Here is a 275,366-nt window from a genome sequence, read left to right as displayed (position 1 = left end):
TAATTATTTCTTAGCAACATACTTTAATATGTTAAAACAAGAAAACTCTAATTGTATACACATTTTTTAACATAATATTTAGTTTTGACAAAAAATTACATGTTTAACATTGTTAAAAGCATATTTGTTGTGGAGACAATTACATAAATAATCAAAAATATATATTTGCTGGCTTTTGGTCTAAATTAATTGACTATAACTATTCAACCTAATGTGTTTCTGTAATAACTCCTTAAGTTTCATGCCCATTTATGAATATTGTGTCTACTCCCCCTTACTTCTGTAAAGAGTTTTTGTATGAATGGAAGATAACGTAAAGGGATATATTGCTCTGTAAATATCATGTGGAACTGTGTAATTGTTTTTTGTTTTTTCTTCCCTGGAAATTAGGGAATTAATTTGGAGGAATTGCTGTAAAATATTACTAACAGCTACTGTAAATTGTATCTCTTTGCAATGAAAAAAACTTACAAAAAGTAAATATTTTTTAAAAAGGTTTTATTAAGACGGATTGTTCGTGATTGTATGGATGTCGGTCTGATTGTGTAGCTTTATTTGGGCAGAGGAAAATTAGGACCTGTTTAAAAATTATTTAAGACACATAACAATATTTCAGTGAATTTAAGACTCTTTAAGGCCTAAAATTTTGTTTTTAAAATTTAAGACATTTTAAGACCTTTTAGGACCTCGAGCATACCCTGTTAAAGTGTGTTGAATCTGTTTTGTTATAATTTGGTCTCATTTATAGGAGCCTCAAGAACTGTGAAAACATAATTTCACATTTTTCAGAAAATTGGAACATAATTAGAGTCTGAAGGTGATAAATAATTTCAATTAGGTATTTTTTTAATATGTTTTTTTAATTAAATGATTTACTTAAATGTTAGTACATAGTAGTTAACAACACTTAGTTTACCATATAACCCTAAAGACACGAACACACATTCTACCAAACACAATTTTCGCTGTCAGCAAGGACTCAGGGGAAACTAAGTGATTAAATCTCAAAGATGATCACGTCCTCATTCCAATTAACTGTCAGCATTTCCTGGGAGAGTGAGCAGAACCTGCCCCAGATCTACAGTCTACCCCCACACTGCAGTTCAAGCAGAGCTGGTCCAAAGTGCAGCCTTCTAGACGGATAACCATGACTATCTGTGCTTTACTCCATCCCCTTGACCTTTCTGAGTTTAAATAGGCAATTGCTTTTGATAAGCATAGGTTGGTTTTTCATTATATACATAAAAAAGGGTCTGAAACAGGAAAATAGACAAAAACTGCACCGCTCAAATCGGTTCATCTGTGAATACATTTTAGGCAGCGATTTTTGGTGAACAAGTCAGTTCCATTGACTGCCTCAGTGAACAAGATATATCCGTTTATGTCACCCAACATTTTAGCCCATTGTTTTGAAACTTTAAAATTCGTTCTGAAGAAGTCAATACACTCAGTACAGGTTGCACTCATAAAGTACTTTTTATTAGAATATATCATAGTAAGACATATGCATTCTGCAAAATTAAAACTAAAATATTCAATGCTTCTAACATTTGAATAAGATCTGATCTGTCAGAAAGACGGTTATTTCTGTTTGTGATTTCATATTAGTTAGAGAGAAAGTGAACAAAAAGTTCATGAGTGAAATGAAACACAAATTAAACTATTACATTACTTTTACAGTATGACTGTACACTGTAAAACCCAAGAAGTTAAGGTAACTCAAACCACTTAAGAAAACCAATTGCAACAAACCATTTAAGTTCAAAAACTAATCCTAATAAGTACTGTGAACGTAATCCATTTGAGTAAATGAAGCAATTTGAGACCAGTAAAACCCAATAAATGAAGAGAACTCAAAGCAACTGAGTACTGTAAAACACAAAAAGTTAAGGCAACTCAAACCGTTTAAGGAAACCGACTGCTACAAACCATTTGAGTTAAAAATTTATCTATAAGAGTACTGTGAACTTACTCTATTTAAGTTGACATAATGAGGTATTTAATTAACTTATTACCTTCAACACTGAGTTCAAAACTCTTTGAGTAGAATTAACTTTCAGTATATTTTGAGTTAACTACACTCATTTCATTTGATAATGTTGACTGTTGGGTTTTACAGTGTACATTTAAATCGGCCTGTGAGTCAGAAAAGAAAATTAGAATAGATTTTATTAGAATAGAATTTTAAACTACAACAATGTTGAAACATATTAAGCTCTCATAACAAATTTTGTCTGTTTTGCTTCAAAAGAAATACCCTGAAAAAAACTATACATCCCAATAACAGATCAGGGGCACAGTTACGTGTCAAAAGAAGACTACTTGGAAAATTATAACTTTTATCAATTTTATCACTGTACTAGACATGGGATACTAACTGTTTTCAAGGTATACCGTGGTTTGGAAAATTCAAGGTTTTAAAACCACCAAAATGTTTTGTAATACCGTTCCTAAGGTATGTGTAAGATTTTTTTTATTATTGTTTTTTTTTTTAGCACAACAGTATCTCCAGCTAAAAAGATATCTAAAGATGCCATTTTAAATAGTAAAAAATCTGTTTTGAAACAAATGAAGACAGCAGAAATCAATGATTCATTTGAATTATTTAGCCTGACATGTTTACTGCTCAAAAACATTTGAAATGTTTCTCAAAATAAAATATATTGTACTCAAAGTGGGAAAAGTTGTAGTTTTTTTACCCAGACATTTAAAAAAAACATATTTTAGAGCAGTAATCATAATAGCATGATACCGTGATATTTTTATCCAAGGTTATCATACCGTCAAAATTTTTTATCGACCCATGTCTACACTGTGATTTTAATTGTAATTTGTCAATTTTTGAATTTATTAGAGACTGTAAAGCAGCAATAGCATATCGTTTTAAACCTTGGGTTTTTCACATCTCAGTTGATGATCAAATACAACATTATACTTTTTGCAATAGAACAATCCCAGCATTATGAATGTGACTTTTTTTTACAGTAATTAATTCACAGTAACATAAATTCACAAGCAATGTAGGCATGGGCTGATATAAGATTCTGACGGTATGATAAACTTGGATAAAAATATCACGGTTTCACAGTATTGTGATTACTGTTTTAAAATATATTCTTTTTAAATGTCTGGGTAAAAAAAAATTAAATCTAACTTTTTTCCCCCGTTTGAACACAATATATCTTATTTTGAGAAACATTTTTAATATTTTAGAGCAGTAAACATGTCAACACAGATTTCTTTACAATTTAAAACGGCATACTTGGAGATCTTTCTGCTGGAGATAGTGTTGTCCTAAAAAAAATAATAATAACAAATAAATAAATAAATAAATAAACTTACACGTACCTTAGGAATAGTATAGCAGAAAAACTTTGGCGGTTTTAAAGCCTTGACTTTTCCAAACGGTATACTTTGAAAACAGTTATCATCCCATGCCTAAGGTAAAGTATATGTTAACATTATATTGAGGAAAAATATCAACCTGTAAACATTATTTTTACGTTTTAAATAAGGAAACTGTACACATGTTATGGATGTTACCAAAAAACTATGCGAGTTTAGTACACAATTTTCACAGTGTAGAAATTCTGTGAATTAAACTGCACAACCCAAAAGAAATAATGCTAATCAAAAGGATAAGAGGTAACTTTCTATTGAACAAAAATTATTGATTTTATGTTTTGCATTTTTGAGGAAAATGCTTCGTTGTGGATGTGACAGACTTGAAATTGCAAGATAGATAGATAGATAGATAGATAGATAGATAGATAGATAGATAGATAGATAGATAGATAGATAGATAGATAGATAGATAGATAGATAGATAGATAGATAGATAGATAGATAGATAGATAGATAGATAGATAGATAGATAGATAGATAGATAGATAATATAATATACAACAACTACCCTTCAAGTTCAAACAGACCCAGAATGTGACCACAGCACCCAGATATTGAATGCATTACGAAGGTCTAACGCGCTTCCTTCTATCTTGGATCCTATTGCACTTGTACCATTTTAGAATAATGCAAAGGATAGCAAGTCTTGTCCAAGTAATTTGTCTAAAAAAAATCAAATGGCTTGCTCATAACACACACTCATATTTGTCGCCACCCACTGACGGAGAGGAGCACCAAACAAATCAAAGCACAAACAGATTCCTATCACTTAATGCTCAAATTCCCAAGCAGAACACAACAACAAACGCAAACAGGACTGACAACAGCATAAGAGCGATTGCACGAGTTTGCGTGACAGCTTCCTGTGGCCTTGACTGGGGAAGCATCCACGCCTTGTATATCGCGACGCACGAAACACCGCCCGCCTCTCGCTGGCACCCCCAAACGCAGGCGGTGATTGGGCAGTGCAAATGTCTCAACTCCCCTCGTCCACCGAGCACCGGTTGAGCACATTCTGTCACTTGCGCTAGCGTTAAATGGAGGAACGTCCCTGCGAAGGGGCAATCGGAGTATTTATCAGCCATGGAGCAGAGAACAGCCCTGATCGATCGAACATATCGGTAAACAATGATCAGAACCACAGTCAGCTCCAGAACGAGAAAACGCAGACGAAGAAAACAGGTTGGTAACTAAACCAGCACCGCTCGTTGTGTTTTTCTTTGACAAGCTTCAAATATACGCTTGTTGACCTCATCGCAGTTTAAGTTGAGTGTGATGCGTTGTATTTTATGCTGACCGCACTGTTTGGAATAGTTACAAGCAACGTTAGCCGCAAAGCTAGCTAGCGCGAAGGGACATTGACCTTGTGCACCGGTCTCTCGGCACGCATTACACATTTCTCATACACAGAATTAATTCCCCAAACATACCTCTCCGTTTGGGCCGTTTTAAAGAGCAAAGCGTCCGTCAGAGATCAGAATAGCCAGTTAGATCTGCCCCGTCGCTGCCACAGCAACATGAACCGGCTCCTGTGGAATGTTCCTGCTCGTAGCTTAAGCTTGTTCTGTTATTTCCTGTCCGCCATGATGGACGGCCAAATCTCAGAAACTTCACCGCTACCCGTTTATCTAGCAAAACCGAATGCCTTTGCCTAACTGTTTGGAGAGCGTCGTTCGCCCTGTTCGCTTTTGACGCTCAGGTCATTATTTGTGTTGTCTGAGGGGTGTTTGTTTCTGCAGTTTAGCTGGAAACGAGGCCTATTGCTCGTTGACAGTCATGTGAGTGGGCCTGGCAGAGACTGTGCTCGCGCTTACCGCTGATTCCAACTCGGCACCAAGTGGCCTGAATAGAACGCGACGGAAAATCCTATACCCGTTCAAACACAAACGGTCCAGAACCGTAAATAGAAGCAGTCGGAAAATCCTGTACATAAACGGCCAACGTGCGCGAGTCAGCGTGTAGACCCACAGAATCAATTTCAAACCATTACACTTGCCTTCACCTACTATAAAGTGTATTTTCTTGAATGTTTATCATTGATCCTTGTATGAACCATCACAAGCAAGCGCCTCGTGACAAATGCTGCAACTTGTGTTAAATGTTTGATATTAAACAAAAAGTAACATGGTTTACTTGGCGTATTTTTACTCATAGCTTAGTCTGTATGTTGAAATGCACAACCAGACTTTGTGTTGGACCGTGGCAACGTTTGACATGGAGCCAGTTGGTCCGGCTCTGTTAGCTATTGTGACATGGAAAATGTAGCACACCGCTTCATGTCTCATAAATCAATCATAATTGATGGATAAAACGTTTTGTTTTATCCTATTTAAATGTGTGTATGTAGTTGTCACGTTAAAACTCGATATAACATGTATACAGTCAGAGCTACATGCGGCTAATCTATCGGGCTGCACACTTAGCATGCTAAGCTAGCTGATGACTTGGCCGGTTTGTTGATCGAATACGCACAGGTTGTCAAGAGTTAAATATTGTTGAAGTAAACGTGGTTTAAATAAACCGTTAAAATTGCTAAAGTTATATCATGTAACTTGGCATAAACGCTGCTCGCTGTCATGCTGCGATTTAACTAGGCTAGCCTAATGTTACTTTAACAATAGTGTAACTTTACTACACAAACGAGCGCTCACGCCTGGAATAAAACGGGTTAAAGTGCTTTGATCTCTGTGTTTTTCATTGATTTCGGCGTTTTAAGACGTGTCCACCAATACTGGGGAACTACCCAAATATGACTGAGTACTCCATTTTGACACGTCATACCTCCGGTTAAAAATAGGGCGATGTCAGACTTTAGCCGGCCGATGAAAGCACGCTTACAAGGGTTACTCTGTGCACCCCCCATATTTTCAAGCTTAAAGGACATAGGTCGTGAACATCCGTTAAGAACACAATTTTTTTTACCGCATTTATGTAATTCGCTGTTGATTTGGGGTGTTGCATTGTCCTGTTGTCTCCGATTGTTTACATATACTGTGCAAAGATAGATTATGTCCGGTGTGTATTCATTTAAATCTGTGCACCATGTTTCCAAAATTGTATTATTGCTCATGCCAGCTCTGTGAGGACATTCCTTGGGCTGCCATAAATAGTTTCCATAGAAATCAAGAAGGCAAGCAGACCATCTTATGATAATTGTCTGGAAAAATCAACAACCTTTTTTTAATCCAAAGACTTCAAAATATGATGATTATGTTGTGAACGACTACATTGTACACATACTAATTAATCTGTGGTATAACATTATGCAAATGAAGTTGATAACATATTATTTATTGTACATTTCACAGAAATGAGGGGGTGGGGGCATTCGTTTCCTGAATTACAAAATACAACATATTACACTTTTCAATAAAATAAGCAGCTCATCACTTTTCAACATTGCTTCTTGAGCACCATATCAGCACATTGGACTGATGTCTGAGATATCATGTGACACTTATTACTAGAGGAATAGCTGCTGAAAGAAAATTTTTCCATTGCAATAATGACAGGAAGGACCTTTCCCCCTTTCTTTCTGTCTCAGAATATTTTGATAAATGTTTATTATTAATAATTTATTTAAAACTGACAAATTTTCTGTTGACTTATTTTGAAAACCCCAGATTTTCACTTTATTTCATGAACTAACTGTTTGAATGTGGGATAGTAATAACTATCAGATTTTTCAAGAGTCGAGTCATTCTAATCTGTAGTTGTTCAGTGTGAGTTCCAGAAGGGAGCTTGTCATCAGCCTGACCCTGGCTTGGTTCCACTGAACATACCTAGTCTAAATATTTCTTGATCTTTTGCAAACATTGACTAGACTTGACCCGTTCTCTTACTGGAGCTTGAGATCTGATCTGTACATTGGCCATTAATTGTTTGTTTAGTGGATCAATTGGTACAGATTTGCATTTTGTGTATTTATGCTTTTGCTTCTTCTCTATGCAGAAAATGGCAAAGTAAATGGAACTTTGAAGGAGGGAGAGGTGACTCCCACTTCCTTTAACCCAGACAGCTCCCTGCACCCTGCAAACAGCAATGGCGAAAGACACCTGCTAGACATCAACTTGAAACAGAAGCCCACTCGACGGGCTTTCACTGCTGACTCCACAGGGGACAGAAAAGGTAGAAACACTAGCAGAAACAGCATGGACTTCAAAAATGACAAGTCCTCAGACTTGAACACACTTGAGGGCAAAAAAGAGGTTTTGGCTTCTCTGAATGGTGTGATTTCGATCAACTCTGTACCACTTACCAATGGTTACCCTAGCAAACCTGGAGCTGACAATGATGGCAGTGGCTCTGAGAGTGGATACACTACACCCAAGAAGCGTCGGGCCCAGAGGAATGGCAAAGCTGGAGACAATGTGACTGCGTCTGCCCAGGGAAAAGCCATGCAGCAGGGCGGCAAACAAGAGCATGGGCATTTGGCACTGGAGTCAACCTCTGGTCCTCAAGTGGAGAGTGGCAGAGGCGGTTCAAAAGCTGAGCCCTACCTAAAAGCCAAGGAACCACCTGCCTGTGCCACCCCACCTCCTCTGCCAGTGACTGAACTTCAACGCAAAAACTCAGACAGCAAGGCAGCTGGCAAACGATTCGAGGATCGCTCAAGCAAGGTTAAGGTGGCTAGCTCCACCAAAGAGGACTCATGGACCTTGTTCAAGCCTCCACCTGTCTTTCCTGTGGACAATAGTAGCGCTAAGATTGTGCCTAAGATCAGTTATGCAAGCAAAGTAAAGGAGAACCTCAATAAGACTGCCCAAGCTGGCGGGGAGGCTCTCACTCCTGCTCCCCAGGTGCCTGGGAGACCATCACAGGTCCCCATGTCAGCGGTGAAAACCATCACCTCGGCTAGCTTTACCAACGGTCCCCTGCCGGGGGAAGGGAATGGCTGTCCCCTGCCCGGCCCCCATTTCAGCTCTGGTCCTCTACTGGCGACCCCAACCGTTGCCACTGAGAATGTAGCATCTCCCCCTGGTAGCGGCACTATGGCCATTGGAAGTTCTACCACCTCTTTGGCTGAGCCCAGGAAGCCCAGCTTATTTGTTTACCCCATCACCCCCTCCAATATGCAACTCTCTCTCCCTAGCGGCCGCCAAGCCGATCCCCCTGCTGCTCCGACAAATCAGAAGTCTCTGGGGGATATTTTTCAGAATCAATGGGGCTTGTCCTTTATCAATGAACCTAGTGCCGGACCAGAAGGTGTGGCATGTCGCTCAAACGGGAAGGACGTGCTGACGGAGGTGAGCTTTCAGGGAGGCTCTCCTGTGGCCACTCAGACCTCCAGTACCTCTCAGAGACCGGATCAACCACCCTTCACCAAGGCTCATGAGCCAGACAAACGGACTAATGCTCAGAGTCGAAGTGTGTGTGGAGGTGCCACGGCGGCAAGTGGGGCCGTACCCGAGACCTTTGTCCTCAGCCTGGATACCCAGAGGGATGAGACGGGGGTTCATGGTGCAATAGTGTTTTGTTCTTCCTCTAAGGACATTTGTGCCGAGCTGCCTCCCTCCTCTCCAGCTGCACCTAAGGTGGCTTTGGCCAAGGACCAGGGCCATGCTAAGGGCTTTGACAGGAGGTCTAGTTGGGGGTCGTTTGATCTAAAAGCTGCTGTAATTTATCACACTAAAGGTAATTACTGTTTTATCATCTTGCCAAGTACAGTCACTTCATGTATTACAATTTTAGCATTTGTTAAAATGTACACCATAAACAGACTGATATAATATGTGTTTTATTAAATATATGAGTACAAGGGGATTGATAGAATTTTTGTTAGCTGCTTCACAATACTTAAGAAGAAGGCACTTTAGAGAACCACCAATTAGTGCCATTATGGTCAGCCCAACTTAAAAAACCTTCAACCCTCAAGTGTCAAAGTTTTATATTTGCAGAAATATCATTCAATCCAATATTATTTGTTGTTAGTACGGCCAGACAGAATCTGTGGACATTTTTTGCTATTTCTGCTCAGAATTTAGTAAAAAATCTGTAGATTTTAACTTTAATTTAATGTTTACAATGCAAATCAAATTAGATCCAGTTAATTGGTAAACAAAGCAAGTATCTTATATATTTACTAAAAGACAGAAAATATTGCTTTACAAACTGTATTGTAAATGAGTCATAAAAAGATTTTTATTAGTCAATAATATTACTAAAATTAATTAAAAAACGAAATGAATGTAAATTTACACACATTTACACAAGTAAATAAATAGACTCAATGCTAAAAATCTGTAGATTTCTGTGTGCGCAGATTTCGTGTGGGCCTAGTTATTAGGCTTCATCTAATGTATAAAAAGTATGCTTTGTAACAATTTTTTGCTGTTCTCCAACCACAGTTCGGCACATGCTTACCCTGCCATTAATATAACAAAATGTAAAACAAAGATTGGCTAATGAATGTATCTGCACCATGTAAAGTACATAACTCTATACAGCACATTGTTACATTCATGTTTAAACTGAACTCATTTAAGTTTTGTAATTTAAACATTGAAGCTCAAGATCCAAAGAGAACTCGTGTTTGAGTTTTGAGAAGGACACTCGTCTCAATTTTTCAATGGAGAGCTGGGCTACATAAGTTGAGTCGTGCTTTTGAAAGGACAAATTCAAACAAAATGTATCTCATAAAGCATATTCCTGGTGTCTGTGTTTTTAATGTTAATCAAGCAACAAAGAAATCACTAGATGTTCTTCAGTAAATAGCTATTGTAACTTCAATAATGTTTCTATTGAAACTATTGCACTTATTATGAAGTGTATGTGCAATGTTATATTTTACTATATTATTCCATTTCTGTACCTGTAGAATGCAACTAGGCTTGGGCTGGTATAAGATTCTGACGGTATAATAACCTTTGATAAAAATATCACGGTATTGTGATTACTACTCCAAATTAAGTTATTTTTAAATGTCTGGGTAAAAAACAACCCCCCCCCCCCCCCAATTGAATACAATATTTTTTTTAAAGAAACATTTAAAATATTTTGGACCAGTAGCTTTTGATGTAGAGGTTCATTTTTTCTGGAGATACTGTTGTCCTAAAAAACTAAATAAAATAGTTGTGAAAAACGTGTAAAAAAAGAACTTGCATATACTTTAGGAGCGATATAATAGAATACTTTGGCAGTTTTAAAACTTTGACTTTTCCAAACCGCGGTAAACCTTGAAACCAGTTATTGTCCCATGCCTAAACGCAACTATCATTTCAGTCAGCTGTCATCTGTTTAGTGTGTTCATGCGCCACTTTTTGGTCCGCAAGGCGATGCAACTATACAGTTGGGTTTGTTTAGTGCTAGTTATTTGGCACCGGCTTGGTGTGTCCCGGCCTTTAGAAGCATGTCACTGCTTTCTCAAATTAGAATGTTAAAGGGACAGATTACCCAAAAATGTAAATTGCCTTATTTACATAGTAGTTTCTTTCTTCTGTTGATCACAAAAGAAGACATTTTAATATATGTATATGCTTACAATTACTATGCAAGTCAACAGATCCCAGCAACCAGCATTTTAATATATTTTCTTTGGTGTACGACAGAAGAAGGAAACTTAAATAGGTTTTGAACAAGCGAAAGCTGAATAAATGATGTCAGAATTTACCATTTTTGGTGATCTATCCCTTTAAGGATTATCTTATGGAGGCAAAGCTTGATTGTCATAAAAATACATGTTTTATATCATTATTAATGTCTCCCATGTGAACTATCCCAATTGCATGCAACACAAGATAGACAAGTGTTTTTTCAGTGTGTCTATATAAAGCAACAAAACACCAGTATTTTGAAGCTTTCTGTTAGTTTGATTTGAAACACCTCACTCCTCAGTTCTTTTGAAGTGAAAATAGAAATGACAGATCTTGATTGAATTGTAGCTGCGCTTGAATATTTTTACACTGAACTTTGATCTTGCTCTTCTTTGCAGAAATGGAATATATTTTGAATTTGCAAAAACAAGGTAAGCCTCCATTTATTTTTATACAACCTGCCACAGCATGTGATTAAACCCTTAAATGATTCAGCATTTAGATATTGCCCCATCTGCTCACATCCTTCAACCCTCCCCATGTTGTTTTCTAACTCTCACCTACGTTCTTCTACAATCTAACTTTCCCCAGATCCAAATCGAGTAGTCCTCTTCAGTGAGTCATGGGATGGACCTGCTCAATGAGGCTGTGTCTGGACACTATATCTCAGATGAACTCTGCTGCAAAACGATGCGCTTGAGGAACATGGCTGCTGCCTCTGAACATCCCGAATCAGAACTAATCCAATCTTAAGATGGTTTAGTAAGGACCTTGTTACCCGTCAGCAGTCAAGGATGTGCGCAGAGGAACAGAGTGCGCTTGAGAAAAACGGGTTAGCTGATTTTAGAATATTAGAACGAGAGCAGTGGAACTCAACTCAACGCATTCTAGTGGATATGTTGCTGAAGACAATTGAAATGGCTTTTGGGGGGCATACAACTCACGGCAAACACTCATGAAAACCCTGTCATGACATTGGATTGGGGCGTAAGCTTCTCCTTTAAGTACTCACGGACCTAAAGAGAGCGTCCTGGAGGAAGACATGTCACCACGTGTCCCCTTTTGAATTCAAATAATCATGTAGACTCAAAGTGGTCACAATGAATTCATTTGGGCACAGAACCGAAGAGTGTCACTCAACGGTGAATTAACATACTGTGGCTAGAGGAACTACGTGGCTTTTTCTTTTTCAGGGGAATCGAGCTCCATATATGTGTGTGGGGGCAGTTAGTTCAAGCCTTTGGGATTAAATAATTGTCTTAATTTAATTTCTGGACAAGATTGGGTCAGTCCTGTTAGAAACACATCTCCATTTGTTTGTCTTTTTTTTTTTTCTTTCTTTCGTTTTTATCGAAATACTTAACTCCCAGGGCAGGTTATGAGGTACACTTGGATTGGGAAAGCGTACACCCTATAGTGTGCATGTGCAGTATGCTGCTCTGTGCATCCTCTTATGGAAGAGTTCAAAGTGCTATCGTTCTATAGTCTTACTGTCGTCTCTTCACGCTTCTGTCACATGACAGCCGTCTCTTGCTCATTGTGTGAGAGTGTGCAAACAGAGGGCAGAGATCATGCTATACTATATCTTGAGTGTTTTATGTTTTAAATTTTTTTTTTAAGTAGCGACTAGAACCCAGAACTAATCGATAAGACGTGCCACACCACACTTTAGCGCTAATAGGTTCATTATGGCTATATTATTTCATTTTTGTACAGCTGCTCTTTAAAATAGGGGTTTGGTTTTTTTTTTTGCCTAGAAAAGGTTTAATTTGGGACGTCGACACAATTTAGAGGGAACCTAGAGAGCAATCGCTGACAAACGATCCATTTTATTTTTAATTTATTTCACTTCAGAGACTAGAAGGCCCTAGCTTTTCTTTTTATTCAAGCGCCACGGTCATATTTTTATGCTTTTATCTCTTGTATGTTGTAATTTGTACCTGGTTTTCATGCTTCTTGGTTAAGCACACACACACAAGCCTCATCAGTAGAACCGCCGTTGACAGGAATTCTGCCGTTGTGTAAATGTTTCTCTTTCTAATGTCAGAAAAAAAAGCATTTTAAACGTAAAGTCTATGCTCTGTTTTTATCATTTCACAGATTAATTGATTTATACATAAGAATCAGTAGCACTTTATGTATTATGTTCTTGAATTGTATTTCCTTAAACATTGACATATCAGTACATATTTGAAATTCTAGTAATTAATCATAGGCTACTAACTTTAACCTCTACCTAAGGACTGTCGGTCCACAATCTCAAAAGAAAATGAATAAATACAAAACTATAAAATAAAAAAAAAAGGAAAAAGGAAATAGAATAAAAAAAAGACACTCAGGTAGAATTAGGGCAGTGTTCTTCTATCTAACGAAACAAACAAAAAAAATGCACCAACAGTGTTATTGCCAAAAATGAAAAGAACATCCTATGTTTGTACCAGCCGTTTTTTAAATTGTAACCTTTTAAGGGATTTAGTTTTTGACTGAAAGCCAACGCTTGCATCTTTACAGGTATCATTTGGCATCTATGTTTTCTGTACATGACCATGAAACACTGCCAGGTGAAAGATTTAAGTACACGTGGAGGAAGAAGTTAACCACACTACGTATCTATATGTCTTTCCTTTGCGAGTTTTTTTTTTTTTAGTTTAAGGTTTTAAATTCAGCATGTAATGGTTTCCAATGTGGTCAGTCTTCACGAAACGTGGGATGTTTCGCGATATTCATTAATCCGTTTATGTTCTCTTAGGTATTCAAAGTCTGTCCGGTGTCTTGGTTTAAAAGATACTGCAAAAACTCTGTTGATGAAAAGGTTGTTAAATTCTGCTTCATCTTCTCTAATTCCGTTGGATTCCACTTAAAAGCTTTGTGCAATGTAGAGAAATCCTGCGATTTGATAATTAGCTTGTTTCTTGGCTTTTTAGCTGTTCAGTTTTATTGTAGTTATCTAAATTGTCTTTAAACTGCTCACATAGAGCATTATTCTTTATTTTGATATCCAAGGGATTTGCTTAAGGAGTTACTGAAGTAGCTGTAATTTAAAACCATCTGTTATTACGTTTTAAATGAATTATGAAATACCTCTTTGAACACGCATTGTCCTGGTATCCCTATTTCCACTTAAAGGGATCATTTGCTTCGAAATTAGGATTCTGTCATTACTTAATGTAACTTCATGTCGTTCCAAACTTGATTGCGTCTACCACTTGGAATAAAACTTAATGGCATCCAGTGCTGCTTTGGTGCTCATCGGCTTTTACTGTATAGATTAAGAAAAAAACAGCTTTGGAACAACTTGAGGATGATTAAATCAATGCAGATTTCTCATTTTTGAGCGAACCCTGCCCTCAACTCAGTTACATCTTTGTAAATGAACTGATCCTGGCCATTGTTTTGAAAAACTCAACTCCAGGGGTCAAATGCACATGTAGAGGTTCTATGCACAGAATGCAAAACAGAACAGATTTATATTCTGGGGGGTTGCACATTAGCTTAATTTCCTCGATTTAAATAAGCACTTACTACCCCACAAATAATATAATTGCAATATAAATTATTTACACAAATCTTAAATAGCTCCCTTTAGTGTTTAAAGAATTGGGAGTATGTGCGGATGGGAGAGAGGTACAGAGATACATAAAAGGTGTATGTCATTGTGAATTCTGTACCATGATAATGCATCTTTGTTGGCATATTCAAATTACATGTGGTTTCTTGATGTATGAATGATTCTTGTCTTGTCCTGACAACTCAATTTTTTTTTTCTTCGCGTGTGGATGCATATGTGTGTTGGTGTGCAAGCATGAGTATTTGTCTTCATCCATATGCTCAATGATATGCAAAGTTAATATTGCGAACTTTTCAAGTTCAGGGTGCCTGTGTTAAGCGATATATTAAACGGAATCACATCAGAACATGGAAAAAAATCTTGCTTTTCCTTTTCCCCTGAACCCACACCTCCTATTACTCCCCAACAATCTTCAGTTGTGCCATGTTTTGACTGTTAAAAGTTTGAATTAATATTTCATTTTTATGTTGCTCTCTCTGAGTTTCCTACAGTGGACATAAAGAGAGGGTTACATTGTCTCGAATCTTTGTCACTGCTAATAAACTTGTTGAAAAGATCCTCTTGTCTTGTTTTGAATTTAAGTCTGCCTTTTAATTCGATGTCTACATGTATATATGTATTTTTTTTAAAGACATTAAAATAATGGTCTATGTTAATGCATTTACTAACATGAAAAAACAATGAACAATACATTACAGGATATATAAATCTTTTTTTTATATAACACTTAACAATTTTTGTAAATTACACAGTATTCAACTGTAATATGAACTGTATTTTACTGTAGGACAGTTTGTAAATACAGTATTTACTGTATATACAACATGTCACTGCATTTTAAAGTTATATTGTCAAAATAACAGTATGTTTTACAGTGAAGATATACAATACTGCAAATACATATACAGCAAAATAAATGGTGTTGTAAATGAAAAATTGTTAACAGTATAGTAAATGAAAGTAAAGTTGATTGTTAGTGGTTAACTTGCAGTACATTAATAAGCACCACTTTCATGTTTAATGAATTAGTAAGTCATAAACTATGATTAACAAATTCTGTAGAAGATTGTTAGGGGTTGTTATTACACAGCATTGACTAAACCAGCAATGTTTTAAATTGTTACTTTTTCTTTATCATATTAAAGACATTTTCTGGGTTCAATTTGGTATTGAGACCTTAATGTTGGTTAAAGGGACAGTTCACCCAGAACTGAAAATTTACTTACCCTCAAGTGGTTCCAAACCTTTATGAGTTTCCTATTCTGTTGAACAAAATAAAAAAAGATAATTAAAAAAAAAACTGAAATCCTGTAACCATTTACTGCCATTGTAGAGCAAACAGAAGTGGATTATTACACGTTTTCTGTATTAATATATATATATAACACCAGAGAGGTAAACAGTAAATTATTTCAGTATCGCCCTATCAAAATAATTACACACTTCAAATAATGTTCAACATAACAGGTTATAATGTAAATTGCTTTTTTTTAATTTACATTTGCTTTAAATCATCTAAAACTTTATTATAAATGCCTAAAAGTTTAGTCAGACTAACGTTAGTTTTGTAGGGCGACTTAATCTCAGAAATTTCCTTTAATATTTACACCTCACCTTCTCGGATTTACAGCAACACACACCACTTTCTATTTTCGCATTCACCTTTATAACTCTGACTTACTGTTATTATAGCATTATAAACAGGACATACGGAAGCTGTGTTTTCCCCCGCGGAAATTCCCGCCGGAACCCCTTTGGAGTCTCTGAACTGCCACTGCTGTTAAAAAAGGTGAGTCAAAAGATGAGCATGTTTGAGACTGAACTGTTCAGAAAGACATAGACGAGAACTAATTAAACATCGGTTGTAATTTGACAGTTGGCTATTCCTTATTTTATACTAGACACAATTGTACGCTATTGTTTGCTTCAAAATGAAATGTAGAAATCTATTTTAACAACTCCCCCTTAAGTTTTATTAGGATATATTTTTATGAGGGGGGAGACGCCACGTGCACCACTAGATGTAGCTGTTGTCCATCATAAAGTGCGAGACAAGCACATAAGCTAACGTTTATTTATTTATTTTTATTTATTTATTTTTATTGTAGAATACAGGAACATGCATAACAGTACATAAAACATAAAATACAATATTAGTCAATAAGTAAATTAAAAAAAGGAGAGAAATGAGAGAAAAAAGAAAAGCATTAAACATTTTTTTTGCATTTACAATTACAAGGGTTAATTTAAAATGACTTTATAAGAAGATTTTAAGAGCAGAACAGATTTTACAGTTTTAAAAGCTTTTTTATTTTTCAATCCTAAAACCAACTTTATTAATAATTCTCTATATATTTTAGAATAGCACATAATACAACATCAAGAGTAAAAAAAAGGCCAGAAGATTACTCCGGTTTCTCCCACAAGTCCAAAGACATGTGGTAAAGGTGAACTGGGTAAGCTAAATTGGCCGTAGTGTATGTTTGTGAATGAGTGTGTTTCCCAGTGATGGGTTGCAGCTGGAACGGCATCCACTGCCGTTCCAGCTGCAAGTCCCTTTACTAATCTGGGGTCGCCACAGCAGAATGAACCTCCAACTTATCCAGCATATGTTTTACGCAGCGGATGCGGTTCCAGCTGCAAGATTCAGCCAACAAAAAATGCATTATCAACTTAGAAAATACAAAAATATATAAATACATAAACTAAAATAAATGACGTCGAATGAGGGCATGAATTTCTGTGTGGAGTTTGCATGTTCTCCCCGGTTTCCTCCACAGTCCAAAGACATGCGCTATAGGTGAATTGAATAAGCTACATTGGCCATAGTGTATGAGTGTGAATGCAAGAGTGTTTTGGTGTTTCTTAGTGTTGGGTTGTTGGCTGTAAGGGCATCCACTGCATAAAACATAAGCTGGATAAGTTGGCAGTTCATTCCGCTGTGGCGACCCCAGATTAATAAAGGGACTGAGCCGAAAAAAAAAGAATTATTTAATAATATATAAATGAATTAAAACTAATAATAACACTGTAGAAAGCATTACGGAATACAATATATACACATACATGCACGTTTGTTTATTTATTTATTTATTTTTCTATTCAATCTACAAAAATGTATCATTAACTTAGAAAATATGAAAACATATAAATACACAAACCAACATATAAATGAATTCAAACTAATAATAACACCATAGAAGGGTTGTGCGGAGGCGCAGTGAGTAGCGCTGTCACCTCAGAGCAAGAAGGTCACTGGTTCGAGCCTCAGCTGGGTTACTTGGCATTTCTGTGTGGACTTTGCATGTTCTCCCCATGTTCGCATGGATTTCCTCCGGGACATGCGCTATAGGTCAATAGGGTTGGCTAAATTGTCCATAGTGTATGTGTGTGGGAATGAATGTGTATGGGTGTTTCCCAGTGATGGGTGCGGCTGGAAGGGCATCTGCTGCGTAAAACATATGCTGGATAAGTTGCCAGTTAATTCCGCTGTGGTGACCCCTGATTAAAAAGGGACAAAGCCGAAAAAAAATTAATAAATGAATGAATAACACCATAGATAATATTAAGTAATACAGCATATGCACAATTTAATACATTATTTTGTTGATTTATTTTTAAATCTACATAAAATTTAGCTAAGAAACTGTACATCACATTTAACCTGGACTGTATTTGCATCTGCATCACATACTGTATGCAGAACAAAGCTTTGCATGTAGTAGGAAAAGGCCAGAATCTTGATTCATGCGCCTATAGAGAAAAAAACCCCACTATGAAATACATCAATGATGAATGTATAAATCCCCCAGGGGTCCTGACGTGTCCCAGCATCTCCTGCGATAATCTGCGGCTGATAAAAGAGGAACATAACACTCCGTTCTTTCTTCGGTTCTAATAATACCATTCAGCATCACACAAACCCACTTGCATTTAAAAAAACAGCACTCCATATTTGGCCCATGATTGACACTTCTAATAAAAGCTAAGCATTACTTCCACCAAAGTGATAGAACTGTCGCAAACGCCAGTGATTTCAGTCAACTCCCTCCTCCCCCCGTCAGAAATATGCCCAAGACGGGATGGTAAAAATAGACAGTCGAAAGATTCCTTGTGCTTTAAATAGAGCTGACTCTCTAAGTATGAGGTCAGTGTCACTGAATGTCTTTGTAGGCTCTATTCTGTGCTTCTGTGACTAAAGCCAAGCAGAAACAGCTCTCTTTCTCTCTGCCACAAGCGAATCAACAATGCTTCAGTGTAACACTCACAGTCTATGTACACACATAGGCCCGCAGATGTGTGACGATCTCCCAGTCTGAACGAAGGCCTGAAGGCTTCTGTGACTGTAGCTGCGTGAACACAGACATTTTTTTTCCATTACACATCCTGATTTTGCAATTAAAACTTGTACCTAGAGTATTGGATTCATTAAATCCAACCATGAATAATTTACATGCACATAATTTGGAAAAAAAATCAATTACATACTTCCGTGACATTCCTCGTGTGGTCTTTGTTTCTTGAAGCCGTGTACGGATTATGTTCTTTTGTTCCGCTCTGTAATCTTTACTACATGTTATGTTCGAATGGCTTGCACGAACAATAGGTGGTCGAAAGAAAATGTACATGCAATAAAATGGGAGTCAGGGTCCCTGCCGTCGGTGCCTGACCTCAGTGGGATTGAATTGACATTTGACCAACATCGTGTCCACGTTTGATTATGTTGTGTAGCTCAGAGCAGATTAATGAAGTAGTTGTAATTTATTAACAATATATTTGCAGTTTCTTAATAGCTGATTAATAAATTAATTTTTATTGAAACTTAAAGCTAAAATAAATGTAAATAAAAACAACAAATTACTAAAAATATATAGAAATACATAAACTAATAAATTAATAATAATAACACTGTAGGGATCATTAAGGAATACAATATATACACATTTCTAGACATTATTTTAGTTCATTTATTAATTTTTTAAATCTACAGAAATGTCTTAACAATTTATTAACAATATCTTTGCAATTTCTTAACTGAGGTAATTAACTGACCAATGATGGTAATTGTGCGAATTCTACACAATACTGTTCTAAAGCCTTGTCGTCTATCCAAGCTTTAAGAACAACAAAAAATAAGTTGACTTCTAGTTGATCATTTGGTGTCAGAAGTGGCTTATTTGAAAGGAAAATGCCTCTAAATTATGCTTCTATTACCTAAATAAAATATGATCATGCCTTTGGACACAAGGTCTGACTTTGCTCAGACAAAAGTCTTGTCACTTAATAGAAATAATGTAGCGTATCAAATATAAAGTCATGGTGCAGTGGAAAAATAATTAATATTGTGTATGACTCCCATACAGACTCCCATCTCTGTAATGACTCAAATAACTTATTAATAAAGTCATCTGGAATCGCAAAGAAAGCGTTCTTGCAGGACTCCCAGAGTTCATCAAGAGTCTTTGGATTCATTTTCAATGCCTTCTCCATCTTACCCTAGACATGCTCAATAATGTTCATGTCTGGTGACTGGGCTGGCCAATCCTGAAGCACCTTGACCTCCTTTGCTTTCAGGAGCTTTGGTGTGGAGGCTGAAGAATGCTGCTGAAGAATTTGCCCTCTCCTGTGGTTTTTAATGTAATGGCAGCATAAATGTCTCGATACCTCAGGCTGCTGATGTTGCCATCCCCTCTGCAGATCTCTCGCACGCCCCCATACTGAATGTAACCCGAAACCATGATTTTTACTTCACCAAACTTGACTGATTTCTGTGAGAATCTTGGGTCCATGCGGGTTCCAATAGATCTTCTGCAGTATTTGTGATGATTAGGATGCAGTTCAACAGATGATTCATCTGAAAAATCTACCTTGTTGCACACAAAAGAAGATATTTTGAAGAAAGCTAAAAAAAACATTGACTTTTATAGAAGGAAAAGCAATATGGATTTCAATGGTTACAGATTTGCAGCTTTCATCGATACATTTTCTTTTGTGTTTAACAGACTAAAGAAACTCCTAAAAGTCTTAAACAAATAAACGGTGAATATATGATGACAGAGTGTTAATCTTTGGATAAACTGTCCCTTTCAACATCGCCATAATGTCCTACTCTTGAATGATTGTGATTTTTTTTAGTAAATCCAAAATGCACCACAACCAGTGTAGTTTGACTAATCAGATTATTTTTAATGAGTCAGTATCATACAGTTTTATTAGTGTAGTCCAACTCCAGAATGAATGACGCTATATAAGCCGATTGTTTTTAGTGAATAAAACACAGAGTACAGCACAACAAGTGAAGTTTGATTAAAGACAAAGTAAACTGAATATTTTAAGGAGTCAGAAACCTACAGCACAATCAGTGTAGTTTGATTAAGGAAAAATTAAAAATCAATTTTTAAAGAGTCATAAACATTGTGAATAAATTAATGAGCACATTTAGCTTTCTAAATGGGTACATTTACATACATAATGTATTACTTTTAATGCCCAACATGTCATTTTTGGGATGTTTTGCTACATTAAGCTCACTTCTTTGTACTAATTTGTCCCCACAATATGGTTATGATACACACTCTCAAACAGATAATTAGATTACTAAAAAATAAACTAACAATAAGTGACTGTTTGTTTTGACAGTGAAGTTAAGGATGCACATATATGAGATAAATTGGAAATGTGGATTACTGTGTTTTATTATTATTATTATTATTATTATTATTATTATTATTATTATTATTATTTTAGTTCAGTTTTGTATTAGTGTAATAGTGGCAGTAATGGAATGGCATTTATGACAGAATGTGCTTCCAGCACTGTGTTTACATGATTTAAGGTTACAACCTGCGGCTTAGTAAACACTTACACCGTATGAACATTTTGCTTGTAGCACATTTTGGCTATTTCTCTGACAAGATTTGTTGCTTTCATTTTTAAGACACCCAGAATTTAAAACACTCAGAATTCATTTTAAGACACTTAAACAACCTCAGAATTGCCTTTAAATTATGGAAAAATCATCTCAATTATGCAAAATTAAGTCACACCTCAGAGAAAAGGTGACCACTGTGAGATGTCAACTTGGAATTTGAACAATAAATCTGAACTCAGTGACAGATTTCTTGACATTCTGACTAGCAAGAATAACTCATCACTATTTATATTACAATTCTGCTTTTCTAATTGTTTTCCCTTTTTAAAAAGTCACAAATATTTATTTATTTATTTTGGGGTTTTTTATCCTGTGGTACAACTGGGCTTTTATATTTAACTTCACTTCCTTAACAGGTGGCAGATTTAAAAAAAAAAACACTTCAATAGAGGTTTGTTACTGAGATGAGGTAACTGAGGTAACTTTCTTTCCAAATAGTTATTCCATACAACAAACACAAAAAATTATTAATGGAACCAGAATTTTTAAGAGGAAACAATATTCTCTGAGGCTTTATCACTAGAGCTGGCGCTCCACCACTTTGGACAATTATACGCAATGGACCGCTCTGTGTTTTGATGTGTTTTCTTTTTTTTTTGCATGCTCAGGACCATCTGTTTTCTGCTCCACTTAGATACTATGGTCTGCCTGGAGTTATTCAGCACTACATTCCTGCAGCTTCCCCACCACAGTGCCCCAAGCAGTACTCACTGTCAATGCCAGGCCTTAATTAGGCCACCAATTCTCTGTGCAGATCCCCACGCCTGGGTTATCCTCAACCATTCACTAAATCATAGCAAAAGGGATAATGGTATATCACTGTCCACCATTAGACTTACAGTATATGGGTATGAGCTTTAATATTGGTCAAGAGTGCAGTGGCGGTTTTCTTTTGTGTCCTTCATTCTGTCATCAGAATCATGATTTGTAAAGAATTTTTTGTGTGTCTAAGAAGCTGGTCAAACTGAAAATGAATGAACTATAAAAAATGTATGTTATTCAATTATTGATCATGCATGGTGTAGCAGATTATAATTCCATATTGATGACATCGACATCTACTGTTTAATACTCTTATCTTGCTCGTCTTAGTCAATGTCAAACATTGCACAGCTTCAAGTGGAATTCAAACAGGTATCTCCATAATGGGACACGGACATTAACAAGGACATTCAAGAATGACCCTCAGTCCTTAGTGTGCCTCTTGGGCCAGAGGAGGCCAGAGGCTTGCAGCTCTTACTAGCTGGCACATGTTACTACCCCGCTCAACTCAATATCATGTCCATTATAGTAGTACCATTTAATCATGCAATAAAGACATTGAAGATAAGCATTCTGCAGTAAGGACAGCTGTTTGCATTGTAAATGCTGCTACATCTTGAAAATGCCACATTTTTACTCCTTCACTTCATAAATTCAGTGGAGAGTTTGAATTAAATGAGAGTGAGATGATTCCTGGGTTGGGAGGCACGGTGGCTCAATGGTCAGCACTGTCACCTCACAGCAAGAAGGTTTTTGGTTTCAGCAATTCCTGTGTTGAGTTTGCGTGCTCTCTCTGTGTTCACGTGGATTTCCTCCAAAAACATGTGGTATAGGTAAATTGGATAATCAGAATTGGCCATAGTGTGTGCGACAGCACTGTTGCCTTACAGCAAGAAGGTTTCTAGTTCCAGACATTCCTGTGTGGAGTTTGTATGTTCTCTCTGTGTTCACATGGATTTTCCAAGATGTCCTCGCTGCAGTTTGTAATCACTATGATGTACAGGACCAATACATATTGGACATTGTACCGCCCACTAAGGTAACGGCCATAATACTGTGAGGGTTGGGTTTAGGGTAGAGGAAGGTGTAGGCGATCATCCATTACGTAGTAGGTCTGGTCCAGTATACCATCAAGCTGCAGGCTGCAGCGAGGACTGGTTCGGATTTCCCCCAAAAACATGTGGTACAGGTAACTTGGGTAATCAAAATTGTCCATAGTGTGTGTGTGTGTGTGTGTGTATGAATGAGAGTGTATGGGTGTTTCTGAGTTCCAGGTTGCGGCTGGAAGGGCATCCACCGCATAAAACATATGCCAGAGTAGCTGATGATTCATCCAGCTGTGGCAACCCCTGATAAATCAGGGACTAAGCCGAAGGATAGTGAGTGGGAGTTATTTCCTGGGTTTCTTCTTTGGGTATTTAGAGTTTCCGTGAGGGTGCGCTCTGGCCTTCAGAGGAGATTTACTACTGCACACTTCTTACTATCTATCTTACCCTGTCCCCCAATCCTGGTACTTATTCTGGTCAAAAACAGTGTAACCCCTTTGGTTTTACTCGAACCTGTCCAAGTGCAATTTGAACCAGCATCTCTGTAAAGAGAGATTAACTCATTCCGCTCAGGGTCACGGCACCAATGTAACTCCTATGGCTCTACTTGAGCTGGTGCCTTTGGCTTGGCATGCAGACACATTACAAAAATGCAAGATGTCAGTCCCTTTTGTCAGTGCATTTTGTGACACCAAGGGGATGAGATCTGCCTACACAGCTCTTACTAGTACACATCAACTACACAGTCAGTAACAAAAGAAAATGTAAAAAAAAAAAAAGTAAAATAGTTTCCAAAGTGGGTGACACGGTGGCTCAGTGGTTAGCACTGTCGCCTCACAACAAGAAGGTCGCTGGTTCAAGTCCCGTCTGGATCAGTTGGCATTTCTGTGTGGAGTTTGCATGTTCTCCCCGTGTTGGCTTCTATAATGCATTATGAAGCATTATCCTTATAGGTGATTCTGTTTGTGACATTGTACTTGCAAACACACTCAAGTGTACTTAAGGAAGGCAATTTCTTGACATGTGCAAACATCAAACACACATCGTACGCATACAAAATATCCAAAATGGGTTTTGTAGCTCGAGAACCTCTCATCAAAACCCCTGGACACAAAAGCTTGCATTTTGCATACCACTTCAGGGCAGTTTAATACATTTAAACATGGCGTACGGATAATGAGGTTTATTTAAACCACAAATTAGGAGCAATAAACCAGCACACATACAAAACAGCTAAGAAAAGCTAAAAAACGAATTCACACACATCACAAATGTATGCTGAAAATCTGACTTGATACATTTTGCAGACATATTAACAATAATAAGAGATATCCATCTGCATATTTATTTTATCAGGAAATAAAAGCTGTGTTAATTTGGTTTGAATACATTTTGTATTTCATTACAACAAAAATGAATATACCATTTTAAAAAATCACTCCCTAAATAATCAGACATATTGCAGTGACTCAGATTACCTATTTTAGTAGGCACCCCAACAACGAGAATCAAATTTATGCTACTTTTGAATTTTACAGCAATCTATATGGACACTGTGTAATATCACTCCTGCTGCTGACAAAACGCTTCTTATCTCTCTCCTTCATTGCTTCATTAATAACCTGCCAGCCTAAAAGTTATTTCTGGCTGATATGAATTCACTTAGGAACATCCATGCGTTAATCTTGCTCTCCAAGTTTATAGTCCTGAAGTTTATTGCTTTTGAAATTACATAAAAGAAACCTAGCAGGATTTTTTTTATGTGAAAGCATAACAAAAGGAAGCCGAACACCTCTCATTCATCGGTGTACCCCATAACTGATTTGACTTGGTGTTAGTAGCAGCGTGCAGCCTACAAAATTGCTGTATCTTCAACTACACAATAATAATCAGGGTTTCTGTATATTTGCTTTATTCTAGTTGATAGTGCTCAGATGCTCCACTTTTGACCATAATGTATTCACCAGTGCAGTGGGTTATGGAAACTGCCTTTAGTTTAGTTTCTGGCAGCTGTGTCTTTTGTTCGCAGGGTATAATTGCTGCTTGTTTTTCAAAAAAGTCCTTGATTTTTAGTGCGTTCTGGTTATTCTGTTCTTTGTGTATGCATTGACGAAAAAAATGTCATTTTGAAGAGATAAAAGGGTATATTTAAAATAGCAATAGCTGAAATTGTTGCACAGGAATTATCTAACACAAGTATATCTCACTGTGAAGTATTCAGGGTCATAGATAGATTGTTGAACAGACTGAGATTCAGTAAATTCAGGCACATTGTAGTCAACAAAGAACTAAAGAGCAATGTGATCAGCAATGAACTAAATCTTTAGATTTCTGTCAGATGATAGACCTGATGAAAAACGCTAAGAAAGATGACTAGACAAAATATGGGTATCAGACTATCATTTAATCCCCATAATGCAAAATCTGTAAAAGTGAGGCATTCCGACTTCATTTGGAATGAATTAATCACTTTTTAATAAAAAAAGTAGTCATATATTGTTTGAGCATCGATATCACAATGAGTGTATTCACAATAGTGACATCGCAAAATTAGATTGTCATGGTCACCAGAGATCTAAGCTTTGCAAAACACCTTGATAACATGCATTATCACCCGGACTACAATTCTGCCACTCTATCAATCTATCAATTCTACCACTCTATAAAATCCCAGAAGTCATTGCTTCAATCACTCCTGCCAAAGCTGACAGTCATCCGGATCCTGACACACTCATCATGGACGGATTATCTTGACTATAGATAAGCATGGGACGATAACCATTTTCAAGCTATACCGTGGTTTGGAAAAGTCAAAGTTTTAAAACCGCCAAAATGTTCTGTAATACCGTTCTTAATGTATGTGTACGATTTTTTATTTCCTTTTTTTGTTTGTTTTTTAGGACAGCAATATCTCCAGCAGAAAAGATATCCAAAGAAGCCGTTTTAAATTGTAAAGAAATCTGTTTTTTTGAAACAAATGAAAAGAGCAGAAGTCAATGATTCATTTGAATTATTTAGCCTGACATGTTTACTGTTCCAAAATATTTAAATCAAAATCAATCGATAAAATTGGTTGGGCTTAGGGAGGGGGGAGGTTGGGTCATCCGATCGTTCGCTCAGTCAATCAGAAAGTCTGTCCAAAAGTGAGTCGACAGCGGCCTTTGGTGGGTTTACGCGAGAACAGCAGGCGCGAATGGCACTCGCAAGGGAAATTTGAGATCTCGAAAAGCGTACACGGCGACCTCTGGCAGATTCGCGAAAACAAAAACTGCAGAAAAACGTGGCGCCGGGACGTATTTCGCGGTCTCCGGAAACATCCGTGCAGGTACATTTTCAGAATGAGCCTGGGTTGTTTTGTTTTCTACCCAGACATTTATAAATAAGATATTTTAGAGCAGTAATCGCAATACCGCGAGACCGTGAAACTGTGATATTTTTATCCAAGGTTATCATACCGTCAGAATTTCCTGCTTGTTATCAAACTATTCTATAACTGTAACAAGAGGCAATTCAATCATACCTTAATGTTAAAACAGCTATTATAACATTATTTATCAATATGTGGCTCTTTTTGGATTCTCAGAAGCTATAGAAATTAAAAATGTAAAACAGGAAATATGTTAGGACCATTGTTTTTGTTTACATCCCTCAAAATTGTCTATATATTCACCTCTCAAACACACACATGGCTGAGTCTTGTTTCCTGTAAGCATTTCAAAGTGCTATTTCTTGTCTAGCCTTCTTGTTTTTTTGACCTGTGTTTTGTTTATTGTTTATCCTGTTTGTCACTTGCACCGATCTCCAGCCTGCTTCTGACCACACTCTTTGGATTGTCTATTTACCTGTTGACAGTTGCCTGCCTAACCATTCTCTGTTAAGTAAAGCTGCACATGGATCCTCAACTCGTTTCCAGGCTTGTTTCATTTAGATTGTTTATTAAAGATTAAAAGTTGAATTTTTATTAATATTATATATTTTTTTCATTATTACAATGATGACCATGTTATTTTCTTTCATTTCACTTTTTTTTTGATCTGTTATATTTATATATGCTTGTAATTTATTATATTTTATGCCAATGCACTGCATAGAAAAAGATTAAATTATCCCAGTTGATCTCAATGAAAGAAATCTTTCAAAATAGAGCTGTTAAAATCATCTGGTGATATTATATTCATATCGCAATATATAACGCAGCAAAACAAAATATAGCAATGTCAGATTTTTCCTTAAAATTAAAATAAACATGTAACCTAATATTTTTATTTCAAATAAAACCATATCTGATTGGTAATTTCTTATTTGTGTTATTACTGCCTTTAACATTTTTTCACTTAAATGCAAAAAAATAAAAAAAACATTCAAATTTTAAAGGACACATGAACCACATCAAAAGACAGCATGAAGGAAAACGTGATGTTTTCAGGATTACAACAAGTTCAGTAGCAACTGGTGATTCATATATTTGAAATGCAAATAAATTAATGGAAATGCAAATTCAGAATGCTTATTTTAAATTCAACCCAGGCTCATTCTGAAAACATACCTCTATATACATTTCTGGAGAGCGCCAAATACGTCTCAGGAGGTACGTTTTTTGCAGTTTTTGTTTTCGCAAATCCACAAGAAGCCGATGTGTACGCTTTCTCTCGCAAGTGCCATTCATGCCTGCTGTTCTCTCATAAATCCACCAGAGACCGCTATCGACTGACTGCATGACTGACTGACCAATTGACTGACTGACTGATCGACTAACCCACTCTCCCCCTTCCCTAAACCCAACCAATCGTATTGTAAAAAGCACAGATTGACCCGCCCACCGGCCTCTCTGCATCTCAAGTCCACCGATGTACATGGTGAGCTAACTGGACAAACTGGTAACAGCTGGAAAGCTATCCACACGGAGGTAAGCGTGAAAAGGAACGGCTTCACACCGTCCCATAGCGTTCATTTAAAAAATGAAATGCAGCCATACGTACTTCTGGCTACAATATTCACGATCTCCAGAAATGTATATAGGGCTACGTTTTCAGAATGTTATGTTGATTATGTTGATTAATTTTATTTTTATTTTTTTGGGGAAGTTCGCATCCTCCCTTTGGTAATACATACAGGCTGACTCAATGTAGAACACGTCCCACTCATCCATAAGAACTAGGCCTGCACTTAAAGGAGGCCACAAGTTTATTTTGGAGCCGAGCAGGAGATTAATTATTCTGTTTAAAATATTTCCAGTAGTTAATGAGACACGTACAGCAGTCCTGCTTTCTGGAAAGGTTCTGCAGATGCTTGCTTATGCTTCCTTTCAGACTTTTAATGCCCTTGGTGGTTAAATTCCTGGAAAATATAACAATTACATATGGCAGAGTGATATTACAAGAACACCTTTGGCCAAAAATATAAAAGCAGATTATACCAGGTCAATAATCTCATTCCACCAACTATATTATCAAATAAATCAAATAATGAATCAGAGATTGTGTGTATTAGTAGACTTACGCCTGAGTTAATGCTTAAACAGAGCTTTGAGTTATATCACAAATAAACACATCACCTGCATGCTTCAGTACACCGGCGGCGCTGTGAGAGTCTGCTGAGATGAAGCATTTATCCTTAAGCAAACACATAAGAGTCGAGGTCAAAGGTGTGGAATGTACAGCTGTAGACTCTAAACTGCTCAAGTCAACTTGATTAAGTTTTCCAGTCTCGTAAACAAGTCCATTCTGAAAACAGAAGGAACAAATGCATGTGTAGTGTAAGCTATATGTGGATTTTTCTGTGTATATGACTTTATGTTACCTAATGTTTTAATTGCAGAAGGGGCTGGGAATAATATTTTTAACAATTAACAAATCAAAATCTTTTTGTCAAAGATGAAAGAAGGGTTCTAAGCATCACAAATACAAGTATAATACAACTATTGTAACAGTGTAATAGAGTTAATAGAATTACACTACTAATTACTAATTCTAATTTTATATTATCCTATGTGCAAGTACATTTTTATTGATAATTACAAAGTAGTAAGTGAATTACACAATTACACATGTATTTACTGTATTGATAATGTAGGGGACCACATTTCTAAGTACAAAGTAACTTGGGATAAAAGATAACACAAAGTATATATATATATATATATATATATATATATATATATATATATATATAGAGTATAATAAATATAATCTGCCGACATGGTGAAAACTTCTGAACCATGCCATGGTTAACCCCCAGTAAATACTTTAAAACTTTGTGTTATCTTTTATCCCACATTACTTTGTTACCTGTGCTCCTCTACATTTCTAAACTTTAATATTATTAGTTACATATTTTCACAGAAAAATAAATAAATAAAAATAAATATATATATATATATATATATATATATATATATATATATATATATATATATATATATATATATATATATATATTTTTTTTTTTTTTTTATCTGTGAAAATGTGTAAGTAAAATCTTATATTGTTGTGATTGCCGTCTTTTACGCTAAAAATTTTACCATTTTGAAAGATGTAAAAAACACACAGTGACTGCTAGCCAGTTTTGTGGAAAACACGACACAGTGGGGTTGGTTAGGGTGTTACAAATTAGCCACACACTGTTGGACACTAATTACATTAATAAAATAATTATGAATTTTAGGTGTAATGTTGAGAACTTTTTAAATAAAAATGTTTTTAATAGATAGCTGCACGGTGGCGCAGTGGGTATAACGTTTGCCTCACAGCAAGAAGGTTGCTTGTTCGAGCATCTGCTTGGCCAGTTGCGTTTCTGTGTGGAGTTTGCATGTTCTCCCCGTGTTGGCGTGGGTTTCCTCCAGGTGCTTCGGTTTCCCCCACAAGTCCACAGACATGTGATAGGTGAATTGGTTAGGCTAAATTGTCCGCAGTGTATGTGTGTGAATGAGTGTGTATGGATGTTTCACAGTCATGGGTTGCAGCTGTAAGGGCATCCGCTGCATAAAACATATGCTGGATAAGTTGGCGGTTCATTCCGCTGTGACCACCCCAGATTAATAAAGGGACTAAGCCAAAAAGAAAATGAATGAATGACTCAAATAAAGCTATATTAATATCATACCTGCAAGTAAATTTCAATAATATTTACAACTGCAAGTAATTAAGTAACATAAGTAATTACAAGTAACACAATGAATTACAGGCCTGTAGGCAGCGAAAAGGGTTGAATATCTGCAATAAGGTCCACTTTTTGAGAAAAAATTGCACCTTATTGCAGATATTGGACTCATTTTCTATTAAATTATGAGGTTTAATCACTGCATTTTAGTGACATTTAAAACACTATTTTCGGCTGGATTAGCTGGCCAGGTGTTCATAACACTTTTTGATATACCAAAAATATTTCCTAAACATTTAAAATAAATAAATATGAACAAACACTTATTTTTAAAACACTTATTTTTTAACAATTTATTTTAAAATATATTTATCACATCATATATTATTAGAAAAAAAATAAAAAAAGAATCTGTGTTTTAAATTAAAACTGTAGCCTATTGTCATTTATTTGGCAGATAACAAACTGGTCAGCACATTCAACTTTCCTCGCTCAGAATTTGGCTATTTGAATTATAAAAAAAGCATAATAATAATAAAAATAATAGGTGGTTCGTTCCACTGTGGTAACCCCTGATTAATAAAGGGACTAAGCTAAAAAGAAAATGAATGAATGAATGAATGAATGAATGAATGAATGATAATGTAGAGAATTAAAAATTTCGAGGATAAAAACAAGAGCCAAATTACTTTTTAAATTAATCTTAATGTGGGCCGCTTGTGGTGCTTTTATCGGTCTTTTTTGTTTCAAGAATAAGGTTCAAGATTTAGAATAACAGCTAGTTGTGTTTTCCCTATTTAACAACAATAGTTCAGTAGTGAACGATGACCACTTACGTCAGATCGTAGGCTATGTTTTCTTGCACAGCTGGATGGTGGACTACAAAACAATTGTTTGCATTAAATAGCTGAAGTCACGCCGAAGGGACAATCAACACAGTATTCTGCCTGGTCTTAAAACCTTTTCCGATTAATTATTATCATCACAATTATGGTGGCATAGCAGTTACAATAAGACAAATGAGCTTATATATGGGACAAATTCTGGACTTTTGTCAGTGAGGGGTGAGTCTTTCAAACCACCCGAACCCCCCTGGCTTCGGGCCTGAATTACACATATAATTATTAAGACTTGAATCAAACAGAAACTGAAAGTAATAAATGATCTGTATTTTTATTTATTTATAAATCTGGACATCATATAAATAAACAAAAACAACACACAGAACATATACCTATAAGTGATAGATGATAAGTGTCAAGTGGTGAGTGTTTCTGTAATATTTATACTAATAATTAAGTTTAGAAATGTATTCTAACTAAACACACTGACAGATTATTTATTATGAATATTATACATCACTCAAATAAAGCGTATGTTAATGTAGAGGGAAAACAGCTATCAACTTTGCAAACTGTAATCTATAACAAATATTGTATAATGTTTGACCGTCCTTGTTACTCTGCATTTTGCCTTCGATTTGAAAAACCATTAGACAGCGAATCATGTCTCTCCTTTCAGACGAGAGACTCACTTCAATGGCAGGTGCTAATTGGATGGCATGTCTCGCGTAATAGCTCTGGGTAAGTGGGCCCCCTCGCTCTCCATTTCGGCTCAACGGCTCCATAGACTCGCACTGTCTTTTAGAGTATGCTGTAGCCGTAATGGCGCTTGCTTCCACATGCAACAAGGGCCTGTTTATTATGACTGGACCTGCGTCTCTTCCTTTTGTCCGCTGATTGGCTGTGCTGCTTCAGAGCCGCGAGGTGATTGGGCTAGAGAGCTGTCATCGGACGAGGAATAGACGGGTACCCAAGACGGCAGGGTTGCGCGTGTGCCTTCCCAGGTCCTGGCAGCACCATCCGGCGAGGGGGTGAGGACGCTGGCCGCCTGTTTTCTGGCTGCAAGGAACAGTGGATGTTTTTCTTTTGATTTCTTCTTCACTGGATGTATACATGCCCACGATTTCGAGAGCACGACCGCGGCACGCCGGTGAACGAGCGCATCGCTATCGATGGGGAAAATAAGTTGAAGGGCTTCGGAAGAATGTTTTCCTTGTTCCAGGAAAACGGATTGCTCTGTTGATCAGCGTGATGGGTGTTTCGATGGGATTTTGACATTTGGAGAGGATCTGGAGCAGCTATCCATCTACAGCAGGAGGGCTCGAGCGCAACAGAAAGCGGCAATAGAGCGCCATACTGCAAAACAAGCTTCCCGGATCGATACAGTGTAGCAGTCTTTTCGTGCGGGAGAATTGCGCGTTTTAATGTACATGTAAACAAGTAAGCTGGCGAGCAAGTACCAAGTCAGCAGCAGCGGTGGCCTGATTGAGATCCGCGTAACTTCTGCAAACTGCATGCAGCCCTGGCGGTGGAAACAGGGCTGGAAGAGCCCAAAATGGCAAATATGAAGAAATCCAAAAGATGAATGTTGCATTTCCCCCGTAACTTGTACTGTTCGCCTAATTTCCCTTCTTTCCGCGTAAGTCCGAGTTTCGAGCCGAAGCAAGGTGCTCCTCATGCCTCCAACATGAGGGAGATTTAAGGCCGTGCGGAATTGATTTATTATGGGGGCAGCGCATTCTTTTGATTTAATCCCTCTCTCCTTTTTTACTTTTCTTTTGTTTACCCTCCGCGAGAGGATTCTTGGATGTCCGCGCTTCTCATTTTGCTAGTCTGAAACATACAACGCGTAAAGATTCTCCGAAGTAGGTCAGATCAAAGCTGAAGAGTTGTTAGTATGACACCTTTTCACTCTCGTCTTGATGTATGCCGGACATTTATGCTCTGATTTTACCCGTCGTTTGGCTCTATGACGGCCAAATGAGAGTTTGACATCTTGGCAGCCTCCCACTCCATCTCGTTCGCCTCTTTGTTTTGTTTTTCCACCTCTCATTTCGGGCTGTTGAGTGAGTGAATGGCTCTGTGCGGAACCACGGCTTCCAATGCCGCGAAAATGATGGCTGCGTATAACGGCGGCACCGCGGCAGTGGCCGCGCATCACCCGCACCATCACCACCAGCTGCCCCATCTCCCGCCACCCGCCCACCTCCACCACCATCACCACGCTGGCCAGCATCACCTCCAGCACCCCGGCTCGGCCGCCGCCGTGCACCCCGTACAGCAGCACGCTTCCACGGCCGCGGCCGCTGCTGCTGCTGCGGCGGCGGCGGTGATGCTGAACCCGAGCCAGCAGCAGCCGTACTTCCCCTCGCCCGCTCCTGGACAAGCTCCGGGGCCGGCGGCCGCTGCAGCCCCAGCACAGGTGCAAGCCGCCGCTGCGGCCGCTGTGAAGGTGCACCATCACCACCACCAACACTCGCATCACTTACAACAACAGCTGGATATAGAGCCGGATAGACCGATCGGATACGGAGCTTTCGGCGTGGTTTGGTGAGTGGAACAACTTCTGTTTTAACAGAGAATGCTCTAAATAATGCTTCTTCTGACGACTTCAAAAGTGCTCTTCAACAGTAACCTAATGTTTATGTAAATCTAAACAAAAACTTTTTATAATCTATAAATACCCATGTGCATTTTGGAAGTTTATTATAATGTTGTGCTAGATATGAAGATTTAAAATACATACACAGGACGCTGAATATAAAAAAGTTTTGTTATTATGTCACACAGAGCTGGTCCACCACTCATAGGTGCCGCCATGTTTGTCACATGACTAGCTGTGGCATAAGTTCACACCTTACTGTTATTTTGAGATGACAACACCAGCTGTTCATGTCGGCTGACTTACAATTAGTCATTTGTATGGACTTATTGTTAACGTCTTCACTTAGAATCTTAATGAATATGTGACAGTCAGGTGATTTAGTGGTCACATGGTACAAGCAATAGCTCAGAAAACGCTTGTATTTTGAGTTGTACTAGAATATGAACAGTTTCTATAAGTTGTAATCTATAAAATAGGGTAATTATGGCACCCATACCACTACTAATTGTTGCAACAGCTTTCAGTGGAAAGTAGTTGAAGTCTGCATGATAAATGGCAGATGATGTCATATCGATAAGTCCTGTTCAAGAAGTCGCTAGATTCATTGATTTCTTTAATTGCTAAAAGCCTTAAAATGTTGCTACAGAATTGAATGAGCAAAGTGCATTTATTAGAGCTGTGGCGATACATCTGTTAAGTGAAAATGATTCTGAGATTTTTGTCATGCTTTGGGATTCTCTATTAAATTGATTCAGAACTTCGGCATTAACATCAGGTGCTCTAGGCCAGGGGGGTCCAAACTCAGTCCTGGAGGGCCGGTCTCCTGCATATTTTAGTTCCAACCCCAACTGAACACACCTGAACCAGCTAATCAAGCTCTTTAGGTATACTAGAAACTTCAGGGAGGAGTGTTGAAGGAAGTTGGAGCTAAACTATGCAGAACACCGACCCTCCAAGACTCTGTTTGGACACCCTTGCTAGGCTAGTTTTTAAGCATATGTTCAAATGCTCAGAAGGAATAGCACTTGTTTGTTTGGCTGAGTCATATAAGTGGTCAATCATCTCATTGATTCGTTTTATCACCACAGCTCTAGCATTTTAGCACCGTTTCCAGACGATGGCTGTGACTACTCCGGAGTCCAACAATAGTGTACAATAAGAAAAAAATGAACATAAAGCTTCGTTCCAAATCCACCCATAAAGATCATAGGAAAATGTTAGAATGATATCATATCAGTTTACCAAAATTGATAAATAATTATGAATGTTCACTGTAAAAAATGGCCATGATTTCAATGGTAAAAAACTGTAAAAATGCCACAGTAAAAATGCGTAACCTGGTTAACAGTATGTTTCCTTAATATATACGACAAATAACTGTAAATTGACTTTCCCAGAATTTTTCTTTTTGTTGACATTATTATGGGTCTTTTTAGTTGTTTCCCCATCAGTTATGTACATTAGAGATTTATGTTACATCTAATGTTGATAAACAATGTTTATTTCATGACTTTAATTTTATGCGTGTTACCATACTGGTGTTTAGTAGCTGTGTGAATGACATTGAGCACCTTCTATACACTGATACACTTTTCTGCTTGTGGGAAAAGTTGTTTGTATGAGGATTGGTTCATTTTGTAACTTTCTCATCACCACCTGCATATGGTTGTGTTAACGTGTCTAACTGTGTAACAAAAGATGTGCAGATGTTGGTAATTCAAAATACAGACATGTTACATCTATAAATTAATGAAATGTGGTAGTTTACTGTAAAAATTAGGAATTACTTATACGGGTTGTACCGTGATTTTAACAGTGTAATACTGGAAACCACAGCTGCCGTTTTTTTTACTCTAAATTTTACAGATTTATTTTTTACAGTGTGTGTTGGTTTACTCTATGACGTGCTTTACAAAAACAGCCATAAAAGTTAATGTCACGACAAAAGATTGATGGCATGAATCAGCATATTTCCAATCTGTTAAACAGTCATAGTCAGCCATTGCGACATGTTAGAACTAACTAAACCAGAACTTACAGAAAACACCTTTAAAGTAGTTTACCTGTCAGGGTTGTTATGAGGGAGAGGAACCGTATTTTTAGATTTCCATGTGACAGTTCAAGGAGCAGCTTTTGGCAAAGAATTTAAGATGTACACTAAGGGAACATGGCTCTGCTTAAGGGATAAGCTGACTTAAATGCTCAAGGTTTAATTCATGTCAGTTTGAGTGCCTTGAGAATAGTTCCTAACTCTGGTGTTTACTTCGCTCTATGTTTAAATCTAGGCACTGAAGCCCTGAGCATTTGAACATTTGGTTGAATCTTATAAGCTGTACTGAATAACTGTAATAAAGCAGATCAGTCACTTGCTAAAAAGTTTTTTCCAGCCATAACAAAACCAGTTCATATGGCTGCACTCCAGTGGTACTGTACAGACCAAAGATGAAAAGTTGAGTAATATGTGTAATGCTTAAAGGAAGGAGAGTGCCGGTTCTCACAATGACTTTGTAACTCAGAGGAAATGCAATATCCTTTTAAGCACACACCCTCTTGTCTTGTAGAAGACTCAGCCAGGGCTTCTGTTCAGAGGTTAAGCTGAGAGTTTATTCTTGGGACAAACGATATATTAAAGGGTTAGTTCACCCAAAAATGAAAATTAGCCCTTGATTTACTGACCCTCTGAGCATCCTAGTTGTATTTGCTTTCTTATTTCAGTCGAATCCAATTGGGAGTTATTTTAAAAATCACGCTTTAAGTCCCATTTATACATAATAAAAAGTGCCTGACACTTTTGAATCATGGAGCACACGTGTGCCATTGAGCACTGAACTGTGTTTCTGTTTAATGCATGGATGACAGACAGTTAGCAGAAGTTACACAAAACTGTTTATATGGTTTTAAACATAAATATTATGCATCCACTTGATGCAAGAGACCTTTATTCACCCTTCGGAGCCATGTGATGCACTTTTATTATGGATGGATGCGCTTTACTGGACTTGTTTTGGACTGTTGAAGATATACACCAGCCAGTTGCCATTGTAGACCTTGAAAGAGCAAGAGCATATTTTTTAAATATCGCAAATACCCCTAGGATGTCTTGAGGGTGAGTAAATCATAGACTAATTTTCATTTTTTGGTGATCAAACCCTTTAAGTGCTCTGGAATTTTGAATAAATTATCAAGAGTTAAGTTAATGAAATGTTAATTCCCTGACCAGTTAATGTGTATTCTAGCATAGGGTCCTGTTTGTTTATCCACAAAAGAGTCACCTGCTGAAGGGCCACTAAACTAGAGGAGCTCTCACCAACAGTCACCATGCTACCCTCCACCCATGTAATCTTAGCCTGACCTTTCCTCAAAATCGCTTCCTGTTGCTCATTGTCTGCTTTTAATCGGCACTGTTGCATGCTGGTATATTTATAGCTGTCCTCCAGAGGCATGTCCATAGAGGAATAATCATTCAGTGTTTGCACCCTCTAAAAGGTAGCTGGGCAGAATAACTTAATTAAAAGAACAGTTCACCCAAAAGTGACAATTCTGTCATTTACAGACACTCATGTCCAAACCTGTCATAGCTTTTATTCTTTAGAATACAAAGCAAGATATTTTGAAGCAATATGCTGGCTGCTCTTTTATTTACAATTATATTTACAATTATGTACACTGAATGGGTTCTGAAGCTATCATTCTTTAAAAATGAGGCAGAATCATGAATTTAAGTGCATAATAACCTAAATTCACTTGTCTGTCAGGCAAAGATAGTTTGGTTTCAGAAGAGTATATATAACAGTCATATTTTTTGGTACCATTTTTGATACTTCCTTTGTGAAATGGCAAATTATACACTCTTTAAAATATCAGTTTGTTAAGTTTCAGGTTCAAATGACTCATTAAAGCTAAGCTTTTAAAAGCTCAATGTGTACACCACACTTTAAAAATGCTGGGTTTCACACAACTCCTTCATGCTGTCTCAACACAAATTGATTAAGTTAACTTAATCGTTTCACAAATTGAAGTGGATTGAACATAAAACAATTAAGTTGTCCCAAAAAACCTTAAGAATTGTGTTATTTCAAATCATTTTACATAAGTATGTTGAACAAGCAGCAAAAGTAACTTTTTGAGTGTACAATCTCCATGTTCACAGTAGCTATGTTTCCATTCACCTATTTTTATGCGCATTTTGGATATGCACATAAAAAACAGTTGATGGAAACTCCAAGATGCGCATAGATTTTTAAAATGCACATTAAAACGTATTCGTATAACTGAGTAGGATAAACTTTTTATTCGATAAGAAAAGATGAGCGTAAAAATGAAAACACTTTTACTGATCAAATTCCAGTATGTGCATTAAAAAAGTCATGTGATTTTGTTATAGGAGATCATGTGACAATAAAAATGTCTGTGAATGTATAAACCAGTTGGCTGACCTCAAAGGCAACCCTAATTATTACACACCTCCATGCATTTCTGCTATAAAAACACACACACATATATATATATATATATATATATATATATATATATATATATATATATATATATATATATATATATATATATATATATATATATATATATATATATACATACATACACCATCCAAATATGTGAATTAGATTTATGCACAGTCTAGAATACCGCATAAAACATGTAGCCGTTTTCGGATGCAGCCCTGCACGGATGTTTCTAGAAAGCCCAGTAAGAGCTTGATTAGCTAGTGCTGGTGTGTCTGATTGGGGCAGCATAGACTATCATATATTTTACAATGTGATTGGCCCACTGGTTTGTCTGTTAATGCTGTATTATTCCATCATAGTTTATGTGTTTTTTTCCTTTACTTTTCTTACTCAGTTGTGTGCAAGTTTTTTATTCACATTTTCAAAATGTATGGCCACCTTGACATTTCTGTTATGTATTTTATATGCCAGGATGTCCACAGGGTCTTAAAAAGTATTAAAAGTTGATAAATAAATTATGAGAACATTAACGCCGTTAAAAGGTATTAAAAAGTCTTTATCGCGTTTTTATGTGGTCTTAAATTTAGTTTAAGCGTTGTACAGTGTTTGACTCCAAAAAAAGCATAAATATATTTATTTTCCTCCTAATATTAACAACGGCGTGCTCGATCTACACGATTGGTTCGCGCCGGGGCGCGTCGGCCAAGCTACTCCGTCCAGGTGATGTCACGTAATTTGCGACAAACGCGGGAAGGTTAGGTAGGGTAGGTCTCCACATGTGGCGAAACCATAGAGTGAAAGTTTGCGAACTCCTGGTTGGAGAAAGACGAGTTTAAACAGTGGCTGAAGCCTGTTGATGAAAACAACCACGTCATTTATTCTTTCAAGCTTTGTTTCTTTCAAGCTTATCTGAGTTCTGTTGCATGGTTGTGCTCCATTGATTTATTTAACTACAACTGTTTATTAAGTTAAATGTTTGATACTGATTAGAACTTGAAGTTGCGATGAGATCTTAAAATATTTTGAGAAAGTCTTTAAAAACTCTTAAAAAGGTATTGAAATTATCTTTAAGATTCCTGCATATACCCAGATATGCACATATCCATGTGTATAAAAATAGGTAGATGGAAATAAGTGTGTAGTTACAATACAACAACTGTGATTAAATAACATACAACCCAATAAACACATCTGAAGTTCAACAAGGAGCTGAGAGTCAGTGGTCATATACATAAAGAAAAGTACCGGTTCTAATGTTATCAATTGACGCCTGCTATTTGGTGCTTTACATTCTAGTAGGCGTCCTTTCATTTATGCAGCTGCTAAAGTTTAGATAAATTGTTTTGGCGCTATTTCAAGTGTGTCTGTCACGTACTTGGGTCTGATGCAGATGGAGTCGGATTAAATTCTCTTTAATTCTACACATACATAATGTACATGATCAGTTTGCATCTGCTTAATTATACAGCAAATAATTCTTAATCAAAGTAAGCATATTGTGAAGTGAATTTGCATCCTGCCTTTAGAGCGAAAATGAAAACAAAATGGAATGGCGTGTAATTGATGGTTTATGCTAAAGAGATGCTGTGCTAAGCTTTATTCGATCATATTTTAGTCTGCAGAAAATGAAGTGCAAACTGCTGGGTCTGATGCTTTCTGGGAAAACAGATCTGTCATTCAAACTAGCCTCAAAATTGTCACTCTATGGAGTACTTATGTGAAGGACATAATGGCATAACCGTCTTTGTCTTGGGGCTCAGCCAAACAGTTTATTTTGAAACCTATTGGCCTGCATTTACTGTTTGCGCTTGTAGTTTGAGATTGACTCATAGTGTCTGCGAACAAAGTTACGGGAAACAGGAGTGCTAAATGCTAAACCGCTGTAATTTTAGAAGGCTTCAGTTGACGGTGATGCCTCATTTGTGGCTTCAGGAAATTCCATGTGTGTCCTGTATTATGTTTGGCGTGCCTTATTAATGCGACATGTTGTAAGGGTAGTTTTAGGTTGCAGCAGTGATCACTTTTACCTTACATACATTTTACGTTTGCAGATGTTTTTTTTTAACTGAAGTGACTTACATTACGTTTAAGGGGAACATTTTATGGCTTCTCCAAGAATCATACTCATGACCTTGACATTTTGAAGCTGTGCTCAACTATTTGAGCTACACTTAGACTCTTATTTTTTATTTTATAGTTTTAAAGGACACATACATTTTGTTCATATTATGATTTATGTGCTATTCTGAACCTGTGCACTACAAAGTCAGACCAAAGACTATAAACAAGACATGTCAGTCGTATAGTTTTGAATGGGGAAAAGTGTAACGGTCAAAATGGCGAATGAAGCCCCGCCTCCTAGTACAGGAGACAATTATTGTTTGCTATAAACTGACGTTTCTCCAGGGAAAAGCTTGGAAGATGTATGTTTTAATGACAGTTTGGTAGTCATCAAATGCACTGCAATCTCAGTAAAAACGTGCTTCACAGACATAATAAATATATACACATAAAGCTTGAAATCTGTGGATTTAAATAAACCAAGTGCACTGGAAAACAAAAGTTTTTTGGTTTTGTAATCTGTATGAAACGAACGCGAGGTATAGTCCGTCCTGTCAAACCTCAAAGGCCCACAAACTTGTAAACAAAGAGTCGCTGTCATTTCTGGAGGAGATTCGCCATCAAGACCAAGTTGTGGATTACTTCAGTAGATCAGCGTTATCAGATAGTCATTATTCAGAGGATGATGATTTGTAGAATGACCATAAATAAGGTTGGTGTCGTGATCTCATTTTTTCAGAATGTGCATGGATATTAGCTCGGTCTACCTGGAAAATTTTGTTTGATTCGGACATTTTGAAGCGAAACTTATGAAACAGTTGTTTAAGTTTGGTTATTCCAAATATGTAATGTGACCATAAGCTTGGCAAACAGTTTTGGAGAATTTGATGTTTCCCTATTCAGACAGAATGCCCGAGCATACTGCCTGAGAGGCATTTCAAATATGGCTGCCACGTGAAACGACTTGCCCTAAAAGGATTTTGGTCAGAAATAGAGTTATTTTAGTGTAATTGATTATCTTATTTTGGAATAACTTGATTATTTTTATTTGGTTTAAATACTCGTTTCAGTTTAGAGGTTGTTTTTATTTGTTTTTGAATTATTTAGGTATATTTTAGATATTTTAGCACTTCAGGTTGACAAAAAAATGTTGCATTGGCAACTATAGGGGAAAACCACACTTACTCACTGTCAGGCTTTTTTTCTCCAGTAAACAGAAGCTTTTGAATCCTAGAAATTCCAAGAATGCACTGTAAATCATGAGCTCGATTTACCTACGGAAAAGCCTTTTTTTCTCTGTTTTTCATGCATTCTTTTTTGGGTAATTGCACAATAATTCAAATAAATAATTCCATCACAATCAATCAAAAGAACCATTTAATTGATTATATATAGGTCATGGAAGGGACGGACGCTGGACAACAGAGTTGGGGATCCAGATGCAGTTTATTACAGAGAAGTCATGCAGGCAATGGTCAGAAACAGGAGCATAAAGGTAATCTAAAAGATGTAGTTAAAATACAGGCTAAAGGCTGATTTATACCTTCTGCAGCCTTCGCGCAGCCCTCACCAAGGCTGATGCAGACACGGATGCACACCTCTCAAAAAATGTAACACATTGCAACAACGCGTATCGCAAGCTCTGTGATTTTTCAGCTTGGTAGCTATGACCAGTGTGGGTGGGACCGAAAGCCGCGCGAACCAGTTGGACCGAGTGTTTACAAGTGTCGACTGTCGAGTCTCGTGAAGTAGCTCTAGATGGAAACTGTTGTTTTTTGTTTACCTTATGATTAAACCTGCTGCACATCCGCCGGTTCCCACCTCTGAATGAGTGTGTTTTAGCTACTTGTTCATTAAGGTAGCATTCAGAAAAAACAAAACACTCGTGATTAACCACGACACAGAGGAACATAAAAACCTACTGCCAGCTAGCGTTTCGGAAGTGTTATTGCAGAGCAAACAGCACGCAAAAGTATAAATACACAACTACGCACAAGGAATGTGCTGTGGTTCACGGCAATTGCTCGACGCAGAAGTATAAACTAAATTTAAGGGTCAGGCTTGATGGCAGTGAATCAAAACACTGGAAGACAAACAAGGAAAAATGCTTATAAATGCTACACAATGTAAACAAGACTCAGCAATGTGTGTGAAAATGAGACGTGTCTTTATAGGTAATAATTTAGTGATAAGCTTCAGCTGTGTGTCTGTGTGTATGTCATCAGGGGTAGGTGCATGACTGTAGTTGTAGTTCAGTTCAGTGGCCAAATTGTAGTTCTCCAACGATCTGCAACTGCTCGAATGCTGGTGATCATAACAATATATTACAACAATAGATTTGAGAATCCCACCTTTATTATATATATATTATATATGTTAGATATTAATAATTGTTATTAATAATCGCTATTATATAAGTCATTGTCTTTAAATGTTTTATTTAATTTCTTATTATATTGTGCTAAGTTAAACTAAAAGACAGGAGCATTTTCTGTTACACCATTGAACTTGTGAACAACTACTGTGAATATTATTGCTGTATTGTACAGCAGAGTTGTTGAAACACCAGCTATATTTAATACAGGACCTCGCACTTATGCTGCAGGTAATTGTGTCATCAGTGTCTTTAATGTTTTGCGAATCAAGGTGCCCGAAGATGTACTGATGGAAAACCAGAGAGCAGGGTAACACAGACAGCTAGTCTACTGCCAACAGTTTGCTCATATTTATATTAACAATACAAATCACAAAAACAGATTTGGCCTGTTCAACCTGCATCCCACAGGCCTCCTGCTGCTCAAAAACAGATCCAAAAACAGAGACCTGCTAGATAACAATATCTCTGTCTCCATCTTAATCACAGCCCTCATGACTTACTTGTATTTACACGTGCAGCCTCAATCCATGAGCTGTTAGAGCCAGTGCTGATAAAGATGAAATGCCAGACAGATGCATTCTCGTGTCATGTGTCCTCTGTAGAAGTCCATTGTTTATTTGCAGCTTGATTTTCAAAGTGCAAACATTTCTTTAGCATTCCGAGCTGTAGCTAAAGATGTGGTTCTCAGCTATGCCCTCGTTGACTCCTGTTTCTCAGGGAAGAAGCATAGCTTTGTACAGGAATGTATCCAAGGCCCATTAAAACGTCAGGCAGTCTCTGTTTCACTGTGTATTTGTCTGGTGACACTAGTTTGGTTTACCCTGTATGTGTTATTTTGACTCTCAAAATGCGTGAGTTGTTGACTTGCAGTTTGTGAATCAACCAAGACAATGGCAAAAAAAGGTTTTTTTAACGTTGAAGTAAAAAGTCACTCACATCCCATAAGACCTGAGGGTGAGTAATGTGGGGGGCGTAGTAGCTGAATTTAGTGGTTTAATCCAAGTCTTCTAAAGAGACTCAATTGCTGTATTGGAGAGATATTTTTTTTTTTTATTGATTAATAAACAGTGAACAGCATCAGCGAACATAAACAAAAACTCAACATACCTGTTTGTTACACAAAAACAAACCCTAGTGGTTTTTACCACTAGTGTTTCTGAACAGCTCTTCGTCCACGCTACACTACTGAAAACACAATCATGGAACCACACACACACTTGGGCATGTGCTGCAGCGTATGCGGTGCACTTAATGTTGAGAAAAAAACCCAATCAGATCAGCCACGCCACCGTTTTCAGATGTCTCAGATTTCCTCCATCCACACTAACACAGAGCATCAGTGGTTTCAAACGAAAATGGGCTCAAAAACCCAGAAAGTGTGGACAGAAGGTGTAACCGTAGCAAATTGTATGCGTTTTAAAACTAAAAAGTATTTGTGTTTAAACGGCATTAGATTCATGTGGATTTCTTTTTTGGATTAATAAAGTAGGGTTGTCAAAAGAATTGTGTTTGGTACCAAATTTTAAAAACATCAATTTCAATTTCATTTAAAAACATTTGAGTGCTGTTGAACATTCTAAAACACTGCAGACTGGTCATTATGGTCACGTGCTTAACAGATATGATTGTGATCGGTTGATGTTCACCAAGCACAAACACAGATACATGGACACTGGAACATTTGAAATCTGTCAGCAGATTTCTCATATATCTGCTTATAGGCCATTTCATGAGTTCACACTTAGCTGATAATCAATAAAGCGTATTTGGCATGCTGTCCCGGAAGAGAGCCCTGAGCTCGTAATATCCTCGAGCCCGGGGCTTCCTCCCGTTAGAAGGGCGAGAGAGGAGTTCGAGCTCAGGTAGGTCTCGAGAACTCCCCTGCTTGTCGCCGCGTGAGAAGTGTAAACTAGGGTTGTTTTCGGTGATAATTTGGTTTAATCTATTGCTATGGTATATGTTTTTGGACGGTGGGAGGAAACCGGGGGACCCAGAGGAAACCCACGCAAACACGGGCAGAACATGTAAACTCCGCACAGAAACACCAACCAGCCTAATAGGAGGTTGGACCAGTGGTGTTCTTGCTGTGAGGCAACAGTGCTAGCCACTGGGCCACCGTGTCTCCCTAAAAAAGAGGGAGGAAGTAGGGGTGGAAGGAGGGGGAAAGCTTCAAGACGAAGATAACTGGAGTGAAAAACTCTGGTTATTTATAATGCTTCCGTAATCATCTAATGGGTCACATTACGGAGCTAATGAGAAGCCAGCCGTGTTGATCATAAGCACGTGATCCTCTCGAAATTAGTTTATAAATAAGCCACACTTCAATGTAGTTCTGTCATTGGCCCATGAACATTTCCCGCTTGTTATCAAACTATTTCATAACTGTAACAAGAGGCAATTAATAACTTAATGTTAAAACAGCCATCATAACATTATTTATCAATATGTGTTTCTTTTTGGATTCTTGGGAGGTATAGAAATTAAACATGTAAAATAAGAAATACGTTGGGACCATTGTTTTTGTTTACATCCCTCAAAATGGTCTATAGATGGATCAGCTGATAGACGCAGCTCATAAATGCTTTAGCGGATGTCTATCTTAGTTTGCGTTTGGTAAACAGTGGTGAAGCAATGACCATCGGAGCCAATCACAGTCATATCTGTAGAGTACATGAACAAACTGGCCAATCTGCGGCGTTCAAAAACGTGCCCTACAGTGCTCATAAGTAAGTGGGAAATGGTGGAAAATTAGTACCAAAATTGATTATTTTGACAACCCTGAAATAGAACAAAATACAAGCAATCAGATTGTATTTAATTACTTGTTAAGTTTTAAAAACCAACATTATTCTTACACACTCCACATCGCTATTTGATTTGGTGTGCAGCAATATTTTTTATTTATTTCTCCAATATGTGCTACATTTTAGTAACATTATACAGCTAATTCAATATTACTGAAGTCCTTGATTCCTATTATTTTCAGTATCATTACTTCTGTCCATTTCTTATTTCTCAATGAACATTTTCTATATTCAGAGTCAAATTATTTCAATTTTTGATGTATCAAAAATATAAAAATGCATTTATTTAAAAGTAAACATGTAAACAAATGTCTTTAATATCAATTGAAGCCTCCTTCCTGAATAAAATAATTTCCTTTCTTCTTAATGAAGGATGGTGTACGTAGATAGTGTGTTTGTATATAAGTAACATTATGACTCAAGCTTAAAGTTTAACAGTATTAAGTCTGCAAAATCTCTGAAGATCACTGAGTTTTCTTTAGAAACGCATATGAAATTGAGTTTTGGGAAAGCTACAGGAAAAAAACGAGCACTAGTCTTAATGTAATGACTAATTTATGCCCGTCTCCATTGTAAATGTACAATTCAAATGAAATATAAAGGATTAAAGTTTGATGTGTTTTCTTTATTTTTGGTAGGGGAGAGGAATCTCATATTGTCCTCAGCCTGATATGAACCAAGTCGTTTAACTCCTGATCAAACATGTTTAAACAATGGTACAATATTAAATCCGATTCGTCACGCAGACTGATGTTCTTCCCAGTGTTTTGAACAGCAGGACTGAATCCAAAACTCTTTGATTTTTCCTCGCGTCATCTATTATAGACAATCTAATAACGTCTTAATTAGTCAGATGCAATCTTTTATCAATATCACTCTCATAATTAGAAGAGTCATTACATGTTGAGTAGACTTTAACTCTCTATTTTTCGTGCTGTGGTTTTGCTGCAGCTTGTTTGTGTGTGTGTGTGTGTGCGTGCGTGCGTGCGTGCGTGCGTGCGTGCGTGTGTGTGTGTGTGTGTGTGTGTGTGTGTGTGTGTGTTTATGCATATTATAATGGCAGACGGCCTGGTGCTTTTATACCCTGAACTTGAAAGGCTCACAGACGGGACAATTTTTTTTGTGCATTTTTTTATTTTTTACAACCACAACAGTCAGAAGCAGCTCTTAAGAGGCTCTGGGTTTGGCAGATGCACAGAGCGAGCAGAGAAACGGCTTTCCTTTGAAGTGTTGGGGGTGAAAGCGTACAGGAGTGTGTCTGTTAACCCTTCACTCACCTGCCTCTGTCAGTCTATTCTGGGCTGCACTGGTATTGTGATGGTGACAATGAGTCAACAGCTCTGTTTGCTTTTCTTTGTTATTTGGATGAATGTCACAGAGAAGTGTCTGGGTCACTTTCGCCCAGGAATGAGGAGAATGAAATAAGAAAGTAAGCAAATAAGAAAAATAAGCAAGTCTGCTATTTATTTTTGCCTTCATTCATTCAAATCCAATATTATAAGTACGATCGTGTGTTAATCTGCAGTTGTAGTTTTAAGTGCACTTTTTTTGCATATTTCTATGCTGGATCTGTTCAGCAAGATTTTATTTAGTTTAATTGTGTTATTGCATATGCATATATAAATATAATTATAAACATATTTATAAATACATCTATATAATTATATTTATAAATATAGTTAGTTTTAACAATTCTTTTATGCTTTTGTCATATTTTTGTTGTTTTTGAAACACATCAATTTTATCTTTTTTTAATTTTAATTGTCGTTATTTTAGTAAGTCCTCTGGAACTAAATTAAAATAAGAAATATTTCTTTCTAGTTCCCTGGCAAGTAACTTAAAAATAATATTTTAAAATTAATTATTATTATTATTATTATTATTATTATTGTTATTATTATTATTATTATTATTATTGTTATTATTATTATTATTATTATTATTATTATTATTGTTGTTGTAACGTTATTTAGTTAGTTAGGGCTGGGCGATATTGCAAAAAAAAATATCACAATATCATGATTCATATCATTCGATATTGATAATTATTGAATATTTTTAACAATACATTTAGGAATATTAGGATTTGTTTTATTTAACCACTTTTAACCATTTTAATTTACCAACATTTCTAAGGCAAATAGTTTTAATATTTAAACAAAATATCTTATTATAATAAAATAAACATAAGTGTTAAAGAGACTCTTAAACTTGATAAAATGTTACAAAGTGTGTGCAATGGTACAGCGTAAATACTGAACAATCAAAGCAAACTTTAAGGTAGATCAATAATGATACAGTTAACCTCAAACTCTGTCAACAACACAAATTATGATAATCAAATCTGAGCTTTTAAGTAAATTAACCAACCATCATTATTCAAATACATACTGCAACATTATAGATTGTGAAGTTCAATGACTATATTATGCCCTATACTAAAAAATCTTTCAGATGGGGAGCTAGTGGCTGGGATGCACAAGAAAAGAAACCAAAAAGCCACTCTGGTGACATTCTTACTTCCTTATTTATTTATTTACAATCTCCTTACTGCTGCTATACGGCACTCATTTTTGCATGTGTTGTTATTCTGACCTAAAGTGACAAGCACGTGCCCATGGATTCCTTATTCCTGTGGCTGGAAAATGCGAGAGGTTCACATGCGTACCGCTTGCACAACATGTGCACGTCACTCTCAAATGTGCATCGTGCCAGTCGCACGCCTCCATTGGAAATGGAGACTGACGTGTAAGCTTATTGGCACTGCTTCCAAGGCGCGCGCTCAACAGCCACATTTCAAGGAAACTATAGCGAAACTGCATACCGAATCTTTTTTTATAGCTATTGACAATGGTGTTCAGTCAATAATAATTGATACTGATTTTATCGCCCAGCCCTATAGTTAAGTAGTTAGTTGAATGCTTGTTATTGTGGATGTCAACTGATCAACTATTTTTAAGATTAGAATTTCTAAGAATTAATTATTTTCCAAAATAATTAGATAAAGATTCAAGAGTGAAAATTTGCTCCTATCTCAGTGTGATTGGCAGAAAATTATCAAAAGTAAGGTTTTTTAAAAAAATTTTAAGGTCTGTTGTAAACATATGCTTCATTTTTATTGTAAAATTACTGTTATATATATATAGTTCATATTCAGTGCAAAACAGGCTCAATATAGGCTTCTGTAGTTTTTCTTCATGCATACTGAATACATAATTGCCTTTAATCTTGCATGACTCATGAGATTCAGCAGTTTCCGGTTTGTCCTCAATTTGTCCTCTTTGGCTCATTTTTGCACCCACCTCTGTTTCTCTAAGCTTATTAGAGTGCGAGTGTTTGTTGTGATATTTTAGTATTTCACCAGGGTCCCTCAATCAAAACAGGGGACACGTGTGTGACTTTGAGGAGTGATGTAGCTGTAAATTATACTGTGGTCACAATGCTGGAATTTCTAACTTCGATGAAATATTAATACTTGATAAAATGGGGAAATATTGCCACACAGCATTAATTAAAATGACAATATTTATGCATTCTTCATTTCAAGAGTTCACACTTAGCTGATGATTGATTATAAATCTTGTTTGGCATGATGTCCCGGAGAGAGCCCTAAGCTCATAAGATCCTTGAGCCCGGGGCTCTCTGCCGTTTGCAAGGCGAGAGGGGAGTTTGAGCTCAGGTAGATCTGGAGAACTCCCCTGCTGTAGTAACTAATGAACAAATAGTGATTGCTCTTTAGAGATAACTACTTACTAGGAGCATATCTATGGTGCTGATTTGGATTAATCAATTATCTTAAGTTGCATGTTTTTGGATGGTGGGAGGAAACTGGGGAACCCGGGGGAAACCCACGTGAGCACGGGGAGAATGTGTAAACTCCGCACAGAAACGTCGGCTGGCTTGGTAAGGACTAGAACCAGTGGCGTTCTTGCTGTGAGGCAACAGTGCTAACCATTGGGCCACCGTGCCACCCATCTAGAAAAGGAGGAGGAGTAGGGGTGGAAGGGGGAATCTTCAAAACGAAGATGGCTGTTATATGGAAATTAGGGTATTTATAGTGGCTTAGGAATCGTCTGATTGGTGATTCATAATTGAATATTGCTGGGCTGGCTGCAAGCAATCATAAGCATGTGATCCTCTCGAAATTAGTTTATAAATAAACTTCACTTCTTCATGTTAAAACCTCAAATATGGTTCAATGATACAGATTTTTGCTATTGGTCCAGTCAAAATTTCCACTGGCTCAGCTGAAAAAAAAATGTTGTTACAATGTTGTGAGCCATGTAACATTTTAACAATAAAATTAGACTTGGGCAGTAATACAGTAATATGGTATACCGCGGGATCTAAAAATAGCAACGGTATCAGTTTCAAACTGCTATACCATCATAAAAAACAATGCACTTTAATAAAAGTATTAAATATTAAATATTATTTATTTAATGCCTAAAAATGTGTATGCGTGATTGTCATCACGGGACAGTGTGGAGGAGAGAGAGAGAGAGAGGTGAGGTAAGATGGGATGGTGAGTCGTGCACCAAGTGACCTGGTCTCAAAAAGAACACAACCTCTGCAGTTTGGCAGTATTTCAGGTTTCGACCAAACGAGAAGGGGGACATGGTAAATACGAACTAGAGGACTGCATTCCTGCTGCTGTACCGCCGACCAGATTTCTTGCAGTGCTGAAATAAATTTCCAAATAAAGCGCGGGAGCGGTCGGTATCTCTGGTGTAATTTGAACGGAAGCGGGCGGTCTAACAATATTGTTCCCAAGTGAGCGAGCGTGGATGCTGTTTATGTGTTTATGTGTGTGTGTGTGAATGAGAGATAGAGAGCATGATGCTGTGCATCGCTGGCTTGGTGCTGTCTATGTGTGTGTGTGTGTGTGTGTGTGTGTGTGTGTGTGTGTGTGTGTGTGTGTGTGTGTTTATACAGACTGCTTGTTATAGGTTACAGCTTGTCATGAACACATCCTCCTCCCCAAAAAACTGCAGTCCCGCGCAGGTCTCTAATACTAACAAGACAATTTGCAAATAGTGCAACAAACAGGTGACCGCGAACCTAAGGTCGCATTTACGGTATTCAGTTTCTGAATGGTTTAGGCAACAGTTTAGTGACGCTGTCTGAGCCTTACATCATAATATTTTTTATTATGCACGGTAAAACCATATACCGAGGTAAAATAGGGAAGAGGTTTGACGGTATCAAAATTTGGATACCACCCAAGCCTAAATCAAATAAATTTCACAGATCTCAATTCTAATTTCAGTATTAGAGATGAAAGTACCACTTACATAATGTTAAAACTGTTGAAGACCGTTATAAACAAAAACAAACAATTAGAACCAATCCTAACACAAATCAATACAATAGATCAAGTATACAGATTTAAAAAACAGTGTTTCAAGACAGCACAGAAAAATAAAATAATCTTTGTTTAGCAGTGATTTTGTCATTGACACAGTTTTGTTTTTCCCCACTATGGATGTCAACGGCATTCATCGAAACATTCATTAAAATATCTTCTTTTGTGTTCAACAGAGAAAAAGAAACTCAACGATTTTGAGCCACTTGAGGCTGAGTAAATGCTGAGTAAATTTTCATTTTTGGGTGAACTACCCCTTTAATAATAATGACTGCTAATGAACTAATGACTAATGCTAATGACTAATGAATCACTTTAAGAAGATGCATATTTTGACGTTATATGTTTTAGCCTGTACACTACCTGAGGTCATCGATCTCAGTTGTAAGAGCAACAAATAATAACTGATGCAGAAAATCTATTAGAACCCGCATGGACCCAAGATTCTCATAGAAATCAGTCAAGTTTGGTGAAGGAAAAATCATAGTTTGGGGTTACATTCAGTATGGGGCGTGCAAGAGAGATTTGCAGAGTGGATGGCAACATCAACAGCCTGAGATATCAAGACGTTTGTGCTTCCTGTTACATTACTAACCACAGGAGAGGGAATTTCCAAATTCCTGAAAGCAAAGAAGGTCAAGGTGCTCCAGGATTGGCCAGCCCAGCCACCAGTCATGAACATTATTGAGCATGTCTGGGGTAAGATGAAGGAAGAGTCATTAAAGATGAATCCAAAGAGTCTTGATGAACTCTAGGAGTCCTGCAACAACGCTTTCCTTGCCATTCCAGATGACTTTGAGTGTTATATATTATATTCCATAATAACTTTGAAGTTATTTGAGTCATTGCAGAGATGTATGGATGCAGTCCTCCAAGCTCATGGGAGTCATACACAATATTAATTCTTCCACTGCACCATGACTTTATATTCTATACTGCACATTATTTCTGTTAAGTGACAAGACTTTTATCTAAGCAAAGTCAGAGCTTACTGACCTAATTAAATAATTAAAAATCAAGGCATGATCATATTTTATTTTGGTAAAGTAAGCGTAAAATGGAAGACCCTGCGTTCCATATAAGTCACTTCTGATGCCAAATGAAAGTTAATATTTGTTGTTCCTAAAATGTGGATAGGCGACAAGACTTTTGTCAGGTAGTGTACATTGAAGCTTAGCAGAGAAGTGAAATTCAGTTGTTTCAAATCATTTCAGCATTGAAATATTGATACTTTTAACAACACCAGTGTATTGCATGTAGTGTGGAGCAGAGGTCCATCCGCTTTAGCTTTAATACAGTGACGACCACCTCTTCCTCTGAGGGCAGAACTGTTAATTAAAAAGGCCTCTGCTCAGACTGAACCATTCCATTTAGAGCCCTGACACCCTTGACACCCCTTGTGCTTATTTATAGCTGTCCTATTAGCTGCCCGCTCTCAATTCTTCCTAAAAGCTACCTGGATTTCTCTGAAGCAGAGCAGAGACGAGTGATGTAGATGCGGTTTGGATCTCCCTGTGCCCGATTTGAATATAGAAACAATATCCACCGACAGGATGTCTTTAAAACTGACATTTGAATATATCTCTGGCCATCTGTCTGGTTTGTTTGCCGTCCATTCAAAACAAGACTTGTGAAACACACCCAGAGCAAAACCAGCCCTGTTTTTGTACCCTGCAAAATTCAGATGACTGCCTTGAATGTGCTCTTTTTGGTTTGAAAGGAATGTAAAGGAAAAGAAAGAAAGGCTGCATTATACAGAAAGAAAACAAACAATTTCTTGTTTTCTGCAATGCATATTGCGATATGAAAATGTGCAGAATTTTTTTTCAAAATCAGTAATCTTTCTCAATTTTTATAAGTTGTTATATGAATTTAAATGTTAAATTTAATGTTTCATAATTTCAGTTTATTGGATGGGGGTTTGATTACTACATTCATTTAGTCTTTCATCATTTTTTTTCGGCTTAATCCCTTATTTATCTGGGTCGCCACAGTAAAATGCATGGGCCGGTATAACACTCTGACGGTATGATAACCTTGGATAAAAATATCACGTTTTCATGGTATTGTGATCACTGCTCTAAAATATATTCTTTTTAAATGTCTGGGGAAAAAGCAACAACTTTTTTCCCTTTTGAAAACTTCAAAATCTTATTTTGAGAAACGTTTATAATATTTTGGAACAGTAATCATGTCTGGCTAAATAATTTAAATCAATCTTTGACTCTTGTTGTCTTCATTTGTTTTAAAAACACTTAAAAACACAGATTTCTTTACAATTTACAAATTTTCAATTTACAATTTACACATTTTCTGCTGGAGATACTGTTGTTCTAAAAAAGAAAACAAAAAAAGGTAAATAAAAAATCGTACACATTCCTTAGGAGCAGTATAGCAAGGTTTTAAAACCTTGACTTTTCCAAACCGCAGTATATCTTGAAAACGGTTATTAATAGTTCCGATGCCTAGAACTATTAGAACTACTAATTATTCTGGCATACGGCCCTTCCGGTCACAACCCATTACTGGGAAACACCTATACACTCTTGCATTCACACACACATACACTTTAGTGTGTGTGTGTAGCCAATTTAGTTTGTCCAGTTCCCTTATACCGCATGTCTTTGGATTGTGAGAGAAATCGGAGCAGCTGGAGGAAACCCACGCAAACATGGGGAGAAGATGCAAACTCCACACAGATATGCCAACTGACCCACCCGGGACTCAAACCAGCGGTCTACTAGCAATGAGGCGACAGTGCTAACCACTCAGCCACCGTGCCACCTACTAGTATTCATGTAAAACATTAAATGGATTGCAGATTAGGGCAGAATGTAGAATGACAAAAAAAGAAGAACAAACTCAATTAAAGGGGAAATCAGATTAGAATAACACAATAATATTTACATCCTAATTGAATCATATTACTATGCTTATCAAATACCTAATATACACATATAAATACATACTGTTTTGGCCTCTCAGTCAAAACTTAAAAAGTTGATGAGAAAATAAATAAATAAATTAAAAAAATAAATAAATAAAAATAAAATATAAGATTCGTTTTGGTTCACACACTCTGCTTTGGAACTGACCATATGACAAATGAGTGCTACTGTGAATTCACACAGCATCTAACCACACAGTGCCACAAAAGATGTGAGTGTATAATGGTCACACACGTTCGTCAAACCATGTAAAAATACTTCTTCGGTGCCCCGTGATGCAGATGCAGACAATGCGACATCCGTTCAGTAATAGATTCTTACCGGTTTATAAGTACTGACGTCATTTAATTCACATGCGCTGTATTGCGGTAGCTTACTATGGCGAGGGAGGCGAGCGCGAGTGATTAAAACACTCCATCTACTTAAAAACACAGAATCTCTGCACAATTCACTGTGTGTGTTTGCTGGACAGTCTTTCACTGACACTGAAGTTAGAGCAGAAGCCCCTATTTCACTGCTATAGAGAAAATAAAAGAAAACACCATTTTTGTCTTTCTAACTGTGGAATGCTTGACCTGCTGGCGTGAGGTAACGTTTTCTCTCCTCTCGGCTGTTACAGCAATACTTCTGGATACAGACATGAGCGCATGTCTGCAGAGTGAGTTTTTTCCACCGCGTCTATCATGGATCAGCTGTGATCACTGCTGCCATTTATCAGTGTCACTTATCAGTTAACAGCACCAAAGCGTTAGAGCCAATCACAGCCCTTTCTGTTGAGCGCGTGACCAATCATAGGGGTGTAAGAACTTGTTTGACAATGCTCAGAAAGCGGAATATTTACATTTGTTTATTTGCTATAAATGCTCATGTTGTTCTGTGCATGTACTTGAGTTTTTAAAAGTACAGTTCATATATCTGACTGCTTGTATTAAAGGACAAAATTGTATTACAAATAATATATAAATATAAGTTTTAATTTAATTTGTTATTTTAATACAAGAATTGTGCTGTGAAGTAGAATTAAAAATTTTGTATGGAAAGCAAGTGTATCGTCAATGTACTGTGATGCACCAAGAAATCGAATTGAACCGAATCGATAACAAGATAATCTTAACCAAACTGAACCTTGAGACCAGAGTAGGTTCACACCTCTAATATGCTGTATATAATAGTAAAAATTAAACAAATAAAAACACCAAATTACTCAAAAATACACTATTGACAGTAAAATAAAAATGAAAAATATACAATATACGGTTATACTAAAATAACAATGCTGCATGCATTCCAATAAATAGCTCAATGCTTAGCGTCAAAACTGGCAATCCATGTGTCTTAGTTTACTTAAATCCAGCCCAGGCTCATCCTGAAAACGTAGTCCCGTAAACGTTTCCGGAGAGCGTAAAATATGTCCCACGAGGTACGTATTTTTGCAGTTTTTGTTTTTGCGACTCCATGAAAGGCCGCTGTATGTGCTTTTTTGTATCTCAAATTCCTCTCGCGAGTGCCTGCTGTTCTTGCGTAAACCCACCAGAGGGCGCTGTCGACGGAGCATCTTTCTGACTGGCTGAATGACTGGATGACTGACTGGCCGGCTGACAAATTGCCAGACACACCCTCCTCCTTCCCTAAACCCAATCAACGATTTACAAAAAGCCGTCCAGAAAAAGAAAAGCCCTCATCTGTTTTTTACCACATTTTTGAATTTTACCACATTCTCACCCTGTTATTCACTCATTCATTTTATTTTTTGGATTCTGTTTTTTTTTAACCTGATTTCTGGAACCGCTCTTCCCCGGACTCGACCCCCGACGTCGTCGTTGTGGTCATCTCCTCACTGCACCTCAAGTCCGCCGAAGTACACGACGAGTTAACTGGACAAACTGGTTGCAGCGTGAAAGCCCTCGGGGTAAGCTGTCAGCCGGTAAGCGTGAAAAGGAACTGCGTCACACCGCCTCGTAGCATTCGTTTAAAAAAATATTAAATGCAGCCATACATACCCCCAGCTACATAATTCGCGGTCTCCAGAAACATCCGCGGGACTTCATTTTCAGAATGAGCCTGTGTTGCTTAAATCACACATTTCACCATGAGATTGTCGAATTAAACCATATTTTTGAATTAAACTATCAATTTTTGTGAGTTGTTGTACTGATGTGGCCTCACATCACGGAGAGCAGGCAATGGTTGCTTGACTCAGGCTTGAGTCAGTGAGTGTTTGCCTTAACACTCTTCTAGTGTGGTGGCGAGAGGCCAGGAATACAGTGGGCTGCTCGAGCATGACTGTCTTCTGGGCATCACCAACGTTTATTCCCTGACCCTCAGAGTTGATTTTGGAGTCCTCCAAGCAGAGATGCTCCAGGGGGAAGAGAGAGCGAATATCCGGAAGTGTGAGTGCTGATTGGGAGTGATGAGGGGCTGGAGGAAGTCGGGAATGGATGGGTGGAAGGGACTCGTTTGGCGTAATTATCTCTTCATCCATTTCCTCAGTGCAACTAACACCACCCTGTTTCTGGCCCCTGTCAGGATGCAGTTTGATTAGGAGCTCCAGTTTTTCTCAGGCTGGATTGAGTGTGATTGGCTCTTGGCGAAAGCGGCAGGAAGTGGCCGCGGCATCTGCCATTACTGGAACCGTCCTCAATAGGAGAGCTCCCTGGATAATAGCATCCATTTGTCTAAAGCATGTTTGGGCCTTTCTAAGTGGATGATGGAGAGAGTATTGTTGTTATCCAGAATCATTTTCTTTTGTCTTCATCTCCTAAAATTGAATGAGCCTGGTTGCATGCACACCAGTACGCTGATGAAAAATCTGTCTACTGAAATGATCTGTATTCTTGGTTTACATGCAAATAACACATTAATAAATCCTTTTATTTCCATGTAGTGATGTCAACATGTAGTAATCGATAAGAATATTTAATTTGTGAAGGGGGTCATAACTTAAAACTGAAGAAAAGTCTTGCAATGTTTGTCTGTTGGACTTCCACGTCTGCTGCACAATAAGAGAATACTATTTTATCATTAAAATACTTATGATATTGCAGTATATTTCTTCCTTGCTGCAGATTTTTGCTCTCTCTGGATGCGCTTAAATCCATAGCAAGGACGTGTTTCTGTCACATATCACACACACATTTGATATTGCACAGACAGGAAGCAGATTAGGTGAAATTGGCATAAAGGGCAAAAATCTAACTGTGACAACTGCTGCCATTTATGACTTTACTCTGATAACGTCAAGTTATCAAGTTTACGTGACCATGTGCATTGTCGGCTTTTTAAGCATAATCAAGTTTAACTTGCATGTAAATGCATTCAGTTAACCAAAACCAAATCCTCCACCATTAGACCACATGTAGAATGGGGTATATGCATATAGACTTTTAATTTCAGTCAGAAAGCCCCAGCGCTTCCAGTAAATTGTCATCAAAATGACAATCAAAATTGTTGTATTTAAGATCTGATTTCTTAAAAAAAAACAGCGATCTTCACTCCCTGGCTATGATACGATATAAAATGAGTATCAGATTAAACAAGAAGCACTGCATTGAATTAAATTTGTCTTTAAAATATGGAAATTTATTTTCCATAAAAACTAAATTTTAGGCCTTAAAAAGTCTTCACTGAAATATTGTGTTGTAGGTCTTAAATCACTTTAAACAGGTCTTAATTTTGCTTTGTCCATGTAAATCTACCTAATCAGGCCAACACCCATCCAATCACCAATCCATTTCAATAAAACTTTTAAAGCAACCAATATGGTTTAATTATATTAATAAAAAAACTTTGTTGAAAAAATGCATTTATATTAACACTTTATTTTAAATATATGGATAAGAATTTTTAAAAATATTTTGCATTGGCCCAACCAGACCATTAGAAAAAATTTCCTACCGTTAAGTCCAATATAAGTCTGTAATTTCATTCATACTGGTCCTAAAAAGGTTCTTAAAAAGTCTTAAATTTGAAACCCGCAGAAGCCCTGGGGGTATGCATTTTAGGCAAAAATTATATTTTTCAATAACAATAGTTTTAATAGTAATTTGCTAAGTATATTGAAGTACTTTTTTCAGTAGTATCTGTCATGTATAAAACAATATGACACCAAAGCCACCAATATGTTGTCCCTTTTTTTAAATAAGCGATTTGCAAAATCATTCATTCAAATGATTTGTTAAAAAAGGCTGATTCATTCAGAAACGAAGCAAGTAAAGTAAAGTATAGTAATGTGCCCATCAAAGACATCTCTTGAAGTAGCAGATCATTCAGATTTTTATGCATACTGAAAATTCATACACTTCTTTTGTCCTATACTGTAGTTTTTTCATCCCTGTACTGCCATTTTAAATGAAGCCATTCTCAACAGCACAGTCTTGCATTCATTTCTTTAGAAATCGTACTGACCTCCAAGTTTTAAATATCAGCTGTAATTATGGTCTATGTGATGCATTATTTTGACCACATTGATACGTTTGAGTTTTGTGTAACCTGTCTACAACACTAAACATTTATTCAGAGTTCAGTTTTCTGTGTAGGAAGAATTCATAGTTCCTTTGGGCCACATTTCCAACAGTCAGCCTTCAAAGCTAAAAGTTGGGATTTATGAACAGAAGTACGCTCATGTTTTAGTCAGATCTAACTGTAAACTCTCATTTTAGTTTGCTTACAATGTTGGCATCTGATCTAACCCAGTCAAATACAGTACTGTTTTATTAGTTTATGGCTGTCCTTGTACTATGTCCTGTTAGCAAAGACTCCTGTAAGGTTTCTCTGCATCTGACCCTGAATTCATGCGAGGTAAAAGGTCACCTGAAGGGCCTTAAAATGTGCTGCATTGTTTGATGGGCCCCGTAAGATGGTTGGGGAAGGGGGGATACAAAAAATTTGGGTTATTTATTTTGGTAATTTTCTAGAATGACAAATAATGCTTGTTAACCGATCATTAATCAAATAGTTTGTTCACTTTGATTTATTGACTAATATAAATACTAAATTTAATTCCATACACTAAATATGTTTCACCTATATATTTAATAGTACATTAACAAAACCAAATGTAAAATAAAACAGCAGACTGCACCTCATAGCGCATCTTATTTGCTCTATCTTGCGTAATAAAGGCACACTTGTAAGCAGTTTTGAAATGTTTGTACTTGTGTCTGTAGTTTAAATCCGGGTAAACTTGGTCCTGGAGGGCCAGTGTTCTCCAGAGTTTAGCTTCAACCTTCCTTAACACACCTGCCAGGAAGTTTCTAGTATACTTAGTAAGTGCATGGTTAGCTGATTCAGTTGTGTCTAGTTTGGGTTGGAGCTAAACTCTGAAGGACACCAGTCCTCTAAATTTAGGCATCCGAGGTTTAAATGTTATTTGTTTGTGCTTTGTTTTGTTTGGTTTGTTAATTGTAGACGTGATAAGGGCATGATCAATTGGACAGCAGTATGTCAGAAGAAAAGGAGTCAGATTTTGGACCACTTCATATATTTTTGTTTCGTTGAGTATAATTTTTATCTTATTTTGAATTATTATTATTTTTTGCTGGTAATGGTCAGTTATCTACAAAATAAACAAGAAGACCAAATAACATTTGAGGTGAAACGAAGTGCATTAAAGTGAAATATTCACAGTTTTGAAAAATGACTTATTTTTATCTGTATCTATAACCAGAAATAAAAAGTAGCCTATTTTAAACTGCTTTAACTGTTAATGAGAAAATCATTCATTGTACCCATGCGGTAGGCTTCACTTTCACTTTGATTCATTTAATCAAGTCATTTGACCTCAATGAGGACAAGCTTTGCAAATGATTGTCAGCACTGAAAGTCAGTGTGTGCGTTAGATGAGCATTTGTGCAGAATAAGGCCTAATAAATATACTTCATGGACATTTTGAAATTTGAAATTATTATTCCTTTTACAAGCTTTTTAAGGGTTGTTTAAATGTAACAATAAATACATGATTTCATTGTATTATTATTTGTAATTTAAAATAATATTTTTATAGCAGTCTATACACTAAAAATTATATGACAAAAAGTCATGAAAGAAAATGTTTTGATGTTAATTTAACATATTTTATTAAGTTAGTCAGGTTTCAACAAATGTTTTTTAAGTTATACAATGTTTAACTTAATATTTTTAGTCTGTTTTATTGATAAGTTGAGATCAATTGATTAAACAAATGAAATTTAAGCTAAAATTCTTTTAAAAGTGTATGCTATATTGCATGGCACTCACAGGGAGCCCTATACAGTTTGCACTGCGCCACTGTCGGCAGGTCTTGTGGCCAGGATACTTATCACAGCTCATTTTGATTGGTCAGAAGATCTGATGAGAAACTGACGTGTGCCATGATGATAAAAATAAATATACATATGGTAACAAGTGACAAACTAAATGTGAATTTTTGTGGATTTTTGTCACTGTGTTGGAGAACTTCTTTATAGATAGTATCAAAATATTAGTCTTGAGGTTAACACCCAAAATAGCTGCATTTGGATTTCAGGGGGACTATTAAGCATCTCTCCTCCTCAGGGTGTGACCCCGTGTGAGCCCAGCCTCTGTTATCTGTGTTGAACACACTCTTCTTCATCGTCATTCACAGTTGCTGCGTGCGCAAACACTCACCCACAGCAGCGTGTGGACTGCTCTAGCAGCAGTGAGTGTGTTCTGGCACTGGCTCTAACGAGCGCTCAGGGGCCTCCGTCAGGAAATTAACCATGCAGTTTCACAGCCAAACATGCCACAATCAGCCTCCGATGAAAACTCATCTTTAGTCCCTTTGTTTGTGCTCTCACTTCTTTTTTCATGATGCACCAAAATGTTCCAGCAGTGACACAGTGACTGGACCAGTACACTTTCACCATTTTCTCATAACTCTGTTGGCAGTTTGGTACAGCATGGTGTTTGTTTCTGCTCGGTTGGAGGCTAGACTCACAATTATATATTATAACTGACTACTACTAATAATAATAATAGATATTATTTACAAATATTATAAAAATATATTTTTAATTATATATATATATATAATTAAAAATATATTTTTATATACAGTTGAAGTCAGAATTATTAGCCCCCCTTTGATTTTTTTTATAATACATTTTTTATATTTCCCAAATGATGTTTAACAGAGCAAGGAGATTTTCACAGTATGTCTGATAATGTTTTTTCGTTTATAGAAAAACTATTTTATTTCATTTCGGCTAGAATAAAAGCAGTTTTTAATTTTTTAATTAGGGGAAAAAATAAACAGGGGGGCTAATAATTCTTCAACTGTATATATATATATGTATATATATATATATATATATATATATATATATATATATATATATATATATATATATATATATATATATATATATATATATATAATATTGTTAGTATTATTTTGTTTAATAATCAAAATATTACTATAATAATATTTTTTCATTTCATTTGAAAAAAACATCAACCATAATAAAGTATTAATAACATGTATGTTATTAAAACATTAATAACTATGTTTTTTTTTCATATGTTCTTTAATATTAACTGTTTTATTATTTATTAAAGAATAAAAAAACAGTATTAATATTATTAGAAACAGTAAAAGTATTTGTTTCTGATATAATAATAATAATAATAATAATAATTATTATTATTATTGTATGTTTGATTAAATAATAAACACTAATTAAAGTTCATTCATTCATTTTCTTTTCAGCTTAGTCCCCTATTAGTCCAGCCACAACAGAATCAACTGCCAACTTAGCCAGCATATGCTCTTCCAGCTGTAACCCATCACTGGGACACATCCATACACTCTCATTCACACACATACACTGCTGGCAATTTAGCTTAACCAATTCACCAATACCACATGTCTTTGGACTTGTGGGGGAAACCCACGCAAACACGGGGCGACCTTCTTGCTGTGAGGCGATTGTGCTACCCACTTCGCCACCGTGCTGTCCCTACCAGGTCATATTTAGCATAAATTTAATTTTTCTTTAAACTGACATGAGTAAAAGTTAACATTTTACCCACATGACATTCACAAAGAAAAGTGTATATTTGAATGTTTTAACACCCTGGAATAATAATAATAGTAATATAAAATGTCAACAAAGTCTGTTGCCTTACTAAAATGAGCGTTTAATTTAAACCACATCAGCGTTAAAAATAGTATATGTACACTTGGATTTTGACACTATAACACTACAGGGGCTTAAACCAGAAATTCAACCACTTACAATTTGCTGTGTAGTATTATTGTTATTCTAAATAGTAGTAGCAAAAGACCAGCGTACAAAAATACACAATTTTATTTATAAATATGTAGTTATTCTTTATTTTCAAATTATGAAATAAACATTCATTTAATTAATTAATTATTTAATTATTTCATTCATTCATTTTGCAAAAGTAACACATTTATACATAGCTTTCACTCAAAGAGCAGTGTAGGTGAACTAAACAAAGACCTGTATGGTCACACACACTCACACACACCACCTCCTCTCAACCTGAAAATCCTCCTCTCCAAATTACGCCTGTTGTTGTTGTTAGCCTGCCATATGTTCGTCTCTCTGATCCTATTTGAAGGGGTTTACCTGAGGGCTGGAGCAGTGTTTGGGGGCAGGGTGATGTGTGGAGGGGCACATGTAGGACTCAGGACTCTAAAACACAGCAGAGCTGCTGGTTCATGCAGCTTCACCTCACCATCGTCTATACACACACACACACACACACACACACACACACACACACACACACACACATAGAGTCAATGTATATGTAGTTTAGCCAGAGGGGCTGTAATTCAGACTCTGTCTAGTTCCACTAATGGGCTCGTGGAGGTTTCAGGCTTCCGGCTGACTGGAGGAGATGTCTAGATTGCTGGAGAACTGTTCTCTTGATAAAAATAGCATAATAAGTCCATTATGATGACAAACCGTTTATGAGTCAGCTGAAGTGATAATTCAACGCAAAAATGAAAAAAATTGGCACTGTATAGACATGTGCACTCTTATCTGTTCAACTTTCTTCTGAAGGACACTAAAGGAGATATTAAGATTAAGAGATATTAATGTGGTTTTATTTTTTGATAGATAGATGGATAGACAGACAGACAGACTGGTTGGTTGATAGAAAGATGGATGGATGGACAGACAAACGGACAGACGGACAGACAGACTGGTTGATAGATAGATAGATAGATAGATAGATAGATAGATAGATAGATAGATAGATAGATAGATAGATAGATAGACAGATAGATAGATAGATAGATAGATAGATAGATAGATAGATAGATAGATAGATAGATAGATAGATAGATAGATAGATAGATAGATAGATAGATAGATGGATGGATGGATGGATGGATGGATGGATGGATGGATGGATGGATGGATGGATGGATGGATGGATGGACGGACGGACAGACTGGTTGATGGATAGATAGATAGATAGATAGATAGATAGATAGATAGATAGATAGATAGATAGATAGATAGATAGATAGATAGATAGACAGACAGACAGACAGACAGACAGACAGACAGACTGGTTGATAGAAGGATGGATGGATGGATGGATGCATGGATGGACGGACAGATAGACAGACTGATAGATAGATAGATAGATAGATAGATAGATAGATAGATAGATAGATAGATAGATAGATAGATAGATAGATAGATAGATAGATAGATAGATAGATAGATAGATAGATAGATAGATAGATAGATAGATAAACAGTGCTTTACAGTTTTTCTCAGTGGCTTTGGTGCATTTCTCACAACAATATTTACATTTGCACAACAGTTAATGCATTTCTCAAAACAATTAGTCATTTGTGCACATCAAAGTAGCAGTTTCTCATTCCTTCCAACAAATTGCAAATGCTTTTGGACATGCTTCAACTCTCTGCTGTTTTATAACATTATCATTTGCTTATGTCATGTCAGTCAAAATGAACTAAAATTGTGAATGCTGAATAGTCATTGCATATAAAACTAATAGTCGTCATTTCATTACTTGAGTCATTACATACAAAAATCTTGAACTAGTTATGAAAATCTGTCAAGCAAATTTTATAAAGTTTATCTTTTTTTTTTTCCTGAAAATGTCTTCTAAATTGAACAATTTGATGAATGATTTACAGACCTGTGTATGTTGTAGGTTCAGTTCCAATATGTACTGCAATATTGTTTACAGTCGTGCACAGCTCTACCCAAAGGAAGTTTATGTTTGTTGTAAATAAGGATATATTTATTCTTCTGCACAATGCTGTGAATAAATTAGAATTGCTAAATACATATGCAGTAAAAAAGTGAACATACATATTCAGTGTCTTGTACTCAGATACCTCACTAAATGCAGTGATGTCTAACTTTACTGTAGTTTTCAAATGGCTGTACAAATAGTATATACTGTAGTGCTGTCTTGAGCATTTTCAGGAAGTGTCACCAAAATCTGACTTTTTTGCATTGGAAAACATGGACAGAGTAAACTGTCATAATGAAAACATGCCAAAGTCATTTGACTATCTTGTTCATAAACAATGATGTCAGGACTTTTTATCTTGATGACACTGACACTTTCATTGACATCAATACTTGCTTTTGAGCAATGAGCTTTCCATTTTGAGCAAGTTACACACTTTTGCAGGTTATCAACTAGGTTTTGCAGTTGGTACTAATTGTTTTGAGAAATGCATTAACTTGTGCAAATGTAAATAGTGTTGTGAGAAATGCACCAAAGCAACTGAGAAAAACTAATAGTTCAGTAAATGTATTCTTCATTATATTTACAAAACCGTTGTATGCTTTTAACTCATTTGAAAAGCCTTTATAACACATGCAAATGATAAAGTCTCACCCTGTTATTTTTTATTCTTTGCAATGACTTCACAAATCTCATGTATTTTCAGTTGTTTATCAACTATAAACCGAACTTAACATTGCATATCCTGCGATGTGACTATTGCAGACACACACACATTGCGAGATGCTAAAACGATATATTGGGCAGCCCAATATATTGTATAAGACTTTTTCTTTTAGATTAACTAGAATCAGAGTTTTGAATTGTATCCTGGCTTTTTCCCAGTATTGTGTTGATAAATTGTGATGTGAATACAATTCAATTTCATCAGATGACTTGAGTATTTTTATTGAAAAGAATTGAGAATTTTAGATTGATTGGGAGAATACTGTAAGGAACTGAATCATGCATAAAATATAATAAACATTATATACAATATACAAGCATAAATAAATGCAATAGAGAAAAACATACTGTGCACATTGCAATATTGATGCTGAAACAATATATTGTGCATCCCTAATATCCATCGAGGGTGAGTAAATTATGGGGAAATTTAGATTTTTGGGTGAACTATTTCTTTTAGTTTATGAGCCAACTAAGATAGCAAGGCTTTCGTTTTCCCTTTTGCATGTTTGCTGTAGCCTGCAGCTCCTTCACATGCTACTTTATAAGCTGAGCCGGTGCGCATTAAGAGCTTTGCGAGATGAAGGAGCGCTGTTTAAGTCATTGCATGTAAAACGGCACCAGTCACTCTGCAGGGAGCAACGAGAGAGCTTCGCATGTTCGACTTTGTGTTTGTCGTCCTCAGAGAGACACTGTGCATATGCTCGCTCTCTCCCAGCTTTGTTTTTTTCATTTCTCTGGGGTGCTTTGAACCGAGATGAAATAAAATATTTGATTCTGCTCGGAAGGAACAAAACAAATAACAGCGAGTATGGATTAACCAAGCACTTTCATGTCTCCTTTACTGTTAATGCCCCCCCCTTCTTTAAATTAATACTTCCCCTAAATTTTTTGAACGCCATCACGGCCTCCCATTGTCTTGCTGTATTTTTTTTAGCTGCCGAGCCGGAGGAAACACAAAAGAGTTGCACTATAATCCATTATCTGCCATCTTCCCCTTAGGCCTCCACCGTCTCCCTCTGATCGATTCTGACAGTCCTGTGTGTGCGTGTGTGTGTGTGTTTTTTTCTCTGTACTTTAGTTTAGCATTCATTCAAGCAGTTTGAAGTTTAAAATTGATGTTTTTTAGAGCCTTTGGATACTGTAATATCTTGTAATATCTTGCTTTTATGCTTTTTATATGAAATATTTCTACTTTTGTGATACACCAAGTAGTTAGTTTGCTGGCAGCTAGCTCTCTGCTACTCTCACATGGTAACCCACGGAAGCTAAGCAGAGATGGTCAGTACCTGGATGGGAGACCACAAGGGAAAGCTAGGTTGCTGCCGGAAGTGGTGATAGTGAGACCAGCAGGGGGTGCTCAAACTGCAGTTTGTGTGGGTCCTAATGCCCCAGTATATTGATAGGGACTTTATACTCCTCAGTGAGCGCTGTCTTTTGGATGACATGTTACACTGAGGTCCTGAAAGATCATTAAAAATCCCAAATTTGCCTGCTGGCCTCTGGCCGTCATGGCCTCCTAACCATGCCCTATCATAGTTGGCTTCTCTCTACCAATCAGCTGGTGTGTGGTCTGGCGCAATATGGCTGCCGTCGCGTCATCCAGGTGGATGCTGCACACTGGTGGTGGATGAGGAGATCCCCCCCAATGTTTAAAGCACTTTGAGTGTCTAGAAAGGCGCTATATAAATGTAAGGAATTATAATTATTAATTATTATATTATTATTAGAGATTTATTATTTAAAACTAAATGTTTTATTCATCCAATAATGTTTAAATAATAATTTATGTGAATTTTTTATGGGTAATGTAAGTAATTAAGCATGTCCGATTAATTAAAAATCATAATCATAATCAGAAATAATAGTAATTATTGTTATTTTTTATTATATATAATTATATATAGATATAATTATTACTTTGAGAAGCACATTCTAGCATGCACAATACATAATAATGGCTCTATTTTAATCTCACAGTTGTTCTGTCATTTAACATATTCTTATTTACAAGAGACTTGCTTGCAAAAAGTGTCTTTAGTGTTTCAGCATTCCTTTAGGACGGCTGATTGTTTTTAAAAGACAAATTAGCAGGGTTATACTTTACTGTGCCAGTGTTTCAAATGACACTGTTAGCTAAGGGGCACTTTCACATTCCTTACACTTACGTCTTACTACTGTCTCAGATGCGTGTATGTTTATAGCAATGAAAGATATAAACCTGAAACAGCATATGTTTATACTCATTCAGCAGGTGGTAACACAGTTGACGCCTTATAGAATTTCAAGACCTTTTTCTTTCAATTCCCGCTTTATTTATAACACATTATGGAAGGATCTTTTTTGTGTATTTCAGCTATTTTTCTCTGATAAGAGAGTATTATTCTCAATAGTATCTCAGTAATTTGTGAACATTAATGGCTCTGGACAAAATTATGTAGTGTCATTTAATGTATTTAGTACATTTTGTACATTTTTGCTCAGTGTTTTCCTCACTTTTCTGCATCTCTTTCATGATTTCTTTGGTGTTTTGTCAAGACAACACAGTCAATGGTACCATTAAGCTGATTGCAGATTACAAACCATTTATCTTTGTTCCTCATCCTTTCATCTTCTTTTGCTCTGTCTCTCTCCCTCTTTTATCTAATTGTTCTCCTTTATCTTTTGAGTGACAAAGGAAAGAAGAGTATTATGAAAGAAGAGTATATATATATATATATATATATATATATATATATATATATATATATATATATATATATAAATAAACATTTATTCTTAGTCCCTTTATTAATCTGGGGTCGCCACAGCGGAATGAACCGCCAACCCATCCAGCATGTTTTACGCAGCGGATGCCCTTCCAGCAGCAACCCATCACTGGGAAACCCATACACACTCATTCACACACATACATACACTATAGACTATTTCGCCTACCCAGTTCACCTTTACTGCATGTCTTTGGACTGTGGGGGAAACCGGAGCACCCGGAGTAAACCCACGCGAGCGCAGGGAGAACATGCAAACTCCACACAGAAACGCCAACTGACCCAGCGACCTTCTTGTTGTGAGGCGTCAGCATTGCCTACTGCGACACTGCGTTGCTCCATATATATATATATATATATATATATATATATATATATATATATATATATATATATATATATATATATATATATATATATATATATATATATATATATAAGAAGACGGCTGTGAAAATACATAAATTACATAATTGCATACACTGCAAAAAATGTAATGACAAGAAGTCAAGTATAACTAACTTTTTCAACATAACTAATATTTTATGTTGCTTGAACTTATTTTAATAACTAAATCAGATTTCAATACATTATTTAAGTTATACGAAATTAAACTTGATATGTTTAGTCAGTTTGTTAGATGTAAGTTGAGATGAACCGCCTACTATTCTAGCATATGCTTTACGCAGCAGAAACCCTTCCAGCCACAACCGAGTACTGGGAAACACTCATACGCTCTCACATTCACCCACACTCATACACTACAGCCAATTTAGTTTTATTCAATTCACCTATACCGCTTGTCTTTGGACTCTGGGGGAAACTGGAACACCCGGAGGAAACCCACGCCAACACGGGGAGAACATGCAAACTCCACACAGAAATAAATGCCAACTGGCCCAGCTGGGACTTGAACCAGCGACATTCTTTGTGTGAGGTGACAGTGCTAAACACTAATTATATATATATATATATATATATATATATATATATATATATATATATATATATATATATATATATATATATATATATATATATAATACCACTTACTCACATACATATTTCTCAGTGTATACATAAACTAAAACTCATACATAAAATATACATGCCATATACATAAAAAGACTCTAATATACATACCACTACACCCACATATTACATAACTTTTATTCTTTTGACCTGCAGTGCAAAAAAAAAGAAGAAGCAGAAAACAGGACAAAGTGAGCATTTGACCTCCATAGGTCAGTCTTGAGAAAATGGTACCAAAATAGTGAAATAAAAGTCTTGCTAAAAGCTAGCCAAGAAAGCTTAATGTTTTTTAAAGTTTTATTCATTCATTCATTTTCTTTCGGCTTAGTCTCTGATTTATCAGGGGTCACCACAGCAGAATGAACCACCTTTTTCAGTTTTAATTGGTTTCAAATTATACATTGTTGTCCTAAAGATCCTAAATGTAACTGTTGGTGCCTAGTGTGTAATAGATTTATGAATGTAACTGAGGCTGTATGGTATTTGCATTACACTGCTATTTATATTCAATAATATTTTTGTATAGTATTTTCTACACTGTAAAACCCAACCGTCAACTTTATCAAATAAAATAAGTGTAGTTAACTCTACTGATTTGAAAAGAGTTTTGAACTCAGTGTTGAAGGTAATGAGTTAAAATTAAATACTTCATTACTTCAACTCAAATGGAGTAAGTTCACAGTACTCATATTAGTACATATTAGATTAGTTTTCTAACTCAAATGGTTTGGAGCAATCAGCTTCCTTAAATGGTTTGAGTTGCCTTAACTTACTGGGTTTTACAGTACTCAGTTGGTTTGAGTTCTCTTTATTTATTGGGTTTTACTGTGCTCAAGTGGCTTTGTTTACTTAAATGGATTAAGTTCACAGTACTCAATAGGATTAGGTTTTGAATTTAAATGGTTTGTTGCAATCGGTTTCCTCAAATGGTTTACGTTACCTTAACTTTTTGGGTTTTACAGTGTATATAAAAAAATTAAATATTCGCTTGTATATTTAAAGGTATTCACAGAGGAACAAAAAAATATCAGAACAAAAATGCAAATCTGTTCAAAAATCTGTGCTTGAATTTTTTTCATGTCTGAGAGCAGCATCATATAAACATTGATAAATAAAAAACTGAACAAGAGTAATCAAATGTACAATAAAACTGCCTAAATAAGTGCTAAATAGTCTCCATTGCATGATTATTGCATATAATACATTCTGATTTGATGCTCAGTTTAGTCTATAATTAAAATTAGCTGTACAGTTTCTTTTGTTTAGTTTCTTTTTTTTTGTTACTTGAGCCCTGACCTTGTTCATGTTCAGTCTGCTTTATATCACTTCAACATTTATACAGCCAAAAGCAGTTTTCTGGTTGCTGGTCTTGTCAGTATTGTTTAATATAATATACTGTAATAAAAGGAATAGTGGCAAGTCTGTTTAGAATTACATAAAGGGATAGCTCACCCCAAAATGTAAAGTGGGTCATTATTTACTCAGTGTTCATATGTGCCATTTGCTTCATATGTTGAAAGAAGATACAGTATCCTAAAAAATATTGGAAACCATTAACCATAGAATTTGTCCTAGTATGCATAGCACAGGGTATCCGCGGGGTCTTAAAAAGTCTTAAAATCACTGAAATTTTGTCTTGTAGGACTTAAATCAATTTAAATGGGTCTTAATTTTCCCTTGTTTATGTGAAGCTACCTAACTGATCCAACACACATCCAATCACCAACAGTACATATCAAAACTGTTCAGAACTAATATTATAACAGTCTGTTGTGCATATATTATAGCTTTTAAAGAGTTTTTTAGTTATGTTGAAAAAAATGTATGTATACAACTAAGGTCTGCTTGTTTTGACAGATTATTTCAGACATGTGGCTGAGAAATAACTAATTCGATTTTTTTTTCTGCTGGGCCATTAAAAAATCCTTAGCTTTTAACCCTTTATTTCTTTATGGTCATAAAGGTCTTAAAATGTCTTAAATTTGACAGAAACCGTAATGGCAATGGCTGCCTGTTTGTTTAACATAAAGATTTGACTACTGTTAAATAAAGAGTTTGTGTGCACTCAAGTAAAATGGCAACTACAAGTAAAGCTAAAGTGCTTAAAATAGCTCGGTGTGACACTGTACTTTAAATTACTTCTATTTTAAATGTAAACATGTCTTTCTAAAGCCAAACCAGCTCAAACCAGAAGTTCCTCACAAGACAGACAGCAATAATCACAATACAACCTTCCGTCAGACCACTTGACATTTTGTCAGTCTGTGGTAAAATTGAGGCTGAGATGTGTAAATGTGCAGAGAATGAGTTTGGTCAACCTTTTTGAATCCAGCCTGCTTCAGTTGTATTTCCTTTTCCTCTTCTGCAAAGTAGCGCGAGTTAGGAAGTGATGTTAGAAAGCATTTTTCTAGCATTAGTCCTGATGATAACTACTACTAATAATACATTTTGCAGATTTTACATTGCAGTTTGTTTGCATGATGCCACTGTAGAAGACAAAAACAATGATTTATTTATTTATTTATTTATTCATTTTTGCTTTAACGATTTAAAATATTAAATAAATTATAATATTGATGGAATAAATACTGCACTTCTTATGGATTTCAATGGAAACTTCATTAATTAGAATAGAAGCCTTACTCCAGACCACTTGACATTTTCTCGCTCTGTGCAGAAATTGAGGCTAAAATGTGTAAATGTACAGAGAATTGAGAATGAGTTCAGTCAGCCTTTTGTTTCCATTCGTTCATTCATTCGTTCACTTGGTCATTTATTCATTCATTCATTTTGAAAAACTGCATCCAGCTTGCAACAGTCCTGTTTCCAATTTCTTTTTCATAAAATATCCTGAATTGGGAAGTAATACTAGAAAGCGGTTACCTGCAGATTAATGCACGGTTATTTCCAGAGGATTTGATTTGAGTTTGTCTCAGAAGCCTGTGAGAGAGAATAAATGACTCTTCAATAATCACGTCTTGCTTTGATGTCACTCGCTTCTTTTTAATATTCTGTGTCTGTCACCAAAATTGCCTCTTTAATCTGATTTATGGTCAGATTAGATTTGAGAACGTGAGTCTGTGAGCTCGACGGAATGCATTTTCTCCTCATTCCCTGTTCAGATCGTTACGTCTCTCCAACACTTTTAATTTCCCAAATAACTGGGTCATTGACCTAAATCTTCTGCCAGCCAGCAAACGATTTGTCAAAGCCACTCGCTGCTTTCTCAAACCCTTATTTCAGGAGCGGAGGATTGTGGGACAGATGAAGCGATGTGTGTGTGATCTGGTCTTCGGCTCATTCAGATCCTCAGAGATTCTCTTTCTGTGTTTGGTTGAGTCAAGACTGACATCTGAAAGGCTGGCGTTATATAAAGATTGTGAGATGTTCAGATTGTGTGTAATTGGGCAGCAAGTGAGAGTGTAACACGCTGTACTTCCTCTTAAATTATTTTAAGCTGTTTTCAGGTCCTTGTGGAATGATTGGACATGCAGTTACTGGTGAATAATTACAAGGTTACAAGACATTCTGTGTTCCAGTGACTCTCTACCTTCATAACATTTTTGGTATTTTAGTATGTGTTGAGGTTTGATTATAGATACAATGTTATCATTTATTTTTTAAATGTATAAACGGTGCATATGTAATGGTTATATATGGTGATTGTGTACTCGCTGTGCTAACTCAACAACAATATTATTGTCAACAGATGACCAAATACTGTGGTTTTCTACTATTATATTACAATTATTCACAGTTTGCTGTTAAAACTAAAAAAACTACAGTATTTATTACAGTTTATCAGTTCACTTTAGTTAATACAGTATTCTGTAGCATTCATTAACAAAAGGTTGTAAATAGTATAAGATATACAAAATGAAACACATGGTTCAAAAACACTGTAGTATATTTACTATTAATTACTATGGTATTTTTATGTGGGTATATTGGGAAAAAAAATGTTTAACAGAGCAAGGAAATTTTCACAGTATGTCTGATAATATTTTTTTCTTCTGGAGAAAGTCTTATTTATTTTATTTTGGCTAGAATAAAAGCAGTTTAATTTTTTTTAAAAACCATTTAAGGTCAAAATTATTAGCCCCTTTAAGCTATATCTTTTTTTGATAGTCTACAGAACAAACCATCGTTATACAATAACTTGCCTAACTACCCTAACCTGCCTTGTGAACCTAATAAACCTAGTTAAGCCTTTAAATGTCACTTTAAGCTGTATAGAAGTGTCTAGAAAATTATCTAGTCAAATATTATTTACTGTGATCATGGCAAAGATAAAATAAATCAGGTATTAGAAATGAGTTATTAAAACTATTATATTTAGAAATGGTGATGCAGTGGCACAATAGGTAGTGCTGTCGCCTCACAGCAAAAAGGTCGCTGGTTCGCTCCTCGGCTCAGTTGGCGTTTCTGTGTGGAGTTTGTATGTTCTCCCTGTGTTCGCGTGGGTTTCCTCCAGGTGCTCCGGTTTCGCCCACAGTCCAAAGACATGCGGTACAGGTAAATTGGGTAGGCCAAATTGTCCGTAGTGTGTATGAGTGTATGTGTGAATGAGTGTGTGTGGATGTTTCCCAGAGATGGGTTGTGGCTGGAAGAGCATCCGCTGCGTAAAAATGTGCTGGATAAGTTGGCGGTTCATTCCGCTGTGGCGACCCCATATTAATAAAGGGACTAAGCCGAAAAGAAAATGAATGAATGAATGAATGAATGAATGAATGTTTAGAAATGTGTTGAGAACATATTCTCTCCGTTAAACTCCATTAAAATATTTATATATGCATACATTAGTATATTTATTTACTGTAGTTTTTTGTACATTCACTTAGTTAAAATAGTACATCAAGTTAAATCGTAAAAACGTTTCTTTATAAATATGTTTACTAATTTCCTATAATATTTATTTACATTAGTCAGAATCTAGTTTTAAATGCAGTCAAATTTGTCTAAACAATTGCAAAGGATTAAAATTATTTAAAATTAAGCCATGTTATTTGCCAAAGGCCCATGCCATGTTCTATATTTGTTAAAAATTGAAATATATGAATTTGACCTCTATAACATATAAAGTCTGATCTGACTACAATGTTTCACAATAGGAGTTTGACAGTACTTATTTTCTCAGATCTGGACCTAAAAGGATGTATTATTGAGTTGTTCAGAAAGCCGTTGTTGAGTTGTGTTGTGTGAAAGGTGAAGTCTGTCACTGGCGCGTTGTTCAGAGCGCTGCTGAAGTTTGTCACACGAGTCATGCGGAGACTTCAGATCCACTGACACCACGTGCTGCCGTTTCGATTCATTATGCAGGCATATGCTAATCCATGCTAGGCTAATTCAAACACAACCCTTCACCTCCAGGGGCCGGACGTGTTAAGCAGTCAATGTGCATAGTGACTCTGACGCAAACCCCTCCGACAGGAAGAGCACATCCGCGGATCACACGCCGTTCAGGGGGAAAAAATCTGCGCAGAGGCCTGGAAAAGAGGCCGGGCTCTGTAGATTAATTAGGAAAATCAAAGTGGCTGGGGAGCGACAGAGAGCTGTGTGGCTCTGCCAAAAAAATCCCTCCAATTGCTCCATCCTCCCGGGGCTCGCAATGAAAAAAGCCAGAATCTCTTAGCGCTTTTCCTTGGCGGCTGCAGAAAAAAGGCAGTGTCATAAATCAACAATGGCTCGCTGCTCGTCAGATTGTGGCCCATGAAGTATTCAGTCTGTGCACTTGAAACAACGTCTGTCATCTTTCCACATGCAAGAAGCCATGACGGAGTCATGTGCTTAAGCAGGCAGCTAATTGTCAAGTGTCTCTGCTTGAGTTTTGACTGCTTTTAGACCTCAGTGGTCAATGGAACGAAAAGCACGGGACAGGTGTCTTTTATTTCATTGAAGATGTTTTGCATTTGTCATATACTATGCCCTCTACAGTTATTAGCAGTCTTGGCAAACAAGCGCAAAGAAAGCTGTGAAAAATGTGTTTATTCTATAACCTTTTGATATTTTGCTGAAAATATGAATAAAAACAGCAACAACTGTGCTCTTACAGCAGACAACATTTGCAAATACATCAGGTTTATTTATGTGTGTTGGCACCCATAAGGAAACACACACGATTTACTCAGTAAAGCTGCCGCCACACTGGACTTTGCTTCCCATAGACTTCCATTCATACACACGCGTATGCATCAGACTGGAAACGCAAGGTCGTGCATCAAGTTTCGCAGGTTTCTGGGGTGCAAAATTCAAGCTTGGTGAATTCTGACCTGCGAAATCGTATTACTTGACTGCGTGAGACCAATCGATGATCAAAACAGGACCTCTCTGGACAGAAATTTAAAACATGGAGCAATCGCTTGCTTTTTTAATGTCTAATTATCTTGTTTAATCCAGTCCCTTTTCACCGCATGACAGAATTTCACATTATCAAACTCTAGTGTGACCGCAGCTTTATAAATCACATCAGCGTAAAAACAAAGAACATAGATTTATTTAGCATATTTTGTAAAACTATTGTGTCTTTATTGGCATTTACTGGCATTATTTTCTGATATATACTCATATACAATATACAAGTTTGTATATTAACTTCCCTAATTTCAAAATAACAATCAATGATATCAAAGCAAACCCAAATGTTTGGTATCAGCATTAATTTAGTTCCAGGGCTGCACAATATATTGTTTCAGCATCGATTTTACAGGATTGGGATTGTCGAGTTGGGATTATAATTAACTAGAATGCAGAACACATGCAATGTTTAATCTTAATAGAGTGAACGTTTTTTTTAGGCTTGCACTCTTAGAAATAATGGTACGAGATCTCTCACCGAAATAAGATAGAAATAAGTGGATCAAAGTAATAGGTGTTGTTCAATAGTTTTACGGCAATTTTGATGTTGAAGTTTTAAAAATCCAAAATCAAAACAAAAAGTGTTGGTACACTCCAGGGGGTTAATGTGTCTGTGCTCTTTAGGTAAGGATACAGATAAACAGCAAAATTATAAGTCCAAGGCACTCGAAAAAAGTGAAAAAATTATTTTAAAAGCCTTTATAGACATGTTATTTTGATGTAAAGTTTTGATCCACGTTTGTACTTCAATACTGTTAGACTCTCCAGAAAACCAGAAAGCACTGTCTGTTTCTTTTGTATCTTTGTTCTATTGTTTTAATTTAAGCTTGTAATTTATTACATTTGATGCATATTGTTGTGATCACCAGCACTGTGTTATGTACTGGAGATTACTTCCTGTAGTTTGTTGTAATCAAAATCCCTCTCTACTGAACTACATATCCCTGAAGTCTTTGCACCAATCACTCCTGCCACAGCTGACAGTCATGGACACACACACAGCTGATACTTATGATCATTGATTATTTGGACTATTTAAACCTCTTAGTTTCACACAGATGTTGCTGAGTGTTGTTTAGCTGTTGCTGTCTTTACAGATGCGGTTTCCCTTAGTACTTGTTTACCGTGTTTTTGACTTTGAGCTGTTTATCGTGTTTTGATTATTTGCTGCCTGCCCTAAACCTTTCGTTTGTTTAGATTGTCGTCTACACTGTTTGTGCTGGTTTTCGACCCCTGCCTGCCTGACCATTTTAAATAAAGCTGCATTTGGAACTATCCCTGTCTGCATATCATCCAATTGCAACATATATACACTCCCAATTAATGTAAAATTCAGATTTTTTTTCTCAAAGTTATTTATATCATCCGGTGAAGTATCGCAGAAGTACCAAATATCGCATTGTCAGTTTAACTACACAAAAAAAACCCATAAATTAGCAGTTTTGCCTATTTTGTGATTCGTATTTTTATTTTATGTTTATTTATGCTTTTGAATTGCATTATGGGATCTTGATCTTTCCTTCAACAACTTTTAACCTTGAAAAGCTAAAAAAATGACTTTTATTAACATTTTTAATAGTTTAAAATGACATAATGTCTGAGTTGGTATTGTATAATACGGTACAAAAACCGGGTAATAAACCAACACAGGCCCATTGTGAAAATGTACTCCCATAAACATTTCTGGAGAGCACGAATTATGTAGCCAGAGCTACATATGGCTGCATTTCATCTTTAAAACAACCGCTATGGGATTGTATGACCACGTCGACGGCTTCTGTTTTTTTTTTTTTTTTGCGCTACCAGCTGACTGCTTACCTCTGTGTGGACGGCTTTTCTGATGTTACCAGTTTGTCCAGTAGCTCGCCATGTACATCGGCGGACTTGAGACGCAGAGATGAGTTGACTGTGATGACGGGATTGGAGTCTGGTGAACAATGGTTCCAGAAAGCAGTTGGTTGATCAGTCAGTCAGTCAGTCGACAGCGTGAGCGTCACTCGTGAGAGAAATTTGAGATCTGAAAAAGGATACACAGCGGCCTCTGGTGGATTCGCGAAAACAAAAACTGCAAAAAAACGATTCTCCTGGAATAAATTTTGCACTCTCCAGAAATGTATACAGGGGTACCTATCAATAAGGAGCTTGAGTAGTAAAAATCTGCTATTACATTTCCTGCTATTTTACAGACTAATTCTCTATATAGTATTCCGTATACATTATTCAAACTACTAAACTTTCAATAAAAATCAGTGGAGTTGAATTTCCAACATCAAAAGTCAACAGAGCAGAGATCAAGGTCCCATAATGCAATTAATAACCGTAAATAAATGGAAAACACAAAATACGGAAACTGTTAATCAACAGATATTTTTTTGCAGAATACATTGTTAATCTCTCTATAATTATTCCTCCTTCATTCCAAGGGATGGTTCATATTTCTATCATGAACCGAACCACAGCCTCAGTTCTGCACTAGGACCTGAACTGCATTTGAAATCACTTCTATCCAGTAGATGACTGTAAAATTTGCAATTAGGAAGTCGGAAGTGGTGTCTTCTTGAACGCACAGAATACACAGAATAATTTTTCTAAAGAGTTGTTTTGTGACTCATTTCAGACTCGGAGTGTACAGCCTGAGCTTTTACACTTACAAAGTGGCATGCAATTTACCAAACACTTAGAGGACAGTTTGTCCAGCAACAGCGTAAACACAAGTTTTTCCCCTCTCGACGACAGGTCTATATTTGCTGTCTGTAACTGTTAAATAAGCATCTTGGAAAAAAAATACATGCTCTCGCCAGCGCCCTGAAATCTTGTTTGGTTTCTAAAAATACGTTTTATTTTCTTTCATCAAACATGCCATTGTCCCTCGGTACCAGTGTGAATATGGTCGATGTTGAATTATTAACGACTGAGTTAAAATGGCTGGCCTCAGATTACAGGCTGATCTCTATAGGTTTGCCCCTTTCAAAATGCCCAGCTCGAAGAAAAACCCTTCACCAGAGAGGCTTTTAATCACGAGATACAATTCGGCAGGGTTTGCCCACTTATTACGTGGCTCCCGTTTGCCTGATTTGGGCCAGATTTTCATCAGCACATTGTTTCGTCCGCTAACTCGTATTATATTGATACAAAACACGGCAATCTGCCTGTGATACGGATCTGCGTGTTTTGGCCAAGTAAAATCAATAGCCTTTGAGACTCGAACAAACCTTCAAGGAGTGAGACTATGCAGAGTGGATTCTGCTCTTGTAGTATTCATGAGATGATGTGCTTTTTTTCTGTCGTATGGATTTTTTTCGCTGGCTTTAGGGAAATACAGATTCACCTTGAGCTTGGCTTTGCACCCAGGATGTTCTTCTGGATTTCCTAGACCGGCTTTGCGAGTTCTTATCTCCTAAACAGCATAAATGTGTAATTACACAGTACAATGAGACGGTATGCTATTGTGTTTGTCAATGAATGTGTTGAAGGAGAACTTTTACCTGTATTCTGGGCTGTAGACAAGTCTGCATTCATTCAGGTTTGTGAAAATGTGCGTTGTACAGCCAGAGAGAGTTTTGACAAGGTCGAAACCTTGAGTTGATATAAACTGTTGCTGTTTTTTGATGGTAAAGTCAATGACAGAGCGAGGGAGGTTGACTAGAAGAAGAGTGCAGGGAGATCACAAAATCTAAATTCTTTTTTTATTCATATTAAAACTTTTAAGTAAAACCTTATTTTACAAGTCTTCTGGAGTTAACCGGTTGACTTGAACCATTTTTGAATCCATTTAGCCTATTTCTTGTTCTGGCAGGGTCACTTTTTAGCTTAGTTTAGCATAATTAATTCAATCGGATTAGCATTATGTTCAAAAAAATTCTCAAATAGAGTTGTGGTAATCTTTTTCATTTAAAGCTAAAGTGTTCTGTAGTTATATTGTGTAAAACCAATAGAAATTGTTTATTATCCCAGTAGTCTAATAAAATACTCAAGATATTAAAGCATATTTAGTGTTTCTCTGTTTTAAATAAATCAAAACTCAATGTTGATCCTTTGCATGTCGACACAATGACAAGATCCATGTCAAAATGTGAACAATTCATACCATACTGGCTTATTGCCTGCATTAATATATTAACTGTTTATTATGATTTGTAAAGTATGATCTTATTTTACATACCTAATCCTAGCCAATACCTAAACCCAACTACTACTTTACTATTAAGAAGCAGCTAATTAGAAGTTTATTGGGCTAAAAGTCTAAAAGTTCATGGTTTGTTGAAAGCATGGATTGTCCATTAAAATAAATTGTGACCATTAAAACAGCTTATTTCACTGGATTTGAACATTTTTCAAAACATTTGGGCTAACATAAGTAGATAAGTCAGCAAAATATATTACTCTTCTAGTGGTTTTTGGACATGAGATGATTATATATGTTTCATTAGGAGATCTTTACCTCACGTTTGTATTTTAGATTTCCTTATGCCACAAAATGCCACAGGCTTTACTGATTAAAATAATTACATTAGGTTCATACACAGGCTTAGCTTTCAGTGTAAAAAACATGTTCTGTGAACACTAATTGCATGTCTTCCTAATTAGGACAGATCTATTCAGAGAAAACAAGGCTTGCAAAATTTTAACATTCTTGGTAGCTTTTCAGGCAAGCATTTTTAAGTTTTTGGTAGCCCGAAATAAATTCAAGTGGCCCACATAGAAAAGACATTATTTACTATATAAAAATAAATACATACATTTACTAAATGAAAAAAAATGAAATGAGATGGCATTCATTATAGCCTACATGTATAGTTTTAAAAATAACCACATTTTATTAATTGTTTTCATTTATTTATTTGTTTAACTATTTCTTTTTTTGTTGTCCATGAAAAAACATGTGAAAACCTGGTAGGCCTTCCTTTATTGATTTATTTATAATTTATATATATAAATTTTTTAATCAACTTGGTACCTAGTACCCAATATAGGCTCATTCTGAAAACGAAGCCCTATATACGTACATTTCTGGATATCGCAAATTATGTATGGCTGCATTTCGTCTTTAAAACGAACGATACAGGGCGGTATGATGAATTGACTGTGATGACAGGGTTCAAGTCCGGTGAAGAACGGTCCCAGAAAGCAGGTAAGACAAAAATAGTCTGAGCCAAAAATTTAAATAAACAAGTAAATAACAGGGTGAGAATGTGTTAAAATCTCAAAACGTGGTCAAAATCAGACGGGGGCTTTTTTTTCTGTATTGCTTTATAAAACTGTTGGTTGGGTTTAGGGACATGGGTGGGCAGGTCAATTTGTGCTTTTAAAAACACTATTAGTTAGGTTTAGGGAAGGAGGAGGGTGGACCAGTCAATCAGTCGATCGGTCAGTCAGTCATTCAGTCAGTCGATAGCGGCCTCTGGTGGATCTACTGGAGAACAGCAGGTGCGAATGGCACTCGCGAGAGAAATTCGCGAAATCAAAAACTGCAACAAAAAAACCTTACCTCCCAGGACATATTTGACACTTACCAGAAATGTATATAGTAGTACATTTTGAGAATGAGCCTTGGTTAAAAGTACCAGTTTTTTGACAACGAGCTGTAAGCGCAAACGCAAATTCAAATACATATTGATAGTGGTTTCTAGATGCATGAAAATTACATACAATATAGTTACCCAATTTGTGAGAGAATGCAAACGTACTGAAATAGGCTATATTTTTTTCCTTCCATTAAGATATTCCAACAGGCAGGATGGTTTCATTTTTGGTATTTCAACAGGAAAATATAATAGCAGTTTTTTTGAGCCCTGGAATAACAACATTATTCAGAACACAATAAAAAAGATTGAAATATATGTTGTGAACAGAAAAAAGAGAGAAACCATTTTGTAGTTAAAGATTAATTAAACTGCTCTTTAGTCCCAAAGGTTTTCCCACTTGTAGTCAGATCTAAACCTCAAATCAACCTCTAACTTGCTTTCTGCAATGTCAAAAAAGATGGTTAATAGAGCCGTTTTTGGTTTGTGAGGACATGTTCATGTGCACTTGGAGAGAGAAAAGCCATGTCTGAAGTACTCGGCTAATCTTTTTTCCCTTTCAGAAAGGCTTTTCATCTCTGAATAGCCAATGATTAAAAGTGGAGGGGGGAAAGAGAGTGAGAAAGAGATGCAGCGATAGACGTGAGGCATATCTTTCTATTTTGGACATTTCTCTCCTCTGTCTCCAGGAAGTAGGTCCTGAAGAGCTGGAGTCCAGGCGTCAGTCGGGTTCACGTGGCCTCGTGTTGTGGTTTTCTTTGGCACCTGGAGACGGTGGAGGCAGGGATTTCGCTGCATGGCTGCTGACAAGGCTTTAATGACTTAAATTAGATGACTCCCCCTCACGAACGTCTGTGAAAACTAAGCTTAGAAAGAAACAACAGGACTAATTATGTTTTTTTAAGTCTAGTCAGGCCTGTAATTTCTATCAGGCATTTGATTCATGTTTATTTTTGGCAGCGTTTACTTTATTAATGTGGAATCTGAAGGAGGCTCACCCAGCTGATTGCAAAACAGGTTTTAAACTGTACTCTGATCATAGCAAGTTCCGCCCCTAAATCTTTGCTATTAGTCTTATTCTTTAATGTGTTGAAGAATAAGTGTGCCCGATTCTGAAGTGTGCCCGTTTTTGCGATTGTTTTAAAACTTCAGATTCAGTCGCCTATGGGAAAAATACAAGTATTAATAAACATCAGAAATCGGTCAAACCTCTTGCTCTACAAACAAGTGTGTTTATACCTATACGTAAAAAGTAGAGTAATATAATAAGAAAATATCAGTTTGCAACATGTAGCAGAACAAGCTGTTTTTAATGTCTAAAAATCAACGGAAGTGTATGAGACCGGAAATCTCGAGCCTAAAAGATTCCGATGGCTTTGCCTGCTCATACATGAAGAAAAAGGTCAATAGGGTCCAACAGTTGTGTTCTACAAGTCCTATTATGTTGGAATATTGATATTTTAAAGGTCCCGTGAAGTGCTTTGAAATGTGCATTTTTTATTCCATGTTTGACGTAATCTCAATTGAAATATAAAGAGAGGGTGGGACATTGGGTAGCTCCTCCTCTTTTAAAAAACAGCCAATAGTGTGATGTTTTATCACAGCTCTGCCAGTGAGAGTGGTTGAGCTCAAGTGCATCAAATAAAAAGCAAATGAGAAGCCTCTTGAAGGGGGCGGGGCATGTCAGATATTAGAAAGCATTTGATTGGTCAAGATTTTATAAGAAACTGAAATATGAGGTGACGTGAAAAAAACGTTGGTCCATTTAGGCGGAAATGACAAACTCCAAGGTTTGGTTGGATGTTTATATCAGTTTTAGATTTTCTAAACGTGAATTAAGTTGCTGTTTTGGAGCACACTAGCTTATAGATATACTTATACTAACAGACTGAAAGTAGCATGTAAAATATATATATTTTAATTTCACGACACCTTTAAGTTTAGAGGTTGTTAAACAACAATGTGTGATTTTGTTTATGCCCTTATTTTTAAATTGTGTTTAACATTGGAATTAATTACAAATAATGCTTACACAAAACAATCCTCGAATGCAAGTCTAGAGGTCTTTCCACACTGAAGTCTGAAATGTTCATATGCGTTTTTTTCGTATCCATATGCAAAAAAATTTGTCACTTACACAAACCATGACCGATGCATATTAAATAATCCATTCTGAAGAAAACTCAAAACATTCAGCAGTGACACTTTGTTCTCCTCTCTCTTCTCCAAAATAGAAAAAGAAAGTAAAGATCAAATATCAGCGCTATGATTATCCCAAAATGCAAAGTTTATTTCATGAAATAAGTGGAATTTTGATACAATGCTTGTGATACTTTACACATTTACGTACATTAACAAATCCTGAATAGAGACTGGTAGTATAGATGGTGGCCGTGTGGACGTATCGGAGCAATGGACAGAAAGCAGACCATGCTTTCTATTATATACATTATACATTACATTAAACATTATTATATACACCCCAAACAGCTGCAGGAGAGAGTTGCGCCAATCACTGAATCCAGCATAGGGGTTCTCAACTCCACCACATTCTATCTTTATGATAAACACAGTGCATAAAATAAAAGTATCTGTGCCTCAAATGACGACATTCTGTATTTAGCGTTTTGCTTGTACGGTGGTTCTAAACTGTCACAACACCTCTCAAAATGCTTTTTTGGATGTGAAAAGCGGAAAACAATCAAACCTGATTGTAATTTTTTTATGACGGACGAAAGTTATGGAGGCAGTGTGACAATACAATGAACACAACGTGGGGTCAAATTTATTTTTTAAGGTTGAAGACGAACAGGAAGAGGACGAAGATTTCGGATTCAGTGTGCAATAACTTTTACAGTTAGCAAAATGCAGCCAAATTTTTTTAACTCTGCCCACTCCCATGAAGCACTGCAAATGAGCCAGTCTTGATTTTGTGGCTGCATTGTTAAAATCATCTGTAAATTAGCAGTTTTCCAAATTTTGTGATTTTGTTTTTCCATTTATTTATGCTTTAAAATTACATTATGGGACCTTTATCTTTCCTCCAAAGAACTTTTGATTTCGAAAAAGTGACTTTTATTGACACTTTTGATAGTTTGAAGTGATCTATTGTCTGGAATGTTGTTGTAAATTACCAATAATTAACCTGTAATAAACATGTCATAAATTTCCAGTACTTTTTCTGTTATGTTACGGGTATATTTCCCTATATATAATTTCTTACACAGTATATTATTTCAAACTACTAAAATATCAATAAAATTTACATGCAGAGTTGAGGCAATTTGTTCATCCAATTAGTCTGACGAAGACATCAAAAATAAATTTAGTTCAGTTGAAAAACGGCCGCTATAGCTCTGAAGTGACGTGCATATGATCAATACAGCAGCTGCAGTTGAAGGCTGCGCAGAGCGTGAGTCACGTGACATTAAGCGAGTGGTGCGAACAGCCGAAAACATTTGGATATGTTTGTAGAAAAGACCTTTTGTACAATGCACTGATATTGTTATTAGGGATGCAATGATTTATCAATTTCACTATTAACTGCACTTTAATTCGTCATGGTTAATTAATCTTAAAGGATCCTTTAGGCTGCATTTCTGTTGCATGAAACGAAACTACTGCAACTAAACAAAGTTATGCCAATGGTGTGCTAGTTTAAAGTCCCGAGGCTAATACGCGCCCACACTGGATTAAAAATAGCAGCGGGCCGTTCACAGATCATGTTTTTTCCGCACGCAATTTCGTTATGTCAAATGTAAGAATATATGCCAATATGAGCGCACAAGCGGAGCCACTCGCTCGCGGCTTTTCAGGCGCACTCAGTGGAAAACATCTCACGCCGTAGCATTGAGAGTTGTAGAATTGAGAGTTCAGTTCATGTAAACAAAAGATATGTTAGACAAATTATTATTAAAATGATTATGTATGTATACATATGAACGTAGATGATAGCAACAGTAATTTAAATTCTTAGCTAATATAAAGCTTAAATTTACATTAGACGTGATTACCGTGAAACCATGATGATTCTTCAGACTATATAATCGTACAACCAAAATCTATAATTGTTGCATCCCTGTTACGCAGTTTAAAACATAACATATGAATGTGTTTCAATGTAGAAGAAGCCTACTTAAGCAAATACAACATCTGAATATGTTTGTAAAAAAGGCCTATTATACTAATATTATTTAGCTTTAAAATACAATATATTAACATTTTAATGTAGAAAAAGCCAACGTGGGTGTCGTAAGGAGCAAAAATACAACATATGGGCTCTTATATGCTGTTGTGTCATCACTCATTTGGCAAGTCATATCTCTCCGGCCTCTCATTTGGGATGCTTTTCATGAACTGGCCCCCATGACAAACTAATTGAATAGCCCTGACATACAATAAACAGAAAACACCCGTAAATCACAAAATCCAGTTCATTGATGAAAATTTTACAATGTGGTTAGTTTGGTTCATAGCTTATAACACTTAAAACAGATATTTCAAAAATCCAAATGGGAAAAATGAATGTAGAAAATACTGACTCAGTGTTGCATGACGGCCTAGTTGAGATGTGCAAACAAACTGCATCATTGTTAGCTCTGAAATTCTTCCTGTAGAAATCTACAGCGTTGTCTGTCACATTTTCATTCAGCGTGTATATCTCTACGAGTCTGTCTGTCTTTATTGCTCTATTTTCCAAGAAAACTTGTCTTCATTTCCTGCTGTAGCGTTTGTTTTGATACTGAGGAGAGATGGCAGTGCTGTAGCGATGGCCTTTTATCAAAGAAACATCTCTCTCTCTTTCTCTCTCTCCTTTCCTTCTCCCTCGTGCTGTTGTCTAATCCAGCTTGTGAATCACATGCCATGAGCAGGCGAGTGTGTGTGTGTGTGTGTGTGGTGCCGACCCAAGAGACCTTTTTCTCTGTTAATCATTCATCTTGGCGATCAATGTTTTCTCATGGCCTGATAAACACCTCATTTGTTTTTAATCCCCATTATATGTTTGTCACCACTGTGTTGCACTTTGTCTTTGTTTTCCCCCACATACATTGCTGCAATAAACATGTCACACATTGTGTGCTATAGATATGCTGTATAGTGTGATATAACAAGACACTTACCAAGAGCCAAACACAAGTAAATTTCGGGATTGGCATGTGTATAAAACAGTGCTACTCGCCAATAATTTTATGTTTATTATCATTAGGCCTGTCACAATAATCAATATATCGACTTATTGTTCAATACTTGGAGATGACCTCAATAATTTGTGCCTTTGCAATATATATTTATACAAGTATTTTAAAGTGTTTATGGCTATTTGCATTACTATGCTGTTATATAATCATTATATAATCAGTATATATCAATTATATAATTGCACAACTAAAATTTCTTTTTGACAGGCCTGATAATAATAATAATAATAATAATAATGATAATAATAATAATAATAATAATAATAATAATAATAATAACAATAACAATAATAATAATAATAATAGGGCTGCACGGTGGCGCGGTGGGTAGCATGTTCGCCTCACAGCAAGAAGGTTGCTGGTTTGAGCTTCGGCTGGGTCAGTTGGCGTTCCTGTGTAGAGTTTGCATGTTCTCCCTGTGTTGGCGTGGGTTTCCGCCGGGTGCTCCGGTTTACCCCACAAGTCCAAAGACATGCAGGTGAATTGGGTAGGCTAAATTGTCCGTAGTTTATGAGTGTGAATGAGTGTGTATGGATGTTTCCCAGTGATGGGTTGCAGCTGGAAGGGCATCCGCTGCATAAAACACATGCTAGATAAGTTGGCGGTTAGTTTTGCTGTGGCGACCCCAGATTAATAAAGGGACTAAGCCGAAAACATAATGAATGAATAACTTGATATATGGAATACACAATGTTTTAAATTGCAAATGAAAAAAAATACCCATACAGTTTCATGGCCAGTAAAAAGCGTGTTGAAATAATGTTTGCTTATGCTATATTTTTAATTAATCAAAAGTGTTATTATCATTATTATTAATAATAATTATAATAATTATTAATAATAATAATAATTTTCGTGTGGAGTTTGCATGTTCTCCCTGTGTACACAAGGGTTTCCTCCAGGCGCTCCGGTTTCCCCTCAAAGTCCAAAAACGTGTATACGTGAATTGAAAAAACTATATTGGCCATAGTGTATGTGTGTGAATGAGTGTGTATGGATGTTTCCCAGTACTGGTTTGCAGCTGGAAGGGCTGTGTAAAACATATGCTGAATAAGTTGGCGGTTCATTCCGCTGTGGCAACCCCTGTTGAAAACTAAGCCGAAAAGAAAATGAATGAATGAATAATAATAATAATAACAATTATAACAAAATAGTATTATTGTTGTTATATGCATTAATATTATGAAATTCATTACAGTTCAGTAGTATTTTAAGCATATTGTTCTAATAATTTTTTAAATATTTATTTAGCTTTATTTGATATTTGAATACACACTGTTTTAAAATGCTACTAGATGTTTGTTTTTTTTTGCCATTTTTAAATTCAAATAAACCCATACATTTTCATGGCTATTAAAAAACATGGGAAATAATATGTTTGCTTATGCTACATTTTTAGTTCATCCAAATGTTTTTATTAAAAATTTAAGTCTCAGAGAACAAATACATACAAAAATGTTATAATATTTTAGAATTACACTCAAATACTACTAATCCTGTTATAATGCTATATTAATCGTATACTACTTTAATCACTAGTGTGTCAATTGGCTTGTTTTATTGCTCTAGAATTATGTTATGCATAACACAGCTGTTAAAATGTTGAAAAGAACTCTCATCTCTCATTTTCCCCTTAATAAAACAAAAATCCGCAGCTTTTGCTTTCCTCGTATGACAATAAAAACTCTTTTGTGCTCTTTAAAATAAACAATAGTTTTGTTATTTTTGGCGTTCAGAACTGTCCTGTGTATTGTTGCGTGAGCATGAATTGTTTTTCAGTCTGAATGTTCCATTCTGTTTCAGTCTCCGTGTTCAGGGACGTGCAGTGATCGCACCTCTGAGGTTTACCAGCTACATTTGAGACGACCATTATAACACCAAAACAGTCAAAGCAATTTACACACTTACAGTACATACACTTGATGACACATCTGTGTATTGATTTAAGACTTATTGTGCACTTTGCAGTTTGCATAAACATACACAAGCTCCGTTTTGTAATCACGAATGCTATCAATTCAAGAGAGAATGTCTTTCACATATAGTCAATGCATTAAAATGAACAACGAAAGCGGTGAATGGAAATGACTCTGCATGCTGGAGAAATGATAGCTGCTGCATTTGTGTAACGTGTTTAACATTGCTCTGGGAAATGTGTTAGTGTTCAGGAAGAAGGAGAGGCTCTTATACCAATTGGCGTCTCTCGGTAAGGTCACATCAAGCTGTTCGTAGCACAGTGACGGTAAAAGATGTGCACAAACCGGCAATATTCAAGGCCATTACTGAGAGCCCTTCAGTGCTCGCCTTTATCAACAAATCATCTCGTGCTTGCTCTTCTCAGACAAACTCTTTGATTATATTACAGATTTATTCAGGGAGATGAATTAGCTAAGATATTCATGATTAATTTACTAAGACATAAATAAAGAGATGGTAAAAGATCAAATCACATCACAATACGAGAATCTTAGTAATATGAAAGCACTTTTTATTTATCATTACAGGTTTCAGTATGAGGGAAGTTTTATAGTCTTGCAAAATGTTAGAAGTGATCAATTCTATTATTTTTTATTATTCAAACTGTTTTATTCACTGAATTTATTCAAAGCAACTATTCAGTGATTCATTTGTGTTCCTAAAAGTGTATAGATGAATTACTTTTAGTTTTATTGATGTGACAATCAATTATTTATGCTATATATTAGGGCCGCACGATATTAGAAAAAACGGACATTGTGATATTTTATTCTTCTACATAGGCTTGTGCCGGTATTCGGTAATGCGATAAATCACGGTAATGAATATGCACGATATTGTTATCGCGGGCACTTCAAAATACCGTGAAAAATAATAGATCCGAATTTATATTCTTAGAACGCGCCTTAGCTCATTTTCCATCAACCGCTTGAAGAAACACTGCGTATATGCTGCGCAGAACTGATGCGCACTCTGATGTAAACAATCCCCACATGTAGAAGCCCTGTGTGCGCGCCGCCGCTGCCACCGCACTATAATCCTCACACGCAGGGGCGAACTTGCCATCTGGCAGACCGGGCACTTTCCCGGTGGGCCGACGTACTTTTTGGGCCGGGCTGATCATCGTCTTATGATTTGATCGGCCCATAAAAGGCTTAGCAGCCTATCGTTTTTTTCTGCCTTATTGATTGACGCTGCTGTGATCTGTGACTCTCTGAAAGTAGAAGCTTTTTTTCCCGGACAGACAGACCGGGCCGGTCCATGTGACACTCTGCAGCCCATTGGCTCTTTTCGGTATTGACATTGGGCTGGCCCAATCACAAACTCCTATTTTGGACTCCGTGTGAGCGTGCGTCGTCTGTGTGTATTTGTCAAAATAGTCGAGAGTCAGAGAGAAGAAACGCAAGGGAGGCGCAGAGAAATCGCGGGAAATACACCGGCGTTTCATTTAGCGATTCTGAAAAGTTCTCTGTTCATTCTAGTACACGGCTAAAAACGCAAATCACGTGACCACACACTCTCTGCCCAGAGCTGCAGCCACTAGTTCAGCGGGTGAGCATAAACCCCAGGTGAGAGTATAGTGCATGTCAGACAGTTCATCTGCTGGATGATCTCATCTCACTATAGTTGTTAAACGTGATATTGAATTCATCTTGTTGTCTCTATCTAACAATTCTTATGTCTTTTGAATCACTTGTTCTCAGTTAACTGTTTTGGCTGAGTGCAAAGATAAGCTAATATATTAATTTATGTAACCACATACACTGATTCTGCACATTGACTGATTGCTTACCTTTATCGTTTAAATTTAATGTACGTTATTCTGTTATAATGGCCATTATTGGTTATTAAAAGGGGCCCCATTTATTCACATGACTAAAGCGATTTAAAGCATCTGCCATTTCAAAAGCATTTCGGGAACTGGGGAAACAGCGTTTGACTGATGGAAAAAATCATAATCTTAAATTGTGACTTAATGTATTTTAATAATGTTACTTTTTTGACCAAAGCGAGACATATTTATTCACAAAGTGTTCATTCGGATGTCAGATCAATGTTCAAACAAAAAACGTTACAAGAACAGAGCATTTCAATCCTAACATCTACAGCTGCACCAGCCTGGATTCGAACCTATTTATTTCTATATGCTAGTTAGGAACTCTCACCACTTCACTAAATCATTTGCAACCCCAATTCTATTCTTAAAATTGGGGTTTAATACCTCAATTTGCTTAACTGTTTCTTTGCCAAAGCTGTTCTAGAGCAATAAAAATGACCAATAGGTGTCAATGTAGAGACAGGTTTCGAAACGTTTCGAAGCTTTGACACATTTGCTTCGACTGTATCAGTGTTTTATGAAGCCTCGCTTTGCCCACCATTATTAAAACCACGGTCAGGCAAAACAAGAATAACGCTTCATAGTGCTCACAGGATACAAGAATCAGCAAAATGTTTGTTTGAGTAAGGCGTATTTATAGTCCAGGTTATCAGTCTTCATAAACTTCAGCTTTGTGTTTGCAATCATGGGGATTAGGGCCAGGTGTGTGAGTGAAGTGCATGATGGGATCTGTAGTGCAGTTGAATGTGAATATTCTCCAGCAGCCTGCAAGAGCAACACTGCTGGTGATCATAACAGAAGGAATTAAGTTAATGTATTTAATTAGTTAATTACACATATAAGTGGATTGAACATAAAACAATCGAGTTGTCTTCCCACAAATCCAAGAATTGTGTGGTTTCAGCTCATTTTAGATAAGTATTTTTTCAGTGTATGTATGTACTGTATGTATATATGTATTTGCATTTAAATACATTAAACAGGAAACATACATACTAATGTAATTGTATTCATAACATAAGATAGTATTTATGCCATGAAAACCTCTTTTCCACACAGAATATTTAGCTTTGCCCACCTAATCACTCATTTTCCTCTCATTCCTCTTCTTCTCAGGTCGGTGACAGACCCCAGAGACGGCAAACGCGTGGCCCTCAAAAAGATGCCCAATGTCTTCCAAAACCTGGTCTCCTGCAAGAGGGTTTTCCGTGAGCTGAAGATGCTTTGTTTCTTCAAGCACGACAACGTGAGCTTCCTCTTTTGTGTTAATCAGTCAGCGTTCGCTTACTCTCTGTCCCCATGGTGCCATTAGCTCTGGCTGTCCCTTTGCTGCTGGTGCCTGGAAACCAGTGTGATGTGAATGTTGGTGTCAGTGCCCACGTTTACTGGCGTCAAAGCTGACCTCTGGCACTCTGTCTTTGTTTCTCCACAGGTGCTGTCAGCTCTGGATATTCTGCAGCCTCCACACATCGACTACTTTGAGGAAATGTATCCTAAACAGAAAAAAATGCTACTCTACCAGCTGCTGTCAAGTGAAGGGATTTTGACGCACGAAAAAGTTAGGAGTTGATCAGAGAGTTTTTTGCTTGTGCTGGAATTATTGCTGGCTTATATACATTATGATTATCGGTTATTTAAATGTGATGATTATGTGAAAATGAACCAGGCAGCATCACAATTTGCTTATTTGATTAAGACCTAGAAAAAGTGCATTAATTGTGATGAATATTCATTATTTTTTTTGATGGGGGGAAAATCTAATCACATTTTCATACAGTATAGATACATAAAAGTAATAAAATATAATACTTATAAGATTTGTAATTCAAATAATATAATATTGTTACATTTCAAGATTTTGATCATAATTAGTAAATGTAATAATCAATAAAATAGTAACAACAATTATATATATATATATATATATATATATATATATATATATATATATATATATATATATATATATATATATATATATATATATATATATATAATTATATATAAAATAAATATCTAATATTTATTTAAGAATGTCTGTAATAATTAATTATTAAATTAAATAATATAATAAAGACATCATTTATTATTGTCTTTGATGTTATTATTATTTATATTAATATTAATATAATTATTTTATTATTTGTAAAAGTTTAGTTTAGTTTAGTTAAGTTTAGTGACTGTTATATATATATATATATATATATATATATATATATATATATATATATATATATATATATATATATATATATATAAGTTTAGTTTACCTGTATAAATATAATAATGGAAATAACTATATAATATTTATGGCTTTTAGAATGTCTGTATTAAGTATTATAAATAATATAAGTAATATAATAAAGACATAATATAAAGACATATTTAATAATGTCTTCATATTATTATTGTTATTATTATTCTTATTATTTTATTATTATTTGTATTGGTTTATTTTATAATTTAGTTTAACAAACAATATGAACAATTTTATTTATAATATTAATAATAATATAAAGACATTATTTATTTATTTATTTATATTATTATTATTATGATTAATGTTATTAAAAATAATAATACATTTTGTATTATTTGTATTAGTTTATTTTATTATATTGTTTAATAAATAATATAATAATATATAAAGACATTATATATTTATTTTTATTATTATTAATAATATTATTATTTTATTATTTGTATTAATTAATTTTATTATATACATTATTTATAGATTTTTTTATTTTTGTTATTATTAATATTATTATTATTTTGTTATTTGTATTAGTTTATTTTATTATATACATTATTTATAAAAAAATTATTAATAATATTACTATTTTATTATTTGTATCAGTTTATTTTATTATACAATTTAGTAAATAATAATAATAATAATATGATTATTATTATTATTATTATTATTATTAATAATAATAATAATAATAATAATATAAAGACATTATTATAAATATTATTTTATTAGTTGTATTAGTTTATTTTATTATATAATTTAGTAAATATGTGTATAAATCATACACATAAATATTAATATTTCTTTCATTATACTGGCTGTCATAATATTATGGCATGCATAGATGAGTAAAATGTATTTGTTTTATTTTGTTTGGAATCCTCAAGTTTAGTATATAATCAGAGGTTTAAACCACATTTTAAATCCCTGGTTTTCTTTGTAATTTTCAGACCTTAAAAGCTTCAAGCTTGAACACAATTTAAAAATCAAAAGGAGCCGAATGAAACAATAGACGTTAGATTACAGTGCTTGAGAACAGAGAGCGAGGGCATCTGATGTCTTGTTTTAAGGTCTTAAATTGCAGCACATATACTTTTTTGTGCCTATTGTGGTTGCTAAAGTGGGATCAAGCTGAACATAATGTTTGGAGAGTGGTGATGGCTCGCTTCATGCTGTGCTTGAGTGTTTTTTATACGTCATCTGTTTTAAAACTGGTCTGGCCTGTTCTCTGATTATCACACATTAGGCCTCTTTTTTTCTCCTTTCTCGTTTTTCTTTGCATCCCTTAATGGTTTTGTTTTAGCATAAGGCACTTCATATGGATTTCAGAAAAAAAAAAAAAGCTGACACTGCCTTTTCTTTATGAAACCACGCTTTGATATTTCCTAGATGTGGTCTGCCCAATGCTAAATGCATCCCCGGCTTCTTAATTCGCTTTATAATTGAATCAGAGGAATTACATGCTTTCCCTGTTTGCCACTCTTGCCTGGTCACCCGATATGCAGACTCTCTATAAGCCTTTCTTTCCAATACCAAGAGGCTTTCTGTGATTGGAGCTGGACTGTCTTCCTCTTAAATTAACTGGAAATTTAGCTCTTCAAAATCAGGAACAAAACGGGCTCTTGTGTTAATTAGCCGGGAGATTTATCCTGCGCTTTTGTATTTTTAGACGTTCCTCATGTAGCGTGACCGCTGGCTGGGGTTTGGATTGGGCTTCGGTTTGCAGTGTTTGGAATCGCCTGAAAGATGTATAACATTAGCAAACTAGATATTAAAGTTTGAGGACAAACTTTATGGTGGCTTGAAAAGCCGAGTCTAAAAGTTTGAAGTCGTTTTAAAGTGTAAACTAGCATGATTCTAGCATGGATTAGCATGATTCTAGAATGAATTAGCATGTAACTAGCATGATTCTAGGATGAATTAGCATGATCCTAGCATGAATTTGCATGTAACTAGCATGATTATAGCATGGATTAGCATGTATTAGCATGTTGTTAGCATGATTCTAGCATGAATTAGCATGATTCTAGCATGAATTAGCATGTAACTAGCATGATTCTAGGATGAATTAGCATGATCCTAGCATGAATTTGCATGTAACTAGCATGATTATAGCATGGATTAGCATGTATTAGCATGTTGTTAGCATGATTCTAGCATGAATTAGCATGTTTCTAGCATAGTTCTAGCATGAATTAGCATGTTATTAGCATGATTCTAGCATGAATTAACATGTTACTGGCATGATTATAACATGAATTAGCATGTTACTAGCATGATTCTAGCATGAATTAGCATGTTATTAGCATGATTCTAGCAGGAATTAGCATGTAACTAGCATGATTCTAGCATGAATTAGCATGTTACTAGCATGTTTCTAGCATGAATTAGCATGTTGTTAGCATGAATTAGCATGTTTCTAGCATGATTCTAGCATGTTACTAGCATGTTACTAGCATGTTTCTAACATGAATTAGCATGTTACTAGCATGATTCTAGCATGAATTAGCATGTAACTAGCATGATTCTAGCATGAATTAGCATGTTACTAGCATGTTTCTAGCATGAATTAGCATGATTCTAGCATGAATTAGCATGTTACTAGCGTGTTTCTAGCATGAATTAGCATGTTTCTAGCATGAATTAGCATGTTATTAGCATGAATTAGCATGTTATTAGCATGATTCTAGCATGAATTAGCATGTTACTAGCATGAATTAGCATGTTATTAGCATGATTCTAGCATGAATTAGCATGTTACTAGCATGATTCTAGCATGAATTAGCATGATTCTAGCATGAATTAGCATGTTACTAGCAAGATTCTAGCATTAATTAGCATGTTACTAGCATGTTTCTAGCATGAATTAGCATGTTACTAGCATGATTCTAGCATGGATTAGCATGTTACTAGCATGATTCTAGCATGATTCTAGCATAAATTAGCATGTTATTAGCATGATTCTAGCATGAATTAGCATGTTACTAGCATGATTCTAGCATGAATTAGCATGTTACTAGCATGTTTCTAGCATGAATTAGCATGTTACTAGCATGATTCTAGCATGAATTAGCATGTTACTAGCATGTCTCTAGCATGAATTAGCATGTTACTAGCATGTCTCTAGCATGAATTAGCATGTTTTTAGCATGAATTAGCATGTTTCTAGCATGAATTAGCATGTTATTAGCATGATTCTAGCATGAATTAGCATGTTACTAGCATGTTTCTAGCATGAATTAGCATGTTACTAGCATGTTTCTAGCATGAATTAGCATGTTACTAGCATGATTCTAGCATGAATTAGCATGTTACTAGCATGATTCTAGCATGAATTAGCATGTTACTAGCATGATTCTAGCATGAATTAGCATGTTACTAGCATGAGTCTAGCATGAATTAGCATGTTACTAGCATAATTCTAGCTTGGATTAGCATGTTACTAGCATGATTCTAACATGAATTAGCATGTTACTAGCATGTTTCTAGCATGAATTAGCATGTTACTAGCATGATTCTAGCATGTTACTAGCATGTTTCTAGCATGAATTAGCATGTTACTAGCATGTTACTAGCATGATTCTAGCATGAATCAGCTTTTTTCTAGCATGAATTAGCATGTTGTTAGCATGATTCTAGCATGAACTAGCATGTTACTAGCATGACTAGCATGTCACTATCGTGTTGCTAGCACCTTTCTAGCAAGATTAGCATGTCAGTAGGATGTTAAAACTGTTAGCGTGTGTTAGAATAGCTAGTCACAGTCTCTGGGACAGTTGCTAGGGTGCTGAAATTGGTTGCTAGGGAGTGGCTAGTAAGTTTAAAGGTAATCAGTGATTGGCTGCTGGCTAGACTGAGTTGAATGAGGCCAGACTCTAGTCTGTAGGACAGTCTGATGCAGAGTTATGAGCTCACAAAGGTTGATCCAATGTTAAGTCAATGGGAGTCTTTTACAATGGAAGTCTATGGGACAGTTGTTAGGGTGCTGTAAGTGGTTGCTAGGGAGTGGCTAGTAAGTTAAAAAGTCATCAGTTATTGGCTGCTGGCTAGACTGAGTTAAATGAGTCCAGTTAGAAGTCTGTAGGACAGTCTGATGCAGAGTTATGAGCTCACAAAGTTTGACCCAATGTTAAGTCAATGGGACTTTTGGGATTTTTCTGGGTCGTTTTTCGGAAAACCCAAGGTCGGATCAGTTAGAAAAGATATAGCAACCCGAGTCAGACCAGTTTGAAGGTTTGACGAAAGTTTGAAGTATGTAGCTTGAAAGGCCTAGGAGGAGATACACTTAGAAATTAGTCTCAGAAGAAGAAGAAGAAGAAGAAGAATAATAATAATAAGTTTAAGATAGATAACAATATGCTGGCTTTTCAAGCCACCATAATAATGCCGTGTGCGAGTAAATCCACTGAAGAATGGGTGAACATGCCAAACAACATGCACTTTACATTTTAAGCTCTCTGCAATGATTGATTGTTATGGCTTGAGAGTGCTTAGAGATGTATTGCACATTCAGGTCTTCTGTATGCTTGCATTTATGCTTTTTTGGCAGCAGGACTCAAAGAGACATATTGTGGGAAATATGGGGAAAATGTCAACCCAAGCTCATTCTGAAAACGTACTGCTATATACATTTCGAGAACACCAAATACGTTCCAGGAGGTACTTTTTTTTACCAGAGGCCGCTGTGTAGTCTTTTTGAGATCACAAATTTATCTCGCGAGTGTCATTTACGTCTGCTGTTCTTACTTAAATTCACTAGAGGCCGCTGTCGACTGACTGAATGACTGACCGATCGACTGACACACCCTCATCCTTCCCTAAACCCAACCAATAGTGTTTTAAAAAGCACTGATTGACCTGTCCACCCACTTCCCTAAATCCAACTGACATTTTTTAAAGGCAATCCAGAAAATGAAAACCCTCGTCTGATTTTTACAACGTTATCAGATTTACCACATTCTCACCCTGTTATTTACTTGTTTATTTTAAATTTTTTTGGCTTCTGTTTTTGTCTTACCTGCTTTCTGGAACCGTTCTTCACTGAACTCGAACTCTGTCATCGTGGTCAACTCCTCTCTGCACCTCAAGTCCACTGTACATGGCGAGCTAACTGGACAAACTGCTAATGGCGGGAAAGCCATCTACAAAAATGAATTATATAATTTATATATATATATATATATATATATATATATATATATATATATATATATATATATATATATATATATATATATATATATATACATACAGTATAAATATTGCCATCAGTTGCAGAAGGCACCCACCAAAATGTCAATTAGTGTAAATATAGTTTATAGTAAAATAGTAAAAAAAGAAAGAAAAGAAAAATCATTTCAGGCTTATACTGTAACAATTATATTGACATATTAAAAACTTATAATTTTTTAAAAATATTGATGACATATTGAAAACTACAAAAGCATCACAAAACTTATTTATTGTCATTTTAAATCATTTGAATTTGAAGTTTTTACCTATTTGTTGTCAATAAGTTTATAATAATTAAAAATATGAAAACTAAAATATCAACTAATTTAAAGGTCAAAATTATTAGCCCTCCTGTGAAATTCTCCTGTAATTCTTTTTACAGGCTAATATTTCCCAAGTGCTGTTAAATGGAGAAGATTTTTTTAAACACATTTTTTCCACATTGTTTTAATAACTTATTTCTAATAACTAATTGGTTTTGCCATTATGACAGTACATAATATTTTAGTAGTTATTTTGCAAGATACTAGTATTCAGCTTAAAGTGCAATTTAAAATCTAAGATAGGTTAATTAGGCAAGTCATTGGGCAAAAGTGATTTTTATTAATGTCCCAAAGAAATTAAAACTAACCATATGATTTTGTTAGCTCACATTGCTAGATTTGTGGTGCACAATTCATCTGTGCATGTCAGTAATAAAAAAAAGTTTGCCCTTGTAATCTTTAATTGAAATCTGAAAATGCACTTTGTTTTCAGTTAAATTCTCAGATTACGTGATTTTGAGGTAATCGGCGTGGCTAACATACTTAACCACGCTTGTTTAACTGTCAGTTTTGACAACAAACAGAAATGAATTGGGTGGGCTGTCTATAGTGTATGAGTGTGAATGAGTGTGTATGGATGTTTCCCAGAGGTGGGTTGCAGCGGGAAGGGCATCCGCTGCATAAAACATGTGCTGGATAAGTTGGCGGTTCATTCCGCCATGGCGACACTGGATTAATAAAGGGACTAAGCTAAAAAGAAAATGAAGGAATGAATGAATAAAAATTAACTAAAGCGAAGCAATCAAACAAACAACCCCATGGCATTTATATGAAGTTGATATTGTGATGCTGGTCTTTCAATTACTTTTTGTGTAAAATTTATTATTAGTTTTTAATGAATGTTTATTGAATAGTTTAACAGAATTGTTTCTTTTAAACAAATTATCTGCATTGGTCTAGCCCTCTAAAACCGGTCCCGAATCTAATGTGGCCCCTCTGAAAAATTAATTGCCCACCCCTGGTGAAGACTGTAGCGCTCATGTTTGCCATTGTTCTCCAAGAGTCAGACTTGTACAGAAGCAGCATAATACAAAAACTGTAAACACTTATAAACACACACGCACACACATAGGTGCAGAGGAACATTCATATTCTGTGTGATAATATTCCCCCTCAGTGTCACTATCTTTGTTCCGCTTAAAGTATTTATTTGCTCAACGGATTAAACAAAGACTCATATCCTTTTGCTTTCGCACAGCACACTGGAACCTTTGTGCTATCATTTGAATGGATTAAGAAACAAAAACATTAATGCATGCTTTGCTGTAGGATTCTTGCAATCTCCAGCCATATATTCTGAAGTAGCCTGATTAGATATGCTAAAATGTTCCCTGATTTGGACATTTACTGTTCTCACATAGAGTTAAAGTGGACATATCACTCAAATCTGATCTTTTTTAATGTTTAAGTGTTGTAATTGGGTCTCTTGTGCATCTACCAACACTGAAAACGTCAAGGGTAACCCAGTATTATTTCTTTTTCCTTTCTTTGAATGTTCTGTCTATAATAAAACAAGACAACTGACATATTACAAGTAATGCTGTTGGATTCTAAAATAATTCTGGTTCTAAGTTTTGGAATCTATGGACTTAATTCCAAAATTTGTATTCGAATAATTTCAATCTGGACATGCTCCTCACCTCAAATAATGTGTTCAAATGCAATATAGTAGGGAAGTACATGCTATTTCGCATGCACTGTATGCCACTACAATTTACAGTAACTTCAAATTTGTGGACTATTTTTAATTTTCCCTTCTGTATCTTCTAGTTACAGTAACATGCTGTATATATAATGTGGTTAAAGTTGCCATTGTCTCTGACTGTATTTACAGAGACATTATTTTATCCTGAAATGCTCATTGCCGGTGTGGTTCATAAACTCAATCAAGAACTTGATCTTTTGATGTCAGCTCTTCCTATCATTGTGAATCAGAATTAACAAAGAGAGTTAAGAGCAACTCATGATCGAAACCCACTGTTGCCCATAAACATGCACTCCATCAAGGGAGGCAGGGGTGGCCCCCCTTTTTGACCATCTTTCCAAGATGCACCACATGTTTGTGGGGAACCCGGTGCTTAAATGACTTGTAGACAACCTTATTTATGCTCTTTATAGTCAGGTGAAAGAGTCAGATGTTTTACATTTTCCATGCAAGTAATTTTGCTAATACTGCACGCTACTCCAAAAGAACTACATGAATGGATCCACTAACCATTCAGAATCATTCTAGTTCATTCTAGAAGTTCCTCTAACCTCTTCCTCTCAGGGTTCGTACTAGTGCTCAGCCTGCTCTCACTAGGAAACGTAACTATTTTACGTTTTGTTAGTTTAGTGGCTAATTTGTATGCATTCATATGAGTTCAGTCGTACGAAAATATACAATTTTAAAAAGGAGGCATGTTACCAAACCCCACCTCTAATCCCAACCCTCATTAAGGGAAGAGAAAATCCTACAAAATTGTACAAATGAGATTGTACAAATTCATACAAATCAGCAAGTAAATCAAAAAGTTATGAACTGCCGCAAGATAGCGCTGAGGTGCTAGAAATTGAAAAAGCTTGAATTATAATCCAGTGCTTTCAAAGTTTGAAAAAAGCTTAGGCTTTAGATAAAGTGCTTGAAACTGCTTGAAAATGCAATTGTTTTGCTTGCATAATTATTCATTACTAAATAGGTAATAATTGAGAGAAATTACAGTAATTTAATGCTGAGCTTGGGGCAAAAATCACACCATTAACATTTTTCCTTAGGTAACTAGCTGGCAGCTAGCTCTCTGCAACTCTCACATGGTTGCCCAATGAAGCTAAGCAGGGCTGCGCCTGGTCAGTACCTGAATGGAAGAACACATGAGAAAGCTAGGTTGCTGCTGAAGTGGTGTTAGTGAGGGTGGGTCCTAACTCTCCAGTATATTGATGGGGACTCTATACTGCACAGTGAGCACCGTCTTTCAGATGAGATGTTGAGTCCATCATGACCTCCTAACTATCCCCATATCATAATTGGCTTCATCACTCTATCTCCTTTATGGCTGCCATCATGTCATCTAGGTGAAGGCTTTGAATGTCCAGAAAAGTGCTATATTAATGTATAGGATTATTATTATTAACTATATTATACTATACTACAGAATACTCTCACAAATAGCATCTGATGTATGTAAATATGTAATATGCCACAATTGTAAAGTGCTGGAAATTACATGTGGAAAGTGCTTGAAAATTACTTCAAGTTGATATAACACTTTAATCCACAACTGGTCATTTCTAATGTTTTGGCTGCAGTAGATTTGCTTGTTTTGTTGTTTCTTACAGCATGTAAAGGCTCCGCCCTCTTCTGGAAAGTAAATACTCATTTGCATTTAAAGGGACATATCTGAATAGTGGCAAATTTGACTAGCTGTAATAAATGATCTGTGAGGTATTTTAAGCTGAAGCTTCACAGACACACCGGAGATTAGTTTCAAATCTTATGAAAAGGGGCGTAATATGTCCCCTTTAATAAAAGCCAGTGTTCCGGAGGTTGGGGATCTCGCTGGTCCTCAGCAGACCTGTTTGGAAAGGTTATTTCATACAATTCTGCCGCTGTGTATTTCAGGCTAATTATATCTTTGCTGAATGGCGTCTTTCTGAGTGACTGATGTGTGAATTGTGCTCAATGCTTTTCTCCTCATAATGGCTGTTATTTCTTCATCTGACTGCTCGACTGCCGGTTCATATACGCTGCATTTTAGCAGACGCCTACGGTGAAAATGCTTCGGTTAATCAGTCACGGTTTGTGTTATAAACACATTGCCTTCCGTTGCTGGAATGCACTTTTTGTCTCTGCTTTGTTTTAAATATAGTGTGTTTTCTGTATAGAGAGCTGGAGGTTTGAGATGTTGATATGAAATTATATTGCAGTATTTTTCATTCTAATGATTTGTTCAGTAGGGAGGGTTCCTTTGGATAATTAGTGACTATTATTATGAATTAAATGAATCATACAAAAATACATTTATTTAGGACAGATACACCACAAACGTTCTTATCTAAAAGTATTATTATTATTTTAAAATATTAGGTTAAAAATGTATTTTATTGTTATTTTAAATAAATCTAATAATAAAATGATTCAATTAAATAATTTTTTTGTTATAATTGAACATTTGTAATTGAAAATATAATTAAATATATATTGTAAATATTATAAAATACAACAAAATGTTGTTTATTATTATAACATAAAATAAAACTATTCGATTGAAATGTACCTTTATTATTATATGAAATAATAATACTATAAATTTAGTTTAATACTCAAAATTTTTATTTCTCTCTATAAGAGCAGACTTCTCATCTGACTGTATATATGCAGTGTGGTGTGCGTGTATGTGGGCGCTGTGCGTTTGTGGGAACGAACACGTGTTCTCCTGGTCTTGTGTCATAAGTGAATCCTCCAGGACGAGACGGAATGGACGTTCTGTCTCTTCTTCTTTTTTCTGGAGCCGTTAAACACTCACTAATGCAATAGGGGATCCAGAGCTGAATGGAGAAATTAGCAGAGACCCGCAGTGGGACAGACAGACTTTCATCTGCACTTGTTGTAATTGGATGTTGTGCATTAGATAAATGTCTTTTGCTGAAGTGTTGTGATTTTTTAGGGGGTATCTCCGATGATCCGTGAGATTGAGGCTATTATTATGTTTAAATTATCTGAGCAGTTGAGTACTGGCACCTATAAAAATCAGGGTTTGAATGTTTTTTTTTTTGTTTTGTTTATTTTATTTTGTAAAAGCATTTTAAACATCAATTCTATTCAATTCACCTTTATTTGTAAAGCGCTTTTACAATGTAGATTGTCAAAGCAGCTTCACATAGAAGATTATAGTAAATTGAAGCAGTGTCAGTTCAGTTTTCAGTGTTTAAGTTCAGTTCAGTTTAGCTCAGTTCAGTTTGGTTTAATAATCACTACTGAGAGTCCAAACACTGAAGAGCAAATCCATCGATGCGCAGCTCTACAGATCCCGAACCATGCAAGCCAGTGGCGACAGCGGCGAGGAAAAAACTTCACCAGTTGGTGAAAGTGAAGAATTAAACCTCGAGAGAAACCAGGCTCAGTTGGGCACAACCATTTCTCCTATAGCCAAACGTCTTGTGCAGAGCTGCAGTCTAGGTGCTGGAGAAGCTGGACGTCAGTGAGACTCGTCTATCCCCGGAGCGTCACAGGAATCAGTCTCATGCTCTCCACTCCTCCATAGAGGATGCTGGGCAGTCAGTGAACAGTGCATTACAGTAATCCAGCCTAGAAGTCATAAAAGCATGAACTAACTTTTCTGCATCTGAGATGGATAGCATACTTCGTAACTTAGCAATATTTCTTTGATGAAAGAAGGCAGTTTTTGTGACATGGGATATATGATTTTCAAAATTTAAATTGCTGTTTAATATGACATTCAGATCTTTTATAGTAGCGCTAATGCTAACTTTGTATCCCTCTAATTGCAGGTTGAGTTGCGAGATCTGCTGTGTACAGGATTTAGGCCCAATAAGTAATAATTCTGTTTTGTCTGAGTTTAAGAGAAGAAAATTGTTGGTCATCCAGTCTTTAACATCTTTAATCTTTTTGGTAAAAATCTGCGGATTTCTGCGGAATTTTTTTGGGAGTATCGTAACTAAAAACCTTAATATGTGAAATAAAAAATAATATCTTTTAAACTTTTATTTAATGTTTAAAATGCAAATCCAATTAGATGCACTTTATTTGGTAAACAAAGCAAGTCTCTCATAATATATCTACTAAAACACAAAAAATATTACTGTACAAACTGCATTGTACATAAATCAGATGAACATTTTCATATTAGTCAATAATATTACTGTAATTAATTTTAAAACTGAGTAAATATAGATTTACACACATTTACACAAGTTAATAAACAAAATTGATGATGGGCTAAACAGTCTGCGTAAATCTGCAGAAAATCTGCGGAATTCTGCGCTCACAGATTCTGTGTGGGCCTAGACATGGCCTAAAGATAAAGAAGAGTTGATAACATTAAGAAGAGGTTCTCCTATAACAGGTAGCATTTCTTTCAGTAATTTTGTTGGAATTGGGTCCAACATACATGTAGCTGGTTTAGAACTATTTATGATTTTATCTAGCTCTTCCTATTCTATGATTTTGATGCACTGTAGGTTATTTTGATTCAGAGGAATGTTTACTGGATCTGAAGTATAAGACGGTGCAGAAAGTTTAATATCTCCTATTTTCTGTCTGAAGCCTTCTATTTTATCACTGAAAAAATTCATAAAGTCATCACTACAAATTTGCGGTGGGACATTTGTTCCAAAGATGACTGATTATTTGTTAATTTAGCAATGGTGCTAAATAAAAATCTAGGATTGTTATGATTATTTTCTGTCAGTTTGTGGAGGTACTCATTTTTAAAAGTTAAATGTAACTTTAAAATAAATATGTAAATATATAATGATATATAAATATATAATGATTAAAAATGAAAATGAAAATATATCAATGATAAAAGAATTAGTAAAATAAAAAAGAAACAAACTAAAAATAACAAAGAAATGAAAAAAATAAAAATAAGATAATTTACTGTAAAATAAATTAAGTACACTTAAAACTAAGGAAATAAATTATACTTCTAAAATAAAGTCAAATGAATGTCAAATAAAATGAAGCAATAATTAATAATAACTAAATATAATGAAGCTATTTAATATAATCAGTAAGTGTGTGTGTGGGGGAACGAACATGTGTTCGGCTGGTCTTGTGTCATAAGTGAATCCCCTGGGGACGAGACAGGATGGACGTTCTGTCTCTTTTCCACTTTTCTGCAGCCCAGTTAAACACTCACTAATGCATTGGGGATGCTGATCCAGAGGTGAATGGAGAAATAAGCAGAGACCCGCAGTGGGACAGACAGACTTCCATCTGCACTTGTTGTAATTGGATGTTGTGCATTAGATAAATGTCTTTTGCGGAAGTGTTGTAAATTTTTTTAGGATCTTTTTTGGGGGGTATCTCCGATGATCCATGAGATGAGGCTATTATTATGTTTTAATTATCTGAGCAGTTGGTGCTGATCAGGGTTTGAATGTTTTGTTTTGTTTTTCCTTTTTTGTTTTGTTTTTCCTTTTTTGTTTAGTTTTTTTTTTTTTTCATTTTTGTCAAGTTTTTTGTTTTGTTCTGTTTTTTATTTTGTTTTTTTGTTTTGTTTTGTTCAATTTCGTTTCCTTTTTTGTTTAGTTTTTTATTTTGTGTTTTGTTTTGTTTTGTAAATTTTTTTGTTTAGTTTTTTATTTTGTGTTTTGTTTTGTTTTGTAAATTTTTTTGTTTAGTTTTTTGTTTTTTTGTTTAGTTTTTTTTGTTTGTTTGTTGTTTGTTTTGTTTCATGTCGATTCCTTTTTTTCTTTTTTGTTTTGATTTGTTTGTTTCACTTCGTTTTGTTTTATTTTATTTTATTTTGTAAAAGCATTTTAAAACGTAACTTAAAAATACATATGTGAAGCACAAAATGAAAATATAGCAATGATTTTAAATTAGTAAAATAAAAAATGAAACAAAATAAAAATAACAAAGAAATGAAAAATAAAATAAGATAATTTACTGTAAACTAAATTAATTAAACTTAAAACTAATACAGAAATAAATTATACATCTAAAATAAAGTCAAATGAATTAAACAAATTAATAAAGTAAATAATGAATAAATATAATGAAGCTAATTTATATAATCAGTGAAAAAATTAAATAAAAAATAAATAAATGTAATAATATAAATAAATAACATAAATATAATAAATATAATGTAAAATATATATATATAATTAAAAATAGTAACAATAAAAATATTATAAAATGAAATATAATAATAACACACTAAATATAATTTAATTAATTAATTAAGTAAATAAGTAAAGCAATTTTTTTTCTTAACTTAAAAGATTTGTATTAAATTACATCATTAATACAATGATTATTATTATACCTAACATTTAAATGATTTTTTTTTCTTAGATATGTTGCTAAACATACTGTGTCTATTTAGGCGGTGGTCAAGTGTCTTTAAAAATGATCAATTTGAAGCTCAGATCAGTGAAATATCCAGATTTGAAGCAGATGTTCATCCTCATGATGAAGGCTCTTTCTGTATATATAACCTGCTGTCTATTTATAGTGTGAGCAGAGTAACGCTGGGCTGCTCTATCATGCATCTATTATTGAATAAAGTCAGAATGTCAAGAGAAGCTGAACAGCAGTCAGGCTTGTTTTAAAGCATCTTTTCTTCAGTGTTCACGAGGCTGAGGATGTACATTAGTCTGTGAATGTTTGCTGTTTAACCAGTCTGTCAATCACACCACTTTCTGATCATTTGTCATCATGTTGTCTTCATGTTATTTAGTAAGTCTGGTTGTTTGAGTTTAGTTGTTCCGGTACAAGTAAAACTGGTTGGTCGTTAATGAAGTAGTTCTCACAAAATAAGCTATTTTATTTGATTTGATCTTATTCTTCATAATTGCACCTTGTTGATTAATTATACATTTATTTTATTTTATTAATGGTCTTTGTTTTGCAGCTTGTTGATTTATTATTTGTAGTTTGTCATTTTTTCTTGTTTTGCATGTGATATGATTATTTAATTCTAAGAAAGGATGTTAGTTTTAAATTTAGAATACATTCATATATATTTCGCCCTTATTTTAATTGAATATATTAATGCATTATTTATTAATATTATTTTAATGCTAGATCTAGATTTTGTTTCACTTAGGTTGGTAGTTTATTTGATCTGCCCTTATTTATCTTTAATATGTTTGTTTAATTCTTTGTAATTCTTAATTATTATTTTATTTTTTTATTAGTTTTATTTTATTGTATTTTGTTTTATTATTTTAATCTTTTTTGTTATTTTATCTTATTTTTCATAATCGCACCTTGTTGATTTATTATATGCAGTTTATCTTGTTTTCTTGTTTGCATTTGATTTAACTTTATCAAATATTTTCATAAGTATGCTAGTTTTTTACTGTTTACTTTTAAATACATTCATATTTAATTTTTCTCTATTTTAATTTACTGTCTTACCACATTAATGTTGCTTATGCTTTTTATGTTCTATATTTTATTTCAGTTTAATGTGCAATTTATTTAGTCATATATTATTTTTAATTTCTTTTAATTTCTTGTAATTTTTATTTTATTTTATTTTATTTTATTTTATTTTATTTTATTTTATTTTATTTTATTTTATTTTATTTTATTTTATTTTATTTTATTTTATTTTATTTTATTTTATTTTATTTTATTTTATTGAGCATTATCTGAAGCACATTAGGTTGAGAATTAGTGTGGTATGATGTGAAAGTGTGTGTGGCTGCGGGTGTTTTCTATCTGTACGTGCTGAAGGTGTGAGAAGAGTCCCTTGTCAAACACAGATTGTCTTCATGATCACAGACTGACTCGTGTGCTTTAGGAACACACTCATGATGAACTGGCATGGCAGCTTTTAAATTCATTTTTCCTGCTTTGTCTAAAAGTCTTTATATTCTTTGTTTAGTGTTCTCTAATGACTCTCTAATGACTGAAAATGTGACTTCACCTGCAGAACCAGAACTCGTTTTGTTATATTTTTGTTTTCTTATGTTATTTTTCATGCTTTATTATTTTGTTTATTATATCTATTGTATCATTTTACTTATTTTTAATTTGATTAATGTGTATTTTATGTTTATTTATTGTTTTCATTATAGTTTTTAGCTTTTACATTTCAATAATTTTTAATTTGTATTAAATCTATTATTGCTTTTTTTATCATTTGAAGATTATATGTTGCCTATGTTTTATCTTATGATGTGCATCATTTGTATTTGAATTAATTAGATTAATTTTAAGTTAATATTTTTATTTTATCTATTTATTATGTGTTGCCTTTAATTAAATTAAAAATTTTCTTCAGAAATCAGAATCAGAAAGAGCTTTATTGCCATGTATGTTCACACATTCGAGGAATTTGTTTTCTCGACAGAAGCTTCTACAGTGCAACAGAATGACAGAGACAGGACAAAAAGCAGATTATAAATAAATTTTTGAAAATAGAAGTAGAAGTAAGTCCTTATATTTCTCACACCCCTTACAGATCTTTTTTTTAAATTAATACTCCCACGGTTCGGTGCACCCTGTGGTCCGCGGTTCAGAATATGCATTATTAATATTTGTTTGTTAATAAAAACAACTGCAACAAAGCACTTCTGCCTTTGTATGCCTCAGATTACCTTTCCCATCCATTGCACATGCCTGTCCAATCACCTCTTAGTATGTAAATCTATTGTTGACATCACGTTTCCTCATGTGTCAGTGTGTGCGTGCGGAGTTTCTTTGAGTTTCAGCATAGCAAGTGAAGGAGAGAAAGTGCAAATGCGCAAGTGAGGCCAAATCACAGCGCATTGCCAATATAAGCGCAATACTCAATATAAATTCAGACAGACATAAAAACATAATGAATGCCGTTTATTGTTGTTGTTGCAAAGATAGTTTAGATCAGTGGTCACTAACAGGCGGATCAAGGTCTGTCCAGACCCAGAAGCATCCCATACGGTAACGGACGCAGTCATACAACAGGTCTGTTACATCAGTCCAGATCCTTCTGTGTGTTCTTACACACTTGATCACTCTTGCTATTCACTCGGGCCGTTTCTCAATATGTGTTCTTCAGCGTTCTTGCATCCTCGTGTTCTCATGTAACGTCATCATCAGCTGCCTGTAAGAACGATGCGTGAAAGTTCCCACATGTGTTCTTGATATCGAGGACGCATCGATGCAGACTTGAGCACCGAACTCGCTCTAGAAGTCACAGAAGTCATTGCAGCTGAATAAAGGAGGTTGTAATCACAGCGTTTTATATAGATCTATTATTAAAGTTCAGAGATATAACTTATTTGTCTCAGGAGTTTCCCGAAATGAGACAGTGGATGTAAACATTACCATGAAAATATTTATAAAGGCATAAACTCATTAAGGGTGTTTATTTGCTGAAGTTTATTTGTAATGTGCAACGTAAATTCGTAAAGCTTTCATGCATAGTATATATTGTGAAAAGGGGAAAAGCTATAAATCGTTGTATGAATGCTGTAACATCTAAATAATTTTTCATTAAATGCGTGACGGTCATGTGACCATTAGGGAAGAACGCAGCATCTTATTTCTCAGAGGACGCGTTCTGTGTTCTCACGGTCTCCTGAGTTCGTTCTTCCTAGGTGACCTGGCAAGACAGGTCTTCACTAGAACGCAAGTCCATTCTCTGCGTTTCTGGAATTGAGAAAGAGCCTCTGTTTACCCGCTGTCTGCTAAGAACAGTTTTCTTCTCGACTGACTGTTCTGTTCCTGCTGAATTAAGAGAGAAGAGCCAAACGCTCTCTTGCTTAAGTTTCATTCACTATAATGGTGCTAAGTGAAACAGAGCTCTCTGGAATCCTAATAAAATCATATAGAAATCATAAATAAAAATGCGTTGTTGCCTTGGTAATGCAAGCATAATGCAAACAGAAGTAATCAATACTTTAAAAATGCTCAATTATTAAGATGTGTTGACATAGTTATTATCTGCATAATTGGTTGAGACTGTTGAGTCGAGATGTAGAATAGAAAAAGGGGAAATTGAAGCTTATTTACTTAGATAATTTATTTGAACATACAATTTTCAAAATGCTCTACTTTTATTTAATGCCAGAACATTCAAATCTACAGTATACATATACATACATACATATACATATATTCAATTCAATTCAATTCACCTTTATTTGTATAGCGCTTATACAATGTAGATTGTGTCAAAGCAGCTTCACATAAAAGGTCACAGTAAATAGGAACAGTGTAGTTAAGTTTGTAGTGTTTAAGTTCAGTTCAGTTTAGCTCAGTTCAGTGTGGTTTAATAATCACTATTGAGAGTCCAAACACTGAAGAGCAAATCCAACGATGCGCGGCTCTACAGATCCTGAACCATGCAAGCCAGTGGCGACAGCGGAGAGGGAAAAAAAACTTCACTAAAGGCGGAAGTGAAGAAAAAAAACCTTGAGAGAAACCAGGCTCAGTTGGGCACGACCATTTTAATTTCTCCGCTGGCCAAACGTCTTGTGCAGAGCTGCAGTCTCAGTGGCGGAGGCTGGAAGCTGGCCTCAGCGAAGACTCGTCTGTCTCTGGAGCGTCATAGGAAACAGTCTCATGTTCTCCACTCTTCCATGACCATCGCAGTAGTTGTATATACATACATATGTGAAGCTGTTGCATTGTCAGGTGTTTGTTACCCAATAAATAAGTTTGTTCTTTGAATTGTTCTGTAGGCATTTTTAAGCACAGCACAAATCGCACCATACCGAAACCGTGACCCTAAAACCATGAGTACCATGAACCATGAGTAGATTGAACCGTTGCACCCCTTATATATATATATATATATATATATATATATATATATATATATATATATATATATATATATATATATATATATATATATATATATATATATATATATATATATACAGTATATAAACAAAAACAATGGTCCCAACATATTTCCTATTTTACATTTTTAATTTCTATAGCTTCCGAGAATTCAAAAAGAGCCACATATTGATAAATAATGTTATGATATCTGTTTTAACATTAAGTTATGATTGAAGTGCCTCTTCTTACAGTTATGAAATAGTTTCATAACAAGCAGGAAAAGTTCACGGGCCATTGAAATGGTATATATTACTTTCTTATTTTATTTTATTTTATTTTATTTTATTTTATTTTATTTTATTTTATTTTATTTTATTTTATTTTATTTTATTTTAAAACATCTTTGTCCTGTTTGCTCTCTCTTTCCTCTGATCAGCTGAACTCTTTCTTCTTCTCGTCTGCTTTTCTGTAATGGCTCTTTAAATGTGATTTGACCTGCAGAAGCAGTGCTGTTGCTGAGGCAGGAAGATAAAAGGCTACAGTGGCCAATAGGCTGACAGAAGCAAAGGTGCTCTGGGTTTAATTACCGAAAACACTGGATGAGCAGAATTAGCCGTTTTCTCCCCTCCCCTCCGGGTCTCCAAGCAGGTCAATTAACACCCGGCAAAAGCTGTGAAATACTGTACGCCTCCCTCCATCTGCATCTGCTGCAGCCATTACACCTTGCTATTATGTGAAAGCCGTGTTCAGTCTCACACATTGCGCTGTGTGTGTGTGTTTGTAGAAGTGTGTAGGCTAAGTGTGAGCTGTGTTTGTTCATACCTTGTATACCTTACATTGTGGGAACAAAACGTCCCCACAAGTATAGCAATACCAGTAAATTTTGATCTTGTGGGGTGATCTGAGTTAGGAAAAATCTCATAAATCACACAGAATCAATTATTTAAAATTTCACGCGTGCGTGCGTGCGTGCGTGCGTGCGTGCGTGCGTGCGTGCGTGCGTGCGTGCGTGCGTGCGTGTGTGTGTGTGTGTGTGTTTCTAGTAATATAGCATGTCCTAAAGCAGTAACAATGAGAGGTTTGTTGTTTTTTTGGCAATGTTTACACTTGGTGTTCACACAAAAATAAAAATTCTCTTGTCATTTGCTCAACCTGAACCTTTGAGTTAGTTTTTTTCTGTTGAGCATGAAAGAAGATATTTTTTAGAATGTTGGAAATAAGGAGCTATTGATATACATTGTATGGACAAAATATCATTTAAGTCATTGGTGAACGCAAAAGAAGATATTTTGAAGTATGTTAGAAATAATTTGCTAGTGTCATTCATTTTAGGAAAAGCAATACTATAGAAATTATTGTCGAACACCAAAGAAGATATTTTGAAGAATGTTAGAAACCACTTGCGAACGACTTTCAGTGTAGGAAAAACTATACTATATAAATCAATGTTAAACACCAAAGATATTTTGAAAAAAGTTAGAAACCATTTTAGAAAGGTCATTAAATGTAGGAAAAACAATAGAGATCAACACTGAGCACAAAAAGAAGATATTTTGAAGAATGTTGGAAACCATTTGCAAATGAAATCCAATGCATATATGGAAAAATAATACTATGGAGTTAATCGCGAACACCAAAGAAGATATTTTGAAGAATGTTGAAAACCATTTGGAAAGGTCATTAAATGTAGGAAAAACAATACTATAAATCAATGTTAAACAAAAAAGAAGATATTTTGAAGAATGCTAAAAAACATTTTCAAATGTCATTCATTGTTGGAAAAACAATAATATAGAAATTAATGGCGAGCACCGAAGATGTTTTGAAGAATGTTGGAATTATTTGCAAATGACTTTTACTGTAGGAAAAAACAATGCAATTGAAATCAATATTGAACACCAAAGAAGATATTTTGAAGTATACTGGAAACCATTTGCAAATGGCGTTCACTATTGGAAAACAATACAATAGAAATCAATGTTGAACACCAAAGAAGATATTTTGAAGAATGTTGGAAACCTTTTGCAAATGACATTCATTGTAGGAAAAACAATACTATAAAAAAAAATGTTGAACACCAAAGAAGATATTTTGAAGAACGTTGGAAACATTTTGCAAATGATATTCAGTGTAGGAAAAACAATACTATTAAAAAAATGTTAAACACCAAAGATTTTTTGAAGAATGTTGGACACCTTTTGCAAATGACATTCATTGTAGGAAAAACAATACTATAAAAAAAAAATGTGAACACCAAAGAAGATAATTTGAAGTATGTTGGAAATCATTTGCAAATGATACTCAGTGTAAGAAAAACAATACTTAAGACATTAATGGCGAACACCAAAAAAGATAATTTGAAGTATGTTGGAAACCTTTTGTAAATGACATTGATAGTTCAGCAGTATTACTGTGAATTTCTTTAATGTGTTTAAGTATGTTATTTGATTAAAGACTAATAACCAAATATGATACATATAAGTATGCGATACATATAATTATACAAATAAATACAGTAAATAACAATCAATTCAGAAAAAGCAAGCGGCAAAATATAAACGTCTTTTCTCTGAAAACCTGTAGAATAGTGGATGTATTTGTGCGTTCACTCTTCATGATGTCAGGGAAGATGTTTGCTCTTCTCCACACTTGCAGGTGTGTTCTTGTCTTTTCTGCTGCTCGTCACAATAGAAAGCTTTTAGAGGAATCACTGCGTTTCCCTCAGCTGTCAGTCAGTCATTCAGTAGGGGAGTCTCTCCTCATCTACCCACAGTCAAGCTGTGTTTTCTGGCACAGCGATCCGCCAGTGCTGGTTCAACACTCATTTACTGGCGGAAAGAAAAAAGAGAAAGTCACAGGGGAGAGAAAGTAAGTCACGGGCCACCAAGAACCAGCAGAAAGCCACAGATTTATCTCCCTGTAGTCTCCATTCAGCTCTTTAGTGTGTGTGTGTGTGTGCAGAGTCAGGATGTGTGATTTGCATTTCAGTGAAGCAATCGAGCATAGCCACCGTTTGCATGAGGCTAATTAGGCACGTGACAAAAGCCTCTGTTGGAAGATTGCGCAGGTTTGCTTTTCAGGTTAAAAGGGTGCTTTATTAAGCTGTCATTCACCCAGATGCCAACATTTGAGTATTTATTCACTCGAAATAGTGTTCAGGGCTTGAGATTAACACTCGGCAAGCACCAATTGTAAGGAAAAATCACTGCAAGTGTATGAAATGTAACTTGTTTTTTATTTATTTAACAAAAAATACTGATTCATGGCTGGTAAATAGATATTGAAGCAACCCAGGCACATTCTGAAAATGTACCACCGAATACATTCCTAAGGAACGCCAAATTTGTCCCAGGAGCTACGTTATTGAAAGGGGTCTGGATGCAGACCTGGTGCAGTGCAATCTGAGCTGCATCCAATGCATTTTAATGCGCTCACCTAACCCCACCCCTAACCCTACAGTGATGTCACTGAGTGATGCAATCTCAGCTTGCATCATAAAGACTGGAACCAAAACAGTTGACCCCCCCTGATTGTCAATTTACAATTCACACACTGGTCTCAAGTCTGCCGAAGTACATGGCTAGCTACAGGACAAACTGGTAACAGCAGGAAAGCTGTCCATATGGAGATAAGCGGTCAACTGGTAAGCGCGAAAAGGAACAGCGTCATGCCGCCCCATAGATTTGTTTTAAAGACGAAATGCAGCCATACGTACTTCTGGCTGCATAATTCGCGATCTTCAGAAATGTATTTAGGGGTACGTTTTCAGAATGAGCCTGTGTTGTATTTAAGGTCATTTTAATTTTATCAAAAAGTCACCTGCCATTGGAAAACATCACTTGCCACCAGTACTTAATTTGTAAATTGCGATGTCCTGGAACAAATCGGGGTAACGAATCCGGCATGTTAACAGCAGAGCGAGTGGTGTCGCAGATGGGGGTTAGGAGGTATCGCAGAAGTGAAGAGCAGGGCGGGGTGGCAGTGCATATGAGGAGGGGGATCGGTAAAATGAGGTTCCAGATCAGATTTCAGAGGTGTCTGGATTCGGCTTGTTTTCGGCTTGTTCCGGCACAAATTTCATTCGACTTGTTTCGGCACAAAAAAAACTTAAAAACACAGTTCCTGCCACTGAACTTAAGTAGTTTAAATTTGCTAGAACTACACCAGCATTCTACACTGCTCTCTCTCCTATCTGCCTCAATTGCTGGAATGTTCCACAGTTTGAAATATTATGGCTTTTACTGTTTTACCTACTGTGTTTTATTTAAATGTAACGACTGTGTTTTATTTTTATTTATCAATTTAATTTAATTTAATTTGTGGCAAACTATTAGCTTTAGTACCTTCTTATGCTATTTTAATCCTGTATATCTTAGAGTGCATATTGTGAAACTCATGGAAGACTATTAGGCTTAATGTGAGAAACTTTAAAGATACTTTTGTGTTGCTTTTTTGTCTTCTTTTTTGCCACCCTAACTGATACTGATAGAGACCTAAAAAAATCACCTTTTGGGGGAAATTTTCGGTGGCCAAAAAATTGGTAGATCTCTAATATTACACTTTTAGATTCCCATTGTTGCACATTTCTGCTGTGTGATTGACTCTTAGATCAATATAGAGTAAAAAAGTCCAGAGCTTATCATTGTTATTGACATAAATTGTATCGCAATTCGATATAATATCATTTATCGACCCAGCCCTAGCTTGAGTTTTGATTTTGACTGTTCAACCTTGGATATTATTTGACCTTTCATGCTGCTGTAAAAAGTTAACACATTGCCAGCATGGCATTACTGACTTGTTAACTTGCAGTAAATGTTGTGGTTGTTGATAAGTCACAGGTTCGTGTTCATAAGTTACTAAATAAATGACCAGATACTTCGAAAAATTGGTTTGTGTGACAAATGAACAGCAAAGCCCTGTTGCCCTGTGAAACCTTTGAAGGCCTGTGAAACAAATATTGCTTACTTTTCATAGTAAATGCGAACATTTCTGAGGTAAAGTGGGGCGAGAATATGCTCTTTATAGTCCATAAGCTGTTGAATTGTAAGGACATAGAAGAAAATCCCCAGTGCATGAGTGTTGTTGTCCTGCTATAGTTGCTAATGCATTTTGCATTTTCTTCATGTGTGTAAAGTGTGTGTATTGCAAGGTTGCTACTTTTTTCTTGCTTGTTTTGGATGAACATCCCAGTTAGTCAGACAGCAAAAAATAAATTGATACTAAATACAGCTTTTTGTCTCTATGCAAAAGCATAACAATTATATTTGTTTTTAGATAAAATGTTCTTCAATTAATTTATTTTCTTTTATTTTTTGTATGTGGACATCTGACATCTGAAAGTAGTAAACAGGTTTTGGATGCAGAAGCAGTGTTGCCAAATCCCTTCAGTGAAAAGTAGCTAGAGCCTTCCTGAAAAGCTGCTAAATGTTGTTGGATAATGTCACACATATTTATACATATTTATAACTTGTAACATCATCACTCTGTATCACTGCTTTACATTGTTTTTTTTTTCATATATTCCATATATCATTTGAGTACAAACAAATTCTCAAAATAATACAATGGCTGTGGTGTGTTTACAGATGTAATGCTGAGAGAATGAAAGAAAATGTTTCAATTTAAAGAATGTCTGCCGTATGTTTTTATTTTGTCTATTGGCAAAAATAATTGCTAAATAAATTTTTGAATATCGCCAAAATTGCCACTTCTCACGAAAAATATTGCAATACCTGTAAAAAATAGCAACTAATTTTGATCACAGAATCCACAAAATGACAAAACTGACCGGAAAAGATTTCTGTCATGAAAAGGTGGACGATCATCCACATGTATAACGTAATCCACACATGTAAAACGCAGGGGTTTTCAACCTTTTAGGACACACGCCAACAACCCAACCCCCCTCCCCCACCCCCCGCCAGGAAAAACTACAATCCATGTGCAAGCATCATTCACATATTACTTGCTGCGTTTAAAGTGCATTGAATTAATAAATTACATTGAAGCATAAATATATAGCTTAACTGGTTCAGTGTGATGGTTGAGCCTGTTTCTGTGAGGACATGCGAATTCGTGGTTGTATTCCTGACCCTAAATCATCTTCCACTGTTAATACAGTAAGTGTGAGCCATAGCCTACTAGCTTTTGATGTACGTACAAACAGAAAATGCTGCTTCATAAAGCCAAGTTCACAGAGCCCTGACAGTGTGGTTGAGTCGAACAATGAGTACGGTAGGAACCAATATTTTAATGCAATTTTAATTTTAAGGGTCTACCATGTAAACAGCGATTTTTTTTTTTTTTTTTGATTAGCTTAATCTGACTAAAGTCATACAGTAATTGAACTAAACAGAAATGTAATTAGGACACGTGGAGTATGAATATATTAGTTATATTTATATTATATATTGTAAATTATATATATACTTTCGACGCATTTTGCGACAAGATCCACACACGCGACTGTCAGTAAAAGACAGCAGACACACACATCACGAAATACTGACGTTTTTTTCTTTTCACTCGCTGTGCGGTATTAAATTCCTTTAAAACAACACTCTTCCACCAGTCCTTACTCCATTACTCGCATCCAATAACCCAGTTTGTCATGGGGCATGAATGAAATGTTCATGAGTGACAGAGAAACTGCCGAACTGCAGTTAAAGTCCAAAAATTAAAGATGAAACACCCAAAATTACATGAAACTCTGCAGGAAACGTGAATAGCCTGGTGACAGAACATTCAAAAAGCACTTCACGTAACACTTTAATTATATTATTCTCTTATTAAGGCAAATAACTAGATTACTGATGTCCATATAAACGTAATCAGTAGTGTCTTCAATTTAAGTGAAAGATCCAGAAGGGCGTCTTGCTGATTTGATTCAGAAGGGCACTTTTTTGTCAGATGGCTCACCGGTTTTACTTTCATTCAACATCATTCATTTTAAAAAGCAGCTGGTCCATTTTATTTGTATATGTTTTACTCTAACGCATTAACTCTACACCTGCCTGAAAGTTAGCTGTGAAGCTAAGAAAGGACATCAAACCACTTCATCCTACAACGTCCCTTCAAGTAAATCAGGGCCTTTAGAGATACAAGTTTAAAAAAAAATAACAGCAGCTCTCTCTAAAAAAAAAACCTGCGTAAGAGACACTAAAAGAGGAAGAGAGACGAGGGAGAGAGGCTGCGAAGAGAAGCCGTGTCAATTTGCAGTGACACTGTGAAAGATGGCATGAAAATACTTGTGACACTCTTGTAGCTGAGAAACTTGAGGGAAAACCGAAGGCTGGAAGGAAGATGAGCTTGTCCCAGCAGACAGTCAATCAAGCAGGCCTGCATGCTCAGCTCTAGTTATCACACACACACACACACCCACACCTCTGCTGACTCGGCCGCAGTGTAGATGACTGGATGGGCTTTTTTTTAACTGCAGATCTGCATTTGTCAAGCCTTTTGCATGTGTACAGTATGAAAGTAGAGCCTCCAAACCACCACTACTCTCAAAGATGATGAAATTCAACACATGCTCATTGGGAAAATGTAGCCTGGTGTACATTTTGAGAATCGATAAACACGTCTTACGAGTATGTATTGCAGCATTTTGCTTGTAAAACCCAATTATACTGGGCAGCACCACTATGTATACGTATAGCGAGATGGAGCAGTGGAGCAGATCGGGGTTCAAGTCTAACGAATAAGGGTTCCACAAACCCGGTAAAACATAAAACCAAAAAAAAGCACATGAGGTTGTGGTAGAAGCATGCAACCAATATAGCTTTTCTCTTCTAGAAGGGGGTGACCAGTTTCTCTCATGGACGCACACAATTAAAAATACTCTAATTTTCGCAGTACGGTCCACAGCGACCAGGTGGACATATACGAGAAATGACACGTATGAGAAAACGTGCACCCAGTAATGTATTTGAGATTGTCAAAAATGCACACAGCGCTCTCTAGTGGATTCAAGAAACAAAAACTGCAAGACAATGTAGTCCAGGGTCATACCTGTCAACCCTCCCGTTTTTCCCGGGATTCTCCTGTATTTTACAGTTCTATCCTGCTATCATTCCGTAAAGGTATTTTCCTGTATTTTTCCCGTATTTTCAGTCTTTTTCTGAAGGATGGCAATAAACATTAAAGAGCCGATCCTCTTTATATGCAACCCATACCGCTGGACCACAAAGGAACACTCCTTGCTCTAAAATGTGAGTCTGTTCTGTGCTTTCGTTTTATTTAGGCATGAAAACACTTTGAAATAAATATAAAAACAGAGGGATTGTCGTTCCTTTTCATTACAGGTGCCATCACCCCTCCTATGCAATCCTCAAAACATTCATATAGTGGTGCGTGACTGTCAGATGCGCTCCGTAGTGATAAATAGACACCGTTTCCCAAACGGTTTTGGGTGCGTGTTTGAACAGACAGACATATATACATAATTAATAATAATAACATCTAAAGATGTGGATCTTGGTGGGTTTTAAAACACAACTAATTTTGTCCTAAATCATCATAAAAAGTTAGGAAAACAACCGAATGCTTTCATTATAACGTTAGATGGGTGCATTCTTAAAGTGACACCTGTTATTTAATGTAATTAAACAAAAAATCTAAATAAGATTTATTCGTTGCCCTTTAATCAAAATGTATAAGTTATACAGTGAAGAAAAAATGTATGAGATTTGATAACTTGATTCTATTTCTTTATAATAGCTATTCATTTTAATAAGCTGAACTGTTTGCTAATTTATTTGCTGCTAATATATACTATTTATTTAAACATATTACTGACAGTTTAACTAAGTATTTACAATGAAACAGCATATGGAGAACATATTTAGTAATTTGGGCATTTTATTAGGGTGGGTGGGGAGCTGGGGGAGGGGGTATCCCATCCCATCCCATCCCTTATTATGGTGGGCATATCCCTTATTTTCACATCCCAATGTTGACAGGTATGTTCAGGGTACATACAGTATTTGTCGGTTCTCAAAAATGTAGTCATGGGCACGTATTTCCAGTGATCATGGGATGTAAACACATTAGGGTTCTGCATGGGATTTTTGTTTCGTTTTTATTATTTGGGCTTAAAAAGGTTGAGAAAATTATATATTCTGTTGCTATATGCTGTCGCTTCTTCTATGCAACTTTCAAACCATTCAACTTTTGTAATAATACGTGACTGTCGGATGCACTCCGTAATGATAAATGTTCCCGAAATGCCTTCACGCAATCTGAACTAAACACAGACAGCTTCAAGTATGTGCTTAAATAGACAAATACACACACACACAAATATGTCAAAATGTCTGCTTCAGGATCTTTAAACCTAAACACAATTAATTAATTATACACTGTAAAACCCAACAGTCAACTTTCTCAAATGAAATGAGCCACATTAACTCAACACAATCACTTAAAGTAATTTCTACTCATTTGAAAAGAGTTTTTAACTCAATGTTGAAGGTAATGAGTAAATTAAAATCACTTCAACTTAAATGGAGTAAGTTCACAGTACTCATATAGATTCATGTTATAACTCAAATGGTTTGGAGCAATCAGTTTCCTTAAACAGTTTGAGTTGCCTTAACTTATTGGGTTTTACAGTACTCAGTTGGTTTGAGTTCTCTTCATTTATTGGGTTTTACTGTGCTCAAATTGCTTCATTTACTCAAATGGATTAAGTTCACAGTACTCATTATTAGGATTAGTTTTTGAACTTAAATGGTTTGTTGCAATCGGTTTCCTCAAATGGTTTGAGTTACCTCAACTTTTTGGGTTTTACAGTGTAGCTAAAATGAATGGAAACATTTAAGAAAGTGATCAAATGTTTTCCTGTGTAAATCTGTGTATTCAGTTGTAAAAATGACTGTATTATTTTATTTTACATTTACATTTAGTCATTTAGCAGATGCTTTTGTCCAAAGCAGTCCTTACAACTGAAACAAATTAGAGAATCATAAGGAAAAGAGGGAATCATGCAGTGAGTAACTATAGTAATTTTAATAATATTAATAATAAATGTATAGTTAATTTATTTTATTATGTTTTTTAGGGGCTTTTCGTCTTTATTTGGATAGGATAGTGGAGATTACAGACAGGAAAGAATTGGGAGCAGAAAGAGGTGGAAGGATCAGCAAAGAACCTCGAGCTGGGAATCAAACTCGGGTTGCCATGAGCACCTCTGTTCTATGTGTCAGCTCACTTAATCACTAGGCTATCATCAGCACCGACTATGTGTAGTTGATTTATACAGTTAAAAAAGTATAATGAGATTTGATCACCGGATTAAATTTCTGTATGTTAAGTGATTATTTTTACTGGGCTGAAATTGTTTATTTGGTTTATTTCTGGCGTATTTATCCTATCCTTTGTAATTTTCTTTTGTAATGTATTGCTGAGTGTTTTGGCTCACTGACAGTAAAGCTGCATTGAAAGAACACATTTTTATTAACTGACAGACAAGGGCTCTTCTCATAAAGTTTTTGCGAGTCTAGGACTGGTTCTCTGTCATTGAGTGCAAATTCTTGACTGGACCGGATGACAGAGCAGCTCATCTTTGTGTGTTTATAATAGGAAGATCACAGGCAGGTTGTCTCTGCCAGGAAGTCCTCCTCCGCTTTCTCCGTCGCTCGTATTTACTGACAGGCGACGTGTTGCATCTGCGCTCATATGTGTTGATTGCTGAAGTTGCTGTTTGTTTTGAGAGACTCGTAGCTCTGAAGCAGATAATTGCCTCTTGTACATTCTTTAGCACGTGTAATAATGTGTCTCCTAATGTGTCTCCAGGTGAAGATTTTTTTTGTAATGTTCTTCTAGACAAGAAGTTCAGACATATATACAGTTGAAGTCAGAATTATTAGCTCCCCTGTTTATTTTTTCCCCTATTTCTGTTTAACGGAGAGATTTTTTGCAACACATTTCTAAACATAATAGTTTTGATAACTCATTTCTAATCACTGATTTAGTTTATCTTTGCCATAATGACAGTGATTAATATTTGACTTGATATTTTTGAGGTTTACTGGAACTATTTACATATACAGAAAGACATTCAAATAAATGAAAAATCAAGCAAACAGTAAATATATACATTTATATGGTTTATGTGCAATATTATGTGCGTCATTGACTGTTTTAACTGTACAAATAATACACTTATATATTTATATAAAAGTATTTAGAAATAAGTGGCTTTATTGGTTACAGAAATCATAAACAGTAAGGATCCTGAATTGTTTATGATCATAAGAAAACAGGTAGCAACAGATGTGTAAACTGTTTAAGTTGGATGTGGTCCTATCTTTTACAGTCTATGATGTGGCCTGAGGAAAAAAAACAACCACAAAAAAATGGTTTTATGCCTTAAGGTTATAGATTTTAGAGGGGAGAAGTGTAAACAGTGGCCTGGCTGAGCGGTCTCTTGAATTACCGGCCTGTTTCCTCATTCTGGAGATGTACAAGTACTTTTTGTCCTGATTTTATTTTAAATGACATCGTACCACTTCATCCGTTGGTTCTGTTTTTTTTTAGCTTGACCGCATGGCAGTAGCAGATCATATTTGTGTGTTTTATATTCTGCAAATTGTAATAATGGCCAAATGTGTGCTTCTGTATTGGTTCAGACGTGTAATCGGTGTGATGAAAGAATAATAGTAATAGTAGCTGGTGATTGGATTTTGTTCGCTCTTGGATTGTGCTCAGCCTGTGACTGGTGTAACACATTTTCTGTGTGTGATCAACGTCTTCGTTCATGGCTGTGTAAAGCCCATATCATCATCACACGTTGATGTTTCTGTCAAACCTGCTCAGTCGTGTTGAACAGGTTAACTGAATGTGATGCTGCTTTCTTTACTTAGCAATGAATGACACTTGTGTTTATACTGCCATTGTTTGTTGTGTGCTAGAAACTATAGCACTGTTGGGAATGTGTTTTCTGTTTAAGTAGATTTTTATTTACCTTTCATCTTCTTTGCTTGGTTTATTATGATGAAATTATAAAATTATACTATAACAAGCAATAAATATAATAATAATCAATAGTTCAGTATATAGGATACATACAGTTGAAACCCCCCTGAATGAAGAGCCCCCCTGTTTATTTTTTCCCCAATTTCTGTTTAACGGAGAGAAGATTTTTTCAACACATTTATAAACATAATAGTTTTAATAACTCATTTCTAATAACTGATTTATTTTATCTTTGTCATGATGACAGTAAAGAATATTTGACTAGATATTTTTCAAGACACTTCTATACAGCTTAAAGTGACACTTAAAGGCTTAACTAGGTTAATTAGGTTAACTAGGGAGGTTAGGTAATTAGGCAAGTTATTGAATAATGATGGTTTGTTCTGTAGACTATCAAAAGCGTGGGAACCCTGATGGTAAAACAGGTAGAGTATATACTTACATAAAATTGTAATGAATTTTGCTTGTCATTCCCTCATAACAAACTAACCATAAAAGTGGCATGGTTAAGAATATTGTGGCCAAAGCTGTCAAACTGACTTCAACAGAGAACAACTGCCAGTTTTGATTGAAGATTACCTAAACAAACATTTTTTCAGTGGATTAACTTGCATAGATTAATTGTTCACGTGAAGAATTACAATGTGCGCTAGCTAAATACACATTGTTGATTGTGATTTCGCACTGACTTTAAAAGGTTTACTTAGTATTTTATGTTGATTTTTTTTTTTTAAATCCTCATTTATATTCAAACATGTATCAATTTACCAAAATATTTATATTATAAAACAAACAAGTACTGGAAATAAAACAAAAGTTAATCAACCATCCCTTTTGGACAGAAAATGTTATTGAAATCAAAAATGTTGACCTGTGACAGAGAAAACTGCAGAAAAAGCAGCTGTTTGTTCACTGCTAGTTGCTCCAAAAACCTACAACTAAAATCTTTGCACTCTATCATCATAGATACATCTGTTAAATCTGTAAATAATAGCAGTAAAACATGCGATACTCTTGACATTATACTGTAGTTCAGGAGAGGCGCTTTAGACAAACACTGGTGCTCTTCACATTCACCCTCTCCACAGTGTGACCTGCTTCTCCACTGGCTCTGTTTTTAGATGATTGTTAATACTGGCTCTCATTCACAGTGCTGCAGTACTATTCAACTTCCTCTGGTGTTTTTGCCAGTGTTTTTCCCTTAACTCGACTCTACTGCAGTTATGTGGTGACAGAGCTGATGCAGAGCGACCTCCATAAGATCATCGTATCTCCACAACCTCTGAGCTCGGACCACGTCAAAGTCTTTCTCTACCAGATCCTCCGTGGTGAGACACACACACATACATACACACAGACTTGTTCCTATATTCATTGTGGACATAGAAGTTTTGATGTTTCTACTATATAAACCATATATTCTATCCCCATACCCCATACCTCACCTTCACTGGAAGCAATCTGCATTTTTACACACTTCATACATACAAAACATACATTTTTACATACAAAATACTTCATCCTGTATAGGATTTATGAGCATGTGTACCCATGGGGACCTCGATTTTGGTCCACACAGTCACACAAAGTTCCCATGAGTCTGTATGCATTCAGTTTTATGTAACCACCAGGATATATAAACAAGTAAGGCAAGGTAAGTTTAATTATATAGCACATTTCATACACAGTGGCAATTCAAAGTGCTTTACATAAACAGAAATAAAAGAGACAAGTATAAGAAAATAAAAACAAGCAATAAAAATGATTAAAAAACAGATAAAAATTAGTTTAAACAGTTTATAAAAGAATGAAAAAAAAGAGAAAAACATAATAGTGCGATCTGTATATATAATTTAAGGGGACTTTCCAAAGGTGTAATTTCTTTTATACTGTATTAACTGCTTTGTTATAGAGCTCTACCCTAACCCTAACCCTACCCTTAAACCCACATCACAGGAAGCCTGTGAATGACAAAAGACTGTGCTAAATATCATTTTTAAGGGTTTTGAATTACAAGGACGCAAGACATTCCATAGGTTTCCATTGTTTTTATAAGACACAAACTGGATTTTCTATTTCCCAACCCTAACCCTCACTCAAAAAATATTTTTGCTACTTATTTAAAATATTATTTATTTATGAGCTGAATCAACACAATTGTTGAGTTTTTTTGGGGTGAACTTTATTATTTATGTTTAATCTGTTTAAATTTAATCTGCTTAAATTTGTAAAAGTAGTTAAGTTAACTTAATCGATTTGTGTTGACAACATGAAGAAATTATGTGAAACCCAGCAGTTTTTTAACATTGCTAAACATTACGTATGAGTTATAAACTTAAAAATGGCACCTTCTTCTTGTAATACCCAAGTCATACCCATATCGTCAACAAATTTGTGTCCTGATACAGTATGTCACAAAAATAGGTACTCACTCATTTAAACCAAGGTCTTTATTTCACAATATGTATACTTCACTAATATCTCCTCAGTAGAAACACAAAGACAATCCCACTTTCTATACTTCATGATTTTTTAACACAGTGTTGTTCACTAATATTGGCATCCATGGTAAATATAAGCAAAGAATGCTGCTCAAAAATTCAAGAACCTGAAATATTTCATGGCATACTTCAAAAAATAAAGAAGATTTAATATTCAAAAATGTTTTATTTTGATCATGTTTTTAAATAAACTGGTCCTACACTTCATATTTTCAGAGTTTTCATAGTATATGTATAAATTCTGGTACTTTTATCATAAACCGACATATGAACCATTTGGTAGAGATTGATATATTAGAAATTATGAGATGTGTTGAAAAAAATGCATTGAGTGTGTTAAGTAGTGACATTGGGAGTTAAGAAATGCAATCCAAATTTTTTTCTTGGTGGTGTAGTTAAAGGGTTAATGGATAGGTCAGTAGAGAGTAATGACAGGAAAGCAGGTGAGTAGACCTTGAGGCACGAATCAAACTTGGGTCACTATGAGCACCGGAGTGCAAGCTTTTGATCTCTTTTAATCGTTTGCTCAAAATATTAATAAACAAATCTGCACTCATTGGGAACAAATCATTTCAACTATCAACGAAAAATAATAGTTAAATATGTTTGCCACAACTATTGACACGACTGTTTTGTAACGTATTTATATTTTGCTCAAAATATTAATAAAAAAAAAAACTACTTGCATAGAGAAAACTGTTTTATCCCCCAAAAACGTCTTTGTTAAATATGTGTGCCACAATTATTGGCACCTCTGAATTCAAATGATCTAAAAAAAATGTTTTTTCCATTGATGTTTGATTTTTTTTTAATACACCTAGGTGACTAGAAACAGGAAGTTATTCAACTATTACTTCCTGTTTCTCAGGGCTATAAATATGAGGAAAAATAAATGTCAAACTCACTTTGTCATACTTCATAATGGGTCAGACCAAAGAACAGCTGTTATTTGCAGCAAAATGTTGCTGAGCTTCACAAAATGGGAAGTACTGTTGCTTTTAGAAAACAAGCAAAATCACTGAAAATGCCCTTTTCACCCATAGTGGCAATCATTCAGAAAATCCAGTCAACTGAAAGTGTTATGAATCTGCCTGGAAGGACATGTGTGTCTGTCTTTATCGCTGTGAAGAGGAGAATTCGAGTGGCCAGAAAATCGTCAAGAATCACAGCTGGAGAATTGCTGTAGTTTAGTTTTGGGGTCAGAAAGTGTCCAAAACTAGAATCCAACATCGCCTTGATTACCACAAATAGTTTGAAAGGGTTTCAAGAAAAAGGCCAAAGGATTTTTTTTCACAGTCTTCTTAGCATTGTAATATTCTCACCAGAGACAAAGAGGAGAGATGAATGTAGTCTAGACACATATGCTGACATTTAATAATACAATACAGTATTTGGAACTGCTCTTCAGTTCATCGGCCTTCAACAGTCAGTGCGATAACATGGACACCAATACTCTGATTTTAATACTATTAAGACAATACTTTGATTAAGAGTCTACCATGTTAACAGAGATTTTTTATGACCTTAATCGATCTAAAGTCACAATCGTAGTAAACACAAAGCGAATTAAGACATGTGGAGTATTCCTATTAGATGTATAAAAAAATTGTAAACACCTTAATCAAACCATTACCGTCGTAATTTTCGCCGCACTTTGCGACAGGATAGTCTGTACACACACGGCTATTTGACACTACTCTCTCCACCTACCGAGTCAGTGAAGGACCACAAACACCTGCATCTTGAAATGCAGAGGGGTTTTTTTTATACGCCGTGCAGTATCAAATTCCATTAAAACCACACTCTTCCAACAGTTCCTCGCATCCAATATCTCGTTTGTCACGGGGCCATGCATGAAATGTTCCTAAATGAAAGTGAAAGTGCCAAACTGCAGTTAAAGTCAACAAATCAAAAATGAAACACCCGATATTACATCCAAACTCCGGAGAAAATGTGGATAGCGCCGTGACGCAATGACGTTAATTGTACTATGTGCTATAACATGTAAAACGGAATCATGAAAGGAACATTCAAAAAGCAACTCATGTAAACACCTTAATCATATTATTGTCTTATTCAGATTAAGGCAAATAATTGGATTACTGATGTCCATGTAAACAAAGTAAGTGATCTGAATCAGTTTAATTTAACTAGAACTACACCAGCATTCTACTGCTACTCTCCTGCCCTCCTGAAATGCCTCCTGAAATTCCACGATCTGAAATATTGTTGGGTTTTTTTCTTTGTTAAGCTTGCTCGACACAATCTGTAATGTAAAAGCGTTATAGATGGCTTGATTTGACATATATATTGTGATAATGAACATACAATACTGTTGTTATTGTGGGCACTTCAGAATAATACAGTAAATTTATTAAACTTATTTTTTATTTAAACAAATATTCCGATTTTTATTGGTAGTGGTCTTCATCACAGCACAGAATGCTTAAAGACTTCATAGGCTATTTATCTTTTTCTCATGCTAATCCAGGTTATGACATCAAATAAATTGATTGAGAATATTCAGAATCTTTATAGGATTCAGAATCTTTAGAATTAACATAAGTTCATTAAATTTAAGTCACAGTAAAAGAAAAGGCTTGTAAACTATGTTAATCTTGAAAGTGAAAATTAAAATAAATATTTTTTGATGTTTCAGTAAGTTAGTTTTAAGGATATCTATAAGCTAGTGTGCTCCAAAACAGTGAAACACAAATTTGCGTTTAGAAGATATAAAACAAATATAAACATTCAAAGCTTGCAGTCTGTCACTTCCGCCTAAATCGATCAATGATTTTTTTTCACATAACCTCATGCTACATTTTCTCATCAAATCTTTTCTCATCATTTTCTCATCAAATACTCTCTTGCATCTGACATGTCCCGCCCCCTTTAAGATGCTTTTCATTTGATGCACTTGAGCTTAACCACTAAAAATAAACCAAAATGCTACTGGCTGTTTTTTTAAACGGGGAGGAGCTACTCTGTGTCCCACCTTCTCTATATTTTTCAGTTGAGATTAGGTCAATCAATCAATCAAACTTTGATTATATAGCCCCTTATTACAACCAGGAGGCTGCCCAAAGTGCTTTACAGTCTTAAAAACAAAAATGTAAACATTAAAACATAAAATGATAAGAACAAAAGTGTCAATAAAACAATAAAACAACATTTTGTACTAACAAATATCGAAAGCAAGTCTAAATAAACAGGTTTTGAGTTTAGCTTTAAATAGTGCCACATCTGTAATGATGCGAAGTTCTAAAGGCAGGGTGTTCCATAGTTTTAGACCTGCCACTGCAAATGAACGATCACCCGATTGTTTGTACCTGGATCTGGGGACCTCCAGCAACAACTGACCTGCTGATCATAGGGCCCTGTTCTGTTTATGAACCTTTACAATCTCACGTAAATATGAAGGTGCAAGACCATTAACTGCATTAAAAACAAACAAAAGTAGTTTAAAATCAATTCTGAACCTAACAGGGAGCCAGTGAAGAGAGTAAAGAACAGGTGTAATGTGCTCACGTTTGCGACTATTCGTCAGCATGCAAGCAGCAGCATTTTGCACTAGTTGTAACCGACGGAGTAGGGTTTAGTTAATTCCAACATAAAGTGCATTGAAATAGTCCAGACGAGAACTGGTAAAGGCATGAATGGCTTTTTCTAGGTCACGCTGGCTCAGAAATGGCTTGACTTTGGCCAGAAGGCGAAGCTGAAAAAAGCTAGCCTTAATCACTGAATTCACCTGTTTGTCAAATTTTAAACTACTGTCCAAGTTTACTCACAAACTTTTAACTACAAAGGTCAAACATCGAATAAAAAAATGCATATTTCAAAGCACTTCACAGGACCTTAAATATCAGTAGTGATGTTTTATAATGAAGTAAACAACTGCTTATGTTCACTTGTATTTTTTTAAACAACATTATTAACATTTCTTTAAAATATGTAGCTATTGTTTTTGTTGCTCTTAATTGATCCATTAACTAATGTCTACTAAAGCCTTATTATTTAGTGTTACTTTATAATCCTTCAACAATTTAATTTGAAACATTTGTTTAAAATTTACATCCAAAAAAAGCAATGCGCACAAATTAAGACTTCCTTTTGTTATTATTCCTGTTTTTGTTTTTTTTGCAGCTTATGTCAGTAATGCTTCAGCAATTATTCCAAGAAAATTTGTGTCTAATGTAGTGTGAAAACCAGTAACTTTTTTGTTTACTAGTAGGACACCTGACACCTTTTGAACTGAACATTTAAAGCCATTGATACAACTTGAGTGTTTTGAAGCGACACAAAGCTCTATTGCATCTTAGAGTGAAATGGCAGCACAGTTCAAAAGTCTGTTTATGTGTCAACTGGATTAGACTTCAGAGCAAACCAGAAATCTGCAGCGCATGACAGATCTGTTGGTTTCATGTCAATAGAGATTGTGTCTGCTAAATGAATGATGAATGTGTTTCGTCCACAGGATTGAAGTATCTACACTCAGCCGGCATTTTGCACAGGGACATTAAACCTGGGAACCTGCTGGTCAACAGCAATTGTGTGCTAAAGGTTAGTGATATGCTGTTTTGAAATAATTCTTTAAAAATGAAATTTACATAATTTTTTAATTAAAAGTATATAAATTCATACTAGTCTAACTTTATTTATTTTATTTTAATTTTATTAATTTTATTTTTTCTGTTTAGAGTTTTGGTTTGATGACTTCGTTAGATGGTTTCAGACTTTTTCGTTTACTAAATACATTTTATTTCAATTGAAATCAAGTTCTGAATAGAAAAACATGAAATAAAAATTTTAATTTCTTTTAAAATATAGATATTTTAAATAAAATCATGTTAGAAATTAAATATTATATAAATATATATTTTAGAGATACGAACCTACACTGTTTGGTTCAGCTCTGATTATCAGCGGTTCAATTCGATATCTCGGTGCATCAGGGTGCATTGACAATGCTTTCCATACAGAATTTTATATTTTACTTCACAACACAACAATTGTATTAAAAAGTATAAATATATTTACATTAATATATTATTTGTGATACAATTTTTGTACTTTAAGACAAGCAGTCAGTTATATGAATTATACTTTTAAAAACTCAAGTACAGGCACAGAACAACTTGAGCATTTATAGCAAATGAACAAATGTAAATATCCTGCTCGCTTTTTGAGCTAGTTCCTATGATTGGTCACGCGCTCAACAGAAAGGCCTGTGATCGGCTCTGGTGCTGTTCACCGATAATAAATGCTGATAAACGGCAGCGGTGATCACAGCTGATCCATAATAGACGTGGTGAAGAAAACTCGCTCTGCAGTGGCACTCGTGGCTGGATCAACAAGTATCGCTGTAACAGCCGAGAGGAGAGGAAGAGTTACCTCATGCCAGCAGGTCAAAGGTCGATAGAGAGACCTTTGCCATTTCTTCATGGCAATGAAATAGGGGCTTCTGCTCTAACTTTAGTGATAGTGAAAGACAAACTCACACGCAGTGAATTAGTTGGAGCGTTTTAATTAATTGCAATTGCCTCCCTAACCATAGTAAGCTACCGCTAAATAACGCATACGAGATAAATGATGTCAGTACGTAATAACCGGAAATGATCTATTAGTCAACCAATACCGAATTGTCAGCGTCTGCATCGTGGTGTTAAATTTGACACCTCTAATATATATCTGTATATATCTATATACGTGTATCTGTGTGTGTGTGTGTGTGTGTGTGTGTGTGTGTGTGTGTGTGTGTGTGTGCGTGTGCGTGTGCGTGTGCGTGTGCATGTGCGTGTGTCTGTGTGTATGAGTGTGTGTGTATGTGTATGTGTATGTGTGAGTGTATGTATGTATATATATATATATATATATATATATATATATATATATATATATATATATATATATATATATATATATATATATACATATATATATATATATATATATATATATATATATATACATATATATATATATATATATATATATATATATATATATATATATATATATATATATATATATATATATATACATATATACATATATACATTGTGGAATCCTGATTGAAATTTGATCATAATAGGACGGAAATCTTTATCACCAATATAGAAATATTAGAATAATTCAGGATCATGTGACATTGAAGCCTGCAGAAATTATGCTCAAAATTCAGTTTTAAAAACCAGAATAACTTACATTTTAAAATACATAACAATAAAAAACAGCAATTTCAAAACATGTTAAAAATTGTATTTTAAAAACAATTCAATTAATATATACAATATTTATTATTATTATTATTAGTAGTAGTAGTAGTATTTGTATTAGTGTAGTGGTAGTGGTAGGAGTAATAGTAGTGCTACTAAATACATTCTTTCTTGTGTGAGACACACAGGAGTCTATATTATCCTGTCTTCTTTTGTCTCTGTGCTCTTCTGTTTTTCATCATTATATTCTCCACCCTACGGCCCTTTATTGTGTCTTTCTAAAAGCCAGGACTCTTCATAAGTGTGTGTCCAGTCCTGATCTCCACACACACACATGATCTGTGGCCCCAGGGGGCTCAGGGGCCCTCTGGGATTGATTCATCTGGCCAGTTCCACACATAAATCTTCATTTTGGATCCCATAGAGAAAAGCTCAGCTATGAGGGAGAGACGCGGGGCCGATATGGGAGATCTAGAGAGGTGTACAGTATGTGCTTGAGGGGAACGTGTGAATACATTTTGCTGTTGGACCACAAAGAGGGAATCATTTAGCTTGTGCTGCTTCATTTAGTCCTTAATCCCTGTTTCCCAAAAGATAGAGCATTTGTTCTCATTCAGCTTGGATGTGCCAGACTTTATCTTTGACTCAGATGCTGGAGTCTGCTTTGATGAGTTCATCAGATTTGTTTCATTTTATGTACATAACATGTTTTTATCTTAGCATGTGTTGTGTGAGTCTTTTAAATATGTAGGTAATTCAACACAAAATTAATTGAACACAAAATATCAGTTTTTTGAATCTGATGGGAATTTAAAAAACTGTCTTATTCAAATTATGAACACAAGTTTCATTTTTGTTGGTGGTAATTGAAGATAAAATATTAAAAAGTAACTCAAATGAATAAAAAGCTTTTTTATATATATTTTATAGTCTTGTAAATGTATTGTATTTAAGAAGAAGTTTTTGAAATACTATTTTTTTAAATGTATCAACTTATTTATTTATTATTTATTTTGTATATACACTCACCGGTCACTTTATTAGGTACATAATAAATGCCTTATTACGCCTTAATAGGACCCACTTTTGCCTTCAGAACTGACTCTTTCCTTTGTGAGATAGATTCAACAAGCTACTGGAAATATTCCTCAGAGATTTTGGTTTATATTGACATGATAGCAACACGCAGTTGCTGCAGGTTTGTCGGCTGTACATCCATGATGCGAATCTCTCATTCCACCACATCCCAAAGGTGCTTAATTGGATTGAGATCTGGTGACTGTGGAGGCAATTTGAGTACAGTGAACTCATTGTCATGTTGTGCTTTATGCCATGACACGTTATCCTGCTGGAAGTAGCCATCAGAAGAAGGGTACACTGTGGTCATAAAGGGATGGACATGGTCAGCAACACTCAGGTAGGCTGTGGTGTTGACACATTGCTCAATTAGCACTAATGGGCCTAAAGTGTGCCAAGAAAATATCCCCCACACCAATACACCACCATCACCAGCCTGAACTGTTGATACAAGGCAGGATGGATCCATGCTTTCATGGTGTTGATGCCAAATTCTGACCCTACCATCCGAATGTTACAGCAGAAATCAAGACTCATCAGACCAGGCAACATTTTTCCAATCTTCTATTGGTGAGCCTTTTAGAATTGTAGCCTCAGTTTCCTATTCTTAGCTGTCAGGAGTGGCACCCGGTGTGGTCTTCTGCTGCTGTAGCCCATCCGCTTCAAGGTTCGAAATGCATTCAGAGATGCTCTTCTGCATACCTCGGTTGTAACGAATGGATGTTTATTTGAGTTAGTGTTGCCTTTCTATTAGCTCAAACCAGTCTGGCCATTCTCCTTTGACCTCCTATTCTCTGCAAACCCTATAGATGGTTGTGCATGATAATCTTAGTAGATCAACAGTTTCTGAAAACTCAGATTAGCCCGTCTGGCACCAACAATCATGCCACGTTCAAAGTCACTTAAATCACCTTTCTTCCTCATTCTGATGCTCAGTTTGAACTGCAGCAGATCGTCTTGACCATGTCTACATGCCTAAATTCATTGAGTTGTTGCCATGCGATTGGCTGATTAGAAACTTCAGTTAACGTGCAGTTGGACAGGTGTACCTTATAAAGTGGCCGGTGAGTGTGTATACATACATTTTAATAAATAACGTGCAGTTTAATAAGTATAATTTAGTAATATAAAAATATTATACTGTATTAATTATTCATCCATTATATATATAAAATATAAAGTGTTTATTATTATTAAAATATTAATTCATATTTTTTATATTTAACCTTATAATAGATTATATAATTTGTAGTGAAATTAATTATTGTAATAATGCTAGTGTAAAATATAAATTTTTAAATAGTTGTTTATTCATAGTTAATAATTAATCAAGAATTTATTGTATATAAGTAATACTCCGATAATTACATACATATTACATAATTGATACAGCAAATGTGTTTCCATCATAATTTCATTTCATAGATTATGAAGGATATTTTGATATTTCCAATTAGCATTCTTTATTTGATTTTATTATTAAAATATGCACGGAGACTTGGCTTTATAAACATAAACCTAGGCTTTAACTTGTTAGTAACCCCCAAGCAAGACCCTAGCAAGCAAACACATAGCAACACCTTACCAGACTATCATGTTTTCCATAAATGGTGTTGTTTCTGTTTGCTTGGAAGAAATGGACACCGGAAATCAGTCCAATAAAGTGCATGTTTAAGCCTTATTGCAGGATGTGAATTTGTCTTGTGAGAGCTCCTGAAATCAGGCCACTGGGATGAACAGGGTGGAGCTCTTGAGTAAATTGTTAGTAATTCATACTAAGCCCTTCTTTCCTTCGAGAGGGTGGAGAAAGCAGGCACAGATATTTTTCTCATTTATTTATTTCCCAGGAGCGCTCAAGCAGCTCAAGATGATTGGAAATTGGGTTTTGTTTTTATAGCGCTTTTATTGTTTATCTCTGTGGTTAAAATGTGAATGAGCCTCTCCAGCTAATTTCGGTCTCATTGTGTGATTTATTAAAAAAAAGGGATCTTCTCATTTCTCTCAATATATTTACAGCCAATGTAATTGCACTGGATTTCTGAAAGCACATCTTTATAAATAGATAGTTAAATGACAGAAAAACAGATAAATGTGTCTCCATCATAATTAATGTGGATGCTTAGTGACTAACTGAATTAATATTTAAATGTTTATTTTTATACATACATTATAATAAAACAGTATTTATTTTTTGTATTTATTTATTAATAATATAGAAAATTGAAGTCAGAATTATTAGCCCCCCTGAATTATTAGCCCCCCTGTTTATTTTTCCCCCAATATCTGTTTAACAGAGAGAACATAATAGTTTTAATAACTCATTTCTAATAACTGATTTATTTTATCTTTGCCATGATGACAGTAAATAATATTTGACTAGATATTTTTCAAGACACATCTATACAGCTTAAAGTGACATTTAAAGGCCTAACTAGGTTAATTAGATTAACTAGGCAGGTTAGGGTAATTAGGCAAGTTGTTGTATAACGATGGTTTGTTCTGTAGACTATGAAATGAAATTCTTAAAGAGGCTAATAAATTTGACCTTAAAATGGATTTTAAAAAATTAAAAGCTGCTTTTATTCTAGCCAAAATAAAACAATTAAGACTTTCTCCAGAAGAATAAAATATTATCAGAAATCCTTAATTTCCTGAATTTCCTTAATTAATAACTATAGGCTAATAATTCTGACTTCAACTGTGTATGTTCCGTATATATATATATAATATATATATATAAATAGGAGGAAAAGTTACACAGAACTTTTGAGAGCAAATGTAGAAATGAATGTAATTTTAAAGGATATTTTGTTATTACCATTTAGAAAGAAAATAATATATATAAATATATATTTTGTTATATATTAGAATATTTTAAACTTTCAATTTAATAGATGGTTATTATTATTATTATTCATATTGAACCCTGATGAATAAAGGGACTAAGCTGAAGGAAAATAAAGGAATGAATGAATGTTGAATGAATGAGTACAAATTAACTGAAAGAATTTATAATTAAATTTCTAATTAAAAGTAGATTTTTGTAAATAATTAATTAATATTGACATTAAAAATAAAATGTATATTGTATTTTATATTATTATGTTTTAATTTATTAGATATTGTAATATTTTATGGAGTTTGCATGTTCTCCCCGTGTTCGCGTGGGTTTCCTCCGCGTGCTCCGGTCACCCCCCCAAATTTTGTAGCATTGGCTCTACAATTCCAATAGAAATAACCCTAAACAATAAATAGTATAATATAACAATAAATAAATAAATAAATAATGTTGTAAGTGTTTAATAATGTTGTAAACTTGTTTTTCAGATCTGTGACTTTGGCCTGGCGAGGGTGGAGGAGCTGGACGAGTCGCGTCACATGACCCAGGAGGTGGTGACGCAGTACTACAGAGCGCCGGAGATCCTCATGGGGAGCAGACATTACTCCAACGCCATCGACATCTGGTCTGTGGGCTGCATCTTCGCTGAGCTGCTCGGCCGACGCATTCTTTTCCAGGCCCAGAGTCCCATCCAACAGGTATTCACCTACGCTCATCTTCTGCTCCATCTGGATCTCATTAATACAGAATGTAGTCCAGTATTGACATTTTTTATTGTCTTTGAATCGATATGATTGATCTAGGAAAATGTCTCGCTCACAATGAGTAGATTTGCTTATACAATCTTACACAATAAACCCACAATGCACATGGTCATGTAAAAATGTTTGCCTGTTTTCTTTTATTAGATTAACAACATAAACTGCTTTGAGTGAGCGTGAACTGGAAGTTGCTGGAGATTTTATATCAGTATGAGTATGCATTTGTTACTGAAATGGATTACTGAGTAGTGAGCTGGGTTTTATTTTTGAACACCTTATGTTTACATTTAGTCAGTTAGCAGATGACTTTGTCCAAAGTGACTTACAACTGAGGAGGCATTCAGCAATTCAACAAGAAGAGACAATATACACAGCAAGTGCTAATTATACAAAGTAACTGTGCTCAGAGAATTGAGCACTAGAGTAAGAAGGGGGGAGTTTTTTATAGAGAGAAGAGTGCTTTTACAGGTGGTTTGTCAACCCCACTCACTTGTTTTTAAAGAGATATGAAGTGATTGTAATAAAGTGTTTGGTGCAAGTGGGCAAAGAATAGTGTCAGTTAAAGTGTCAGGGAGATGAAAGACTGTGTTTTCTACAGGTGGTTTGTCAAGCCCACTCACCTATTTGAGGCACACTCAGAATTGCATAATGTTTTGAGGTTATGGTGTGGTGTGGTTGAGTGGAGAGAAGACAGGGTCCTGGTTTTGTTTACAGCGGTTCAGGTTATCGCGGAAGAGGTTTTTAGTTTTCATTTCTGTTTTGTTTTCGTTTTTCGTTTTAGTCACTTTCACTCGCAACAAAGTAATACCGCGATCGCATTTAAAGTTTGAACATAGGGCTGGGTGACAGCTCTATGCAGCTAGCACTCTGCAGCTCTCACATGGTTGCCTACTAAAGCTAAGCAGTGCTGTGCCTGGTGAGTACCTGGATGGGAGACCACATGGAAAAGCTAGGTTGTTGCTGGAAGTGGTCTTAGTGAGGCCAGCAGGGGCCACTCAACCTGCGGTCTGTGTGGGTCCTAATGCCCTAGTATATCGATGGGGACTCTATACTGATCAGTGAGCACTATCTTTCGGATGAGATGTTAAACCAAGGTCCCAACTCTCTGTGGTCGTTAAAAATCCCAGGATGTCTTTCGAAAAGAGTAGGGGTCTTAAAAAGTATTAAAAGTTGCTAAATCAATTATGAGAAAATTAAAGCCCTTAAAAGGTATTGAAAGGTCTTTATCGCATTTTTATGAGGTCTTAAATTTTGTTCAAGCGTTGTTCAAAGTGTTTGACTTAAAAAAATCATAAATATATTTATTTTTCTCCTAATATCAACAACGACGTGCTCAATCTACGCGATTGGTTGGGGCCGGGGCGCCTCTGGCCAAGCTCCTCCATCCAAGTAATTTGCTACAAACACAGGAAGGTGATGTGACGCTCTCCACATGTAGCGAAACCATAGAGCGGAACAGACAGCAAAATGGGAAAATGTAAGTTCGCGTACTCCTGGTTGGAGAAAGACGAGTTTAAACAGTGGCTGAAGCCTGTCGCTGAAAGAACTGTGTAATTTATTCTTTCAAGCTTTGTTTCTTCCGAGCCTATCTGAGTTCTGTTGCATGGTTGTGCTCCATTGATTTATTTAACTACAACTGTTTATTAAGTTAAATGTTTGATACTGATTAGAACTTGAAGTGGTGAAGGGGTCTTAAAACATTCTGAGAAGGTCTTTAAAAAGTCTTAAAAAGGTATTGAAATTACCTTTAGGATTCCTGCATATACCCTGTATATGGCAAAAATGCAATCTCAATAATTATTTTCCATACTGAACAATAACGATATATATTTCAATTTGAATTGGTAATGCTTCCAGATTTAAAAGAGTACCCCAACAATGACTGAAGCCACAAAAATTAGAGGGTCCATTAAATAGCATAACATATTTTCGGCTGACAAATGTTTGGTGGCTGAAAGTTCGGTACATATCTAATTTCAACACACTTTTAGATTCCCATTGTTGCACATTTGTGCTGTGTGATTGGCTCTGGCTCAATATAGAGAAAAAAAAGTCCAGAGCTTATCATTGTTATCGACATAAATTTGATCACAATTTGACATAATATAGTTTATTGGTATATTCTGTCAATTAGTGCTGCAAAGAAGGGTGGAATAAAACTGAAGCCACAAAAATTAGAGGGTCCATTAAATAGCATAACATATTTTCGGCTGACAAATTTTTGGTGGCTGATAGTTCGGCACATATCTATTATCAACACACTTTTAGATTCCCATTGTTGCACATTTGTGCTGTGTGATTGGCTCTGGCTCAATATAGAGTAAAAAAGTCCAGAGCTTATCATTGTTATCGACATAAATTTGATCACAATTTAATATAATATAGTTTATTGGTATATTCTGTCAATTAGTGCTGCAAAAAAGGGCGGAATAAAACAAGATGAAATGGCACGGACAAAACAAGTGATTTATTAGATATTACATACATACATACTGTAAATGTCAGTACAGAGCGGTCTCTTGATCTTCTATTGGCCAATTCGGCCATAATCATAATATGCAAATTTGTAGGTCAGAGTTCGCCAAGCTTGAACTTTGGAATGTAAAACTTGTCGCATAAGCTTGTGTTTTCAGACTGGTGTATTTGCATGCATATGAATATTCTATAAAGTCTATGGGGAAGATGGAGGGGAGTGGCTAAGCATATTTCACCCAGGCCCGTTAAACTGACATCATCACAGTAGAACTGTCATTCCAGAGTGGAAACAAATAGTCAGTTTTTGATTAAAGATAACCTGCACTTATTAATTGTTCACCTTAAAATTCATTCATTCGTTTATTTTATTTTCGGCTTAGTCCCTTTATTAATCTGGGGCCGCCACAGCGGAATGAACCACCAACTTATCCAGCATATGTTTTACGCAGCAGGTGCCCTTCCAGCTGCAACCCATCACTGGAAAACATCCACACACTCGTTCACACACATACACTACGAACAATTTAGCCTACCCAATTCACCTATACCACATGTCTTTGGACAATGGGGGAAACCGGAACACACGCCCTCACCTTATAATAAACATTGTAAATTTTGATTTTATGCAGACCTTAAGCGTAAACAGATCTAATCAGTCGTAAGATTCACACCAACATGTTGCAATAGTCTTCTTCTGTTTTTAGTGATTTAATATGACAACAGACATTACAAATGAAATAATTATGATGTTATTATGGAAAGACTTGATTTATTAATAAAGCTGTTTACTGGCTTTGTGAGGTTGTTGGTTTAAATGTAAACTGGGATAATGGGTTATTTCAGTATGCTGATTTTGTGAGTTATCAGTATATTGGCGCGTATATTGATGATCTCCCTAAACTCTCAGTCTGCAGTGCTACATGTTGTAAGGGAATCTTCAAACTGCTCTCACAGCAGTGTGATTGTGAGTCATTAGGCCTGTCGGATGTGTTAAGCTAAGGGTGGAGTCAGCTGCTTTAGAAGGGGCTAAATTAACACTCGACAAGTGGCACATGCGAGTCAGAATTATCTTTGGTGAGCAAACAAAATAGTTACTAACCATTTGGCTGGTAACTTCTTTAAGAACAGCAACATTGATTAAATAATCTATCAATTTTATTTATAAAATTGGGTCCGACTTTATATTAAGTGACCTTAACTACTATGTACTTGCATACGAAAATAAACACAATGTATTTAATGTGTTCACAATTCATTTCAGAACACTTGTGCTGCTCTTGGGGTGGGAGAGTGGTAGGGTTAGTGACAAGTTTGGTGGTATGGGTAAGTTTAGGGATGGGATAAGGTGAAAGAGATAGGTCAACAGTGTAATTATAAATATAATTACAGAAATTAATTACAGTTGTAATTACATGCAGGTATTTAATCAATCAAAAATTACATTGTAAAAACACAATAAGTACATTGTATCAAATAACTAATTTCTCTTTAAGAACATATTAGTTAAGGCCACTTAATATAAAGTGCGACCTAAAATTTTTAAATTATAATTTATTAGTTATAATTTATTAATTGAATTATTATATTATAAATTATATTGTTAATCATATTATAATGTTAATCATATTTTAATATAAATAATAGTTTATTTTTTAATATAATAAATTTATAAATAAACGGATTATTTTTATGATAGTTAAAGTGTATTATTATACTTTTTATATTAGTATCAGGACTATAAAAACATCAGATTGTTTATTAATAACAATTATTTATTTTTAAATACATTTTAATATTAATTAATTATATTCATCTATAAATAAATATTTAAATAATAGTTAACATATACCAGACCTTTGATAGCACACATAGAATTTATTTTAAACATCAAATGCAGTTTAATTGACATGTTTTAAAACATTTGCTTGTAGCTCATTTAGTTTAATTTTTAATCACATTTTTATTACAAATATAATTTTTTTTATCATAAGAAATTAATCAGATTGATTAATTTTAAGCAACTTAAGAAATGTTAGTAGTGTTCCTACACTCTCAGAAATAAAGGTACGCGAGCTGTCACTGGGGTGGTTCCTGTTCAACAGGTACACATTTGTACTTAAAAGGTCATTATTAATACCTCAAAGGTACATATTAGAACCTAAAAAGTACAAAAAAGTACAAAAGTACCTATTAGTACCTAAAAAGTACAAAAGTGTTCATCTTAAAGTTTTTAGGTACTAATATATACTTTTGAGGTACCAATATAATATTATTATATGGACCTTTTAAGTACAAATGTGTACCTTTTGAAAAGGTACCACCCCAGTGACAGCTCACGTACCTTTACTTCTGAGAGGGTCCAGATATCCATCTTTCCGCCATTACTCATAAAAACAGACGACCATGAACACTAATGTGACTGTAAGGTATTTTTGGCAGTAAATGTGGTACTGGCCTGTTAATGAGAGCGAGGCCAGCTCAAGGCTGCAGTGTGGCCGTGACCCAGAAGCCCTCTGTCCTCCACTACTGAGTGTATAAAGGGAGCAGAAACAGCACTATCACCACTTGTTATTCCATTTAAAAACAAGACCACATGATGGAACAGAAAATCATTACATCTAAATGGGAAGTCATCATAAAACATGAAAACCCAAAGTGTCTTTGCATGAGTGTGTGCTTATGTGTGTGTGTGTGTGTGTGTGTGTGCGTGCGTGCGTGCGCGTGCGCGTGCGTGCGTGTGTGTGTGCATGCGTGTGTGCGTGCATGCGTGCGTGCGTGCGTGTGTGTATGTCTATGTGTCCTGAATATGCACCCACAGCACATCGACATTCCCTTTAAGGCTCATTAAATTCTCTTCAGTAAAGAATTGGATTTACTTGAGATCGGTTCTGCTCTAGTTTATGTACAGACTGAAATAGTCTGTACAGTATAGTACTGTATAGTTTTCTTATTGTCCTCCTTCTTCTTGACTAAGCATACATCATTGTGTCAATTCGTGTATTTTAAATAAGGTCTTTCTATTCTTTAGTTGCATATACAGTTGAAGTCAGAATTATTAGCCCTCCTGAATTATTAGCCCCATGTATGTTTTTCCCAAATTTCTGTCTAACAGAAAGATTTTTTAGCACATTTCTAAACATAATAGTTTAAATAACTAATTTCTATTATCTGATTTCTTTTATCTTTGCTATGATGACAGAACATCATATTTTATTAGATATTTTTCAAGATACTAGTATTCAGCTTAAAGTGACATTTAAAGGCTTAACTGGGTTAATTAGGCAAGTCATTGTATAACGATGGTTTGTTAGGTAGACAATCGAAAAAAAATATTGCTTAAGCAGGCTAATAATATTGACCTCAAAATGTTTTTCAAAAATTAAAAGCTGCATTTATTTTAGCTGAAACAAAACAATTAAGACTTTTTCCAGAAGAAAAGATATTATCGGAAATACTGTGTAAAATTCCTTGCTCTGTTAAACATCATTTGCTAAATATTTGAAAAAAAATAAAGAAATCACAGGAAGTCTAATAATTTTGACTTCAACTATATATGTATGCACTGTACACGTGGTACAGTATACAGGAAAAGCCTAATGATTTTTTTAGACCAGAGATAATAAGAAATATATGTATTAAAAATAAGTAAATTAATTTGATAGTGTCTAATAATGATTTTCTTGTGTACGAGCTTGTTTTATATTATTAGTACTGAATATTGATTTAGTATTCATGACTCATTTGCTGTCCTCTTCTTGCTCTGTTCTAGCTGGACCTGATCACAGATCTGCTGGGGACGCCGTCTCTGGAGGCCATGAGGACGGCCTGTGAGGGGGCCAGAGCTCACATTCTCAGAGGACCACACAAACAGGTCAGTCCCCCATCCAACAATCTCCCAAAAACAGACACACAGTGTTCAAAACCCAGCCGAGCAGCATCCTGAAACTCAATAACTCATTAGTGCATCATATGCTTAAAGAAGAAATACCAGGGATAAATGATAGATCAGTTCCATGTTAGTTATCAGATGACATTAGGTATTAAAAATGTATTTGTATTTTTTTCTTTTTTTAAATAATATATAAAAAGTCATGTAATGTCTAAAGCATGTAAACGTAACATTTTTACATTTGAACTTTTTAATCTTTTAATAATTTTTATTTTTATTAATTTATCTTTCATTTTAGTTTCATTACTTTCTGTTTATTTTTATTATTTGAATGTCTTTCTTAAACTCTCAAATGTTCTGTCAGTAACTCAGATATTAATGTTATGGTATTAACATAAATATGTTTACATATAGCCTATAAAACAATTGATCTTAGTGTTTTTAATTATTTAAAAATATAATAAATTGTAAAATTACCCCTATCACACGGTGATACTGGTAAACATCCAGAAAGTTTCCAGAATGACTTTACTAGTATATTCATAAAAAGGTGTTTACACAGTCACGGACGTTCAGTAATTTTTCCAGAAAATTCTGACATCATTAACCAGAAATGACCTCTAAACAGCAGCTCTTGTATTTCTAAATATTGAAGGGGTCGGCCTTTTCTTGATGGTTTCACTTTTATTTAAAGCTTTAGCATTCATGTAGCTGCTTTGTGAGCTAAATGACTACAAATTATGTGGATGGATAAGCATTGTGTACAACTTATATGAAAACTTATGGAGGAGCACTTTCAGATGTCGAGATGTTCATAATATGTGTGTGGGATGGTGCTCACCGGCTCCTTTACGTGTCAAGCAACTGAAGCAGAGCTTGGAGGTAAACAAACAGCAGTTTATCATATGCATTTTATCAATAATTTTTTCCACAATTGGCATTAAGAAGGAACATAGAAATGTTATCTGACTAACATCAAGCAGCTAAATGTGTCTTAAAATATCTAAAGGCTTTTATTTTTATAAACAGCATGGATGTGAACGCGTCTGAGTGTTCTGACTGGCTAAAGTAGACGTCTCACATCAGCGTGTTCTAGACATGAACGCGCTCTTTCCAGCAATTTTCCTTCTGCGTTTACACAGAGCAGCATTCCGGCAAATTACTGGTAATGTTACAACTTCTCTTTCCAAAACTTGCTGGAACGAATTTACCGGTATTTTCTAAAAGGGCCTGTTCACACATACAGACCTTTCTGGAAAATGACCGTGTGTGAAAGGGGCTATAGTTATATAACAGGTTTTTGATTTATTTTATATTTTTTTAATAAATTGTCATTTATTTTTATTATTCTTTTTTAGACTCAAATGTTCTGTCAGTAATTCAGATATTAATGTTTTGTTATTAACATAAATATGTTTACAAATAACCTTTAAAACAATTGATTGTAGTGTTTTAATGGTTATTTTTTAATAATAGTCAATGTTATGAAACAGATTTTTTTTAATTATTATATTTTTTCATTATTTTAAATTTATTTTTATTATTTGAATTTCTTTCTTAGACTCTCAAATCTTCTGTTAGTAACTCAGATATTAGCGTTTAGTCATTAACATAAATATGTTTACATATAGCCTATAAAAAAATATATAAATATATATTTAATAAATATATATATATTTATTATTATTATTATTATCATTACTATTATTATCATTATTATTATTTTAAAAATAGTCTACACTTTTAATATAAGCCGTTTATCAGTTACTGGCAAAAACATAATTAAATTGCTATTTATAATATATAAGTAGCTTTTTCTATGTAACATGTTTTGATTGCAATCCGTTTGTTTTTTGCTTTTTATCCTAATATCAACCATTTTTTGGTTATTGACCTTAACTAAATTCTGAAAATATTTATCTGCTCCTCTGTGGTGTGTTAAAGTGTTAAAATACTTTCTCTTCCTCCAATTCATAGTGTAGAAAGACTGTGGTGTAACTGTCTGTAACTGTCCAACCCGCGATGGACAGAAAGTGTGTTCAGAAAAGTCGTTCATGGACTTCTATTGTTTTTAGACTGATCAAACAATATTTTCCATGCACAAACCAACCCAAACTGTACCCCGTGTCTGCATTCAGTATCATTTAGTATTTTTCCATTTGTTTAGTTTTTTCCCTTGTACAGAACAATCTCAGTTCTCAGTTTTTGCTATCATTGTGGGGACATGTGTTTCCCACAATGTAGCATAAACAAATACACAAACACGCATTTACAGACGTGCACCTGCTAGAGCAGAGAAAGTCTTTAGCATTGAGGCGTATATGTGAAGAGCACTTGTTTCTCTGTTCAGCATTCAGCAGCTCCACACACGCACACACACTCATGCTGACATTTGGCTGACCTTGTCACTGGACGCCTCCTCCTGTGTGCTCGACAGGCCCTCGAGCGGGACATTTTCATCATGTTGATCTGCTGAGCTTCTCTTACATCCAACAGACATTGGACACGGGGGTCTCGGGTGGTTCTGGGGATATTTTGATGACACCATGCATGTGTCTTAATGAGTTGCTTTCTTCTTTACTCACCACTTGAGGGTGCGTAATTGGTGGAATTATGTAAACTATTCCTTTAACTTACAAAAGGAACAAATGCTGTTTGTTAAAAAGCCAACACTATTGTAAGAAACAGTATATTTTACAATATGCTTGAATTATAGCAGGTATACTTAAAATGATAATATGTGCAATGACAGTTTTAGCAACTGATAAGTTAGACTGACTGAAAGTGAAAACATCTATGTTTTTTGCAACTCAGGCTCATTGAAATCTGCCTACAGTTTTTGCTAAATGTAAAATACATTGCTCTGGGTGCATTTTGTTAAACGTTTTGGACAACAAATCCACTAGAGGGCGTTGTCTACATTTTTTCAAATGTGAAATATGTTACTTAAAGAGCTCCTATTATGGGTTGTTTAAAATGACCTTTCATGCAGTGTGTAACACAACTCTAAGTGAAGTGAAATATCCAGCTAAGGCTTAAATCTGAAAGTGCGCCATGTATAAAACTATTGATTCCTCTATAAAAGAGTCAACTCATAGTGGTTCGAATGAATCGCAGCTGTAACGACTCTTTAGTCGCGTCGGCGTGACATCGATATGAAAATCAAGCCCTGCCCAATTGTTGCACGCGCAGACCCGGGAAAATTAAACACCCCACCCCCTGGCTCTGCCCACAAACACTGTAGAAAGAAAAAGAGGAAGACGAACATTGTAGCAGATCCTGGTCGAATTAAGTCACGTAGATGATGTGTTCTGAAGTGTGATGGGAAAGTTAGTGTTATTTTCTCTACCCAAAGATGAGGCTGTGAAGAGTCAGTGATTGAAGTTTATTTTTACAAAAATACCTCAGCATTATAGCCCCAGCCTTGTGCTGTGTTACCGTCATTTTTCTGACGAGTGCTTCAGCAATTTACAAGCTTACAATGGGAGATTCGTCAGTCATTTGTGAAAGGAAGGATCAGAAAAGACTATTGATGTATGGGACTTTGTCAGAGCTTGAAAGGAGCTTTATCAGTACACAGTTCATGGATCAGTTTCTTCCTCCATTCCAGAAGTGTAAGTAAGTGCGATTAAAATGGTCGCCTCCTTGTTTTCTCTAGCTTGCAAATTATGTATTTAATTGTGTTTTGTTACTTGTAACCGTGGAAAAGTTGTCCATATGGAGGCAAATATACTCGATTACAAATTATGGACATCGTTAAGATTCTTTGTGATATTTATTTGGTGTCAATAAATAATCATCATTTATTAATAATAATATGTCCCTGCAGTGGTTAGCACTGTCGCATCACAGCAAGAAAGCCAGCTTGGGTTTCATCCAGGTGCTCTGGTTTCCTCCACAGTCCAAAGACATGCGCTATAGGTAAATTGAACTAAATTGGCCGTAGTGTGTGAATGTGAGAGCGTATGACTGTTTCCCAGTGCTGGATTGCAGCTGGAAGGGCATCCACTGTATAAAACATATGCTGGAATTGTTGGCGGTTTATTCCACTGTGGTGACCCGTGATAAATAAGGGACTAAGCCGTAGGAAAATGAATAAATGAATGAATGACTATGTCCCTGCGAATATCATTAGTGTGAAAAGGAACAAAAGTTGTCATATTGGCCCATAGCATTTCATTTTTAATTAGAAGCTGCAGTTTAACATATGTTTAAGTACATATTTGCAGTTTCACAAAAGCGTAGGCCATCGCGTACTTTGCGAACTGCTCATAAGAGTCATGTGTCTGAATCAGACTGTAGTCATACTGTATATTTATGAATAGAAATGCATGTTTGTTCAGACTCTAAATACAGTATGACTGCTTTTCCAAACTCTCTCTCTCTCTCTAAATGAAGGTTTGAGTCCTGAAATCATGTTTTTAGTGGTTGAACACAACCTGGGGACCCAGTTTTGTTTTCTTCATCGATAACTGTGCTTTTAGCCAGCACTCGATGGAGTAAGATTGAAGAAGCCTAAACACTGAAGAGCATTTATCCGTCAGTTTTAGTTTTTTTTAATGTTCAGAGTCTTAATAACTGGTGAATGTGGCGCACCAGACCTGCACCTCCACTTTTATGAAGGTGAAGTGCTGATCGAGAAGGCTTTTGAGTGAAAAAAAGACAGCAGCGAGAGGAATGGGTCTCCAGAGAGTCTGCCAGAGGAACTTCAAGAGGCATTTCAGGCTAGTTCTCAACAGCAGTGTTTGGAGATGTGGTTTGCTTTAATGGCCCAGGATTTGGCTGAGTGGAAGAAAGAGACGAGGGCTAAAAAGAGGTCTGACTCTTAAGACCAGCTCCACGCTTCCACAGGGGACCTCATTACTTCTATTAATTTTGCAAGGCTCTTACCGTTTCTAGAAGGAGAGGAAGCTTTTAGCCTCGGTTGGAGTTGGAGGATGTAAAGAGACTTTACCTTGGATGTTGTTTATAGAGGGAGAGGATTGAAAGCAAGTGGTTGGGATGTAAAAGCATCACATGTGCTTTGTTTTGGATGCTGGTGTGTGTGTGTGTTTGTGGATTCTTAACTGGTTTATTTAGCTAGAGCTCTTCAGGCAACCAACTTTAACAGGCCAGATTGGTTGATCTAAGAAATAATGAAAGGGAGGTGTTTTTGTAATGCATAAATATGATAAACAAGATTTCTTTAATGTGTAATTATGTGATATGTAGGCCTACATGGAATCTGAACTCTTTTTACAATTTTGTAGCTCTTCACTGAGTCTTTAATTTGCTTATGTAAACGTATGTTATATATAGTATATTCTGCTCCTATATACAGTATATTAATTTATTCATTCATTCATTTTCCTTCGGCTTAGTTCCGTATTCATCAGGGGTCACCACAGCGGATAAACCATAAGATATATATATATATATATATATATATATATATATATATATATATATATATATATATATATATATATATATATATATATATATATATATATATTAGGGGTGTCAAAATACATTTTTTCTTCTGTGCACCGCGATGCAGACGCAGACAATTCGGTATCGGTTCAGTAATAATCATAACCGGTTATTATGTACTGATGTCATTTATCTCATATGCGTTATAGCTGACTATGCCGAGGGAGGCGAGCGGCTGAGCGCGAGTATTTACAAAACTCAAACTACTTAAAAACACAGAAACTGTGCACAATTTCACTGCATGTGTGTTTGCTGGATCAGTCTTTCACTGACACTTACAGCAGAAGACTCTATATCACTGCGATTGTGAGAATGAAAGTAAACTTAATTTCTCTTTCTCTCTTTCTCACTCGACCCATTTGACCTGCTGGCGTGACTTTTCCTCTCCTTTTGGCTGTTTTACAGCGATACTTCTGGATACAGACACGAGCGCGTGCCTGCAGAGTTTTCTCCACCGTGTCGATCATTAATCAGCTGTGATCTAGCGAGGGGTCGTTCTTGAACGATTTGTTCATTTTGAACGAATCTTTTGTATGACTTGAGAGCGACGAGTCATTTCGGAGTGATTCGTTCATTTGCGTACGCACACAATTGTGCAGGGGGAGCAGAAGATTAGTTCCTTTTCGAGTCTTCTATCGGGTTTAATTTGTTCGTTCATCACGTGAAATACTTCATGTCTTTATGAATATGAATAAATAAGGCAAGGCAAGGTTTATTTATATAGCACATTTCATACACAGTGGCAATTCAAAGTGCTTTACATAAACAGGAATAAAAGAAACAAGTATATAAGATATAGTATATATAAGATTTGCATTGTAAACATTAAATAACAATTAAAAAGTGATTTCGTTTTTAGTTAGTATATACTCTCATAATCAATCATAATCATAATTTAAGTTTTTAATGCTCTCATAATCATTCTGCCTAAATCAGCAGATGTTTTTTACAATATTCTTCACAGAAAAAGCAGAAAATATGCACAGATTTGTTCTTATATGTAACTTATATGTAACCAGCTTTGGTTATATGTAATTAATTGTTATTGTAAACTGTAATTAGTTTCTTAAATTAAATTAGTTAATTGATTTATATTATAATTGTAGATTTTTGCCTAAAAGCAACAGGTATTTACAATATTATCAAATCATATATAAATAAAAAAATGTATCGAATCATTTAAAATAATAGCAACAAGAATACTAATATTACTACAACTACTACTACTACTACTACTACTACTACTACTACTGCTACTAATAATAATAATTTTGTTATTATATTAACGATAAAAACTATTAATTAACAAATTCATTCATATGTTTTCTTTTTAGCTTAGTCCCTTTATTAATCTGGGGTTGCCACAGCGGAATGAACCGCCAACTTATCCAGCTTATGTTTTATGCAGCGGATGTCTTTCCAGCCGCAACCCACCTCTTGGAAACACCCATACACTCTTGCATTCACACACATACACTACGGCCAATTTAGCTAATTTAATTCACCTATCCCGCATGTCTTTGGACTGTGGGGAAAACTGGAGCATCCGGAGGAAACACATGGGGAGAACATGCAAACTCCACTCAAAAATGCCAACTGACCCTGCCGGGGCTTGAACCAGCGACCTTCTTGATGTGAGGTGATCGTGCTACCCACTGCGCCACCGTGACGCGCGCCCCTAAATATTTTCCATATAGTTTTTATATCAAAGTATTATGCAACAGTTTAATAAATACAGACATACAGTTTGTAAAGAAATTTTTTTTGTATTTTAGTTTATATATTATAAGAGAAACTCACCAAACAAATGGTTCTAAATAGATTTGCATTGTCTACAAAATAATTGTAGATTTTTGCCTTAAACCAACAGGTATTTACAATATTATCAAATCATATATAAATTTTAAAAAATGTATTGAATCATCTAAAATAATAATAATAATTATTATTATAACTATTATTATTATTATTATTATTATTATTATTATTATTATTATTATTATTATTATTATTATTATTAATAATAATAATAATGATACAATATTTATTAACATTAACCAATTCAAATAATTAAAACTTGGAATTGTAATTAATAAATTCACTGCAGATATTAGTTTCTAAAGTTTATAATAATAATAATATTTTTCTGAATATTAATATTAATATTATTCTTATTGTAATAATAAAAATTAAATAAGTATATTTTAGAATTGTACTGTATAAAATGAATATCTATGTTAATATTTATGATAATAAAATAATAATAATAATATTTTTGTTTTATAATCATTCAAATTAACATAGCTGTATTTTTTACACTACAATTCTAAAATATATTTATTTAATTTTAAAACAATATATATATATATATATATATATATATATATATATATATATTATAATTCATAATAATAATAATAGACAGACAGACTAGACAGACAAATTATGTCGGTGAACGGTCCAGCTTTGTGCTGTATGTTTGTTTTGTGTGCCACACAATAGAAATGCATGTTATCAGTTCAGACTGCAAAAGCCTAGCTAGAACAAACATCTAGGCCAAAAAAAATGTCAATTAAAGCTGTACTCTGGTCAGTTGGGTCCCCTGAAAGAGCTGCTGTGTGTAAAAAGGCAGCAGGAGCTCTTGGAAACAGATGTATGCTCAAATCCATGCTGATTTTTCCACCATGGCAGAGAGGCAACATGATCAGATCAGATTTCTCACCCAGCAACACACACACATACTGTACACACACACACACACACACACACACACACACACACACACACACACACACACACACACACACACATACACTCAGGTCAGAAAGTGATGATCCCATTGCTTACAGTGAAGAAGTGTGTGTGTGTTTTCCACTGGCTTCAGGGGGTCTTTCATGCTGACTGTGAGCAGATGTGGTTCCTCTCACGTCACCAGGGGCCCCAGAGCCTGACACCGGGCCCCGGACTTAACTCCATGCCACCTGCGAACAGATGGCGCACGTTTTATTTTCCCCTCGTCAACGCCACGTAATAACTGGTGTGGGGTTATTGAGGCGGGCACAAGGGTTTTAGCAAATTCATGCTATTCAGCTGATGAATCATTGATATTTCCAGGGCAATAAATAAACACAGCAGGACATCAGACGGAAAAAGTACACTGGACAAAAAAACATTTATTTATGTCTCAGGTCTTATTTAACCATTCAAAAGTGAGAAAAAAAGTAGCGTCACAAGACAAAACACTTAGTTAAAAGACTGTGTACGATGTTGTATAAACGATTGCTCATTAAGAGCTTAAGAAGCTTAAGAAATATGAAGGCAAGATGAGATGTTTGTTTGTTTGTATGCACAGTATAATACGATTATTAATAATACTCTCATTCATATCAAAACATAAAAGCTAGTGCTTAATTTGAGCCAGATCTTGCCGGATCCTGTTTCAGAAAATGTTCCATATTCATGTTTTGCATTCCGGTATTTATTTTAATGGATCCGACATTAACTTGCGTGTGGCGAATACCTATGTGTGTGTGTGTGTGAGAGAGAGAGAGAGAATGTGAATGTGTGGATTGTGTATGCGCAGTAGTCACCATGCGTAAATTAAAGCAAAACTATTGGCCCTCAACAATATTTTCAGCCAATCATCTTTCTTATGTTTACAGTTACTCTCATTAGTTGGTGATTGTTGTTTTGCGTGCAGTGAGCAGCGAAAATAAATATTGGCATAGTGGCCTACCTAAATAATATTTGTATTTTCAAAATGGCAAAGATACAGTCATGCGTATTTCCATTTTTTTAAAACCACGAGTAAATCTGATAATGAGCCTGATCAAAAGAGATCTTGAGAAGATAAAACTGTGCCCCTGGATCAGGATGGCGGGAGACAGAAGCAAAGCAATCTCAAAAATTACCGCTTTTATTATTAGAAAAGATATTATGAATTCTTTTATTACTACTATTAAAATTATTAATATTAAAATGTATTTTAACCCTTTAACTGCCCCAGCAAGAACAAAAATGTTTGGATTGCATTTCTTAACTCATAATGTCGCTAGTTAACACACACACAATGCATTTTTTTTCAACACATCCCATAATTTCTAAAATATCAACCTCTACCAAGTTGATATGTCTGTTTATAGTAAAGTTACCAGAATTAATACATATACTTTGAAAATCAGAAACATATGAGGTGTCAGACCAATTTACTTTTTTAAATAATCTAAATAAAACATTTATCTTATATAATTCATTATTATTCATCCTTATTTTTTGAAGTATCCCATAAAATATTTCAGGTTCTCATTTAATTAACCATTTTATTTATAAATAAAATCAAAATTAAGTGTAGTAGTGCAACAGGATTATGTTTGTTTGATTTTTTTGTAAACCAACCATGCTGTGTGTGTAAACCATTATTTAAAACAGTCAAAATATGGTCACCATTTGGTAGAGCAGGCAGTTAAAGGGTTAAAACCGAAAGAAACCAATTTTATTTGTATGTTCTATATGTTTAAAATATTTAAGTTATTAAACATATACTGTACATACATAAATATGTCAATAAAATTATGCATAATACAGCATAGGATGGCGCTTTACGTTTTTTTTTTCTTCAAATATTAAACTCACTAAATATTATTGAGGATATTAATATATTATATTAAAAATGTTACTTTAATATTGCACTCACTCACAATGAAAGGGAATATTTAAATGTTGTAGTCCTCATTAGACAGTCTGCAGTTTTCTTCTTTCCTGTTGAATAATCTGAAGCTCAACTTGCTTAACAGACACATTGTTTTGACAACATGCTGACACTTTTACAGCTCCCTATTTAGATTTTAAAAGACCAGTTATTAATGTGTTCAACTTGATGTTGGCATTAACATGTGAGGCCTCAGACACTTTTCTACGCCTTGTCCTGCTCCTGCTCCATAAATAGAGCAGATCTGATTTGGGCTGTTTTGAAAGGAGATCCTTCAGGGGCTTTAGGGATCTTCATCCTCACCGTATCAGCCTGAACACTTAGCCAGATTAGTTTGGGTTCTGAGAGCATCCGAGAGATACAGTGTTTAGCCACGTCTCTATTCCCGCTCGCAAACTGGCGCTAAGTGCTACTATTTCTACTAAAACCGGAAACAACTGTGCTTTTACACAGGAAGACTGTGTTTAAAGAGGTGCACGAGTTTCACCCCTACCCTGCATCAGTGTTACTCAATCTCAGATCAACAAATCCTAACAGTCTTGTAAAAAGGGTTCATTGACTTTGAAATTTAAGGGGAAAAAATCTCATTTGAATCTCTGCTGTGATTAAAATACATAGCAAAACATGATAATAATGATCAAATACAGCTATGAGATTCCAGTGGAAAGCCTCAGTCTTGTGGTGATTGAGAGAAAATCACTAGTACAGAAGGTCGTCTGTTAGCTTCTCTCTGGAATCACTGTTGTCTCAGTCAGCGTTCACTCGGTTAATGGCCTTCTCCTATATCAGCTCTCCCTCCCCCTCTCGTGCCTGTAGGAAACGTGCCCTGCTTTTTCTCTCTCTTTTTTTTAGCGTGTTAACTGCAAAAATAAACAAACAGACAAGTCCTATCCACCTGTCTGTCCTCGCTTGGCCCTGTCCCAGGTGTGGGTCTGCTCTCCTGAAGGCCTTTGTGTTGTTGTGCTGCCAGGATGATCAATGGCTTGTTTGTGGTGGTGTGGAGAGATGAGATGTGGCCTGGACCACACAGCCGCAGAAAGAGAGAGAGAGAGAGAGAGAGAGAGGGAGAGAGAGAGAGAGCGAGAGAGAGAGGGAGAGAGCTGAAGCCTGCACCTGTTGATGGGGCTGCTGTGGTTTCTGCTGGGCCAGAGGGGCGGACGGGTGTCACGTGGACTTCGCTTCACAGGAAGCTGGAGCTCGTTTCTCAGGCTTCTCATGACATGCACCTCCTCCTTCTTCTTGTTCTTCCAGTCAGCTTGTGTCACTGATAAAGAACAGGAAGAGGAAAGACAGAGCTTTTGTGTGGTTTTTTTCTTGAAGTGAAACTCTGATGATTTTGCTATGGGAGAATACGGAGAGAGTAATTGTAATGTCAGTAAAGATGCTTGTTTGACGATTTGTTACTCTTTCAAAAAACGGATAGTTAAGAATTTAAAAATAAGTTAAGAATAAAAAGTTAAGAACAAAATAAATATGATTTCAGAGCTACAGTAGTAGTGATGGAGACTTGAATGCAGTTTTGCAGAGAGAGAGAGAGGGCCCTATCATACACCGGCGTAAAAAGGCACAACACATGTTTTGCACGATTTGTTGCTATTTTCAGACCAGCGCAACCCTAATTTTCAGGTTTTGTTAAATTTCCACGTTGTTTAAATAGCATAACCATTTGTGCCACTTTGTGGACTCATGGGTGTTCCGGTCTATAAAAGAGGTGTGTTAAGGTGCACTGTTGGCGCATTGCTATTTTCTAGAGTGCGTTAGTTATGCGTCTATGTTGGTCCAAATGCTTAATACACACAGGATGTACAGCAATACACAAATATATTTACATATAAAAAATAAATAAAGGATTAAAATGTTACAAATATTATTATTTACTACATAGATATATAAACCACTACCTCCATGCTTTCTTCATCTCGGGGGCATTTTTCAGTTTATTCATGACAATTTGTTCTTTTTTATTATGATGTTATTATTATTATTATAAGTACTATTTATTATATGCAACTTTATATTTGTTTTAATAAAAACAAGTTTAGATTTGTCCACCTGTCTGGTTTTTGAGACATATGCATCGCCATATGGGGCATAAGAATAGGACGTGTGTTTTGACATAACTCATTTTTTGACCACACTTCATTATTATTGTTCATTTATTCGTTTTCTAGAAATTAGTGTTGAATTTAGAAATAGTTTTGAAACAAACCCTTGATAATCTTTAAAAACAAACAAAATTAAATATGCTGGTTAATGGGTGTCTTCAGAAGTGTGCGTACAGCACCATTTCTTTATCCACGAAAATAAAGGAGTAGAGTAAAGAGTAAAAATAAAGTAAAGGGCCAAATGGAGGAGGCTCATTCTTTATCTTTGCGCAGACAGTCTGTTTAACTGTTTTCTCGCTAGTGAAGTGTTTTTCCTTTCAGTTTTTCCACTTTCAAAGTCATTCTTTCATTCATTCATTTTCTTTTTGGCTTAGTCCCTTTATTAATCTGGGGTCGCCACAGCGGAATGAATCACCAACTTATCCAGTATATGTTTTACGCAGCGGATGCCCTTCCACCTGCAACTTATCACTGGGAAACATCCATACACTCTCATTCACACACATACACTACAGACAATTTAGCCTACCCAATTCACCTATACAGCATGTCTTTGGACTGTGGGAAAAACCGGAGCACCCGGAAGAAAGACACGCGAATACAGGGAGAACATGCCACTTACAAAGTCTGTCATGTAAATAGCAAATGCACCATAGCGCGATACAACTGACTCTGAAAGGGAATGGGAGATGATACTCTGATTAATTTAATGCAAGTTATGCTCAAAACACACCCATAACTCATTAAGAGAAAAAGCTCAACCCTGTTAGACCATGCACTGCGGTGCAGAGCACATTTTTCCATCCTTAAAATAGCAAAAGTGGATTCGGACACGACCTTAATTTTTGTGCGATACGCTTTAGACTTTGCATCTAGATTGTTAAAATAGAGCCTAGAGAGAGATTATTGAAAGAGTACAAAAAAATCAAACTCAAGTAAAATTACCATTACTTGTCAAAAAATGTAGTGCAAGTCAAGTAAAAGTATCTGTTCTAAATACAACTCAAAGTATGAGTTAAATGTATCCCTTGTAAGAGTATTCAAGAGTAGTGAGTATTACTCCTTGTTCTAACAACAAACGACACAACAAGATTCCGGCGACAAGCAGTTTGTCTGTCTGCACCAAACCTGATGCAACATACCAGAATCATTTAAATACCAGCCACTCCACTCCCAACAAAATGGCTTTTAATCTAATTAATACATATTAAACCACTTTAACATTTTTAATAGGCTACTGAGTGACTGATGTTGTTTACACTGAGTCACAGTTCAGACTTTCATATTTAATCCATCTAATTTTAATTTCAAGATCTAAGGTGAACAATCTGCTGCCGCTTTCAGTAGTATAGCAAAAAATGTCACGTAAAATGGTGTTTAAACTTAGATTGGAAGCATTTAAGACTGAATAAAGCACATAATCAGTACCTGAGGTGACTGGGCTGTCTGTCTGATTTTTTAAGCACAATTTTATTGGATGGTATACAACGGACATAAAAGAATAAGCATATCAACTGGCTCCAGATGTCACATCAGGCAATGTTTTCTTTCACAGGGTGTCTGTGGGGTCTTAAAATGTCTTAAATTTCGAAAACAAAATTTTAGGCCCTAAAAAGTCTTTATTTCACTGAAATTGTGTTGTAGGGCTTAAATCATTTTAAAGAGGTCTTAATTTTCCTGTGTCCAAGTAAAGCTACCCAATCGGGCTGACACCCAATCACCAATAGTCTATATCTAAACTTTTTTATATATATATTTAAGTTTTTTATTGCAAAGAGATACAATTTACAACAGCTGTTAGACATTTTACAGCAAATTCTACATATTTAATTCCCTAATCATGGAAAGAAAACTAAAGCAACACATCCCTTTACATGATCTTCCATTAATACAAAAACTATTTACAGAAGTAACCGGGCCATTCAAAAAAATCCTTAGTGTTTAGCCCATACTTGCCAACACTCCCTATTTCCCCGGGAGTCTCCTGTATTTCAGACCCGTCTCCCGCCACCCTCCCATTTTGTTATTTTCTCCCACCCCACCCCCCCAGATCCAGGTCCACAGATTTTTGGTACAGTCTGAAACAACTCCCCAACTTTGGTATAGTATCTGATCGCAGCGGCTGCTACTAACACCACAGTACAGTTACTAGTTCTCAACAGTGTTATTCAGACACCTCACCCACGAACCCCACCACCACCACCACCACCCCTGGTCTCTCAAGTTTTTCAGAGAGACATGTTGGCAGGTATAGTTTAGCCCTGCATAAGTCTAAAATTTCATTTATAATGGTATTAAAAGGGTCTGTAACAGTCTTAAATTTGACTTGAGCAAACCTGCAGAAACACTGCTTTCAGTTTGTACATTTCTGTACATTTCTGGTCACCGTAAATTTTAACTTATAAGTATACGGTTTTAAAAACGGTTCAAAAAGGCTCAAATTGCTGCTCAAAAAGTGTGTGCAGTCTGATTCACGTTACTGAATTTGCTTGGTCCGCTTCTCCCACTGTCAGAAATGTGCGGGCGGATCATGAGCTCCTGCATGCCAGAGATGACTGAAAGCCTGGCTTGATGATGTCATGTGTCAAGCTCCTGACTCATCATTTGTCTAATTGAGCTTTGAATCATGGGACAGGGAGAGGCCCAGTCCGAAGCCACATTCCCCCATAATCCTCAGCTAATACTGCCTAATACTGCAGCACACGATCACACCACCACACAGAGGCCTCCATCATACACACTCACCATCAGATACTGCCAACTACTCACCCAAAACTTGCCTACTGTGGGTCCTTAATCACATACGCTCACGCAACCTTGCAGCTTTGGTACATCGCTGCACCCTGTGTGTTTTCTTGAGTCATAACACACAGGCATAGTTTCGGTTGGGCCCACACAGATTGTGACCTGCTGAATTCAGACGCCCAGCATTTGATCATGTTTCAGTTCTGTCAGAGGAGGCTGGCGTTTGGCACATGTGCGTAGACACAAATATAGAGCAGGTTCTTTAGTGTGTCAGAAACAAATAACACAGTTGATGTAATCCAATTCTAGAATGAATGTTTTTTATAAGATGTTTCTTTTTTAGTGAATCAACTAATGTGTACTGATTAACAAAATTACATGCCTGCTTTAGGATTTGAAAGAAATAAAGCAATGCTTTTTAATCCAGTTAATACTGTTTAACATCAAGTGTGAATTCATTGAAAGTTGTGGTAAAGATTTATATTTAAAGGACACCTATGATGAAACCTAACCCTAACCCTAATCATCTTTTGTAAGCTGTTTGGACAGAGTAAAGGTGATATAAAGACAATAAGTCACTTTCTTTTAATTTCCTGACATTAAAACAGGATCCAAATCCCTCCCATTTTGAGGCCGACCCCAACGTGATGGAGTGCGGTTTCCCCGCCCACCGAATTTATTGACAGCTGCGTATTAACATGTCTTCGTAGTAACGTGTATAATCAAATCAACAAGAGAGTATGTGCGCATTGCAACGGGGATTAAAAGATCTGTTCAGCTCTCTGTGATCATCAATCATCATCACATGTGATCAAGAATGAGTTTCACAAGTTTAAAATGTTTTTAAATCAGTGCATGTTTGTGATGAATTACAGCCCTTTACTTCAGCTTTACATATCTCCACAGCCGCGTGTCAGTACAATTATAAAAGAAGACGCTTCAATCCCAGTTTGTGGATGTTAAATCAGGTTTATTTTGTACATTAAAATAAAGGATATCCATACAGCAGTGAATATTAATGTGTATCCTGTCATATATTTGTTGTGCAAAAACAGTGCAAAGTTAAACGCGCTCGCTCTGTGTGTGTGTGTGTAGGTGAATTTACTTGGGAAAAAATGTAAGTCCTGGAAAAGTATTACAATTTTTGTATGAAAAATATGTATGAAACCTGATCAATACATTGTGATCTGCCAGCAAAAGTGATTTGCAGACATATTTAACTAAGCTTTTCACAAACCAATGAGAATAGGCAACTCTCACAAGGAGTTATACCTTGCCCGAATGTCTTTATAACTGGCACAGACATGCAAGAATTACCCTCGTTTGACAAATAAATGATTCAAGTACTTATTTCCAACATTTTTTATATGCTACACCTGAAATGACACATTACTTTCAGGATATTTATCATATCTCCAATCTCGATCTCTCCAATATCATGGGTTTGCAGAGCATTTACGAACCACACACCCCTGCTGAGATGTTTCCCACTTTCAAATCCGTATGATATTCTGGTCCCTACTGTAGATATGACTCAGAAGCTTCCTTCAATGAACGTCTGATTGCTTCAAGATAATCGCACACCTCGCTTCCGCTAGGCTTCGAAAGCATTCATTCCTCCCTTCCCATCCTCTTCCTCCATCTCTCACCTTCACCTCCATCAACTGTACAGTCAGAACCCACAACACGTCATCCCGTTTTACAGGGTGAATCACCAGCCATAGTTCACATCTGCTCTCAGCTCAAAGAACCTAACCAGGGAAAACAAGCAATTACCGGTGGGCTTTTTCAATCAACTCTTTGGCGAGCCGGCCGGGGGCCTGGGATGGGGGAAGGTGGGCGGAAGAGATAATTAGACACGGTTAAAAATATCCCGGCTCATTGTCTCCGCTGTCCCACATCCTCAGATAATGTGCAGCTATTGGCGCAAAGATCATGTGCTCCTGGGAGGAATGTTTTGCATGTTTTTAGCGGCTGAACGGCCATAGAGGATCACATGACAGCTCGATGTGCTCTTGTGTTGGCTGCTTTTTACACCAGGATAAAATGATAAGGGTTGTCCATCATTCGGATTTGTGTTCATTCTATGCACTGCGTTTCTGAGTGTGAATGTACAGTGGAAGTCAAAATTATTCGCCCTCCTGTGAATTTGTTTTTCAAATATTTCCCAAATGATGTTTAACAGAGCAAGGAATTTTTCATAGTATTTCCTATAATATTTATATAAAGTCTTATAATATTTATTATAAAGTCTTATTTGTATTATTTTATGAAGGAAAAAGTCTATAACGGGGCAAATAATTCATGAGGGCTAATAATTTAGACTTCAACTGCATGTTATTGGTAAAAAGGAGAAGATACTCTGAGACTGACTTGTCTTGCTGTTTCCTGTTTCTGCAGCCCTCACTTCCTGTCCTATATACCCTGTCCAGTCAAGCAACCCATGAGGCCGTTCACCTCCTCTGCAGGATGTTGGTCTTTGACCCAGTAAGTATTCTTGATACTCTGTTATTATATTTTCTTTTGGATTAAAGCGTGTTATTTTTTTAATATATACATTTTGTTAAAAAATTTATGACTCTGGTCTTATGTTGCATGGATTTATATTTTTGGCAGTAGAAAAAAATATATGGTTACACTTTATTTTGATGGTCCGTTTGTTGAATTTAAGTTGCATTGCATCTACATGCCAATTAATTCTCCTTAGATTATAAGTAGACTGTTAGGGTTGGGGTTAGGGTTAGTGTAAGTTGACATATACTTGCAAAGTTTCTTATAGTCAGTTAAATGTCTGTTGAAAGAACAGTATCAGCAGATATTAAGCTGACAGTCTACTAATACTCAACTGGACTTTCAAAATAAAGTGTTACCTGATATATATTATGGGTCAAAATTATTGATTTTTTTTTAATCATTTGAATATTAAGAAAAGTGTTGCGTGAAGACATTTGACAAATTTCCCATTGCAAATACATCAAAACTTAATTTTGTATTAGTAATATGCATGGCTAAGAGCTTAACTTGAACAAGTTTAAAGGTGATTTTCTCAATGTTTCCATTTTTTGAATCCTTGCATTTCAGATATTAAAATAGTTATAGCTCGACCAAATATTGTCCTATTCTAATAAAGTATATGGGAAATTCTAGCAGAAATGTACATTATTTGTCCCTAAAATAAAAGCATAAATACAGTTAATAAAAAGTATTTCATCCCAAAAAATTCTAAAATGGACTGATGGTTGACTTCTGTGAGTTATTCTATATGGAATATGTCATTCATTTACAAATTTTACACTTCACAAATTTACAAACCCTGTCATTGTCATTGTCATGAGCTCAGCTAAACCTACAGCTTTAATAGTTTTGTTATGCTTTAAAAACTGTTTAGGAAAAAAATACTTCAGAAATAGCAAGTTTAAAGGAGAAATGAAGCACTCAGTCAAGTTAACATTATTTTGTACACTGGATTCCATTTTAATGAAAATGTATTAAACAAACTCGATTAATGTAAGCATTTAGCAGAAAACGGCGTGTTTTACTATAGATTTTAGAACTAGTCCGCAGCTATCTTGGAATGTCGCTGTGTCTGATGTCACAGGGTTGGTTGAGTTTCTCCCGTTGAACAGAAACAATGGAAGTAAAGGAGACTGTAAATGTGTGTGTCACAGATGTGCGTCTAATATGAAAGGATAGATATTTATTCTGTTTTTCTTTTTTCCCTTTTAATTACCAATCATTTGATGTGCTTTGATTCACTCTCTGTATTACGCTACATGACAGCCTGTCTGGGTTTCCACCATGATTGTAACGGACTAAACACAGAGACTGGACAGCCTAATTTAACCCAATGCATGAAGTTGTGGACGAGCACCACAGAGCTGCTGTAAATACAACAAATACAGGCATTTAAGTGTCTTAAGTTGTGTCTTTTTCTTTTGTTAATACTGTTCGTTTGATGCGCTGTGATCCTCTCGCGCTGCTCCAGTGCTGCCTGACGAGGGGATTTACATTCAGACTAATGCAACGATTAAAGTCATACATGACTTCACACTTTACTAAGTCGCATCTGCATGGGTTATGTCAAGACATATTTCCTTATCAAGTCGATCATCTCAATCTCTCAACATGTATGAAGTATAAAATCCCACCATAAGAAACACCGCGCCGATCTCAGTTTGGTTTGGTGTTTCTTATGGCGGGTTTTTATCCTTCATACATGTTGAGAGATCGACTTGATCGACTTGATAAGGGAATATGTCTTGACATATGTCTATAAAGGAATATATCATTCATTTACAAATTTTGCACTTCACAAATTTATAAACCCTGTCATTGTCATCAGCTCAACTGAACCTACAGCTTTAATAGTTTTGCTATGCTTTAAAAACTATTGTTTAGGACACAAATACTTCAGAAATAGCAAGTTTAAGTTGTTATCATTCACATCAATTGATTAAAAACATGAAATTATAAATACATTGTACAAATAAACTCTACAAATATCTAATACAAATAAATGTACAATTGTCCCCATGTTTCTGTCACATTTGCATTAAATTTAACATAACATGCGTGCAATACACCTTTAAGGCTATGACTCAAAGGAAGTGACGTCATTTGATAGAAGAGCTGACGGTGTTCTATCATTGAATTGTATGATTTTTTTGAGGAAGACAAGCTTAAAGGTCAGGCCCTGTCACATTTTTAAGTGAAAATCTACATTTCTGGTAGAATGTCCCATACATGAATGGAAAGCTTATTTGTCTGCTATTATATTTGTTATTTGTCAACATTTGTTATTATCAGCTTTCAGTTAATGTAGTATCAATCACTTGTGGCTGGGTGTTTGGTCCTGTTTCGCATAGTTGATTATTATTTAAATGCACCACAGACATAATGTAATATTTCTGTAATTTATATTAATTTAAATGATATTCATATAAATTACATAAATGTTACATTATGTACTTTATAATAATTTAATTTAAAAACATTATTTTATAAATTGCATTTTTTGATTTATAATACATGTGAACATAACAAGTCCACTGGATTATTTAATTAATATTTAATTAATAATCTGACCACAGATTATTTCTGATATAACTAAATAATACAATATTGTAATATTTTTATCATATATTTAATTCAATTCACTATATTATATTATATTATATTATATTATATTATATTATATTATATTATATTATATTATATTATATTATATTATATTATATTATATTATATTTTATTATATTATGTTATATTTTATCATGTTATATTATATTATATTATTTTAAATTATATTATATTATATTATATCGTGTTATATTATATTATACCATATTATATTATGGTATGTTATATTATATTATATTATATTATATTATATTATATTATATTATATTATATTATATTATATTATATTATATTATGTTATGTTATGTTATGTTATATTATATTATGTTATATTATATTATGTTATGTTATGTTATATTATATTATGTTATATTATATTATATTATGTTATGTTATGTTATGTTATGTTATGTTATGTTATATTATATTATATTATATTATATTATGTTATGTTATGTTATGTTATGTTATATTATATTATATTATATTATATTATATTATGTTATGTTATGTTATATTATATTATGTTATATTATATTATATTATGTTATATTATATTATGTTATATTATATTATATTATGTTATGTTATGTTATGTTATGTTATATTATATTATATTATATTATATTATATTATGTTATGTTATGTTATGTTATATTATATTATATTATATTATATTATGTTATATTATATTATATTATGTTATATTATATTATATTATGTTATGTTATATTATGTTATGTTATGTTATGTTATATTATATTATGTTATGTTATGTTATGTTATATTATATTATATTATATTATATCATATTATATTATATTATGTTTTATTGTAAAATTTAAAGAACAATTTAAACTGAACAAATGTGTTCCTCAAAACAGTCGAAGCGGATCTCTGCTAAGGATGCCCTGGCGCACCCATATCTGGATGAGGGGCGTCTGCGATACCACACCTGCATGTGCAAATGCTGCTACACCACGTCCTCTGGCCGCGTTTACACCAGTGACTTCGAACCCGTCACGAACCCCAAGTTTGACGACGGATTTGAGAAGAACCTGACATCAGTTCGGCAGGTCAAAGGTGAGCGACAATTCATTCACTTCTACTCATTTATGATGATTACAGTACACCAATTGCACCAATTGACCGGCCAGAAATCAGCAATGTTTTTTTTTTTTTTTGTTCCAAACTAAAAATATTACATTCAATAACTAACTAAAACTATTTTAGTAAACATAAACTATTCGTTCACTATAAATCATTCATTTCTATTTCTTTATCGATTATTTGATGTTCTCAACAATAAATTGATGGTATGGATAAGATGGATTAAACCTCTCTGTTACAGTCTTTTGGTTTTATGTAGTACAATTTCACAGTTAAAGTCAAATCATTATGTTCTAACTGAAGTTAAATTATACAATAATTTAATTATAATTATACAATATCTATATATTTACAGTTGAAGTCAAAGTTATTCACCCTCATGTGCAATGTTTATTCTTTTTTTTTTTTTAACCATTTTAAGGTCGATATTTTTAGCCTGCTTAAGTTATGTGTTTTTTTTCAATTGTCTACAGAACAAACCATCATTATACAATGACTTGCCTAATTACCCTAACTTGGGGTGCGTTTCACAAACAACGACGTAACTCGTGCCTGAACTATCATAGTACAATGCATCGTTTGGGAAAAGAATGATGTAGTGACGAGTGTTTCCCAAAACCTGTAGTTTCTCTGTCGCAGATCCACCGCTTGAACCACGTTAGTTATAACGTCAAACGCTCATAATGATCCTCTAAATGGAGTGGAGTAACTACCTCTTTAGAGAAGAACCCCAAAATTTCTTTGTGTAAATTATATTGTTTTACACGCGCACACATTTTATAAAAAATCCAATATTAGATTTGGTAAAAACATGCACTCGCTTTCCATATTAGTTGAAATATATGTAAACAGCACGTATAGGGCCAATGTTTCCTTTACAAATATTACTGAGAACATATTCTATTCTAAAAATTAAAATCACTTACAAAAGCTACCACGTATTCTAACCTCATATATAAATCATATAAATAAATAATAAGGCTATTTATTAGGAAATGAAATGTAATATTTATCATTTATTAGGAAATAAAAAAATTATTAACTACTTGTTTAATGATGAATATTATAATTATTATTAAGTAGGATATTATTTATTTATTTTTTTTAAAAGTCTACTTTTACAATTTGACATGCAAACACTGCAGAAATGTTCTAACCAACAGGCCCATGTCGTATACAGTACAGATACTTAATAAATAACCTGCTATAAATGTAAAAGCATTAACGTATGCTATGTTTTTTGTTCTCTCAAGCTTTGGAGACATCAATGCTTTCAAAGTGCACTGCGAAGGGAGCACAGTTGTAAACATGAAGATCGCAAAACTGACCTGTTACAAAACTTTGAAAGCAAATTACGACTAATAATAATGACTTTAATGCTTTTTTTATGATTCCAAGTTTGAATGTTAGAATGTTCTAAATAAATAGAGCATGGGGGATAACTGGGAATAGAACACAGCCGGGAACTATATTTCTAACTACAGCTCCAGAGGTGTAGTTGCAAGCATACAAGTTTGCGATGCAGTTTGCGAATGTCTGTTGGAACGATGGTTTTGGGAAACACCAAATCAACCAACTATGTTTATAAGGACGGAACTTGCGACCTTAGTTGGCTTACGATGGTTTTCGGAAACGCACCCCTGCCTAGTAAACCTAATTAACCTAGTTAAGCCTATAAATCGCACTTTAACACTGAATACACTGAATACTAGTATCTTGAAAAATAACTAGTAAAATAGGATGTACTGTCATGGCAAAGATAAAAGAAATCAGCTATTAGTTAGTAGTTATTAAAAGTATTATGTTTAGAAATATGTTGGAAAAATATAAAATAATTACAATTTAACTGGAGAGATAATAATTCTGACTTTAAATATTTTATTTGTATATATTTTATTTTATTTTATTTTGTTTTATAATTTTGAAGCAAATCAGAACTGGCCAATGCATCACTAGTCCATAATATACAACACGTGAGCCAAACAAAGTCAGTCTATTACTTTAACCTTTTGTCCTGATTCACCCTCTCTTTGAAGACAACGTGTTCAAGAGCTAAAGGTCTTAATTGAATTGGAGCTATTTGAGAGCATGTGCCCGTCATGCCGTTGCGTGTTAATCAGGAGCCTCCTGCTGCTCCTGGTGTTTTTTGTGCCTTGTTTTCACCCTTCACTTGGGGCCCCTGGATCTGCGCTTGCCTTCCACTGTCAGCGGGTATTAGCGAGAGTCTGTCGCTAAAAGCAGGCTTACTGTGTTGTCGGCTCAAAATAACTGTGCCCTTCACCCTCCCTCCTCTTCCTCCGTCCTGTGTGTTTCCACTGGAGGATTAGTCAGTGCGGATGGAGCCCAGCGCCTGGAGACTTTAAGCGCTTTAGGGAAGGCAGGCGTGTTTGGACGGCGAGGGGAAGCCCTCTTGGATACCCACATGAGGAGTTTCCACGTTGCCCAAGCTAGTTTTAAGCTTTAGAAGATCTTACAGATATCACAATGCTGTAGAATCAACTCTTTGACCTGCTTCACTGCTAAAATAGAATTGTCTTCTTTTATGATTTAGGATTTGCTCTGAAAAATGCAATTATTGGAGTTATAGATGAAAATCTGGAAGCAGTATGTCTTATAGTGCCTACCACACATTTTTTGTTACAAGGAAGGATGACTAGTTGTTGGTTTTTGTGTGAATTCAGCATTTAACAGGTTGTTTACCTGTTATTTTTTTGGCCTCATGTTATTCTAGGGCTGGGCGATATTGCAAAAAAAAATTATCATGATATCATGTTTCATATCATTCGATATCGATAATTATTAAATATTTTTTAACAATACATTAAGGAATGTATTATTTAACCACTTAATATTTAACCACATTTTCATTTTCCAACGTTACTAAGGCAAATTGGTTTAATAGTCAAAAACAAAAAATATTTAAACAAAATATCTCATCTCTTCATAATAAAATAAACATAAGTGTTAAAGAGACTCAAATCTGAGCTTTCAAGTAAAGGAACCAACCATCATTATTCAAATACATACTGCAACATTACAGATTGTGAAGTTCAATGACCATGGCCCAATCCCAATTCTACCCCTTAGCCCTTCCCCTTACCCCTACCCATCGTTTTGCTCGCTCCCGCCAAGGGGTAGGGATGTCCCAATTCTCTTTAGCTTGAAGGCGTAGGGCTAAGGGCAAAGGGTAAATAGCCCTTCGAACCAAGATTTTTCAGGACCACACTCGAAACCAAGGGGTAAGAAAATTTCCCAGAATACACCAGCCACAGCTGCACCCGGAAGTAAGGAGATTCACAAATTAGTATTTTTGTCATTATTACGAATTTTTACAACAAACAAGCATATGTTTTAATATATTCAGAACCGCGTATGTGTTTCACCGTCATGTTTTTAAAAAAACGCTCAAATAAAAACAGCAACATTTCTATAATTTCTATCTATAATCCCTAATAATAACTCCTGTATAGCAAACTTACACCCCAAGCTAATTGGCACTGCTATTTTAACGATATTGACAATGCTGTTCGGTCAATAAATATCGATACCGATTTTAATCACCCAGCCCTATGTTATTCTATACAAATTTTTGTCTTAGTGTTTCCCAATACTGGGTTGTGGCTGGAAGGGTATCCGCTGCGTAAAACATATGCTGGAATAGTTGGCTGTAGGGCTGCACAATATTGGAAAAAACTGACATGATGATATTTTATTTTTGTGTGATACATGTTGCAATATGGTATATAATTTAACCAGATGAAATTAATAGCTATATTTGGAAAGAATTTGCATAATTTTACATTGATTAGGATGATTTTGTAGAGTGCATCTGCATTAAATATAATAAACCAGTCAAAACTTAGAATTGTTATAAAGATATAAACGAATAAGTAATAATTATAATGAATGAACCTTTTTTGTTCATTCATTATTAGGGTTATTTGATTACATTATTTGATTACTCAAATTGTGTACTTGAATACTGCTAGACCCCCCCGGTCTAGCAGTATTCAAGTACACAATTTGAGTAATCAAATGTAAAATAACAGTGTAGTTTTCATTGTGACCAGCAAACAATTTTGTGTTTAATAGATGTCTAATAGACATCTTAATATAGACAGCATGGCTAAAACAAGGCTTAACTTGGGTTGTCAATGAAATCCTAATAAACATCTGAGAATAGCCCAAAACCAGACTAGTCGTCAAATAGACACATTAGACAGACTTTATATGTGTAGTCATTCATTTCTGTTTATTTGATGACTAGTCTAGTTTTGGCCTATTCTTAGACGCTATTAAATAAAATTTTACTGACAGCCCAAATTTAGCCTTGTTTTAGCCAAGACGACTATGAACAAAAAATGCTTGCTGGGTATATACTTTTACATACAATCAATCTTTCTTACAGTTAAACACATGATTTATCATGCATGAATGCTTTACCTGCTTAACCAATCACAGGCCTTAAAAACACAAACACTATTAACTGTGGTTCCTGGTCAACTATAATCCTATAACCTATAACATTTAAGATCAATTCAATTCACCTTTATTTGTATAGCGCTTATACAATGTAGATTGTGTCAAAGCAGCTTCACATAAAGGATCATAGTAAATAGGAACAGTGTAGTTCAGTTTGTAGTGTTTAAGTTCAGTTCAGTTGAGCTCAGTTCAGTGTGGTTTAATAATCACTACTGAGAGTCCAAATATTGAAGAGCAAATCCAACGATGCGCAGCTCTACAGATCCCGAACCATGCAAGCCAGTGGCGACAGCGGAGTGTCTGCAATGTGACTGCAATGTGACTATTGCAGATGTGCACATTGCGATATTGATGTTAAAATGATATATTGTGCAGCCCTAGTTGGCGGTTCATTCCACTGTGGCGACCTCTGAATTAGAGACTGAGGTGAAGAAAGATGAATGAATGAATGAATCTTTTTCTTTTTAAAATTTTTTTCTAAAATATGAGCACTTTCTGCATAAATCAGTGTTATTTTGATATCATGAAGATAGTTTTGTCATTTTTTATTGATAGTTGTTTTTGTTTTTTGTTTTTTTGTTGTTGTTTTTGTCATTTGTATTTATAATTGATAATTTGTTTTAGGTATTTAGCTACCTTTTTTAGGCATGGCAAAATCAAAACATTTTCCAGAAATGGGCATTTGCTGTGTAAAACGTGCTGGATAAGTTGGTGGTTCATTCCGCTGTGGCGACCCCGGATTAATAAAGGGACTAAGCCGAAAAGTGAATGAATGAATGAATGAAAATCAAAACATAATTTTTTTTTTCCAAATTGGAAACAAACTGTTATTGTAAAGTGATACCAATAATAACAGTATGTTTCCAATTTGGAATTTTTTGTAATGTTTTTAAAAAATTTGTTATTAGTTTATTGTTAATAAAAATAAACAATAACCCTATAATATATGCTACTGTTACTGTATATGGTAGTGTACTGTGTGTAACATAAATACATTGGTATACAGGACACATAGTAAATGTATTTACTAACATGAACAGACAATGAACAATACATTTATTACAGTTTGGTCCATCTTTGTTAACCTTAACTAATCGTAACCACAGTGTTAATATTTTAATAATACATTAATAAATGTTGAACTATGATTAATAGATGCTGTACAGTCATTATTCATTGTTTGTTCATATTAGTAAATACATTTAGTATGTGTCATATATTATAAAGTGTGACCAGTGTATTTATATTAGTGTGTACACACAGTACACTACCATATACGGTAACAGTATATATTATAGGGTCATTGTTTATTTCATTCTTTCCTTCATTTTCCTTCGGCTTAGTCTCTATTTCAGAAATCGCCACAGTGGAATGAACCGCCAACTATTCCAGCATATGTTTTATTCAGTGGACGCTCTTCCAGCCGCAACTTAGTACTGGGAAACACCCATTCACACACATATACTATACACTATGACAAATTTAGTTTATTCTATTCGCTTATACTGGATGTCTTTGGACTGTGGGGGAAACCGGAGCACCCGGAGGAAACCCACATGAACACGGGGAGAACATGCAAGCTCTACACAGAAATGCCAACTGGCCCAGCCAGGACTCGAACCAGCGACCTTCTTACTGTGAGGAGACAGTGCTAACTACTGAGCCACCATGCCACCTTCATTGTTTATTTGAAGTCACAAAAAAAGAGTTTTGTTTTTGTGAAACTAAAATGACCCAAGCCATGATTACCCATGATTGAATGTAACTTCTGCTGTTATTATTGTTTATTTCTCATCATCCCTCTGCTTTTTCTCCATCACACAGAGATCATTCATCAGTTCATCCTGGAGCAGCAGAAGGGGAATCGGGTACCGCTCTGTATCAACCCCCAATCCGCTGCCTTCAAAAGCTTTATCAGGTGAGGCTGCCCTCCTCTGAACTTCTCTTCTGCTTTAATGGTTAAAGCTCTTGTCTTCAGGTCGGGTTTCATCCTGGAACAAATATGAGCATAATGAAAGTTAGGTCGATATGTAAGTTCATAGCCATTATTTTCATCACAAAAATTATTTTCAAGACCAAAAAAAATGTCATTTAACAAAAATAAGTACAACAATTACAAATAATAAAGGTTTTCAAAACTGAGTGTTTTATACAGGTGTACTTAATAATAAAATAATATATAATTTTTATTTAAATGCAATATCATTATTATTAAAATGTTCTATTTGTTGAAATAATTACTAAATATATAAATTACTATATAAAATGCAAAGATAATAATGTCCATAAAATAAGCAAAAAGCTTACATTTTTTGTTTATGCAAAATGTGTTTTTTGTTAGAATAAACATATATACTTTTTAACTTGAAACTAAATAATACCCAGGAAATTCTTTACAGATTTTGTGATATTCACTCTCATGCCATACCATTTCCATTTACAAACATGCTAAATCAAAGCCAGTGAGTTAAAGAATCATGTTTGGACATACTTTAGGTTAAAAGAAACATGCCATTGTTCAAAATTAAACCAACATTTTTTATATATATATATATAAAAGATCAGGGCTTGACATTAACATCGGCCAAAAGCTTTTAGATTTCAGCTGTGGTGGGTTAGTTAGACAGTCACTCCCACTAGCTAGTTGAGCTGGTTGACAATAAAAATAGTTTTTAAATTGTAGTTAAAAAAAACAAAAGCAAAGTTTAACAATAAGGATTGTTCAATGAGGGGCCAGGGTGAGAGATGACAATAATAATTGTGTTCGTGTGAGCAAAAGAAAGCAGGTGAATACTGAGTGAGGTGATCCTGGTGCACTGATGAGGGCTTCACTGTCAAGGCTGATTTCAGGTGATGTGATACGCGCGAGTGTTTAAAAGTTCCAAAAAGAAAGGGTTCCTTGCACAAAGCAATCGTGCCTGTAAACATAACTGGTGCAATCGATTGTGTTTTAAATAGACTGGACAAAAAGTGATGCTCGTGCACCCAGTCCTGCTGCTTTCAAGAGCTCCAGATTTTTTTAAAGGTCTTTTTGTAAGCAGCAGGTTGCTTTCGCTTTAACCTTTCACGTGATCATCCTTTCATTATCGCACATGGTTTTTCATCTGCTTTTTCACCCGCTTTTTTTCCGCTTACAGTTATTTTAGGCTAAGAATTATTTTTATTTTTATTTATTTTTTTTTTTTTGGTGTAGCTGGAAAATGGAAATTCCTAAGTGTTAAGTCCTGTAAAATTGTGTAAAATAAAAACTAATTGCAATGTGCAATATGAAACCACAATCCATTTGCTTATGATCATTGAGCAAGGTCATACAAAACACACACAAAAAAGTGAAATCAATGAGGAGGCATGTGGAAAAACACAACATCTAAATCAAGTCATTTTAGCATGCCAAAGTCAATGTTATGCATATAAAATATACTTTTTCCAACAACAAAATTGTGGCTAGTGAAAATGGCAAGTGGCTAGTAATGTTGGTAAAATATTAGCCACCGTGGCTGGTGATCAAAGTTAATGTGAAGCCCTGTAAAAGAAATTGTCTTTAAAAGGAGCAATTATTGCAAATGTTTGTGTCAAATCTAAACATTTTGATCTCATCTTCCAGTTTCCAGTCTCTCAACACTAGATGGAGACATCTCCTTATCCTTTACGCAGGGCCTAACAATCTCCTCTTTCTTTTATTCATTGTGTTCACAGCTCAACAGTAGCTCAGCCCTCTGAGATGCCTCCATCTCCTTTAGTTTGGGAGTAGCTGAGGACAACAGAGAAGATGGCGTTGATCACAGTGGCAGAGGACGTCCCTCCGGCGGCCCGGCCCGTCCCGCGCCCACCCTCGCCCCTCCGGACTACTGACCCCCAGGCATCCCCAAACCTGCGTAGCATTTCACTGGAGTCTAGGACTAGCCAATGTCGCTGATATGTGTGTGTGTGTGTGTGTGTACTGTAATACTTACTAAATGGAGTTTTATAGAAGCAACCACTGCTGATGAGTTCAAGCGGGACAAGGGAAGGGTGGGCGTGGTCCTGGGGGGTCCGTTCGTTCATACCCACTGCTCTGTAGTAGTAAACTGAAGGTTCAGAAAGCTCTTGAACCTGTACTTTCGGCAGATAAAGTCGATCCCTGTGGACTTGAATGTATTGAAGAGCAGGGCGGCAGAATCTGTGCAGTATCCCTGAAGGAAAACTCATCACGACTATGTGTGCGAGTAATCATGCTTTATTTATTCACGGAAACAAGAAGTCCAGTGTGTCATGTAGTATCCAAAAGAAGGCAAGTTTCTCTTGAGTCTGAAGTTTTTTCGCTTGCGATAGCACCTTAGAAAGAAACAGGGCCATGGTATAGGGTGGGACGGGAAATATCCCTGACACACCAAGCCAAATGTTGGGTTCTGGACAACGTCTGGCTGTCCATTTGGTCAGTTATGTTTTTCTAGAGTGGAGTTAGTCTGATCCATTTGGGGACTTTCTGGCCAATTGAGAATGCTGAAGCGCAATCTGTGCCATCAGTGAGAGAGAAGACTCTGATTGGCTGTTCAGTTTGGCAGAAGAGTTAGTGCATTAATAAAAGCCAAAGTGATGAAACTGAAAAAAGAATTCCAAAAGGCACAGAGAGAAGGCTCTTACAAGGTCTTTAGGTCATCTTACCTAATCGCAGATGTATTAGTAATGACAAGAGTCTGGAATGAGCAAAGTGATCATTACATTGTGTATATTCCAAATATGGCACACTTTATGTGCACTTTTAGACTTCTAATGGCACTTTATAATGCAGACTATTGTCAGTAAAAAAAAAGTCCACAGGACCACAGCGTGACCCAATCTGTGCCATTGCTAGGAGGGGACTCTGGGACCCCTCGCTAAGGATTTCAGTCATGGGACTTTACTCTTGTGGGCCTCTAGACCCTATGCACTCTGTCCTCCATTTCCTCCTACACACAGTACAGTACTCTGCTCTTGGCATCTAGCATATTTTTAGCTTTCAAAAAGCGTCAACTGTGGATCGCAAGAGTTTAGGATGCCAACTGGGATTGAGCCATAGACTATTGAATCCTGCTGATGTATAGACAGTTATTTCCTCTCACTCAGGCACAGATCAAACCTGCTATTTGGCCACTGGCTGCAGTCTTTGTAGTGTATTCACACACACTGACTCAAGGTGATGCTATTGCTGGCTTTAGCCTTAGTTTTCTGGTGTCACTTGGTGTGTCAGGTCTGTATCAAGTTCTACCGGCCTTGTGAATTTTAGCAGTGGCCCTTACAAGAAGTGTAACCACTCATTTGGCTAGTTCGAGCTACTCATTGTGTTTATTTGCTTTAATTTATATGTAATGGAAGAGATTCCTCCATTTTTCTCTTTTGTCTTTAGCCTTTTGTTAGAAATCTTTGTTGATTTTGTTTTCATCTCATGTTTAGTTTTTGCGAGTAAAAGAAAAATCAGTATTCCATAGCGCAGCACTTGGCAGAGGAACTGATTCAAAGGCTTCTTTTAGTACTCCTTAATGTGAATGATGTGTTGTGTCAATATTTAGTGCTGCAGATGGGTGACTGTATGGCACAGTGTCTCTAAACATTGGCCCAATCCCAAACGGCACACTTCATGTGACCTTGTGGGCTTGCAGACATTTAGTGACTGCCATGTGCACTTGTCTCTGAAGTCCACAAGGCCGTAGGGTGTCCTAACCATCATTTTAGCTTTCAGAAGGGGACTCTGAGCACTTGCCTTTCTGTCACACTTGCACTGAGGTGAGCTTCAAGCAGACCTGTATGGTCTACCACAAGAGTTTAGAGTGCCATTTGGGATACTATTGATGCCTGCTGATATAGACATGTATTTCCTCTCACACTGACTGGCCATTGGCTGTAGTCTTTTGCAATGTGTCAAAATTAATCCCAAACTTGAGGGACGCCACAGTCAGCTTTCACCACCGCTAGTTCTCTGGCCACAGCTTGGTATGTTAGGACCCTTAGGTCCACCCTTATATAAATTTGTCCTGGGCCTTGTGAATTTTAACTATATAAGGACTGTGACTACTCGTTCAGCCAAAGTAAATTCTCATTGTGTTTATTCGCTTTGATTTTGAATGACTTTCTTCCATTTTTTCATCTGCTCTCTTCCTTTCTCTATCAATATATATTTGTTCATATCTCTCTTTCTGTCCCATATTCAACTTTTGTCAGTGAAAAAAGATCAGTATTCCTTAGTGCAGCATTTGGCAGAGATACTGATTGGTAGGCGTGTCTTAGTACTCCTGAATGTGGTTGTGTTGTGTCAGTATTTAAGTAGTACTTCGGATGAGTAACTGAACAGCACAGCAACTCAAAAGCAATGGCCCTATCCCAAATGGCACACTGCATGTCCACTTGTGGTATTGAAAATTGTCTGGTAAGCCCACAAGATGGTGTCCAGGTCATAATTTTAGCTTTCAGAAGGGTGCTTATAAGCTGCTATGCACCTTTTGTGAACTTCTGATTACTACCGAGCTTCTACCCAACAGTCAAAGCAGCATTACGTCAATAAAATGTGGTTGAAGGAACGCTGTGTGCTAACAACACGTGACATGACAAAATTAAAGCGGCAAGCAATTTGTCTGTCCTCATAGGACACAACATTTAAATACCAGAGCAATTTAGAAACATATAATAGTGCACTGCACTCCCAATTATGCAAATGTTAAGGTTTATAATCTAAATATCCTAGACATAGCTTAACATTAATAAAAGTACATGCGGGGTGACTGATGTTTGTTGGTTTGCACTGAGTCACAGTTCTAACGTTATTAGTAATCTTATTTTCAAAATTTGAGGTAAACTATCTGCTTTTGCTTTCAGTATGGCTATATATGGGATGTAAAATGGGATTCAAATTCACATTGGTTGCATTTAACACTGAATAAAGCACCTGAGGTGTTCAACACCAGTAGTTTATGTTGTTGTTCAGCAACAACATCACTAAAATAAAAACCGTTTCTATAATAGAAATTTTGCAGGTCGCTGTCGCAGATGGTTAGCACAAAAAAGATAGCTTTTATTGTGTGTCACAGTGTCGCATTGCATGTAGTTAGGATACAGATGAAGACCTGAAGGGTTTAGGGTGTCATTTGGGAATGGCCCGTTGAGGATCCAAAGCATGCAAGGAGAAATGGTTGTATCTAAATGGCAAAGGGCGAAGGATACTTTGTGTCCAGAAATCTTGCAGGTGCTTGTCAACAACCGAGACTGAAAACACCCAACTAGCATGTAGCGACATTAGAAGGGAAGGTTTCTCAAATGAGCCCTGCTTTCCCTAATGAATTATATAGAATAGCATGCAAACCAAATGACAACAAAGCCTAAAAACCTTGCAATTTGATGAAAAATAGGTTGAACTGTAGGTCAGCCAAAGCATTCCATAATTGCATTGGTATATTACCAAAGCTTGTCCACGAAGACAAGTGGTGAACGCCATTGTGAATGCATGTATGGACCCCGTGCATGTTTCTGACTGTGGCATCACACTAGTAGTGTGTCTTTTTAAACTCCCCTTAAAAGTCTTGAAGGACAGGTGGTGATGATTTGAAAAGAGTGTATGTCTGGGAATGGCAAATGTGAGTCTGGAAAGCAACCGGGAGTAGTTTTCGCTCACTGTATCATGCTTCAATTTCCCATAATGCTTTCCGCACTCTCTCAGACTAAAAGAAGACAAATATTTAATATATTTTTAGATAATTATTTTTATTTCATCCTCAATGTGCTATGGCATGCTTTCCCATGATCCACTGAGTATGGTATGTAAATAAGTGAGTAGCAGGTAGATTTCAATAGAAACGAAAAATCTACAAAAAAAAAAATGACGTATAAAACTCGCCAAACAAAAAAAAAAACGTAATACTGCTGTATAGAAGTTGAATTAGCCTGCACATTTTTTAGGGCTGTGAAATTTGATTTTATTTTTGAGACTTGCATATAAATGTACATATATTTTTGTTTCCTCTTTTCTTCTTTTTATTTTCCCCTGCACAAGAGAGTGTAGACAAAGGAATAATCCAAAACAGTATAAGTACAAAAACCAACAAAAACACATAACCAATTATGTTAATTGTGTCTTGTGTGCTGCAGAGCTGTGGATATGAGTATTGAAGTAGAGCCCTTTTTTTAATTATTATTATGATTAATATTATGATTAATTTCCTTTAAAGAAACACTGAACTGTTTGTGTATATGTATATAATGGATTCACATTGTTGGTCTCTACCTCTTGAGCTCAATGACTTGGTTGTTTACCTCCACGCTTTTATTTTTATGTGGAGATTTAAAAACTTGAATGTCCCTTCCGACTTTTATATTCCTCTCAAACCCTGTATAAAGAAATCAAAGTCATTCGATTGCGATTGGTTGGAGGTGGTTCCCATCATCATATCCTTGTACAAAGTACCATGTTTTCACCCCAGTGTTCTCTGACTGTTAGATCCCATACAGAAAACCCACGATGATTAACATGGTATCCTTCACCAAGAGACGTCAGATGAGATAAACGTATAAAATAAGTGGCAAAGGAGGTAAAAAGCAGTCGTATCTAAGATAATTCAAACTGATTGGAGCCTGTGAAACGAGATAAACAATTGGGCCAAATGGAGAAGGTACTGCACTTGCTCTTGAGTTTTTATAAGGAAGTTTATACTCAGAGTTAATGGTATTTCAATACATTTTATGACATATATGGCTATAATATAATTCGAATTCGATGCCCTGAAAGCCGAGGAGGTGATTGTTAGGGACCGGAAGGACTCTGTGGATTTGTTCTGTGTTTTGAAAAAAATCACCGGTCTCTTTTCAGAGTGTAGATTTGAAGTACAGTGGTGAAGCTCATTAAATGTTGACATTTAAAAACTGTGTGTTGTTTCCGTCCCTTTTTTACTTACAGATATCGGGATTTATAAGCACTATATTTAAAAATGTTTTCCAGAGCATTTTTTAATGGAGGAAACCAGGATGACAACCGAGTGCCAGTTCATATGCCAGTGTTTGGTTTTTAGTTGATAAATGTGTCCTGGTATTTCCTTTTTACATAATGTAAGTCTGAAGTGTCTCCAGAATGTGTTTGTGAAGCTTAGGCTCAAAATACGGATCATTTATTATGTTGCAAAAGCCTTTTATTTGATGGAAGCAAAAACACATGCTGCATCCCAATTCGCAATTTACTATCGGTCCTAAATAGTATTTAAAAATAGAATTAGCATGTCCCAAATCGTACTATGTTGAAAAGAGTGTGCCAAAGGTTCCCGTATGGTTTCCTATTTCCGGTAAACATTTTGTGTAAAACCGTCCACACTCTAACCGCTGATATTGCCCACACATTGCGTGTTGGACATGAATTCGATTAGAACTACAAACGTGGGTGTAAATGTAAAAGTGTAAATAAACTACAAACATGGCGGACAAGCGAGGCTAACCGTCAAGTAGAGATGCTTCGGTAAAGATGTTTGTTTGACTGTTAATTAATATCTAGCCAACTGGAAAATATTTAAAGTGTTTTCTGTGTTATATTTCATCTGCAGCAACAATACTGAACTTATATAAAGACGTGTTTGGACATTAATTTCTGAATGCATAATTATCCAAACACCTGAGGAGATTTCTCTGCATGAAAGACTTGTGAATGGGAGATTAACCTGCTGCTGCTTCTCCAATACGGTAAGAAATTAAATATGACAGAAATGTGGATGATGTGTGGATGACTAATGTCGAGTTCAGATTGCTTGATTTTCAAAGTAATCGTGTCACAGATGTTTTACACTGCATGACTATCTGTTTTGTCGCTGCTTTGTTTACACTGCAAGATGGATCTGTGACAGGGGGTTTCACACTGCATGACTTTACAATAGGAAGAATCGTCGACAACTTTGTCCAAACTATGTCTTACAACCAAAAACACATCGTATATATTTTGCTTTTAACTACATAATGAGAAAGAAGCCTTTTAATGGGGTAGAAAATGTACATATTTGCTCACCTGTGTTTGAAGGGCATTAGCAATTTCTCCTCAACTTTTTTCTTTTTCGACCCGGTTGTGATATTGCTCAGATGACACATCAAACAGACACGGGTGCTCCTGCCAAATTTACACTAGTTTTTCATCCATTTCTTGGGTCCAAATAACTGAAAATGAGTGCTTTTAAGTTCTCCCCTAACCTCCCGGTGGCCTGCAGGTACTCACACTAGTGAATGCTGCTCTCTCGTTGGCTGTAGGTGATCGCTGATGTTATTTTCAGTAAAACTTATTTCACATGGCATGATTTAGCATGCCAAATATCTCACGGGCATCGGCGAATCATCAGCGATTCTCTCAGATTGCGTCTTTGATAGTTCACATTGTGTGATTTGTGAATGAGCACCGATTTGCCTGTGATTTCAGGCATTAGTCAGTGATTTCTCAAAATCTGTTGGCGAGTCAAAATCTGAGCTAAAATCATGCAGTCTGAACAGGCAAATCGGTGGAAGTTAACAAGGAAGTAGTAGGTCCCAACACTGTTTTTTTGTGTTACTTTAAATGCAAATGAGCTGCCCCATTTTCAAAAGAGGGCAGAGCCTTAAAGGGGACATATTACGCCATTATCCTGCTCCATTTTGCCTCAACATACCTGCAAGGGTGTTTCTAGAAAGCCTTATAAGAGCTTGATTAGCTAGTCCAGATGTGCCTGATTGCGGTTGAAACTAACCGTTGCAGGACAACGGCCCTCCAAAACCGAGTTTGAACACCCCTGCCCTAGAGTGTGTAGGTGAAGTTCATCTCAAAATACCTCACAAATTAATTTAATATCTCTTTTAAACTGCCTCTTTTTGGCTTTATTAATCCAAATGGTGACATTTCGGTGGCTGTTGCTTTAAATTCCAATGAGATTGCTGTTTACATAAGGGGGAGGTGGCTACAATCACATTCAAAATAGAACTAACTGAACATTTCAAAAGAAGTGAATCAGAAGAAGGCTCTTTATGGAGACTACAGTGTATACTGAAACATCCTAAAACTTATTTATAATGCCTCCAAGTCACTGACGTTATTTTTAGCCGGTACAGTGAAAACTGTAAAATGCAGATGGCTGCTTCTCACTCAGGGCTGTTTATGCTAATGAGGGAGAGATCCTCACTAATGGGCTGGGCTTTCCCCCTCTGCAGACATGTACAAAGGGTGAATTATACATAAATAATTCTAAAAACAGAATTAATTTTGACTATTAGAAGCTGGTTATATTCGTACACTGTTGCCACATAACAGTGTTTAAATCTCTCAGAAAAGTGATTTTTGCATAATGGGTACCCTTTAACTCCTTGGCTTCATTTAATTTGGCAATAACAAATACATTCATTTGAAAGCCTAGTGGATTTACACTCCTGAAATATATTTTTTTTATTAATATTAGTAATAATTATAAATACCAATTAAAACAGTGTATGAACATATAAAAATCAATATATCTCTCATTTTTATTAAATCCCTAAACAACTCAGGGCTTTCACACTTTAGAAAAGCCTGAATATAAAAGATTAAAGATAATTATTTAAAAATATATTATTGCTAATTTATAAACGGTTTAAACCATAATTAATCTAAATATAAAGCTAATATGATTTTTGTCAAATAAATAAAAGAGACAGACATAAAAAAATATACAGTAGCAACAGCTTTTTCATAGCAAACACAAACAAAACTAAATATTTCTGAGGTGTTAATGGGGAAAAAGCGTGTTTTTCTATATTTGAATGCCAAGATCTAAGACGTATAAATATAACCATGTTAGAGCACAAACAGATTTAGAAAGCTGGCAAATCCTGCCAGCAGGGGGAAACTTCCAGAAAGCTCATCTCATTAAAGACAAGCTCACCTCTCTAACTTTAGGTATATTCAATGATTTTAAATTTAAAACTATGAATTACATATTCTTCTTTTAATCTATTTATTCTTCTTTTTAATCAGTATTTAACCACGCAATATGTGTCAGAGAAATCATAAAATGTGTGTTTTTTCAGACACAATAATATCAGATTAATAAGACAAGGAATTTGTAATAAAAGTTGGTTTGCACCTAAAATAGTACTTATGAAATGATAAAGTTACACAATGTGTGGGATTCTTAACAACGACAATTAATCATTTGTTGTTTATTGCATTTTTGGAAAGTTTTCTGGTATTTGCATTTTCAAAATAACATTTCACCTATCAGCCCACACAGCATGACAAAAGCCGTCTAACAGAACTGTCTTTTGTTATAAGGTCAGACGAATAGACTATTATGTGTCCTATTAAGAGATGTGTCTGGGGTTGACTTTTTGGTTTAATATCTTGAAAGCTCAACAAAATGTTATCACTGAAGCATGGGGAACTCTCCATGTGTTCACAAACATACACGCACACCCCATAAGAATGACTTTGATGCTGCTGGGGCTTTTCCTTCCTAAACAAAGAGTGCTTTCACTGGCGTCTCCAGGTGAAATGAGTGGATTGTGGGCTGCCATCTGGACACTGTAGTGACTCAACGTGCAGACAACAGGACAACTGCTTCTCAGCACCTTTCATTTGATTCAAAGTTCAAATATAAGGGACAAACATGAGATAACTATAACAGAAAGTCATTTTCGGTGGTGAATAATACTTGGTGTTGGCAGGTCATGAGTTGCAGTAAGACTGAAAGCAAGAGCAAGTAGCATTACGAGTGTGATTGCTGACAGTAAATTTCCCAGATGACTTATTTTTTTATGTAATGTTGTAAGTTCTGTCATGTGTTTTAATTAATTATGTAAGATGTTTTTTCTATTACTTGTGGAAATATATCATCATGACACAGGCCCGTAGCCAGCCTAGTGAAAAGCGTGCTTCTGTTTTTCTCAAAAAGTGGACCTTTGCGGTTATAGGCCTCATTTAGGCTACTATTTAATTATGAGTTTAAAAGCAGCATTTTCATGACATTTTAAGCACTATTTTAGCTGAAATAGATTGTTGGATGGTCATCAAATATCAAGTACATTTGAACATTTATGGTTACATTATGGTTAACAACAATAGCCAAACTAGTTTTCAAATTAATTTTAATACCAGTCGCTTTTGGTGCTTCACACCTCTTTCATTGGTCAATTTGTTGTTCCAAGATTTAAGAAGAATAAAAGTAAAATTAGAAGACGATATAAAAGTAGAATAAAGTTGCTTGTAAAATATTTTCTCTATTTAAAAACAATACAGTAGCGAAAAATTATTTTGTGGTCCTTTTCCTGGAGGACCACCAGCACTGCATGTTTTGGATGCAGTGCTTCCAGCCTTCTAGCCTTCCATTTCCAGCCTGGTCTTAGCTTGTCGGGCTGGAAAATGACCAGCTAAATCCAGCTAAAACCAGCTTGACCAGCCTGGTTTAAGGCATATAAACATATAGCATATGTTATATAATAAACATATGGACATAGCTGGTTTTGGCTAGGCTCCCAGCCTGGCTAAGCTGGTCAAGCTGGTTTTAGCTTGTCATTTTTCAGCCTGATCAGCTAAGACCAGGCAGGAAATGGCTGGAAACCGGCCTGGAAATTGCCAAAACCCCTCTAAAACCAGGCTGGTCAACCAGCTAAAACCAGCCTAGGCTGGTTTAAGCTGTTTTTTTCAGTAGGGTGTATACATTGTGCATGTTTTTGTTTTGTTGAAGGCCTGTTTGTAGGTTAGAATTGCAAATATACTTTTTAGTTTTGTACATTTAAGCTTTTTTAATACTTTCCGGGGTTTTATGTCCATAAGAGCGATGTCTTTTATTATGAAGCAACGACTTTCAATGAGACAGGAAGTAATTCCTCTGTTATCCTTCACCTTTACGTCTCAAATATGTGCATGCGACAGAGTGTAACACTATGAATTTGCGACCCGAATTATGCTTTTTAGTTTAGTGTTTAGACACTTAGCGTTTTTAAACTTTAGTAACTCTGAGTGAAAGTGTCCACAGACCGTCATGTCTCCTGTAGCAGGCGCTGAGATGATCCGCACGCCACTTCGGCTCTATCGGTACCTGCTGCGCTGCTGCAAACTCCTGCCTTCAGAAGCCATGCAGAAACACTACCAACACGCCATCAGACAGGTGCCTTTATACAAGAGAAAATAATTTTCAAATTAAATCAGACTTTTGTCAGGTGTAAACGTGTTTTCTTCCAGAGCTATAATAGTCATGTGGATGAGGATGATCCAGAAAGGATTCAGATGATCATTCAGAGAGCTATATCTGATGCAGACTGGATATTAAATAAAGTAAGCTCATTTTGTTCGATGAAAAAAAAAATACTAATATATACTCTTTTGATTACTTTTTAATCTTTGAATTCCTTTGGAGTTACTTTTTAAAAATACTTTAATAGAAATGTAACTTTTTTGCTTTACTTTTTTTTTGGTTGTTTTTAATCATTCTTATTCTTTGTTGCTTTTATTATTTGTACTTGTGTATATATAACTATATACTTATGTTTCTATTATTTTTATGTACACTTTGAATTACCATTGTTTACCCTTGCTTACTATTTTTTAAAAATCTTTCTAGTACACAAAAAAGAAGTGACCACCTTGGTGAAGTGTTCATCATGAAGCAAACTGAGGACTTGCACACAAGTTTGCTGCTAAACATCGTAAAGAGAAAGTGAAATCATAAACACAGGTTAAACAGTACATCACCAAATATCCAAATCAACTTTTACAAGTGTAACAATGCCCTGAGGTTTACTTGATACACAAAGAATTAACAAAGCCTTTTATTCACTTTATCTGGTATATTAGCCATTCAATTATTGATGCACCTATTTAATCATATACTTGTTGCCTTTATTCAAGATTGTGTATTTTCATTGAATTCAACTTAATAGTGTTTTGTGTAATAAATGTTTTGATATTACATTTGTGTTTCCTAATTTTGATTCTCCCACTTACACATTTTGATAAAAGCACATTAATGTACACTTACCGGCCACTTTATTAGGTACACCTTACTAGTACTGGGTTGGACCCCCCCTTTGCCTTTAGAACTGCCTTAATCCTTCGTGGAATAGATTTAACAAGGTACTGGAAATATTCCTCAGAGATTTTGGTCCATAATGACATGATAGCATCACGCAGTTGCTGTCATTACTCGTTCAACCACATCCCATAGGTGCTCAATTGGATTGATTTCTGGTGACTGTGGAGGCCAGTTTAGTACAGTGAACCCATTGTCATGTTCAAGAAACCAGTCTGAGATGATTCGCGCTTTATGGCATGGCACAATGTCCTGCTGGAAGTTGCCATCAGAAGATGGGTACACTGTGGTCATGAAGGGATGGACATGGTCAGTAACATAACTCAGGTAGGCTGTGGCGTTGACATGATGCTCAATTTTTACTAATGAGCCCAAAGTGTGCCAAGAAAATATCCCTCACACCAATACACCACCATCACCAGCCTTAACCATTGATACAAGGCAGCATGGATCCATGCTTTCATGTTGTTGATGCCAAATTCTGACACTACTATCTGAATGTTGCAGCAGAAATCGAGACTCATCAGACCAGGCAACGTTTTTCCAATCTTCTATTGTCCAATTTTGGTGAGCCTGTGTGAATTGTAGCCTCAATTTCCTCTTCTTAGCTGTCAGGAGTGGCAGTCTGGCCATTCACCTCTGCTATTAACAAGGCATTTGTGCCCACAGAAATGCCGCTCACTGGAAATTTTATCTTTTTTAGACCATTCTCTAGAGATGGTTGTGCGTGAACATCCCAGTAGATCAGCAGTTTCTGAAATACTCTGTTTGAACTGCAACAGATCTTCTTGACCATGTCTACATGCCTAAGTGCATTGAGTTGCTGCCATGCGATTGGGTGATTAGAAATGTAATGAGCAGCTGTACCAAATAAAGTGGCCGGTAAGTGTTTGTGCTACTGGTATATATAAAGCAATTGTCCAGGGCTACATTTAATCTATTTAAAACCCAGCAAATAATCACTGCAGTAAATCTCAGAAATCCTCAACACTTAACAAGTAACGTTTGTTGTTTGTTCAAACTACTTATTTAAAATAAGCTGAATCAACACAACTCTTGTGTTTTCTAGGTGGACAGCTTAACTGTTTTATGTTCAATGTACTTATATTTATAAAAAACTACTAAGTTAACTTAATTCCTTCATGTTGTCCCAACACAAATCAATTGTGTGAAACTCAATATTTTTTTACAGTGAACTTTACTGATTTCAACTGGAGGCTCGCCTGAAAAAAATGAACATTGTAATTTTTAAGAAATATTGTTTTCAGCTTATAAAAATCATTTACTTGATATAAAACTGATGTAAAAAGACCGTAAACACTTACAGAACATGCAACAGCATGTATCTTAATTTCCATTTTCAAACATGTTGAGATTTATTCATAAAAAAACTTTTCCAGTAAAAGCTACTGTGAAATCCTGTAAACTAGTTGCTAAGTGTGACTTTCATAGTTGCTAAAAAACAAACAGATGGAAATGTCATTGCATAATGCCAAATCGAAAGTAGTTCTATCGGTTGCTCTATTAATAGCAGTGACGTTCATTTATGTGAAATGAATCATGCACATGTGTTTGGCAATAATCATAATCGTTCCTTTCAGCAGAACTTTGTGTAATGAAAGTGATTATACAATGAAGACGGATCATGGGAATCCGCTGATTGCTTTTCGATTAAAGTGTTTTTGCAGTTAACCTGCAAACTGGCAGCTTCATGTAATTTTCTCATTATATTCTCATCAGGTCTAAATCAACTATTAATTTTTATTGTTTTGTTTTGTATATCAGATAAAGATTTCCATCAGTCTTCATCACACTCAAAACAAGGCCGACTTTATTACACTCTGACGTGCTTATGATTTCTGTAAGCGAGCTTGATGATTTCAAAGTCATCAGAGACTTTTTTAAAATGAAAGAAGAAGAGTGATTTTGTATACAATACCTCACGAGGATTTAGGAAATCTCTGGAAATCTTCCGGGCAGTGAAGTAATACAAGAGTTTGCTGTTTTGCCCAATTGCTAAGACACATTTCCTGGATACAATAACACAATTCTGCAGAACTAAACACTACAGCACATTCACAGAGCTCACACTTATTAAAACATCTTAAATATGATTTAAACTGACATTATAACATACACAAAAGCTTCATAATCAACTTGAACACAACATACTGAGAATTATTGAATGCAGTATGAACATAACCTTTTCCTGTAACCCTATTAATATACTCCTGTTTTTCAGAACAACCTTTAAGCATGGTGAGTTTGAATTGTAATATAAAGTATAGTATACACCCTTAAAGGGATAGTTCATTAAAAAATGAATAATTACGCATTATTTTCACACTCTTGAATATTTCTGCATTTCTTAATTCTCCTAACACAAAAAAACAAAGCTGATCAAAAATTATTCCAAGATTCATTTTCCAAGATTTAATGTTCTTGCAGGAAGTGAACAATACGGAAGAATGGCCGCAGAGAGGCCATAAGTTCCCTTTCCCACTTGGACTGTCGACTTATTGGAATCTTTTAAACGACAACTAAAAACCCATCTCTTCCGACAGCACCTTAACCCTGGTGAATAAAACCAAGACCACCTGTTGAAGCACTAGCTCTCTCCTTTCTCTAAAAATACACTCTTACTCTAGGACTAAATTCTCTAAGTACAAACAAGTTACTTTGTGTAACTAGCACTTGTTGTGTGTATTGCCCATTCTTGTTGAATCGCTGAATGTCTCCTTATTTGTAAGTTGCTTTGGACAAAAGCGTCCGCTAAATGACTAAATGCAAATGTAAAGAAACACAGGAGGTTTTATTCTGGTTGCTCAAGGGCAGTCCTTCAAGGCCAGTTTTTATACAGGCATACAAACAGATGTTGAAGAATTGTCTTTTATAAGTTGTCTAAACTGTTTGTTTGGTAGAATCCTATTGATCATAACTAGGGCCACACGGAATTAGTACGTGCAGAAATCCGCAGATTTTTAGGCAATCATGCAGTCTATTTCTTTACTTGTTTAAATGTGTGTAAATTAATATTTATTCCATTTAAAATTAACTTCCATAATATTATTGGCTAATATAAAACTGTTCATTTGTTTTATTTACAATAGAGTTTGTAGTGTAATATTTTCTGTCTTTTAGTACATATGTTATATGGGAGACTTGATGTGCTTACCAATTTGCATTGTAAACGTTAAATAAACATTCTTTCATATATTGAGTTAAATCCGCAGATTTTTTTCAAAAATTCTGCACAGAAATAGCAAAAAATGTCTGCAGATTCTGTCTGGCCCTGATCATAACTGATCTTATACTCAGCCCTGTGTCAGCACAATATTCCTGCAACTTGTACATTCCAACCATTCAGCTGATTAAAAACTATAGTTGAGTATGTCACATACTCGCATACATTCATAACATCAACTCTGGGTTCCTTTAAAAAAGTATACATATATAAATAGATTATATGAAATTGAATAAAATTATTTTATCTAACAGCTGAAAACCTGTAATTCCTTTACAGGTTGACCTGTAACTCAATGGATACCAATTTATACTTTTCCTAAGCGTGAGTCTAAATGTTTTAAGGACACACCAATCATTTTGCTACCATTTCTGCATGCACATGTTGATACTAAATTTGCAGTTTAATTTTGCAGTGTTTACAGTATTAAAATAGTATGTAATTTCCATTTTAAAACTGTGGTTGCACAGTTATTTCATTTTTAATTGTCTTCTAACTTTCCTCATATATGGAAAATGCTCATTTAAATACAGAAATGCATTGCTATTTTACATATTGCATTTCCGATTTGGATATAAGATTTCAAAATGAAGTTTGCTACTCCATACAACACACTCACATAATTATAATTAAAATATATTAATTAATTGGATTTGCAGTGTCCAAAAGCAGGAAACAGGAAAAATATATATTATTTGCTCCTGTTGTGAATTGAAGAAGAGACCAGGAGAATTTTTGGGCTTCAAAGCAGAAACCTTTAATGAGAACTTGGCTTTGCTGTGTCGTTCATCCGAAAAATATGAACGAGTGCAGCCTGGCAGTCAGTTAATTACACAAGTTAGGGGGCAGTGCTAAATAGTAGAAACAAAAAACTGCCATGACAAGTTTAGTTAAAGAGTCTTGTCAATCTTGTTTCCAGGTCTTGCCTGAAAATATTTCCCGGCCATTTGTTAGACAAAAGACGCAGTCGTGCCTTGAAGTTACAATTTGGAGACATGATACTGTAGGCTGTCAAACTTGATCCCTCAGAATGCATTTTACGATGTAACAACATAATTTATATATTTTTAAAAACACTTCACAGTCCAAACGTGAAACAAAATGGGCCAAAATGTAACAAATTTGACATTTTAATTCTTCACTAAAACTTAAGGTAATTAAGGGCATATAAAAAAATTGCTTTTATTTTTATTGCTTTTAATGGTGTAAATATGAATTTCCCCAAAATACAATCAAATTCTTCTTGTTTTGTTAATTGATCCACCCATTCATTGTCAGTTGTCTTAGCCCTATGTCCTGGTAACCTGTGTAATTAGTTTCGCTTTCAATTAATCACACTGTCAGTGTTTGAAGACTGAAGATTGTGGGTGTGGGATCATGTTCCTGTGGTCAGACAGTAATTGGGCTGCTGTCCCACCCTCCTTGAGGCAAAATTCCACCACCAGCACAACTGTTGACCTGCCCTCACCAACAGCCTCTCCAGGTCCACTATATAAGCTTCATCAAGTGGGAAAGTCTCTGTTGCAGACTGAAAAAGAACCTGGCACCAAGGTAAGAAACTCATTCAATTCACAATGCATGTCATATAACAAAACATGTAAAAACAAGCTAATGTTAAACTGATTCATTTTTTTGTTAGTCTTTTTTATTCTCATGTATTTTTGGAGGGGAAAGTAATACATTACAGTCGAAAGTCACTTAAAAGTAGCAATGTTTTACTTTTAAGGAAAGTAATGCCGAAGTATGTGTTATGTTATTTTTTAGTTTTTCTTTTATTTAACAGTAACTTTTTTTAAATATACACTCAAGATTGACATTACTGTTCAAACTATTTATTTAAAATGAGCTAAAACAACACAATTCTTGAGTTTTTATGGGACAACTTAATTGTTTTATTTTAAATCCAATTACATTTGTAAAAACTAAGTTAACTTAATTCAATTGAATTGAATTGAATTGAATTGAACTTAATTTAATTATGTTGTCCCAACTCAAATTGATTTTTTACAGTGGACAATAAGAATGGCATTGATAGAAAAGTTTTATTCATTTTCATATTTGCTTTTTATATTCCATTAATTACAGTTAAAACAACGTTCAAATTTAAATTGTATGTCTCTGCACATAAGCACACTCTTGACTGCAGTCCTAATCAGTTAAATGGTTGGAATAGTCAAGAATATCGTGCTGACAAAAAATTTAATACATAATATTCAATACCTGTGTAAAAAATGGCCTCAAAGGACTGCCCTTTAAGCAACCAGCTTGAATTCTTTTGCATTTATTTTGTATTGTACGGTGGCCGAGAGAGCTTAACGTGCTGCAATTTAAGAAAACATATGCAATTACAAAAGACGCCAGCAAATTAAGAAAAGATCTTCATCCATTTCACAGCACGTGAGCTGCAAATCCTCACAACGCAAACACATTTTTAAAAAAGCGCGCTGCATTTTCCCATGATGCAAACAAATTAATAAAACATTTGCATTTTCTCACAACACAACCAATTTCTGAAAACGCACTGCATTTTCTCACAACACAACCAATTTATGAAACGCACTGCATTTTCTCACAACACTTTCAAATAGCATGGAACACAGCAGAAATGTTTCAAGAGGACACTAAAATGTGACAGACCATTTAGGTTATGGTTATTTAGGCTAATATAATACAAAAAACAAGGGAATCCGCATGTTAAAATAAACAAATAAAAAACTCATCTTTCAAAGATCACCTCAGCGGTGTTCGTCACGTTTTTGGGTCCACTTGAAACATTTTCGTTGTGTTCTGATGTTTTTGCAGTTGTTGTGAGAAAATGCAGTGTGTTTTACTAATTTGTTTGTGTCGTGTGAAAATGCAGAACATTTTTTCATGTGTACATGTTGTGAGGATTTCATCAAATGGATGAAGATCTTTATTAATTTGCAGGTGTTTTTTGTAACTGCATGTGTTTTCTTAAATTGCAGCGTGTTAAGCTCTCTTGGCCAGCGTAGTATTGCTCCTTTGCTAAAATTTTGAAAATGAAACCTTCTGGGCTATATTTTATTCGACAGACATCAATAACTCATGATTGCAATTTTTTATGAAACTAATCTGCAGTATTTCAGAAAAATATGGGCAACCAGGTCACTCAGAACAGCGTACTACAGCAGCAGATGAAACTGGATATGGTGAGCCAAACTTTAACTAACATGAAATTAAATGTGATTAAGTAAATAGTAACGTTATGTTGGTTTTCTAGCAATGGGATAATAAAGTGAAGCAGTGTCCATTTTCCAAGCAAGTGAAGAACTATAAGGATGATTCGTGCCATCAAGATGTGTTACATCACAGAGCGGTTAAGGCGAGTTATTATTGCATTAAACACTCTCTAGGAATATGTTTCTCTATATGGGTCAAAGACCAAAAGGGTTTTTTCAAGCATCAAACAATAAAAGTGGACTACAGCTATTATACACCCTGAATACACCTTTCTCTAGTCACAGCTTCTATGTCTGTATTTCTGAGAGCGTAAGAAAAGTTGAACCTTTTTCTTGTTTTTATTCAAGAGCCATATTTGTTCGTCTAAGATTTGTGAAGGCTCAATCATGACTCCAAAATCTCTGACACGCTGTCCCATGACCGCTTTGCACAGCTCTGATGACATCCTTGTGCAAGCTGTTGACTTCATCAATCAATACTACAAGTCAGTTAAAAAGTAGGTTTAACCTTTCTATTTTGATCATTTTTTGCTGACGTCCTGGATGAACCAGTTCAAATCCTAATAGACTCAATGAAAAACAAAAAAGAATTTAGATTATAACAATAATATATTTTTATATAGAAACACTTTATTAAACATTACAAAAAAAAACATTTCTGAACACATGAATTACATAATAAAATAAAAGATTTTGTTCACAAATTTTAGAGGAAAAACAGTATTTGGACACTTTTTGCACATTTGTTTTAACTTGTTGCTTTTTTATTAAATTTCATCATTAAACTATTTAACTTATATATTTTGCAAAAATATCTCATCCTTTGTTCATAAATTACAAATTCCTCAATGCACGATGAGAAAACTGTTAATGTGTTTTCCACATGTCACACACATGGTGCTAGTGTTTTGGTCTTGTCTGGATGGGCACACATCATTTCAGACATAACAGATATAAAAATCAGACATAACAAAAACTTGCATCAAATTTTTTTTTTTCTTTATTATTATTATTATTATTATTATTATTATTATTATTATTATTATTATTATTTTGGGTCAGTGAATTTGCCTTTGAAACCTACATGAAAGGGTAAATAAAACTTATTTATAGACTGCAGATCTGTGTCTGGCAATTTAGTGTCCAGCTGGAAAGATTTCCTTTTTGAATAGCACCCTATGCAGGTCAAATTGAATAATGAATAGAACACACTTATACAATAATTCTGTATGTACATTTCACAACATCAGTATGTTAATCTTTGCATGCATGCTTATTACCCTAAATGAGAAAACGTTACAACATGTCAAGAAAAAAAATGAATTTATTAGTATTTCAGATAGACTGTACAAACTAACAAGAGCCAATTTTAGCCATCTGAGAATGAGAAAATACATTTCTGTATTGAAATAAAGGAGGAAAAGCTACTTTTTTAGTTTCATGGGCTAGTGAAAAACTAAAACAACAAAATATCACCAAGATATGTTTCTATTTAGGGTCTGTAGAGTTGATGTAGAGCAGGGGTACCCTATTGTCTTCCTGGCAATCTTCCTCCCTGCAGTTCAGCTGCAACCTTGATCAAACACACTTGTCTGTAATTACCAAGTTCTGAGCCAACTTAGTTGGTTTAATTGTGTTTTATCGGGGGTTGGAGATGAATTCTGCAGAAAGGTTGATCTCCAGGAATAGGATTGGGCTTTTTTATGTGCTTACAAAACATAATTCTCTATTGAATTAAGTGGGGGAAATCTCCTTTTAGACTTCATAGGCTAGTGGAAAACTAGAATAACAAAATGTAACCAAGATATGGCACTATATAGGGTCTGTAAAGTTGCTGTAAAGCATAATGTGATGCGGGTCAAATTGACAATTTATTTTTGGACATTTCGAAACACACCAGCAAGTTGAAATTTTGCATGTATGTTCATGGCCCTAAATGAGGAAAAAGTCAAGAAAAAATATAGGTTAACTGGCATTTTTAACAACTCCAAAAAATTATCATCAGGTGAATCTGACCCTAGCAAAATATGAAAATTAATCAACATAGATACTAAACAGAACAAAATATTCAGATTTTTTGTTGATCAGCATTCTTTTGTTTTGCTCTCCTGTCATAACAAAGCTTTCACTTACGTATTTAATTCTGAGTTTTATGACTGAATTATGTGTCTTTATTATGTATTCAGCTCAAAAATTGAAGAGCACTTGTCTCGTGTGGAGGAAATTGCAATGGAAATAGATGCTACTGGATCATATCAACTCACCACAAAAGAGCTGGAATTTGGGGCTAAACAAGCATGGAGGAATGCACCAAGATGCATTGGCAGAATTCAGTGGACTAATTTGCAGGTACTTTCACTTAAATGGATAGATAGTTCACCCAAAACATTATATTTACTCACCCTCTACTTCTTTTTATCCTGCTTGAGTTTCTTTCATTTGTTACCAGTTGCCAATAGCCATTGACTTCCATACAATTATTATTATTGTTGTTTTTGTCTACTATGGATGTCAATGGCTACCGGTTTCCAACATTCTTCAAAATATCTACTTTTGTGTTCAACAAAAGTAGATATTGAGAGTAAATAGGATTTCATTTTTATTTTGGGGGTGAACTATCTCTTTAAGTATATATTAAGCATGTATTTGCATAATTGATTTACATCGTATGATATCTTTCTGTGTAGTTGTTTGATGCGCGTGAATGCCGAACTGCTGAGGAGATGTTTCAGAAGTTGTGCGATCATATTCAGTTTGCTACCAATGGAGGCAACCTGAGGTAAACTGAGGCTGTTATTCCACGTTTTCATGAAATCTTGATTGCCTTTGCAAAATTGATGAGATGTTGATGCAATAAAGATCTTTATTTTGACAGGTCTGCCATCACAGTGTTTCCTCAAAGAGCTGATGGCCAGCATGATTTCCGTGTGTGGAATAGTCAGCTCATACGATACGCTGGCTATAAGATGACAGACGGCACAATAATAGGAGATCCTGCCAGTGTTGACTTCACTGAGGTACATTTTGTATTTCTTGATACTATTTAGTTTGTTTAGATATTTTGGTAACACTTTACAATGGTTCCATTGGTTAAAGAGATAGTTCACCCAAAACTGAAAAATCTATGATGATTTCCTTATCCTTCACTGTACGCTTCACACTAAATAAAATATTTAGGAAAATGTTGGAAACTGGGAACCATTGACTTCTGTAGCATTTGTTTTTCCTACTATGGAAGTTAATGTTTACTGGTTTCTAACATCTTTCAAAATATCTTCTTTTGTGTTCAACAGAAGATAGAAACTCATAAAGGTTTGGAACCACTTGAAGCTTGATAGTGAATATATTCACATTTTTGGAAGAACTGTCCCTGTAATGTTAGAAAATGCATTGTATGATATTAACAAACAATAAGCAATTTGTTTGTTACAATCAATGTTAATATAAATAATTAAAAATAAAACTGTTAATGCCATGCAAGATACATTAATATTAACAGATACTGTTTTAGATTTTAACATTGTTTAAGTAAATGTTGAAATTAGCATAAACTATGATACATTTAAAGTATTTTTCATTGTATTTTTCATTGTTGTGTAAAAAATGGTTAACTGTCATTAATATATATTTTTTAATTATGGTAGGTATATGGTAATACTTTACAATAAGGTCTCATTAATTAATGTTTTAACTAACATTGAGCATTACAATATTTTATAATCTGTGTTAATTATAGTTAATAAATATGCTGTTGTTCAGTCTTTGGTTGTGTTAATTTATATTACATACATGACAGGTTTTTGTTTAAAATGTATACGCATACAAATTAAACATTTTGGTGGCTAAATCAAATTAAATTCAAAAGGCACATTAAATTAAAGTAATTGATGTTTAAAGTACCTATTGTAACACAATTGACCTGTGCTTATTAAAGTATATAAAAAAATAAGTGATATTTTACTACAGTGGATCCGGAAAGTATTCATAACGCTTCACTTGTTCCACATTTTTTATATTACAGCCTTATTCCAAACTGGATACATTTTTTTTTAAGTTCTACACACAATACCCCATAATGACAATGTGAAAAAAAAATTTAGCAACAATTTGTGTTAAAGCACAAACCAAGCATGAAGACAAAGGAATTGTCTGTAGACCTCCGAGACAGGATTGAAAGTTCAAATGAGCACAGTGTCATCCATAAGTGGAAGATGTTTGGAACCACCAGGACTCTTCCTAGAGCTGTCTAAGCTGAGTGATCGGGGGAGAAGGGCCTTAGTCAGGGAGATGATCAATAATGGTCACTCTGTCTGAGCTCCAGCGTTCTTCTGTGGAGAGAGGAGAACCTTACAGAAGGACAACCAGCTGTGCAGCGATCCATCAATCAGCCACTTCCCACCTGGAATTTTCCAAAAGGCATCTGAAGAACTCTTAAGACCATAAGAAACAAAATTCTCTGGTCTGATGAGACTATAATTAAACTCTTTGGAGGGAATGCCAGGCGTTGCGTTTTGAGAAAACCAGGCACGCTAATAACCAGGCTAATACCATCCCTATGGTCCCCCATCATCCCTATGGTCCCCCATAATGCTGTGGGGATGTTTTTCAACAACAGGAACTAGAAGACTAGTCAGAATAGAGGGGAAAATGAATGCAGCAATGTACATAGACATCCTGAATGAAAACCTGCTTCAGAGTGCTCTTGACCTGACTGTGGCGACGGTTCATCTTCCAGCGGGACAATGATCCAAAGCACACCGCCAAAATATCAATGAAGTGACTTCACAACAACTCTGTGAATGTCCTTGAGGGGCCCAGCCAGAGCCCAGATCTAAATCCTATTAAATATTTCTATAGAGATCTGAAAATGGCTGTCCACCGTTGCTTCCCATCCAACTGATAGAGCTTGAGAGGTACTGCAAAGAGGAATGGGCAAAAATTCCCAAAGACAGGTTGTTTCAAAAAAATATTTTTTTACATTGTCATTATGGGGTATTGTGTGTAGAATTTTGAGGAAATCAATGAATTTAATACATTTTGGAATAAGGCTGTAACATAAAAAAATGTGGAAAAAGTGAAGCGCTATGAATACTTTCCGGATGCACTGTAAATCTGAATATATTTAAATGATTAAAAACCTCTCGCTAGCAAATGTGTAAACACCTAGTTGTTGGCAAAGTGTTATCATTGAAAATGGCAATCAATTAATATTAAATAGGGCTGCACTTCAATCCTTTAAATATTCATCAAATGATTATTGTTGTAAATGTTTCATTCATCTTTTACTAAATTAATGTTTCACATAACATTTATTTGTCTTTCAAAAAATCATGAAAAAACTGTCTGACTAAATTAAAGTCTAAATGAAATGTGAACTATGCACAGACTTGTATCCAGCTCGGATGGACTCCAAAATATGGTCTATTTGACGTGCTTCCACTGGTGTTACAAGCTAATGGAGAGGACCCCCAACTTTTTGAAATTCCCAAACATTTGATTTTGGAAGTTCCCATGGAGCACCCACAGTAAGTGACTCCCGCTAGCTGAAAAACATGCTTATAATAGATGAAAATCAGCAATTGATTGACAGCAATCTAAACTGTTCTGTTACATCTCAATGCATCAATGGTTCTAGCTCACAACACAAGCTCAAGAACAATGTTGTTCACCCACAGCTCTTGACTGAGGTGCTCAGATTTTTGAGATGACTTGCATTCCACTTGATTCTGCAGCAAAACTATTTGCTTAAAAATCAGGTTAGATTGCCAAAGCCATTCAGACTTGAAGGACCTGTCTCAATGTCACATTCTTTTATCCATACCTGACAAATGAGTTTAACAAGTGAGGCCAAAAATCAAACCTGTCTCAGTCTCACACTTCACTTTAGAATACTACTTAATTAGTACAGTGAAGTGCTTTGTGAAGTGCTTGTTAATGGAGCCATAACAGTTTCAATAATGCAGACAGAAAAATGTTGTAGATTTGTATCCATTTTTGAAAACTGAAATGCTGCATTTAGTTTCATGATCAAGGATCTGTTGAAAATGGTAGTGAAATACACTAACCGGCCACTTTATTACGTAAACATTGGTAGTATTGGGTTAGACCAACTTTTGAACTGCTTTAAATGGTTAATTCACCTAAAACTTCTCAATTCAATTTAATTTATATTTATTTACAGTTTATAAAGCTTTTACAATGTAGATTGTGTCAGAGCAGCTTAACATGGAAGTTGTAAATTGAAACTGTGTCAGTCCAGTTTTCAGAGTTGAAATTCAGTTTAGTTTGTTTCAGTGTGGTTTAATTTTCACTGCTAAAAGTCCAAACACTGAAGTGCAAATCCATCGATGCGCAGCTCCACAAGTCCCAAACTAAGCAAGCTAGTGGCGACAGTGGTGAGGAATAAACTTCACCAATTGACGAAAGTGAAGGAAAAAACCCAGAGACAAACCATGTTCTTCTATTATTCTATTCTATTACTTTTATTATTAATTATTTATCTCCTGGGACCTTCGTTCATCTTCAGAACACAAATAAAGATATTTCAATGAAATCTGAGAACTCTCTAAACCTCCATAGACAGCAAGGGTCCTGAGACATTTCAAGTCCAGAAAAGGAAACAAAAACATTGTCAAAACGCTCCACTTCACACTGACATCAGTGGTTCAACTGGGAACATACAAATCATTTGTGTGACAATAAACAGTAAAAACAATGTGTTTTCTTTTTCTTGTCAGGTCATCAGGATGTTCATTTATTATGGGCAATATGTTGTACTGCTATTACAATCAACAATGCAACATACAAGTGTTGTATTGCCTGTAGTAAACTACCGGGACCTGACGCATCTGAAAAAATACATACTTTAGAACAATATCATTTTTACAGTTTGTTTTGGCACACAAAGGTGTGCATGGAGCTTCATATGATTACAGCTGAACCACAGAAGTCACAAGGAATGTTTTGACAATGTTTTTGGTTACTTTTCTGGACTTTGAACATCTCGGAACCTTTGCAGTATGGAGGGTCAGAGAGCTCCAGGATTTCATCTAAAATATCTAAATTTGTGTTTCGAAGATGAACGAATGTCTCAAGGGATTGGAGAGTTTTTGAGTGAACTAATTCTTTATTTCTTCGTGGCATAGACTAAGCTAGGTGCTGAAAACTTTCCTCAAAGATTGATAAGCATCACACAGTTACTGTGGATTTGTTAAACATGACGTGTCACCCATTCTCATACTCAGTTTTCATTTTAGCAGATCATTTTTACCACCTCTACATACCTACAGTAAATGCACTGACTTGCTGCTATGTGATTGGATATTTACATTAGTGAGCAGTTAAACAGGTGGTGCTAATTAAGTGGCTAGTGAGTACACTGTAAAAGTGCACTGTAAATTAACATTTACAATTGTGCTCTGAAACTACAGCACAGTTGTAATTGTTCATTTAGAGTGTGCTTGTACATTTCCAGTATAGCTGTAAAAATTGCCAGTAAAAATTGCCAGTAATACTAATAAAAAATGTTTTAATAAAATTTAAAGTGCGCTTGTAAATTTTACAGTATTACTGGAAATTTTCACAGTATTGCTGACAAAACTTACAAGCGCACTGTAAATTAACAAGCACAACCAGAATTGCCAGTAATACTGTACATTGTACCATAATGTTTACAGTGCAAATTTGCTCGTCACACAGTTTTAACACTCTTTTTCAGGTATGAGTGGTTTAAGGATTTAAACCTGCGTTGGTATGCATTGCCTGCGGTGTCCAACATGTTGCTGGAGATTGGTGGTCTTGAATTCCCAGCATGTCCTTTTAACGGTTGGTACATGGGCACTGAGATTGGAGTGAGGAACTTCTGTGATACCCAGCGCTACAATGTTCTTGAGGTGCTTCTTATTGCTTGTTTTTTTACAATAGTGTTGATAAGTTCTTTAGTAGTCTTGTTTTCTGCTGCCTTATATCCTACAGCGGGTTGGCCGTCAGATGGGATTGGAGACTCAAAATCTGTCTTCACTGTGGAAGGACCAGGCTCTGGTGGCCATTAATGTAGCAGTCATGCATAGTTTTCAGGTAAGGTGGATCTAAATAGCAAACTTTGGTTTGGGACAGGAGGATTCCTGATCTCATAAGTAAATGTATAGTTTTGGGGGCGTAAGCAGTATTTACAAAAATATGAAATGAGAAAGCATGAATTTTATTTGTTTATTGAATTTAATTTTATTTGTGTCATTTATTTTTATTTTATTTTATTAAGCATGATGGTCTACACTTAAAACCTAATAATCAATGGGAAGTATAATTCAAAAAAACATATGAATATGTGTTGATTTTTATTTTATTTATTAGATTTATTGACTGTTAGATGCAGAATTTGTTATGTTAAACTCATTATTAACTAAAAACTGCATAATTCCAAGACATATATCAAGACATCTATCAAGAAAGCTAAATATTAAACAACATCACAAGTTTCACAGTCCAATTTTATTCATAGATTTATATGTAACAATCATAGCTGTATATCATTATGAAAGGTCAAAGCTAAAGGGAAGTATTTAAAAAAAAATCCCTATGAGTTAGTCTTTACTGAAAAATCAGTATATGGTTCAAGATTAAATTTGACCCCATACCGTTTTTAATATTGTTTTGTCTTACTGACATGCAGAAAAATAAAGTGACCATTACGGACCACCATTCTGCATCAGAGTCCTTCATGCAGCACATGGAGATGGAGGTGCGTCTGCGTGGAGGATGTCCAGCTGACTGGGTTTGGCTGGTGCCACCAATGTCTGGATCTCTGACTCCAGTCTTTCACCAGGAAATGCTGAACTACATCCTATCACCTTTTTTCTACTATCAGGTACAGAATCATTCTAAAGCAGATGCACCCTTAACAATAAAGGTCATTTATTGGCATTTATGTTTCCATGAAGAATCTTTAAAGATATAGTTCGCCCAAAAATGAGAATCCAATCATCATTTACTCGTGCTTCATTTGCTCCAATCCAGTTTGAATGTATTTCTTCTGTTTAACAAGAAGTAAGATATAATGAAGAATGTTGGGGAAAACAGCTATTGACTTCCATAGTATTTTTTGTTCCTACTATAGATGTCAAAGGCTGCATTTTTTCCAACATTCTTCAGAATACCTTGTTTCGTGTTCAATAGAAGAAAGAAATTCCCAAATATTTAGACCACTTGAGTGGGAGTACAAGGTTAGGTATGTTTTTTAGAAAAATTTTGTCCCTGTCCCTTTATTATCAATGGAACTTATTAATTACACCAATTATTCTTTACAGTTTAATGTTCAATAATGTTCTTTACAGCATAGAAAGTGGTTCTTAGAAGACCCTTTCTCTAATAAGACATTAATATGAAAAGAAAACCCTCTTTTGGTTTTTTCTAAAACCTTTATTTTGAAGAGTCCAACTGTTGACCATTAATCAGAAATTGCTGGAATATTCTCAAGTCTGATGGTACTGTATGATGCTATTTTATGTGTTGTGTGATCATGTCTAAACAAATGTTTTAAGATGCTCTTACATGACCATGTGTTGTCTGTTGCTGTTTCAAGCCTGAAGCCTGGTTGACGCATAAGTGGAGGGACAAGAAGAGAAAAGCGAGGCGCTGTACAGTCAGCTTTAAAGGACTGATTAGGTACCGCAATATCATGCTCGCACCAGAACAACACAGTGCTGTTCTGTCAGAAGAGATCTGTCTGCAACAATCTAATGAATATTTGAAAGGTTAGCTGTGAATATTTGGTGAGCAGCCAGTGTACAGTAGCTAAATTTCTTGTTTTCTTTTTTCTTTTCTAGAGTAGTGCTCTTCTCACAAGCACTTATTAAGTTGGCTATGGCCAAGAGAGTGCGTTGTACTGTTCTCTATGCCACAGAAACTGGAAAATCACAGACTTTCGCTAAGAAACTAAACGGCATCATGAACTGTTGCTTCAGCTCCAGGGTAAGAAGACCCATCACCATTGATACAAATGGAATGTTTCATGGCACCAAGTGGTGGTATCTCTATTAAACTCTATTAAATGTGTAACATGAGCAATTGCTACTTTGATCTGAATCTGCCTGTTCTGGGCCTTAAAGAGATAGTTCACCAACAAATGAGAATTTACAGTTCATTTACTCACCCTCGGGCCATTGAAGACATAGTTGATCATTTGTTTCTTGAGTAGAAGTTTAAAAAATGTTTTTAAATATCCGCAGTCATTTGTATAATGCAAGTCAATGATCCCCCGTTTTTGAGATTAAAAATAAACACAAACAAAAAAGGTCTAAATCATTCTCTGTGGCTCCTGGTGATACACTGAGGAATTTTGGAGCAAAATGATTTGTCTTTGCAGCAAAACTGAAGATAATTTTCAATAGAATTAGCTTTTATTTACTGAGTAAATATTGAATAAATAGTTCTCGGCACGTGCTCAAGTGTACTCGAGTGTAGTGAGCACAAGCTTTGGGTTAATTTACATTTTTGGGTGAACATCGCACATCCAGTTGTCTTCTGGTGCAATTTTAGAATATTTATCTTTAATTACACTAAAAGACTGTATATGACTGTTTTCAGTGTTGTTGCTACTTGTATGTTTTTGTTGTGGGTTTTTTTTTACAATGTATGTTTGTTAAGAAACTGATATGATTATATATTGTAAATTTTGTATGTTTTTGCCATGAATATAGCCAATGCTGCTGATATGGCATTAAGACCTAAATAAATAAATAAATCACACATGCAGTCTAGTCTGCTTGAAGAGATTTATTTACATGTTAATCAGTATTTTACAAATAAGGGACTAGTGGCATTAAATTAAAGTAATGGATGCACATCCAAGGTGGTAATGCTTTTGAAAAAAGCATTTTGTACAAATATTTTGTACTATATTGTGATTTATTTTTCACATGTTTATATTTATTTTTTAACTTTTTTTAACCACTTCAGAAGAGATATTTAGTCACAACAAATAAAATTATTTTTTATTCTGACCAATTGTCATTTTAAGGATAAAAAGGCTCTAAATAGAAAAGTTTGTACGTCTTTTTAAATATATATTCTCATTATTTAAACAGGTTGTTTGCATGGAGGACTACAGCATAAGTGAACTTGAGAAGGAAAGCCTCCTAATTGTTGTTACTAGCACCTTTGGCAATGGCGACTGTCCAGGAAACGGAGAGGTGTGGGCTTAATTTTGCATAGGTGCCTTACAGCATAACTGTAGTTTGCAGAATTTATAGTATGTCAAAATGATAAGATGTTTAGATGAAATAATTTGCTTTTGCAATAATTATTTGTAGAATGTGCTTCTCATCTATGATCATGTACATTTATTTATTTATTTATTTATTTATTTATTTATTTATTTATTATATAATTCAGAGTTTCAAGAAGCAGCTACTCGGTCTAAAAACCCTCAGAAACAAAGTCAGGTCAGTGTTTAAAATTATTTATTTCTCTCCATCCCTGTATACACTGACTCCCAAAATAATTTAATTCCCTCAAACAGGTACTGTGTGTTTGGTCTTGGCTCTCGAATGTATCCACACTTCTGTGCGTTCGCCCATGCTCTGGATGCTACTTTTGCGTCACTGGGAGCCGTCCGTGTGTCCAGTACAGGAGAGGGAGATGAGCTGAACGGACAGGAGGAATCATTCTCAGCCTGGGCTTGCACTGCATTTAAGGTAATAAGTTAAAATAAATCCAGGAGTTTATTTTCACAGAATAAAGACAGACAGGCTTATTATATCAGACTTTATATGCAAAAACAATTGTTCTGGATGTATTTTATTTTGCGTATTACATGGCTTCTTGCCACAAAACATAAAAATTAGACACAAAGCATTTGTCTGAGACATAATGATTTATTAATTATTTAATTAAAAGTTGACAAAACAAAAACAGCTGATGGAGCATACACTAACCTATGCATTATTCAGTCAAAAGATGGCGCCAAACAGCCAAAAACACAAAGAAGACTGGTTGAATGAAGCATAGACAAACATACGTATTAGTCAGTCAAAAACAGCGGCTTGACAAACAAGCAGATACATATGAATCTGGATGTAAGTATATGAATTTTAATTTATTCCTTGATGGTCAAGTTGATTTGAAGTTCCCGGATGAGCCTGTTGTTATTCAGTTGTTGTTATTTTGGAATAACATATCTTGGATGGTTATGACTGACCAATCAGAATCAAGTATTTCTACACATCCGTGTAATAAACAATGAGCAACAATTGTTTTCAGCACTTTAAATGGGTGAATTTTAAAAGTAATTGTAGGATGTTTGTTTTCTGTATGTGTAGGATGCATGCAAGGAGTTTAATGTTCAAGGGCAGCTTCCAGGAACTGATGGTCTGGTGGATTCCTGGGATCCACAGAGGCACCGAGTTCAAAATGACAGCTGTACACTTGACCGAATCACTGGTACATTTAGACCTGCACCCTTGTCAAAACCAAATATTATAGGATAATTCTAATAAGAACTTGATGACATTTTCAGAATTGATTATGCTAAACAGCTAGGAATTTTTTTTTTTGTAGGTATAGATATATACAGTATACAGTACGCATGTGTGTATAAATACAGCAGGGACAATAAGTATTGAACACGTCACCATTTTTCTCAGAAAACATATTTCTAAAGGTGCCGTTGACTTAAAAATTTTCCCCGGATGTTAGTAACAACCCAAGAAATCCATACTGTATATACAAATAAAACAAATCTATTTAATTTACAAATTAAGTTACGTGTCATAAAAGAAAACGATGCAGGGAAAAAGTATTGAACACATGAAGAAAGGGAGGTGTAGAAATGCAGTGAAAGTATAGACAGGAGCTGAAATATCTCAGTAGTTCTTCAGCAACCCTCTGCCCTTCATCACTGTAAATGAATATCAGCTGCTTCAGTCCAACATCTACAGCACATTACCAGGATGATGCAGATAAAACAAGAGTTTTCAATTCAATTCACCTTTATTTGTATAGCGCTTATACAATGTAGATTGTGTCAAAGCAGCTTCACATAAAAGGTCATAGTAAATAGGAACAGTGTAGTTCAGTTTGTAGTGTTCAAGTTCAGTTCAGTTTAGCTCAGTTCAGTGTGGTTTAATAATCACTACTGAGAGTCCAAACACTGAAGAGCAAATCCATCGATGCGCAGCTCTACAGATCCTGAACCATGCAAGCCAGTGGCGACAGCGGAGAGGGAAAAAAAACTTCACTAAAGGCGGAAGTGAAGAAAAAAAACCTTGAGAGAAACCAGACTCAGTTGGGCACGACCATTTTAATTTCTCCGCTGGCCAAACGTCTTGTGCAGAGCTGCAGTCTCAGTGGCGGAGGCTGGAAGCTGGCCTCAGCGAAGACTCGTCTGTCTCTGGAGCGTCATAGGAAACAGTCTCATGTTCTCCACTCCTCCATGACCATCGCAGTAGTTGTTCAGGATTCGGCCAGGTCCAGGATATGGAAACCTTGGGATCATCTCGTCGTTGGTCTTGGATCGAATCAGTGACTCTGCATAGTCTGGGGGCCTCGGGAAGAGTATCCCCAGGTGGAAATGGAGAATAAAGAAAATAATTAGCGTAGCTGATGTTCACAGTGTATATCAGCAAGATGCATAACCTGTGTGGAAGCCCCCTAAGTGGTGCACTAAGTGTATGCTTTACTGAACAGATAGGTCTTTAATCTAGTTTTGAATTGGGAGAGTGTGTCTGAGCCTCGGACGTTATCAGGAAGGCTATTCCAGAGTTTAGGAGCTATAAATGAGAAGGCTCGACCTCCTTTACTCGACTTTGCTATTCTAGGTACTACCAGAAGCCCTGAGTTTTGAGATCTTAAAGAGCGAGTTGGATTGTAGCGAGACAGAAGATTGGTTAGATAAACAGGAGCTAGATTATTTAAAGCTTTATATGTAAGAAGCAATATTTTAAATTCAATACGAAACTTAACAGGCAGCCAGTGTAAGGAGGATAAAATTGGGGTGATGTGATCAAATTTTCTAGACCTGGTTAGAACTCTGGCAGCTGCATTTTGTACTAATTGAAGTTTGTTAATAGAGGATGCTGGGCAGCCAGCAAACAGTGCATTACAGTAGTCCAGCCTAGAAGTCATAAAAGCATGGACTAGCTTTTCTGCATCTGAGATGGATAGCATACTTCGTAACTTAGCTATATTTCTCAGATGAAAGAAAGCAGTTTTTGTGACATGGGAAATATGATTTTTAAAAGTTAAATTGCTGTCTAATATGACACCCAGATCTTTTATAGTAGAGCTAACGCTAACTTTGTATCCCTCTAATTGTAGGTCGAGTTGTGAGATCTGCTGTGTACAGGATTTAGGCCCAATAAGTAATAATTCTGTTTTGTCTGAGTTTAAGAGAAGATAATTGTTGGTCATCCAGTCTTTAACATCTTTAATACACTCAGTTAGCTTGGACAGATTAGACGTCTCGTCAGGTTTAGTTGAAATATATAATTGAGTATCATCTGCATAGCAGTGAAAGCTGATCCCATGTCTTCTAATAATGTCTCCCAGGGGTAGCATGTATATTGTAAACAGTAAAGGGCCTAAAACTGATCCTTGAGGCACCCCGTATTTTACTGGGCTGATTTGTGAAGGCTGTCCATTTATATTTACAAACTGGTAACGGTCAGATAAGTATGACTTAAACCATTGTAGGGCATGTCCCTGGACACCTGTAGACTTTAAGCGATTAATAAGGATACCATGGTCAATGGTGTCAAATGCCGCACTAAGATCGAGTAGAACTAATAGCGAGATGCACCCTTGGTCAGCAGCTAAGAGTAAATCGTTGGTTATTTTCACTAATGCAGTTTCTGTACTGTGATGAGCTCTGAAACCTGACTGAAACACTTCAAAAACATTGTTGGTCTGCAGAAAGGAGCATAATTGAGCAGAAACAACTTTTTCTAGTATTTTAGATATAAATGGAAGGTTTGAAATAGGCCTATAATTAGCTAAGTTGCTGGGTTCCAGTTGTGGTTTCTTAATAATAGGTTTAATAACAGCTAACTTGTAAGGATTTGGAACATGGCCTAAAGATAAAGAAGAGTTGATAATGTTAAGAAGAGGTTCTCCTATAACAGGTAGCAATTCTTTGTGGATGTTTCAGCAAAAAAAGAGTGGATGTTTCAGCAAGACAATGATCCAAAACATAGCCAAGAAAACTCTCAAATGCGTTTGGAAAAAGTAAATCAAGCTGTAGAATGGCCCAGCCAATCACCTGACTCGAATCCAGTAGAAAATACAGATTTGATAGATGAGACAAACAGAACCATCAAGATTTTTACACTCTGTTGAGTCTGTGAAAAACTTGTTTGTGTGTGAGTGCGTGCATGTATGTATGTATGTATGTATGTATGTAATGTCCAGCATAAATGAATAGACCCCTCACAGATTAGAGGAAAAAATCAGAAACATAAACAATATCAAGCTTTATTGAATTTTTGTAGTTTGTTGTAAGTTGTCCTTTTTTAAATGCCTTCAATACATTTTTAAATGAATTATCTTTCTATTTCTATTGCCCAAACTCCTAATTAATATAAGTGTTTGATAAAACAGTTTTGTTAAAATGCACCAAAATAAATTTGGCCATAATCACTGTGAAATTGATAAAAATATGAATTTTTAAAAGAGGATGGACGCATGTATTTTGCACTTCTAAGCAATAATACTGTACTATACAATATTAAAGGAAAGACAGATCACCCCAAACTGTTCTATTTAAATTGTCACTATACTGCTGTCAAATAATTCCTTAAAGGTAATAATGTTGTAAATAATATTCAGTTTGTTATACAGACTGATTGTTTCACTTCATAAGAGCTCTTTTTTTTACTTTCAAAGTGCCAGTAAGAGCATATTATAAATCACCAAAGACCAAGATTTCAGCTCAAAATCTTTTGCTAAGGGAAAAAAGTCACCTACTACATCTTAGTGTAGCAAGTACATTAACAGCAATTTAACATGTTTGTGTGAGCTATCTTTTTAATTGAATACGGATGTAGAAATGTTTTTGGTGTCATTTTGAATTCAGAGATGCAGTTTAATTATAATAAATATTTGAAAGTATTTAAGAATCATGTTAACAACAGATTTATTTGTGAGATTTATGCAGTAATTATCATTATTTGGCTTGGATTTACAGCTCTGTCGGCTCTTCATTCTAAAGCTGTGGTTCCCATGAAACTGAAGAGAAGGCAGAATCTGCAGAGTGCAACATCAAGGTTTTTCTCAGATCTATTTTTTTTTGTTAATACTAATACAGTTAATTGATCATATTACTAAATATTAAAAATATATTCTGTACGGGTCCACCCAGTTAGTACTGGTTTATACCGGTGGATGAAGGGCCACTGAGTGTTCAGTCTTTCCACCAAATGCTGTTTTAGTTTAAATCAATTGATTAATGAATTTAGATGAATATTTGATTATTCTATTTCATCTTGTTTTTGTATATCACACTTGTTCATTCAGATCCGGTGGCCGACTGGCCATTTCCCAGTGGCCTGATAGTCTATCTGGCCTGCCACCGGGATTCTGGTCTGCTGTCTGCCACCCACATCGAGCTCACCAATACCCCAACCCCCCAGCCCCCGGTAGAATTAGTATGATCAGGTGTGCTTAATTGGAGTTGGAACTAAATTTTGCAGAGCTGCGACCCTACAGGAACTGGTGTTTGACACCACTGCCATAGATCAAAGTCAATATAATGCTATTCATAACCATTTCGTAATCATTAGAAATAGAGCCAAGCAGACCTACTTCCTTTTACTGGTATTTTTAAATAAGCATATTGTGACTTAAAATATTCGACTTATTAGAATAGCATTGTTTGTATATTCTCCACGTGTTTGTGCGGGTTTCCTTGGGTATGCTTGGGTATGCACGGCACGGTGGCTCAGTGGTTAGCACTGTCACCTCACAGCAAGAAGGTTGCTGGTTTGAGTCCCGGTTGGACCAGTTGGCATTTCCGTGTGGAGTTTGCATGCGCTCCCCTGTGTTCGTGTGGGTTTCCTCCGGGTGCTCTGGTTTCCCCCACAGTCCAAAGAGATGCGCTATAAGTGAATTAAGTACACAATATCAGCCTCAGTATATTTGTGTTTGTATGTTTCAACCCAGTACTGGATTGCGATTGGAAGGGGATCAGCTGTGTAAAATATACGCCATAATAGTTGGCGGTTAATTCCGCTGTGGCGACTCCTGATAAATAAGGCACTAAGCCGAAGAAAAATGAATAAATAAATAGAATTGCATTAGAATAGCCACTGAGGTTGAGGCTCACCCATATTTAGACTGGTCTCACAAGACTTTGTTGTTCTAAATAGAAAAAAAAAAAATCATCATTGTTAAATAGTTTTGCCTCTACAATTTAAGTTTACATGCACTAATGCCACTTAGCATCTTTTTTTAGCTCTAAATCATCAGTTAGTGTGCCCTGAGCAGAGGCTAGTGTTTTTATGGACTTTTTCTGCTAGAGTTAATAACACAAGAACTATTGTGTTATTTATTAATCAAGTAAATGTGTATCATTCCAGTTATTTAGTCAATTCATAAACTAACAATACAGCACATCAAATTCTCGAATAGACCTAAGAGCGAAAGATGCATACGTGACCTCAGTAAGATGCATAATATGGAACGTGAAAGCTTGGGCTGACCTGGTTACAGAATCGCCCTGAGCTTCTTGACCCTTTTCCTTAAGTACTCAAACCAAAAAGAGAGAATGCCCTCCAAGGAGGGGTGTGCGAACAACAATTGGAATTTGCATAGATTGAAATGATAGATCTGAAGAGTTTCTGCCTATGGGAAACAAAGAGTAAGCTAATTTCAATAGAAACCACCAGATAGGGTGCACAGCCTTAGTTAACAGTGGGTCAAAAGTCTCCTGAAGTGACAAATCTTTCATTTTGATTGTTTCCATCTGTGGGAACGACACCATTGTACAAGTCGCTCTGGGACATTTCAAAGTATATCAAACTTGATGGCTAAAATCACTTACATTGGTTTTATTTTGATATGATCTTTCTGAGTGATCTGATTGGAGGGGTGAAGGAAAAGAAGAAAGGGGAGACTGATCAAATGTACTGTAAATGCTTTGACAGTTTCATTTAGCTGGGCGTGTGGAGGCAAGTGTCTGTGTTTATAAACTGTGTGTACTTGTATTGTCCATATGTGGAGACATCAAAGTATCTGAGGTATCACCAAGTATTTGAGGTATCTCAAATCTTACAAAACTGTTAGCATTTTCTTTTTTTATGAAAAGAATATCAATATGTCAGGGGGACTCAATATTTAATATAATTTTACTTGTGCTCAGTTGTGCTACAATTTTGCTGGAGCTGGAGATGGAAGGAAACGCAGAACCCTTAAACTTCACCCCAGGAGACCATGTGGGGATTTTCCCAGGGAACTCACCTGAATTAGTAGCTGGCATATTAAAGCATCTGCATAATGCCAATCCTATCAACCAGAGCCTTCGGCTGGAATTCCTCAGTGCCCACGCTGGTACTGAACCGTCTAACCTAATTACATAATGGATGTTTTACTCGTAATAACATAATGATATCTAATACTTCTGTCCTATAGATGGTGAAAGGTGGCAGAGAGATGAACGAATGCCGCCTTGCTCTCTTGCCCAGGCTCTCACCTACTATCTGGATGTCACCAGCCCGCCCTCTCAAAGCCTCCTCCGCAAACTCTCAAAGATGGCTAGACAGGAGGATCACAGACAGCGCTTGCTCACTCTGGCATCAGTAAGTTACTTTTTGATGATTGCAAGTGCTGTAGAACTGGGGATGAGGTTTGCAAACTATTTTGTTGTTCGCTTTGATGGTCTTTTAGTAACTTTAAGGCCCTGGTAAAAGTTCTTTTTCATTATTTGTTTGAGGGCAAGTTCATTTTGGTTTATTTTGTTTATTTTAAATTACACCATTCCAGTAGTCTGATTTTTGTTTAAAGTATACTAGGACCTTTAGAGGTTTAGAAATGTAAAATGATGAGGTCATTTTTTAAATCAGCAGATTAAAAAACATCAATTAAAAGCAACACAGGCTCTTAGTGCATATGTACCCCTGTGAACATTTCTGGAGAACGTGAATTATGTAGCCAGAGGAACGTATGCCTGCATTTCGTCTCCGACGGCTTCTGTTCCTTTTAGCGCTAACAGCATATTAAAAAAAATATTTTTATTTAATGGCGACTTTAAAGCTGTATTACACTTCTATTCTTTTAACATTTGACTATCTTGTCTTTGATCCATATGAAGAAATGTACTACTTCCGTTTCAAGAAAAATGGTTTATATATAGATGATTAGCTAAACTTTATTGATAGAACAATTGATAAATACACAGCAAAATGTCTTTCTACCACAGGACTTTCAGGTCTACACAAGATGGAAGGATTTCTTCAAGCCGACGTTCCTTGAGGTGCTGGAGGAGTTTCCCTCTCTGGAACTTTCTGCTGCTTTTCTCCTCAGTCAGCTGCCTCTGCTGAAGCACCGACTCTACTCCATTAGTTCCTCTCCTGACCTCCACCCTCAGGAGCTCCACCTTACTGTGGCTGTAATCAGCTATTATACACAGGGTACATTAAACCAAACTTCCGATGTAAAACTATTCATTTACTTCTAGATTCATTGAGGAAATTAATCTGATGTTGTCACTTGTTCTGCTCTCTTTAGAGGGAAAAGGTCCACTTCATTTTGGTCTGTGCAGTAACTGGCTCAACACCATCAAAGAAGGAGACACGGTGCCATGCTTTCTCCATAGGTATGCCATGCTTTCTCCACAGTCATTCGTCACATTTTTTCACATAGAAAGTCACATAGAGACATTTTTTTTTTTTATCCAGGTTATGAAATATCAGGGATTTATGTTTGTTGCTGCTTTAAATTTTAGTTTCTATTTATCAAAACATAGTTGTACATGTACCATTTCAGGCTTGATGTTATGGTTAGGCTATTTTTAGCTCCATTTTATCCTCATCAACTGGCAGTCAAAAATAGTCACCTATTTGTATTTGTACACCTGTTTGACTGAACCTTTTATCAAAGACTAATGTGGCAGATTGATATACATTTTAAGAGCTTTGGCTGAAGCTAAAAACTGCTATCGAAGTTTCAATTATGGGACAGAAGCACTTCGCAGCCACGTAAACAGCAAGTACGTTTTTTTTTTGTTTTTTTTTCAAAATTTCGTTGATAAATTATCCATTGTTGTGCCTATAGTGGCTAAGTCATGACAAATTTAATTCAAGCTAAACCTATTTTAATATTGCTTTATTTTTGCAGCATTATTTTAATATTATATTATTTCCTTACATATAAGCGCACAGCAGCCGTTTTTTTCATTAATGGAAATTCAGTAAAACTTTTTAATCAGTGAAAATCAGGGAGTTTGGTTTTAAATCTGTTTGGGCCAGAAGTTGCTGAGGCTTTTATTTCACTATGTTGATCTACTGTCAACTGAAACAGAATATTGAGTAGGGAGCAGGGCTTTCTTTGTGCGTCATTCAGTAAGAGGGTCGTGGTTAATAATATTGTGACTGAAGCTGTCAAACTGATGTCAACAGAGAATGAGCACCACTCCAAACATGAAAGCAAAGGTCAGACTTTGATTGAAGATTCATTCATTTTCTTTTCGGGCTTAGTCCCTTTATTAATCTGGGGTCACCACAGCGGAATGAACCTCCAACGTATCCAGCATATGTTTTACGCAGTGGATGCCCTTCCAGCTGCAACCCATCACTGGGAAACACTCATACACTCTCATTCACACTCATACACTACAGCCAATTTAGCTTACCCAATTCACCTGTAGCGCATGTCTTTGGACTTGTGGGGGAAACTGGGGCACCCAGATGAAACCCACACCAACACGGGGAGAACATGCAAACTCCACACAGAAATGGCAACTGACTCAGCTGAGGCTCGAACCAGCAACCTTCTTGCTGTGAGGCTACATCGCTACCCACTGCGTCACAGCGATGCCCTGATTGAAGATCATCAGTTCAAACCATTTTTTCAGGGTATTAACTTGAACAGATTAATCGTTCATCTAAATAATAACAAGGTTCTCTAGCAAAATTTAGATTTTACACAGACTTTAAAGAGGGAACCTTGTATAAGACAATAGCAAAAACACTAAAACTGTCCATTTCCAGCATGGTGACAATAATTAAGACATTGCAGTCAACTGGAATTGATTTGAATCAATATTTATCTCTGTTAGGTGAAAAAAGAAAAGTAAATTTTCTAGTTTCAAAGTCTCCAAAACTACAATCCGACCTGAACTATATCACCACAAATTATTTGAAAAGGTTTCGAGAAAAAATTCTCTACTCTTATCCAAAACCAAACTAAAGCTTCTTCAGATTTTTTAAGCAAATCATAAATGAACAATGGATAAATGAATATGATTTTTTTTTTTTTTGCTTAATTTTCCAAGGGTGCCGATATTAGTGGAGGGGACTGAAACTAACTAACTTGTTTCATTTATACATCTATTCCAGCTCCGACTGGTTCCACCTTCCGTCAGACCCCAGCGCTCCCTGTATTCTGGTGGGAGTCGGCAGCGGCATTGCTCCCTTCCGTAGCTTTTGGCAACAGCAATTCCATGACATGAATAAAACAGGTATTGAATTTCATCCCATATCACAGTCAAGTAGTTTCAAAGAGTGCACCTGAAATTGGCTGGTCTGAAGTTGTGGTGTTTTCTCCAAGGTCTGAAAGGGAATCCGATGACACTTGTGTTTGGGTGTCGAAGTTCAGATACTGATCATCTGTACAAAGAAGAGATTCTGGACATGAGAGACAATGGTACTCTAAGCAGCATTACAACAGCTTACTCTAGGCAGACTGGACAAGCAAAGGTAGAAATTGCTTAACTGTTGTAATCGTTAGAAATATTTCAGTCATAGATTAAACTATTTTTAGTGTGTGGATCAAATTAATTATACAACAGTGTTTTTATTTACTGTTATGATATGATATATAATATATTATATAAGTGTTATAATATATACTCACTTTATTAGGTACACCTGTCCAACTGCTCGCTTACGCAAATGACAGCAAATGGCAGCAACTCAATTCATTTAGGCATGTAGACATGGTCAAGACGATTTGCTGCAGTTTAAACTGAGCATCTTAATGGGTTAAGAAAATTGATTTAAGTGACTGAACGTGGCATGGTTTTTGGTGCCAGATGGGCTGGTCTGAGTATTTCAGAAACTCCTGATCTACTGGGATTTTCACGCACAACCATCTCTTTCACAGTTGATGGTCCAAAAAAAAAGACAAAATATCTAGTGAGTGGCAGTTCTGTGGGCGTAAATGCCTTGTTGATGCAAAAGGTCAAAAGAGAATGGCCAGACTGGTTCGAGCTGATAGAAAGGCAGCAATAACTCAAATAAACACCAAGGTATGCAGAAGAGCATCTCTGAACGCACAACACATCCAACCTTGAGGCAGATGGGCTACAGCAGCAGAAGACCACACTGGGTGCCACTCCTGTCAGCTAAGAACAGGAAACTGAGGCTACAATTCACACAGGCTCACCAAAACTGGACAATAGAAGATTGGAAAAATGTTGCCTGGTTTGATGAGTCTCGATTTCTGCTGTGACATTCGGATGATAGGGTCAAAATTTGGCATCAACAACATGAAAGTATGGATCCATCCTGCCTTCTATCAATGGTTCAGGCTGGTGATGTTGGTGTATTGGTGTGCGGTATATTTTCTTGGCACACTTTGGGCCCATTAGTACCAGTTGAGCATAGTGTCAATGCCACAGCCTACCTGAATATTATTGCTGACCATGTCCATCCCTTTATGACCACAGTGTACCCATCTTCTGATGGCTACTTTCAGCAGGAAAATGTGCCATGTCATAAAGCGCGAATCATCTTAGACTGTTTTCTTGAACATAACAATGAGTTCACTGTACTCAAATGGCCACCACAATCACCAGATATCAATCCAATAGAGCACATTTGGGATGTGGTGGAACAGGAGATTCGCATGGATGTGCGGCCAACAAATCTGCAGCAACTGCGTAATGCCATCATGTCAATATGGACCAAAATCTCTGAGGAATATTTCCAGTACCTTGTTGAATCTATTCCATGATAGGTTTAAGGCAGTTCTGAAGGCAAAAGGGGGTCCAACCCGGTACTAGTAACGTGTACCTAATAAAGTGGCCAGTGAGTAAGTGTAATGAGACCGCATATATTCTGACCTGTGCTTTAAATATATAGAAGCATACTACATTTAAAGTACATACTACATTTTATTTTATTTTAAATGATTTGAGTTGTTCTGGTTTAGTAGTTTGAGGGATAAAGGCAAAGTTTAATGATTTAAAATAGCAATTAATTAGTATTTTTATTATTTAATATGTCATCAAATGACTCTTGTTCTAAATATGCCTGACAAGATTTGTTGGTACATAAACTATTGCACTGAATTATATATGTCTTTTATAAATCATTGAACAAAATACATTATTTTTTTTATTTATTCATTTACTTATTGTTAAAAATGTATAAAAACAGGACACTTTCTAAAGTAAATTTTAAAGCTGTCTTTTGATGATTGAATATTTTTAAACGCCTTCGACACTCTCAGAAAGTCACATCACTGCTAGTAGATATTGTTAACCTGCATTTATTTCTGCATTCTTGCTTCAGGTTTATGTCCAAGGTATCTTGCAAGAGCAATTAAATGACAAGGTCTTTGAGGTTCTGCACCACAACCCAGGACATGTGTACGTCTGTGGAGGGGTGAACATGGCCTGCGATGTGGCTGCCAGTGTCAAGGGAATCCTTGTCAATCAGCTGGGCATCACTGTTGCTCAGGCTGAGGAGTATCTGTCAAGGCTTAAGGTGAACCAACATAACAGCACAATTTAGAGCAAATGTCTAACAGCATTTGTGTTTAGGAGTAGTCCTAAAATTATGAAAGATGAAAAAGAAAAACATGTTTATCTGTAAAGATATGTGGACATTAATTTTTTTGTTGTTGTTATGGTTGTTCACAGAATGAAAAACGGTACCATGAGGACATCTTCGGATATTAGTGCTCAAGAAACCTGGATTATTTAGATTTTTTTCAATACCCAGACACACCAAAAAGAGGAATGTTTAATTCTTTGAAAATGTAACTTTCATTTTATGCATTTTGTTTATAAAAAATTATCATCGACATCCTTTATTAGGATTAAATCCTTGAAAGTTTTGAATGGTTTATATATATTTGGGTCAGTTGGCATTTCTATGTGGAGTTTGCATGTTCTCCCCATGTTTGCGTGAGTTTCCTCCGGGTGCTCCGGTTTCCCCACAAGTCCAAAAACATGTGGTGTAGGTGAAATGGGTAAGCTGAATTGTCCGTAGAGCATGTGTGTGAATGAGTGTGTATGGATGTTTCCCGATGATGGGTTGCAGGTGGAAGGGCATCCGCTGTGTAAAACATATTCTGGATAAGTTGGCGGTTTATTCCCCTGTGGCGACCCCAGGTTAATAAAGGGACTTAGCCAAAAAGAAAATGAATGAATGAATATTTTTAATTATAAAGGTTTATATGTATTTTATCATTTTGCATCAAATTACAAAAAAACGCTGATGCAAGGTGTTTCTAATGCAGCGTCTATGAGGCAGGACAGTAAATTTAATTTTGTTCTCTCTTATGGCTGCCATTATCAGTCTCACACAATTTTTTTTTCCTTTTTCTGAAAGTCTTGATAACACCATCGTTGAGTTTTTCTTTGATTATTTTAGCAAATAAGATTTAAATATATATATATTTGGTGTACTCTCCCATTCACTGCTCTCTAAGTTTCCCCAACTATGACGACTTCTGCTGCTGAGAAACCTGGAAATGTAAAAAGGGTCTATAAAGTAAATCTGAAACGCCACTCGCTCAATCACTTTCCTTTGGCAAGTGCCTGATTTATCACCTCGCCACAGTGGAATGAACTGCCAATTACTCTTGTTTCATGATAGAGGTAAAGTTGGTTTTATATTCACACATTCATTCAGTGACACACTCCCTATATTGTTTACCATGGTACTTTGAATATTCGGTCTGAAATCATATCTAGAAATGACATCAAAACAACATTAGCATTATTTAATTGACTGTAAACAATGGTGTGCTTTGATAGTCATTGGCTGCTAATATGAATTAGAAATCTATTATAAATAGAAATAGCAAACAATACTTTTCCTAACCTATATTATCAAGGAGAAAGTCTGAATGTGTGAATATAAAACCAACTTTACGTTTATTGTTCCATGTGTTGGATGCTGTTCTTGCCTTAACCCAGCACTGAGAGGACCCTAAAAACAGTGCAAATAAACACCAGTAACATAATAAAACACTGTACTCGAAGCAGAAATGTCAATAAATTCCCATAAAACCAATTGAACCAATTGCCAGTTACTTTAGAAATGTAGAGATGTAAATCACTTTATTTTGCCCTTGTCTGTTTAACAATTAATGCATCTTGTTTGTGCTTGTCATTCAAAATCCTTTTTTCTTAGCAGCAATTTTTAAACTGTCTGGTTATAACTTACATATAACATTTTTTATTCTGTGGCTCGTGCTTTTTTATATATATAATTTTAATTTTTATGGCAAATTCTGTATTTTCTAATAAACAAATTATAATATCACGCTACTTTGTTTTTTTTTACCTTCGCTTTCGTCTCGTTTGTCTTTGTTGGGGATCCATAGTAACACCGGAAGCACTGTATCCATGCTGCAGCAAAGAGCGTTTCTGTTACTGTCACGTTATTTTTGACTTTCATATTATTTATCGTCACCTTAATAAATTTGTAAAACCAAATACATCTATTATGGCTGGAAGTCGACTTGAGAAGTTCGGGACTGTTTATACAAGGTAAGCGCCATTGACAGCATGTGCTTCAGAACGCTTCAAGGTTAATGGCATGTAAAATACGTTTAAAACAAGCTGAATTACTATTATAAGATGTAAAATGTTAATCGAAAGTCTAGTATATAAGTCCTTTCATAATGACAGAAACGCTTATTTAATCTGAATAAAAACTTTAACTTCATAAATGTTTATTTGTTAAAATAAGCGTTCTTGGCACTATAAAGGGATTTACATATTTATTTAATTTGACATTTGTTAATTTGTCTTTCATTTTACCCATATCAATCCAATTTCTGTAGATTTATATAGACATTGAAGTCTAATTTCTTGAATCTAGAAGGAGCTGCAGTTTGTATTGTGAAGCTGAATGATTGGATGCTTGTTTGTAAAGGGTTCGTGATTTATTGCGAGCTGGAGTGCTCAAGCCTGAGGAAAAGCCCATCTGGTATGATGTTTATGCAGCTTTTCCTCCGAAGAGAGAACCTCTCTATCAGAAACCCCGCAGACCAAAGGTTCCTGCAGCAGATCCTGTACCTCAGCTCTTCTATAAGGAGGATGAGATACGAGCGTAAGTCCAAACAACAAACCTGTTTACACGCTAATAGCTATTTTTGGAAGCTTCATTTGAATACAGTAACTTTGTCTTAACTGTATCGGTTTCCCAATGATCATTGTGTGGCTTTGGCACTGCAAAAATGCTTTTCATACTTAGAGATTTTGACTTGTTTCTAGTCCAAATGTGTAAAAATTCCAGCAATATCAAGAAGCATATAAACTATTGTCTTATTTTCAGAAATAATATGCCACAATTCAGTGAGTTTTTCCTTAAAACAAGCAAAATAATCTAGTTTTTTAAATCTTAATTATGACATAAGATTATTTTTCTTACCAAATTGGCAGATTATTTTGCTTGTTTTAAGGAAAATGTTTAGATTTTAGATATTTGAACTTGAAACAAGACAAAAAAATCCAAGTAAAAATAGTAAAGAAAAAATCCAAGTTTTTTTTGCATTTTCACATTCATTCTGCCATTCTATTATATGTTTTAAGTTTATTTCGAGCTTGGGTTATAAAGGCTACTGGCATTAGTGAGAAAAGAATACTCAAATCGAAGATGCATAGTTAAATTGATTAAGAGTGACAGTGAAATTGATGCCATTTATGGTACACACACTTGCACACTTAACAGCCATACATGTAAATTATCGCTGCCCTAGTGAGCATAAGAACTTTATTTCAAAAACTTGCACATAAATGCACAAACTTTTTAACAGGAATCAATTTGAACTCAAAATTAGTTTTGTTAGTTTTAGTAAATAAAAATGATGATTGTTTTTTTTTATTTTTGATGAGTGTGTAGTAGTGAAAATGCATACTTTTATTTACATATACGGTTGAAGACAAAAATATTAGCCCTTCTGTTAATTTTTTATTATTTTCAAATATTTAACTATGTATATGCTTGACTGCTGTAGTGGCAACCTTATGCTCCACACCCTAACTTTCTAAATTTGATTGAAATTTATTAATTATTGTAAATAGCGCTATACAAATAAACTTGATTACATTTACCAAGATCTAATAGTTTTAATAATGAATTTCTCATAACTCATTTCTTTTATCTTTGCCATGATCACAGTAAATTTATTTTGCTAGTTATTTTGCAAGATACTAGTATTCTGCTTATTAGGTTAGTTGGGCAAGTCATTGGACAACTGTAGCCAATCGAAAATATACATCTTTAAGGGGATAATGATGAGTGTAACAATAAATATACACGCATTCAAAATATTGATTTATTTGAGTACATTTCAATTTATTTTCAACACATTTTACTTAATCTGGAATGACGTGCAATAAATGTATCACTTACAGTTAATTTGAATCCATTATTAATGTAAAATTATGCAAAATGTTTATATGTGATGGGGAACATTTGATTATGTTACCAATTGTTGTTGACATTTCCATAATTGTATGCTTAATTACATGCATTTTCATCATATTATTGTTTTTAAAAAGTGAATGAGAGATTCATGTTAAATATCACAACGACAGAGTTGACAATGCTCAATGCTCAGTTTCCCACCAGAGGAAGGGACATCACTTGGAGCAAGTCACATACTTTTTTTTTATCAGTGCTTTAAAAATGATGCTGTTTTATAACCAATGTAAGAAAGTTGACCAGAACATAGAAACACACACAAATAGTTTTTTTTTTTTTACTGAAATTACAGAAAATGGATGTTTCACGCAAATATTTATTTAGCATACAAGAGTAAACAATAAAAATTAGACTACTACTATACTCTGAATACTAAGATACTAGTATTCGTTTTAAAGTACAATTTAAAGACTTATTTAAGTTAATTTGTTAAGTTGGTTGTTGTCATTGGATTACAGTTTATTCTGTAGCCAATGGAGAAAAAAATTAATCTTGAAGGGGCTAATAATGTGTATAACAATAAATAAACACACATGCAAAATATTGATATATTGGGGAACATTTCAATATTTTTCAATGAATTTTCCTTAATCTAGAATGACATGCAACAAATGTATTATTTACAGTAAATATGAATCCATTATTAATGTAAAATTATGTGAAATGCTTAAATATGATGGGGAACATAATTGTTGGTGACATTTTTCATCATTTTGTGCTCTAGTTAAATTTGCTAGATATCACCTAAAACCAAATTTGACATATTTTCATCCTGTTATTGTTTTTAAAAAGTGAACGAGAGATTGATGTTAAATATCACAATAACAGAGTTGACATAATTATTCTACAATTGTTGTATCCTAAACATTGTGTATAAATGAATAAGAATAATAATAACATGCCACAATGCCTAGTTTTTCCGCCAGAGGAAGTGACATCACTTGGAACTAGTCACATATTTTTCTACTTTTTCTATTTTCTATATTTATTTTGCATAGAAGAGTAAATGATGAAAATTAGACTTAAATATTTAATGGTAATTTGAGCTGATTGTGGAGGCAGAGACTGTTAAAAATAGGAAGTGTGTTAATGTTTTCAAGCCAAAATGTACCAAAATACACATACAACTTTATTTAGCACTACTATTCAAAACTGTTTGAGTAAAGTTTTTGCTTTTTAAGGAGAAACAACAAAACTCTGAATGCGCATACAATTCTAGAATCACCCACATGTTCATCTTTTTAAGATGTTTATCAAATTAAGCTAAATGCTGTTTAGTATTTCCTTAGCAACTACAATAATAAATCCTGGTTGCCTTACATTTTTAAGCTGAATCAAATTAACCTTATGAGTCCATTGAACTTATATTATGTTAAACTGACCTAAAACTGCTTGTGTAACTTAATTTTATTAAGTTAGAACATGATTAACTAAGTTTAATAAGTTACAATGAACTAAAAACATATGCTGTCATGACTAATTGATCATACGATTTTTACAGTGTAGTAGAAATAAAAATGTTTAAAATGTTTTAAGTATTTTCAGCTAACAAAATGCATTTATTGTTTAATAAAGTAAATAATCTAAGTGAATTACATTAGCTGCATGCAAACTGAAGGTTTTTTTTTCTCTTTGTGGTTTTAGGAAGTTCTTTGAGGTGTATGGCAATGGACCCAAAGCTTTTGAGCTCCTCAAGCCAAACTTTATATCATCATGTCAGAAGTAAGTCATGATGGAAAAACTAAACACATTGTTATCACATTTTCTTGTGTATTTGATTTGCTTATTGTGTAACTGATGTTTTTTTCTTCAGGTTTGTAATGAAGTACAGTGAATTAGAAAGCAGAGGGGATATCAAACCCGAGCTGCTGTTTGAAGAGACAGCAAAAGCACTGCTCTCCGAGGGCATTTATTTAAGAAAGAGAGGAGGACCTGTGGTGAGTCTTAAGAGCTGAATTCTGAAACTATTTTAATTAGAATATTTAGACTAATAAATATTAATTTACTAGGTAACACTTTATTTTGATGGTCCACTTGAGTATTAGTAGACTGTCTGCTTAATATCTGTTGGTACTGCTCCTTCAGCAGAGATTTAACTGACTATAAGAAACTTTGCAAGTACATGTCAGCTTACACTAACCCTAACCCCTACCCAACAGTCTACTTATAATCTAAGGAGAATTAGTTGGCATGTAGATGCAGTGTAACTTAAATTCAATAAACAGACCATCAAAATAAAGTGTGACCATTAATTATTATCATTATTGTTATTATTAATATTATTATTTTGAGTTAATCTTTCATACATCGATTATTTCAACCAGCAGGTGGCGCCAGAGTCTCGAGACCCTCTGCTAAGCATGAAGTTGACTGACATGTTGGCAGAGCAGCAGAAAGACAAAGACACCGAAACAAATATCCCAGAGAAACAGCCAGAGGCAGAGACGCTGAACCCTGACAGTCAGACTTCATGAATGCACTTCTCTGTTAGGACTACGTAAACTGCACATCAGCATTCTGGTCAGTCATTTGACAAGAATGAGACACCGATTTTGGACACTATAAACCCAGGAGGGCAACGTGTATTTTCTCTCTGTTGAAGACACATTTGCAAAGTCACAATGGTTTTGGCTTGAGGTCTTTATTGCCGAGCAGATACTGGGATTTTACCTGTGAAAGACTTTATAATGCAGATCCTGCAAGTGTTTCATTTCTCAGAGCGTCTAATGTGTGTAATAAAATATGTGGAGTGTTTAATGAAAGCGCTTTCAAGTCCATTAACAACAGGAGGGGTAAAGTGTCTACATTGTTAATGCTCAATAAAACTGTATATTTTGAATTTTCAGTCGTTCTATAAACGTACGAGTCTTTTTTTAATATTAAACTTGTTTTTAATGCATCCTTGTTACATGCGCGCTCATGCATTTAAATGTATCTTCAGCAGAAACTTTTTTTTTTATGAGGAAGGATTTCTGTATTTGCTTTTTATTAGATTTTATTTAATCATGTTTTTTCCCCCAATTCCTTGTTAAATATAATAAAATGTACATACACATGTCCATGTGCCAGATATAATATAAACCAACAAGCAAACAAATGAGCAAACAAAACAAAAGGTGTCTCAATATTTTACATCAGAATACAATATCTCCTCTTTTACTAATCTTCTAGTAAAACATTTAAACTCATCCACCTTTTAGAAACAATATAATAGATCAAGAACATAAAAATTATCTATTTATTTCTTATAATACAAGTTATTTTTTCCATTGACATGTTTGTTACCATCTCTGTCAGCCAACGGCCGTTATTTGGTGCACATATACTTTTCCAATTTAAAGAAATCAGACGTTTCGCTTGCAGAATACATTTATTCATATATATATATATATATATATATATATATATATATATATATATATATATATATATACTCCGTCTTTTTTAACTTAAATCTCCTTGGGATATAAATGAAATAAAAAAAATTAAAAGAGAACTAGCAAATTAACCTCAAGAATCTTTTCTATCATTTCACACCTTTCCAGAAGTTCTGTATTGCTTTACATTCCCATGTACACAGTGATATAGCGTTTCTCTACGGTCCCTACATCTCAGGCAAGTATCTGAAATATTTTCATTTTATTTATGCAATAAAACAGGAGTTACGAAAATCCTCGTCAACCCCTTAACAGTTTCAGATGAGTGTTCATTGTTAGTGATTGAGCTTCCTCGCATGTCTTCATCCAGTCCTCTATCGAAATATCCTTCTTAAGATCTAATCTCCAAGCTTCCAATTTTCAATTTCAAGAGTCCTTTGATCCTGACACCAGCATCTTGTATAATGCAGAAATTAAACCTTCACTAAAACAATCTTTTGTTATTACTTTTTCCAAAATAGACAATGATGGCATATCCAGAGAATTATTTTGTGATTTGAGGATAAAATCTCTTATTTGTAAATACTTATGGAAATGTTTTGCAGGAATATTGTATGTACTAATATTATTTGAATATTGTTAACATATAAATCTGCTATCTTTCTAATTCCCTTCTTTGCCCATATCATGAATCCTGCATGTAATGTACCTAATTTAAATGTTTTTCTTGCCCCAAATTGGACTGAAAAAAGAAAATGGATAGCAGGCACAACTATTTTTTCATATGGAAATCATATTTATAACTATGGGATTGGAAACAATTTTTTAAGATCTTTAATATCTGCTGATTATAAACACAAATTTAACGGTAGACCAGACTTAATGCCAACTGTATTATTTCCACCCAAGATAGAAAAAAAAACAATTGTTCAGCCCAATTTTGATTGATGTTTTACAGATCGTGTTTTTTAAAGGTTACCTGAGAGCTGATCTTCAAAGACAAAACTTTTCAACAGTAAATGTTATTTTGCTAAAGTCAAAGTATTTTGTAGAGGTAGTCAAAAACAAAATATTCCAAAAAGTGTTTTTGCAGTTATAGTATATATGGACTCAATCTAAAATAATGATGACTGACATATTTATGTGCGACTAAAGAACATGAACAAAATATTGTTATTTTTGTTGTCTTGTTTTGTTGTGTTTTGTGTGATAAACTGATGATACAATCATTTGAATGTTTAATTTGTTCCAGCAACAATAAGAACATCAAGACTAAATCATTTCGGTCACAGTAATTTAAAGAAAACCAGGACATGATGCATTAAATAGACATGCACTTGATTGTTATTGTTTGTGTCTCTGAAGACTTTTAAGTGCGCTAGTCATAAAACCATTGCTTGAAAAAATCCATTAGTGGGCAAGTTTACTAGTGACTGAACATCAGATCCAAATATATTCTGTCTGTATCATAAATTAAATACTTTTTCTTCTTGATATTTTTTCTTTGTAAGAGAATGAATGGTTTTTGTCATTTGTTGTATGCACCTGCCAAAAGTCTTGCCATTGTCTATTTTTATTTTTTCATTTTTGTTTTTCTCTTGTCTTTAGCCATGCTATATGCCAGCCACTTGACCACTAGATTTTGTCATTTGTATATATATATATATATATATATATATATATATATATATATATATATATATATATATATATATATATTGGTCATATGGCAATAAGGCAGCTGCTCAACCAATTTGAGTTGCAGAATCCCATCTACCATACATGCTTATTTCTACAGGATTATATCACTAGTTACTTTGTAGGACTCCTGCAGGACTAGAAATCATACAGGCAACATGCAAGAAGACTTCTGCAGGAATCCTACAGGAAACATGGAGTAATTCTGCAGGAACCCTACAAGGAACATGCAAGATGCATGAATCCTACAGGAAACATGAAGTAATTCTGTAGAAATCCCACAGGGATCATGCAAGACTCCTTCAGGAATCCAACAGGGAGCAGGCAAGACTCCTGCAGGGATCCTACAGGAAACATGCCGAACTCATGCAGGGAACATGCAAGACTTCTGCTAGAATCATGCAGAACTCCTGCAAAAATTGGACTACAAGGAACATGGACAAATCCTAGAGGTTACATGCAGGACTCTTGCAATGAACGTGTTTTTGAACCATACTAAAATAAATTGTATTATTCTGTATATGTTATATTTTCAACACTTGAATGCTACAGCATACTGAACTATTAACTTTAGTGAACTGATAAATGCTGTAATATAGTTCATTTGACAGTATAATACACCTTTATAGCAGAAGAAAACTGTAGTTGTTGCATTATCACAGCAACTATAGAATTACCACAATGGTTTAGTTCAAATACTTTAAGAATGGTTCAAAACTTTAGTATTTAGGCTCCTATAATTCTAATAAAAATGGTCTAAAAAATGGATGCTAAAAAACTTTTCAATTTTCATTCTATAATTCAGGCAACCAAAATCCTAATCAAAGATTTCCTGAAAGGATATTGTCCATTGAAATGTGATTGTATAGACTCGTAAAAAGAGCTATTTATGACTGATGCTTTTTTATACTTTGTACGTTAAACACAATAAACAACATTAATACGCCTTTTTAAAAACACCCTAATTCTGAAATGTAAGACCAAAACCGCCACGAACACATATACACACGTTATTTTAAAAAATCATCTAAGTTGTTTCTAAGTAAACACTATCCGCTGTAAACACCCTGTAGGAGTAGAGCAGTGCTGACCGCTAGATGGCAGTAATGTGATGTCTATCAACTCGTGTGCTTCAGTCGGCTGTTCTTCTGTGCGCGTTTCACCCATGGTTTCACCTCATGGTTTTTATTTAGAGAACCTGAAATGCTGAGAGAACGTAGAGCTGTCAAAATGTGCAGAACTCAAAAACACACCTTGGATAACACTTTCCCCACAAGTAATTTATTATTATTATTTCGCTGCTGCATTTCAATTTGTGTCATTTTCTCCGCGTTAACGGCTTTTCTGTGTGTGTTTTCATGTGTGTGGGCAGTGTGTGCTGTGAAGGACGCAGATGAGGCTGAATTAGTTGAGAGGCGTGTGAGTAGAAAAGGCTGAGGCGCGTGACTGAATGAACGCTTCTGCTCCTGAAAACAACGCCAAAACCCTTGGACATCATCAAGGTGAGTGGTCCTCCCCGAATGATGTAACTATTACAATTATAAATGAATATATAATCTCCTTAAACTGTTTAGAGTAGCCAATTTATTTCTTGGCTATTACAGCTAGCTGTCACTGGGTATTTTAATTCATTTTGAGGACTGAAAAATATTGTAGCTAACAAGTAATATTGTTACTCATTTTTAGTTTATAACTAAATTCAACTCTTTTGCAAGTTGCAACATAAAGGAAATTACAGAGACGCAAGCCTATGTTGGTGGTTAATGAGGACTCTTCATAGGCGTAATGTATTTTAGGCTGTATATAGCCCTACCACTAAACTCAACCCTCACATAAAACCTGTTGAAAATGTTGAATGTCATAAGATGCCGTTAAGAAGTCATTTTTTAGAGAGTTTTGAATTACACGGACATGAAGTATGCCCTCATAATCCATATCAACGTTGTAATACTCATATAATTTCATTATACAAATTTCTGTTCTTGTAAACCAGTGTTTCCCAACCCTTTTCCTGAAGACACACCAACAGTATACATATTCAATGTCTCCCTAATCAAACACACCTGAATCACCTAATTAGAACATAAGAAGAGACTCCAAAACCTGAAGTTAATTAGGGAGACATCCCTTATCCCTAATAAGGGAGACATCCAAAAAATTTACTGTTGGTGTGCCTCCAGGAAAGGGTTGGGAAACACTGTTGTAAACCACCCAAAACGGTGTATAAACACAAACTGACATGACATGACATTACTGACATGGACTTCTTTCCTATGCTGCTTAGCATTGTGCATATGGAAAATGATTTAACATTAAAAAACACGAGACATTATATAAAAAAAAAGTGGCTTAAAGGGATAAAATCCTAAAATAATTTGATGGATATTTTTATTTATCTGCTACACATCATGTAATCCGATAAATAAATATCAATCTGATTTTGGAGAGTAGCTAACTATTTTTTATTCCTTAGATGATGTGTAGCAGCTATAAACACAAGTATATACAGACTAAATACATGCATAGGACTAATAAACGGCAGTATTTAAATAATTGTATTAGACTGATATAAAATACCATGAAGGAAATTTCACAAACACCATTGAGTGATTAAATTAATTTTTAAATTGCTGTTTCTGAACCAGTTAAACCAAAATTGTCCAAACAAACCAGTTCAATAGAATGAATTTCAATTCTTCACCGCATCAGAGAGAGAGACAGGAAGTAGAGCATGCTTGATGATCATTTCAGCTTGTGTAAAATGATATTCTGTATGCAGTTAAGCAAGAAATGCTCTTTCTTGTTTTGAAAAAAAAAGTGCTCCTGGAAAAGCTACATAAGAACAGTGTTTATACTCTTGAAAATTTAGTTCATGTCATCTCTGCACTTTGAACAGGTAACCAAATATTTTAATAAAAAATGTGGAACTAAAAGTTGCCACATTCTTTTACAAGTCTAACTGTTGCTCCACAAATATGTTTTTAGCTTCTCACATCAGAATTTGACATGAGCAATGTTTCTTCTTGCCTGTTGGAAGAAAGTGTATTGCTTAAAAAGCTACAAGTAATGTTATTAACAATCACACAAAACAAGAATATTTGATCTAGGAAAACTGAGTTTTAAAATTGACCAAAATACTTTAAACTTTGTAGTTTGGCTATTTTACTAGCATGAATAATATATAATTTCAGAGAAGACTGCATTAAACTAGAATGTTTCATCTTAAAATAAGCATTCATTCAAGATTCACAATAATCTGAAATTAGATGATTTTTTTAGTTCATCTGTTTACTAACATGAACAAACAATAAACATTACATTTATAACAGTATTTTAAAGCTTTACAATTTGCTTTTAAATACAGAATCAGATGAAACAAATAACATACTTGGGGGGTTTTAGTAGAAAAAACCTCTCTAAGGTGACACAAAAAAAGGGGGAAAAATATGTAGAAAATGGCACAGATCAACCATACACTAAAACATATTTGTAAATTAAGTTTGCCAAATTTTGTAATTACTGTATTTATTTTTCATTCTCCCTGTTTATTTAAGCTTTTTAATTGCATTATAGGATGTTGATTTTTCTTGAAATGTTTGAAAAGTGTCTTTTGTTAACATCTTTAATAGTTTGAAGTGATATATTGTCTGGGTTGTTGTTGTACACTAAAAAAAGTGTGCTTGTACATTTTCTGTTGTTTTACAGACTTATTTCTTTATATATTATTTCTTATACATTTTATTATTCGAAATACTACAATGTCAATAAAAGTCACTTTGTTCAACTGTAGAGTTGAATTTTCAACATCAAAATTTGACAGAGCAGGGATCAAGGTACCATAATGCAATTCACAACCATAAATAAATGGAAAACACAAAATACAAAAACTGTTAATTAACAGATATTTTTACAGTGTATGTTAACAAAAAATTTCACAAAATTACATTTTTATCCTTTCTTTAGATTCTTAAAATAGGAATTTTAATTTGGGGTCCAATTTTGGTGAGCCTGTGTGAATTGTAGCCTCAGTGTTCTGTTCTTAGCTGACAGGATTAGCACCCGGTGTGGTCTTCTGTGCTGTAGCCCATCCGCCTCAAAGTTGGACGTGTTGTGCGTTCAGAGATGCTCTTCTGCATACCTCAGTTGTAACTAGTGGTTATTTCACTTACTGTTGCCTTTCTATCAACTGGAACCAGTCTGGCCATTCTCCTCTGACCTCTAGCATCAACAAGGCATAGAACTGCCGCTCATTGGATATTCTCTCTATTTCGGACCCTTCTCTGTAAACCTAGAGATGGTTTCTAAAAGCAGTTGGTTTCTCAGCAGTTTCTAAAATACTCAGACCAGCCTGTCTGGCACCAACAATCATGCCACGTTCAAAGTTACTTAAATCACCTTTATTCCTCATTCTGATGCTCGGTTTGAACTGCAGCAGAACGTCTTGACCATGTCTACATGCCTAAATGCATTGAGTTGCTGCCATGTAATTGGCTGATTAGAAATCTGTATTAACAAGCAGTTTGACAAGTGTACCTAATAAAGTGGCCGGTGAGTGTATGTAATCTAGTGTGCAATAAGACTTTTTATCTTTTAAGCCACTGCATACAAATAAGATTTTTTTTGACATTCGTAGATTTATTTTTTGTTAAATGAATAGCGTTTATGCTACTGAAAATGCAGTCCATGTAGCTGCATCCTTACTTTGCACTGATGATAACCAACTATTTTAATTAACTTAGCATGCTAAAAAGCCACATTCTTTCATAATGCATATACTGTTAAAGCACAAGGAAAGAAAAATACATTTTTAATCGTGTCAATTTAGAATTGGCACAAGCCCTGCTTTTTCATGCTACAGTACTTGTTAAAACAGAAGTACAAGCAAACAAGGGGCATTTTTTTACAATGCCTATAACTGTAACAGCACAAGGAAAGAAAAATAAGTTCTTTAGCCCCTCGCTTCAGAAGAGATCTCCTTCATTTACACATATATTTTAAATTTTAATGTTCTGAGAGGCTCATTTGAAGCTCTGTGTCCCTGGCTGTGTCTTCTCGTTTGTTATGTGCTGATAATGAGACCTGATCTGTACACACTAGATGTGCACTAGTGCTCGTGTCTGGTGGCCAAACAGCCCTTTGAGTCCTCCATCACCATAATCAATGGCAGGTTGAGCCGGCTGGGGTTTGAAGACCTTTACACAAGCGCTGTTTGTTTTACTTCTCCATGGCCATGCAGCTCAGAAGAAAGGCTGCCATCCAGTTGCCCTGGTCAAGGTATCGATTGGGACTCGCGTGTTTGTTGTTTCATTTATTTATTTATTTGTTTATTCAGCACTGGATCTCAGGGATTCTGCATATGTCAAGGCCGTTTTCTTTTTTCTCTTTCCTATAGCAGAGTTTGATCTTTCTCATCTCTGGCCTGTAAAAGCCTCAATCTGCTGTGCGGTGCAGGCCTGCTGTACTGATTAATTACATAAAGATGCCTGATGGTTTAAATTAGCCTGCTATATTACTTGAGAGACCTGAATTACTGGAGTCGGTCTTCCTCTGTTTTGCTGAGGTCTGCACAAATGAAGTCGGCTCACAGTCCTTAACCTAAAAGATGAAGCTCTCGCAAACTGGGCCAAGATGTAGCATTTTAAACATTTTACCTGTTTTGAGTGCTCAGAAAATTCACAATCAAAAAGATGGTTTATGGTAGCATACACTTGTAAATATTCATACGAAGATGTATCTGTTTTACAGATTCTTGACAAAGAAGAAAATTATAAATGAACAGCATACAAGATGTTTTATAGATAGATAGATAGATAGATAGATAGATAGATAGATAGATAGATAGATAGATAGATAGATAGATAGATAGATAGATAGATAGATAGATAGATAGAAAAAAACTGTAAAAAGTGATTAGTTGACTTTATTTTAAAAAGTGTGTATAAATGAACAGCATACAAAATATTTTATAGATGGATGGATGGATGGATAGATAGATAGAAAAATAGAAAGATAACTGTGAAAAGCGATTAGTTGACCTTACTTTAAAAAGTGTGTAAAACCGTTACCTTAAAATGATTAAGTATAATGAAATATGTGCAGAATTCTAAAAATTACGTCAACTTAACTGTTCCAAGTTGCAACTAGTTTACATTTAAGTAAAGTCAACTTTTCACTTATAAGGTATCAATTTTCTTAGTTGTTTTAAGTAAAGTAACTAATCACTTTTTACAAGCATATACACTCACCAGCCACTTTATTAGGTACACCTGTCCAACTGTTCATTAACGCAAATTTATAATCAGCCAATCACATGGCAGCAGCTCAATGCATTTAGGCATGTAGACATGGTCAACATGATCTGCTGCAGCACCAAAATGGGGAAGAAAGGTGGTTTAAGTAACTTTGAATGTGGTATGATTGTTGGTGCCTGACGGGCTGGTCTGAGTATTTCAGAAACTGCTGATCTACTGGGATCAGCTGCTGATCTGCTATTAATGCCACAGCCTACCTAAGTATTGTTGCTGACCCATCTCTTTATGACCACAGTGTACCCAGCAGTACTTCCAGCAGGATAATGCGCCATGTCATAAAGAGTGAATCATCTCAGACTGGTTTCTTGAACATGACAATGAGTTCACTGTACTCAAATAGCCTCCACAGTCACCAGATCTCAATAAAATAGAGCACCTTTGGGATTTGGTGCTGACAGATCTGCAGGAACTGCATGATGCTATCATGTCAATATGGACCAAAATCTCTGAGGAATATTTCCAGTACCTTGTTGAATCTATGCCACGAAGGATTAAGGCAGTTCTGAGGGCAAAAGAGGGTCCAACCCGGTACTAGTAAGGTGTACCTAATAAAGTGGCCAGTGAGTGTATTTAGAGCTTTTTTTTTAAACAGCTTTAACCCTTTTAACATTATGAAACTTACAGCTAGACAGTAGATTTATAAGACATTAAAATATTAATAATTAATCATAATGCACAGTTAAATGCATTTTTCTTTTAATAAATGAAAGTAACAATAGTTATAATTTATTAAAGCACTTACAACTTTTAATTGTTCGCCTACAATGCATTTTAACAATAATTATTCTTAATGCACATTATTATGCATTTTATTTTCATAAATGTAACAACAGTTATAATCCATTACAATAATGAAACCGTAAACAGTGAAACTTTAATGCACAACAATTACTATTTATTCAGAATGTACTTTGTAGTGCTTTTTTCTTTTATAAATAATGTTAAAACAGTTAAAATCCATTTTATTACAAGTTTAAACTGTAAATTACATATAATGCATTATAATGAATGGCATTCTGCATAAACACTAATGCATCATACTTTTTAGTGTTTGCATAAATAATTATACAGCATATAGTGTAATATATAGTGAATGATAGTTACATACAAGCACAAAACTTACTGAAGAACATAAACATATTATTTGCTAATTTTGATATAATACACCTTGTAATATTAAATTATAATGCATTAAAATGAAAGATTATTTATCATTATGCACAGTCTTTTATTCTTTTCCTATTTTATAATCCATTGTAATATACCTTTAAACACCATCATAATTAATGATGTGCTTCTTGTGTGCTTTAATTCATTATATTATTTAATTTACATAATTAACCATGCCTATTTAATGGATTATAATAGCTGTTGTTACATAAGAGAACACAAGACTGTTTTTAAAGCATTATTATTCATTTGAAGTGCAAACTTTCAATAAAGTGCTTTCAAACTTTTTATTGGCCCTTATATTTTAAACAAAATCATAATTAATCTAAAAATAATCTCAAAAACAACAAAGAAACACTACTTTATATATAAAACCAAATTTACTTATACAACACATGAAAATACTGCAGTAATTTATAGTAAATATTAATGTGGGAATCATTCTACACTCTCGGACAAAATTGTACAGTGTTGTACCAAAGAAGGTACAAACCCTTGTCACTGGGGCAATACCTTTTTATGGGACAGAACCATTTTTTTACCATTGCAGTTTGTACCTTTAAGGACATGATTTGTACCATGGGAAACCAAAATGTACTTTTGGTTTTCAAAACCTCCAGATAAAATATTGTACCTTCATCAAAGGTACATATCTGATCAATGACGGTACCACTGCAGTGACAAGACACTTTGTACCTTAACAGTGTCAAATGTGTTTCTTCAAGAACTATTTAAAGGCATTTTACTAGATTCAAAATTTGTCAATTTATTTTCAGTAAATATGAAACATTAAATATATTTTTAAACGATGCTTTAAAAAAAGTTTCTTTTTGTGTAAATGCACCTTTTCCCATCTACATTAAATCTAAAGATCTATTTTTTGCTGAACATTTCACAACACTTTTCACAAAAATGTTACAGAAATACATCCTCCCATATACAGTATAAAACTTTTTTCTCCAATTTTCACACAATACCTTTGTAATCACTTAAAAGTTCATTTAATTTACTTAATTAAAAAAAAGGCTTAATACTTCATTACCTGTGACTCGTTTGTGTTCTGACCACATGTGCTTGGTTGTACACTATGTCAATAAAGTGTTTAAACTTTTAAAAACACTGCTGTAATACACAGAGCCACTAAACATTGTTCTTATAATGTTTTTCTACTGGAGGAAAATGCGAATTACTTCCAAATACTTCAAATATAGTCTGTGTTAGTAAATTCAAGGCTATTTATGAAATCCAGGCATAACACTGTATGACAACGTTTCAGATGACTGGTTTAGAGCCTACAGCTAATTAATTTGTTAGATTCTGGAGTGCATTACAGATCTAAAGAAAATGATAAATGATTTTAAATAAAACAAATACATTTATAGATATGGTGTATAAGTATATAATTTCACTCACCTGGGAAAAGGAGGCTATGTGTATTGTTTGTGAGCACAGTTATGTGCACACAGCATGCCATATCATCTGAAAATTGTAAGAAATAATCCCAAAATGCAACTGACTGTGTAAAGCCACATAAAACAACACAAAATATGTTGTATATGCCGAGTTTAGTGGCTAATCAGCCGGAATCAGCTGAGGTGAAGTGATGGTGACCAGCGAGACCTAGCTGTCACTTAAGTGGCCATTCCCTTAATTATGCAGACTAAATATATCCTAATATAAAAGAAACAGATGAGTTATAAAAAAATCCACCCCAAGTTGGCCATTTTAACAGCGGGCTCAATGGAAATTTGCTCTTTATGGAGCCAGGACTAGTGGAATTTCGATGAATTGCAGTTTCAGTTACTTCCCTATTGGCTTCCTGAGGGAGAGCAGGAGGTTGCTGCTTGTTCCAATCATATTTATTTTCATAGTTATTGTAATAAAGAAGGAGCTGTCCAACGCTTATGTACCTTTTTTATGAGGGGGGGGTTTCAAAAGACCCACCCCTCACTGACAAAGTCCAGAATTTGTCCCCTACGCGAGCTCATTTGTCTGCTCATTTGTCTTCCCATTTTTGACTGCTAAGCCATCATAAATTGTGAAAATAACTGATAGAAGAAGGCTTTAAGACAAAATTTATTTTAATTATTCCAAGGAACAAATTCTGACAAGTTGAATGAGCTGAATGAGTCCAGTTTGTTATTTGCCTATATAGCCTTTTACAGTTTCTAATTCATCTAATTCAAAACAACATACATATTGTATTGCTAATTGTTTTTTTTTTAATGATGGAGGATAATAAAGTTATATTTTAAAATGAAGAATTTTTCATATTTCTTTATTTTTTTTTTATCTCAAAACCTGTATACTTTGCGGTAAAATAGTATGGTGAGAATTTTCACAAAATTGTAGGAAATATTTTTGGTACATCAAAAAGTGTGGTACATCTTTAATTATACTGTTGACCATCACGTACACTTTAACCCAAACTTAACTCTACCTATACCACCAAATCTGTCCCTAACCCTACCTCAAGAAGCACCAGAAGTGTTCTTCAACACATAATGAACACAGTAAATACATTGTATTTATTTTTTGATGCAAGTACATAGTAGTTGAGTAATAGTAACCACTCGTGAGTTTATCCCCCCCCCCCCCCCCAATTTTGTGCAAATATTGAGTCTCCCAGGCACCATCTTAAACATTGAGAGGGTTTAACTTAAATCTGTCAATGACTTTCTAGCTTGACCAATAGGGAACAATTGGGGCGTGGCTTCTGCAGTCAGGCTGTGCCACAGGGTGTTTAGTCTGCAAGTAGCTCAAATACTTTAATTTAAGCTAGACTTTTACAACTTAAATGTTAAAAAGTAATAGAGCACACTGCAAAAAATAATAATAATTAAAATGACCTAATTTGATTCTGAAATAAGTCAGAAAGTGCCAATTTCATATTCATTGGGGTCACACTTTACAATATTTCATTGATAATGTATTTACTAACATGAACTAACTTTGAACAATGCTTCTGCAGCATTTATTAATCATAATTCAACATTTAATAATGCATTATTAAAATCCAAATTCAAGCTAATCCAGCAAAGATTAGTGTTTAAAATATCACTGAAATGCAGTGTTTAAACCTCATAATTGAATAGAAAAGGAGACACATAACTGCAAAAAGGTCTACTTTTTGAGAAAAAAGAACCACCCCTTGCAATACGCTGGCTAGGGACCTGTATAGTCAATTGCACGGTACTGAACTTATTTACAATGTGTTGTATTGTAGCATAATATACTATAGTTGCAAAAAAATGTAATATTTGGTCATTTGTTTATATTGCTATAGTTGTTGTATTATCATAGTAACTATACAATCGACGCAACAGATTAATTTAAGTAGCCTATTTTACTATGGTATGGTTCAAAAACACTGTAATATTTACTATATGGGAGTCTATAATTGTACACAATTAATTGGAGAAAATTCATTGTAATCTTGAGTTAAATGTTGCTCGTTTTAATATATTTAGTTTAATAATAAAAGAATGAATGTGTTAACTGACTGAAATTTAGAAGAACTCCAGCGCTGCCCTGAGCACGTTGCTGTTTATATCATTGTTGCGCTGTCGAGATATACAATAGCCTGTCTCCAGTCATAAGAAAGATGTGAAAAATACAGTATTTATGCCAGTTTAGTTCTCCTAAAAGCCTCAGTTTAAACTGTCAGGCATTTCAGTTGACCAGGCAAAGGGTTAAAGGCTCACCCGCGGAGTTCTGCCTCTTCACCGTCAACACGTGCCATCCAGGTCAATGCAATTTGCTCTGCGGGCGAGTTCATTTTCACATGGCATTGAAATGCACGGCCACACGCGCCGCCTGCATCGCCTCAGGTCTGTTTCCTCTCTTCTGTCACCTAGAGCTAACCTTTCACATGATACAATTCTAAATAATTGGCCTTGATAATTAATCCTCGCGAAATGGTTTTCTAACAGGCCTAAATTGCATATAACAGTCTTTCACTTAAGATGTGCTTTTTAAAATCGGAGCCGAGAGCGGACAATTAAAAGCCTGAGGGGGGAAAATGGAGCCCAAAGAGCAAATGCAGCCATGTGGTGTGTTCACCACGGCTTAGTTGTTCAGTACTGTGAAATCTGGAAATATATATATTCTGTACAAAAACACTCTATGTCAGATTTTCACACACTGAAAAGGATGAGTCTTATCGGCATTTTACTAAAAAGAGTTTACATTAACTTTTACAATATTAAAAAATATTTTTTCAGTGTAATGTAAAGTGAGATTAGTTGTAAAGTTACTTTGATTCAACTTAAAAAATAAATGAAATGAAAAGAAAGCAACAAACTTTTTTACATTGTATTCAAAGTTTAACATTTAATTAGCTGTTTTACTTGCAGCTTCTTAGTATTTACTTTGTGTTATTTATTGACTATAAGTTTGTGAGTTTATCTCCACCAAATTGTGCAAACACTGAATCTCCCAGGCACCATCTTAAACATTGAGAGGGCTTTACTCAAATCTGTCAATGACTTTCTAGCTTGACCAATAGGGAACAATTGGGGCGTGGCTTCTGCAGTCAGGGTGTGCCACATGGTGCTTAATCGGCAAGTAGCACAAATACATTACTTTAAGATAGGTTTTCACAACATGTTGAAAAGAGAGCACACTGCAAAAAAGTAATGAATAATAATAATTAAAATTAATTAATTTAATTCAGCCTAAAATAAAGCATACATTTTTTTCCGCCCACTTTTTTGGCATTCAAAGTTATTGGGGTCACACTTTGCAATAAGGTTTCCTTAGTAATGTATCTACTAACATGAACTAACTATGAACAATGCTTCTGCAGCATTTACTAATCATAATTTAACATTTACTTATGCGTTATTGAAATCCAAATTCTTGCTTGTTATCATTCATTAATGCACCGTGAGTTATAACATCAACTAATGATGAACAACTGTATTTTAACTAACATGATCATATACTGTAACAAATGTATTGTTCATTGTTTGTTCATGTTAGTAAATGCATTAACTAGCATAATACAACCTTATTGTGAAGTGTTAATGTTTTTGGTTTATTGGATTTTCCAGAAGGTACGTCATGTTTTGATTTGAGTTAAAAATACTGATCAGGTGGAGTATTTATCTGCAGGAAAAAATGATGAAATATCAATATAAAATAGTCCACGTGTTCAGACAAACATATCTACATATATTATCATTTAAAGTATATTTACACAGCAAAGGCAGCACAGAAACCAAACCGAAAAACAGGATGAAACCACAAAATTATAAATGAACAAAGATGTTTATTGTGGCATATATCATCTTTACACTGAATTCTGAGCAGACACAGCCACGTTTTTGGGCCAACTTAAATCAGCTGTGTAAAGGCGCGCTTAGATTTTTTTTTCATCAGAAAATGACAATGATTAGAATTGTGGTTTTTGTTTGTTGGAATTTAAAAATAATTTCATAATAATTTCTTAACTTTATTGAAGTTAAAACGTTTATTGTGATACAGTATATTCTAAGTATGAATACAAACGTATTGAATGAATTAATTAATAAAAAAAAGTTTTCATTAATTTTCATTTTCTTTTCGGCTTAGTACCTTTAATAATCTGGGGTCACCACAGTGGAATGAACCGCCAACTTATCTAGCATATGTTTTACACAGCGTATGCCCTTCCAGCTGCAACCCGTCACTGGGAAACACCCATACACCCTCATTCCCACACATGCACTATGGACAATTTTAGCTTACCCAATTCACCTATACCACATGTCTTTGGACTTGTGGGGGAAACTGGAGCACCCGGAGGAAACCCACGCCAACACGGGAAAACTTTTTTTAATTTATGCAAAAATATGTAATTGACAAAAAAATACATGCCAAACACACCTATAAATACTTAATCCTTGAGAATTTTTTTCTGGAAGGAAATTTAAATAATTATTTTACCAATAAAATAAGTATAAAGTTCCCAGTGATGGGTTGCGACTGGAAGGGCATCCGCTGCGTAAAACATGCTGGATAAGTTGACGGTTCATTCCGCTGTGGCGACCCCTGATTAATAAAGGGACTAAGCTGAAAAAAAAATTAATGAATGAATGATAAAGTATAAAGTAAAACGCAAATGAACGTTTTACTCAAAACAAATATCTTTTAATGGCAAATCCAGTCAACAAAACTTTCTAATATTTCCAGAGCTGTATGTATTATTTTTAGCTGATTTTAGTATCACTAAAAAACATGTAAAACCCTCCAATTTACAAGCAACTGGTTGCTTCCAATAGTTTCAAAATTCATCGTGCAATGTTTTATATTTCCAGTGTACTTGTTCAATGTAGGCAGACCACACAAGACTCAGCGGTTGGTGTGGTCGTGGCCTTCCGTGTCTGTGCTTCACAGTCAGTTTTCTAGGCCCCTGCAGGGTGTGTGAGTTCTTCTATACCCCACCCCAAATGTGCAGGTGAGCCCAGACTGATCTGAGATCAGAGACACAGCCACGGGCAAACCCTCTTACATGATTCCATGTCCTCAGGCTATGAAGTCTGAGCCGAGCTTTGGAGGGGCAAGAGGTTGTAAAGGGATAAATGGAAAGTGAATTCAACAGGCTGCTGCCAAGCGTGGTGTCTTCAGCCGATGCCACACAGACACTTTTTTTTTTCACCCTGACAGGAACAGTTCAAGGCATTTTTCTCTTTTTTATCTTCTTTTTTTAATCCTTCAAGGACAGGAAAACCTCTAATGGGAGACTAAAGCTTGCGACTTCTACACATTTTAATGCCAGAAATTCAACATCGCAGCTTGAGACTTTTGAAAGAAATCTGCTTTTGTGGGATTTAGTCTGATGCTCTTGGTTCTGAGAGGACAATGTGTGTCACTGTCACCTTTTTAACTCTTCAGCACACTCACAATCATTTCTTCAGTCTAAAATCCTTTAATATCATTTGACTTTCATCAAGTTTTTGGCTGGTACGTTTAGTTTAGGGAGTCAGATTGTATTTGCTGCACAAAGAGAGTCGCTTGCGCAACCGGAGCTGTTAATTATGATTGGTTTGTTATTGCTCACCAGAGCATAACAAATCGCCATTATGTTGTTTTGCTGAGTCTAATTTAATTGTAACAAAAGTAATTATGCCTCATTTATATTGATGCCATAAGCAGAAGTAAGAGAGCACCTGCTGCCATAAGCCTGTTGTTTACTAAAAATAAACCAGGTGAAATCTAGCCTTGCGTTCTTCAACGCATCATACATCAAGAACTTTCTGTCTCGCTGTATTTGCAGAACCAGAGAGTTGTTTATGCCTAGTATGCATTGTGTTCTTGACTGAGCTAAATATACATATAAAAAATGACAAGCGATGTTTACTTAATGTCTTTTTTGTACATTCCAATAGTATAAAATAAAGGAAAAACTACTTCGCTTTGCATTGTAACACTGAATAAAGTGAAGGAGTATATTAGACTGAACAATATTTATGTGTTTGAAACTTATATTTCAAGCATCCAAACAAATGTAGAGAACTAAATGCATGCTCAGTGAAAGCAAGACAGCAAAGTAAATGGCGTTACTATTCTACCATTCTGCACTTCGTAGGTAAAACAAGATAAGAGTAGCTAATTTTAGTAGAAAATGAACGGTTTGGGCCTCATTTCTAAAATGAAAATTCAACATCTAAGCAATTGTAGCCACTCGCTGTTTTCAAGGTTTTGGATGTTGACTTGTTCTCTTATATGTGCTAAAGAGAAACATTTGGGGTCATTCTAAAATGACAATTTCAGGATCACCTGTGATTCTGTGCATACTTTTCTTTGAATCACACACATGAGAAGGGCGGTATAGTGGTTCAGTGGTTAGCACTGTCAAGTTAGCTAGCACAGCAAGAAGGTTGCTAGTTCGAGTCCCATCTGGGCCAGTTGGCATTTATGTGTGTGGTTTGCATGTTCTCATTGTGTTGGCATGGGTTTCCCCCACAGTCCATACACATGCACTATAGGTTTAATTTAAAGAAACTAAATTGGCCGTTGTGTGTGTGTGTGTGTAAAGGAGAGAGTGTATGGGTGAATGATACACATGAGAAATGGTCTTAGATTAAATATAGGGCTGTTTCTGTGCAACATTTTATAAATGAGGGACCAGTCACTGGAAAAAAAAGCCGCTAATCTTGCCAACAACCACAACAAATGCAAGAGTGCAAATAACACTGCCAACCTAATTTATTATTCATAACTAGTGCATGCTGGGAACGCCTTTATAAGTGACTTTATTTAATTGTACACTGTAAAACCCAACAGTCAACTTTATCAAATTAAATGAGTGCAGTTACCTCAAAATTCATTGAAAGTTAACTCTACTCATTCGAAAAGAGTTTTGAACTCCATGTTGAAGGTAATGAGTTAATTAAATTCCTCATTACTTCAACTTAAATGAATTAAGTTCACAGTACTCTTATAGATTTTGTTTTTTTAACTCAAAAGGTTTGTAGCAATTTGAGTTGCCTTAACTTATTGGGTTTTACAGTACTCAGTTGGTTTGAGTTCTCTTCATTTACTGGGTTTCAATGTGCTCAAATTGCTTCGTTTACTCAAATGGATTAAGTTCACAGTACTCATTAGGATTAGTTTTTGAACTTAAATGATTTGTTGCAATTGGTTTCCTCAAATGGTTTGAGTTACCTTTACTTTTTGGGTTTTACAGTGTATACTCATTTCTGGACCACTTGTATATACACCCTGATAAATTTGGCAACTATATGGACAAACCATTGGTTTAAAAACGTAATTTCAAAATTCAATCCAGTGTTTGAGTTTGTCCATCTAACACCAGAGTGTTTTCTATACTTGAGAAGTCACATATATAAAGCAATTTATCTTAGAGCTTTCATTTCTACATGCTTGAATTAAGTTCAAAAGTAGAAAATGCAGAATATTTTCAACTTCATGCTTCAACTAGGTTCTTTTCTGCTGCATTTACTTGTCTTGTTTTTCCTTTCAGTTGTTGAAAAAAAATATATATATTTTAATGCAAACAGCTGAAGTTGTTTTAGAAAGTATCAAAATATCAAGTGACATAATTTAAAACTGGGCATCACGGTGGTGCAGTGGGTAGAACGATCGGGTCACAGCAAGAAGGTCACTTGTTTGAGCCCCGGCTGGGTCAGTTGGCATTTCTTTGTGGAGTTTACATGTTCTCCCTGTGTGAATTGAATAAGCTAAATAGGCCGTAGTGTATGTAAATGTAAGACTGTATGGGTGTTTCCCAGTGTTGGGTTGTGACTGGAAGGGCATCTGCTGCGTAAAACATATGCTGGATAAGTTGGCGGTTCTTTCCGCTGTGGTGACCCCTGATTAATAAAGGGACTAGGCTGAAAAGTAAATGAATGAATGAATGAATGAATAATTAGAAAGTTTTTCTCAGTTATCCATTGTTTCTTGACCGCTGTAGAGAAGGAGCCAGGTTTTCCCCTCATAATTTCCACCGTGAATATCAATGAAACCTACTTTTTGCTGAGAAACTGTACAGTAAAAATAGACAAACACCCGAGGCTAGTCCAATTACTACACCCACCCACCAAGGAGAACGACAGCGATCGCCCCCGAAAAGTTCAACCCATCCTTAACAATGATTTGTATTCAGCGTCTCGACTATTAGCCTGCTCAAGTATGAATGCAGAGGACATCCTTCCTACACCCCGAGGGATGGATAAAAGAGACTGACGTATGTGGCGAATGATATTTTTCCGGCCACCATTTCCCCAATATATGACAAGCCCCATCCTGAAATCTTGCTAACATTTTGCCCCAGTAAGGAGATGTCAATATCAGGCTCCAGTCGGCCAATCTTCAGGCCCGCCCTGGCTCCGCAGGCTTTTTCCGGGAATGCATCCTTCAATGTTCATTCTATATTAATGTTTGTCAGGAGTGATTCTCCTGCTGTCTGGGCTGGAGGATTGACTGAAGACACTCGGAGAGCTGCATAATGAGAATCTTTAATATCGTCTCCCTGTCTCCCTCCGCTGCAGATGAGATTGTTTGGGGCTAAACTAGCGAATGCGCTAAAATACTATTTATTTTCTGATGGGCCCATGGCATCTTTCTCTCTCGCTGTCTCTCTCTCCATTTCCTCCGTCCGTGAGACCTGAGTGCTCATGTGAAAAGTTTGCATCTCTAAAGAGGAAGAGGGAAATAACCTTGAGGGAGTAATTTGACTCCGTCACTTGTCTCCATCTGACAGAAGAGGCGATTACGGCTCGGGCTCTCAGAAGTCGAGTGTTTGCAAATACAGTATTGGCGTACAGTTGGGCTCGGGCAGCTGTGTAATCACCCCCCTAAGTAATGTGACACTTTCTTGCAGCCGTAATAAGGGAAGGAGATTTGAATTTTTTTTTTTTTTCCTCTCTCTCTCTCATCCCCCATGAATAACATTAAAAATGGAAACGGACCGAGAGCGGAGGACGGTGATGAAGCTCCTCGTATTAATTATGGCTTTAAATAAATAATGCATTGTCGTCTGGATCTATTCTCTTCCGCTCGTTCGTCCGCCCTCTTCATCTCGCTCTCATCCACAGTTCAGCACTTCTGATCAATCCTTCAAGGACGGCGGGAGATTGGATGATGGCCGAGGCACACACTTTCTTCCGGAGGCTGCATGGAGAATTTCAGTGGAAGAGCTTTTTTCTTCCTTTTTTGTTCCTGGCATTACCACAGAATTGATCTCAAAAATGCACCAATTTTTCAAAGAGAAAAGTTATTGGCAAAGAGATCTTCTCAGTGTTTTGAATGACATCGGAAACTGAAAATGTCACAACTGGATGTAGACATTAAAACACCATTTCTTAAACTGTACAAGAATTTGCTTTGACAAGGTCTTATTATAATGTACTGTGCATTATGCTATTAACATTATTTACCAACAATATGGGTTTCATAAAATTGGTTTTGGTTCCATAAAGCTTTTCAGTGAACATCTTATTTTCTTTTCTTAGTGCAAAGAACATTTTAATCATTTTTTTCATTATAAAGAACCTTCTTTCCATTTTTATCAGTGGTAATAAACACACCGGCCACTTTATTAGGTACACCTGTCCAACTGCTGGTATTTCAGCTGATCTAATGGGATTTTCATGCACAACCATCTCCAGGGTTTACAGAGAATAGACAGAAAAATAGAAAATATCCAGTGAGCAGCAGTTTTGTGGGCGCAAATGCCTTGTTGATGCCAAAGAACAATGGCCAGACTGGATCCAGCTGATAGAGAGGCAGCAGTAACTGAAATAACCACTCGTTTCAACCGGGGTATGCAGAATATCTGAATGCAAAACATGTTGAACCTTGAGGTAGATGTTCTAAAGCAGCAGAAGACCACACCGGGTGCCACTCCTGTCAGCCAGGCTTACCAAAATTGGACAATAGAAGATTAGAAAAACATTGCCTGATTTATTTCTGCTGCGACATTCGGATGGTAGGGTCAGAATTTGGCATCAATAACATGAAAGAATGGATCCATCCTGCCTTGTATCAATGGTTCAGGCTGGTAGTGGTGGTGTAATGGTGTGGGGGACATTTTCTTGGCACACTTTGGACCCATTAGTACCAATTGAGTATCGTGTCAAAGGCACAGCCAACCTGAGTACTGTTGCTGACCATGTCCATCCCTTTATGACCACAGTGTACCCATTTTCTGATGGCTACTTCCAGCAGGATAACACACCATGTCATAAAGAGTGAATCATCTCTGGTTTCTTGAACATGACAATGAGTTCACTGTACTCAAATGGCCTCCACAGTCACCAGGGCTCAATCCAATAGAGCACCTTTGGGATGTGGTGGAACGGGAGATTCACATCATGGAAGTGCAGCCAACAAATCTGCAGCAACTGCGTGATGCTATCATGTCAATATGGACCAAAATCTCTGAGGAATATTTCCAGTACATTGTTGAATCTATGCCACGAAGGATTAAGGCAGTTCTGAAGGCAAAAGTGGGTCCAACCTACTAGTAAGGTGTACCTAATAAAGTACCGATTATAGATTTTCCTTAGATCCTTTGATGAATTGAAAGAACATGCAATTATTTCGAATCTCAAATACCTTGTAACATATCAAATGTTTCATACAACCATTACATTAAATTATTTATAGATTTTTTATTTACTTAACTCCAAACTTTTGACCAGAAATCCAGTCACACATGCAAACCTAGACATGGCAGACAAAACAGTAACAATCAGTCATTTTTCTGCATAGACAATTTACTCCAGGCTCTGCAATACTAGTTACCAAACAATATTAAGAAAAGTAAGAGTTAAAAATAAAACACTGCCTTGCAACCTAATTATTCACACCTCATTGCATTCTGGGAACGACAGAATTTTGTTGTTAAACTGTTTTTTACTTAATTTTAGACTCTGAAAACTATATTTGTGGGTACACTCTACATGATTTTCTACTTTTGAAAACAATGCTTGAAATTTTATTATAAACATCTATGGGATTAAAAAAACATTGTCAGCTCTGTTTTAGTTTACTTATCTATTAAGTTGACAATATAATGGATGATAAAACAGTACAGTGCAGTTAAAAGGGGAATGCGTGGCTCTTTGTGGTTCACAGTTTACATTGAGCACATTTAATGTTTTTATTCTCCTGTAAACTGGAAGAGCTGTTGTTTTTGGGATGTATTGGTAACCTGTAGTGTTGGTTGTGGTGCACTGAGGCTAGCAGGAGGCACTCATTCTGGGGTCTGTGTAGCCCCTGCTTATATTATTTTTATGGAGATAAACTTTAAGAATTATGCTGATGATAATCAAAATACATTTTCCAGAAAGTATCAGATAGGCTTAAATCGATGCGGTCATTGTTTGAACAGATCTACAAGATTTCAGTTTAAACACCTCTTTTTTTTTTGATGCCAAGCTTCTCTGTACAGATCAGCTTGTCCTGTTTTTCCATTTTTCACATCCGTGTCCTCGCTTTGTTATAATTCTCCTTTAAGTGCTGCTGATGTCAAGCCTTAAATCTCCCAGATTTATTGTCAGATAATTCAGGAAGGCCTTTGTATTTGGCTGTCACTGTCTGCAGTCAGAGAGTCGCCCCGTCTTGACATATCACACGCTCAGCCGCTCCGCCTACAGCGCAGGGAGGCCAAAGGAAGACAGGAAAAGGCTTGTCGTGGGCCGAACGGATAAACTATAAAAGAGAAATGAATAAAAGTGTAACCGCCTCCTCCTTTCTCTTCTCTTCTTAGCACTGCTGCAGAGTTGAGGTTGTCTGTGATAATCTTATCGCACTATGATGGCTAGCGGACGGGGACAAAAGAGGCCGAGGCACGTTGAAGGTCTGATGGGTTGCTGATTGCAAAGCTGTCCGGCCGAGAGACAGTTGCATTGGAAATGATGAATGACACGTGTCCCACCTGATAGGATGCCACGGCAGTGGAGTGATGAATAGGAACATTTGTGTGTGAGAGAAGATGAACTGCTTTAGGGCTTTTGGATAGCAGTTTTCATACCACACACACTCAACAAGTATTTTAATCCCAAGAAATACAAGTTTGAGTCTGGGCAGTTTATAAGTTTTAGTATGTCACTGTTGTTCTAAATATGGCATTTAGCTAAATTCAAATGTAAAAAAAATTAACAAGAAGTTAAGTGTGGTTTATTTATTAACTCATTTCAAGAGGATCACATGCCTATGATTAAACACGGCTTTTATCACATCAGCTTCACATATTGCATCAATCAGATGAATACTGACTCGTTATAAATAACCATAGTTTTCCACTCCAGTCATCTCTGTCTTGAAGAATTCCCCCTTCCACCCCAACTCCTCCCTTTCTCCTGATAGGGCGGCACAGCGGCCCAGTGGTTAGCACTGTTGCCAAACAGCAAAAACACCACTGGTTCAACCTCTGATCGTACCAGTCAGCGTTTCTGGACGGAGTTTGCCCTGTTCTCCCCGTGCTCACATGGGTTTTCCCCGCATTTTCCGGTTTCCTCCCACCATCCAAAGACATGCATCATAAGTAAATTGACTACTCCAAAGTAGCATCTCCAATCTCTTAGCCAGCAATATCTCAGCACGTTCACAAGCAGGGGAGTTCTCGAGACCTACCTGAGCTCAAACTCCCCTCTCACCCTTTAAATGGGAGGGAGCCCCAGGCTCAAATAATTATAATAATAAGATCCTTCAAAATAATTCCAAAGCAATCTAATAGATGCACTATTTGCGCATCGTCTTTGCGATGCATTGAGTAACTCTTGCTATATTACTTGTTTTGAATGTTTTTGTATGTAACTTACTCTTGCAAATACTAAAACTAGTATTTTTGTGTGACTTAGACTACTTGCTCTATATCACACCACAAACATGACTTCCATGAACGTTTAAAAAAATTCAACTGATCAGAACATTTGTCAAAAATCATCCCGTGAGTAATCTAGGAGTGATGTAATCTGCAGGCTCAATTCATGTTTGGTGTAAACCCAGCATAAGGTCAAAGATTTGATTCTGAGGGAAGGCATCAGGTGACAAAAATCTAAACCTTGAAGTAAATTTCTACTGAAAAAAAAACAAGTACGAAAATGGGTCATGGCACCAATACTATACTTCTACTTGTGTCTCTCGAATGGGTTTTGGAACAACTTTTGCAACATGAGAGGTGGGCACACTAACAAGGCAACAATACTGCAGCCTATTTACACGTGATCTTGATGCCATTGGAATGAGGTTTCTAAATCAGCTCTTACTAGCTGGCCTCTCCCTCTGTTACACTCGCCCCATTAAACCATTGCTTCTTTCTGCTTCAAACCTTGCTTCATTCAGTAACCTCTCTGATTGTACTCTCCCTGCACCAGCATTTCCAGCATGAGAGGTGGGCATAGTAACAAGGACACTAAAGACTGCAGTCTTTTTTGCACATGTTGGGACAACATAATGAGCTAGCTGGTCCGTTCCACTCACTTAAGTCTGGGTCACGGCACCAATGCAACCATTCTGATTCTACAGACCTACTCCTAGAGCACAGGTGTCAAACTCAGTTCCTGGAGGGCGGAAGCTATGCACAGTTTAGTTCCAACCCTACTTAAACAAACCTAATCAAACTAATTGAGTCATTCAGGCTTGTTTGAAGCCAACAGGTAATTGTAGTGTAATGTGATTCAATCCTAAGCTAGGCTAAAAGTACTTCTGCCAGACCCGTAGGATGGCTGAATGGAAATGACATAGCCAACCCAGGCTCATTCTGAAAACGTACCTCTATACATTTCTGGAGGCCGCAGAATACATCCTAGGAGGTACTTATTTTTGCAGTTTTTGTTTTTGCGAATCCACCAGAGGCCGCTGTGTATGCTTTTTCATATCTTAAATTTCTCTCACGATTGCCATTCGTGCCTGCTGTTCTCACGTAAACCCACCAGAGGCCGCTGTTGACTGACTGTTTGACTTACTGAATGACTGACTGACCAATCGACTGATCCACCCTCCTCTTTCCCTAAACCCAAACAATTTTATCGATTGACCTGCCCACCCATTTCCCTAAACCCAACCAACAAATTTCAAAAGCAATCCAGAAAAAGAAAAGGCCTCATCTGATTTTTATCATGTTTTCAGATTTTACCACATTCTTATCCTGTTATTTACTTATTTAACTTTTTGGATTCTGTTTTTCTTACCTGCTCTCTGGAACCGTTCTTTGCCAGACTCGAACACCGTCGTCGTGGTCAACTCCTCTCTGCGTCTCAAGTCCGCCGACGTCCATGACGAGTTAACGAGACAAACTGGTTACAGCTCAAAAGCCGTCCACACGGAGGTGAGCGGTCAGCTGGTAAGCGTGAAAAGGAATGGCATCATACTGCCCCGTAGCATTCGTTTAAAAAATGAAATGCAGCCATACGTACCTCTAGCTACATAAACGTCTTCAGAAACGTATACAAGACTACATTTTCAGAATGAGCTATGTTGGAAATAGTCTGTTTAAATCTAGGTCACAATAAATGGGCCTAATTTCAAAAAAAGAAGTTTTTCTTTAAGACCAGTTTATACTTGCATGTCAAGTGCATGTTATAGGTCGGGCGTAGCCTTTGCACAGTTGCATACACTTTACTGTACCCTGATGTAAGTCGCATCTAAAAAAAATGTAACTACACATCATGGTGACGTGGAGCACAAGATCTATGATTGGTCTGCATGTTAGTAGTGACGAGTGTGGGCAGAGCCAAAAACTGGGGGAGTGGAGTGAGGCCAGTGGCATGAGTGTTTAACAAGTATCAAGTCCTACAGAGGAGCTTCGGATGAATACTTTTGTTTTGTGTTTGCTTTAGGATTAAATTTAGTCAACATTTGCTCATTCCTGCATACCACACATTTCAGGTGTTAAATCAAAACACTTGCAAAGAAATCTGATACAGTGAAACATAGTAACCCACAGACAAACAAAACAGAAGTACACATGCTCACAACGGTGTTAGCTATGTGCAAGGGGTACTGCATTTATGTGATGCAGAAGTTTCAGGCTTTACCTGACCTGACTTTACACCCCAAATCTCCCATCCAGGTCACAGAGTCAGTGTAACCCCTTTGAGATGCCTTTAAACTGGTGCTTCCAGCATGGGAGGCAAACAAACTAATAAGGACACTAAAGAATAGAGCTAGTGCTTCTCTTTAGATAAGGGAATGAGATTTTCTTACATATTTTTAACTATCTGTCCTTTATAGCCCATACTTTCCTAAACTTCACTCCCTTGCAGGTCACAGCACCATTGAAACCCAATGGAGGAAATTAACTCAGCATTTTCAATGGGTGCACTAGCAAAGACACCAAAGACCACAGATTTTAGCATCAATTGCTAGTGTACCTCTTCCAGTTGTGTGCGATTGTCATGTTTAATACTTAAGCATTTTATAATACTACGACATTATCGTTTGACATGAAAAGATCAAGAATACAGCCCCAGATCTCAGCATTTTGTCATATTTTCCTCATTTTGCAAGTACAAGGACAAAGCGATCGGGGAAGGGTGTGAGACGAGGGTGTGTTTGCAAATACAACAGACACAACATGGCCTCCGGTCGCCTCCTCAGTGCTGACTGTGATAAATGAGTCTGGAAAAATGTGCAGCTTCACAGCGAACTCACTCACAGCTGCAAGTTGAGAAGGACTTTTCAGGTATTTTTAGAGAGCTTTTCTCCACTCTTTCTGTGACTCTCCTCATACTTCTCTTAGAGTCTCGAGTGTTTATCACCAGGTGTGGAAGCAGGTTCCGTCGCAGACAGGCTAACCGGGGGAAAAGCGCACTCTCTTTTCGCGCACTGAACATAAACTAATTTTGGGCTCACTTGAGAGAATTGTTTCCTTCATTAGGGAAGCTAAAGTGTGGTGTTCATCTCCCTCTGATTGCTCTTTGGAGGTGCTTGAGGGGCCCAGACTCCCATTAGCCTGATGAGGAGCTTTACTCTGCTATAACCCAGCTATATGGGACAAATTACATACTGTATGTGGGAGGCTGGATTCATATATCGGACTTCAGTGGTATATTGCAGGCAAGAAAATCAGCGTGCACTATTGTTATAAGAGTAAGGGAGTTCTGAGTTCTTTTACTTGTTCTTTCTTATCTTCGAGAAATAGATGTTTTAAGACTTTTTTTTTTCTTTTTTATGAGTGGGAGGATTGATTTAGAGCTCAGAACTTTCCATTCAAGCTTACAAAACCACAGTCGCTTAAAGGAATATTCTGGGTTGAATGCAAATAGAGCTCAATTGACAGCACTTGCGGCTGGCATAATGTTGATTACCACAAAAATCTCTGCTTTCTTTAAGAGAAGCAAAAATGTGGATTGCAATGAAGTATTTACAACGAAAGTGAATGGAGCCAATTCTGTAAATGTCAATAATATAGCAGCAAGATGTAAACAAAGATGCCTGTTAAGATGAATTTAATATGAAAAAGATATTTTTAACATCGTGGACAGCGACTTTATGGCTTAAATAAAACACTAGTTACAAAGTTTTATAAACAGCAGAGGAATTAATATGTTTGCTTATGCAAGATTATTAGCTGAAATTAAAATAGACTTAATTTGCTTCCACTGTGAGTGAGACTGTAACCTTGGTGTTCATTTATTGATTGATTTATTTCTGAATTTTTCTAAAGAGATGTTTAATTATGCTTTTAATTATACTGAAAATTCCGTAGCTTGATCTTATATGTAAATACACATTAGATTCTAACTTGAACTCTATAAATAACATTCCGTTTATACCAGGGGTGTCCAAACTTGGTTGTGCATGGAGGGCCGGTGTCCTGCATAGTTTAGCAGCAACTTTCTTCAACACTCCTACCTGGAAGTTTCTAGTATATCTAAAGAGCTTGATTAGCTGGTTCAGGTGGGTATAATTGGGGTTGGAACTAAAATATGCAGGAGACCGGCCCTCCAGGACCGAGATTGGACAGCCCTGCTTTATACTGTTGGTATAATTAATATAAAAATGTATGATAACATTGATAATCTTGTATGGTCAATTGCGGTATTTATTATAAATTGTTTATCTGTGCAGATTAATTATTTATTTTTTTTATTAATTCATATGTCCATGTAGTCTTTAATCAGAGCAACAATGATTCGTCACTCACATGAGATCAATTCCCAGTTGATAAACTCAAGTCCCCCTTGACATTTTTTTCCACTCTGAAAATCATTTTTTTTTTCCCCAAGAAATATGTGACAATAGAAATGAAAGGACTACTACAACTTCCATTCCATGCACTAAAAAAAGTGGTTAGTTTCTTTACTTAAAAACAAGGTGCGCTCAAACAATCATTTTTGCTGTTTGTTCAAAGTAATATACTTAAAATGAGCTGAATCAACAATTATTAAGATTTTTTTTGCACAGCCTAGTTTTGTTAAATCCACTTAAATTTGTAAAAAAGAAATAATAATAATAATAAAATAGAATAAAATATTAAGTTAACTTTGTTGAGACAACACCATGAAGGAATTGTGTGGTACCCAGAATTAAGTAAACATGTTGCCTAAAAAGTGAAAACTTGACTTTACTTAAAAAGAGTGAGTAAACTCATTGTAACTGTTATGTTGACTTAATTTTATATATATATATATATATATATATATATATATATATATATATATATATATATATATATATATATATAATTATGCACAGTTCATTTACTTAATAATTAAACACCTATTTTACACCTAATGAACCTAACACCTATTTGAACACCTATTTTACCCATTTTACAACATGTAAGATAAGCCTTTGGTGTCTCCAGAAGGTTTCTTTAAGTTTCAGCTCAACATACCCATCAGATAATTAGTTATATCCTCCTGCCATAATCTACATTGTAGCTGTTTTTGTAGCCTGTGACTTTAAATCCAAATGAACCGATTCTTCCCGCCCAGCGCTCTGATGCGCATGTCTGCTTCTCCTGCATTACAGCAGATAGAGATAGAGTAAAAGAGACAGACAAGGATGAAGCTGAAATACAGCTCATTAGTCAAACATATTAAGTAAGTTTATTTCTTGTGGTGGAGTTTATTCAAGCCTTTCTGAAATGATGAGTCTCACACACAAGCTGTTTGCAGTACAAATAGATGCACACACACACACACACACACACACACACACACACACACACACACACACACACACAAATATATATGCGCATTTACTGACACCATGCAGTGATTATAGAATAGAAAATTTAAGAATTAGCGATTTTACTCTCTTTATTACAAACATGCTCCATTTTAAAAAAGTTTTAAACGTATAAAACGTATACAAAGAGTTGTAACAAATATTTTAATTCCAGTTTATTTGCAAAAAATGTTCTGTGGACGTGTATACATGTTATTATAGAAACATGGTCCCTGTCAGTCAATTCGGTGGGCGGGGAAAACCGCATACCACACTGGATCCTAATTTTACGTCAGAAAATGTAAAAAAAAAAAAAAAAAAGAGTTATTGTGTTTACATCACTCCAATATGACAATTCTGTCCAAACAGCTTACAAAAATGTTGATTTTCATCATAGATGCCCTTTAAGTAAAGTCGACTAATCTCTTTTGAAGTAACAGGTTTACTTCCTTTTAAAGTAAAGTCAACTTACTTTAAACGACTAAGCAAAATCTATCAATTTCAGTTGTATTCAAGACTCATTTACTGCAGTATTTCTCCAGATCTTGTTTCCAGCATTTATTACTGAGGTTTGACTCTAATCCTCATTACATTTCCACTCTCCACGAGAGATCCAAAAGCAGCCCATCATAAGCGATCATAACTCAGGCCGGCTCTGGCACCAGCACACGGGCAGACTGCAGAACTAGACTCATTGAGTATCTTCAGGGTTGATCAATATTTAATGTGGCCTTTAACAAGATCAGATTTAGCAAAGATATTCTGCTCTCCCTCTTGCACGAACATGGCTGTTCTGGCCTTGGGGTGGAGTAGGGGAGGAGAGGTGCCAAGAGCCCTTTGGGTTTTATTAATATGAGTGCTTGACCTGTGTCTGCCCGACACACTACTTTGAGCTGGGAATACATTTTTCCTTTAAGTCCAGCTCGCGCTTCAATTCCAGGGAGCAACAGCCAGAGTATTTGTTCAAAAGGAAGAACATGTTTGACTTGACTGAGTCATAATGCTAATTTCTGCACCTGTGACATTTTCTTAGCCATAATGAGTCTGACCGTAATGGAGTCATCAAATCATCTGCAGTTTGAACCTTAATCAGTTTGTGTCCCGCAGCACTCTTTTCACAAAAGCTGTAAGATTATAAAAATATCTGGAAATTTGCATAGAATATAGGCTTTTAAAATATAACTGCTACATGTTGATGCTAAATGTAGAGCCCAATTTAAAGACACAACAAGTGCTTATTTATAATATGCAGATAGTTTCAATTAAATGCAGAATTCTTTAAGGGTCCCATGAAGTTTAAATAAGATTTTTTTTGTTTTGTTAGTTTTACGGACATATATATGTTGGTGTGCTCCAAAACAGTGACAAAATTCACATTTACAAGATATAAATGTGTAAAGCTTGCAGTTTGTCACTTCCGTCTAAATGGACCAATGTTTTTTTTCACGTCACCTCACGATAGTTTCTCGTCAAAGCTTGACCAATAAAATGCTCTCTAGTGTCTGACATGTCCTGTCACTTTCAAGATGCTTCACAATTGCTTTTCATTTGATGCACTTGAGCTCAACCACTTCCACCGGCAGAGCTGTGATATAAAATTAAATGCTATTGGCTGCTTTTTAAAAAGCTTTTTAAGAAACCTTTCTTCATTTTTCAGTTGAGATTACATTAAACATCTAATAAAAAAGCAAATTTCAAAGCACTTCACGGGACCTTTAGATGAAGTAATTTGTTAATTCTTACTCTTTCAGTTGCAATTAAAATTTTTTGGTCAGAATTTGCATCTTTCCCGCCACAAAAAAATCTAACTGTAATTTGACAATTTTGATTTTAATGAAATATCTCACAATTTAGATTTTCAATTTAGAGTGAAAAATATCCAACCCAGGCTCATTCTGAAAACGTACTTATATATACATTTCTGGAGAGAGCCAAATTCATCCCAGGAGGCAAGTTTTTTTTTTTTTTTTTTTATTAATTAATTAATTTATTTTTTATTTTTATTTTTTTTTCACGAATCCACCAGAGGCCGCTGTGTACACTTTTTGAGATCACAAATTTCTCTCACGAGTGCCATTGGTGCCTGCTCTTCTTGCGTAAATTCACCAGAGGCCACTGTCTACTGGCTAATCCACCCTCCTCTTTCCCTAAACCCAACCAGTAATGTTTTTAAATGCACTGATTGACCCGTTTTTAAAAGCACTGATTCGTTTTAAAGACTAAATGCAGCCATACGTACTTCTGGCTACATAGTTCGCCATCTCCAGAAACGTATATAGGCCTACGTTTTCAGAATGAGCCTGTGTTGAAAATCTCAGTTTTAGGTTCACTATCTTAAGATTATTTATTGTAATTTCATGTTATAAAGTCTTTAAAACCAACAATTCTTCCAGTCCTCTTTTGGTTACACATATTTACTTTTTACAATATTTCAAGTGTATTTTAACTCACAGTTTCAACTTTTCAGAGTTCTAAGCTATAAACTATTGTAAATCTCTCACAGTTCCTCGTATCTTTTAATTGTGACAATCTAAGAATTGTATTTTTGCATCTCACCATTGCGTTTCACAACACTGAGTTTACAGTTTACATTAGTGTGTAAATGTGTACATATTTCACAAATTATTATTGTTATTAACAAATGTCTGTACCTGTAAATAAAAGTCAACATTTGAAGAGGATCAAAAAAGTTTTTCAACGTCAAGAATGGCTGTTGTTCAATAGTTTTAAGACAACTTTAATGAAAGGTTTTGATCCACTTAAGATGTTGACTACTGTATATCCCACACACAACTCATCATTGGACTTTAAATCTCATATTTCCCCTCAGAATTGTGTTTCTATTTGAGTTTCCATTAATTGCAGTTATGAGTTATCAACTCTAAATTCATTTATTCAATTATTTTCCTTCAGCTTAGTCTCTGTATTCATAATCAGGTGTCGCCACAGCGGAATGAACCACCAACTTATCCAGCATATGTTTTACACAGCTATGTTTTACACACTCAGTCACACACATACACTACAGCCAATTTTAGTTTTTTCAATTCACCTATAGCGATTGTCTTTGGACTCTGGGGGAAACCCACACCAACATGAGGAGAACATGTAAATTCCACACAGAAATGCCAACTGACCCAACCGGGACTCGAACCAGCAGCCCTCTTGCTGTGAGGCGACAGTGTTAACCACTGAGCCACCGTGTCATCCCAATTCTAAATTGCAAGACTAAAAAAACAATAGTTTCAAAAGTTAGTTAAGGAGCATCAGATACTCTTAATTTGTTTTCTGTGACTTCCCTAGCAAAAAGACTGGCATCTTCAGCCAAATCCAGAGAAAAAATCTAATCAGATCATGGCACAACCGATTAAGATAACCCCCCATGACCCTTATCACACAGAGCCACCCCTGAGAGAAACAGGAAAAAAAGCATAGACGTCTGTTCCGGAAAGCTGGAGCTTCACATTCATATTCTATTCATAAAGGTAATGCAGGCCGTCTGCTGTTGATGATCACCTGTGGCCTCCTCCTCCTCTTCAGGGGAGCCACGGGACGGTTGAGGGGGGGATGATCAAATTTGAACGTGCTGATGCCTCCTCCGTAAACGAATCACCCGCCTCGTCGATCAGACCTTTACACAAATAATACATCCATCAGCTTGTCGTTTCCCCTGCCCTCTTTACCGTTATCTCCTCCCGAGGCGGTCAATATCCTCAGGGCCCTGATCAGATCACAGCGGCTCCATATTTAATAAAGCCCTCCCAGCAGCCGGGCCTCAGACCCACATTCATTTCCATTATAATTACCTGAGCCTCTTCCCAACCTGCCCGAGCCCTTGACCAGAATCCAATCTGCGCCATCGCCCACAGTAAATCTGCCCCATATAAATAATAATGTGCGTGCAAATGAAATGCGAAAGATTACATTTGGTCACATGAAGGAGGGGTGGAGGACCTTAAGGGGTGAAGACTCGGTGGTGTATCCTGGATCGAAAGAAATATCTGAAGGTTAATTTGTTTTGATGCCGCCGGCAAAATCTTTGGGGCCGATCTCATGGTGGAGTGACATCTGTGTGACGGGTAAAGGGACGAGGACTCGGTTAAAGGTGGTGGTGGTGGTGCAACATTGGAGATCAGCATCTGGATTAGATCAGATGAGGAAAACGTGAAAAATATTCTATTGATTTTTCAACTATTGTTATGATTAAGAGGTACAGTTTACAGTATGTAAGGTTGTAACTATCGTCAAGTGAAATTAACTTAAATGACTACAATATGTATTTTGTTTTTGTTGTTAAATGTATTTATTGAAATGTACACTACCGGCCACTTTATTAGGTGCACCTTACTAGTACCAGGTTGGACCCCTTTTTGCCTTCAGAACTGCCTTAATCCTTCGTGGCAGAGATTCAACAAAGTACTGGAAATATTCCTCAGAGATTTTGGTCCATATTGACATGATAGCATCACACAGTTGCTTTAGATTTGTCGGCTGCACATCCATAATGCGAATCTCCCGTTCCACCACATCCCGGAGGTGCTCTAAATTTACATTTACATTTAGTCATTTAGCAGACACATGAAGGAGGGCTCTATTGGATTGAGCACTGGTGACTGTGGAGGCCATTTGAGTACAGTGAACTCATCGTCATGTTCAAGAAACCAGTCTGAGATGATTAATTTTTTATGACATGGCGCGTTATCCTGCTGGAAGATGGGTACACTGTGATCATAAAGGAATGGACATGGTCAGTAACAATATTCAGGTAGGCTGTGGCGTTGACACGATGCTCAATTGGTACTAATGAGCCCAAAGTGAGCCAAGAAAATATCCCCCACACCATTACACCACAACCACCACCAGTCATAACCGTTGATGTAAGGCAGGATGGATCCATACTTTCCCATCAGCCCGTCTGGCACCAACAACCATGCCACGTTCAAAGTCACTTAAATCACCTTTCTTCCCCATTCTGATGCTTGGTTTAAACTACAGCAGATCGTCTACATGCCTAAATGCATTGAGTTGCTGCCATGTGATTGGCTGTTCAGAAATTTGCATTAACAAGCAGTTGTACCTAATAAAGTGGCTGGTGAGTGTATATATTCTTTGTTTTAAAGTTGTATGGGTGAGTAAAATTTTTTATTTTCATTTGATTTATTCTGTGAAGTGCTGATTGTGTGTGACCATGGACCACAAAACCAGTCATAGGTGTCAGATTTTTGGTGTTGAGATTTCTGCATCACTTGAAAGCTGAATAAATAAGCTTTTCATAACTGTATGGTTTCTTAGGATTGGATAATATTTGGTCCAGATACAACAGTTCGAACAACTGTAATCTGACTATTCAAAAAAATTGACATATTGAACAAATGAAGGGGGTCTCGAGGGGTCGAGTCATATTTTCAAAATTTTTTTATTTTCAAAATTAAAAAAAATGTTATTTTTGTGGACAATTAGGAGAATGATCATTTTTATCCCCTATAATTAGTTCTTTACAAAAAAGATCAAGTCTCACTGATTCACCTTCAGCAGCTAATACTAATGACTCCATCATATAGGACCCAGGTTAGGAAGCTCCAAACATTTCAGGTCACAGCGCTTGCAATACTGAACATTCAAAATGCAGGAATACCAAGATAGTTGCCTGAACTATGGTTTTATTCTATTTTCTTGAAGCAAAGAGTCCCTGACCCAGCCACAGTGTATTATCTGCACCAAAGTTCTTGCTAACGAATGCATGAGGTCAAATTAATAAGACATTTGGAGACGACTCATCCCTAATACCGTGACAAGCCCATAGCATTTTTTGAGCGCAAGGCAAAAGACTTGACACACACCCAAAATGAGATGAGGTCACAGCTACTGACAAGAAACTTTTATAAAATTAACAACTAATATAGAACCAATTTAAAAGTCAAAGGCTTACGTTTTTTAGTTACAAATGGCCCACTGATGTTTAGCTTTTATACATTAGGCTATTATTGTTGCATAAACATAGATCTAGTAATAAACATACCGTTTGCTTGAAAGCAAAAAAAAAAAAATTTGTCATCCTTACTGCAAAACTACTGAAAAAGGGGTCTCAGGCAAAAAAGTTTGGGAACCACTTGACGAGGGTCGCATATATGCTTTAGACAACAGTATTTTTATTAGAATTTTGTAAGAAATGTTATCAGACCTTCAAATAAAACACTATTAAAAAAACAACAATAAATATTAACATTTTACAAAAACCTTTACCTATAAACCCAGAGAAACTGAGAACAACAGTTCTGTAAACCTTTTAAAATAGCAAAGTGCATTATATTGACAGTTTTTATAGTCTGAAATACAATGTAGAACATGCATTATGTAAACATTATAAAACAGTTATTTCAATAGTGTTTGTACAACAGAGATGCTGTACAATATGTATGCGCAACTCCTATGATTGTTATGCTTGGATTTATTCTGTACATTATACATGGATAACACAAATGTTAACAAAAAAAAACGTAGATTTGAAAAAAAAAAAAAAAAACTCCATGGGCACATTATGCGTGAACATTGCCACAGATTGCACCAGATTGCATTCAATTTCAGACTATAACAGCTGTCAATATAATGCACTTTGGCCTGAGTGGAGGCTCTCTAAATAAACTGTTTATGTCTATCCAAATGTCTCTTCTCTGGCAGGCCTGTTTCCTTTCCTATAACAGTTCATCTTAAGAGAGCCATTGTAAACATACGGCCCATGGTCTCTTCTCCAAACTCAATTAACTTGTCCACGTTGAGCCTGCAACGCACCTTCTTGTTTAGAGGCGGTAATGCAAACACACACATAAAGCCAAACACTCATTCGGTAATTGCCAACTCCACTTTAATACGTCTGTCTCTTGTGGAATATTGATTCGCTGTACTTTGATTCTCTTCTTTCTGTACAGCGCAAGAGTTATTTAAGCTTTGGACGTCCAAAGTTAAATCTCAGCTACAAAATGCATCGCCTTCCCCAAATCCTTTGATTGTGAAAAGATTGATTCCTCCATTCTTTATCCTAATGATGATGTCGGATACTCTTACACAGAGACTTTGATAGATGAAAGAGCGCTAGATAGATACGCCGCATGTCATATGATTAGCTTTTATGTTTTCCTTTGAGAGCGGTTTATAATGTGGCAAATCTCCACAGACAAACAGCGTCACGACAAAAGATCTGGGTTTGTGTCAGCAATTCCTGAAGTCTTGCAATCAAATGCCAAACATGATTAATACCTTGAGTGGTGGAAGGAAAAGTGGAGAGGAATAGAAAGCGAGCGAGCTGGGGTGGGGAGAGGGACTATCAGTGCTCAAGATAATTTACTTGAGGGACAAGCGAAATCTATTCAGGAAGCATTGCTGGATTAGTAGAAACTGCCTTTAATTAACAGTGACACTGTGCAACCTGTTCCATACGAGCGGAATACCAAATATTTAACTCTCTGATCTCATTATAGGAATAAACACATGGTGTGCACACTGACAACGGCTGTTGACTGTGCCAAAAACGTGTCCAATCACGGATCCTATCCTCCACAGAGTCTTACTCATGCAAGCGTTCGCTTTCCTATTATAAATGCAACTACAAAGCATCACTAATGGCTTCTGAATTATTTACTCGGGATACATTTTTAGCTCTCCATAAAGGCTTGGCAACGGCTGCTCTTTCTTTGCAGATTCTGTAAATTGATTTTCTTTTACTTGTCTTTCTTGAAATGTTTTGATTGTCGAGCGTGAACTGACTCCCACATCTTTCTTCGTTCTTTTTTTTTTTTGGCATAATTTTCATATTTTGTAGGTAAATTACAATGTCACGAAAATAAATTCACTATGTCACAGTGCAAGTGCCTGCATCTTATTTACTAATCATCTGCAATCCAGTTTAATCAGGCGCTAAATGCAGAGTGGTATATTTAAATTTATAGTCACTCTCATTCAAACGTGCCAACACTTCATATGTAAATGATGCATATTATAGCGTACTGCCAATGCAAAGCAGGTAGTAAAACCGTATGTGGCTTAAAACAGACATTCATGTACATTTTTTATCACATCGTGTCAGCACTAATTGATCAAAAATTTTTGTTTTTACCCAGACATTTAAAAAGAACATATATTAAAGCAGTAATCACAATACCGTGAAACCATGACATTTTTATATCATAGCGACAGAAACTTATACTGCCCCATGCCTAGTCTCAATAAATTATGGCAACATAGGAAAAAGAGGAGTTGTGTATTCCAAATTACAGTGTTGATACTATTACTTCATTGGAAAAACAATAGCACTGTTTACACCTTGTATTAAGGTGTTTTTGTCAGTCTGAACACATTATGTATAAATTAGGTCTGGAGTGAATTCCTCTTTTGCCCACTTCCAGAGGTAGCCAAAGATGCTTTGAAGCAGACTGCTTTTGCTGTGTAAATGCTCATATGGTCCGATGTGTTCAAAGAGGTTACAGCCTGCAGACAGGATGCCAAAAGGTGCCATAGAATAGAAATCTGTGTATACTTATAGGCATAGTTACTTTATAAGAGTTCAGTACATGGAAATGACATTCATTCATTAATTTTCTACCGCTATTTCGGGGCCGGGTCGCATGGGCAGCAGTCTTGGGAGAGAACCCCAGACTTCTCTCTCCCCAGACACTTCTTCTAGCTCCTCCGAGGGTATACCGAGGCGTACCCAGGCCAGCCGAGAAACCTAGTCCCTCCAGTGTGTCCTGGCTCTTCCCCGAGGCCTCTTTTCGGTGGGACATGCCTGGAACACCTCCCTAGGTAGGCGTCTAGAAGGCATCCGAAACATGCCCGAGCTACCTCAGCTGACTTTTCTCGATGTGGAGGAGCAGCGGCTCTACTCCGAGCTCCTCCGAGGTGACAGAGCTCCTCACCCTATCCATAAGGGTGCGCCCTGCCACCCTGTGAAGGAAACTCATTTCGGCCGCTTGTATCCCAGATCTTGTCCTTTTCGGTCATGACCCAAAGCTCATGACCATAGGTGAGAGTAGGAACGTAGATTGACCTGGTAAATTGAGAGCTTTGCCCTTCGGCTCAGCTCCTTCTTTACCGCAACGGCCCGGTACATCAATCGCATTACTGCTGCGCTGCACCAATCCGCCTGTCAATCTCACGTTTCATCCTTCCCTCACTTGTGAACAAAACCCCAAGATACTTGAACTCCTCCACCTGGAAGAAGTACTCTACTCCATCCTGGAGCAATTTGTTTGGCGAAGTTTTCTAATGAGTTAACAATGAAAAAAATGTTTCCCTGTGTTCCAAGTTTAACACATGGGACGCTTATTTTGAAAATGGGACAGGTATTCAGCAGCTCGTAGATAATGCAACATGTAACTTACAAAGCATCTAACTTTATTACAATGTTACTGCCATGGTGGGCAAGTGGGTAGCGATGTCACCTCAAAGCAAGAGGGGATGCTGGTTTGAGCCTCGGCTGGGCCAGTTGGTATTTCTGTGTTGCATGTTCTCCCCGTGTTCACATGAGTTTCTTCCGTGTGCTCCATTTTCCCCCACAGTCCAAAGACATGTGCTGTAGATGAATTGGGTAAGCTAAGTTGTCCATAGTGTATCCTCCAGGTTGGGGGTTGAGCGTTGGGCTAACAACCCACTTCATAAAATCTAGATGTTACGAAACACCAAAATGGTGCGGCTAAATATCAACTTCGATATAAATGGACCTGGGAGGGAGTGAGTGAGTAAGTATCTGTAATTCAGAGTACATCATGCAGTTTGAGATGTTAGCGACTGAAATTGGACTGAAGCATGAGAGCAAAGCTCATTAATATTCATGACCCTTCCAAATAAGGTAAAATCAGACATTCCAGTTTCGGGGTCAATACCTGCGGTTGTAAAAACCAGTTCTGGAGAATTTTTCAACTTACCTAAGCTACATACCTTCCATGAGGATGTCAAAGGACAATTTAAACATTGTATCAGTGTAAAAAATTTTTACTTAAAAAAAGCATTCATTGTTGCTTTGCTGCGATTCAAGCAGAAATTAAGGCTGTTGCTTGGAAATTGTTTCCATCTTTTGTGTTCAATTGGGCAAGCTTATTTCACAATATTAGATAAAAAATTTCACAAAAATAATATTATTCTGATTCATCCCTCGTAGATACTCCCTTCCAAAAATCAAGAAAATACCAGGGGTTTACAAAAGTCCTGTTTACACCTGCTAAAAATGCATCTTAATAGCAGGTGTAAACGAGGCCTTTGATAATCAGATACTAGAGTTAACATCTGCCAATTAATTTGAAATCATTTTGATCACCCAAGTTATTTTAGTCAGTGTAGCTTTTTTGGTTGCTGTTTAGTGATTACTCATGAGGATGCATAATTGTGTATAAAGCATCATCTCTCTTCCCAAAAGGGGAGGGATTTATTTATCTGTTGTCAGAAAATGATATCCAGATAATTGCGCCTTGCATGAATCGTTGACGTTTGGCTGGTTAACCCCTGCTGCTAGATGTTGCTACTACACCATCTGGCTGCAAAAACATCTTCATCCATGTAAACAGTCAAAAGCAGCCATGCGTACTTTTCTTTGCCCCAGCTGATTTTGTTTTCTGATAGTTTCAAATCCTGAAATGGCTGTTTATTTACAAAGTGGAATGTTTTTTCAAAGTGAATTTAGTGTATGTGATTGGCTGTCAGGATCAAGACATTCTAACAGATGCTGCGCTTGTATTTGGCACTTTTGCATTTGTGTTGCTGGGAAAGAAATGACGTATGCAGTGACGTCAGACTGGGCTCTATGGTGGCTCTCTAGACCAGTGGTTCCCAAAGTGGGGGGTCCCTTGGTGATTTCCAAATATAATTCATTTTATTAAACTATTAGAATTACCATATGTTAATATTTTATCCAGAACATACAGAAGAAATACATAGTAGTTAATAGTTATATTAAAAATAAAACATGCAAATACAAAGCCATCAGCTTTTCTATTTATTTTGTGACCCCTGGGGTGATGATGTTATATTAAAGACACAGCACATTGATTTTATGGCACCAGGTTAAAGTTTCTGACACATTTGTGGCATTCACGTACATTAAAAATAAAATTATCAAAATTAAATGATGAATAGACTTGGGCCTATCGGTATGTGTGCGCCGTTGTGTGCAAGGTTTATATATTAATAACCACCTCAGAGGATATTGGGGGTCACGAGTCACCAACATAGTAATTTTGGGGATCACGACCTGAAAAGTTTGGGAACCCCTGCTCTAGACAGTGGAGAAGCAAAGTTTTTAGAACCCTCACCAGACACACTGGTGGAAAAGGGCTATAGTGTCATTGTGGTTTAGGCTCCAACAGACGCGTCCCCACCAATGTCCATCAACTATTTAAATGTCCCTACCATTAATTTAATTCACTTTAAAAAAAAATTGTGCTGTCAGTATTAACCTGGACATGCAGAAAGGGTTAAATCACGTTCTCTCTTCTAGTCACACCGCCCCCAAACACATATGAACATTGTGAATGGCTGTGCCTTTCCCTGCTGTCACATAAGAGGCTGTAGCTGCATTCAGATACAAGCAGTGAGCGCCAAAACTGCAGGTAAATTTTCCATGCAAGAATAAGGTGTGTGACGTGTGTGACACGCAAGTGAGGATGGCGGCAGCAAACAAAAAGTTGGACATGAGCTTTTTTCAATGTAAAGTGTAAAGTCACATAAACTCAAGTTTGCTAATGAATGAGTCCATCATGATGATGCCGTTAATGTGCGTGCTTTAACACCACAGTCTGTTATTATAGCAGACTGACATAGTCTGTGCATAATATGCCTTGAAAACTGCAGAATAAACAGCTACATCTAAAAGTAAATGATCCCAGCCAGTTCTCCTACTCAGAGTAGCATGTCCAATTTCGGTTGAAACAATTTTTCAGAAAAAACTATAGCCTGTGCTCCATCTTTTATTAACAACTATATATGAGACATGTTTCATTTGCACTATGGCTAAAATAAACTGAAGTCTTTATTAAACTCTCTTTCAAGAGATCACATTTAGCTAATGATTGATTATAAGCTTGTTTAGCATGCTGTCCCGGGAGAGAGCCCTGAGCTCATAAGATCCTCGAGCCATGGGCTCCCTCTCGTTTGCAGGGCGAGAGGGGAGTTTGAGCTCAGGTAAATCTTGAGAACTCCCCTACTGTAGTAGCTAATGAACAGATAGTGATTGCTCTAATAAGATAACTACTTACTAGGTGCATGTCTATGGTGCCAATTTTTTTTTTACTTAAGTTGCATGTTTTTTGGATGGTGGTGGGAAACCGGGGAACAAAAGGGAAACCCACGTGAGCACGGGGAAACAACGGCGGTTCTAGAGGGGGGCCAGGGGGGGCCGGTGCCTCCGTGTCAACAAGCTTGCCCCCCCCTAATTTGGACGCGTATTTTTGTGTCAAAATGCCACAGAGTAGCGAAATTAGCTCTCGTTCCTGCACGCACTCGCTTTCGCGCGCTCTAGCTCTCTGTGTCAGTGACGGTGCTGTGCAGTGCGCACATCAGTTCCCCGCATTCGTCAGAAGTTAACCCCAAATTGACACAGGGAATAAAAATATTCAACTTCAGTCATGTTCATGTTGTGAAACACTATCAAAATGTCCGCTGTTATTTATATTAGACTTCTGTTTTCAATAGCGACTTTTAATAGAGGAAGTCTTCGGCTATGCAGAGGTTATTATCAATCAGAAATTAAGTGTACATAGTTTTAAGTTAGGAAATGCAGTCTTGAACCTACAAACAGTCGGCAAGTACCGGAAAACAGATGTAACACATTGAACCAGCTTAGTTTTCAGTCACGCTCATGTAAAAGTAATATTCAATTAGTTTAGTTTTGCCTTCTTTCGTTTTTGATTTCAGTTGTGACATAAAGCAGGAGTCATCAACACATTATTTATTACAACATGTTTTTAAACAATAGTTTAACTAACTAATTTTTAATACCTACTTTTTTTTCCCATGGTGACAGTCAGTACATAATATTTTACTAGTTATTTAGCAAGATGGTTGTATACAAAGTCCCTTTAAGTATTCTATAGTCTTTGATTCAGATTAAAGTGTAATTTAAAGACTTAACTAGGTTATGTTAACTAGGATTACGAGTTATTGTATAACTGGTTTGTTGTGTAGACAATCAAAAAATACACAGTACATATTTCTTAAAGGAGGCTAATAACACTAACTTAAAATTGATTTTTAAAAATTAAAAACTGCTTTTATTCAAGAAATAAACTGTAAGCAATAAGACATATATTATTTGTGTTTTATAGGAAATACTGTGAAAATCTCCTTGGTTTTATTTAGATCACTTGGGAAACATTATCTTAAATTAATCGGATGGCAAAAAAATTGACTTTAAGTGCATCAAGTTTACAGGTAAAAAATGCCTTGATGTACTTGAATGTTAGCTTGTACTTGAATTAGCTTATTTATGAAGACAGGGCAGCACATTGGTGCAGCGGGTAGCACATTCGCCTCACAGCAAGAAGGTTGCTGGTTCAAGCCCCAGCTGGGTCAGTTGGCATTTCTGTGTGGAGTTTGTTCCGCCTGGTGCTCTGGTTTCTCCCACAAGTCCAAAAACCTGTCACCTATGTAGTATAGGTGAATTGGGTAAGCTGAATTGTCTGTGGTGTATGAGTGTTTCCCAGTGATGGGTTGAAGCTGGAAGGGCATTTACTGCGTAAAACATATGCTGGATAAGTTGGTGGTTCATTCCGCTGTGGTGACACCAAATTATTAAAGGGACAAAGCCGAAATTAGGGTTCTTCAAAACGAAGATGGCTGTTATATGGACCTTAAGGTCTTTATAGTGGCTTAGGAATCGTTTGATTGGTGGATCATACATTGAATAATGCGGGACCGGCTGCAAGCAATCATAAGCACGTGATCCTCTTGAAATTAGTTTATAAATAAACTTCACTTATCAGTTAATAAACATTATAACATTACACTGTCAGGCTCATGTGCATTTAAACTGTAAGTGTTATATTACAGTTTTATAAATAATGAAAATTTTGAATAAAGAAATATGAAAAGATAATTATTTTTAAAATACAAATTCATCATCATCCATCATTATTTATTTATTTTTATAAATCTGTTAATACTTGTTTTAAATTAAAAACTGAAGCCTACAGGCAAATAACAAACTGGCCAGTACATTCAACTTTCCATAGTCAATATTTGGCCATTGAATAAAAAGAAAAATTCAAACATAATAATAATAGTCAAAATAAATAGTTTGAAGAGTGGATTCATTAATAATATATTTTAATAGCAGTTAAATAATTAGTAGCTATATATATATATATATAAGTATTCACCCATCCCCACTAATGTCAAATGCAAACCTACAACCTTGCGTCCCAAGTTCGAGTCCCGGCTTGCGGTCTAGACACTTTATTTTGATGGTCCCTATTGCACATTTTGTTGACTAAATGTTTTATTGCAACTACATGCCGATTAATTCTCATTTGAGTATTAGTAGACTGTCTGCTTAATATCTGCTCCTTCAACAGATATTAAGCAGACAGTCTACTAATACTCAAGTACTTTCCAAGTACACGCCAACTTACACTAACCATAACCTCAACCTAACAGTCTACTATATAATCTAATGAGAATTAGTTGGCATGTAGATGCATTGTAACTTAAATTCAACAAAATACATCATCAAAATAAAGTGAAACCAATTATTTATTTTAAAAATAAATCCTGATATGCTTGTGTGAAATTGCATACATTTCAATGGCCATTTTTGAAACACTTATTTTGGAACAATTTGGAAGATTGTTGTGCATAATTTACATGTGGTGTTGAGACCTTTGTGGCACTTACGCTGCCCCAGAATATGGTTTTATAAGACAAAACCATTTCAACTGTGCAATGTTCCTTTACCTGAATTTAAAAGCTGATTTTACATTGATAAAACCCCCTTCGCAAGTGTTAAAAACTTCTAGCTTCTTCCAGCAGTCTGAGCAGCTGTTTTTTGGAAAAACTATGAGAATGCTAACAGATTTTACTAACCACTACAAGCGAATAACTAGCAAAGATACTCACCCACAGCAACACTCCTCTTATTTTATTAAAGAGATGCTCCGTAATTCTGAACTTGCTTCAGAAACATGCTGAGTTAATGCAAAGTGTCACGAACACCGCTTGACTGACATGAGAACTAAACGCGTATGCAAATGAACACGTCTTCAGTCAGCGATTTTCCTCAGCATCACACAGTTTTGACTTAGCCATCTAGCAAAGGCCAAAAATAACTCTCTCTTCCCCATCCCGCAGATCTGAATGTGTTTAAGTTACAAATGAAGTTTGCCAGCACATCAGCATAGTAAATACAAAATACATCATCAAAATAAAGTGAAAGTTACAGTTAAAGTTTAAGTTACAAATGAAGTTTGCCAGCACATCAGCATAGTAAATACAAAATACATCATCAAAAGCTAGTATTTCCCGGGCGCTAATGAGAGCTGAAGAGCGGCTAGAGAGGGCCATCGCTGGGTCTAACATGCCAACTGTGGAATATGCAAAATAAGCTCCAGTCAGGGGCGCGTCTGATTGGCCACGCGCGGCAGATTTGCATGCGGGCCGCGTTGCTCTGCTCTCGGGTTGCAGAAACGTCGCCCGTCGTGCCACCGCAGTCCCCAAGAGTCAATGTAGCTTGATTACACTTCACACTCGCCAAATTATAATGCAAATAACGTTCCAGCCATTAACCATGCAAAGCACTCGAAATGCGCACGTGTCCCTACGGTGTGTGATGTAAATTGCTATGTCACATTAAAAGTGACACCGGTAATTCTGCACATTGTAAAGTTATTGGGTGCCAGATCTTATGAGCCGTTGTGACAGCTATGCAGATGAGTGCATTTTGCTGTACGGAGTCAATTTGACACAGTCACAGGAGAGAGATTGCTTTTTTTAAGCATAATGAAACCACACAAATTAAGAAATTACCTTTGAGCAAAGCCGTCCCTCCTCCTCATCTCACCGGAAACCCTGCAATTTCCGCGGAGCTCCTGAATTAGTCCGACTAAGAATTACTCCACATTCATGTTCATTCGTTTCTCATTTAACCATAACCGAATGATTCAAATATGGCCGGCTGAGAGGGTTTATTAGAGGTTACGAGAGTCTTTCTCACCTTTATATGCAGGATAGGACAGCAACAAGCCTGCTTAGGCTGGTTATTATTGTTTTCTTAATAAAGATTTGGATGCTTTAGGGGGATTTTTATGAGCCATTAAAACTAATAGATTGAGTCTTTAGGCCGCTTTTGATGATGTCTTCTTTTATTTTTAGTTTATATATAGATTGATTGTATTGTTTGGTCCCTGTTTTGGATCCAGATAGTCGATATTAAAGAACGGATATTAAAATATGAATTACTACAATATATTTAACCCTGGCAACACAGTGGCTCAGTGGTTAGCACTGCTGCTGGTTCAAGTCCTGGCTGAGTCAGTTGGCATTTCGGTGTGAAGTTTGCATGTTCTCTTCGTGTTCGTGTGGGTTTCCTCCGGGTGCTCTGGTTTCCCCCACAGTCCGAAGACATGCGGTATAGGTGGATTAAAGAAACTAAATTGGGCGCAGTGTGAATGAGATTGCATGGGTGTTTCCCAGTACTGGGTTACAGCTGAAAGGGCAATCACTGTGTAAAACATATGCTGGATAGATTCATTCTGCTGTTGCGACCCCTGATGAATAAAGGGACTAAGCCGAAGGAAAACGAATGAATGAATATTTAAGCCTATTATTAATGCTATTGTCTTATGGATGCAATAGCTATTAGTTTATATTAAAAAGTAATACTTTCAGATGTGTTATTAATTGTAATTGTTTTTATTTTTATGTATTTTTTATGTAGTTTTATGTATTTAATTTTTATTTTAGTTATTTTAAACATGAAATCATTCATTTATTCATTCATTTTCTTTTCGGCTTAGTCCCTTTATTCATCAGGGTTCTCCACAGCGAAATGAACCGCCAAGTTATTTAGCATATGTTTTACACAGCAGATGCCCTTCCTGCTGCAATCCATCACTGGGAAACAACCATACACTCTAGCAGTCACACGCATACACTACAGCCAATTTAGCTTATTCAATTCACCTATAGCGCATGTCTTTGGACTGTGGGGGAAACCGGAGCACCTGGAAGAAACCCACGCCAACATGGGGCGAACATGCAAACTTCACATAGAAATGCAAAATGATCCAGCCGGGGCTCGAACTAGTGACCTTCTTGCTGTGAGGCGATCGTGCTACCCACTATGCCACAATTACGCCCCAAACATGAAATCACCAAGTGAAATTAAAATGTTTCTCTGGCAAATGTAAAAAAAAAAAAAAAAGAATTTTATTTCTGTTCATTTTTCAAATGTATTCATTCAGTTTAACTATAATACTACTAATCTACGCAAAATCATGTAAGAAGTAAAAACAAATCCACCACAGCAAATAAATATATAACAACATTTACGCTGTAAAAAATGGAGGGTTCCACACAATTCATTCAAGTTGTCCCAACACAAATCAATCAAGTTAACTTAATTGGTTTTACAAATTTAAGTGTATTGAACATAAACATGAATTAATTTGAACATTGTGTCTCAAAAAAATCTCAAGAATTGTGCTCATTTTAAAAAAGTAGTTACAAAAGCAGGACAAATACGTTTTTGAGGGAATGTCCGGTGAGAGCCTGAGATAATATCTGCAAAATGACTTTTTGTATTTTGTATGCATGCACATAAAGACCACACTAAACCTGTGAGAGCTGAAAATGAGCGTTTTTAGGGTGTACTCACACTAGGTACAGTTGCCTTGAACCTTGCCGAAACGCCATTCCCCATTTTGCCTTCTTAGCCAGAGCACGCTTGCATCATCGATGATGCGACTGTTCAATTTAACAGGAAGAAAATCGCTTTAATTCAACACAGTGAAGATTGCTTTAGTCAAATCGTTTAAGTCGTTTGGGATGCAGTGGCACGCAGTGAATATTTTGCCAAACAAATCCACCACATTTGACTCTCATAAATTATCATAAAAGTCATCACACTGTAGGTATTAGGAGGTTTGCTGAAGGTGCAGCTGTCGTGCAGTGAGGGGTTTGCATCTTTGAGAAACTACTACAGTTCACGTTCATTGAAAAGCAAGAATGATTAATAAAACCATATGAAATCAGTTTCGGGCTCAGGCATGCTTTGCACTCACACTACAAGCGTACTGTGCCAAAGCCCAACTGAACCACGCTCTGGCACACCTTTTCCAACTAGGCCAGGGCTGTCCAACTGAACCACGCCTGAGCCTGATTCACACCACTCACACTTGTCAAACGAACCAGGAAATGCGTCTGGGCACTGATCGAATAACATAGTGTGAGTGCACCCTTAAAAGCAGGCCTATTTAAAGCCACAAGTGCAGTTGAAACATAATTTCTCTGAATCTTAAAGAATGCAAACAGGCTATAAAAGCAAATGTTTATGCAAAACAAAAAACCTAATTGCGTGTTGACTTTGAACAAATCAGATCATCTCAGTCCATATGTCTCACTCCCACAACAAAATTCTTTTTTTGTTGTTGTCGCTGACATATGGCTCTCGCTGATTCAGTGACACACATAATGCCTGAAAAACACAGTCCTCTCTCTTTGACGTGAAGAGGCAGATGACTGTGCGACTATAAAAAGTGTCAGGAGCCATTTAATTTCCCTCCATCTGTCTGAGTGCGAGTGTGCCGGGTGGGTAAAGCTCAGCGTTCTCCCCTCCAACATCACACCTCGCCTGCAATCGGAGCTCATTGCGCTCCTGCTTTAAACGCGCATCATTCAGAAGAGGCTCCTGAGAGGCCTGATTGGCTCCTAATTAGAGAGCTTTGTTAATGACAGGTAGTGTCAGATGCTAATGAGCCTCTGATTGGAGTATTGGGGGAGTGGAGATGATTGGGACGTCTCGCAGTTAGAAGTCAAATACTCATCAGCAAAAGACAAGGGGCTGAACAGGTTTCTGTAATCCCCGAAAAACGGTCTGGGCTCATTCAGAACGGGACGGTCTCACCATGCTTGATGTTAATGTGGGATCAACGTGTGAAAGCCGCGCACCTTAAAATGACTGCCGGTATTCATTTCTGCCACTCTTTGGGTCATCGATTGCTTTAGTGGAGAGGAGCGAATGATGAGGCTGCTATTATGCTTTTCATCAACAAGCCTCTTCTAAAGTGTCATCTGCTAAAAATGCAGTTTCCCACTTGAAGAGGGATTGTGGGTGGACAAACGGTGGTCCGCTATAAGATCATTTATCAAGCACTGTACACCTGCCGGGCAATTAGAGGCCCTGCTGTTAATTACAGTTTGATCACGCATTGAAATTTAATTAGGAGGGGGGTAAATAATGGAGCACAACTGGTATTTGATGCCGGTCATTATCACTGAATAAACCCTGACAGCGTGAATGGGGATTGTGTCTCTCTGAAGGCGAACAGGCCGATGCACTGTAAAAACAAAATAGGTGTGATTTTAATCGTAAAAAGCTATGCAGAAAAAATACTTAGTTAAGAGTAAGTTTCTTTACTGTATATGGAGAATGGACTGTAGAGTTTTATGTTAGCTCTACTTTTGTTATATAATGTTTATTGCACTGCTTTGGACAGCACGGTGGCTCCGTGGTTAGCATTGTTGCCTCACAGCCAGCCAATTCGAATGTTATCACTCCATCGAATGTTATCAGTGGTTATCAGCTGATAGATTTGGGCCAGTAGGGGCTCTCTAAATCTACTGGTAGGCTCAGAATGGTTATCATCCAGCCACATGGTTAATCAGCTATAGATTACATACAGCTCCGGCTGGAAGTTAACAATAATTATTTATATTATTTCTTAAATATCCCTTTAATTGTATTTTATTAACGTCTACCCCAACCCTAAACCCAACCATCACAGTAATGTAAAAACAGATCTGGACATGGGGTCTTTTCTATTAGTATAGCTGAATAACTATGTGAATGGATAACAGATTTCTGAGCCTACCAGTAGGTGCAGAAGGCCCCTACTGGCCCATATCTGTCAGGTGATAATCACTGATCACAGCAAGAGAGTCATTGGTTCAGGTCGTGATTGGGCCAGCTGGCATTTCTGCATGGAGTTTGCATGTTCTTTCCATGTTCGCGTAGGTTTCCCCCACAGTCCAAAGACATGCACTATGTAGGTGAACTGAATAAACTAAATTGTGTGTATGTATGTATGTTTCCCAATACTGGGTTGGAGCTGGAAGGGCATCAATGTGCAGTTTTTTTGTATTTTACAATTTATGCGTGTCTTGTTCATTTACACTTTATGCAAATAATTGTTTCAAACTACTAAAAAATATCACTACAACTCACTTTGATGAACTGTACAGTCGAATATTTAACATTAAAGTTGACAGAGCAGAGCTCAAGGTCCCATAATGAGTTTCAAAAATGTAAATAAACAAAAATATGGAGCAATTAACAGAATTGTTATAGGCAATTTAGCACTAGTAAAAACAACATCCACCCAAATGTATTCTTGGTATACACTGTAAAAAAAAAATCTGTTAATTAACAATTTTCATGTTTTGTGTTTTAGTAGTTTGAAATAATATAACGTATAAGAACTAATATATAGAGAAATAAGTCTGTAAAATGACAGAAAACATACTGGCAGCTTATTACAAGGTTTTTTTAGTGTAATATACAACACCAACCCAGACAATATATCACTTTAAGCTTGGGCTGCACAATATTGGACAAATCTGACATTGCAATATTTTTTCTCCGCGATAAATATTGCGATATAAATACAGTTTCACCTGGTGACTTAAATATGGAGTCATCAGTTTAGATTTATTGGGATTTTGTTGGGAATTGAAATATAATTATTTTTGTGTAATTTATTATATGCAGTTGAAGTCATAATTATTAGCCCCTCTGAATTATTACAAACTGATTATTACACTGATTTACAAACTACAGCCATAAACACAATGGAGCAGTGCTTTAACAGATATTTATTACATTTCTTTATGTGCTAATGAACTCTCTTCACAGTCACAGGCTTCAAAAACGCATACAAATTATAAACTTTCACTCTGTTATGGTTAAGTTATGTGTCTCCACAAATCTCATGTGTTTTGGATACATTGGATATCTTGCGATGTGACTTCTGAACACACACATTACAATGTCGATGCTCAAATTATATATTGTGCAGCCCTACTTTAAGCTATTAAAAATGTTCATAAAAGTCCAAAATTTACGTTTTGAGGTTAAAAATTGTCAGAAGAAAGATCAAGATCTCGTAATGTGATTCAAAAGCATGAATAAATAGGGAAAATAAAAAATTAAAACATGAATCACAAAATACAGAAAACTGCTCATTCACAGTTAAATTTTTTACAGTGTTCTATACATAATATATATTGTGATATCACTTAATAATAATTCAATAGGAATAAGTTAAATAGCAATAACTAACGTTTTAGAAGCAATACTAGATCTTATTCTAACACACGATAAGTTGTTTATTGTGTATAGACTGTACAACAAACAAGTCATTGCTTTGGTTTATTGCAAGATATGCATTCAAAGTATACACACTAGCTTAATATGTGGTTCTGGACCACAAAAGCAGTCATTACAAACCAAGCAATTGTGTTTAATAGACATCTAAACAGACAGCTTGGCTAAAATGAGGCTAAATATGGGCTGTCAGTGAAAGTCTAATACACATCTAAGAAAAGCCCAAACGTAGTCATCAATAGTCATCAAACAGACAGATTAGACAGACTTCACACATGTAGTCATTCATTCTTCTGTATTTGATGATTAGTTTTGGGCTATTGTTAGACGTCTATTAGATTTTCACTGACAGTCCATGTTTAGCCTTGTTTTAGATAAGACGTCTGTTTAGATGTTTATTAAATTGATTTTAAACATAAAAAGCTTGCTGGGTTGAGTCAATTTGCCGAAATTTAGATTTATACATCCTTTGAATAAACTACTTTCCATTGATGTATGGTTTATGGACTGTTATAGCATGTTTAACGGTCTTTTAATATTTAGGTTTTTTAAACAAATGAACATTCACAGGCCTGTAGCCAGCCTGGTGAAAGGGGTGGTTCTTTTTTTTCCTCAAAAGTGTGCTTTTTCAGTCATTCGCCCCATTTTCTATTAAATTATGAGGTTTACATACTAGATTTTAATTACATTTTAAGCACTTTTTTGTTGGATTAGCTTGCCGTATGGTCATTGTAACCACACTTTTTGATGTACCAAAAGCATTTCCAAAAGATTTAGAATAGAGAAATATGAAAATACTTATTTAATTTTTTAAAATACAAAAATAAGAATATTTTAAAGTTTTACATTTATTTGGCAAATAACAAACTGGCCAGCAAAACCTTTCTTAGTCAGAATTTGGGATGCCGAATTTGGCACGGTGTGACTTCTCGTTCGGTCCCAAAATCTGTACCGACAGCCAACACAGGATTTCGCTTGATCTTAAAGCCTTTTTGGATGGGTTATCTTCACAATTTATTATGGAATAGCAGTTAAAATAGGACAAATGAGCTGATGTATGGGACAATTTCTGGACTCTGTTCAGTGAGGGGTGGGTCTTTCGATCCACCAGAACCCCCCCTGGCTATGCATTTATGAATGTATTAAATCATCTTTGCATCAAATTACAAAAAACGAATTACTGCTTGTGCGACGTGTTTGTAATGCAGCATCTATGGGGCTGTGAGTAAATTTGATGTTATTCTTTCTTCTGGCTGTCGTCATCAGTCTCACACAATTAGTTTTCCTTTTTCTGAAAGTCTTGATATCATCGTGGAGTGTTTCTTTTATTATTTCAGCAAATATAGATTGTAAAAAAATTATTTGTTGTACTCTCCCATTCCCTGTGCTCTGGTTTACCCAACCATGATGCCTTTTGGACTGGAATTTTGGAAACCCGAAAATGTGAAAAGGGTATATTAGGACAGGACAATGTTTGACAGAGAATCAACTGTTTAAAAATCTAGAATCTGAAGGTTAAAAAATAAATAAATACTAAGAAAATCACATTTAAAATTCACATGACCAATCCAAAATTAAATGTTGATATATTTTCATGGAACAAGAACTTTACCTAATATTTTAATGATTTTTTTTTTCATTTTGACACATACAATGTATATTTGGCTATTGCCAAAATATACCTTTGCAACATAAGATTGGTTTTGTGGTCTAGGATCATGTATGTATTTACGCGCTTCTCTACCTCACCCTGATTGCTGCCTTTTCTGCATAGCAACATGGGTAATGTATTTTTTTTCTGCACAAATTCTTCTATTAAACCAGGGGTCTGAAACTGCCAGACCGTTGGGCCATTTAGAGCCTGCTCTCCTCCTCCCTCCAGCCTGCAACTGACGTCATAAATATAACGAGATTTGGCCCACCAAAACAGATATATTTTGAACCTCTTTTTGCTAATATTCGATTCAAATGGTCGCATTTAATATATTTTCCATATATGCTTATTAAGATTTGCTTAAAAACTAAATACATTAGTAAAAGTGTACTGATAGTTGTATTGAACTTGTTAAAATAAATGTAAAAATGTACATGCATTTCCCCTCTTTGTTGTAGATTTGCAAAAAAAGAAAGATATGGAGAAGACCAATTTCCAGAAAGTCACTTAAGTTACCCAAACTGCTTTCTGCTGTTCTTACGCTATTGGAACAATACAGTTGGCTGGGACAGAATAATAATTATTATGCCTATTTATAGTATTTTCTTAGCAGTATAAACTTTCACTTCAATAGATATAACAAGAAACAAAAAGCTAGAGTTGTGAGTGTGTGTCTAACGCTTGGCCATACACACAGCAACCACAGATGTATTTCAGCAGCTGATGTGTGACACGATAAACCTGCTGATTTGCATTTTCACTGGTGACAGGTAATGCTTGAAATATAAACGTCATGTCTGTTGTCCTTAGACAATTATATCAGGTTTCCACTTTTTTCTTGCGTTTGAATGTTAAAACGACCCTCCTATGAATTGTCAGTCACTGAAATGGCCCCCCGCCAATTTGAGTTTGAGACCCCTGTATTAAAGCAATGGTTTCAAACCCAATTCCTGGAGGGCTGCAGCCTTGCATAGTTTAGCTCCAACCAGCTCCAACTCACACATGCTTAATAGTCTCTAGTAGTCTTGAATACCTTGATTAGTTGCATTAGCTGTGTTTGATTGGGGTTGAAACAAAACTGTGCAGAGCTGCGGCACTCGAGGAATTGAGTTTGAGGCCTACTGTATGTATTAAACAGTTATTTAAAAAATTATTTGTGGTTCAACATACAGTTACTACAATTGATTAAAACCCTTAGGTCATAACAGGTCTGGCAATATGAAAAAACCTATTTATTTCTCAAAACCTGACTGTTGTGCTCTAGAAAGTAAACAATCATTGAAGAAAATAAACGTAGTGGGAATTAAAAAACCTTCAGAGTTCTTACTTGTGTATATAAAAGCCTTGAGTAAAGCAAAGTTAGTTACTAAAACAGTTCTCGGGGAGTGAGCAGACGGGAGTCTGTGATATTTTTCAGCCCGTACAAACACACCGGCAGGCCTTAAAGGTAGGGCAGCTCTGTCTTAAATATACACCAGAGGAGCTGGAGCTCTCCAAATGAGTTCTCTGGAGATCCTCCCGACACCTGCAGTCATTTTTCAAACCGTTTAATTGGTGTACTTAAGTCAGCTGATACGTACGCCAGTGCTTTGTTGCTAGGCATTATGACACAAAGGTCTCCAGGTACAATTAACCCCATTGTGACACGGCGAAATACACGGCGAGTGTTTTCAGGAGGGAGCGACTGGAGTAAAGCTGTATCGGATGAGGGTGTGTAACATTAATTCACAATCGCCATCAACGAGACTTGCACTTTATATCAAGGTAATGACTGCTTTTTTCTGTACTGCTGCCGGGCGTACTACTACAAGTGGCAAACACCTGCTCGAAAGTACATACACGACATAAAGAGATCCCCCCTTCCTTACTATGAGATACACGCGCTTTCTGTTTGACAGAATGGCGTTTTTTTCTGCTTCTGCGATTGAACAGGTTAGGATGCAGTGCTGCAGCTCTCCTGTCTAAGTGGTCTCCTGATAAGAGGGAAGCTGAGATTTCTCTCAGTATTTCTCTCCTGGCAAACAGTGAACACAATGAGTCATGACACTATCCGAGGGCTCGAGTGAAGTGTGTGGGTGGACGGATACAGTGATAGTGACTGTATGAAGAGAGCTTGCTCGTCCCGCAGCGAGAGAAAGAGAGAGGAGGCAGGGTGGAAGATGGATTTCCACACATTTATAATAGCTGTCACACCTTACATTCAGCAAGGCAATTTCACATTTGAGAATGGGACAGCGACTCAAATTAAAAATGACATTAATTTCTGCCAGCCTGCACACATTGCATTTTTCATCCCGGTTGAAACACCTCTTGATTAGGCTCTGGAAGAAACAAACGCGCTGCACAACAATAGGACTGTCTGATTGGATTCTGTGTACTGTACGTCTTCGTGAGAAAAAAAAATGGTATGAAAGGGTGTTGTTTCTGAAATAGTCCCCCCCCCCAACATTCATATATTCGAGACGTTTTTTTTCTGCAAGACGTTCTTGCTCTGTAAAACATTTCTAATTAGAAATGTAAGACAAAAACCAAGTGCAAATCAAGATGTCGCTATTGTTATGGCTAAAAAATTAACCACTCGGTTTTCGATGCTTTTTTAAGCCAAATCTTTTGTAAGACTTCATTTTCTAAAATGCTATCTGGATGTTCAAGACCTTAAAGTTCGTTTATCCAACATTATAGTTTGAATACTCACCTTCAGGTCATCCAAGATGTGGGTGACTTTTTAAAGAAGACTTTCCGTTGAAACTGTGGCCTTTGGTCACATTAAAAGTAAAAAAAAACATACACAGACAAATGAAAATGAATGTATCCATCTTGACGATACAATGAGGTCTAACAAAACATTATTCACAGCTAGGGCTGGGCGATATGGCAAAAATGCAATCTCAATTGATTATTTCCCATATTGAACAATAACTGATATGGAAATACATATTGTTGTTTGTTCTTTCAGATTTAAAAGAGTATCCCAACAATGACTGAAGCCACAGATTAGAGGATCCATTAAATTGTATAACCTGTTTTCGGCAGCCGAAAATTCTATGCAGCTCTAATATCAACACACTTTTTGAGTGTTGCACATTTCTGCTGTGTAATGAGCTCATTATAGGGTAAAAAAGTCCAGAGCTTTTAATTGTTATCGACATCAATTTTATTGCGATTTGATATAATATTGTTTATCAGCCCAGCCCTATTTACAGCATAATTACCGTTAATCCTCAACAAATGGTCATGAGCCCATTCACAAGCAGGGGCAGACTTAGTGATTTGGGAGCCCCAAGTATTGAAACTCAATAATTTTTTTTTCTCGATAGAGAAATATATTTTAAGTGTAACTATTATTTTCTTAATGTAAAATGAAAAACAATAAATTCCATTAACTAGCTATATTTGTGGTTAGATTTTAACATTTGCATGTGTACTGTAAGGAACG

General features: G+C 35.7%; 5 protein-coding genes and 2 long non-coding RNA genes across 8 annotated transcripts in view; 5 read left to right on the top strand and 2 right to left on the bottom strand.

Annotated features, from left to right (window-relative positions):
- The window catches only part of LOC130241422 (uncharacterized), a 75,708-nt gene extending 70,644 nt beyond the window's left edge, over positions 1–5,064 (bottom strand). The window contains exon 1 of the long non-coding RNA XR_008838874.1: positions 4,836–5,064. This is a non-coding gene — a long non-coding RNA (uncharacterized LOC130241422). The remainder of the gene's footprint in view (positions 1–4,835) is intronic.
- Positions 4,328–15,061, top strand: nufip2 (nuclear FMR1 interacting protein 2). The gene is made up of 4 exons (XM_056473173.1): positions 4,328–4,587; positions 7,357–9,039; positions 11,336–11,368; positions 11,529–15,061. Exons 1-4 carry the CDS (start codon positions 4,443–4,445, stop codon positions 11,579–11,581), a joined length of 1,914 nt encoding a protein of 637 aa, XP_056329148.1. The 5' UTR covers positions 4,328–4,442; the 3' UTR covers positions 11,582–15,061.
- Positions 15,062–32,153: 17,092 nt separating this feature from the next.
- nlk2 (nemo-like kinase, type 2) lies at positions 32,154–176,064 on the top strand. Its single transcript, XM_056474539.1, has 11 exons — positions 32,154–33,734; positions 90,553–90,682; positions 90,869–90,924; positions 122,900–123,006; positions 128,654–128,739; positions 134,799–135,008; positions 141,316–141,417; positions 158,866–158,952; positions 162,489–162,687; positions 169,021–169,114; positions 170,893–176,064. The coding sequence occupies exons 1-11, from the start codon at positions 33,259–33,261 to the stop codon at positions 170,945–170,947; spliced, it is 1,602 nt and encodes a 533-aa protein (XP_056330514.1). The 5' UTR covers positions 32,154–33,258; the 3' UTR covers positions 170,948–176,064.
- LOC130242423 (uncharacterized) lies at positions 149,365–156,605 on the bottom strand. The gene is made up of 3 exons (XR_008838974.1): positions 156,490–156,605; positions 152,729–152,879; positions 149,365–149,888 (listed from the first exon to the last, which is right to left on the bottom strand). It is a non-coding gene; the product is annotated as an uncharacterized LOC130242423 (long non-coding RNA).
- A 4,925-nt stretch (positions 176,065–180,989) lies between the features above and the next one.
- lyrm9 (LYR motif containing 9) lies at positions 180,990–182,029 on the top strand. The gene is made up of 3 exons (XM_056474001.1): positions 180,990–181,277; positions 181,352–181,444; positions 181,731–182,029. Exons 1-3 carry the CDS (start codon positions 181,152–181,154, stop codon positions 181,746–181,748), a joined length of 237 nt encoding a protein of 78 aa, XP_056329976.1. The 5' UTR covers positions 180,990–181,151; the 3' UTR covers positions 181,749–182,029.
- Positions 182,030–186,805: 4,776 nt separating this feature from the next.
- nos2b (nitric oxide synthase 2b, inducible) lies at positions 186,806–214,218 on the top strand. The gene is made up of 26 exons (XM_056474170.1): positions 186,806–186,993; positions 188,542–188,612; positions 188,684–188,785; positions 188,991–189,139; positions 190,829–190,991; positions 191,330–191,421; positions 191,518–191,659; positions 194,028–194,167; positions 196,360–196,534; positions 196,617–196,718; positions 197,314–197,508; positions 198,223–198,305; positions 198,467–198,611; positions 199,727–199,831; positions 200,034–200,083; positions 200,161–200,335; positions 200,960–201,080; positions 204,820–204,898; positions 206,992–207,179; positions 207,261–207,427; positions 208,048–208,258; positions 208,356–208,443; positions 210,185–210,306; positions 210,396–210,544; positions 212,363–212,557; positions 212,713–214,218. Exons 2-26 carry the CDS (start codon positions 188,556–188,558, stop codon positions 212,749–212,751), a joined length of 3,234 nt encoding a protein of 1,077 aa, XP_056330145.1. The 5' UTR covers positions 186,806–186,993; positions 188,542–188,555; the 3' UTR covers positions 212,752–214,218.
- A 186-nt stretch (positions 214,219–214,404) lies between these two features.
- On the top strand, positions 214,405–219,359 carry mrps23 (mitochondrial ribosomal protein S23). Of its 2 annotated transcripts, none has more exons than XM_056473705.1 (5): positions 214,405–214,572; positions 214,961–215,137; positions 218,159–218,236; positions 218,328–218,451; positions 218,842–219,359. In XM_056473705.1, the coding sequence occupies exons 1-5, from the start codon at positions 214,529–214,531 to the stop codon at positions 218,986–218,988; spliced, it is 570 nt and encodes a 189-aa protein (XP_056329680.1). In that variant the 5' UTR covers positions 214,405–214,528; the 3' UTR covers positions 218,989–219,359. The 2 variants fall into 2 exon arrangements, with proteins under 2 accessions (XP_056329680.1, XP_056329679.1); XM_056473704.1 differs by having other exon boundaries at positions 218,839–219,359.
- The last annotated feature ends 56,007 nt before the right edge of the window (positions 219,360–275,366 follow it).

Source organism: Danio aesculapii, chromosome 15 (genome assembly GCF_903798145.1).
Source record: "Danio aesculapii chromosome 15, fDanAes4.1, whole genome shotgun sequence".
NCBI lineage: Eukaryota > Metazoa > Chordata > Actinopteri > Cypriniformes > Danionidae > Danio > Danio aesculapii.
The sequence above is the reverse complement of the archived record's forward strand: the minus strand, read 5'-3'. Positions and strand labels throughout refer to the sequence as shown.

What these genes read in the sequence shown, in the direction of transcription:
- nufip2 (XM_056473173.1), top strand. Translation starts at nt 4,443, where the DNA reads ATGGAGGAACGTCCCTGCGAAGGGGCAATCGGAGTATTTATCAGCCAT. An exon ending in AACGCAGACGAAGAAAACAG is followed by an intron (nt 4,588 to 7,356) that starts GTTGGTAACTAA and finishes TTCTCTATGCAG; the next exon opens with AAAATGGCAAAGTAAATGGA. An exon ending in TGTAATTTATCACACTAAAG is followed by an intron (nt 9,040 to 11,335) that starts GTAATTACTGTT and finishes TCTTCTTTGCAG; the next exon opens with AAATGGAATATATTTTGAAT.
- nlk2 (XM_056474539.1), top strand. Translation starts at nt 33,259, where the DNA reads ATGGCTCTGTGCGGAACCACGGCTTCCAATGCCGCGAAAATGATGGCT. An exon ending in GTTTCTTCAAGCACGACAAC is followed by an intron (nt 90,683 to 90,868) that starts GTGAGCTTCCTC and finishes GTTTCTCCACAG; the next exon opens with GTGCTGTCAGCTCTGGATAT. An exon ending in GCCTTCAAAAGCTTTATCAG is followed by an intron (nt 169,115 to 170,892) that starts GTGAGGCTGCCC and finishes TTGTGTTCACAG; the next exon opens with CTCAACAGTAGCTCAGCCCT.
- lyrm9 (XM_056474001.1), top strand. Translation starts at nt 181,152, where the DNA reads ATGTCTCCTGTAGCAGGCGCTGAGATGATCCGCACGCCACTTCGGCTC. An exon ending in ACCAACACGCCATCAGACAG is followed by an intron (nt 181,278 to 181,351) that starts GTGCCTTTATAC and finishes GTTTTCTTCCAG; the next exon opens with AGCTATAATAGTCATGTGGA.
- nos2b (XM_056474170.1), top strand. Translation starts at nt 188,556, where the DNA reads ATGGGCAACCAGGTCACTCAGAACAGCGTACTACAGCAGCAGATGAAA. An exon ending in GGGCTTGCACTGCATTTAAG is followed by an intron (nt 200,336 to 200,959) that starts GTAATAAGTTAA and finishes CTGTATGTGTAG; the next exon opens with GATGCATGCAAGGAGTTTAA. An exon ending in CTGCAGAGTGCAACATCAAG is followed by an intron (nt 204,899 to 206,991) that starts GTTTTTCTCAGA and finishes ACTTGTGCTCAG; the next exon opens with TTGTGCTACAATTTTGCTGG.
- mrps23 (XM_056473704.1), top strand. Translation starts at nt 214,529, where the DNA reads ATGGCTGGAAGTCGACTTGAGAAGTTCGGGACTGTTTATACAAG. An exon ending in AAGGAGGATGAGATACGAGC is followed by an intron (nt 215,138 to 218,158) that starts GTAAGTCCAAAC and finishes TTGTGGTTTTAG; the next exon opens with GAAGTTCTTTGAGGTGTATG. An exon ending in GAAAGAGAGGAGGACCTGTG is followed by an intron (nt 218,452 to 218,838) that starts GTGAGTCTTAAG and finishes TATTTCAACCAG; the next exon opens with CAGGTGGCGCCAGAGTCTCG.